Genomic DNA, 288,358 nt, shown 5'->3' with positions numbered 1-288,358 from the left:
GGTTCACCCATTTTTCACTGATATAAAATCTATTGTATGAATACTATATATATATATATATATATATACACTAATAATAAACATTATTTTTTCATACAAATAAACTCATTTTTTCATTTCATCAGTGGACATCTAAGTCCTTTCTAGCTCCTTAAAAACCATGTTTCCTTAAGGGTGATGATTAGATTTTTGGGATTATAAACAATGCTGCTATGCACATTCCTAAATAGGTCTTCTGATACACATGCCAATACCTTTAGATGTTAATACCAAATTGTCTTTCCTATGATGGCCTAAATGCTGCGGAGCAGAATGTGAGTGTTCCATATCTGTGCTCACACTTGTTTTATGATATTAGTGAAATAAAAAATCTAGGGATTTACATTGCAAATTTGAATTTTTGAAATGTTCTGATTACTAATGAAATTAAGCATATTATTTTGCATGCTGGTCATTTGTGTTTCCGCCTCTGTGAAGGTTTTTTAATGCCCTTTGCCTATTTTCATTTTGAGATATTCACACTTTTTATTGACTTTTAGGGGTTTATTATATATTCTGGATAATAATCATTTGCCCGTTATGTTTGTTTCACATATCTTATTTTGTTATGTATATTTTCACTTTCTTTCTAACATCTCTTAATGAACAAATATATCTCATTTTCATGTAAAGAGATTTATAAGTGTATCCTTTGCAGTTAGCACTTTTAGGGGGCCTTTTTGAGTAAGGTCTCTCTTATCCTAAAGTCATTAAAATATGCTCTTCTATTTCCTGCTTGAAACGTTCAAGGTTTTGCTATTTAATTCACCTGGAATTAATTGTATGCATCGTGTGAGATAAGAATCCAATTTCACTTTTTTTTCTCTTGTGAATAATCAATTATCCAATCTTTATTTATTGAATACCCTTTCTGGTATCTCCAATGATGGCAATATTACCTCTGTCTTATAACAATAGGGTTCCATACTTATAGGTCAGTTGTCAGGTTTTCTATTTGTTCTATGGTCAATCTGTCTAGTCCTAAACCAATACTACTTCGTATGTTTTACCGTAACTTTATGAAACAGTTTTTTCTTCCTTTCCTCCTTCCCTCCCTCTCTTTCTTTCTTTCATACTGGGGATTGAACCTAGGTTATTTTATCAAGGAACTACATCCCCACCCCTTTTTATTTTTGAGACAGGATATTGCTAAGTTGCTCAGTCTGGCCTCAAGCTTGTGATCCTCCTGCCTTAGCCTCTCAAGTTGCTGAGATTACAGGTATGTAACACAATACTTGGTTTTAAAAATTTGATATGCAGAAGGTCAGATTCTCCAAACTTATTCTTTATGAGTGAATAGCTATCCTTAGGCTGTGTTCATCAATATATGTTAAGATTCAATTTATCAAGTTCTTTGAAAAACTCCTGGGATTTTTCAGTGAAATTATGAATCTGTAGATCAACTCGAGGACAACTGGTATCTTTATATTCTGAGTTTTCCTATCCATTAAAACACTGTATCTCCATTTATTTAGGTCTTTTTTGTGTTTTCATTATTTCAAAATTCAATTGCTGTGCACCAGACATGATTCCAAGGAGCAAAAACCTCTGCCCTAATGGAACATGCATTATGGTAGGAAAAAAAGACAGTAAAATAAATAAGTAGATTAAATAAGCAAAAAACGAAGGAGTGAAGGCAGTGAGGAAACTAGTCATGTGCCTGCTATCGCAGGAGCCTACTGGGCAGAGGGACACAAGGTTCATGCCCATTTGAAGAGCTGTGAGGAGTCCTGCATGGCTGGAGAGGGGACAGGAGAGATCTGTTTGTAGTAGGACTGCCCTGGTCGCTGTGCTGAGAACTACTGAAGGGGAGCCTGGGAGGAGGCAGGGAGGCCTTCTTAAGGCCCCAGTAGTAATCCTGAGGAGGCTGATGGAGGCTTGGACAAGAGTAGTAGCAATGTGGTAGCAATGGTGTGGCAAGCAGTGGCCATTGGAAAGTAGCACCACCAGGACTTGCCAACATTGTGAGATGTGTGAGAGAGAAGGCAAAGCTGCTTAGACCAGGAGACACACTTGAGCAGCAGGAAGGACATGACTGCCATTGACTGAGATGGGAAAGATGGGAGACAAATAGGTTGAAGGGAGAATGCCAGGAGCTTGGCCCAAGACATGCGTGTTTGAGACGTTGGTTAGATATCTCAGAGGTGATCTTCTGTAGCTCGATGGTTAGAGAAGATTGGAGTTCAGAAGGGAGATATATTTTTGCCTGTAGTTCCAGTTATTAGGGAAGCTGAAGCAGTAGGATGTCTTGGGCCCAGAAATTCAAAGTCAGCCTGGACAACAGAGTGAGACCCTGTCTCAAGAAGAAAAAAGGAAAAGTAAAAAATACATGACATGAAATTTAATATTTTGACCATTTTAAAGTGTAAATTCAGTGGCATTAAGTACATTGTTGGGTTAACATCACTACTATGTATCTCTAGAAATTAGTCATCATCCCAACTAAAATCCCACACCCATTAACATATCCTTGTTCCTCCTTCCCCCGCCACTAGCAACCTCCCTTCTATTTTTCCTCTTTATAAATTTGACTATCCGAAGTACCTCATATAAGTGAAATCATATACTACTTGCCCTGGTGATTGACCTATTTCACTTAACATAAGGTTCCTTCAAGCTGTAGCATGCATCAAAATTTTATTCCTCTTACAAGCCAAATAAGGGTTGGGGTTGTGGCTCAGTGGTAGAGCGCTTGCCTAGCATGTGTGAGGCACTGGATTCGATTGTCAGCACCACATAAAAATAAATAAAGGTCCACCAACAACTAATAAAATATTTTTTAAAAAGCCAAACAATATTCCATTAAATGTTTATTTATATTTATGTATATGTGTGTGTATATGTATATATACATACACACACATATACATAAATATAACATATTTTGTTTATCCATTCATCTGATTTTTTTGGGGGGGGCCTACTGGGGATTTAACTTAGTAATGCTTTACCATCAAGCCACATCTCCAATCCTTTTATTTTTTATTTTGAGACAGGGTCTTGCTAAGTAGCTTAGGGCCTCATTAAGTTGCTGAGACTGGCCTTGAATTTGCAATCCTCCTGCCTTGGCCTCCCAAGTCTCCATGATTACAGATGTGCACCATTACACCTGGCTATCATTCATCTGTTGATAGACATTAGGATTGTTCCACTTTTTGGCAACTGTGAATAATGATGCTATGAATGTGAGTACACAAATACATATTTAAGTCCCTTCTTTCAAATTTTTACACACAGAAGTGGAATTGCTCGATCATATCATGACTGTGTGTTCATGGATCCATTCTGAAGACCCAGGAGAGGAGCATCCCAGAGAGAACAGGACAAGAATGGAACAGAGAAACAGAGAATAAATGTAGGGCATTGATAGGACTCAGTGGAAATTTAGCAACCTTGAATTTAAAGTGAAATTCTTCAGCATGTTTTTATATATATATATGTGTGTGTGTATGTGTGTATGTGTGTGTGTGTGTGTGTGTGTTTCCCCAGCCACAATCATACAGGTATACAGGTACAGGTACAGGTTGGAAAAGATGTTGGATATAACCCTGATTTTGGTTTAGTCAGATCAGTGTGTTAAAGGAATTGAGGATATGCATGTAATTCTGAGTGATTATAGTTTTTCTTCTCTTTCTTTTCTTTCTTGTTTTTTTGGCAGTTCTGTGAGTTGAACTATTCAGGGAGGGACACTCCATCACTGATCCTCAGCTCTTCTTTTAAAATTTTATTCTGAGACAGGGTCTTTCTGTGTTGCTCAGGCTGGCCTGGAACTTGTGATTCTCTTGCCTCAGACTCCCAATTGGCTAGGATTATAAGTGTGTCACTGTGGCTAGCTGTAGTTATTGATCTTGGAATATAAATTGGGTAAGGACTTCAAACACACAAAATTTTCCATATATTCTGGTAAAAGCTTTGTTGAATTAATTTCTAGTTTCTCCTTCCTTTTTTTTTTTTTTTGTACTGGGGATTGAACCTAGGGGCACCTAACCACTGAGCAACATCCTCAGCTTTTCTTTTGTATTTTATTTAGAGACAGTGTCTTGCCAAGTTGCTTATGGCCTTGCTAAGTTGCTGAGGCTGGCTTTGAACTTGTGATCCTCCTGCCTCAGCCTCCTGAGCTGCTGCTGGGATTATGGGCGTGCACTACTACACCTGGCTATTTCTAGCTTCTTAATAAATGAAAATTTTTAAAAATATGCTTTCCAACTATTTGCTGCTGGAATATAGAAATAAAATTGTTTTTATAACACAATCATATTTCAAAACAACCCGAAAGCCTCTCTTAGGAATCTCAATAATTTGCATATAGGTTGCTTTGCGTTCTCTTTTAGGTGGCCACACCCTCCAGAAGTATTGTCCATTATGTTTGTCGTTTTTTCAGTTCTGGTGCTTTTCTTTCTCTATATGCCTTGCCTTGTCAGCTAGTAATTTCAGTATAATGTCAAATACAAAGGCGGTGAAAAGTGACTTTTATCATCATTAATGGATGCCGTCATTAATAAAGATGTTAACTCTAAGTTTTTATCAAGTAAAGGAAGGTCATCATAGTTGGTTGAGAGTTTTCATCATGATTAAATGTTGAAAAAAATTTCAAATACCTATTCTATGTCTGCTGAGATAATCATATAGTTTTTCTCTAATTATTGGTTACTGGGTAGATTAATTTTATTAATTTTTAAAATATTAAATGACTCATTAATTATTTAGATAATCCCAACTTGGTCATGATATACATTTTTATATAACTAGAATCTCTAAATATTCACAATATCAGAAAATAGAGCTTCTTATATTCAATTTTCAGACAGGAAACTAAGATAGAGAAACAAGGAATATATGTAAGTTTTATATCCAATAGGTGGCAGGACAGGGATTCAACTCTGGCCTGCCTGATTGTAAACTTACGCTAGCTTCCATCAGTTTTTCCTCCTTGAGAACAAAGGCCCAGACTTTCTTATATGTCCCAAATGCCCAAGGCAGTGTACATACTTTTGCCCATTTGAGAATTTGTACTGAATGAATACTGAATGTATGTTTGAAGACCCTGTATCCTTTAGAAATTTCTTAGTTGGAAAACCCAAAACCAAAACATCACTTCCCCACCAACTTAGTTCATCATAGGTATTGGTCACAAAATAATGTAAATGTAAACAGAAGAGGGACTAGGGATGTAGCTCAGTGGTAGAACACTTGTCTAGCATGTGTGGGGCCCTGGGTTCAATCCTCAGAACCATAAAAATAATGAATGCTCTTCCCTATGCCACCATATAACAGCTATCCTATTAAAACAAAAACAAAACAGAAGAAAACATCTATAAAAGTGGACCTAACTACTAAGTGATTCCTTATTTTTAAATTCTTGAACTTTTTCATCACATTGAAATGGATAAAAACAAGGTCAGCACAAGACAGAAAATAAAAATAAAGAAAAAGTCTTTTGATTTGTACAGCGTTTTCCTTGGTCCATGTTTTCACTAGTGTATTCATGCTCAAGCCTTCCTTAGAGCTTCTTCATTTCTTCAGTAAAAGAAGTAGTATTTCCAGAGCAGACACATGATAGGGAGATTAGGAATCAGTCTCCCCACTCAGAAAAGAAGCATGAATGCATAAGACACATCTGAGTGTGGGGACAGGCAAAAGACCATGCCCCAGGGTTCCAGGGCAGGGGAATGCCCTTCATTCTGCAGGAGGACCCTGCGATGTAGCCCTGGGTATAAACAAGGGCGGGAGACACTCTGCATCAAACTTTTGCCAAAATAGGAAAAAGGAATCAACAGCTGTAGCCAAATAATATTTCACTGCAAGTAGAAAAACAGGCAGAAAAAACTACCCTGTCACCTCTTCTGTGAAAAGCAAAAATAAAGTTGTATTTCATCCTTAATTTTCCACCTTGTGGGCAAAAATAAAAGGAAAATTACTTCTGGGCAATCTTGCACGTATTACAGAATAATGAGCCATTTTAGGCAGTTGAACAAGAAGCAGGACAACGAATGTTCTCTGCAAAGTGTAGTATTGTTGTTTCCAGAAGTGAATCTTACCAAGAAACCAAAAGGAAGCTGGTGACATACACCAGCACTGGCCAGTCACATTTATCATGAGCAGACAGTGGGAGGCTTGGGTGTAAAGTGGAAGCTTAACACTTGGAGGCTGATATGACTCACACTGGCACCCTCACTGCCACGTGGCTCTCTACCTACAGCATCAAGGCCACTCATTTCACACCATCTCCCCTCCCCTTGCCTTGTAACTTGATTCACTGAACAATCCAATGAACTATTCCATAAAGTCAGCTATTAAGATGGTTCCAAACATCACTAAACCAATCAGCTTTCAAGGCAAGCTTATAATTGCACAGATGTGGTCCCTCTGTATCTCTGTTAGCTGGATTCTAAGATGACCCCCAAGATCCCTTTCTCTGGCATGTACGCCCTATATCCTCCTTCAATGTGAGAGGTATCTGTATATCCTCCTTCAATGTGAGAGGTATCTGTGACTACAATGGGGTACCACTCTCATAATTATGCTATATCATATGAAAGAAGGGATTCATAGATGTAATCAAGATGCCTAAATAGTTGGTTTCTACTTACTTGAAGGACAGATTATCCGGGATGGGCCGTACTTACAAGAGGTCAGACAAATGCAAAGTGAGAGAGATTTATCCTCTGGTGTTGTGGAAGCAAACAAACATGTTGTGAGCTTCTTATAGAGCAGGTAATGTGGCAAGAACCTGATGGCAGCCTCTGGGAACTAAGAGTGGTCCCAGCTAACAGCTAGCCAAAAGTAGGTAGAGGGAATTCAGCAACTGCAAGGAAATGAATTCTCCCACCAGTGAGATTGGAAAAGGAACCTCAACCTCACTTAGGACAACTGATTTCAGCCTGGTGAGTCTCTGAGCAGAAGACCAAGCTCACCCATATCCAGATTTCTGATCCATGGGATAATAAATGTATGTTGTTTTAAGCCACTAAGTTTGGAGATACTTCTTAATGCAACAATACAAAAGTAATAAATCTATACTCAAGCCTTGAATTTTGATTAAAATACCCTAGTCTGAGTTCTGAGATGTAGAGAGGACTTATTAGTATGGCAGAAACAGTTAATGAGCTTATCTATCAGTTGGAAAAAAGTGTCTCTATTGTTTCAGTGGAGGGCATGTGGTAGCCATTTATGCTGTTCATCAAGGATTTTCAGTTCTTATGGATAAAAAAAATGTGGTATATATACACATTGGATTGCTCAGCCATAAAGAAGAATTAAATTATGGCATTTTCCAGTAAACAGATGGAACTGGAGACTCTCATGCTAATTGAAATAAGCCAATCTCCAAAAACCAAATGCCAAATGTTCTCTCTGATATGAGGATGCTAATATACAATAAGAGGTTGGGAAAGGAAGAATAGAAGTACTTTGGATTAGACAAAGGAGAATGAAGGGAATGGGGGGGGGTAATGGGAATAGGAAAAAACAGTAGAATGAATCAGACATAACTTTCTTTCCTATGTTCATATATGAATACATGACCAGTGTAAATCCACATCTGTACAACCAAAAGAATGGGAAGTTATTTATACTCTATGTATGTACAATATGTCAAAACACACTCTACTGTCATGTATAACTAAAAAAGAACAAATTAAAAAAAGAAAGAAAAAAGTATTTTTAGTTCTTCTCCTCTCTGGAAAATTACAGCCCTTTATTTTCTGTTGCTCTTGGTAATCCTGACTGCATGGACCATGTGCATCATATTGGTCAATGCAACTGGGAGCAGAAGTGATACATATCAGTTCTGAGCCAGGGAGTTTTATCAGTACATGACTCTCCAGAGCTCGTTCTCCTTCTGCTAGTAGTATACAGCAATGTTCCTGATAGCTTGGTTATTAAAGTAAGGTATATGGGGCAGATTTCATCCTCTGACTAATGATGGATCTTTAATGTAAGTAAAAAATTACTTTTTTTGATTTTTAAGGCCCTACTATTTTATGGTTGGTTGTTACTGCAGCATAAGTTAGCCCATGCTGACTTAAATGGGGAATTACTGAACAACGAAGCCCAAAAGGACAGCCAAAGACACAGAAACAAGAAAATCAAGAGGATAAGAGGATATATAATATCTTTCATGTTTTTGTGTACCTAAATGATTCTCTCTCATTATAAAAAACAAACAAAAGCCTCAAGTAAGTGAAAGCAGAAGAGAAAAACGTAAAAATGTCACTCATTACTCGTGTACATTGAAAAGCCAGACAGTCACAGGTGCTGGTCATGTCTGAGAAGATTAGAACTAGCAGAGTGGTTGGCTCTTTACCCTGCAGGGGAACAGGAGGGAAGCTGCTCTTGGACAACTCTTCTCAGGACAAATGCCATCCTGTTTTTGGAGTTTCCACACTCCTTTAATTGCGAGAGCCTGGAAGAGAGAGTCTTCATAGCATGCTGAATGATATTGCCAAAGACAACTTAGAGGGAGTGGGTCTACCTAGCAGAGACAGACAGACAACAAAAACAAAAGTTCTGATGAAAAATAAAGTTCTATCATAGCAGAGAAGAGATGTGCTGTAAACCCCTGATATTCAAAGGGACAGATGTAGCTCTGGATGAATAGAAAGACTGAGTTAAGTGATCAGTTGGATAGGTTTTAGGACCCTTGGGAAACAGTTGAATGGGTGCTGTGGCAAACACTCAACTTAGATCTTAAAGATAAGAGGTTCTGGTGAAACGTTCTGTGGTAAATTAACAGAAATTCCATTCTAGCAGGTTTGGATTTTTGAAGATAAAAATACCACTGGCTCTGCAAATGATGGGAGACTTACAGCAGACATTTATAAATTAAGCTAACCCTATGTATATCTTCTCAAAGTGTTATTCTGTTCAGACACATCAATAATGCATAGCCAAGGAGACAGATTTAACAGTGAAACAGGCCTCCTGACTCCAGCATCTGGTAATTCTTGACCAATTATACTAGAACTGAATGGATTCCATTCTCAGGGAGCCAAATTTGATTAAAAAAAAAAAAAGATACAGAACCAAGACCTAGAAATGGACACTCTAACTTGTAGAGCATTTTTCAATTTGAATATATATTGGCTGTGTCTATGTAGTAAGAGGAAATGGAATACTGCAGCCCTGACTAATTCAGGCCATAAGTTTATATTTACAATGAAAACATAAAGTAATTATGACAAAATAGGTTGTTAAATTGAATCACCTATGGTAATTGCTTCAATTCCCTCACCCCACCTTTTTTCTATAGATGTGTAGTCATAGCCTTTGGGAATGATGAGGATATTGTGGATGCCAGAATATCGTCCCAAGGGACACACTTCTAGATAGTCCAAAAGCTACTCTAGCTGCAAAATATTTGCCTACTAGTCATATGCTCTCCTCATTCCAATGCTAGGTGACGTGACCAGCAAATGGCTACTATAGGCAAGCTGGTTACTGTATTTTTCAAGTTTTATCTTGATTTCTCTGGACCTTAAGTTATCTGGAAGATAAGAATGAAGTATAGAATTCTCGAAAGCAACGTCATTTTGCTCTCACAATCAGTATTCACAACAGAGAGAGGCAGCAGTTTAGGGTGCATTTAAATGTAACTAACTGCATCAAATTTAACAGATTAATTCACAAAGAGATACTGGAACAGGCAAGTGATGATTTCGTGCTCTGCCCAAAATTATAAGAGGGGGGCACAAATGAGATAATTTAGGTCTTTTTAAAGAGTCATTTCCTTTCAAGAACCTGTTATTCCCCCCTACCCTGGCTTCTCAGCTTTTCTTCTAAATAGCATTGCTGACGCTTTATTAGTTAATCAATAAGACATGATACAGAGTATGGTTATCATAAAATAATCATACCCTGGAGCATTTTGAGGCATGAGCCACTTGTCTCTAATCAGATTGGGTTGAGATTACCTTTGGATAACCACACTCCTGGGAACAGTCTCATTTCTATTATGAGTACATTTTATAATAGGGAAAAATGTACATTTCTGCAGGGGAAAATGAAGTTGGTAGTGTATACCTAGCAATCATTTCAGTTGAGCTGAGAAACATTTCTCTTTTTGAACCACGTCAAACTCTGCTTCGTCTATTCAAGTAATGTCAGAGAAAAGAGGCACCACACACTCGGTGTGGGGGATCCAGTACAATAGAAGCTGTATTTTACTTTGGCATTGCAAGCTTCAAATTATACGCAAACATTCAAAAAGGGCATCTGAAACTTGGCATGCATGTTTATAAATGGCACACTTTGAATCTGGAGTGGGCTTAGGTGTGTAGGTTACAATATCGGATGATCTCCCATGTAAAAATGGAACAAAGCCTTTCTCTAACTTCCCACAGAGCAAGATGTTCATTTCTGCTTCAATTATAATCCTAGGCACACTGGAGATTCCATTAAGAGCAATTTCCATCTCTTCCTCCTTATCCTGACTAGCCAAAAATTTTAATCAAATTATATATATTAGAAAGTTAAAGACAGAAAAGCCTGGTGAGCCATGAGATACACTATACAACAGTGTAACAGTGGCTTAGAATGGTGGAAAAACCCATTGATGAACCCACTGTAGGCTCCAGAGATGATTATTAATGCTTAGAGCCCTAGGTTCTAATCCTGTTTTTATTTATGTTTTTACACATAGGTAGATTTATATCCAGGGACTTTTAACATGGGATAAATGATGAAAGAAAAAAAAAGATGGTGAGATAACATATGCTAATTGCTCTGTGATGGAAGTAATATTTGTAACTAATAATGAAGGAGAAAAGAAAACCCAATGATATTATTGCCATATTGATAGAATCAGATGCCTAATACTCTTTGTTCTGTTCTTGTTAGTTACATAACTCTCATAATAAAATAAAATTATTTCAGGTTGTTTTTTTGGAATGAAAGGAGAGAAGGTAAGAAAAAGAGAAACAGTCTTATTTTATGGATTTATTACATTAGAATTAAATTTAGTCTCTATATGGCAATACTGCATTTGATTAATGATACCCCCTTGCAATGCCAGTTATTTCAAGAGTCTCAGAATGTCTGTCTTGGGTCCAACAATTGCTTAATCCTTCCTACTATTTCATTTCCTCAGAATTCTACTTGATCTTTGCAAAACAGTGAGGGCAGCTGGGCTCCTGGCTTGAAAGAAATGAAGCCTGGCCAGAAAGAAACTAAGCAAAGATTTGTATTAGTCATTTAAAAATTCAACTCACACAACTAGATGGAAGCATCCAGTTTTAGTTATTCAGAGAACAGAAAGGCTCCCTATCTCAGATTCCCCCAAGTAGGGAGATTACTTGTGTTTCATACTTAAAAGTCACATTTTGCCTTGCGCAGAACAGCCCAAAGGCAGCCAGAGCCAATGTGAACTGTCCTGCCACCTCCCACCTCCCAGGATCAAAGCCCTCCAGGACTGTGTAGGTGGAGCTGGAGTGATACGGCCTGAGAAACTCTTTGAGAAGCAGTGAGAGCCTGGTTGGCCATTCTCTTGACTGATTGGGGTTCCAAGGGGACTCTTTCCACTATCTTAACATCCCTGTCCTGTCATTCCCTACAGCCTCAACTGTGACATCACCACTTGACCAGTTAGCTTTCTTCAAGGTCTTTGCATGGTAAGGGGATGGGCTTCACCAACATCCACCTTGATGGTTGATTCTTGTCAATCACCCTGCTCTTAAAATTCCTTCCTATTTATAGGACAGTTCATTATCAGTTTCCTATATTCTTCTGATCTTTCTCTACTTCTGTAGGTCCTCTTTCTTCCTTAAATATTAAACAGCTTCCCCAAACCAAGAGAGTCTTTTGCCCTTTGTTTTCATCTCTGTGTAATGTATCTTCTCTCAAACCAACTGTCAAACCCACAAGTCCCACTTGACTTTTCACCTGTTATTAGCTTATCACCTTCCACCAACACTCAAAACTGACTTACTGTGGTATGCAGATGCAGATGGCACCCATGAATGCCTCCAGCCTGGTGTCTGTATCTTTATGTAACCCTCTCTTCTTAACTGTGAGAAGAACCTGTGGCTTGCGTCAAACCAACAGAATATAGTAAAGGTAAAGGGATTTAGCAAATGTGATTTAAGGATCCTAATCAGTTGATTTTGAGTTGGGTGGGCCTGACCTATTCAGATGAGCCCTTTAACACTGGGTATATGCATTCCCTAAAATAAGAGATTTGAAGCAAGGAACTCTCCTGTTGAATTTTTTTGGGGGGGAGGGTACTGAGGATTTAATTCAGGGTTGCTTTACCACAGGCTACATCTCCAGACCTTTTTGTTGTTGTTGTTTTTAGCTGAATATGACAGTAGAGTATATTTTGACATAGTTATACAAACAAGGGAGTATATCTTATTCAATTAGGAGCCCAGTCTTGTGGTTGTGCATGATGTGGGGATTCACTGTGGTATATTCATATATGTGCATAGGAAAGTTAAATCAGATTCATTCCACTGTATTTCCTATTCCTGCATCCTCTGCTCCCTTTGCTTCATTTCCCTTTTGTCTAATCTACTGAACTTCTAGTCTTCCCTGCCCCCTGTTGTTATCACCTACATATTAGTGAGAACATTCGACCTTTGTTTTTTTTTGGGATTGGCTTATTTTGCTTAGCATAATAGTCTCCAGATCCATCTATGCACTCACTGGCATAAGTCATAAAGTCATAATTTTTATGACTGAGTAATATTCCATTGTGTATTTGTACCACATTTTCTTTATCTATTCATTTGTTGAGGGACACCTAGGTTTGTTCCATAGCTTAGCTACTGTGAATTGAGCTGGTATAAACAATGATGTGGCTGTGTCATTATAGTATGCTGATTTTAAGTCCTTTGTGTATATACTAAGGAGTGGGATAACTAGGTCAAATCATCTCCAGCCCCCTTTATTTTTAAATTTGAGACAGGGTCTTGCTAAGTTTTCCAGGCTGATCTCCAATTTGTAATCCTTCTGCCTCCTCCTCCCAACTCACTGGGGTTATAGGCGGGTGCCACCATGCTCAGCCTCTGTTTTAAAAAAGCAAATAACCATACTGTGAACTGGCCATGGATAAGACAGCCTCTAGAAGCTGAGAGCCTTAGTCCTTTAACTGCAAGGAACTGAGTTCTGCCAAGAATCCAGGTGAGCTTATAAGAAGATCCCAAGTTCCAGATGAGAGCATCAGCCTGTGGAATCCTGAGCAAAGGACACAGCTTAGCTGTACCTGACCTCCTGACCCACAGAAATCCTGGTGGTAATTTGTTTTGCAGCAATAGAAACTTACCCTCACAACTGCTTTATTATTATCATTTTGTGTTCAAAGTGTGAAACTTACCTCATTCCCTTTATTAGGTACCAAAATCTATCATTTTTTTCTTGACCAATATCTACTGAATTATTCAAACGACATCCCTCTATTTTATTCAAATCATTAATTCAGCAAAGATTTGTGTCCAGCTCTGAGTATGCAATGATGAGGCCAGAATGATTCCTGCCCTTATGCAAAGTAAAGGGGCCAAAATGAACATTGAATATATAACTGCAGGAGGTGCTGAAGTTCTCTAAGGAACTTGGACCTCATGTGGTTGGAGGGGAGTCCTCATGACTTCAAGGCTGAGTTGTGCCAGCCTCCTACTTTGTCTCTTTCTCTTTCTTCCAGGCACAGAGTTACTGGGTTAGTCTTTCCCAAAGATACATTTTAATTTAAGGACATTCACCTCTGTTTGAGGATTTTCAACAGCTCCCTATTACCTTACAGATATAATAAGCAAAATAGTAATAAGGTTGTGGGCAATGTCATTTGTGCCTTATATACTAGTAACAAGAGAAGTTTGAAGACTTGAATGACGCCATAGTAGTGGTGAGTTCCTGTGAGCTAACTCTGAATTGTCTTTTCACACTGTTGCTATCTCCTTGATATTTTAAACTGTTTGTAAAAAATTATTTTTCTAATTATGAGTATGGAGCTTACAAATGTATTACATAAATTAATACAGTCCCCCAAAAGAAAACCAATTAACCCATTTTGGCCCTTATCTCCGGAAAATTTTGACTAGTCTACATGCTTAAAGCTAATCTAAGATCAATATTTGGTTCATGTCTACCCCACAAGACTATGACTGTAAAGTGAGAGTCACATTTAGGCTTATATCTAAATGACAATAACTCTGAAACCCCCATCTGCCAAAGAAAAATAAAGCAGTTGTAGATTCCTTTTGGAACTCCACCTGGCTCCCTCTTCTAGGCCATACACTTATAACTATGGTTTGCAATTTAACAAGACAGAGATTCCTTTTTCTCCAAAGAATTTGCCCCGGAGTCTCTTATTAGGAAAGCTATTCCCACCTACAAATCTTGTGGGGAGAAACACTAGTTAAGACTGGCTGACACATGGAATACAAGGACTGACCACTTGCCTCAGGTAGGACCAATTCTGTGATGCAGTCCACCCTCCAGAACTGTTGTGTGGGACCCAACAGAAGCTGACCTCCAGCAAGACCTTGTTTGTGGGTAGCTTTCTTCCCCTCCCCTTTGCTGCTTCCCTCATCCCCTTCTCTTGGGAACATCCCTCAAATCAATCACTTGAATAGGAGTTTCCATCCTGGGATCTGCTTTTAAGGAACCAACCCCTGAACAATCCTTCAAAGAATCCCTTGTTTGTTTCTATGAGCCACTAAGAGAGCCTCACTGTGCCTACCACCAATCTGTCATGGTGGACTCCTGTGGCATGCTTCACCTTTCCCTTTTTGATTCAGATGTCCTTGCCACCACCCAGGAATCTAGCTAAATGAACCCCATGTGGTTTCTGAAGAAGGCTCACACTCTGAGAACAACCATGTCCATGCCAGGGATGCTATTTTTTTGGATGTTCCTCAGGTTGCCAGTCTTCAAGATGTCACAGTTGGCTTGACTTCCATGAAGAATTGAAAGAATGGCCTCCCCCTTCACTTTCTGGGCACTTGGCAACAGACCTGCTAGTGCCCAGTTTCTGAGGTCTGCTTTCTGGCCTTTATTTCTCTAGTGCTGAGGGATTAGGCCCATTTCTAAGGACACATGGCAAAGTCAATGTCATTCTTTTACAAAATCTTTTTGTAGTCCATGCCCTCAACTAAACACCTCCCTCCTGTGCCAGCTGGAAGCAGAAGTCCCATGGAGTGCAAGGGCGTGTGGAAGGAAGCACGGTCTGTGCTAGTCTTCTGGTACCTAGTTCAGTCAGCCAGAATTTTTTTTTTAATTTGGCTTTTATTTTAAGCCTGTATCAAGGAAACCTCCTTCCTGAAACTATTTTGGATAGAGAACTTCCGTAAAGAAGAACAGATACAACCTGTTTCTGAGAAACTCTCATTTTGTGAAAGTTAATGCACTTACACATGAAGAAACTTTTAAAATATAATTCTTCTAAATCTTACAAAGTTTGTTTGGTTTTATATAAGGAACTTCTAGAATAAAATCCCAGGCAATTTTCATTCTCTTTCATAGAGACTTAAAATTTACAATGGTATTTTCTTACTTTTGAGCATATGGCAAAGTTGAATTTTATGGGTAACAACTCTATAGCTATTATCAAGATTTCTGCCTTTAACATTTTGCTACACTTGCTTTACCATGTATTTACATCTTTGTCTATCCATCTGTCCATCAATGATGGCATTGTAATTATTTTTGAAAAGATATTTTATACTTTGATTTATAACAAAAATATCCCGTATATGGGAATCTAAATGAAAACAAATTATACTGAATGTTATCTCTTCAAAAGCAAAAATACCAGAGACATAATATGGTCTTAAGAAGTGATACTTGACAGGGTGGCCTGGCAAAGAGATCTTAAATTATTTTTTTAAAAAACGCTAGTTTTGGGGCTGAGTCTGTAGCTCAGTGGTAGAGCGCCTGCCTTGCTTGTGTGAGGCCCTGGGTTTGATCCTCAGCACCACATAAAAATGAATAAATAAAGATATTGTGTCCATCTGTAACTAAATAAATATTTTTAAAAAAGCCCCACTAGTTTTGGGTGAATATTGTTTTAACACAGTGGGTAAAGCAGTGGTGAATTAAATCACATGGAAAATTGAGTTGACTACCAGGCAAAGGTTTAAGTAATAATTCTCTAAAGCCCTGATCTACTCAGTCCTTGATGTGGGAAACTATTTTTATTTAATCAGTAAATAAATGTGTCTATTCATTAATACTTGAGTATAAAGTCAGAATTAAAGTTCAGTTACAATATTAATGCACTGAATAGAACCATATATTTCTGCACAATGATTTACAAAGCTCTTAATCACCTCTCTAACATTTACACTGATAAGACTGATTTACTTACTTACTTAATTAATTAATTCCATCTGTGATGCCATTTTCACCATGGGTACAGGAGTACTCTACTACTGAGCTACAATTTCTAGCTCTTTTTGAGACAGGGGCACTAAGTTGCCTAGGCTGCCCTGGAACCTGTGATCTCCCTGTCTTAGCCTCCTGAGTAGCTGAGAGTACAAGTATGCACCACAGCACACTAATGGATAATAGATTCTTGAAGGAGAGAATAAAACAAGGCAATAATACAAATATTAAAAACTATAATTTAGAAAAAAAATTCCTAAAATAAACAAATATTTGAAACTACATTTAAAACCCATAGTCTTTAAATAAAAAGAAAAAACTCTGAGCATCTGACCTAGGATAAAAAAAAATTAGATGACAGACCATTTTGACACCAATTATTCATGGCAGGAGAAAATGGAAGTCACATATTTAATACCCTCCAGAAAGGAAAAAGCCAAAGTTTTATACCTAGCAAGTCATATCTTTCACATATACAAACTATTGTCAGTAAGTGAGAACTGAAGGATGTCATTCCTGTGAGTGTTTCTTCAAGGAATCCACTAGAGAATATGCTTTGGACAATGAAATAACTCAGATACCTATAGAAGGATTGGTAGTGATCATTAAATATATAATTATTTGTAGAACTAAGACTAAAGATTAAAAGGTAATAATATGCTCTGACAATGTAGATATAGTACAGCACAAAAAATGAAGGGGTAGAAAAAGGGAAAGCATATGCAAAAATCAAAAAAGAATTTGAACTGCTTTTAGTAAAAATAATTGCTGGTGATAATATTAGAATTGTTACTCTGAGATTATTGCACATGCTGTTGGGATAAAACAAATGAATTTTTATATGATATTCTAATTCTCTCATCCCTTGTGTCTATGAGCACCAAGATTCATGGTGTAGAAAAAGGGAGATACAGAGGAAGCTAAGTAAAAGCTCTATAATCATGAATTTGAATTGAACAAAGTAGCATGCATTTTTTAAAAAAATATATATATATCTCCTGCTTCCATGAAAATCCTAGAAACAATGACCAATCCCCCAGATGGTGGTCTTAAAATATAATTTTCTACTGAAGGAAACCAGAGCTTCTAGAAGAAGTGACTGAGGCAAGTATTTTAAGATAAATCAGAAACATATCATACCAGAGTGTAAGTACACTAACAAGTAACTAAAAGAGTGTCTAAAAGATTCAGGGGACAACCTAAAGAGGCTCCTGCTGGACTAAAATGTAACACTTTGAGCTTCAATAAGGACAGGAACTGCAATAAGTTGAAACCCATCAGGTCTGTATAAAGTCATCTGTTTATACTGGTATTTAAAAAAATTATCTACTTCAGAGGATGACAAGGAATAAATTATCATCTGAAAAACCTTTAAAGAATAATCAAGGATTTATCTTGTCTTTCCTACATGGATTGTACTACTGAGTTACCAAACTATAGATGAAAAGAAGAGTTTCTTTAAAAAACTTTTCTAGCTAATAATGCAAATGAAACAACTGAAATATTTCAGTATTTCACCTTTTTTTTCAACCCCTTGAGTTAATACCTCGGGTCAATGATGACATTACAAAAGACAGACAAGCACCTACCACCTTACTGAAGCACCTGAGTTCAATCAAGTGTCTGGATCCAATTTGCAGGAAATTCAGGAGACAGGATCATGTTGAACTGTGCCTTGAACAAAATCTTAGACTGTTGGAAATACTAGAAAAATGCCCAAGTTCTTCAACAAACTAATTGTAGAGGAAATTAAAAGACTTGTTAAAAACTTGGGCAAGACTAAAGTCTAAGGATGCACACTTGAGGGATAACATCACTAAGAAACAAAAGGAAGAGTTTACTATAAGTCAGAGAGTAGCTAATTCTGGAGGCAGATTTTTTTTTGACTCTGATGATTAAAAGGGTAATGATAATAACTCCTTAAACTATGAGATGAGACAGAATGAAATGATACAGGATGAAATAAGATGAGGTGAGAAAAAAATGAGGTAAGATGGGATGAGAGTGAGTTTGAGATTGTGATTGCGATTGGAATAATTTTGAAATAAAGATAAATTGAGGAAGAGGAAGAAGGGACATGAAAAGAAATAAAAGAAGTAGTTGACAACACTGAAGAGTTATAGTATTTTGGTAAATGCAGAGATTGAGCAGATAATTATAATGGTGTTGACAACAATGATTAGCATACATTGAGCATTTACTGTATGTCAGGCACTGAGCTCAGCACTTTAACTGCATTATCTCCTATAATCCTCACAAAGCCCTCTGGGATGAGCTCAATTAGATGCATGCTTCTTCTTTATCCCTTAGGCAGATAGTTCTAAGGTACATTTTAAAAAACTCTTCAGAGTCTCATGAACCCTGTAGCAGAGGCCAACTCCATAACAGTACCTTGGACTAGCTTTCCTCTGTTCTGCAATTGCTCACTTTAGCTCCCTGGAATTTCCCCCCAAACCATCAGTATACAAGTCTTTGTCTCTGCTCTTGGGGGAATAAAAGAGGTATCAATTGGGTTGCATGCTGCCAAGAGGAATCTGGATGATCAGTTTCAGTGAAGTAATGTGGGCAGAAGCTCAGAGAAGGTTGGAGAAAACAGGAGATGAGGAAATGGAGACAGCCAACTGCATTTACTCTTTCAGGGGTCCAAATCCTTGGACAGTTGACCTCTCAGTTTCTCTCTCTCTCTCTCTCTCTCTCTCTCTCTAAAGAAAGAGAGAGAGAGAGAGAGAGAGAGAGAGAGAGAGAGAGAGAGAGAACTTTTGATATTTATTTTTCAGTTTTTGGCGGACACAACATCTTTGTTGGTATGTGGTGCTGAGGATCAAACCCCGGGCCACACGCATGCCAGGCGAGCACGCTACCGCTTGAGCCACATCCCCAGCCCTCTCTCTCTTTTTAAAATAAATTATGTTTTCCAGTGACTGGGGAGAAGAGAAATGAGCCCCTAGCTAGGAATGCTATGTAGGGCCAAGGACAAAGAGACAGCAGATGACAGGAATGATGAGTGTCTAGCATAAGAAAAGAAACTCGCAGAAAATGGGGAGTTGAGGGGAGAGTGGTAGTGTAGGATCTTGAGCCTCAGTGTAGGGTTGGCTTCCAGACCAACCAGGGACTCCTCATTTATAGAATTGGAAGGAAGGCAGAGTACAAACAGGTATGAATGTGGGTAGGTTTGATGGTTTAGATGGTGAGAGGAAAAAAAAAAAAAAGGAATTCTGGACAGTTGCTTCTATTTTCTCAAGGAGTTTTGTTTTAAGGTCAAAAGCTGAGGAAGAGCAATAGGGACAAAGCAAGTTTGAGCAATAAAGGGAAGTAAAATAATTTTGGAAACTGAGAACACAAATATTTTGAGCAAGTGATTGCTAAATGGTACTGAGCATCCATTTATTTTACTGGAAAGGCTGCTAACTAATTTCTGCTCCATTTTGGGGGCAGGTAGCTTTTATCTAGGTATTATTTATTTCAAAACAAAACAAACAAACAAACAAAAACCCCCTCATTGTTAACAACCTAATGAATTGGAAAGACTATAATGAAGAAGAGTAACATAGAGCTAGCTTCTCAGACCAAAAGCAAATTGTTAATGAGGGCCAGCTGAAGGATGATTGCTGAAAGGAGGGAGGCCCAAGGGGGAACATTAGTTTGGGTCACAAAATTAGCTAAATGTTGTTAATGTACATCAAAAAACTTTTGCTGGGAGCTGGGGGGTTTATCTCAGTTGTAGAGCACATGCTTTATATGAGCAAGGGCCTGGGTTCAATCCGTAACACCAAAAACAACAACAAACTAAAAAACTCTTGCTTCTAATGCACAGGTGACTTTTCACGAGCAGTACACTTTAGAATAAGTATGTTTCCTCAAACAATGAATTAAATAGAAAGATACTATTCCTCCTATCAGCAGCTCAGTTGGCTTCCCAAACTGAGAGGCTTCTGCCCAAGCAGAGAAGCCTCTAAGTACAGCACTGAGCAATGACATCACTCTTTCCCTAGTTACCCAACATGGAGGCAGAAATGAATCAGCTGGATATAAATGCAATATCTAATGGGGTGGGAGTGCTATAACTTTTTATGGCCATGGGATCTGTCATCCCTGTAACTTAAAATGTGGTCACTCAAAACATGTAACAAAAAATGTTATGGAGCCTGTCAACGTCTTGCTTATTAGGGTGCTGGAAAAATATGTTCTATATTCATTTATTTTGGTGGAAGCTGTAAGCAGCTGGTTCATTGGCTATACCTAAACTCCTAAATTAGGGTTTTGTGGATATGTCAACACCAAAATAGGCACATTATTTTGTATCTTACAAGAGCTAGTCTATAACAAGTATCTGGTAAATATCACAAGATTTTAAAATATGTATGTTTGTTTACATAGTATACATGGTTCATTCCCTTCAGCTAAATTATACCCTCTCATGCAGACACCCTAAGAAGCTGAAACAATCCTGTTCCTACCTTGATATGAAACTCATTGTCACTTTTTTCTTTGTGCTTATCATCATATGTAACCACCAAGTAGTCTGGGTTTTTTTGTTTTAAGTGATTTGTCTTTGACAATTGTCATTATAACTTTTTGGAGCAAACATAATAAAAAAACCAGAATGATTATTCCCATTTTACAGCTGGCAAAACTAAAGAATATAAAGTTTAAATGTTCTATGCAAATTCATCTTTTATACTTGAAAATATTTTTCAGACTGTTTTTGCAGACTGGATGTAAAATGAGAGGCCTGCAACTGGTGCCTTACCCTCACACCTAGGGTCTGGGGTGTTGTATTTGAGTGCTAAGCTTGGTATATAGTAACTAGGAGGGAAAATACACGGTTAATGGCTAATGGACACAGTACCAAGGTAACCACTCATCATGCCTGAACAAAGGATATTCTCTACCAGAAACATAGAACTGTTCCTGTTGGAGTGTTGGGCCCACATTTTCTTCTAGTATGCACAGGGTTTCTGGTCTAATTTCTAGGTTTTTGATCCACTTTGAGCTGAGTTTTGTGCAGGGTGAGACAGGAGTTAAATTTCATTCTACTACATACGAATTTCCAATTTCCCCACAGGAATGGGGTCCCAATTAGACTAAGATAAATATGAATGATTATAGAAAAATGGATCCTACTGTCATGTATAACTAAAAAGAACCAATACAAAAATTAAAAAAAAATTCAAGAGCAACCAAAAAAATTGTAGAAAAGGATTTTCAGCAATTCTGCAAAAACTCTCAGTTTTTCAGTGTTTAACAATATTATTACCTCTTTTGGAAAATAATTTTTCTAGTGTTTGGTTTACCTAGTAATAAGTTTTCAATTATTTTTTTGGAGGTTTTCTTTTTAATTTGAATAATATCTTTCTTAGCTATCTTTTCAGTCCATGATTCCTAAATAAAAGTTTACTCTTTTTTTTTTGAATTTTAGGATAATATACTATGGTTATTAATCTAATAAAAGTCCATGTAGATGTGCAGTCTGTATTTTCATTTTTAAAAAATTATAAGATGGCAAAGAAATTGAGAACCAATTGGTTAAAAAAATAGATCAACTGATAGGATCAGTTTTAGGCACAATATCTTCAGGCATGAGTTTCCATTAATTTTTTAATATATGTCTCTTATTTTTAGTTATTCCAGATTACACATTTAAAATAATTTATCATGTTTAATTTTGCTAAATTTGCAGATTTTACAACAGTTTAAATGTTCAAGCAGCTTTAATAGCCTTGTCATAAACATCATCTTTCTTTTTGACTCTCACGCTACTATCCTTTGCACCATTTTGAATTCTGGTTGAAGATGCTCGTTTATCTTGTTAGATCTGAATAATGATTGTTTTATGACTTCCTGACTTTTCCATTTTAGGTATTATTATCTTAATTTCCCAATAAAGAAGATAAGGATTTAGTTATCATTTACTTCCTCTGCACAAATTCACACTTTGAATCTCTAAACTTAGCTCTAAAACAGTTTTGGTTAGATCACTATTCAGTGCTTACATGAGTTAGGTGCTAGCCCCTCCTGCACTATATAATATACTATGATTATTTTTCCTTCCCTATTTTTTTATTGAACCCAAGGCACATAGATTTAGATTAATTATAACAATTATTCATGACACCTATTTATCACTGGTCTATGCATGGCTGTCTTTTATTTCCTTATTTGAATTAGCTGTTTTAAAGAATGCAATTAGCACCCTTGAACTGGCACCTAAAATGAAAGCTAGACTTGTAAATAACCTTTACCTAACCATCTTCTCACTGACAACCTATCCATCCTTCTACCTCTCTTTACCTAAGCGAACCATAGTCCCTGAATCTTGTTTTTTGTCATATCCTTACTTTCTTCTTTATATAACTTTATAGAGATGATCAAAGCTAGCGATTATAAACAAAGCTAGTTTTGGGGTTCACTTTAATGGCAATTTTTGTAACTGGAATTATTTCATGGAGAATAAGTTGAAATTCTAGACAAAGTTTTTTTTTTTCTGTTTGAAATTATCAGAGATAACAAAACAGAGAATTATAAGATTGTGAACAGGAAGAAGAAAAAAACTCAGAGAGGCAAAGTAGGCATTCAGAGCTGTATTTTCCTTAGCCATCTGCAGATTTGGAAGAGGTGACTAAAAAGCTGAGCAAAGCTTTTGACAGACTCATAAGACCAACAGGACAAAATTGGAGTTCAGTGCCCTAGGGAAGAAGGGTGTAGGATATCTGCTAGGTTTTAGACTGAGATCATTAATAGCTAAATCCTAGGAGTAAAGAGTGAAGGAGAAGTAGACTAGTCCTCATAAATATTGAAGCCTACCTGAAAATTCCTCAGGCCTCTAGGAAATTAAGATGATTCAATATTGCCAATGCTTTTAGCAGTCAACAGGAATCAAACTTGCATATTCACTGTAATAAGATGAACTCTTCTTAGACCTCAGGGAATCTCTACAAGATTTCATGATTTGCTTGATACGACCAAAAATAAGAAAACATGATGAAAACCCAAGAGAACAAAAGATAGCAGAGGTTCAAGATAATGGAGTTATCAGACATATACTTTAAAATAATTATATTTGCTATGCTCAAAGAAATGAGACAAAAGGAAAATTTTGGTAAAGAACTGGGAGCTATAAGAAAGAGCAGGGCTGGGGATAAAGCTCAGTTTGTAAAGTGCTTGCCTCGCATGCACAAGGCCCTGGGTTCAATCCCCAGCACCACCACAAAAAAAAAAAAAAAAAAAAACAACAACAACAACAAAAAACCAAAAAAAAAAAAAAAAAACCCCAAAAAAACCACCCAGAAAAAGACTGAAATTCTAGAACAAAACCCCCAAGAGTAAATGAAAGATTAAACATAGTTGAAAGGAGGGTTAGTTAACTGAAAGTTACTTGGATAAAAACATCCTAAATGAAGCAAGGAAAAGAATAAAAATTAATATTTTCTATTATGTCTTGCCTTGATAGTTTTTTTTGTTTGTTTTTAGAGGACACAGGAGGGGAGAAAGAAAATTGAACAGAAGTAATATTTGAATTTTCCTAAAAATGATTAAGTATATAAAGCCAGAGATTCAAGATTCAAATCACAAAAGGATAAACACACCCCCTCTAGACGCATTATACTGTGATTACTTAACCCTGAGAACAAAGAGAAACACAAAAAAGTCAGAAAAAGACAAGATTGTGCAGGCCTGTAATCCCAGCTGCTTGGGAGGCTGAGGCAGGAGGATGGAGGATTCAAAGCCAGCGTCAGAAACAGCAAGGTACTAAGCAAATTGGTGAGACCCTGTCTCTATATAAAATACAAAATAGGGCTGGGGATGTGGCTCAGTGGTTGAGTCCTCTTAAGTTCAATCCCTGGTAGCCCCCCGCCCCCCAAAAAAGACAAGACTGCCTTCAAAGAAACATCCAGTGAAACAGCATTAGTGGATACTAGAAGACAATAAAACAATATTTTAAAGTGCAACAGGAAAATAAGTCCCTGTTAGGTACAGTGGAGTACACCTGTAATTCTAGCCACTTGGGAGACTGAGGTGGGAGGATTCCAAGTTCAAGGTCAGCCTCAGTAATTTAGGGAGAAACTGTCTCAACATAAAATATAAAAGGGATTTGGGATATGAGCTCAGTGGTAAAGTGCCCCCTACGTTCAATCCCCAGTACTCGGGGGGAAAAAAGAAAAACAAAAATTCCCAACCTAGAATTCTAGTTCCAAAGCTAAACCAAAGCAATGCTTTAAAATTGTGGGACATATGTTTCCAAACAAAAACCGAGAATGAAAGGATGTTCAACAATCAGAAGGAAAATAATTCCAGGTAGAAATCTACAAACATAGAAAGGAATGCAGAGCAAAAAAAAAAAAATGTGGGTAAAACAAGTAAAAATTATATATAGGAAACAAGAGAAATCATGTTTTCTGGCATTAAAACAGAGAAAATTAGAATACATGGGAATGATAAAAGAAATTTAGATATTTTGAAGTCTTTAAATTGTTCCAGAAGAGATTAAAAAACATTAACTTAAAGCAGGGTGAAGTGGCATTTGCCTGTATCCCCAGCTACTTGGGAATTCAAGGCAGGAGGATGAGTGGAGTTCAAGACCCCTGTCTCAAAAAAAAAAAAAAAAAAAAGGTTTTTATACTTCAAGAATAAAGTTACAATCTCCATAATACCAGTCATAAATGATTTTTAACTGCTTTTTAAATTCACTATTAAGTACATCACACTATGTAATATTTTTTTTAATATTTATTTATTTATTTATTTTAGTTCTCGGCAGACACAACATCTTTGTTGGTATGTGGTGCTGAGGATCGAACCCGGGCCGCACACATGCCAGGCGAGCGCGCTACCGCTTGAGCCACATCCCCAGCCCCGCACACTATGTAATATTTTGAATTTCTTATTTTTCTGGTACTGGGTATTGAACCCAGGGGTTCTTAACCACTAAGCTACATTCCCAGCCCCCCCCACCTTTTTTTTTTTTGAGACAGGGACTTGCTAAGTTGCTGAGGCTGGCATTGAACTTTGATCCTCCTGTCTTAGCCTCCAGAGCTTCTAGGGTTATAAGCATTCACCACTATGCCTGGCTTCATTTTAAACTTACGCTATAATAACTAAGATTCATCCGTATATTTATTTGACTGTTGCAAACTATTGAAGTTTATTCATCCACTCTCCACCAATGGGAAGCTTTTCAGTTCTTTCCAGGTTTTTACTGAATGGTGTTTTAAGACTTTTCTTGTTCATATCTCATCATTCATATTAAAAACTTTCTGTGTCCACAAAGAAGGGTTATAAAGTGGGTTTTTCTTCTACTTTGGAAGGTTATTGACAAAACTAAAAATTCTAAAAATCCTACAGCAATGTGTAAAAGATTTTATGAATCTACAAGTCCAATATTTGCTATTGCTTGGTCTTCTAAAATTTTACCAATGAAAATGACTATATTATTGAGGTTTTGATTTTCATTTTCCTGATAACTAATAATGTTGAACATCTTCTCTATGGTTTGGATATGGTTTGAGTGTGTTCAACAAAGGTCCATGTGCCAGAAGCTTGGTCCCCAGCATGATGATGATGATGATAAGTGGTGGAAACTTTAAGAGATGGGGCTTAATGGAAGGCGAACATGTCATTGGTCCCTTGGAAGTGATTAATGTAGTTCTCATGGAAACCTGGTTAGGTCCCATGAAAATGTTGTTATAAAAAGACTGTGTCTAGGGTTAGAAGTGTGGCTTAGTAATAGAGCATTTGCCTAGTATGTATGAAGCTCTGGGTTCAATCTTCAGAGCTATAAAATAAAATAAGACAAAACAAAATAAGTGAGCCTGGTTCCAGAATCTCTCTTAACTTCCTGTCTCACCATGTGAACTCTTTCCCACATTCTATGCCACTGTGATGCCATCCAACCCTGAGGACCTCACCAGAGACTGAACAGATGGGGTTGCCTGACCTTGGACTTTTAGCCTCCAGAACTATGAGCTAAATGAATCCCTTTTCTTATAAAGTATCCAGCCTCAAGTGTTTTGGTTTATTAATAGAACATCAGTACAATCTCTTTTTATGTTTATTGGCTAGTTGTGATTTTCTCTTCTATGAAAAAAATATAAATACATTTATTACATGGTGCTAAGGATCAAACCCAGGGCCTGCTCATGCCAAGCACATGCTATACCACCACTGAGCTGTATCCCTAGCCCTGCAAAATACTTCATGATGCTTGCCTATTTTTCATTGTTTGTGGTCTTACTGATTTTTAAAAGTTCATCATATAATCTTGATATTTTTGTCATTTATGTATATTTTGAACATCTCCTTCAAGATCCTAATTTGTCTTTGTACTTGTTTTAAGGTCTTTTAGTGAGTAAAAATTCTTAATAAGCTGTATTATACTGTTTAATTTTCTGTGAAGTTAATGATGTTCTTTTTGTAGATTTGCTAACTTTTGTAGGATTTGTCAGTAATTTAATCCAAGTCCTTCCCAAAGTGTGCACATTTCCTATTAAGAAATTAAATTAGGCATTCAATCAATTTCATCTTCCTGATAATTCCTTCCTGGAGCTCTGTGACCCATTTCTTCCTAGATGTATTCTCTAGGTCCTTTTGTTATGGGAAGACCTCTCTTATACCAGTTCTGCTTGGGTCCTAGGTCTTCCTCTTTTTGCGTTACTTCCTTGTTTGTAGTTTCCTGAGAAAGGAAGCAAGGAAGATATATTTTAACATTTTGTCCCCAAAGCTTGAATGGGCACATTATTGAAATGAAAAATAATTTTTCTTTAGAAATTTGAAGGCATTGTATTATTGTCTTATAGCTTCTACCATTATGAAAAATATAATAGGTGCCATTCTGGGTTTTTTGTTTGTTTTTTGGTAGTGGGAATTGAACTCAGGGGAACTTTGCCACTGTAGAGGTACATCTCCAGCCCTTTTAAAATTTTTTATCCAGAGACCAGGTCTTGCTAAGTTATTAAGGCTGGCCACAAACTTGTGATCTTCCTATCTCAAGCTTCCCTAGTAGCTGGGGTTACAGACTTGCACCACCACATCTGGCTACCTTTCTGATTCTTGATCCTGTTTTGAAACTCATTTCCCAACCTCTCTGGATATCATAGAATTATCTCTTTGTCCCTAATGGTTTGAAATGTCATGATATGATATGATATTGTGTGGGTCTATTTCAGACTACTGTGCTGGCTGACATGCCTTTTACTTCTGAGATATTTTCTTAAATTACTTTTTTTGTAGTTTCTCTTTTTCTATTTTCTGTTTTTTTCCCCCTGGAATTCCTATGACTTAGTTATCAAATCTTCTGGAGAGGTCTACTTCTTTTTTTCCCCCTCTCCTATTATTTATATATATATGTTTTCTTAGCTTCTCTATCTTCCACTTTATCTAAACTGCATGTATATTTGCTATCACAGAATACTAATGATGGTTCACATTTTTGGGAAGTGCCTTTGTTTCTTCCAAGTGTGTTTGGGTCTCAGTCATATCCGAGGCTTTCTGTACCTTTCTGGTGATCCTGGCTCTTTTGCTTAAACCAAAAGTTGTCCACCAGAAAAGCTGATTAGGAACTCTGCACACATGCATGCAATCTTCACCGTAGGGCAATCTAGCTGAGTTCATTCCTTGGGGGATTCCCACTGTCAAGATCTTAGTTCAGTCTCTTGGGAAGTTCCTGATGTCAGTATCTTACTTCTATTTTCCTGCTAGGAGCATGTTGGTTTGACAGCTAGCAGTCTGGGAGCTGAGAGGGTCAGGGGCAGTGGCTGTGCAAAGTGGGAAAGGGATAAAAGAATAATTGCTTCATTAACACAGTCAGAGAAGCCTTAACCTCATCTTCACCCTCACTTTCCAGAGGTACCTGGGTCTTGGGGGAATTTTGTAATGTAAATCAAGTTTCCATTCAGCTTTCCTAGCCCTCTGCAGCCTGCTGTCAGTACCTGTATGCTTACCAACCTCCACAATTTTGAAGTGTTATCCTCTTTCCTAGTCTCCATAAAGGTTAGCTTTTTAAAGGATTGCCATATCAATTCAACAAGCATATACTGAGCACTTATTATGTGGCAGGTTCACAGAATCATTACAACTTAATGCATTTGTGGGATTTTGACTGTTTTCAAATGCTGAACTGGAATCATAGTTGTTTCTCAAGCCTCTGTTTTCGCCTTGTAACCACTGGGCTACTTTCTCCAGCTCCAATGTCCTTTATTTATTCTTTTTCTCCAGGGTACCATTAATTCTTTTCTCATCTTCTATCAACTGGAAATATCTTTTCTTATCTTTTTCTTTCTTTTTCTTAATATTTATTTTTTAGTTGTAGTTGGACACAATACTTTTATTTGTTTTTATGTGGTGCTGAGGATTGAACCCAGGGCCTCAAGTTTGCTAGGCGAGCACACTACCACTGAGCTACAACGCCAGCCCTCATCTTTTTCTTTTAGATTTAAGCACATAACCTATTTCTGAATTGTGCCTTCTTTCTACATAAAAATGCCTCCTTCACCAATTCGCAATACACAGAGAGGACTTTAAACTCCAGCTAGTAAGAAAAACTTCTGCCAATTTGTATTCAAGCTGAAAATGGAGCATCCTCCCCAGTCTGACTGGGCAGTGCCATGATTCTTCCTGTGTCACAGACCTGGCAAGAGTGATTCAGAGCTATCACATATTAAAATTATTATTATTTACTAGACTCCACTACATAGCAGACAAGAATTTTCACACCTGTTAGGCAGCATTGCTTTCTGGAGACACAGTATCTGTATTCCAACCCCTCTAGTGATCAGCTGTATGACCCTGGATGAAATATTTCTTTGTGCTGTTTCTTTTTTTGTAAAACAAGTAAGATAATAGTATGGATCTCAAATGACAGCTTTTTCATCTCTAAATGAAGATAATAGTGGTAAGTTCTTCAAAAGACCATTTTGAAGATCACATGACTTATGTCAGGGCCTCAGTTAATCCCTGGGGCACAATGGGCATCATATATTTTCTATCTTCATGATTATATTATCATTATTTTATCATCATGCCATTCAACAGATGAGGAAAGAAAAGTTCAAAGAAATTAACTGACTCTGCCCATGACTAGACAGTAAGTGAACAGCAGAATTAGAAGGTAAACTTAGGCAATTCTGATAACACCTTTTTCAGAGTATCAGTATAATACATGTCCTTTTAAAAATGCATAATTTTTTAGTCCTAATGATTAAATATTTATTATTTACCAATTATTCATGGATAACATGGATAAGTTGAATAAAACACACTTAGTTGGCAATAAGGGTTTCACAAGTGGATGAGAAGAGACAGTGAGGAGGCTGCCCATGCATGGGGCAGTCTAACATGAGTCTCAACCTGGGTGGGGTGAAGAGGGTATCCATGTGAGGTGAGGGGAGGAAGGAGCAGCTACAATAGAGCCCAAGGAGGATAACGAGGACATTTGTGCAGGGAAGTGAACAGCAGTAGTGAAAAATATTTGTTACCTACAGAAACCTTCATTAATTAAGGAAATACATGAAAGATAATGGGAGATGAGTTTCTCATTGTCAGAGTAGCGAGTTACAAATACAGAAAGAATGAAAATGAAAATCAACTCTGTGGTATTGGATTGGAATTGAGGGTATTTATTGGTTAAAGAAATGAACATAGTAGTTTGCAAAATTCCCACAAAGAATGCTCCAAGCTCAGGTGGCTTTAGGGTAAATTTTCCAAACCATCTAAGGAAGAAATAATAAAAATTCCATTCAATCCTGCCAAGAAATAGAGGAGAAAATACTTCCCAACTAATTGTCTGTGGCCAACATTACTACGGTACCAAAAATCATACAAAGATATTACAACAAAAAATAACTAAAAACCAATATTCCCCATGAACATTTATGCAAAATTCTAAACAAAGTACCTTATCAAATCTAACAAGATGTTAAGAAGATATCATCATGCAAGTGGGTCTTATCCCAGGAGGGCACACAGTCAGCTTAGCATCAGAAAATTAGCCAATGGAATTCATTATGCTAACAAACTGAAAGACAAAAACTTAGACTCATCTCAATTGAGGTAGAAAAGGCATTTGACAAAACCCAGCAGAGATTCTGCTCCACCCCATCAGGGACAACCTCTATTGAAAATCATGTTTCAGAGGGAAGAAAGTGGATAACTCTCTATTCTATTCTTGAAGGTATTAAAAACTGGGTCTCCACTGCATTCTTGCTACCTGCTGCTCTAGCCTATATTCTAACTTGATGACCTCTTACTAATCACTTAACTTGGTGTTTCCCAAATTCTGTTCCTTGGAACACTAGCATTCCTTGAAACAAAAGCCTTACTTGGAACCTCAAGATGAACAAAACCTGAAGAGTTCTAACTTCTCCACAGGGAAGAAAACATATCCAAGATCTTTTTCTTTCATGGTAATTTCAACCATTGCTGTCATTGCTGTTCCATCAGGGCAAATTGTTCTATACTTGCTGCTAAAAGCATTTTATTTTGACTCACCTGTCCATTCTCGCTTATATATTATAAAATAAGTTGTGGGAGCTTGAAAAATATCATGGTGAGAGCAGTCTGGAAAAACATCGTGGAAAGGTAGATGTCTCTGGATCTAGCCTGCTGCCAGTTTAATCTTTAGACACTAGTTGTACATGAGACTCCTCTGCCTGAATAACTTCCTACCCCCACCATGGAAACTGGCAACTTTTCCTAGATATAATTCTAATTTTTTATTTCAATATCTTCTATATTCATAAAAGAATCTAAAGCCTTTACCCCAGAAATATTGTCAAGAAATATTTTAAAACCACAGAAGACATCAGTCAAAGAGACACTTTAGGCGGTTCTGTAGAAACACTTTAAGGGTCTTCTCTCTGTACCCAACCAATAGAAAGTTATGCAGCTAAAAGGAAATTTCTTCTGGTGTTTGCTAACACAGTATTTCTTTCTATAAGCATGGAAAACATTAAAGAGAACTGTGTCCTGTGAGAGGTGAGTCTATAAAGAAGCTGGGCACAGGGTCATAAAACTACCACAGAAAAACAAAATTAAAGGGAAATCTAGCAGAGCGTGCTCCTTTTGTGTGTTCAGGGCATAAGAGACTTGTGCTTTGCGCAAAGACCTGCACATCTGAGAAGCAAATAGTTTAAATAAGGTAGTAATATATATAAGAGCACCTTTTGAAAATTACAATCCCCAAGGAAAATAAATCATAATAATCTTCTCACTGAAAAAAGAACACATTTGTTAGAACAAAGGCATAAAATGAATCGTGGTGTGGGTAATATGTTAAATTCACAAAAAGTAATCTTCTTTTCCAGCCTGATTTTGCCTAAGAAAAATTTCAATTAAAGTACCTTTTCCTCAACACTTGAAATAGTTGTTGGATGACTTGTAAAGTACTCATGTTAACTGCATTAGGCCAGTGGTCATTTGGTGTACGCAGGAACAAGACTTCAGCTAACTCAGAATAGTGTGATAAACATTTTGATTATTCCGGTGAAGCTTTTGAACAAAGCCCCCCAAACTTATGGCCATAAGGCCAAAATGTGCACAGCAACTTAACTTATGCATTAACTTATAGCAAAATCAGGCCATGCTTTGAAGCACATACAGGACTATGAGAAACAATCATCTCATCTCTCAGCATATTATCTATTTTGTCTTCCATGTCCAAAGGAGATCAAATGGCCCAGATTTTAATTTAAATAGGCCTCACAAATACACTAATATTCCCCATTCTTAGGACATGTACAAAGGAGTAAGGCAGTAAAAACAAACAAACAAAAAACAAAACTGAGGAAAAAACATAGAATTATATTGATTCATTCAAATTATTATTTTCTCTTTCAGGAAAGCAGCTTTCAAAACAGAACAAGTATTAAGCTAAACTAAATCACCTTTGCCACCTGCTTAAAATTAAGGAACAGTTAAAGTTCTGGCTATCTGAGAAATTGTACTTATTTGTACAAATAATTTTACTCCAAAGTATCAAAGCAATGGGACTTCACATCTGGCTAGCATTGCAATGACCCCTGGGAAGTACATAAAATAAATGGAAGATACAGTTTCTGCCCTCTATGGACTTTTCATGCTGTGTTAGAATTCTAGAAATAAAATCAGAGATGGTTTAAAACTAAATATAGATTTTCTTAATGAAATGTACTTGTAGACATTAATCTTAAGCAATGGTACAATCTTAAGCAATGTCGATACTCTACTTTTTATTTATCGGCATGAAAATGGCCATCTCTGTGTCAGACAGCACCTGCTACCTTAGAATAGACCAAAAAACCATTAGATTTACTACCTCCTTCTCTTTTTCCCATGAGTGGCAGTTATAAGGAATATTTACTCTTAGAGCTATTCGTAGACTGTGCACGTTATTGCTTTCTTGTATGTAACACTTCATATAAAAACACCTTTAAAAACTTAAAGGGTTAGTATGCTAAGCATTACGTACATACATGTATTACACACACATACTCATAATCTAATAGGCTTGTGAGAAAAAAAGAACAGTGATTCTATATTAGACTTATTATCTTCTGTTGAATACATATTAAGTGTTCAAATGTACTTAAAAATTAAAGAGGGTTTCAAAGTGCATCAAAAGTGCTATATTGTGTCATGAGTATTATTTGAGAGTTTCAAAGATTTATGAGTTTTTGGCTGGTGGTGGAATTGCGTGTATATATCCTTATTCTCTCCCCTCTCTTTCTGTCTCTCTCTCTTTCAATTGATACAACTTGCTGATGTTAATGATGCAGAAGCAGTACTTGAGACAAAGGGGCATGTTCCTGTCCTTAGAGCTGCAACAGAGCAGCAGCTCTACTTTGACCTTATACCTAATAGCCTGTCTTTAACTTTCCTGCTTCCACTAGCATTGTTGATTCTAATTTTAGAAAAAGTCTGCTTCTCTGAAATAAAAATAAACAAACCTTAACTAACCCAGCCACATCCACCTATAATTTATTTGACTTAAGCCTTAATCAACCTACTTTTCCTCCATGTCCTTGAATTAGTTGGGTACTAGGTTATTGTGTCATCAAATTATCTCCCTTCCGTCTGCCCTGGATGAAAACCTATAACATTTAATTACTGAAAATACAATATCCTTAAAGTCTCTTTTGGTCATGATCCTAATACAAATCTTGGTCAATAGACAGATAATATCAAGCTATAACATATAATACCAGCAAAAAACTGGATTGGGGCTGGGGTTGTGGCTCAGCGGTAGAGCACTCATCTAGCACCTTTGAGGCCCTGGGTTTAATCCTCAGCACTACTCAAAAATACATGAAATAAAGGTATTGTGTCCAACTAAAAAATAAATATTAAAAAAATCTTGAGTTAAAAAGCCATGCAGTTTTCAACCAAACTTTCTCTCTGAAGGTTTTCCCTGAAGAATATCATGAGATCCTAGATTACACCTGTGTGCCTTCTTTTACACTCCTCAGGGATCATTATGATCAAAGAAAGAGAAGACCAAAGTAAGAACAGGATCTAGAGCTTACATATTAGTGTATGGTTTTTGTTTGTTTATTTTGGTACTAGTTATTGAGCCTGTGGGTGCTTTACTACCAAGTTACCTTCCCATTTTACTTTATTTTGAAATAGGGTCTCACTAAGTTGCCCAGCTGGCCTTGAACTTGAAATCTTCCTGCCTCAGCCACCTGATCTGCTGGCCCCACTACATCCGGCCAGTATAGATGGTTTTAATTGAACACTTAACGACAAATTAAGTAAAAGTGGCTTCTAAGTATGTTTTAAAATTAGTGAAATACTTATGGTAAGAGGCTTACTTGTTAATTCATGAAAGTCAAGATCATACCTATTCAGATAATTGCAGCCATCTAGTAGCTTCAATTGTAATTTTAACCATCTAGTAGCTCCAATTGTAATTTTAACCATCTAGTAGCTTCAATTGTAATTTTATTTGCTTTAATTTACCTATCTCAAGATACATATAACAAAGTCATTATTTTATTGAGTTACACTATTAGTTTTAAATTTTTATAAGCCAGCATATAGTTATTTGCATAATGCTAAGTTCTGATAAAGGGTATCAACCATGTAAATTCACTATGTATGAGTAAACAATTGTTGCTATGCTTAAAATCACACTTTCCTCAGTTTCTGGACAGCTAGGGATTGCTTACATAAATAAATAATAAGCTGTGTATACACAGAAAATAAAATTTTAAATACTTATCTATGTGTCAAATAGTGTTCCTTAGGTAAGGCAAATGGACAATTTTCACTCAATGCACATAATACCCCCTCTCTAGATGTTAATGCTGTACTTGATTATAACTCAAAGTAGGAAATCTAAAATAAATGCCCAAAGCATAAAAAAAGTCATCCAGGTAGACTACAGTTTCACAAAACTAAGTGCTTAAGAAGCTCTCAGTATCTGAAATTGGAATAGAAGTCTTAGATATAATACTTTTGATATCAGGAAAAAGTATTAATTAATAACAATAACAACAAAAAAAAACCTGTCATCTCTTTTATATGTGTGGTCCTTGATGTCTTGTTGCCTTTTGGTGATGGAATCCTCTTTTGTGTGTGTGTGATCCTGCTCAGGCTCATACTCCAAGAAGTCTCTGCTCATCAAGTGAATAAAGAGGATGAGGAAGTTGGACAGCCAAGAACATCCCACCAAGAGCAGGATCGGATTGCAAAGGAGGAAAAGCCATAACTATGCTCTCCTGCAACCACGAATTGACAGCTTTGTCCAAATCACTAGTTCTCATATCATGTCATGGAACTGGGAACACCTGAGGAGTAAAACAACTCCTAATGCCTATGTACTAGCCCTAGAAATAGTGATTTAATTGGCTCGGTATATGTTCTGGGATTTGGAATTTTAGAGATAGCAAGATGATTCTAATGTGTAGAAAAGTTTGGGAACAACTGGCTTATATTCTTTCATATTTTTGACAACATGGGTTCAAATAAACTTTAGCATGTTTCCAAGTCAGTCTCATGCCATTATAAATAGACTAAGGAAGGACTATTTGTTCTGGAATATTCCCATAACTGAAAATCCATGGAGGTAAACCAAGATTCTAAGCAAAACTACAATATAACTGAATTATTCATCATTGTCAAAAGGAGAATGAAAAGTAGGAACAAAGGCATGAATAAGCTGAGTTTTATTATGTATCTTCAAGACAATAATTAGTATGCATTCTTTTCAAAGCCATGCCATCCAAAAACCAGATTGAAGAATTAGAGAAGAACATAGCCTACACAATCTGTGCTTCAGTAATGACGTGGATTTGTATCACCTAGTCCAGCTTTTGACTTCACTAGATGTAGTAGGGGTAGTTGTTGGAGGAAGGAATAAGAATTGGGAGCTACACATAAACTAAGTTCATTAATGTTCTTGTTGGAAGGAATCAAAATGACCCAGAGGCAGCCAAGTTGAATTACAGGTTTGATGTACATATGAGATACAAGTCAATCAGACATCAGCATTATTTTACACCAGTCTCAAGGCTCAACATGGAGACCTGGTAATCCTTTTTTTCACAGTAAGATCCAGATGTGTTGCCTTGTGCCGCCTCCTCTTGCAAAGGATGTAAGCTTTCCAGACTGAAGACAACAGTTTTAAAAGTTAAGTGTCAGTTTATCCAAAGCAAATAATGAGAATACTAGATACCTTTGTCCCTTAAAAAAGGAGAAAAGAAAAAATATGCCCCACCTACAATAGGGAACAGAGTGAAACTGTGGAAAACATACCTTTTCATGTCAGGGATTCACAATAAGAACATGTAACTTTACTCTGATACACAGGGTTAGTGTGTTTAAGCACTCGATATAATGTTCATTTGTAATTATAATGACCCGATCATAATGAAGATATGTGGATGTCAACCGCCAAGCTTTTCCACTTCATGACACAATACAATCTGATGTCAGTTGAAAACTCTACCAATGGTTTTACTTGCCTATATGGGGTAAATATATCTAAGAAGATTGTAGTGTGAGTGAACTATAGCCAGGGGACTAAAAAGAAATAGTGGAAAGCAGCATTTCTGCTTCACTTTCAAAGGTTTCTGTGGTTTAATGAAATAGAATGGGTTCTACACATCAGTACAACTAATTCTCAAAATGTTCCTAGTCCTACTGAAATCCGACAGCAAATCACCAAACACAGAGACTTAACAGTAGCTATGTTCTTGATTATTTTCAACTCATCCAGAAAGATGTGCTCTTTTAGCAAGTGACACAGCAATTTGGTTTTCATTTCAAGTGCCAACAACAACCAGTTGTTTATTCTGAGGCCCTAAACTTAACATGTCTGAAACTGACCTGTGCATTTCCCTGTCTTTTGCATTACATCTCCTCATTGGCTGCCAGGTGACAGGCTTCCACCTGCACCTGCACTGAGCCAGAATCTGGGAGTCAGTGCCAGCTCCTTCCTTTGTGCCCTATCCTTGTGCATCTGGAATAGCAAATCAATCTGCCTCTCAACTCTCCCTTTGCCAAGACCATAGGTCTGTCTCATTGTCATGTCTAGACTGTTGCAGCTACTGTCTGGTTATTCTCTGTCAACACTCCCCCTAGCCCTGTGGAGTTTCTTCCTGCCCTATTACTCAAAAACATATCATCTCCTTGTATTCTCCAAAAATTGTGGGCCTTGATTCCTTGGGCCAGAATGTTTACTCCCCCATGTTCCTGCTGACTAGTTTTTATATTTAGCTTAAGCATTTTCTCTGACTTTATCAGGCTGAGTTAGGGAGTTTCCTCATATGAGCTTCTTACATCATCTTGTAACTCTATTGGAACATTTGCTACAATGTTGGATTTTTTTTTTTTTTTAAACATGTTGATGTCTCTCCTTATCTATGAAGGCAGGGTGAGCTCCATATCCTGCTTAGCCTCATAGTTCCTACACTGGGCACTCAGAAAGTGCTTAATAAATTGATCTGTACTAAATCTGTGATTCTTCTACCTACCTGAATTTATAGGACTCTAAAAAATACTGAGATCCAGACCCTAGACTAACACAAACTGCACTTCTGGGGTAAATTCCAGGTACCCACTAGGTGACTCTAATGTGCAGCCAGGGCTGAAAAACACTGTGTAGATCATTTATCTTAAATTGCTAAAGCTGTATCAAGAAAAAGGGAAGTTTGAGGGTCTTTTTTGATTTTTTTAAAAAGAGGATATTGTATTGTTTATTTATGGGTAACAAACTGCCCCACAATTGAGCAGCTTAAAGCATCCAACACTTAATCTCAGTCTTTTGGTTAAGAATCTGGACACAGCTTGGCTGAGTTCCCTGGCCAGGATCTCATAAGTGTGCACGTACAGTGTTGGCTGGGGACTGAGGTCATCTCTAGGCTTGGCAGCGGAGGAGAGTGGGCATTCAGGCTCACTCATATGGCTATTGGCAGGATTCAGTTTCTCATTGGCTGTTGGCCAGGTCTCTTTAATTCCCCTGCCTTTCACCAGGACAATGTGTATCAAAGTGAACATTTCAGAGAATAAGAAGGTAGACAAGGGTAAAGAAGAGTTTTTTTTTTTTTTTTTTTTTTTTTTGGTATTGGGGATTAAACTCAGGATGCATTACCACATTACCACAGAGCTACAGGACCAGCCCTTTTTAGTTTTTTATTTTGAGACAGTGTCTCACTAAGATGCTGAAGCTGACCTAGAACCTGTGATCCTATTGTCTCAGTCTCCAGAATTGCTAGGATTACAGACATGGACCAGATTTTCCCAGCAAGGGAAATCAAATTTTTTGTTAACTAATCCTGGAAGTGAGATCCCATACACTTTTGCCACAGTTTATTCATCAAGACCATGTTAGTGGGTCTAGTTGAAACTCACTATGAAGGGGTAATACAAAGGTACAAATACCAGGAAGTAGGTGTCACTGGTAGCCATTTAGAAGCTTCCTATCACAGGCATTTAATGATAACTTGGTTTCAAAACTACCTTAATGGAATCCCAACTGGATGGTCTTAACCTTAGGAGTATGCACATTAGTGTTAACCTTGTAAAACTGATGCAATAAGCTCGAAAGAGATGTACTTACTAATAATACATTTATATTGTTTAATTAGCTAACTATAGGTGCATTAATTTAAGGCTGTTTAGACAAGATAACATGAAGACAGGTCAGTTTTTGTAACAGTAGCCTTCACAGGGCCTTATGAATTAGGTCAATGTGCTTTTCAAAGATTAAAATTTCTCTGTTTTTATTTTCCTAATATTTTCTTAGTTATATGAGTTCATAGAAAATAGGCCAAGCACTTTAAGGACTCAAAACAAAATTTGTTTTTAGCAAAGAGCAGGTAACAGTAAATCTAAAAGTAAAATACCAAGTAAAATAGGCAAGTTAATGCACTGATATTAAACTTTGATAAGTCTGAGCTATATCCTCAGACTTATTTTGAGACAGGTACTTGCTAAGTTGCTGGGGCTGGCCTCAAATTCGTGATCCTCCTGTCTCACCCTTCCAAGTTGCTGAGATTACAGGCATGTATCACCATGCCTGGCCAATGTACTGATAAAAATAATCAATTATAAGTTTACCTGTCATGCTAGAGGCAAAGACAATGCATTTGGCAACACTGAATATTGATGTCAACTTTGATTTAAGCCTTCCTCAAAGATGCTATCACTATAAAAGGCTCCATTCATCTTTAGACTGCTTACCATTTATTGCGAAGATGGTAAATTAAAGATGCTTATTTAGAAACAGTACACAAAATACTAAATGCAAAAAATAAACCATTATGAAGACACAAATGACAAACTCTGGAATCCTGATGTTGACAGCACATTTACAAAAAATCCTAAATTCTGAATCTCTACTGCAACTATAAAATGCCATCTCCTAAATGTCAATTCAGTCTTGGTATAGAGACCACCAGCTTTCCAGATTCAGAGGACTGCCTTAATAGCACTTTTTCCCTTGAATCATTTCTTAATTATTTGGCAAAAATACTTGTAGCTTATAAAAGCTGGTATGATTTTAAAGGGTATGTGGTCATAATGCAAGGTTATAAAAAGATGTAACTGAGAATTGTGCTTTAAGTAGTTTATGCATGGGTGGAAATGACTTACGAACAATCTATCATAGTTTGCTTTTAAAAAGATTAAACAGCACCATTGGGGGAAATCTGCCCTTTCTTTCAGCTGAGGTGGCAATTCTTAGAGACATGATTATGATCACTAAGACCTGAAAGATAAAGTCACGACCAGCTACTATTACCCAACATAAACAATTCTGTGTCAGACACTGTTCATTACAGAAGACCTGAAGATTAAAGCTAGTAACCTAAGGATTGCTGAATCTCTACATCCCTTTAAGAAGCCCCTGAGCTATCCTGTGCTCATGGACTATGCATGGTTGTTTTGAGACTTAAATTGGAATTTATTACTTAGCAGATGACATTTCACCAATTGAAGACAACTGCAAACAGAGAGTCACCTAAAACTTTAGTAAGTTTTCTTTTCATAGTAGGATGAGTTAGCATTCTAAAATTCCTTCGTTATCTAGCCTTGAGCAAATAAATATATATTTGAAACATACTGAGACTAATGACAGTCTGCTTTCTCTTTTGAGGGAGTTACCAATTATGGCAAAGGAAAAAACTAGAATTAGTGTTGAAGTGGGATTGACAGAATCAGTCCAAAACTGTGGTGTTTAATAGATTGAAACAAAACAAATATAGATATTTATGTATCTGTCTGAAGGAGTACAAGCAGTGACAAAACCAGCAGCAATGAGCAAACCTGGCACTCAAATCTTGGTTCCTGGACATAATTTTTCCATGGAAAGGAAACAGGGCTCTTAGAGAAATGGTTGGGGGAGAGGAGGTACGTAATGAGCCTGGAACATCTTGTTTACCTAGGACTAAGAAAGGATTCAAAGAATGACCAGGACACAAGGACACAGGCATCCTGGTGCTTCCACTGGTCAAATCTGGAACAGTTAAAACATTAAAATAACAATGGATTTTAATCAGTTGACTAAGAAACCATGAGTTCATTTTGTAATAACTGATAAAATGAATGAGGAAGAAGGGGTAACACTTTCTTTTGGAAGAATGTCAACTAGTAAACATTGCTGAAATGATGGAGTTAGAAATCAGTCACTCACACAAGAACTGGGAAGAGAAGCAAGTTTACCTGTCCTATAGTCAAGCATTCATAGCTTGGTCAATGGGGACATAATTATCTGTGGCAGATGGCATTGCCCTGCTGCAGATTCCCAGGGGCCTGTATTGATTCTTCCACTGGACTTGCCAAGAATTCCACACTGCATTTCCCTGCCCCCCCACCCACTGACAACTTGGAGTCTTCTGGATCATATGGGCCAAGTGTCAGGGTCACATGCACTGAAGCCTGGCACTGTTAGAGCTTTTTCCTACTCTGGGCCCCATTCAGAGCTGGCAGCTTTCCATGTCATTTGGTATGTAAGCTGCAGCATCACTTTCTAGTTGTAGAATGCATAGCCTCCAGAACCAAAAGAGGCCTACAACTGCTATACTTCCTTATCGGTGGTAGAGGATGCAAGATTCAGCAACTGGTCTTTCACTTTGGAGAAGATATAGTGATACTCCCCTGAGCACTGGATCTCAAAAAAGTTTACTTAAGTGGTAGAATTTTAAGTGTTTATCTCCCACACACTGGGGTACTTATATCTTATGAAGGCCTTCAGCATGGTAGCCATCTTTTGCTTATCCTGTCCAATCAATATTATGCTGTCAATAAAATGGATCAGTGCGGAGCTCTAAGTGATACTGAGATGATTCAGATTTCTTCACATTCTATTATGTTTGAGGGTAGGAAAGTTAACAAAGCCCTGATACAAAATTCAGTCTAAATGGATATTGTTTTTTTGAAATTAACTATTTTTGGATCCTCTTTTCAAAATGGAATGGAATGAAATGCATTTGCCAAATCAATGATGGCATACTTCATACACAAGGCTTTACTAATATACTCTAGCAATCAAGTCCAGCATGGAGGCTGGGATCAGGGTTATTTCTTCGTTAACTCAGCAATACTCTATAAGTCATTCTCTAGGATCCATCCAGTATCTTTAGGAACCAGCTTGGCAAATTAATGAGGGGATTGGGACTACCATACCTCTGTCCTTCAGTTCTTCTTCTTCTTTTTTTTTAAAGACACTTCTTTTTTTTAAGAGAGAGAGAGAGAGAATTTTTTAATATTTATTTGATTGTTTTAGTTTTCGGCAGGCACAACATCTTTGTTTGTATGGGTGCTGAGGATCGAATCCGGGCCGCACGCATGCCAGGCGAGTGTGCTACAGCTTGAGCCACATCCCCAGCCTGTCGTTCAATTCTTAAACTAATCTCTGTTGTCCCCAAGAAATAATTTTGCATCTGATCTTTTATCTTGGAAGGAGCAAGAGGCAGTTTCAGTGTTACATCTGGCTTTCCCCACTATGACAGCTTTTAATCCACAGGCCCAAGCACCCTTAAAATCCAATCCCTCCACTGGTTCTTCCCAGTACCAGTCAGTGTCTCAATTGGGTTATGCTGGATTTAATCCTAGTTATTGTCTTGGCAGCCAGGAAAGTAAAGGTTGAGAAAAAGACTACCGTCTTGTGACACCAGCCTTCTTCATCTTCCAACATAGCTAACATGCTAGGTGGACCACAGGGTCAGAGGAAGTCACAGGGGTATCCATTCAGATGACCCCATCCAATGTTTGGGATCCTAGGTTTCTCCACCCTTACATTAACAGAACTGCCTGAACTAAATATTCAACAATCAAACATATCTAGAGTTCTGTGCCTCTCAACAATTCTTTTTTTTAGTTGTAGATGGACATAATACCTTTATTTTTATGTGGTTCATCTCCCATAGTGTACTTATATCTTGAGGATCAAACCCAGTACCTCACACATGCTAGGTAAGCACTCTACCACTGAACTACAACCACTGAACTACAACCCAGCCCAACAATTAGTTCTTTAGTTGCAGTTTAACTGGGGTTTGTCCTTCCACTACAAGTGATAAAGGCCTCTTTACAAGTTACCACTAAGCCTCTCACACTTAAAGACATTAACTGCTTAACAGCTGTTTCTCATTTTCCTTTTGCAGTAACAATACAAGTTAGCAGTAGTCAACCGTCCTTGTAAGCATTATTCCTCCCATATTTTTTCAAATATCTGTATCTTCATATTTACCACAGTATTTCCCTCCACTAGAACACTGTCCAGGTAAACACTAGTAAAATTAAGCTACAACCTTATGCCAGAGACTATAAATGTCCTGCCTACCAACAGCATGGCATCTCTTTACTCTGCCAGGTAATGGGCCTGTTCCAATTTCATTACCTCAAAACTGGGTGCCAACGTGGGATTAAATGTGCAAGTTTTAACATTTTTTTATGTGGTGCTGATGATGGAACTCAGTGCCTCACGGCGAGGCAAGCTCTCTACCACTGAGCCACAACCCCAGCCCTAACTAAATGTGCAAGATTTTTATGAGAGGATGGGGTAGCAGTTGGTAAAGACTGGGTAGACATCACATTACACTGCAAGCCTGACCCCAGTGTAAGACAGATAGGAAGGACGGTTGGGTGGAAGTGTCCTTGACTGCCACACACAGCTAGAAAGACTTGACAAAGCAAATGGGGAGCCCTTCAGTCTAAGTTGGCTAGCAGAGGAATCTTGTGTCTTCTAGAAACAGACTTGACTGGGTATCTCTGTTTTGCTTTGTCATTGAGCTGTGAAAGAAAAATCTTGGCACAAATGCAGGGACAGATTTCAGAACACAGTAGATGGGGTCCTTGGTCAATAAAGCTTTCAGTAGTTGGGGATCTGAGGTGTATTCTCAAAACACCATACCATCCTAGTAAGCTGCAAGGCTGGATTCAAACTAGGTAGTTTGGTTCCAAATTTAGAACCACTGCTGCAAAAAGCATCTCTTAGAACTGCAGACATTTGAAATAAATGATCTCAATCATGCTTAAGATTTATACAGAAGTTAGGCCTGACTGATAAAAATCATTAGATTCCTTTAAGGAGTTTGTACTTCATTCTATAGACAGTGAGGGAGGGACACATCACAGATTAGTGTATATGAATATATTCCATATGCATTATATATACACAAATGAATAATTTATAGATTCACATGTAGCTTTAGTTTCCTGTGGTACAAAAGGGCTGAGCAGATTTGAAAACAGATGCAACTAAAAATGATTCCTGGACTGCATATATGGTAAGATGGTCAGAAAATGGAGACAAAGCATTCATACCTTCTAGGGTATAAAGATTTAAAAGAAAAAAGCACCCAGACAAAGTCATTTTCCAACATGTTCTTTATAAAAATCTTACTTGGTATAAGGCAATTCCAACTTCATTTAATTTTTATTATTTTCTCACTAGTGCTGAAAATTATATTCTATTATTTTTGTGCAGAGGCACTCTTTCCACTTAGGCTGTGTGTTAAATATGCATTTACAGATTGAATGAGGAATTTAACCACTACTTGCAACATTAATTCCATGAGAATCCTTATAAGCTTCCAACAATCAACTTACAAATGCATTCTACAAATATCACTTTTTTATTTTAAAAAAAGGAGGCTACATGTTTATTCACCAATTGGTTAGATTTATAAGAAATAGATATTATTCACATTATTTTATGGATATGAGAACCCAGGCACAGAAATATTAAATGATTTCCTTGGTCCATGTAATGAGATCAAATATGAACCTAGAATGAAAGATTAAATCAGATTCTTAATACAGTTATGTTCATTAACTGTACATCTCAGGCTAGAAATGTAGCTCAGTGGCAGAGTACATAAGGCCCTGGGTTGAGACCCCAACAATGAAAAACCAAAACCCAAAACCATAACCTACCATAAAACTAAACCAAACATAAAAGAAATACAACTCCACAACTGCAATGTAGCGTGTTACAACAGAGTGAGATCCTTCTTTCGGTGGGAGTTAGGTAGTATCTACCTACCACACAGTGGAAAATTAGTTGATCATGGTAAAATCTAAAAATTTAGAAAATACCAAATTCAAAGTTTCCAGAAATCCATCATGCCACTATTACTTATTCTTCAAGAACACCTATGTGAATTGAAATGGAGTTTTTGAATTTCAGACTGTTTTACTTCCTAAGTAAGGAAGCCTAAAGACAAACTGTGAACTTAGCAAATGCAAGAATTTAGGAGCAGGATGTCTGTAAGTGATAGTGGTTTAGGGAACTATATTTATAGTCTGCCACCAGGAATTTTTTGCTCACTTTTTAAACTAAATTCCAAATACACACATTATACCCTGAGGACTATTAAGGTCATAGACCAGCTTTTAGAATTAGACATTGAAATGCAGTTCCAAACGATTTCCTATGTTTCTTAGTACTGAATGAGAACTAATGATTCTGAATTGTTATCAGATTTAAAAATAAACAAAAATTGGGGTCAATGGAAAAAAATTTACTGGCAAATTTTTACTTGTTATACATATCAGGGGTCTGCATTGGGAATAAGGGTAGATAGTATCTAGAAGGGCATCTAGTTAGCATATAATTTTTATCCCATCTTCAAAGATCTTTGTTTAGATCTCCAATTTAGTCTGTTCTTACTATAACTCTTAGCATCTGCAGTCTAGGACTAATTCCTATGAAGCTGATAAGTCACTACTTTCTTGAATCACTACTTTACTGTAAATATTTTACATACTTGGGAAATCATTAACTAAATTTATTTCATTAACAGGATAACCACATTATTTTAAACCCTCCCCAAACATCTTATTTATCTTTAGATCTGTCTTTCCAGGGCATCTCTTATGACTTTGAAAATATCTTCCAACACTTGGTACTTTTACATGAGCTTCATAAATACCCAGCATTCATTTCTTCAAACACTAATAAAGTTTTATTGGTAAAGAACAACACTGTACCTTGAAACAACATTCTAGCTATTGGGGTAACTGATCTCATTGCTTACATTCTAGTGGGAAAATGTAATAAACCATAAACAAATAAGTATCAGACTGAAGTTAAGTGATGTGGGAAGAAAAAAAAGTGAGAGGTGGGAAGGCCTCTCGTAAGGTTGTACTTGATTTGAAACCTCTAGCAAAGCAGTGGCCTTAAAAGAGATGAAAAGAATGTACTAAGTAATTTTTTGACTAAAGAAGGGTTAACTCATTATTCTGTTATGTATTTATATGCATTCTTTATGAATTATATAATCTTGCATTGCTCCCTAGTAAATTTTCCTTTTCTTATTTTGAAGACTAATTCCACCTTTTAAAAGCTTTTCATTACCTCCTTCACTGGTATATCCATAAGATTAAGAAGCAAGCATGTCTTCTAACTCAAACAAGTATTTCCTAGAAATGTTAGGCAATATTTAGCTTAGGTGTTCCTGCCAAATAACATTTGGTAATGATTTTAAAATAACTGAAAAAAATCTTTGTCTTACTGAATAGGCTAAAATGAGTCTTCTAGAAAACAATTTGGTGGATACTTTATAGGTAAAACAGGTTGAAAGGAAACTGGCAGAGTAGGACTCAAACAGAAGATGAAGTTAAAGGCAGGATGAACGATTGATGGGTCAGTGGAATATGGTAGTAGTGAAAGAACCTAGCAGAGAAGTTGACAGGTCATGAATATGGGATGAAGAAGAAAACAACTAGCAAGGCTGGGAAACCCTTCCCTAGAATACCAGCTCTTTGAGGCATGCTGCCACCACCTGGGCAATAGGCAATTTTGAATACAGTATTTAACAATTTTAGCTACCAGTTAACAATTATAAAATGAAAAACATACTTTGATTTTTATGAAATAAGCATTTTTGTCAAGTCTTTGAGCATGAAAAACGGAGGAATTTTGGTGAGATGTGTTTAGAATCCTGCTCTATTTTTTAAGTTCTGGTTCCTCCTCTGTAAAATATGGGCAATACAGGTCTGAGGGGTCATTTATAGTCTCAGAATTAGTGATACCAAATCAAAAGCATCTAGCTCAATACCATTATAGAGTATGCACTCAATAAATTGTTTTGAAAACTTTAATTTTTCTTCAGTATAATCTTACAAACAGCACTAAAACCTAATTACTCCTTTAAGCTACATAAATATGCCTATAAGAAATGTATTTGCATAATGTTTCAAAGGAAAGGGAAAAAAACTCACAAAATAACACTTAGGGAAGAAGTCAATTTCATTAGAATTAAGTCAAATAAGTGAAGAGTTACGGCAGAGAAAAAAGCATATGTGCAGGAGGGAGTTCTCAAAGTTTTTAAATCAAATTATTATTAAAATATAATGTTATTTAGGTTTCACTCCTTCACAATTTTTACACGTTAGGGTGAAATATAACTTTGTATCTACCGTGGGAAAAAGGCTTTTATATCAAACATATGGCAAAAATGGTATTTGGAAAGACATTTGGGAAAATAAAAGCCAGGTCAAAATCTTCTCAAAAAAATAATAAGACTTTAATATGCAGTGATATTTCTACTAAATACCTTTATTATGCAGCTGTTTATGAAGCTTAAGTCAGAAAAAAGGCCAAATATGGTCTGATTTACAGATTTTTTATTTTGTAATGCTGGGGATTGAACCCAGGACTTCTTCACACATGCCAAGCAAGCACTCTACCTTAAGCCACATACCTAGCCTCCAATCTACAGATCTTAAAGCTGAAAGGGTACTCTAGCTCACCTAGGATCCTTTCCACATATGGAAGAGGTTCAGAGTGATTTATCAGAGATTGTATAAAGATCAGTGCCATGACTCACAGACGAAGACTACTCACTATAGAAAGCAGTTCACTGTATCTGAACAAATTTTATCACCACCATTTGTTAAGGTAAGGCAGAATGCAGTATGGAGCTACACTGTGGAAATCCTCATGCTTCTGGGCTAGCAGTCTGCCCTGTAAACTGAAGCTAGATTAGTAAAATTAGACTGTGAAGACATGATCTGGGTTACAGTCAAAGAGAGGCTTCAGAGGCTTCCTCCTTACAGGTCCCTTTCTTTCTGTTTAATATTCCTGAGCCTTTTACCAAAGAGGCAAATACTGGGAGGCAGTACTTGAGAAAACTAAGTCCAAGATTAAAATAAAATACCCACACTTTGGCCTCTGAAGTGAAAGATAGTGAAATAATAAACTCTGACCCCATTCTGGATTCAGTACTTGGGCAAGTTTTAAGAACAATAAGTCGTACAAAGTTTCCTGCTACACAATCCAGTTACTGAATCTGCTTTTTCTGACCATTAGAGGTACAGGCTAGGTCCAAACCACTATCCAGGTTTTCCAAGAAGAATGAATAACAACTGCTGGTAATACAACATACAAACATTAACATATGTTCAAGGAACAGTATTTTAGATTGTTAGATTATCTGCCAAAAGCCTGTTCCTTAGTAAATAATAGTTACTGTTGTACCTAAACTAGTTATACATGTTGCAGCTTGCTCCTCAAAGAGAAAATTCTATCGTCTTTCAAGTATAAAAACCTGCTTTATTTGGCACACAACAGTGAAGAGGTCTTGCAACATTTGCCAGAGGTAGACAAACAGAGCAAGCAGTTCAGTGCAATCACAAAATTTGAGCGCCAACCAAACCAGAGCTAATCTTTCAGTTCCTGTAGATTAGAAGACAATATTAACTCACCCTTTCTGCTTGTTGACTTTTACATCCCTTTATTTGTGTACTGAAAGAACAAGTACCTCTGTGGGAACTCTATGCCCTGACAACTTAATTATTTATCAAGTTTACTTTGGGCAAATGTTGATCATTCTTTTGTTAAATGAGTTAGGCTCTTAAATTAAAAACAAACAGACAACAAAAAAACCCCTTTCCCACAGCATGGCAGCATTTCCCCTTAGTAACAAGGTTCAGTGGATTCATCCTACCCCAGCTGCTATTTCCCCTCCCGAACAGGAAGACTTAAATATTGTGCAATCATGAGAGGGGAACCAGGTGAGTGGTGAACCAGGCAGAACTATCCAGTCTTTCAAGGATCTTCGAGGGGCACTCGCCCTGACTTTGGGGCGGTGTGTGGGAACTACCTCCTTTCTTGACGCTTCCCTGCGGCCAAAGATATCACCACCAGGACCTCCACCAACGGTGCAGCTTCAGCAGGAGAGGGAGGTGTTTCCCGACTCACGTCGGGGGCACAGGCAGGCGAACCTATCAGTTTGGGGTCCGCTCCCGAGGCAGCCCCAAGCCTTCTCGCCCACCTTCCACTCCCGGGCAGGAGGCCCAGGTTTCTGGCCCCCGGGGAGCCCAGTGCCACCGCCCACACCGCACGGCCTCACCTGCCGCTCCCCGGAAATCTCCACGCTGCCCTGCCCCCGCCCCCCACGTCCTCTGAGTGGAGGTCCCGGGACCCACAGCAATGGCGCAGCCGGAAACTAGCCCCTCGACTTCCTCACGCCGGACTCGGAGCTGGGGCCGGCCTGTGGGCGGTACGCAAGAGACTCGACTTCCGCCTTCCTGCTTCCGGTCTGGCGGTGAGTTGGAAGTGGGAGTCCGCGCTTTTGGGGCGATGCAGAGAGGCTGATGGCGGCCTCTGTATTGGTGTCCGGGTGTCGGGCAGAGGTGGCCGCAGCGCAAGGTGTGGCGGGGCCGACCCGGGTTCCCCGAGTCCCTCTACTCTGCGAGCCCTGCCCGGCCTGAGGCGGGGTGAGGGCCTGAGCTCGCTGGGTCGAGGGGCAGGGGTAAACGTGGCTCCCACGGGCCCGTTGCGGGAAGGAAGGAAGAAAGGAAAAACGAGCAAAGGGAATCCTAAGGAAGGAGGGCAAGACAAAGGACTAAGTATGGCTGGCTGTCCAGAACCATCAGCTGCAGCTTCAGGTGCCAGGCAGGGCTGGCCGGGAGATGAGCCCCATCGATCTATTGGGCTGAAGAAGAGTAGTATCTGTTCCTTACAGTATGAGGCCTGGGCGTCTGGTATGATATTGAGGTGTACTAGAGATGTGCGGCCTGTGGACGACAACGCCTTTATGTAAACAGTAAAACTTTGCCATAAACCAGGTCCTTCGCCCTGGCTTTACTTTGAAAAGTTCTCTTGCTTATTCACTAAAACTTAAATTAATTAGTGCATTATTGGGCTGAAGAAGGATCGATTTTAGGAGAACCCGGTTCCAATTATGGGTGGCAACGTTTTGAAGTCGAGGGCTAGTGTATTTAATGTCATGTATCTTAAGTTGAAAATAGAGGCATGATTTTTGTTGAAAATGAGAAGAAACTGGAAAGATGGATTTGAAACCACTGACAATTTATTTTTGCGTGATGGTATTGGGGGTAATAATTAGCTTTGTTTATCTTTTCTGATTTTCCTAAAAAAGGACACGAATCGCAATAACAAGTTAAAAAAATACCTTTGAAGAGTAAGGCTAGGTGTTTTTTTGTAATGATGTACTTAATCCAATGAATAAATGAATGAATGGATGTCAACCTTTCTGGCATACAAGGTTCAAGTTCTAGGAATAGATATGGTGAAGAGAGCCAGCTTGTCTTACAAGTCAGTGAATATCATAAATAATTTTATTAAAATAAATAATTCAGTAAAATACTTGATTTCCAGTAATTAGGATTTCCCTACAGGGAATTATAACTGTGTAAACTCAGATTAGGGAAAAAATATTTAAAAGTTTGTAATTGACAGTTTTACATGTTATAGAATTTAGAAATTTTCCATGTGAAAACATTACAGTTATCCTGAAAGTTCTGACTTAAATGTTTTATCTCTTCTCTTCTACTTACCCATTTTATAGAATTTAACGCTCTCAGAAGTATACTGTGGAACCAAAGAAGGCAAAACCACCAAGGGTCATCTGAAATTGTGCTTGGCTCACTGATAATCCCCGGACAAAATCAGAGATCACTACTCAAGCATAAGGTAGATGATTTTTTTGAATCTTAGCAGACATTTTTAAGTATATTTACACCCATATCCTACCCAGGTATTTTAATTCTCCAGTTTGAATAGAGATTAGCACAAACATGAAAGGTACAAAAGCCTGTGGGCCAAAATAGAATTTGTCATTCAAGCTCACCCAATCCTTATTTGCCAGATGACTTCCCTTATCAACAGGAAAAAGGAACAAAATGGATGGCACTTTTTATGATAACTTTTTTCTTTTATTAAATTGTTTATTTCATTGAGTAGGGGTCTCCAAAGCTGAAAGGGCATAAAATAGCACACACTTTTTAGCTTATACCTTTTGGCATATGAATGTAGGTATCATCCTGGCTCCCTTGCCTTTTTCTATTCCATTTCAGGAAATAGCCATCTATCACTTTCCTTTCCATGGGAATGTGTTTCATGCTCTGGGGCTTGTCCTTTTTTAAACATAAAAATTTGATTTGTACTTTTGTTAATTACTTGGTAGTACTGAGGATACATTAAATTACAAACAGGATTCAGCTGTTTCCTGAAATGAGCATGTGAAACAGACTCTTGTAAAAAGTGTGCTGTTAAAGTTTATCTTGAATTTAGGAAGCATATGAGAACCTAGTAGTCCTTGTGACAGAGTTCAAATAATTTTTACTTTTGTTTCCTATAAATTTACATCTTTTAAGTGTTACTATTCTGGCTGCAGATAATGTCACATCCTGTAATACTAGCAACTGGGGACACTGAAGCAGGAGGATCACAAATAAAACGGGCTGGGATGTAGCTAAGTGGTAAAATACTCCAGGTTCAATATGTAGTCACCTTTTCCCTCCCAAAAGTTGCTATTCTGGTTGGCCTAGTTGAATTTTTTCCCCCTCTAACTGGAGCTATTAGTCCTTATTAAAAATAGTACTAATTTGTACTTTAAAAAAATTGAATGATAATGGAATTGTGAGTTAACTCTAACTTTTTTCAGAATTTTGATTCATCATACAGTCTTTTTCCTGTTGTCCATCCCCAGCTGACCCTCCAGTTTTCCTAAGACTGCTACAAAGATGTTTGACATAAAGGCTTGGGCTGAGTATATTGTGGAATGGGCTGCAAAAGACCCATATGGGTTCCTTACTACAGTTATTTTGGCCCTTACTCCACTGTTCCTAGCAAGTGCTGTACTGTCCTGGAAATTGGCCAAGATGATTGAAGCCAGGGAGAAGGAACAAAAGAAGAAACAAAAACGTCAAGAGAACATTGCAAAAGCTAAACGACTCAAAAAGGACTGAAGGAATGAATAGGCTCTGCAACCAGAGAAAAATCATTTGGAAAATTATGCAGCTTTGGAAGGACTCACTAAGGTTTCTTTGGATTTCATGATAGTATTATTTAGTAAATGAAATGTGATCATGTAGAAGAATCATGTTTTGACCTCCATACTGTAGTTTTAGGCTTGGGTACCGAAATTTGTTGGTATCTACTGGCAGTTATAAATAAGCATACATACAGGTTGAGCATCCCTAATCTGAAAATCTCAAACTCGGAATGCTCCAAAATCCAAAATTTTTTGTGCATAAACATGATGCCACAAGTGGAAAACTGCAGTCAAAACACAAATATGCTAAAAATATATAAAAATACCACATAAAATTACTTTCAGGCTATACGAAACAAATGAATTTTGTGTTTAAGGTTCTGTCCTCAACACATCTCATTATGTATATGCAAATATTTCAAAATCTGAAAAAAATCAAACAATTCTGGTCCCGGACATTTCAGATAAGGAATACCCAACTTGCAACACAAATTCTTCATAGGTGATTAAGTCATTTGCCATTTTGCAGCTTTTGTACTGAAATGATTATGGAGAAATGAGTTTAGATTGTGAACTTTATTCAAATAGTGGCTTAAAATGGGATCCTGTTCTGAACAAAGCATGTTAAGAATATAAGACAATTATCCTTTCTGAGGTGAAAAGTTTGTTCTTAAAGGAGATATAGTATATTAATCACATCTTTTTATCAATGTACTCATTTTTGGATTTCTCAAAGTAAAATAGTATTAATGAGTATACAAGTCTGTTTTCTTCATTTTTTTCTGATTTTAGCCTTTAAGAAAACTGGCAATTATCAAGACATTCTCATTTTTAAAACCTAATTTTATAAAGAATTATCTAGATTATGTAGAATACTGTCTTCTGATTATAACAGTCTTTGTACTTATGAACATTGCCATTTTCTTAAGAGATGTGTTGTTGAGAAGAATGACACTATGATTTAAAGCTTGTAGTAAAAGGGCCAAATACTGTAGTATCTTGGAACCATTTTATTTTTGTGTTATATAATACAGTGAAACAGTTAAAAAGTTTTATCAGGTAATTTGTTGGTTATATAGATGGCACTTTTGGTTTCATTCCATTCTTTAACTCATAGGTAGTAATGTCCTGTACTTTTTGATCCAAAAAGTTTGAGATAAAAATTGAAATTTCATATTTTTTAATATAGTTAACAGCTAAGCCATAACTTCTTCAATGGTAAGAAAGGCTTAAAATTTGGGAAGATTTTGTCGGGTATAGTAATAATTGTACAAATAGAATAAAATTGTATTCAAAATGAGAATGGTATAATTGAAAGTACAGAGCTAAAGGATCTTTCAGTTAAGTAGTAAAACTGGAACTTTGACTATTAAACATGGCTTTTCTGAATGCATGGTCCAGTAATTTTATTCATTGTATTTAATAGCTTATTAATGTTTCTGCACCTCTGAGAATGAATACTAAGTAATTGTCCAACAGCTCTCATTTTAAAATGAAACCAGATAATGAAATAAATTTGATACTTTTATAAGAGGTCCTGGGTTTTTGTCTTTTTTTGGGAGAGAATAATAAGATATGTAAGTTAGACTTTCAAAGGGTTATGAATTTCCATTGTACCTAAATGTATGTATAAAAGCTTAGGACAGTGTTTCTTAAATTTGAGAACCTAAGGATTTTTGAGAATGGTATGGACCAGTTTGAATAACATTTAATGTTATTTTTAGGTTACCAGTACCTACTTGAAGCTAGTATAATAGACACGTTATAACGCCAGACATTGAAATAATTCAATGTTTTATTATGAGCTGGTTGTTCAGGTGATCTAGGATATGCTTTATATATTATCTTTAAAATTAAAACTTGCTTATACAGAACTCCTTCCTGGTCTTCATGAGTCTGCAGAGCCCATTTTAAGAAAAACTAGGTTAAGGTAAATCCAAAATATGTTAGGGTGTCTATAGTTAAGCTGTTCATTGAAAGAATTTATATACATATTTTGCTTATGGAATATTTTAGAGTAATAAAAGCATTGAAGCAAAGAATGTGGTCCTTATAATTCTCACTTCTCTTACTAAAGCTGTGGTTTCACTGGTTCTGTTGTAACAATTTAAAGTATTTTTCTGTGATTTATTAAAGTTGTAACATTAATTTTTTATATTTTTTTTGGCATAAGCGATTTGTTTTTTCTTCAGCTTTTCTCAACATTTATAGAGCTTTTTTATGGTGAGTTCAAGTTTTTTTTTTTTTTTTAAATATATATTTTTTAGTTGTAGGTGGACACAATATCTTTATTTTTATGTGGTGCTGAGGATTGAACCCAGTGGCTCACACATGCTAGGTAAGCGCTCTACCTCTAAGCCACTACCCGAGTCCTTCAACAAGGTTTTATAATATTTATGTATGTTTGAGGAGGAGGCATAAAGCAGAGAATATTGTGAAGTTTGGGATTCTAAAAAAATTCCATCTTCTCTCACCTTAATAAACATTATTTTTTAAAAAATCCCACTTATCCAAAATACAACTTTTTGGTTTCGTTTTGTTGACTATTAAACATGGCTTTTGTAAATCGAGGACTGAACTCAGGGACACTTGGCCACCGAGCCACATATCCATCCCTATTTTGGAAACTATCCCCAGATTGCCTCTAATATTTTATCAGAAATATATAAATAGAGGGCTGGGGTTGTAGTTCAGTGGTTGAGCGCTTGCCTCGAATGCAAGAGGCACTGGTTTCGATCCTCGGCACCACATAAAAAAAAAAACAAAGATATTATTTCTGTCTAAATCTAAAAAAAATAACAGATATATAAATAGATTGTGTGTCAGAATTTGACTCATGATATCCACTACTGCTGTATCGGATGTGTAAGTGCATTTTTGAAACTTATGTTTCTTTAAGAATGGACCAAATGAAAATGAGCTTAGGAAGCTTTGGGCAGGAACCCAGGACTGAAATAATAATTAATTGTGCCTTATTCCTCTGTCATTACATGTAAAGGAAAGTGGCAAGGGGCACTGTACATCTTAACTGGTTATAAATAAGAGGAAACTTGATCCTGTTTAGGAATTATTGTTTTTATGTTTGCATATGGTTAGAGGAAATCACTGATTTAGTTAATCTGTAGAATATATTTAAGGACAAGTTCTCCATTTCTCAAACATAGGAAAAGATTCCATGGTCAGATACCTAAAGTTTGGGAAACACAAGCACAACTTGGACAAGTTTCTTTTCTGCATGATTTCTTGGAGTCTTTAACCTAATATGACTGCCATGACTGCCATTGTACTTCTTTTTTCCCCAAAGAACATAACACAGTTTGGAAAAACCTAATCTAAATACATTCAGGTTACACTTTTAAATAAAAGAGGTAGCATTAAAAAAAATCAATATAGTGGTTTTGATTCAGGGTTAATTAAGAAATAGCAAGAAATCTGTTAGAAAAATGGAAAAGACTTATTTCCTCCATTTTTGTTGGTTTTTATACACTTTTCTTTTTTATTATTACTTTTTGTACCAGGGATTGAACCCAGAGCACTGTACCACTGAGCCCCATCCCCAGCCCTTTTTATTTTTTATGAGACAGGGCTACACTAAGTTGCTGAGGCTGGCCTCAAACTTGTGATCCTCTTATCTCAGCCTTCTGGGATTACAGGCATGCACCACCATGTCTGTCATTTTGTTGGTTTTTAACTTAAAATACATAAGGCATAGCTAATTGGCTAGATTTTAAACCCCAGAGACTTTTTTTTTTTTTGCACCGCAAAGTTTGTGTAATAATTAAGCCCAATATTGTAAAAACTAAAAATATGTGTGTAGCATATATAACATAGGCATAGAAAGCCAGGAAGGACTGGCTCTAAAAGTATTTAGAGTATTTACAATGTTATTTAATTATGCTAATAGGAACATTTTTAATTTTGAGACTAAAATTTTTAAACTACTTTTGAAAAACTATAAAAAAAACTTGTAAATGGCCAAAATGTCATTTTAAAAATGAAATATGGTGGCCAAGCTAATATTTAATATTTCAATTATACTTTGCAAGTGTTTGGCCTTAAAGCCAGGTATTTTTTAAAAATATTTTTTAGTTATTGATGAACCTATTTATTTATTTACATGTGGTGCTGAGAATTGAACCCAGTGCCTCACACATGCTAAGGCAAGCACTCTGTCACTAAGCCACAACCCCAAGCCCAAAGTTAGGTATTTTAAAAAAGTTGCTTGGAAAGGCAAAACTTAATCAAGACAAGATTATAGTTCATTTTTAAATATAGAACATCCCCTAAAAACATCCTCTAACAATGTAGTCATCCTACACACTTGCCTGGAGGAGAGGAGTATGGGTGGATTATTATGACCTTCATTCCCACCTCTCAAAACTGCCTTGACTTTACATGCTCTACTAATTGTGTTGGGCCAGTATCATCATTTTATTTGAACATAACGCAGTTTCCCACAAAGATTCTTGGCTAAGATTTTCTTATGTTGCTTATGTAAAACAGGTATTTTAAAATGAAAATTAAAAATTAATGTAAATTCTGCCATATGCTAAGATATTTAAAAACACTATATGGAAAACATTTGCAAAAGATGTACATAGGATGAAATTAATAAGTTAATAGAAATTTGGCAGTAGAGACACTCTAGCATGCTAAAAGTATTTACAATTTTCTTTTCAAGCCAGGATTTAAGAACATGTTAACTGAGTCACAATCCAATTATTACTACAAATTGTAACTTCTTTTATATTACCTAATGGCTAGTTCCTTTTTTGCCTCTGTGGTAAAATACAGTACTGCTTGGTAGTGATCTGACAAGACAAAATGTTTAACCTGCTATTAACAGGGCTGTTGGAACACTCAAATTATCACCTAGGCTCTTTTGTCATTCAGTATGTTATGGTGATTTTGTCAGTTACTTTTTTTTTTTTTTTTAGTGTAAATGCTTTATAAAATAGTTGTATTTTTCTGTAGTTATTAGAATTTTTACCTTTAAGTAAATATTTCAGTGTATGTGGTTTTAGGAATACATTATTAATATTTAACCAACGATTTCCTTGCATTATTCAGAGCATAAAAGTTTGGGTTTTTGTTTCGTGAATATTTATTAAATATCTACTCTACGCCAAACACTGTGAGATAAACTCTACATTAAAATAATGAAAACTTAGTTGTGCACTCTAGAAAATAACCCTTTGAGAGTACTTTTGCATGTTGTCAGTGTCATCTGTCTACATTTTTGTTCAATATACAAACCACTGATTCCCAGCTATCAGTGGAATTGCATTCTGCTTTGAGAACTCGTCCATGTTTTTTTTTTTTTTTTCAAAGTAAATTTCATTCTCATGGAATGCCAGTTATCCTATTTCTCTCTTTGCTGTCCTTTAAGATTTCTATGATGGATTGTCTCCTGTTGGTCCTAATTCCTCTCCAAACTCCAGCCACAGTTTAACCATAAGGTAGTTTTTGTCCCATTTTCTCAGCAAGGTGGTTCCTTTTTATGAGCTAAATTTCTTTGCATTTACACATTTTATCCAAGTTCATGTTTTTGATTAGTCCTTTGGAATTTTTTTTAATATTTATTTTTTAGTTTAGTTGGACACAATACCTTTATTTTATTTATTTTTACGTGGTGCTGAGGATCAAATCCACTGCCTTGCACATGCCAGGCAAGTGCTCTTCTGCTGAGCCATAACCCCAGCCCGTAGTCCTTTGGAATCTTAATAGGGTACATCAACAAAAATAAAAATATCAGTTTTTCCTTTTATATTTTATCATTTGGGAGAGCCACTACCCTTATTCTGCCAAGATATATCCTTCCACCTAAGGATCCTATATGCACTGAGCATTCACAACTACCTGAACACTCCTTAGAGTAGTAATCTAAAGAAGGGAAAAGCAATTCTAAGCAAATTCATGAACAAGATGAGGACTAAATCAAGTGTAAGATTTAAGGCTAAAGAATTTACACTTCAATGCTTCATAATCTCATGTTACTTATGGGTACTAAAAATGAATTCTTAAGCTAGAATACAGAGTTATTATACCCAGAAAATATAAAGTAACCAACCTTTTATTTGTTAAAATTGTTATATCCATGTAAATTAAATGATTTCATCAGTGCAATTCATTGATTTTGGCTCTTGCCATCTTGTGGAATCCAAGATCCTGGCTGAAAGGTTTTACCAGTGCTGGTGGGTGCCTCTGAGGGTTCTTCCTTTCCAAAGTATGGAGCAGAGGCATGCCCTTTAATGTGAGTTTGAACAGGTGGAGGCAAGTGTTCCTTGATGGTCTCTTTACTAAGGAGTTTTTCTTTTTCATAAAAATCTTGACTTTTAATTTTCATTTCTTCTCTATATTTCTCATTCTTTAATATTTCCTGCACATATATACATATAAATAGAAAAAATATCAAATTAAAAGCTTAAATACCAAAGAAAGGTTTTATGAAAACAAAAGTCAATAAAATAAAAAATACATACATGATACTTGCTTTTTCAATTAAATTTGTGGATATATACAGGATAATTTTTAAAAAATTTGATTATCTGTTAAAATAATTCTCATTTTATGTTAAGATTTTATGGTAGAAATAGACATGAAGGACCACAGAATAGAAATATTTTCTATCCCAAAATGGAAATAAGCTATTAAGCATGAAATATTACACAGGAGCATAAGTCACTTAATGAAAGAATTTGAAAGATTATCAACTATTTTCTGCCTTAAAATTCTTATTTTGTGGGAACCAAAGTGTTAATGCTAAGGCCACCTTATGGTTCCAAATCCAAGCCATCTATCTCCCCTTCTTTAGAGCGATAATGGCAGAGGATAGGAATGGAATCTGAGTTCAGTATGCCCTGGACACTAGTTCCAAAGGCACTTTGCTATTGGAAATGCTTCCTCAGATCAGTACAATCTGTGCAGTTCACTTCTGTTTCTCAGATTTGCTATTCTATCTAGAAGGATTTATACCCAAAGTAACAATCTCTTAGCTATTTTACTAAACACAAGACCATCGAATTTAAGAAGGGGCCTTAAATGTACCACTAAAGGCATTTAAGCTTCAGTATTCATCCTTGATTTCAGTGATGCCAAAATTTAAAAAGATGTGCATCTTAAAAACAGATGAAATGTTTTTCTTCTATCTATCTTGATTATTTTTAAGTGAATTTAAAAAATTTCAATACCTTTATTTTATTTGTTATTAGTTGGTGCTGTGGATCAAACCTAGTGCCTCACATGTGCTAGGCAAGTGCTCTACCACTGAGCTACAACTCTAGCCCATGGATGAAAAATTTTAATGTTGTTTTTGCTTATCGGGGTTTTCTGATTTTTCTTTAGGATTAAATGTCATTTATAATACAAAAATTAGAACATTAATGTACCTAATATCACAACATTGAAAAAAACAAATTCTCAAGTTTTTAAAAAAATTTACCACTTTTAAAAAACGACACTTTAAAGGGCAACATCACAGCATCTATGATGTAATCTTTCTGTTTCTAAAGTGAATTTCAAGTAGTATAGTCCTTTAAAACCATAAGCACCGATATTTAAAATAATGGGTTGAAGTTAAGAGAAGGTGGCGTATGCCTATAATCCCAGCTACTTGAGAGGCTCAGGAGGTGGATCTCAACACCTGGGCAACTTAGTGAGACTGTGTCTCAAAAAGTAAAAAGGGCTGTAGCTTAGTGGTAGGGAGTCCCTGGATTCAATCTTCAGTATTCTCCCTGACATGTGAACAAAATTAAAATTTAAAAAATTGCTATAGTTTTATAGACTTATATATGAAGGATGGCCCATCTAATGAAATTTCTCCCTCAAACATATGAGGAAAAGAACAATATTTATAAATGTTATTGTAGTTTTCACAATACAGAGCAAATCCGCATGCATAATTTAATAACCACAAGAAGTTTAGGGGCAGCTGCTAACAAGTGAGGGTGAGAGTAGAGAAATCAGGCTTTGCTTTTCTTACACCATATAGAACTCTTATGTAAGGTGATTTTATACAAAGGTAATTCTTTCCTGTGATATTGGAAATAATGCAAGTTAGACAAGAATACTTTTTTGGTATTGCCATGTTTTTCAGGTTCCTGTGTCTTCATATGAAGCTCAATCTGGGGAGCAGAATGGAAGGTTCAGGGCCAGGTTAAATTTACCCTGGTAACTGATCTCAAGTAGCAAGAGGCTACTCAGGCTGACATGGAGCTTGCTTGATCTTGGCAAAATAACATCAGTCACATCCCCCAAAACTGTGCCCATGCCTACTCTATTTACTTCACCACCATTGCTGCAGTTGCATAGTTGGTACACAGATGTGCCCTCTGAATAACGGAGGATGGGATGTAGCTCTGTGGTAGAGTACTTGACTAATTTACATGAAGCCCTGGATTCAATCACTAGCACCTCAAATAAATAAATAAATAAATAAATAAATAAAAAAGAAAAAAGCATCTCTTATTTCTCTTGCTTTCAAATAATATTTCTTTATTTGACATTACTTTTTAAAAAATATTGTTTCTAGTTGTCAATGGACCTTTATTTATTTATTTATATGTGGTATTGAGAATTGAACCCAGTGCCTCATGCATGCTGTTCATCTGCAACTAAAAAAATATAAAACAAAAAAACATTACTTTTCCAACTCAATTTCTGTCTTATAAAACAGCTATTTAAATAATTGAAAAGCCACTAATGATTATGGTGATCATTTTGACATGTGCAGATGGATTAAAGATTGCAGAGTTGAAAAACATGGAGACTATACTTTTTCCTAGAAAAATTATTTATTATTTTTTGGTATCAGGAATTCAACCCTGGGATGCTTAACCTCTAAGCCACATCCCCAGCCCTTTTTATTTTTAATTTTGAGATGGTCTCACTAAGTTGCATTGGGCCTCACTAACTTGCTGAGGCTGGCCTTGAACTTGTGATGCTCCTTTCTCAGCCTCCTGAGCTGCTGGGATTATAGGCATAAGCTGCTACAATGGGATATTATTATTATTTTGTAAACTAATTGCTACCAGGCATAACCCTACTAATAGCTTCTAGGGAAATTAAACAGAACATAAATCATTTATAAAAGGAAATCTAATTTTGTAACCATTTGGTATTAGGGAATTATATTAAGAAAGTCTATTTTAGCATGGAAACTACCCTAAAGCAAAGATTTTTTTCCTTAGAATTCCTTGGAACAATATCACCTCACCTTGTCTCCATGTATTTATCAATTAAAAATTTCAGTTTCTTTATATTCTAGTGTTTTGTGTAGGGACAAATCAGAAGCCAGGGGAGCTTTCTTTATAGTTTGTATTTTAAAAACACATTTATCATTTTACCTATTGCTTTTCTTCCTGTCAATGTTTTTTCTTAAACTTAAAAAAAGATGGCTGTTGACATTTTATCACTTTATATTGTGCCATGATTTATTTAACAATTACCCTATTTTTCCTAATATTTCACTTCATTTAAAAAATAAAAAAAATTAAAATTGTGATGATTATCCATGTAGATTATTCTTTGACGCAGGGTTCCAACCCAAATCTACCTTTCACTACCTGTGTGACACCAAAAAAGTCACTTAACTTTCTCAATACTAATTTCTTTCTTTGAAAATGAGGATAAAATTAATTGATAACAGTATTATGTTTCCTAAGATTGTGGACAATATATAACAAGGTAATTATGCTCTTATAAAAATATGATGCCAAATGAAGTATCTTTTTTCTTTCTGTTCCCTTTAAGTAATCTCTATAGAGTTCCTTTAAAGATTGACAGGTCTATACAGATTACAAATTCTTCCATATTCTAATGTAAGCCAAACATTACTATTGGTTTAAAATTATGAATCTTTAAAAAATGTGATTATGTATGTATTGGTGTTTACACTTAAAATACTCATTAGTTACTCTTTCCATTGTTAAGATTCCTCTGAAAGCTTTTCAATGGTGGTTAAGAAATGGGATCTGAAGTCAGACTACCTGCATACAAATCCAAGTTTTTCCATTTTACTAGTTCTGTGACCCAAGGATTGTTACTTAACCTCTCTCTGCTCAGTTTCTTTATGTGTAAAATGGAGATAACAATACTGTATTCCTCAATGAGCTGCTGTAGAGATTGGGCAAAAACTGGTGGCTGGGTAGTGATAGTACAAATAAGGTATAGGTGGATTTCAAAGTAGTGACTGTTTAATTCATTCACTAAAAAAAAGTTAAAGTAAAAAAATTCAGTTTGATTGCATTAGCCACATTTCAAGTATTTAACAGCCATCTTGGCTATCATATTGCAAAGTACAGATACAAAATATTTCCATCATTGCAGAAACAGAAACTATTGGACTGCACTAATCTAGATCTATCCTAACAAAACTAAAAAATAATATTCCAAAAGTTTGGGCTAACACACATGCCAATTAATGGTTCTCCTGAACAAAATCAATATTTTCTAAAGGAAGACAATAAAGCCAGACATTAAACAAAATAATATTTCAGTGTTCATCATGCAACCAAGAAGCAAAAAGGAGAAAAGTATGATTGAAAATTAGTTAATGGAAACAGACTCAAATAACAGAAATGACTGAATTTAACAGATTTTATCAAAATAAAAATGTTCAAAGATTTAAAGGAAAAATGTCCATTAAGAGGAAATAAAAGAACTGGGCTTCTAGAAGTGAAAAATAAAATATATAAAATGAAATATTTAATGGAGTGATTAACAGATTAGACACTGCAGAAGAACAATCTGAAAATAAGGCAATGGAAGATATATAAGCTGAAGCAAGTAGTTTTTTTTTTTAGCTTAAAAACTGAAAAGAGCCTCAGGGAGCTGTGGGACAGTGTCAAGTGGCCTAACATGCAAATGGAGTCACTGAAGAGGAAAGAATGACTAAAAAACCCAAACAGATAAAAATATAAATCTGTATATTCAATAAGCAATACAAACACCAAGCAGAATAATCATAAAATCCAAGTACATCAAAATCAAATTGATAAAAACTAATGATAAAGAGAAAAATCTTAAGCTAACCATGGGGGAGAGGGGACATACACATTTATAGAAGAGACAAATAGCACTGAGTTCTCATCAGAAACAAAGCTACCAATAAGATAGTGGAATGATTTTAAAGTGCTTTAAGATAAACTGCCAATTTAAAATCCTGAATCCAGTGAAAATATCCTTTAAAAATGAAGAAATAAAAACATTTTCAGACAAAAAAGTGAATTTGTCTCAAGCAAAAGAAACATCTTCAAGCCAATCTACTACAAAAAACATCACAGGAACTCCAGGAACAAGATGGAAACCTAAAGCTACACAATAAAATAAACTGCTGGAAATAATAAGAAGGAAGAACTTCATTGCAGAGGAAAATACAGATTTGGAATGCTTTGCTAGGTGATGGCTGCTCTATAACTTGTCCATCCAGTTTAAATCCCTGAGGATATGATCATCACACTGCCCAGTAAAACCACTATGAATCTTGTAGCTCAACATGACTATACTACTAAGAAGAGTTCTCAAGCTTTACAAACCCAGTTTAGAAGTATAGCCTGAGTGGGCCTAGTGGCACACACTTGTAATCCCAGCAGCTTGGGAGGCTGAGGCAGGAAGATCACAAGTTCAAAGCCAATTTAACAACTTAGCAAGACCCTATCTAAACAACAACAACAACAACAACAACAACAACAACAACAAACTAAAACAGACTGGGGATGTGGCTCTGTAGTTGAGCATCCTTAGGTTCAATCCCCATTACAATAAAAATAAATAAATAAATAAAAAAGTATAGCCCGAGAGGCAAGAGGACTATTGTTTGTACATGCAGCCCTCAAATCCATCACTCAGCCTGTCTCATTGCCCCTCTATTCCCAATCAATAAGGAGCTTCTGCTCACCAAGCATTCCATGTCTTATACCATTGTCCTGGCTCCCCTGATTTAGGATTTGGAACAGTATGTCAACAATGTTTCTTGTTTGCCTGAAGTGAAGCCTTATGAAGTTGACAATTAGAAAGTCATAAATGAGGTCAATCCCATTCTAGGAGGGTCACAAAGAGTCCTTGGAAGTACTGAAGGATATTATTCTCCACCAGTCTCAGGGAAGAAGAGAAAGAAACCATGCTGAGAATGGAGAAACCAAAAGCTGTGTCAAAATCTTGTATGTCAAAATATTCCTTAAAAAGAACCCCAAATTCATCAGTATTATGTATACATTTTTTCTAGGTCAAAATTTTAACTGTCATTCTGAAGGATTAGATTAAAAAGGAAATTTAAACAAGGAGAAGCTATGAATGCCTTCAACAAACTTATCACTGTTTTTGTAAAAGACATATTAATGGCTACTGTGACTATTCAGTAATGTGAACTTAATTCCTCCCACCCTCCACCAAAGCTGTAGTTAAAATCCTTTCCAAAACCATCATTGTGCTAAGAACACTTATAGTAGCTGTACTACTATTGTACTCAGTATTGCAAATTCCTTTGTATGGTAATGCAAAAAGCTTTTGAATTTTTTTTAAAAAAACAAAGCCTAAATATGCAATTTATTAATATGCTGTCATATTTAGTTTACTCACCGACACTAGGCATGATATGATCATTATAGTTATTCCATTTGTTTCACATAGTCCCTTATGTGAAATCCTAGTACATCTGAGTTTTCCCAAATAGTGAGGAATTCAGTTCTAATAATCAGTTATGACTCTGAGTTATTAGATAACAGAAATGGGTATTTATACTATAAAAAGGAGGCGAATCAAATGGCGGAATAGAAATAGAGATCTCTTCAGTAATGCATTGAGAGAGAGAAAGGAAATTGAGGCAATGCAAAACTGGGTCTTGGAACTGCAAAAATCTGAGAGAAGGGAGAGAGCAGAAAAGTGCTCTGTGATGAAGTTATCATGAGGATTGAAGTTTAGATTACGTGGCAAGTTCTAGGGAAAAAGAAGAGCTGAGAAATATTCAGGTGAGTTAAAAAGGCTATCTCAAGCTGCAATACATGCCTGTAATACCAGTGGTTCAGGAGGTTGAGGCAGGAGGATTGCAAGTTCAAAGCCAGCCTCAGCAAAAGTGAGGCACTAAGCAATTCAGTGAGACCCTGTCTCTAAATAAAAAAAATACAAAATAGGGCTGGGAATGTGGCTCAGTGGTTGAGTGCCCTGAGTTCAATCCCAGTACCCCCTACCTCCCAAAAAGGGTATCTCAAGAGATTTCTGTCAAATATATAAACTGTTTTGTGTCTCTAGGGCCCAAAAAGGTAACAATTCTGAGTCTATACTATTAAATGGAATTGAATATATAGATGCAGGTCTAAGTAGATATACAAAAGCATTTCAGACAAACAGAAGTACGAGAAGATATACTCCATTCATGTATGATGTGTCAAAATGTATTCTACTGTCATGTATAACAAATTAGAACAACAACAAAAAATCTCAGAATTATTCTATCATGAGGTGTTTAATGCTTTATATATGCACACATAATGCTGACGGTGTGATATTCCTGTTAAATATAACATTCCACGATGTGTATGTTTGTTTGTTTGTTTATTTATTTATTTATTTTTATGATGCTGGGGATTGAATCCAGGGTGTTGCATATGCTTAATGTGCACTCTACCATGAGCTAAACCCTGAGTCATTTAATTTTTATATCAATAGACTCCATGGAAATGAAATAGAGTCAATGTTTTGTTAGAGAATTATCAAGTTTCTTTGAAAGTGTTATGAATCTAACTATAAAAAAATTCAGACTTATGCAGGTTGAATACATATATACACATCATACCCTGGTTCTTATATAGGATAAATTTTACTTTGATAGCTACATTAATTTCTTTCCATAATTTAAACTACACATGCTAATGAATAATTTTTATTTTAATGAATATTCAACATTTAAAAGTATGAGTACATTGTCTTTAAGTCAAAACAAATTTTGAAAAATACAAGAGTTTAATAAATAGATTATAAATAAAATTCAACATGAAGTATGTCCTGAACCCTACACTATAGGTACCTAGAAAAGGTGTTACAACCTTAAATACTGGAATATACCAGTCTCCAACCTTCAAAATAATTATAATGGGAATTTAATGTTTTAAATGTTCTAAGCTGATTTTTTTCCTGTGTGCTGGAAAAAGAATCCAGAGCCTCATACATTCTAGTCCCACACTCTAGCACTGAGGTACACACCCTTCCCAATCTCCAGACGCTTTTTTAACAGTATATTTGTAACATACTAAGAAGAAATTCAGACCTAGCAAATGCTATAGTGATGTCTAAGGTTGAAAATATTGCCAAATTGTTTAACTAAACTATATTTTCTATTTCCTCAATTTGACCTGCCAGAATGAAATAAGTCATTAGAACACCATTTTCTAGTCTAGGAAAGAAAGAAGAGAAAAAATTGGGGAGGCATAGAGATCTTTAAAAGGTTTTCTGGGTTCAGACCCAAGGCAAGCCTTGCTAGACAGTGATAAAAAAATGGATTTAATCTTGTCCAGATGGGAGTAGGAACCAAAAGGGTACATAAATGATAGCACTTAGGTTAGTATGCTAGCACTGGGTTGCTAAGAAATCTATTAGAATGAAACAACAACCAAGCGAGTTATACTTTAGCAGACGTTATTCCTGCTACATGTTCTGCCAATCACTAGTATGCCTCTGCCAAATCAGTGTCACATTTAATTTATTCACATTCAAATCTATTGCAAACATCCTTTGATCAATTACAATAATGACAATGTACACTGAGTTTGTTGTTTTGACATGCTTGCTTGAACTTTCCTCCTCATTTAAAAAAAAAACATTTCTAATTACAAGAAGTGAATCCCAATGGTTCTTGTTATTTGAGGGGACAATTGTAAGGTTTGTTTGTATTTTTTGCTGGCTAGGAATTTCTGGCACTGAGTTTTATTTCTTTGAACTTGAGCCAGAATAATTATTAAATCTCAAAATGTCACTAAAATGAACTAATCACAGAGCTCAAGTCATTAATAGTTTTGCGGGTGCTATTTCCTTTAATAAAATAAATGAACTTTCACATATATGGGGAAAAAAGACCTCTGAGCAAAAGACACAATTACTTAATTGAAAAAAACCAGCAGCTAAACATTAATAAAAAATAATTAGTCACTTTAATCCTACTTAATTGAACTACTCAAGTGGGAAACAAAGAAAACCTTGCTCCCTTGTGTAAAAAGTGGAGAGACCAAAATCCCTGGGACAAAACGTAATGTCATATTCTTATTGCTTTCTGGGCTTGGCCTCTGTGACAGGTGAAGAAAAGGAAGGGAGGCAAGAGCCTTGGAGAAAAGAAGAGGTTTCATTAGTGTATGATTGCTAACATTTATTGAGCCATCTACTGTAGGGAGAAACGAGTTCTCCTCTATATTGAGAGAAGGAAGAATAGAAGTTGGGAAAGAAGAGGTGAGACAAGAGTTAAAGAAGCTGAAGCTCAGAATTACAGAGCCTGCCCTAGAGAATAAAAACTGGCCAAAAATTACACTCCTGAGGACCCGATGCAGAGACAACAGAGCTATGGCACTGAAAGAGATGTTCAATCATTCATACATTTTTCATTCATTCAATAAATACATACTGAACACCTACATTTCAAGGCTCCTTATTCTTTTTTTAAATATTTATTTTTTAGTTGTAGTTGGACACAATACGTTTATTTTATTTACTTATTTTTATGTGGTACTGAGGATCAAACTCAGGGCCTTGTGCTAGCGCTCTACTGCTGAGCCACAACCCCAGCCCAAGGATCCTTATTCTTATGAAGCTTTGTTGGGGGACAAAGAGGAGGATAAGAAAAGGAGATAGCTTGCACTAATGCCAGAAGTCAAGATACAGAAAAGCTGGGTTAGCACCAATGGCCATTATGTTGGTAATGCTTAGGGGTCCTTTCCTATTTTCCCATTCACTCATTCATTGGTTCATTCATATGGTAACTGAGCACACTATGTGCCAAAGATAGAGAGTCAGCATTTACCCTGTGCTAGGAATTTACAGTCTAGGGAAGAAAGGTAAAAAAAGTAACTAAATTATAATATGATAAGGTCTGTGATAATATTAAGTAAAGAATGTTATGAAAATGCAGAAGAAAAGCCAGTATACTGATGATTATACACAGAGTAGGGACTAGGGGGTTAGAAATGACTTCTTGCAGAAGGTTACACTTGAATCTTAAATTTTGGGGAAGAAATCATAAAATTGAGAAAAGGGAACATTCTAGGAATAAGTAAGCATGTGTTCAGAGGGATGGAGTAGTAAAGCAGCACAACAAATTCAGGACACTAAATGTTTCCTACAGTATGCATAGATCAGAACATGATGACTTTTGTAATGCAATCTGAGAATTTTTAGATTTTATCCTGAAAGCAATGGAAAAACATCTGGGACTTTGAAGCAAGAGCAGGATTTCCAGATAAAATACAGGATGTTCACCTATATTTGAATTTCAGATAAATGTTTGGTATTTGTCATAAATATTGCATGGGACATACATTTAGTTATTATTTATCTGAAATTAAATTTAATGGGGTGTACTGTGTTTCTATTTGCTCAATCTGACAATCATGGACAGGAGATTTACATGTTTATACCTTATTTTTAAAAAGATAACTAGTAGCTGTAGAAAGTGGATCAGAAGGAGGCAAGACTATACTAGAGAGATCAGATAGAATATTGCTGCAGAAATGTAAGTGAGCAATTCATTAGGGCAGGAACCAGGGCAAGTGAGATGGAGAGGAAAATATGGAATGTTAAGACACTCAAAAGGAGAAAGGTCTTGGTCACCAAGTATTATAGAGGTGAAGATCAGGATGAGCCTATTTCTAAGGAGTGATGATGGATAATGCCATTAGCCACAGTAGGGAATACAGAAGAGGAGGAGTAGTTCCATTTTAAATATACTAAATTTAATATGTCTATAAGATATCTAAGTATCTTGTATCAAACCATTAGTTCTTTCTTTGTAGCCAAAGTTCTGAACACTTCAGGACTCAAGAAGTTCTTGAGGACTTAATTTTTGGCCCTGTTCTTTTTTCTTTTTTTTAGTTGTAGAAGGACACATGCCTTCCTCTTATTTTTATGTGGTGGTGAGGATTGAATCCAGTGCCTCACACGTGGTAGGCAAGTGCTCTGCCCCTGAGCCACAACCCCACCCCGCTGGCCCTGTTCTATTTGTTTGCTCTCTCCCTGAGTAACTTTCTATTTCACAAATTTCATGTCTCCACATGCTAACGAATTTCAAATTTATACTTTCAGGCCTAACTAATTCCTAAGCTGCAGAGCTGTAAATTCAACTATTGAACTCATTAGATTTGGATGTCTAATAGACATTTTCATTTTAAATATGTTCAAAGACCACTGAGGCTCAAAGGGCTAGCTTAAGGTTGCACAATTAGCCTACACTTGAAATAGTGCTTCCATTGCATTCTCTACCATTCATTATTGCCTTGTACAGTCCTCAGCAAGATAGCACACCACAGGACCCAGTATAAATACTGCTTGGCTCCAGTGTTCCCTGACCCCTAGCAGCTTTGCCCTATTTTACTTGGGCCCTTCCTCCCTTTCCTCACATGCTAAGACACAGACAAAGTCCAAGGTAACATCCCCCTTCACCACCACAGATGAGGGCCTTCCAGCTAACTGGAATGATCATTCTCTCAAAGTATTCTCTGTGATGTTATTCAGTGCACATGGGCAGGGAAGGAGGAGGAGGAGTTGTTGTTTTATGACAAGACAGCCTCAGCTGTAAACCACTTTAGCATGTGCGCTAGCTGCAGAGAGAGCGAACTTGCTAGTGGTTTCTCAAGGCAGCCCACATCCAGTGACAAGTGAGACAAACAGGGGCATAAAGGCCTCTCTTTTAACCAGAAGTTAAGAGAACTATGATGGATAATACTTGCTCCAGAGTTTCCCACTGAGCTTTGCTGGGGCTGCATTACAGTCTGACTTTGTCCTCTGTTTCCACTTCCTTCCGCTTTCCTTTAACCAGGATGCCTGATAAATATCTTGTACCCCAACTCTGTCTCATGTCTGCTTCTAAAGAACCCAATTTTGACAAAGCTCCAGGTGACCTGCCTACCTCTCCAATCTCATTCCATTTCAATTTCCCTTTGCTGAATACACTCCAGCCTCACTGGCTTCTTCTCTGTTCTTTAATCACACTACTGCACTTCATTTGGCCCTTTTTGCTTTCTGCCTGGAAGGCTTTTCCTTTAGTTCTTCACATGGCTAGATGAACCTAAGGACAGATTAACAACTTAAAAGTATTCCCTCTAAAAACTGGAACAAGACAGGGATGCCCTCTTTCACCACTTCTATTTAACATAGTCCTTGAAACTCTAGCTAGAGCAATCAGATGCAAGAAATTAAAGAGATACGAATAGGAAAAGAAGAACTCAAACTATCAATATTTGCTGATGACATGACTCTATATTTAGAATCATGGGCCCTTCCTTTCCTCACATGGTAAGACACAGATCCAAAATATTCCACCAGAAAAATTTTAGAACTAATAAATGAATTCAGCAAAGTAGCAGGATATAAAAACAATATACCCATAAATCAAATGCATTTCTATACATAAACAATGAATCCACTGCAAGAGAAATTAGGAAGATCACCACATTCATAATAGCCTCAAAAAATTAAAATACTTGGGAATCAATCTAACAAAAAAGGTGAAAGATGTCTACTATGAGAACTATGGAACACTAAAGAAAGAAATTGAAGAAGATCATAGAAGATGGAAAGATCTCCTGTGCTCTTGGATAGGTAGAATTAAATAGTCAAAATGGCCATACTACCAAAATTGTTATACATATTTAATGCAATTCCTATTAAAATCCCAATGACATTCTTCATATAACTAGAAAAGCAATCATGAAATTCATTTGGAAAAATAAGAGACCCACAATAGCCAAAGCATCCATAACAAGAAGAGTGAAGCAGGCGGCATCACAATACCAGGCCTTAAACTATACTACAGAGCTATAGTAATAAAAACAGCATGGTTTTGGTGCCAAAATAGACATGTGGACCAATGGTACAAAATAGAAGACACAGAGACAAACCCACTTAAGTAAGTTATCTCATACTAGATAAAGGTGCCAAAAACATACACTGGAAAAAAGATGGCTATTCAATAAATGGTCTGGGAAAACTGAAAACCCATAGGTAGCAAAATGATATTAAACCTTTATCTCTTACCCTGCACAAAAATCAACTCAAAGTGGATCAGAGACTTAGACACTAGAACAGAAACCCTGCATCTAATAGAAGAAAAAGTAGGCCCAAATTTTCAACATGTTGACTTGGGACCTGACTTCCTGAACAAGACTCCTAAAGTGCAAGAAGTAAAATTAAGAATCAATAAATGGGTTGGATTCAAAGTAAAAACCTTCTTCTCAAAAAAGGAAACAACCTATAATATAACGAGAAAGCCTACAGAATGGGGAAAAAAAGTCTTTACCACATGCACCTCAGACAAAGCACTAATCTCTAGGATATATAAAGCATTCAAAAAACTTAACATCAAAAAAACAAATAACCCAATCAATAAATGGGCTAAGGAACTGAGCAGACACTTCACAGAAGAAGAAATACAATTGACCAACAAACATATGAAAAAATATATTCATCATCTCTAGCAATTAGAGAAATAAAAATCATCTCATTCTAGTTAGAATGGCAATTATCAAGAATACAAGCAGTAATAAGTTGTTGGTGAGGATATGGGGGAAAAGGTGCACTCATACATTGCTGGTGGGATTGTAAATCGGTACAACCACTATGGAAAGCAGTATGGAAAAAACTCAGAATAAGTTGGAAAGGAGCCACCATTTAACCCAGTTATTCCACTCCTCAGTTTATACCAAAAGGACGTAAAATCAGCACACTACAGTGATTCAGCCACATCAATGTTTATAGTTTTCGGCGGACACAACATCTTTGTATGTGGTGCTGAGGATCGAACCCAGGCCGCATGCATGCCAGGTGAGTGCCCTACCACTTGAGCCACATCCCCAGCCCTAATTTTCTTTTTAAACATGTTTCTGATTAAAGACAAATGTACCCTTTTAATAGCAATTTCACAAAATATATAAAAGCATAAAGAAGAAAATAAAAATCAACTTACCATTCAAATAACCATTATAATTCTATATTTGTTTCCCACCCATGTTGTTTTTTAAATACATATAGACTCCTTTATTTTAAAAATACCTTAAAAATCAAACTTACATGGTATATTTTATAATTTTCTTCCTTTTAAAATTCGTTCTCACACAATATAAAGGTTAAACACATAAATATGACATTAATCTGGAAATAGGCTAAGCCAACTAACTAATTAGATTCACACTTACACCTTCATTGCTAATTGTGATAACTTGTTTGAACAAGCCTCCAAGGATTTATTAGCTAGCAGCGATTATCAATGAGAGATAATGTACTTAGATTTTTTTTTGGGGGGTACCAGGGATTGAACACAGGGACACTTAACTACTGAGCCACATTCCCAACCCCTTTAATGTTTTATTTAGAGACTCACACACATATAAAATTATAATTGTCTTATAAAATAGAGACACAAATAAAACAGCAGTAAATATGATAATTGTTGTTTCCTGTTTAAGAAACTTCCAAATTGTAAAGTCTGCTAATAATAAAGAAAACAGAATAAACAACTGATTCAAATTATCCTGGCCCCCAAACAGATTAACCATGTTCTTGTGAGTGGAATTTTTTTCACTGGATCATACTCATACCTTCCTAACAAGAAATTTGAAGACTCAAAATTCCTGACCATTCAAAATCCAATGGTCTTTAAAGCAAGAAATAGAAGTAAAAGTTACTTATAATCTGTGGTATTCAATTACATATTTGGTAGGAAAGAAAATCAGTGCTCCTAAATGAGGTAAACTACATATAAACTTTTAGGCCAAACCATGCTTGTTCCTGAAGAATTAATATCAGGATCTCTCCAGTGTCTGGGCAAATTATATATGACATCCCAGAAGTTCATTCCACTAAGAGGATTTTGGTTACAAAATTTTTATACACAGCTGATAACACAAATATAATCTTAAGAATATTCCTAAGAAATATTTCATTTTCTGCCTTCAGATTACAAATAAAAATACCTTCAGATTACAAAGTTAGTTGGCACATTTAAGTACTGTCCATTTACATTTTCAGTTTATGTCTGCTAAAGATAATTTTGGGTGAATAAGTGATCTCAAGCAAAAAAACATGGGGAGAGGGAAACAGAGAAGGAAGGAAAGTCAAAATAAATATGTGCTTTAGAGCTGGTCACTGCTCTGGGCCCTGGGACTTTCTGAGGAGTCATGTTAAAAGTCTCTGAACTGTTTGCCCAAGGGACAGAAAGGAAGCTTTCAGGGTTTATTTGTGGTACTGGGGATTGAACCCAGGGGTGTTCTACCACTGAGCTGCATCCCCAGTCCCTTTTTTTTTTTTTTTAAATTTTGAGATAGGGTCTTGTTAAGTTGCTGAGTGTGTCACTAAATTGAATTTGGAATCCTCTTGCCTTAGTCCTGACTAGTTGAGATTACAGGCATGTGCAACTGTGCCTGGCAGAAAGGGAGTTTTCGTCCAGTAATTCCTTTTCCTCCTTGGTCAAGATGGCATGTTAACCCTCTCATACTCCACGTCCTTTCCCTCAGACATCATGTGCTACAGTGTTAAGAGAAGAAAGTGAAGTATACTCAGTACAGCTGTGGTGAGGTTATTCCTGTCAGCAGTTGGTTGCTGCAGCAAGACCGGAGTAGAAGGCAGAAGAGGCAGATGAGGGAGGGCACAAGAGGCATCTGATACAGAGCTCCTATAACCTTGTATTTTTTTCCATTAGGATAGAAAATTTAAATCATCCTGAATTACAGAAAAACATTTTTAATAAATATATTACATTTAAAAAATTCCAATATGTTTAATTGTCCTGAATATTATGAAAAGACAACAGAGGCAACTCTTAGGTTATACAATATGAAGAAAAAACAACAGAATAAAATTTCACAGTAATTTCTGCAAAGCAAACATTCTAAATAATATAACATTATTCTCAAATGTAGATTAATTAAAAAACGGTTCAAATGAACTTAAAATTATTTATGAACAACTTCACATCAAATTAGAATTCTTGTGGACAAGTGGAAATGATAGTAAAAATAAAAGCAGCTATCACTTATTTAATACTTATTTTGAGCTAGAGTTTGGCTAAGAACTTTATTTATATGGATTCACTAGATTAAAAAATTACTCTCAAAATTAGTAATTTTTAAACATTTTGGACTGTGAGCCTTAGTGAGTACACCAAGGTCTTCAGGCTAGAGACCTGGGGAAGACCTGATGTTGCATCTTGAGTCTAAAAACAATCTGCAGGGGGTTGGGGATATAGCTCAGTTGGTAAAGTGCTTGCCTCGCATGCACAAGACCCTGGGTTCAATCCCCAGCACCACACACACACAAAATAAATAAATAAAAACAATCTGCAGGTGAAATTTTGTCTTCCTCAAGGATTCTTCCCTTAAAGCCTTCAACAGATTAGGCAAGGCCCACCCACATAAAATACAGGGTAATTTCAATGTTAATCTCATCTAAAAAATACTTTTGCAGCAAAATCTAGAATAGTATTTGACCAAATATCTGGTACATGACCTCACCTATTCTACCATTACAGGGAGAAATACATTTTACACAACTAGTTACATAAACATGTTCATGTAACACATATTCTTAGTAAACATTTGTAGGTTTATATTTTCTCTTACATATTACATATTTTACTTTATTAAAAAGAAAAAACAGTGGCCTGAGGTTGTGGCTCAGTGGCAGAGCATGTGCCTAGCACATGTGAGGCACTGGGTTCGATCCTCAGCACCACATAAAATAAATAAATAAAATAAAGGTATTGTGTTCATCTATAACTACAAAAATATTTTTTTAAAAGAAAAAACTGTAACCCACTAATTTGATTTCATAACCTACTAATGAATCACACTGATGGAAAAATCCTGCTCTCAATAACACATCCATTTATTCATGTTTTAGAATACAGATAAAGAAATGCATTACAGTGACACCAGAATATGATCTCTCTCTCTCATTCCTGTGTGTGTGTGTGTGTGTGTGTGTGTGGCAGTGCTGTGATTGAAGCACTGCTAGGAAGGGCACTACCATTGAGCTATAGTCCCAGTGCCAGAATATGATATTTGAGAAGGAAATTGAGAACACACAAGACACAATGAACAAATGTATGTCAGGACTGGGCACAGTGGCACATGCCTGTCTGTAATCTCAGTGGCTCGGGAGGCTGAGACAGGAGGATTGCAAGTTCAAAGTCAGCCTCAGCAAAAGCGATGGCACTAAGCTCAATGAGAGCTGACTCTAAATAAATACAAAATAGGGTTGGGTTAAGAGGTTAAGTGTCCCTGAGTTCAGTCTTGGTACCCCATGCCCCCAAATAGTCAGGAAATAATAAAATGCCTAACTTCTTATCACTATAGGAACACCATATCTTAGCAAAAGAGTATAGTGTTTTATCAATATTATGATAAATATTTGAGAATAAAATCAGGCAATGCCTAAAGATAAAATAAAATCAGAGGCAATTAAATATGGCTTGGTATTCTACAGGGTATACAATCAATACAAATCAATATGATTTTCTTAAATAGCATTATTTTCACTATTAAAAAATGAAATAACATACAAGTGATTAGTTGCATTAAAAAACTGTAAAATATGGAGAGGTTAAGAAAAAACACAAAAATGTGGTGAGATAACTGAGAAAAGTGCACTTTAAGTTGGGTATGGTCGCACTCATCTGTGATCCTAGCAACTCAGAGGCTGAGGCAGAGGATTGCAAGTTCAAGGTCAGTCTTGGTAACTTAGAAAGGCCCTAAGCAACTTAGCAAGAGCCTGTCTCAAAATAATAAAATAGAAAAGGGCTTGGGATATGGCTCAGTGGTTAAGCATCCCTGGGTTCAATGCCTGGAACTAGAAAGTTTTTTCAAAACTAAATAAATGAATAAAAGGGCTGGGTATGTAGCTCAGTGGTAAAGTGCCCTGGCTAAAAAAAAAAAAAAAAGTGTACATAAAAAATTTAAAAAAAGCCCTAACCTCACTTTTAACTCTTAGCCTTTTCTCCTCTGGATCAAAGCCCAGTTTTAACACCTAAATGAGACTTGTCTTAGTGAATGAGTAGCTTATTGGTTAAGAATATAGACTCTGAAGAACTCAAAACACTCCAGTGACTCCCTTTCATTTCTTACATGTTTTTCTAAAAATTTCATATTCTCTTAGTTTTCACAGAGCTAGAAATCAAGTCAATGCCAAAGAAAGTTATAGATAAAAGTTTATAGATAAAACACTTAAAAACCTTTTAAGTGTTATTATGTTCCAAACATTTTTCAAATTTGTTCTTTTTATATGTACATGGTAGTAGAGTGTATTTTGACATATTGTACATGCATGGAGTATAACTTCCTATTGCAGTGGTTGAACACAATGTAGAGTTTCACTGGTGGTATGTTCATATATGAACATAAGAAAGTTATGTCTGATTCATTCTACTGTCTTTCCTATTCCCATTTCCCCTCCCTTACCTTCATTCTTCTCTGTCTAATCCAGTGAACTTCTATTCCCCCAACTTCACCCCTTTATTGTGTGTAGCATCTACATATCAGAGAGAACATTTGTTCTTTGTTTTTTTGGGATAGGCTTATTTCACTTACCATGATAATCTCCAGTTCCATCCATTTACTGGCAAATGCCATAATTCGATTCTTCTTTAAGGCTGAGTAATATTCCATTGTGTATTTATACCACATTTTCTTTGTCCATTCATTTGCTAAAGGGCATCTAGTTTGGTTCCATAGCTTAGCTACTGTGAATTTATCTGCCATAAAAATTGATGTGGCCACATCAACATATGCTGATTTTAAGTCCTTTGGATATATGGTGAGGAGTAGGATAAACTGGGCCAAATTGTGGTTCCATTCCAAGTTTTCTGAGGAATCTCTATACTGTTTCCATAGTGGTTGCACCAATTTGCACTCCCACCAGCAATGTATGAGGATACCATTTCCCTACATCTTCGTCAACATTTATTGTTACTTATATTCTCGATAATTGCCATTCTGATTGTAGTGAGATGAAATCTCAGTATAGTTTTAATTTGCATTTTTCTAATTGCTAGAGATGTTAAACATTTTTTTCATATATTTTTTAACTGATCACATTTCTTCTTGTGCCAAGCACTGTTTTTAATCATTATTACTACAGTTGTGTGAAAAGAGCAGAACTGAAAAGAGTAAGTGTATCACAATGACAATTATGTACTAATAAATGCATGGGTAAATTAACTTGTTAAAATAAAGAGTTGTGGAACCAGCCATGGGACTTGGGGCAATGTGTTAAGTCTATTTTGGAAACATTAAGCTATTGTTATATTAACATTTTAATAAAACAAAGGAAAAAATCAAGTAAGGTCATAGAACTGGCCATGTCAGACAGTCACAAAAGTGCTCAACAGTTCAAATGGCAGGTATACATTGCAAAAGCGTTAGGCACTTTTGATTAGAGACAACCACCGTAAAACTGGGCACCAAAGACATTCCTTTGTGGTTGGTAGTAAATCTTTCAACTATGTTGACTTTCTTGAGGAGGTGGAAATACCAGAAGGTAATAAATATGGCTGCTAGGCAAGCTAAGCGTGTACCCCTTTCCAGCTCTGTATCTCAGAATGACTCTATTACATGATGTTCCTGGTACTTGCAATAAGATCCAGTTTCTGAAGGCAATATATGAATATTTTTTCCCTGCAAATTTAAAGTATAAGACTATTTTAGATTCATAGATAGAAAAATGATACTTTAAACAGAATATAAATATAATTTAATAGTGTTCATCAAATCTATCTAGGACAGGTTGGCATGTACAATAGAAGTCTACAGAGAAATTATGTTAGCTGTTAAGCATGTGCTAGGTATTTGATGATAAGCAACTGAACAAATAATAAACCTAATTAAGCACTATGACTTCTAAAAAGAATCCCAGAAATTAAGCCACACTGATTTGTTTTTGTGCACACTGGCTAGGATAATTCCTTAAGTGCTTTGATATATCATTTCAAATTTCAAGTATCTCATTTTTCACTTCATTCTGAATATCTTATTTTTCAATTAGGGACCCAACATGAATCCTTAAAATATATGATTGCTTTTTAAAAAGACTATTTATTGTGTAAGGATAAATATAGCTAGTAATATATACCTTTGTACCCACCATCCAACTTAAGAAATTAAACTCTATGGATAAAGTCCTCTGAGAACCCCTTCTCCCAACATTCTCCTTCCTCAGAGGTAATAACTGCCCTAGTTTATTAACTATCATTTTTCATGCTGTTTAATACTTTTACTATAGTTCTGTGTATCCATAGGCAACAACAGCAGTGGTTTTCTTAATGTTTGTGCTCTTATTTCCTAAGACTTTTGAAAAACTATAACATATTGTATACTTCAGTTGACACAAATAATGCCAAAGGATGCATTTCTAGTTTATTTTATATTGAATAGATGCTTTAAGTATCTATCTATATCTATTTTGTTGAAGCCTTGGAGCTTCAGTTTAGTTTATTCAATTTATAAAAATATAACCATATAACTTAATTGGCAGAGCTAGTCGTGATTGTTAAAACCAATCATCCAAATCTGACTTACTCTGTCAGAAAAAAACCTGACTTAATTTTAAAATTCAAATAAATGTGTTATTATGCAGCCCAGTGACAATTTTCTCACTTGTGAATTTTGATTCTAAAATAATGTATGGATGGCTAGGTAGACAGATAAGTTCTAAGTCATGGAGCCTTGCCATGAGTTTGTGGCCTGGATGAAATAATGTGTTGCCCCTCTAAGAATTTTAATTGAGGCTTTCTCTGCTTTGTTTTTAAGGGACTCTTCCTCAGGTGAGATTCAGTCTCTAATAGTCTCTTTGGTGCCCAGGAGATTTTTAACTCCATGACAAGGCATCATAGTAATATTTAGTATGGACAGGGATAAGCTTTTCTTTTGAGAAGTGGGAGATAGATAATTTTGAAAGTCAGAAATGAGAACTGGAAGACCAGAAGGTTCTAGGGCAGATAATTTTTCATAAAGACTGCATATGGAAAGAGAACATGGAAATTGATTTCTTTAACGCTACTCATACCTGTATATCTACAGGAAGTCTTTGTGTAATCAGTTATACAGGTACCCAGCTTGAAAACCACCTATCAGTAGCAGGGTTCTCAACCTAGCATTCATTTGCCTTCTGTTTTTGTAAATAAAATTGTACTGGACCCAGACACTCTTACTCACATAGTGACTATAACTGCTTTCACACCAGAATGGCAGAGTTGAATAGTTGTCATAGAGACCATTTGGCTGACAAAATCCAAAATATTTACTATCTAGCGTTTTACTGAAAAAGTTTGTCACCCCTCATCTAATAGTATTGGGTATGTTTTAAAAAATTCTTTCCTTTGAAAAAATCAAAGTTACATATTTGTATAGCTTGTAGGACCATACAAGGCTTGTTATTAAAAAATCCTGTCACAGTCCCCAAAGCAACTACTTTATATTTTTTTACCTGATGCTTATTTGAGGTGGTGGGGTAGAATCCAGGGCCTCATGCATACATGCTAGGCAAGCACTCTCCCACTGAGTTACACCTCCAGCCTTTAACTGATGTTTATAAGGTAAGCTCTGCTCTTGAACATTCTGTAATAGCTAAATAATATCCTTACACTATTACTTTATTTTTCAGTTTTAAGCACTGCATATTAATTTCTTACTATTGGAAATAAGAATTTACCCAATTCTTCTTGTTTTATAATACTTCCAATGTAGTTATAGACCAATTTCAATAATTATGTTATTATGAGTAAACACGATAAACAAGTGAGCCACACAGCACACTAGGATTATTTTTCTTTTTCCAAGTCAATTTTTTCTTGGCGTTAATAAATTAATTTTGTTTATTTTCTATGTACCTACCTATAATTCAGCACCATTTGATATTTTTGGATTTATTAGGTTATTAATAATACTACTCTATTAATTAATAGAGTATTAACTAAATACTTTGTTAATTTCATTTTTTGGGGAAAAAAATCTCTCACAGACACTTCTTTCCCATGCCCTCTGGTCTGGTTGCCCTGGTACTCTAGTACCCTTTGCCTAAGCTCAAGTTTTCTTTCTTAGATCTCATTCCTTCCTTTTTCTTTTTTAACTTCCCAAGCAAAGGTTGTAGGAAATAATTCTATGAGACTGTACTTGTAGAAATGTATTCATTCTACACTCAAGCTTAGATGGTATCATTGGGTATAGAATTCTACTCCAGCACTCACTACTGAGCTAAATGTAGAAGGACTTTTCACTGCATTATCTTCTAGCTTCCAGTGTTGTTGGTCTTCTAATTTTCTTTTCATTCCTGTTTTCCATCTCTGTCTTTCTGCCCTACCTTATAGGAAATTCCTTCAGTATAAGCTTCTAACCCATCCATTAAATATTTCATTTCTATTATACTTTTTTCCAAAAGTCAGGGTCTAATCCAATGTGATGAAAATTTGGACCTACTCTTTCCTCTATTAGGTGCAGGGTCTCTGGTCTAATTCCTAGGTCCTTGATCCACTTTGAGTTTTGTGCATGGTAAGAGATAGGGTTTTAGTTTCATTTGCTGCATATGAATTTCCAGTTCTCCCAGCACCATTTGTTGGAGAGGCTGTCTTTTCTTCAATGTATGTTTTTGGCTCCTTTGTCTAGTATGAGATATCTAAGTGTATTTATGTGGGTTTTTCTTTCTGTCTTCTATTCTCTACCACTGGTGTCTATTTTGGTGCCAATACCATGCTGTTTTTGTTACCATAGCTTTGCAATATAGTTTAAGGTCTGGTATTGTGATGCCTCCTGCTTTACTCTTATTGCTAAGAATTGCTTTGGCTATTCTGGGTCTCTTATTTTTCTTAATGAATTTCATGATTGCTTTTTCTATTTCTATAAGGAATGATTGGGATTTTAATTGGAATTGCATTGAATCTGTATAGTACTTTGGGTATATTTTTGTGGGTTTTGATCTTTCATTTTAGATACTTTCCTCAGATTTTGGACAATTCTCTTGCCACAGATGAGGCTTGTCAACTGTTTCACTATAATATAATTGAGGTTTTAAGTCCTTCTTGGCTGATCAGAGTAACTAATACCCTGACCTGGGGCATAATAGCCTGTTGTAGGGAAAAATCTGAAGGTCTCATTTTCAGTATGTATGTGTTAATTAATCCCTCTACTTCAGAGCAATACTCTTCTCTCAGATTTGTCACGAAAACAGTACTGCAAACTCGGGACTGTTTTCTATTCCCCAAGAAAAAACATAGTTTTCAATTGCTTTTAGATAGAGACAGTTGCCTTGTTGCATGCTATCACAAGGGAATTTAATAAAATCTTTATTTTTCTCCAGGAGATTTAGCATTGATATAATGTTTTTATTTAATATATGGTTCATATTCAAACTTCACCAATTATCCCTATATTGTTCTTTATAGCAAAGTTTTTTCCCCATTCTGGGATTACATGTTACATTTAATTGTCATGCCTCTTGGTCTTAAGTTGTTTATGACACTGATGTGACAGGTCTGGAGTTTTATGGAATGTCTCCAAACTTAGGTTTTTCTGGCTGTTCCTCATAATTAGATTAGGGTTTTGCATTTTTTTTTTTTTTTGGCGGAGGAGAATACTACATGAATGATGTCTTATTCTCAGTGTCTCAAACAAGTTGGCACCTAAACTGTCAACACTGCCCTACTTGGTAAAACTTTTGTCTACATGATTAAGATGATAGCTGCCAGATTTGTCTACTAGAAAGGTCCCTTTTCCCCCTTTGTAATTAATATGTAATGTATAGGGAGATGCTTTGTGATGAATAGCCTGTTACTCCAAAGAATATGAACTACTGGTTTTAGTAACTGCTGATTTTCACTGAATCAATAACTGCTTTGAGGGGGGAAATGGTGATTTTCCAACTCTATTATTATTTCTACATTTATTGGTTGGCATGTAAGTGCCTCTAAAGTTTTTGACCAAGACATGAATTTTAACAGCAATTCAACATTACTTTTGGAGTTTCCTGGCACTGCCAGTTGCTGAGCATTTTGAGGTTCTGGTGGCTTAATCTGGGTTACTTCTAGGCTTTCTTTTCTGCCAGATTAGGATTCATTATGTTCAGTTTTGTTAAAGTGGTTAACATTTGTCCACCTACTTTCTAGCATCTAAAACATTAGTGCTCTTTTTACCTCTTTGATTTTTCTTTTTGACCTTGTAGGTTCAGATCCTTTTAAAATAAATCTCTTTCTTGTCATTTTCATTCAACTTGAGAAATTAAACTCATGTGTTTAAATCGCCATTCTTTATTTGAAGGCCACTGTTCTTTCTCTACTTTCAAACTTTATAAATAAATGGTATACAGTATGAAATCTTCTGTAATTTACTTTTTTTCCCCTCAATATCATGTTTGTGAGATTTAACCACGTTGATACACACAGCTGTAGTTCATTCTTTTTTTTTTTGGTGGTGCTGGGGATTGAACCCAGGTCTTTGCTAATACTAGGCAAGCACTCTACCAAATGAGTGACATCCCCACCAGTTCATTCATTTTTTTTTGTGGGGGTGGTATACCAGAGCTTGAACTCAGGGGTATTCCACCACTGAGCCACACCCCAGCCCTATTTTCTATTTTATTTAGAGACAGGGTCTCATTGAGTTGCTTAGATCCTCTCTAAGTTGCCGAGGCTAGCTTTGAACTCCTGCCTCAGCCTCCCCAGCTGCTGGGATTTCAGGCATGTGCCAGTGCACCCGGCTCACTTTATTCATTTTAAATGAATAATGTTATATCCCAGGATATGAACATGCTGCAATTTTCTGATCAGTTTCCACTGCATTCCTAAAAATGATATTGTGAGGTTTTGGGTGGAGGTATAGGGCCCGTTTTTTCCATGAGAACATACATTCCATCTTTGTAATTTAAGTCAGTAGGAAAGCAGAATTTTACACACACATAATATCAGTCTTAAGACATTTTAATCCTGTAACTTACAAACTAAAATAAGCCTAATAATACGGAGCACAGAGAACTCAATAAATGTCAGTTACTTGGTGACAACACTGAAATAACCCTTACAATTCAGAAAAAGATTCCTCTCTGAATGTTAAATTGCAAGACTGACACATTATAGACTACAGCAGAGATATGAAAAGAGTAAACTAAGAGAATAGCTGCAGGGCTGGCATCATTTGACCATAATATAACTACTATCGTAGTGGAAAAAAAAAAAAAAGTCAGTCAGAATGGGGAAGCAAAGAAAAAAGGAGAACCAGAGACAAATGCTGATAATCCATAAAAACAATGTCCCTGGGAGCAGAAGCCTTAAACAAGCACCTGATATTTCTTTCTATTCCATTTCACATCTAGCTATTCCTAGTATGGAGAGAGATTTCTGGAAGTGTAGCCAATGCTATTTCCACCACTATGGGTTAAACTTTCTCTGATGTGAGATTGTTTCAACTGGCATGGTGAGCATGATATGATTAAACTTTTTACTTCACTTTCTTCCTTCCTTTCTTTTTTTGGGGAATGGGGGTGGGGTACTGGGGATTGAATCCAGGGTTGCTTTTCCACTAAGCTACATTCCAGCCTTTTTAAAATTTTGAGACAGGGTCTCACTAAGTTGCTTAGGTGTTGCTCTAAGTTTCAGAGGCTCGCCTTGAACTGGCAATCTTCCTGCCTCAGCCTCCTGAGTAGCTGGGATTACAGGTGTTCACCACTGTGCCAGGTAATTCCCCTTACTCTAATTTAATACTCCTTAAGCAATCTACTATGCTTTTCTCTTTACCAGTTTCAGTTCTTTCTTTAAATCAGCATACTGGAATTCTAGCAACCATCTGAAATTCACATGCATTTTAGTACCTATGATCACATCTTTATGAGCCAAATCATCTTGGACTTGGTCAAAATTGAGTCCATATTTGAGAATATGGTCAAATAAACAAGCACATGATGTGTGGTCTACCCAATTACCCCAACCTTTCCTTAGAACATTAGCACCCAACTCTATTCACTATTAGTTTCTTGAATTTCTTCTTCTCCTTTTATGTAGTATGTATATTAAAAACAAGGCAGGCAGAGTTCAAATATTGCAGGTTTCCCTCTACTGTTTGTAAAACTATTACTAGGAATATATTCTTTTGATGCTCCTTATTATAATGGCTACTAACTTTTAGCCACAGTGTACAGGTAACATGGGTGGAAGTTAATCTGGGGTTAGAAATTTGAAAAAGAATAGAACTCTCAAATGATTTTGAAAACTAACCAGTTTTAATAGGTTTACAAGAATAAGAGTTTTTTCCCAATGATTAAATATAAGAATTAAGCATAGACAATTGCTAAGATCACAAAGAAACAACCAGACATGATGTCTTACCAAATATTTCCTACATTCTTAACAAAAATAACAAACAGGAATATCTAGCTTCTGGATTAGACTATCTCTGTTGTGATACTTCTGGAAGAAAGATGACTCAGGAACATGTTGAGTTGTTCCAAGAACATAAGATCAATAATCAGACTTTGGCAAACTCTATAGGACAAATGGGCTGAATTTTTCAACATATAATTTGTAAGGATATAAAAGAAATGGAAGCAGAAACTATAAACTAAAAGAAATTTAAAATAAGTAGGGAGTTTTCAAAAAATGGTCAAGTACATATAGTGTACTTCTGTGCAATAAAACTATTTAAAATGTGAGGAAATATTACTATAAAAGTCAAGTTTCAGGGTTGCTTTTATGGGGAGAAAGAACTTGTGATTGGGATGAGGCACATGGTTCTGGAGCTGGCAAAATTATTTTTCTTAACTTGGTGGGACTTGCCTTATAATAATTCATTAGATGGATTCACTTCTTTCTAGTTTTTTTTTTTTTTTGGTATACATGGTTTATTTTACATTAAGTTTTTTTTCCTCTTAATATATTGGAAGCAGCTGGGGAAAGCAAGGAGCAGGTGAATCTGTGTGGTGTGGGAAAGTCAGCACAACTCACTTCAAGTAGAGAAGGGACTGTCTTTCATATACAGGAAGACTTTAGTTGAGATTATGTGGTATAGAAAGTTTCTAGGAAAATATTAATAGTGAATGATAATTTGCTAACAAAAAATTAGAAATTCTCCTTCCTCCTGACCCTCTAAAGAACAACATGATTAATAATAGTACATTAGAAGGGAGGTAACATGAGAAAGCTCATTTTGGATAATCAAGAAGGATAACAATGAATGTCATGAATGGAATGACTTGGTCTCATTGTTCTGACTGGAGTTCATTTGAGGTACTGGAATTACCTAAAATTTACAGGAGTGGTACCTGAGGCTTGATTATTGTAGAAGCTTCTATATAGTTACTTTGCATATCAATATTTCCATGGAAAAAGGTTTTCAAAGTTCTGGGGTAGGGGAAGCCTTTTACCTTTTACTTTGAGAACAATAGTTCTTGTGATCAAGAGAAAGGGAATCAGAAGAGCTGCTCTATCCATTCTACTGCTGTCAACCTTTAAAGATACTTCTGAATCTTGGATCACATCAACTTCTTCCAAAAAAATCCCTTGGGTTCCAAAGCTTAATGATAGTGAAAAGAAGGATGTGAGAAAAGAAGGTCAAGGCAAAAGCAACATACAAAGTTAGAAATGGGCCAAGAGATGTGTTCATTCAGATACTGGCCAAATGAATACTGACAGGGTCAATATAGGAGGAATGAGTGTTTTAGTCAGCTTTTTCATTGCTGTGGCTAGAAGACCTACCAAGACAATTTCAGAAGAGTTAAAGTTTATTTGGGGACTCATGGTTTCAGAGGGTTTCAGTCTACAGATAGCCAGTTTCCTTCCTTGGGGCTCAAGATGAGGTTGAACATCATGATGGAAGAGTGTGGTAAAGGGAAGCAGCTCACATGAAGATCAGAAAGTAGACAAAGACTCCACTTGCCAGATACAAAATACAGAACATCAAAGGCATGTCCCCAGTGATCCACTTCCTCCAGCCACACCCTATCCACCATCAGTTTTCACTCAGTTAATCCCACCGGGATTAGTTCACTGATTGGGTTAAGGTTCTCATAACCCATTTCACCCCTGAGCTTTTGGGGAATACCTAATATCTAAACCATAACAATGAGCATGTAAGGGCAGAAATGCCAAGTAATGAGTCATCACTCACCAAGTTGCCACTCTAACACCCCAACCTGCTAAAGTCCATTTATGTTGTCATTAGGGTTTCCAGGTGTGAGGTAAGGGTGAGGAGAGTGGAGGAGGGGAGTCTTAGTAGACAAAGGGGAATGTCTCTAGGTAGAAAGTCATACTAACAAACTTGGACACTCATTTTATGAAATACATTTATTTCTTACAAAATAACTTTAGAACTCTTAATGTTATTGTTTCAAAATAAAAATAATGAAAAACTCATGTTTTTGAAATGTACACAACATAGAATTTTATGCTTTTTATTATTTTTTTACCACCAAACTATATTTTTAAAGTTTTAAATGAAATACAACTCAGCTATTAAGTTGAGTATTATGCGTCACATGCTAGCTGTATGTTTTGAAATTTCTTTGGCTTTATGATAGAGTTCAATGGGCTGGGGCTGGGGCTCAGTGGTACAGCACTTGCCTTGCACACTGAGGCACTGGTTTGATTCTTAGCACTGTATATAAATAAACAAATAAAATAAAGGTCCATCAGCAACTAAAAAAATGTTAAAAGAAGTCTTAAAGATTTATGATAAGAGTTCAATATATAAAATTAAGGACAATATAAAGGCATGATTTGGATGAGACATGGAGATTCAGTGTTTCCCAAATTTTTCAGTTGAAACATGCCTATTAGCGGAGAACTCACCGGGTCCAGGGAAAATAACTTGATGAAAGTCCAAACTTCCTATAAAATGTTTTTTATATTGCTTTAAATTTTTACTATTTCATTTTTAAAATTTATGAGAATTTTGTTATATTCCATAAAATGTACATTCATCTTATCCTACATTTTATTAACAATATTAGCTAAATACATTGTATAAATATTTGTTATTATAAACTATTTTAAGTTATTTTCTATGGAGCAAAATGAACACTCTGGGAAGATGCATTACACATTTTTTTTTCTGAGGCTTCATATATACTTGAGAATATAAACCTCCAGTTTGGAAATATGGACTTATAAACACGTTATTTGAATATTTTCCTGGGGTATTCTTACCTCCATTGTAGGTGGAACTTTTCTTGTTCGTCTTATCCAAGCTAGAAAAAAAAATATTTAAATGTTAGTTCTCATACTTTACACATTTTATTCACTCATACATGAGAAGTATTTTTTGAGCACCTACAATATATTGTTATAAAATTAGGGATACAGCAGGGAAAGAGCAAATGTAAGTCCCTCTTCTTCTGAGGCATATATACTAGGTGAAGATTGTTCAAAAAATAAACACAAAACATAAAATATCAGGTGGTGATTTGTGTCTCATGAAACAAATACAACTGTATAGGGAAGATCAAGAAAGGACAGTTTCACATTTTTAAAAATCATACCTCATTATCACCTGAATTCAATTTAGTGTATTTATGGAATACAGGCCAAATAACAATATACTAAACTTCAAGGCAATATCAAAATTATATTATTCTAGAAATTTGAATTAGTTTTCAAATGATCGAAGAAGGGACTTGGAAAAGTTTCTATTACAAAGATTTCTCTTCTGATCTGTTCCAGCAAGTAGCTACTTCTTATGGTTAGGAAGCAACATCAGGCCTTAGCTCCTTAGCTCTCAACGTTTAGGAGACAAGCTGCAGAGGTAGAGAGCAGTCCATTTGTTAAGTGCCTGTTGGATACTGTGCCCTGTGCTAAATGTTTTATAGCAAAGGAAGGGAGCCAGACAGCTGCCTCTGAGGAAGTTATCAGAATCTTGTGGAAGACAGTATAGCACAGTGCTGTCCTAGAGACAGATTTTCTGGATTCAAATATAAACTTAACATTGCTGTTTTACCTGGGGTAAGATAATTAATTTCTAAGCATCAGACTTTCTATCTGTAAAACAGAAATTATTGTAGTATCTATACTCTGGGCTTTTGTGAAAATTATATAATATAAATGGTTAGTTTAGATCCTGGAATGTAAGAATAAGCAAGGATGTCTAAGTTATTATTAGTATTATCTCTATTATTCAATACACCTACATGTCTTATAAAATACTCATAAAAGCAAAGATCAATAATATCTGCTTGCAGCCAGGGGCAGTGGTGCACACCTGTAATCCCAATGACTTGGGAAGCTGAGGCAAGAAGGATCACAAATTCAAGGACAGCCTCAGCAACTTGATGAGACCCTGTCTAAAAACAGGGGTGGGGGGATGTGCTGGGAAGGTAGCTCAGTGGTAAATAACCTTGGGTTAAATTCCCCCATACTGCAAAAAATAAAACAAACAAAAATTGTTATCTGCTTGGTCTATGAGAACATATAGGAGTTTGACAAAACATACTGTAGGAAATAAGACCTTTAGAAAGTAGGAAACATTTGTTTTATCATTTTAGTTGACTTAATCTTCATTACAAAATTATTTCACAGAGTAATTAAACAACCTTCCCAGAATTTGAATCCAGATCTGATCCTGTCTAAAAACTATCTGTGCTCTACTAAGCAGTCTCTCAAACTTCAGTGCGCAACTTGCAAAGGGCTTGGAAGAATAATAGGTGTGACATTAACTATACGTCAGAAAATAAGAATTACTGACCATATTTTACAGATTTGGAAACTGAGGCACAGATAGATCAAGCAACTTCCTATGGCTATATATTTAGTGAGTAGCAGACTAGAACTCAAACCCTGACTGAATTGGCTCTAATGTCTGAGCCTTGTCCATTTACCAGTCACTTTTTCTTCAGACCAGCTTTACCAGACTGCCTTTAATCATTTAAGTAATAGAACCAGAACCTATTCTTGTGAAAAGCCTAGCACTAAATGGTTATAGGTACAAAAACAACAACACTCAACTGTGGTTCTGGAATTAATTATTTATCCCTGCTATGCTCTCTTGCCTGGGTCCCCTACATGTATTTCCAATATGGCTCTAATGTTCCGTATTCTCTACTCCTGAACTTCTATTACTGTTATCCTTTTCTGCATTTTTTCTCATTACCTTGGTTCATTTCTAGACAAAACTTGAAGATATTTTATATCCCTTCTTAAGCTATAGGGTTAACAAGGGAAGGATGAATCCATGGGAGATTTATTTTCTACCACCTAAATACCTTGAAAGAGTAAGCACTTAATAATATAGTTGTTGACTACTTCCATTATAAAAATATTTGTTGTAATAGGATTTTGACCTATATTAGGAAATCTGGCTAAGAAACACAAACATTCCTCTGTCCAGTCCAAAATAAATGATTTATGAAACTTTCCAGTTGCTTCTTTGTAGTCAGAATAAGTTGATTATCTCTGTGGTGATTTTTTTTCTAGAAAAGAGGCTTTAAAAATAATTTAGTATGAATCAAATCTCTAAAAAATAAGCAATAAATCTTCCGTTTTCATTTAGATTAGAAAGTTAATTCCGAACAATCAACTGCTGGGCAGGGTTCAGTAAACTTTAGTCTACAAAACAAATTCAGTATACTGCTTGCTTTTACATTTTTAAAAGATTGGTTAAAAAAAAAGAATTCAAAAGGACATCATTTCCTGACACATGAAAATTATATAGAATTCAAAACTTCAGTGTCTATGAGGTTTTACTGAAACACAGCCATACTCCTTTTTATTAATAGCTGGAATGTACTACAACCAAAGAGTTGAGTAGTTGTAACAGACCAATTGACTCACAAATCCTAAACTCTTTACCTTCTGGACCATCAAAGAAAAAGTTTGCCAAACCCAGTACTAGAGCTGTCCTAAAGTATGACCTCTTTAGCAATGACTATATATCTTGGTCTGAAAATACTTCAATTATCTAAAATAACGATCATTATCAGGCACTACATTTTTGTAAACTAATGACTACCTTGTATTCTAGAATCTTTAAATATATGCCAGTGGGTATAAGATCAAGATAGTACACTGGCTTAATGCATACATACTATTGTTATGAAAAACTCCTTCAAAATTAATGTGTCTTAATAATTAGTCTATAAAACATAATTTTAATTATCTTGTAAGGTTCAACACAGAAAAAAAATTGAATCCAAATCATGGGGAAATTGATACTAAATACCATCTGCTCCCTAAGGAAAGACATTGGAGCTTCCTTTAGCTTCACTTTAAATTATCATTTAAAGGATCTTTGGTTTATCTAGATATATAAAGGCAACAGCTGAAATAAGTTTGTATATTTATGATTCTCCAATAACCAGGCATTTGAAATGTCTTGAGATGACTATTGATGTCCAGTACTGTTTGTTATGTATTTAGTAAAGGTTACAGCTGGATATATTTAATGTAATCACTCATTTATATAATCATACCCACTTTCCCAACTACTCCAAACAACATATTAAATGTCCTCCTGAAGACTGGCAGAAGTTAGGAGGAAGATGGAACAGAAAAAAACATTAATATTAGATCATTACCTTTTAAAGCTTCAAAACAATTTGATTATATAATGATTTTGCTATTGCTAATTATATCTGTAAGATCGATCCTTTATCAGTCCTCATTATAATACAATCTCTGTGTGAAGTGAATTTAGCAAGATAACTGGACACTTTATGCCTTATGATTCTCATATTCTTTCATCAGTCTTCTTTTGCATTCTCATCAGTATGCATGGGATTTTCATTGAACTTTAATATTCCTATTGGAACATAACAAACCATAATGAGTGTAAAAGTGCATGTGCAAATTAAAGCTCCCATTAATCACTGAGAGACTAGAAGAAGGCATGAAAATACTTGATGAAGTGTACATTCTTCAAATCTCCATAGGTTCTATAAATGTCCGATATATTTTTAGAAGCATTGCCAATAGGTTAAATGAGATATCATACCACCAGATTCAGTAGTTGATCATGCAGAAGCAAAATTATGGAAAAGTTACCAATATTGTGCATCCAAACTTCACTTTAGGAAGAGACTAAAATAAAGCCTCATCTTTTAAAGTATGATCTTGCCATTTCTGACTGCTGACCTTTATAAAGAACAACATGGAGACAGAACATGGCACAGCAGAAGAAAACTGCATTCCAAGCTGCACTGTGGCTCAGGGGCAAAGCAGTGGATGTATAGCTTCTCAGCATGGTGGGTAAAAGAGGGATTTCACTACAATCTAATAATGGACACTCAAAGTGGCTTAGGGACTCAGAAATGTGGGTACAATAAACAAAGAATAAAGAAAACATCTTTTTTTTTTTTTACCTGGATGGCCGATTTGGACTCATCACAGGAAGAAGGAGGGAAATCACACTCTTGGTAGGAACAAATGTAAGGTCAAAAAATGCTGCCTACAAAAGAAACAACCAATGAAGTGGAGAGAGCGCCTACAGAATGGGAGCAAATTTTTACCACATGCGCATCAGATAAAGCACTAATCTCCAGGATACATGAAGAGCTCAAAAACTTTAACACCAAAAACATAAATAAACAAATAAATAATCCAATCAATAAATGGGCTAAGGAAATGAGCAGACACTTCACAGAAGAAGATATAAAATCAATCAACAAATTTATGAAAAAAATGTTCAACATCTCTAGCAATTAGAAAAATGCAAATCAAAATTACTCTAAGATTTTCCCTCACTCCAGTCAGAATGGCAATTATCAGAAAAAATCAAGGAGAAGGAAGATGGCCACGAATAGAGTGCATCACCCCCGTGTACCACGTCACTGCGCAGGTGAATAACGAATTAGAATGACCAAAAGCTATCTTGTTAGGAATTTCCAGCAAACTTGGGGAGCACCAAAACCTAGAGGAAGGACTTCTATCACTGAGGACCGGTTACTGGGTCTCAAACGCAAGCGAACTGTTCAACCGGAGATCCAGGCTGACTGATCCTCGGCCCACCCCGAGAAGCGGCCAGCAAGCAGAGAGAAACGGCGCTGCGGATTCTGTAGAGTCCTGCCGGTTGTGCCCTCACTGAGCTCCGGGCTGAGTTCGGGATTTGAGACGAGGGAAGGAAGTGGTCCAGTTCTATCCCCCACACCGGACAGTCCACCAAGGAAGCCAGCGGCCACAATCTTGGAGAGCTGACGTCACCATCGCCAGTTTCCGACAGATTGCAACAATAAAACAGGTGTGTGTTATTCAGCCCATCTCCTATACAACGGGGAATTTGCATAAAATCTCTCCCCAGCTTTCCAGGGGAGGGACTATCACGGATTGTTTACTGCAGCTGGAGGGCAAAATCTTGGCCCAGAAGGAACAGCACCACCTACTGGAAGCGAAGAAAATAGAAGCCTAACAGTGCCTTTTTTAAAAAAAAGTTTAATTTTAATTTTTTAAAATTATTTTTTAATTGTAATTTTAATTTTACTGTATTTTATTATTTTTTATCATTTCTTTTTATTTTCTATTCTTTTCTCTTTCTTTCTTCTCTCGCTCTCTCTTTCTTGGTTTGCTTTCTTACCTTTTCCCCATCTTTCCTCTTAAGCATGACCACCCCGATTACGTATAATTTACTAAATGCAAATAGATGAATACTACGAGTCGGTCTATAATCCGCCTAAGCCCTTAACTGCCGTAGTCTGGCTGGGCACAAAATCACAAGCCACTCAAGCAGGAACAAACTTTATTTTTGAAACTCCCCGCCAATGCCCCATACGCTCCCGGGAAAGATGCCAACCGACACACGCGGCATTCTCCTGGACACACACACCAACAGGAAGTCCCTCCTCCGGAATTCCCTCATACCGCACTTCCCCAACCAATGGGAACAATCCAGGAGTCCCTTAGCAGGTCGAGGTGGACAGTAGGGGTCTCATATCCATATGAATGCAGATCTTAACATAATCATATCATCTCAATGGCTTGCTGGCATCACTGTTCAACCAAAAATGCCATGCATCATACTTCTTGGCTATGGCTCTTAGCATTAACTACCCCCAAGTACTCCTGTCTATTCTCTTGTTAATATCCGTCTGCAACTGAGCAACCCCCAAAGAAGCTAACATATACTAACCTCCATACCATCGCCCGACCTTAACATAAAATCCTAAGTTCAAACCTCAATTGTCTATATGCCTTCAAAATCTGTAGGCCTTTAATGAAACTAATTAATTTACCTTAAATCACAATTAAATCCAACATCTCTAAACATTGTCTCCCAACACAAAGGAGAGATAGTGGAACTATAAAAACCAAAACAAATTTATAGGAGAAAACAGAAACACAGCAGTCAAACAGAGTTGGAAAGTAACTTGAGCACCATGAAAAAAAACAAGGGAAAAAAGGATTACAAACAATGCAGGACAACTTAAATTTACAGGAGAACCTAGAGGCATCAGAAAAATGGTCAGAGAAAGAACTCAAGGCATACCTGACTCAGATGGAATAAAATCTTAGAGAAACCATTAGACAGCAGGTCCAAACAATGAAAGAATACTTTGAATACGAATTACATAAGCAAATTCAAATGGCAAAGAATGAACTCTACCAGGAGATAGAGATTTTTTTAAAAAATCAAACAGTAATCCTAGAAATGCAGGAAACCATAAACCAAATTAAAAACTCAAACAAGAATATTACAAATAGACTAGATCAAATAGAAGTCAGAACATCAGATAATGAAGACAAAGTTTATCAACTTGAAAATGCTAAGAAATCATGAGCAATCCATCCAAGAGATATGGGATGTCATAAAAAAACCAAACTTGAGAGTCATTGGGATAGAAGAAGGTATAGAGGTTCAAACCAAAGGAATGAACAATCTATTGAATGAAATAAACTTAGAAAACTTCCCAGATATGAAAGATGGAAGGGATTGCCAAATCCTGGAAGCCTACAGGACCCCAAACATACAAAACCGTAATAGACCAACTCCAAGACACATAATTATGAAGATAGCCAACATACAGAACAAGGAGAGAATATTAAAAGCTATGAGAGAAAGGAGGCAGATTACATTCAGGGGTAAACCAATTAGGTTAACGGTTGATTTTTCATCACAGACCTTGAAAGCAAAAAGATCCTGGAACAAAGTTTTTCAAACGCTGAAAAATAATGGATTCCAACCAAGAATACTGTATCCAGCAAACCTAAGCTTCAGATTTGAGAATTAAATTAAAATATTTCACGATAAACAAAAGTTAAAAGAATTCGCAACCAGAAAACCAGCACTGCAAGGCATTTTGAGCAAAACACTACAAGAAGAGGAATTGAAAAACAGCACCCAAAACTAACAGTGGGAGGTAACTCAGCAAAGGGGGGGTGGAAATAACCAAAGAGGAAAAACTAGCCATATTAAAATAAATAATTAAATAAGCATGACTGGAAGTACAAACCATATATCAATAGTAACCCTAAACGTTAATGGCTTAAATTCGCCAATCAAGAGACATAGGCTAGTAACCTGGATTAAAAAAACAAATCCAACAATATGCTGGCTTCAGGAGACTCATGTGATAAGAAAAGACATACACAGGCTGAAGGTGAAAGGTTGGGAAAAATCATACCAGTAACATGGTCCTTGGAAGCAAGCTGGAGTGGCCATATTCATATCGAATAAAATCAACTTCAAACCTAAGTTAATCAAAAGGGATAAAGAAGGACACTATATACTGTTAAAAGGAACCATTCACCAACAAGACATAACAATTATCAATATGTATGCACAAAATAATGGTGCTGCAACATTCATAAAACAAACTCTCCTCAAGTTCAAGAATCAAATAGACCACAACACAATAATTATGGATGACTTCAACACACCGCTCTCTCCATTGGACAGATCCTCCAGATAAAAGCTGAATAAAGAAACTATAGAACTCAATAACACAATCAATAACCTAGACTTAACTGACATATATAGAATATATCAACCATCATCAAGTGGATACACGTTCTTCTCAGCAGCACATGGATCCTTCTCAAAGATAGACCATATATTATGCCACAGGGCATGATGGAATGAAACTGGAAATCAATGATAAAAGAAGGAAGGAAAAACACTGCATCACCTGGAAAATGAACAATATGTTACTGAATGATCAATGGGTTACAGAAGACATAAAGGAGGAAATCAAAAAATTCTTGGAGATGAATGAAAATACAGACACAACATATCGGAATCTATGGGACACAATGAAAGCAGTATTAAGAGGGAAATTCATTTCCTGGAGTTTATTCCTCAAAAAAAGGAAAAACCAACAAATAAATGAACTCACACTTCATCTCAAAACCCTAGAAAAGGAAGAGAAAAACAACAGCAAAAGTAGTAGAAGGCAAGAAGTAATTAAAATCAGAGCTGAAATCAACGAAATTGAAACAAAAAAAAAACCATTGAAAAAATTGATAAAACTAAAAGTTGGTTCTTTGAAAAAATAAATGAGATTAACAGAACCTTAACCAAGCTAGAGAAGAGAAGAGAGAACTCAAATTACTAGCATACGGGATGAAAAAGGTAATATCACAACAGACACTACAAAATACAGAAGATAATGAGAAATTATTTTGAAACCTTATACTCCAATAAAATGGAAGATAGTGAACACATCGATAAATTTCTTAAGTCATATGATCTGACCAGTTTGAGTCAGGAGGATACACACAAATTAAATAGACCATTATCAATTGAGGAAATAGAAGAAGCCATCAAAAGACTACCAGCCAAGAAAAGCCCAGGACTGAATGGGCATACAGTAGAGTTTTACAAAACTTTTAAAGAAGAACTAATACCAATACTTTTAAAGCTATTTCAGGATATTAAAGAAGAAGGAGCTCTTCCAAACTCATTCTACAAGGCCAACATCACCCTGATTCCTAAACGAGACAAAGACACTTCAAAGAAAGAAAACTACAAACCAATATCTCTAATGAACTTAGATGCAAAAATCCTCAATAAAATCTTGGCGAATCGAATACAAAAACATATCAAAAAGATTGTGCACCATGATCAAGTAGGATTCATCCCTAGGATGCAAGGCTGGTTCAATATACGGAAATCAATAAACGTTATTCACCACATCAATAGACTTAAAGATAAGAACCATATGATCATCTTGATAGATGTAGAAAAAGCATTTGACAAAGTACAGCATCCCTTTATGTTCAAAACACTAGAAAAACTAGGGATAACAGGAACATACCTCAACATTGTAAAAGCTATTTATGAAAAGCCTCAGGATAGCATCATTCTAAACGGAGAAAAATTGAAGGCATTCCCTCTAAAATCTGGAACAAGACAGGGATGCCCTCTATCACCACTCCTATTCAACATAGTTCTCAAAACACTGGCCAGAGTAATTAGACGAAAAAAATTAAAGGCATAAAGATAGGAAAAGAAGAACTTAAATTAGCACTATTTGCAGATGACAGGATCCTATACCTAGAAGACCCAAAAGATTCTACCAAGAAACTTCTAGAGCTAGTAAATGAATTTTAGCAAAGTGGCAGGATATAAAATCAACACGCATAAATCAAAGGCGTTCCTGTATATCAGTGACAAATCCTATGAAATGGAAATGAGAATAACCACCTCATTCACAATATCCTCAAAAAAAATACTTGGGAATTAACCTAACAAAAGAGGTGAAAGAAGTATACAAAGAAAACTACAAAACACGAAAGAGAGAAATAGAAGACCTTAGAAGATGGAAAGATATACCTTGTTCATGGATAGGCAGAACTAACATCATTAAAATGGCCATATTACCAAAAGTACTCTATAGGTTTAATGCAATGCCAATCAAAATCCCAACGGCATTCCTTGCGGAAATAGAAAAATCAATCATGAAATTCATCTGGAAAAATAAAAGACCTAGAATAGCAAAAGCAGGAAGAGTGAAACTGGCGGTATAGCGATACCAGATTTTAAACTATACTACAGAGCAATAATAACAAAACCAGCATGGTAATGGTACCAAAACAGGCGGGTAGACCAATGGTACAAAATAGAGGACACAGAGACCAATCCACAAAATTACAACTACCTTATATTAGACAAAGGTGCTAAAAGCATGCAATGGAGAAAGGATAGCACTTCAACAAATGGTGCTGGGAGAACTGAAAATCCATATGCAACAAAATGAAACTGAATCCCTTTCTCTCGCCATGCACAAAAGTTAACTCAAAATGGATCAAGGAGCTAGGGATCAAACCAGAAACTCTGCGTCTGATAGAAGAAAAAGTTAGCTCTAATCTCCATCTTGTGGGGTCGGGCTCCAAATTCCTTAATAGGACACCTATATCACAAGAGTTTAAATCAAGAATCAACAAATGGGACATACGCAAACTAAAAAGTTTTTTCTCAGCAAGAGAAACAATAAGAGAGGTAAATAGGGAGCCTACATCCTGGGAACACTTCAGATAGAGCGCTAATATTCAGAGTATACAAAGAACTCAAAAAATTAAACAACAAGAAAACAAATAACCCAATCAACAAATGGGCCTAGCATCTGAACAGACACTTCTCAGAGGAGGATATACAATCAATCAACAAATACACGAAAAAATGCTCACTATCTCTAGCAATAAGAGAAATGGAAATTAAAACCACTCTAAGATACCATCTCACTCCAGTAAGAATGGCAGCCATTATGAAGTCAAACAATAATAAGTGCTGGTGAGGATGTGGGGAAAAAGGTACACTTGTTTATTGCTGGTGGGATTGCAAATTGGTGCAGCCAATTTGGAAAGCAGTATGGAGATTCCTGGGAAAGCTGGGAATGAAACCACCATTTGACCCAACTATTCCCCTTCTCGGACTATTCCCATAAGACCTTAAAAGAGCATATTACAGGGACACAGCTACATCAATGTTCATAACAGCACAATTCACAATAGCTAGACTGTGGAACCAACCCAGATGGATGAATGGATTAAAAAAAATTGGAATTTATACACAATGAAATATTACCCAGCACTAAAAAATAACAAAATCATTGCATTTGCAGGGAAATGGATGGTATTAGAGCAGATTATGCTGGGTGAAGCCAGCCAATCCATAAGGAGCAAGTGCCGAATGTCTTCTTTGATATAAGGGGGGGGGGGCGATTCAAAACAGAGCATGGAGGAAGAGCATGAGAAGAAGATTACCATTAAATAGGGATGAGAGATGCATGGGAATGGGAGAGAGAAGGGGAATCACATGGAAGATGGAAGGAGACCCTCATTGCTATGCAAAATTACATATAAGATGGTGTGAGGAAGAAAAAATAAAGTGGGTAGAGAGAGGTGATGGGAGGGGAAGGGAGGGGAGTTGGGACTAGGAAGGGTGGCAGAATACAATAGACACTAATATAGCTGTATGTATAAACGTGGCTGTAAAACCAATGTGATACTGCAATCTGTACACGTGGAAAAAAAAGAATTCATACCCCACTTGAATCAAATGTATGATATGTCAAGATCATTGTAATGTTTTGAGCAACTAATAAAAAAATTTTAAAAAAACATTCAGAATACACTAATAACTCAAAAAACAACACCAAAAATAAAACAAAAAACCCAATCAATAAATGGGCAAAAGAACTAAACAGAAAATTCTCAAAAGAAGAAACATGAAGGGCCAACAAATATATGAAAAATGTTTTAACATCTCTAGTAATCAGGGAAATGCAAATCAAAACTACACTAAGGTTTCATCTCTCTCCAGTAAGAACGCAATGATAAAGAATACAAACAATTAATGCTGGCGAGGTTGTGGGGGAAAAGGTACACTTGTACACTGTTAGTGGGGATTGGAGACACTCTGGACAATCACTCTGGAAAGCAGTATGGCGATTCCTCAAAAAGCTAAGAATGGAAACACATGACTCAATTATCCCACTCCTTGATATTTCTCCCCAAATTAAAAAATCAACACACTATATACAGCAACACAGCCACATCAATGTTTATGGCAGCACAATTCATAATAGCTAAGTTATGGAATCAACTCAGATGCCTGTCAATAGATAAATGAATTAAGAAATTGTGACACACACACACACACACACACACACACACAATTGAGTTCTACTGAGCCATAAAAAAAGAATGAAATCATGGCATTTGCTAGTAAATGGATGGAAATGGAGTTGCTAAGTGAAATTAGCCAAACTCCGAAACGTATAAGTTTAATATTTTCTCTCATATGTAGAAGCTGGAGTAAAATAAAGGAAAGGGTAAAGAAAGGATAATAGAACATAAATAAAAACAATCAAATGCAAATTAACAGAGGAGTGAAAGGAAGTCTAGTAGAGAAGAGGAAGGACTGAAAGGAAAAGGGGGAGGGAAAAGGGAGGATCATGAACTGAAATTGATTTCCATGCATGTGTCTGTCAGGATGAAACCAACTACTATGTATATTATAAAGTGCTAATAAAAACAAAACAAAATAAAAAGATGACAAAACAAAAAAGAACAACAAATATAAGGAATATATGTTTTCAACTGTTAAAAAACCTTCAAAAGAAATATGACAATATGAGTCATTTTTTGATTACTTACCTTTAAATATATGTTTAAGGATAGAAGTAGATTAAATTGATATAGTTAAGTTACAAATTTTATGGTGCTCATAGTTGTCACTATTCTTTTTCCTTAACTTTATATTGAGATATAATTTTCATACAAAACAATGAAGCCATCTTAAGTACACAATTTCACAAGTTCTGACAAACATTATACAACCCTGTAACCAGAGGCACAATCAGTACATAGAACATTTCCATCACTCCAAAAAATTCCCTAGTGTCTGTTCACATGCAAATATCCACTAACTGTACCCAGAGCTCCCAGGGAAGGAGTGATATACTTCCTGTCACAGTAGATTAGTTTTGCCTTCTGTATAAACGGAATCTTGCACTATGCACTCATGAATCTGGCTTATTTTACTCAGCATCAAATTCTTGAGGTTCCTCCATGTTACTGTGTAGAGAAAACACTCTTTAGTATTGTTCCACCCCTCCTACCTCAGGGTATACATGCTTGTGGATTGCTCTGCCCCATCAATAAAGGCAGGATGGTGAGTATGAGAACACAGCAAAGGGGCTGAGATGTAGGTGAGTACATGATGAAATGACATAAGACTATTTCAACCATCTTGATGGAAACCTTCACCACCTTGCTAGCTGTGAGGGGCAAAAAAAGCAACTGTTTGGTTGCCCCATGTGCCCAGAAATTGCTAGTGATCTTTAGGACCCACGATGGCCTCTGACCAACACCCAGCAAAACACTGAAGCTTTCAGTTCTACAACTGCAAGGAACTGAATGCTCAACCACTACCAAAGTGGGAAGGGGGATCTTTGCCTAGTCAAGTCTCCAGATGACCCAGCCCTTGATGACACCTTGATCTCAGCTTCACAAGACCCTAAGTAAAGAATACAGGTAGGCTATGCCTGGGCTCCCAGCCCATAGAAACTGTGAAATAATAAACCTGTGTTATTTTAAACTGCTAATTTTGTGATAATATTGATACCTGGCCATAAAAAAACAACAATGAGCTTATCAGCAATTCATTCTAATTGCAGGACAGTATACTAATATGTAGAAATAAATTTCTTTATCTACTCATTAAATGGATAAATATTTAATTGTGAAAAACTAACAGAAATTAAGAAAAAGTTGTCTACCTTTACCAACCATTTTTACTCCTCATTGTTGTGCAAGCCCTTGCCAGTGTCACAAGGCTGAGGTTTGGGGGGGCTTACTCATTGAATAAAAAGAAAGAATATGTTGTTTATGTATACAATCCAAAGTAGTTTATAATAAAAGCAATACAATTAACAAGTAATTTTAGCAATCTCACATAAAATACACAGTTGATGTACAAAAATCAATTGTATTTCTATGTAACATCAATGAATAATTTGAAATTGAAGTAAAAAAAATCAATTAATAATACCATCAAAAAGTCAAGAAACAAGTATTAATTTAATAAAAATATGTATAAGATTTATAGTTGAACATTAAAAAACTACTAATGAAATAAAATAAAGACCTAAAGAAATGAAGAGAAAATACTGTGTTCAGAGGTGATAAAGGCTCAAACCTCTTTAAACTCATAGATTATAGATACAATGGATTCTCAATCAAAATATTAGAAGGATTTGTTTTCTAGAAATGTATGATACTAAAAAAACTCACGGAACAACAAAGGGCCCAAATTAAACCAATTTTGAAAATGAAGTTAGAAGGCTCAGATTACCTTATTTCAAGACTTACTACAATTATCAAGACAGTGTGGCACTGACAAAAGGACAGACACATAAATGCAAGGTTAGAATAAAGTATGCAGAAACATACTTTAGACACCCCTCCCCACATACAATCATTTATCTGACATAGGTACAAAGTATTTCAATGAAAAAAAAAGACAATCATTTAAACCAATCTCAATTCTTCTATGCTACCACTGAGATTGAACAATGGTATAGCCACACTAGAAAACATTTTTGTAGTTTTTTTCTTAATGTCAAATCTATATGTACGATAGATATGACTTGGTAAATCCTGTGCAAGATATGAACTTGAAAGAAATAAAAATTTAATTTTACAAATGTATGTATGAATTTAGATAGTGGCTTTACTCTTAATTGCTGTAAAATGGAAATAACTCAAATATCTTTTTTTTAAAAATTTTTTTTTAGCTGATAGAGCTTTATTTATTATTATAAATAATGTGGTGCTGAGAATTGAACCCAGTGTCTCACACATGCCAGGCAAGTGCACTATCACTAAGCCCCAGGCTCAGCCCCCCAAATATCTTTTAACTAATGAATGGATTTAAAAAACCAGAATTCTACTCAGGAATAAAAATAGCACAAATGAATGCATCACAAATTATTAATCTAAGCGAAAGAAAGTGGCCTTCTGCTTCTAGCCAAGATGAAGCAACTGGGACAAGTTATGTGAAACATCAATTTTAAAGACAGTGGACAGGAAAAAAATGAAATAAAGTGGTTTCCAAGAATGCTAAATAAAGGTTACCCTCATAATTGCCCCAGTTTGTTTTATGCTTCCAGGTTGTGACTGTATTTTCAGAAGACCCAAAAAACTTGACCAGAAAACTTCTAGAAGTCAAAAATGAATTCAGCAAAGTAGCAGGATATAAAATCAACACCCATAAATCAACTGCATTCCTATACATCAGTGATGAATCATCTGAAAGAGAAATTAGGAAAACTATTCCATTTACAATAGCCTAAAAAAAATTTGGGAATCAACCTAACAAGAGACATGAAAGACCTCTACGATGAAAACTACAGAACACTAAAGAGAGAAACTGAAGAAGACCTTAGAAGATGGAAAGACCTGCCACATCCTTCAATAGCTAGGATTAATAGTGTCAAAATGGCCATACTACCAAAAGTACTATACATATTTAATAAAATTTCTATTAAAATTCCAATGACATTCTTCATAGAAATAGAAAAAAGTCATGAAATTCATTTGGAAAAATAAGAGGTCCAGAATAGACAAAGCAATCCTTAAGTGAGAAAAGTGAAGGAGGCATCACAACATGAGACCTTAAATCAGAGCTATAGTAACAACAACAACAAAAAAAGGCATGGTATTGGCACCAAAACAGACAATGAAGACAATGGTACAGAATAGAAGACATAAAGAAAGGCAAACCCACATAAATAAGTTATCTCATACTGAACAAAAACATACACTGGAGAAAAGATAGCCTCTTCAACAAATGGTGCTGGGAAAACTGGAAATATGTACGTAGCAAAATGAAATTAGACTCCTATCTGTCACAAAACTTAACTCAAAAGTGGATCAAGGACTTAGGTACTAGATCAGTGACCCTGTGCTTACTAGAAGAAAAAGTAGGCTCAAATATCCATCATGATGGTTTAGGAACCAAATTTCTCATCAAGACTCTGAAAGTATAAAAAGCAAAATCAAGAATCAATAAATGGAATGGTATCAAACTATTCTTCACAGCAAAAGAAACAAGAATATGAACAGAGAACCTACAGAATGGGAGAAAAATCTGCCACCGTGTGCACCTCAGGGAGAGCATTAATCTGTAGGATGTATAAAAAACTCAAAAAACTTAACATCAAAAAAATCAAATAACCCAATGAATAAATGGGCAAAGGAACTGAATAGACACTTCACAGAAGAAGAAATATGATTGTTCAATGAATATATGAAGAAATATTCAACATCTCTAGCAATTAGAGAAATGCAAATTAAAACTACATGAGATTTTATCTCACTCTAGTCAGAATGGCAATTATCAAGAATACAAATAACAATAAGTGTTGGCGAGGATATGGTGAGAAAGGTTCACTCACACATTGCTGTTAGGACTACAAATTGGTGCAACCACTATAGGAAGCAGGAGGGAAGATTCCTCAGAAAATTTGGAATGGAACCACCATTTGACTCAGTTATCCCACCCTTCGTCATACAACCAAAGGACTTAAAATTAGCATACTATAGTGATGTGGCCATACCAATGTTTGCAGAAGCTCAATTCACAATAGCTATGCTATGGAACCAACCTAGGTGCCCTCCAAGAAATGAATGGATAAATAAAACATGGTACATAAACACAATGGAATATTACCAAGCCATAAAGAAGAATGAGATTATGGCATTTGCTTGTAAATGCATGGAACTGTAGACCATTATACTAAGTAAAATAATCCAAACCCTCAAACCAAAGACCAAATGTTCTCTCTGATATGTGGATGCTACACACAACGGTGGTGGTGGGGAATAGAAGTTCACGGGATTAGACAAAGGGGCATGAAGGGAAGGGAGGGCAGATGGGAATAGGAAAGATTATAGAATCAATCAGATATACATGAACACATGATCAATGTTACTCTACATCATGTACAATCACAAGAATGGGAAGTTACACTCCATGTATGTATAATATGTCAAAATACATTCTAATGTTATGCATTATTAAAAAGAAAAAATAAAAAAAATTTTAAAAGTACTTAAATATTTACAGGTATATCTGACAAAAGATATATAGAATCCATACAATAAAAACACGAACTTTGTCAAGAAAAATTAAAGAAGGCCTAAAGAAATTAAGAGATAAGCCATGTACATTTTAGTAAGATTCTTACTAAAATGGCAATTCTCTGCAAAAATGATCCATACATTTAACAAAATTCAATCAAAATTCCATGAGACATTTTTGTATAAAGTAGCAAGCTGATTTTAAAATGCATATGGAAATGCAAAGGACCAAAGTAGTCAAAACAACTTCAAAAAACCATAATGAAGTTGGAGGGCTACCAGTACTTCATATCAAGATTTATAAAGTTACTAATATCAAGGAACTGAGGCCCTTGTGCAAAGAGCCAGAGAGGACCCAAGCCAAGCTGGATCTCTGATGGACTACAACAGTCACATAAATGAGTTTGAAAGTTTATCATCCCTGAGTGGAATATGAATGGAGCCCAGACATGCACCTTGCCTCAGCTATGTGGGAGACCTCATGCCAGAGGATACATATCTAAGCTACACTTGGCTTCCCGATGCATTAAAAATATGAGATAGTAAATGTCTGTTAAGTCTCTAACTTTTGGAGTAATTTTTTAATGCAGTAATAAATAATTAATATGTATAGCTATCATTGGATAAAAATCACCAATAGTTCTCAGTCATTCCCAGACAATCAATTTGGTTGAGCAATAGGCTCAGAGACTCTGGGTTGGGACATGAGTTGAATAGAGATACTCCTAGAATTATGTACTCACAGAACATCAAGAAAGATGGACTTTTAAAGGATTCTGAATTTGTCTTTTAAAGCTAATAAGTGAAAAACAGGGAAGAAAATCAATTTGTCCAAATGACTAAGATAGTAAATACCCTCTGCAAGATTTGAATGTAACCTAGGTTTTCTGATGCTGGTACAGTGATAGCATCATTCCCTGACCACTGTTTTATGAAATTTTAAAAATTCTTGTCAGGTGAAGTGGTACACACCTGTAATTCCAGAAGCTGTGGAAGCTGAGGCAGGAGGATCACAAGTTCAAAGCCAGCCTAAGCAAAAGCGAGGCACTAAGCAATTCAGTGAGACCCTAGCTCCAAATAAAATACAACATAGGGCTGGGGATATGGCTCAGTGGTTGAGGGCCCCTGAGTTCAATCCCAGGTACTCAAAAAAAAATTATTGGTGGGTAGTTCCTATGACCTAAGAAAGACATGTTAAAAATTATTAATATTAAAGCAATAAAGATGTACATGATAAAACACGATATTCATTATTAATTAGCAGTGTTTAACAGATATGTTCTAATATCTCTGGAAAATAATTTTTATATAGCTTTATTCCAAGTTTTTATTCTAACATTTTAATTAGTACATGTGATAAATAACCTAACTTTCCATCAATCAATCAATCAATCAATCAATAATGGTGTAGGGCTGTTCCGTTTCTTTCTTCTACTTCTTCTTTTTCAAATCTTTTTTTTTAGTTGTAGATGGACATAATACCTTTATTTATTTATTTATTTTTATTCAGTGCTAAGGATTGAACCCAGTACCTCACACATGACAGGTTAGTGCTCTACCACTGAGCCACAACAGCCTGGCTATTCCGTTTCTTTCAATTATAGTCGACTTTTTATATTTTCAGGTTCTCTCAATAATGTGTATTCCTGTTAATACCAAAGAAGCTTAAACTTACCAAAAACAATAAAAAGGAACAAAAATGGAAGATAAAATATTATTTGAGTTATGGAGAAATAGATTTTTGAGAAGTTCTATATAAGAACTATACATCATGGTATGGGTTAAATTTAAAAGGTTTGCTGAAACTCTGTGAGACCATCCAGTAGCTAGTACTATACTATCTCCCACAGGTATCCCAAAAATGTTCTACATTTTTGGAAACAATTGCTTGTTTGCTATACCATAACTTTCTTTAGATTGATTTATCTTTGGCAAATGAGCAAAGTCCCCACAGTATCTCTTCCTTTTATACTTTCAATTTCAAATGTATTCACTCAGCAAATATTGATTAAGCTTATACTTATTTTATGTAAAGTACTGACCTACGCCCTGGGAATACAATGATGAACAAGGTAAAGACTATCCTAAAGAATCTTCAAGTCCACAAAAGGGAATTAAGGGAAGGGAGGGAGGATGGGAATAGGAAAGAAAGACAGTGGACTGAAACAGACATAACTTTCCTATGTTCATATATGAATACATGACCAGTATTAACTCCACATCATGTAGAACCTCAAGAATGTGAAGTTACACTCCACGTTATGTATAATATGTCAAAATACACTCTACTATCACATATATCTAAAAACAAAAACAAAAACATCTTCAAGTCTAAGGGGAGGAGGTAGAAAACTAACCAGAATCCTCTACAAGTGTATAAGTGTTATTACCGGGGGAGACACAAAGTAAATGAAAACAAAACAGGAATATCCTATTCAGCACCATTTGGGGGCTGAGGCTGGGGTCAGAAAAAGACTTTCAAAGAGAATTAATGTCTATTCCAAAATGTGACGAATAAGTAGGCATTAATCAAGTTATTAAGGAGGTAGGCAGCATCATATAAAGTAGGGGAAAAAAAAAGCCTGGAGGTGTAGCTCGTAGTACAGCACTTGCCTAACATGAAGGAGACCCCCAAGTTCAACTCCCAGCACTGCTGGGGGTGGGGGTCAGGAAGTGAAAACTTTGTAGACCAGATAATTTGAGTTCAAATTTGTCTTTAGCTGTTGTTTGTATCTAGAAAAAAATTTTAAACCACCCTGCTTAATTAGGAGGAATCAGAAGGGAATTCATGTAAGTTCTCACCACAACATCTACTGGATCTATGCCCATAAACTCTACTTTTCCATATACTACTGATGAATTTTCCATACTATTGTCAAAGTGCAAATACTAGAGCCTGTCCTACCCTGCCTTCTTCAGGACTTCTCTTTCGACATTATAAATGCTTCTATTTGTATTGGATCTTCCCCATTACTGTTACAAAACTCTGTTAGCTTTTTTGGCTTTAAAGCAAAACAAAATAAAATTCTTCTCTTGACTCCAGTTTCCTGCCCAGGTACTGCCTCATGAGTCTGCTTTTCTTTACAGATGAACTTTTCATAAACACAGACTGCACTCATTCTCTTCAAATTCTCTCTTCCTATTCTTTATTTCTATCAGGCTTTTGCTCCTGTCACTCTACAGAACTATTTTTCTCAGGACTAAAGACCTCTCTGTTCATTAAAGCAAATGATTGATTTTCAGTCGTCATCTGACACTACTCATCACTTCTTTCTCCTTGATAATTGGCTTTTAGATGTGACTCATTTTTTCCTCCTACTTTTCTGGCTGTTGCATTTTTGTCTCCATTGTCTCTAAAGCTTGGAGGAGCACAAGGTTAAGTCTTTGAATACCCTGTTTTCTGTGGACACTCATTCCCTTTGTGATTTCACCTAGGCTCACAGCTTTATATAGCATTCACTTGCTTTATATACCATTTATTTTGCTATTCGCAAATTTTATTGCCAACCAAATATTTCCATTAAACACTTGGCTCACAAACAATTTAATATCTTTACTTGTATGTTAAATAGATACCTCACACTTACCATGACCTAAATTTGTTTTGTTTACTTCCCTAATTTGCTCCTCCTGTAGGCTTGTCTATCAGTTAATGGCGACTTCACTTTTTTCCAAGTGAGGCCAAAAAATTATAGGCCATTACTGATTGCTTTCCTCTTACACTCCATCTAATATGTCAGCAAATCCCATTGGATCTACTTTTACAATACATCCAGAATTCAACTACTGTTTTCCATTCCTACATCATTCTGGTCCAAGTCACAACTATCCTTTGCCCTAAAGTACTACTAAAACCTCCTGGCTGCATGTTTTGACTATGTCTCTTGGGTTTCTTTGCAATGTAGCAGCCAAAGTAATACTATTAAATATAACTCAGCATATAAATACTCTTTTCAAAACTCTCTCCAGAGGCTTATAATCTCATTCAGAGTAAAATCCAGAGTGCTTAGGATAGCCTCCATGGCCCCACAAAATTGGGCATTCTGCTAACTCTCTAAACGTATCTCCTATTACCTTCTCTCTGGCTCTATCCCAGTCATATTGACTTCCTTGCTATTCCTTAACATCTGAGCATGTTTTTGCCTCAGGGCTTTTGCACTTGTGCCAGGAGTCCTCCTCTAGTTGTTATTGGCACAGCCAGCTCCTTCCTCTTCTTTATTAAAAACTCATCTTCTCAGCAAGGCCTTTTCTAAACACTACTTAAAATTGTAAAACCTTCCCAAATACTCCTGTGCGGTTTCTCTCTTTTATTTTTATATGTCCACTAGCATATAACATGGTTTATTTGCTTATCTGGTTTGTCTTTCTCCTACCCAGAAATTCGGAGGTCTTCAATAGGCATATTGTTTCACCCAAATTGATCAATAATATGCAACTTGTGTGTACCTGTATTCTGCTACTAATAATTGATAAATGCTAGTTTTTATTCATCTGAACCTGAAAAAAACTTTGGATTTATTTGGTGTCAACACCATTTATTTTAAAAGTTTGTTCTCTTTGCTTCTCTCTATACAGTATTATTTGTGTATATTTTAGTTTAATTTTTTCATGGTGCAAAGTTCTTCTTATTTTTTATATTTAATTAATGTGTACCACTGTAGAAATAACTTTCATTTCAGTGTTTAGTTGATGTATTAGTTTTAAGAATATGCCCAATGGGATAGTCATGCTGAACTACTATAACAAAACACTTATAGAAAGCATTAAAACTTCATTCTAATTCTCTCAAAGTCTCAAAGGCTGAAAAATATGAGTCATTACCTATTTGTTTATTTATAACTTAATTTATTTTTATGAACATTTTAATTCTATGCTATTATTGGAAAAAATGACAGAATAGACTCAATATAAGAAGGCGTAAGCATTATTTGAGAATTGTAAATGTAGCTTATATCACTGTAAAGTTTATTAAAATAAGAATGCTCAATTATTCCTTCTAGAAATTGGCAATTTGTATTTCCTAGAAAAAAATCTCTGTTATCTATACACATTTTTGTTCTTTTCTCATAGTTCCACGTATTTTCATTGTTAATAAGATAAAGATATTTTCACTGAAATAATATTTATATTCACATGCCAGCATAAACATAACATAATGCCTATAGCTACTACATGTAAGTTATCATGCTATAACCACCAAGAGGCAACAGATACGTATGTAGCTACATAACCAAAGCAATTTATCTAACCTTTCCAGGACTTAGATGATCTATCCATTAAATGAGTATAATTATAATAGTGTCTACCTTACAGAATTATTGTGATAATTAAACATGATAAGGACTTAAAAGCATTGACACAATACCAGGCAAATAGCTATACATTCAATAAGTGTTAAGTGATAAATAAGTTAGACACTGGTACTTCAGTTAAGGTTCTTTTTTTTTTTGCTTTTCTTTTTTAATTGATTTTTAAAAAAATAAATGACAAAGGAATGCATTACAATTCTTATTACATATATAAAGCACAATTTTTCATATCTCTGGTTGTATATAAAGTACATGTCTTCATACATGTACTTTGGATAATGATGACCATCACATTCCACCATCATTAATAAACCCTTGCCCCCTCCCTTCCTCTCCCACCCCTCTGCCCTATCTAGAGTTCATCTATTCCTCCCATGCTCTCCCTCCCTACCTCACTATGAATCAGCCTCCTTATATCATAGAAAACATTTGGCATTTGTTTTTTTTTGGGGATTGGCTAACTTCACTTAGCATTATCTCCTCCAACTCCATCCATTTACCTGAAAATGCCATGATTTTATTCTCTTTTATTGCTGAGTAATATTCTATTGTGTATATATATATATATATATATATATATATATATATATATATATATATGCCACATTTTTAATCCATTCATCTACCAAAGGGTATCTAGGTTGGTTCCACAGTTTAGCTATTGTGAATTGTGCTGCTATAAACATTCATGTGGCTGCACTACTGTAATAGGCTGATTTTAAGTCCTTTGGCTATAAACCAAGGAGAGGGATAGCTAGGTCAGATGGTGGTTCCATTCCCAATTTTCAAAGGAATCTACACACTGCTTTCCAGATTGGCTGCACCAATTTGCAGTCCCACCAGCAATGTATAAGTGTATCTTTTCCCCCACGTCCTCACCAACACTTATTGTTTGTATTCATAATAGCTGCCATTCTGACTGGAGTGAGATAAAATCATAAAGTAGTTTTAATTTGCATTTCTCTAATTGCTAGAGATGTTGAACATTTTTTCATATATTTGTTGATTGACTGTATATCCTCTTCTGAGAAGTGTCTGTTCAGGTCCTTGGCCCATTTATTGATAGGTTATCTATTTATTTATTTATTTATTTGTTGGTGTTTAGCTTTTTGAGTTCTTTATGTACCCTAGAAATTAGTGCTCTATCTGATGTGTGAGGGGTAAAAATTTGCTCCCAAGATGCAGGCTTTCTATTTACCTCACAGATTGTTTCTTTTGCTGAGAGGAAACTTTTTAGTTTGAGTCCATCCCATTTATTGATTCTTGGTTTTAATTCTTGCTCGGTAGGAATCTTATTAAGGAATTGGGGCCTGATCCCACATGATAAAGGTTAGGGACTACTTTTTCTTCTATTAGACGCAGAGTCTCTGGTTTAATTCCTAGGTCCTTGATCCACTTTGAGTTGATTTTTGTGCTGGTGAGAGATAGGGGTTTAATTTCATTTTGTTGCAGATGAATTTCCAGTTTTCCCATCATCAACTGTTGAAGAAGCTATCTTTTCTCCAATGCAGGTTTTTGGCACCTTTGTCTAATATAAAATAATTGTAATTTTGTGGGTTTAGTCTCTCTGTGTCCTCTATTCTGTAACATTGGTCTACCAATTTGTTTTGGTGCCAATACCATACTGTTTTTGTTACTATTGCTCTGGAGTACAGTTTAAGGTCTGATATAGTAATGCCACCTGCTTCACTCTTCCTGCTAAGGATTGCTTTAGCTATTCTGGGTCTCTTATTTTTCGAGATGAGTTTCATGATTGCTTTTTCTATTTCTGTGAGGAATGCCATTGGGATTTTGATCGGAATTACATTAAATCTATACAGTGCTTTTGGTAGTATGGTCATTTTGATAATATTAATTCTGCCTATCCAAGAGCAAGGTAGATCTTTCCATCTTCTACGGTCTTCTTTGATTTCTCTCTGTAGGGTTCTGTAGTTTTCGTTGTATAGATCTTTCATCTCTTTTATTAAGTTGATTCCCAAGTTTGTTTTTTTTTTCCTGAGGCTATTGTAAATGTGGTAGTTTTCCTCATTTCCCTTTCAGAGGATTTGTTGCTGATACACAGAAATGCCTTTGTTTTATGGGTGTTAATTTTATATCCTGGTATGTTGCTGAATTCATTTACTAGTTGTATAAGTTTTCTGGTGGAGCTTTTTGATCTTCTAGGTATAGAATCATATCATCAGCAAATAGTGCCAATTTGAGTTCTTCTTTACCTATGTATATCTCTTTAATTTCTTTCATCTAATTGCTCTGGCCAGTGTTTCAAGAACTATGTTAAATAGAAGTGGTGAAAGAGGGCATCCCTGTCTTATTCTAGTTTTTAGAGGGAATACCTTCAATTTTTCCCCATTTAGAATGATGGTGGCCTGGGGCTTACAGTAGATAGTCTTTATAATGTTGAGGTATTTTCCTGTTACCCCTAGTTTTTCTAGCGTTTTGAACATGGAGGGGTTCTGTATTTTGTCAAATGCTTTTTCTGCATTTATTGAGATGATCATATGATTCTTATCTTTGAGTCTATTGATATGATAAATTATATTTTTTGGTTTCCAAATGTTGAACCAACCTTGCATCCCTGGGATGAATCTCACTTGATTGTGGTACACTAACTTTTGATGTCTTTGTATTCAATTTGCCAGAATTTTATTGAGAATTTTTGCATCTATATTCATTAGAGATATTGGTCTAAAGTTTTCTTTTTTTGATGTGTCTTTTTCTGGTTTTAGAATCAAAGTGATATTAGCCTCAGAGAATGAGTTTGGAAGTGCTCCCTCTTTTTCTATTTCCTGAAATACATTGAAGAGTATTGATATTAGTTCTTCTTTAAAAGTCTTGTAGAGCTCAGCTGTGTATACATCCGGTCCTTGGCTTTTCTTGGTTGGTAGGCTTCTGATGGCATCTTCTATTTCATCAATTGATATTGGTCTATTTAAATTGTGTATATCATCCTGATTCAATCTGGGCAAATCGTATGACTTAAGAAATTCGTTGATGCCTTCAATATCTTATATTTTATTGGAGTGTAAGTTTTCAAAATAATTTCTAATTATCCTCTGTATTTCTATAGTGTCTGTTGTGATATTACCTTTTTCATCATGTATGCTGGAGAGTTTTCTCTCTCCTTCTATTTGTTAGTGTAGCTAGGGGTCTGTCAATTTTATTTATTTTTTCAAAGAACCAACATTTGCTTTGTCAATTTTTTCAATTGTTTTCATTTCAGGTCTAATTTTAATTACTTCCTGTCTTCTACTGCTTTTGGTGTTGATTTGTTCTTCTTTTTCTAGGGCTTTGAGATGAAATGTTAGGTCATTTATTTGTTGATTTTTTCTTCTTTGAAGGAATGAAGTCCATGAAATAAAATTTCCTCTGAGTACTGCTTTCACAGTGTCCCAGCAATTTCGATATGTTGTGTCTATGTTCTCATTTACGTCTAAGAATTTTTTAATCTCCTCCTTGATGTCTTCTGTAACCCATTGTTCATTCGGTATCATATTGTTTGGTCTCCAAGTGTTGGAGTAATTTTTATTTTTTAATTTGTCATTGATTTACAATTTTATTCCATTATGATCTGATAAAATGCATAGTAGTATCTCTACTTTTTTGTATTAAGAGTTGCTTTGTGGGCTGGGGATGTGGCTCAAGCGGTAATGCACTTGCCTGGCATGCATGGGGCACTGGGTTTGATCCTCAGCACCACATAAAAAAATAAAATAAAGATGTTGTGTCCACCGAAAACTAAAAAATAAATATTAAAATATTCTCTCTCTCTCTTTAAAAAAAAAGAGTTGCTTTGTGGCATAGTATATGGTCTATTTTAGAGAAGGATCCATGTGCTGCTGAGAAGAAAGTGGACCCGCTTGATAAAGGTTGAAATGTTGTATATAAGTTAAGTCAAAGTTATTAATTGTATTATTGAGCTCTATTGTTTCTTTATTCAATTTTTGTTTGGAAGATCTATCCAGTGGTGAGAGAGGTATGTTAAAGTCACCCATGAGTACTGTGCTGTGGTCAATTTCACTCTTGAACTTGAGAAGACTTTGTTTGATGAGCAAAGCTGCTCCAATGTTTGGGGCATATATATTTATGGTTGTTATGTCTTGTTGGTGTATGGATATCTTGAGCAGTATATAATGTCCATCTTTATCTCTTTTGATTAACTTTGGCTTGAACTCTACTTTATTTATTTATTTATTTATTTATTTATTTATTTATTTAGAGAGAGAGAATTTCTTAATATTCATTTTTTAGTTTTTTGGCGGACAGAACATCTTTGTTTCTATGTGGTGCTGAGGATCGAACCGGGGCTGCACGCATGCCAGGCGAGCGCGCTACCGCTTGAGCCACATCCCCAGCCCAAGTCTATTTTATTTGATATGAGGATGGAAACCCCTACTTGCATCTGCAGTCCATGTGAGTGGTATGATTTTTCGCAACCTTTCACCTTCAGTCTGTGTATGTCTTTTCCTATCAGATGAATCTCCTAGAGGCAGCATATTGTTGTGTCTTTTTTTTATTTATCCAATCTGCTAACCTATGTCTCTTGATTGGTGAGTTTAAGCCATTAAGGCTTAAACATTCAGGGTTATTATTGAGACATGGTTTGTATTCCCAGCCATATTTGTTTATTTTTATTATTTAACTTGACTTGATTTTCTTCTTTGATTAGTTTTTCCTTTAGGATACTACCTCCCTCTATTGATTTTCATTGTTGGTTTTCGTTTCCTCTTCATGGAATATTTTTCCAAGGATGTTTTGTAGTTCTGGGTTTCTAGCTATAAATTCTTTTAACTTTTGTTTATCATGGAAGGTTTTTATATCATCAAATCTAAACTTTAATTAATTTTTCTGGACACAAGATTCTTGTTTTGCATCCACTTTCTTTCAGAGCTTGATATATGTTGTTCCAGGATCTTCTAGCTTTCAAGGTCTATGCTGAAAAATCTGCCATTATCCTAATTGGTTTTCCCCTATATGTAATCTGATTGCTTTCTCTTGTGGCTTTTAAAATTCTCTCCTTATTCTGTATGTTGGGCATTTTTATTATAATGTGCCTTGGTGTGGATCTATTGTGATTTTGTACATTCAGTGTCCTATAGGCTTCTTGAATTTGGATTTCTAATTCATTCTTCATGTTTGGAACGTTTTCTTATATTATTTCATTGAATAGATTTCTCATTACTTTGGTTTGGACCTCTAGGCCTTCCTTTATCCCAATAACTCTTAAATTTGGCCTTTTTATGCTATCCCATATTTCTTGAATATTCTGCTCGTGGTTTCTTACCATTATCACTGTGTGGTCTACATTCTTTTCAAGATTATATATTTTCAGGTAAGGTTCTTTTAGTGGCAAATAACAAAGCCTAACATAGTCTAGACCTTAGGTATTTAATACGGTTGCTTACTGAGCACTTACTATGTGCCTTCCCATGTGTCAGGCACTATATAAGGAACTGGAAAGGAAAAAAGGTAAATGTATATTAAGGACATAAAGTCCTGGTTAGAATACTTATTTGCATCGAAACTTCATTAAGAAAGAAATATAACTGGGAACTGGAGAGCTGTTGGAAACCTAGGAAATATTCTTGCTTTCTTATGTATTTTCTTTGCAAAGTAGTTTCAGTTTTCTTCTCTGTTGATCAGCTTTTTCTGCAATAAAACTTTAATGGTGGATTGAAAATGGCTACTCTCAAGCTCCCATGTTCATATATTACTTCCCAAGCCACAAGGACAGATTAGCTCCTGCTGCTTTATACCCCTTTGACCTTTTACTTAATTTCAGAGTATAAGATAGGGATCAACCATCCATCCTTGTCTAAACAGGAGATCAGTTAACAGGGTCACTGTGCCTTGAATAAATATTCTAAATGGTATCTACAGCAAGTATTCTCAACAACTTATAAAAGAGAAAACTAAGACTGAAAAGTATGTTTCTCAAGTTCATGTAACTAGTGCATGCCAGAAATTGGCTTCAAATCCTGGGGTTGTCCAAGTGCAGGGTGGGTATCTCTTTAACTTTGCATATGTGGAGTTTTGCTTGCCTCACTTTAGTCCCAGCTCTGCTAATGCTTCATAGGTCTTTTTGTTATACATGCGTTCCCTTTCCAAAGTTTGTCAACTTCATAAATTTTAAAGAAATGCAATGTTTAAAAAGAGTTTGATGGATTCAGGATATAAAAGGTTTTTCAAAAAAGAGAAGTATGTAATTATATATGCTCTTATTAACTTCTGTTAAAATTAAAATTAAAAATTTTTGTTAAACAATTTGCCTCTCAGATAATTCTACTAAAAGCAGAATCTTACCTTCCCATTCTGTTGGGATATCCCCCACTTCATAGTCTGTTTCTTTTTTATTTGCTGCTTCTACAATCCTTTTTTCTCGAATAGTTTGTCCTGTAAGACAAAAGTGATAAATACATTTTTAAATGAACATAACATAGTAGTTATTACAAATAATGTCTTCTCTTTTGATACTTCACAACCTTGATATTGTAAAAGAATAAAATTAGAAGGAAAAAGAATAGATTCTATTCAGAATTATATATTCAAAAAAAATTTCTGAACTGTAGAATTTTAAAACAGTCTTCCATAGTATGCAAAATTAATTTTGGTAGCATAAATATAGATTTTATATAAGGAAAAAGAACAATCAATCCTGCAAGACACTAATAACTCATAAAAGAATTTTAGTAATTGTTTTATGCCTTTAAACTCACAAGTATATGCACCAGAGGTGTCACACGTTGCTGTGACTACCCATTATAGACCATGAGAAATTGGTACTACCCTTGCCCCACAGTATATTGAAAAACTTAATAGATCCAAGCCACAGGATGGGTTCTATGGCCTGAGTTACTACCTCTCAAGGGAATATAATGAAAGAGGGACAAAAAGTGGTGAGCCTCAGATATGGTGCTTCAGGTGTGAGATGGACATGCAGAATGAAATGGCAGAAATGTAAAAACAGGAAAGCAGAGAGAACACTAAAGAAAAAGGTACAGAGGAAAGAAGGATGGGATGAGAAATGCCTATTACTTATATTTCTCAAAAATGAGGAGTTTATCAAAAAACTTAACACCAAAAAAACCCCAAATAACTATGTCAATAAATGGGCTAAAGAACTAAACAGACACTTCATAGAAGAAGAAATTCAATTGACCAACAAATATATGAAAAAGTGTTCAACATCTTTAGTAATTAGAGAAATGCAAATCAAAACTTCACTAAGATTTCATCTCACTCCAGTCAGAATGGCAATCATCAAGAATATAGGCAACAATAAATATTGGCAAGGATGTGAGAAAAAAGGTACACTCATACATTACTGGTGAGACTGCAAATTGGTATTACCACTATGGAAAGCAATATGGAGATTCCTCAGAAAAGTTGGAATGAAACTATCATTTGACTTAGCTATCCCACTCCTCAGTTCATACCCAAAGGACTTAAAATCAGCATACTACAGTAGTGCAGTCACACCAATGTTTATAACAGTTCAATTCACAACAACTAAACTAGAGAACCAACCTAGGTGTCCTTCAATAGATGAATGAATAAAGAAAATGTGGTATATATAGTCAATGGAATATTACTCAGCTTTAAATAAGAATAAAATTATGACATTTGCCAGTAAATGGTTGGAGTTAGAGAATATCATGCTAAGTGAAATAAGCCAATCCCCAAAAAACCAAAGGTCAAATGTTTTCTCTAATATGTGAATGCTAATTCACAATTAGGGGTGGGGAACTAGAGAAGTATAGAGTTACCTTAGATTAGGTAGAGGGAAGGGGAGGGGATGTGGGGATAGAAAGGATAATAGAATGAAACAGACATTATTACTTTATGCATATATGTGACTGCATGATAAATGTGATTCTATAGCATGTACACTCAGAAAATGAGAAATTAAATCCCATCTATAAATGATATATTAAAGTGCATAAATGCATTATACTATCATGGATAACTAATTAAAACAAATAAAAATTAAATTAAAAAATATATAGTTGATTAAAATGTATTTTAAGTTCATATAGAAGGCATAAAACTATTCATCATTTTCTTCTATTTTGAAGTCTTGATTATATCCTTCAAAGCTGCTTTGTCAAAATGGTGGCTTCAAAATGTTTGCCTATCATTCAATCTTTGAGCTGGTGAAACTAGGTAGGCTTTCTATTTCCAACAGTTAACAAGCATGGTTCTGTACTACAGGGAATGTGAGCTGAGACAGAGAAGACACCAGTGAGTAAGGATAAAGGGAGCAGTATGACTTAACAGTGATTAGATCAGTCTTGGATAGAAGTCTGGGCATTATAGGACACTCCTTTCTTCAACCCTCCTCAGCCAATCTTATACCATACTAAGGAGACTGGGCAACATAATTAAAGAAACTGACACGGTTGCCTGCAAATCTCTCTTATATACTTCCTGCAGTTTTACTAACTAAGATTCCTTCATTTGTGGACAAGGGCTCCTGGGAGTGAATGTGTAGGATAAAGGACAGCCTGAGAAGACCAAATGGCTGGTTGTTACTTCCTGTTTTTGGAAGAATAAGTAAAAGACTGGGATTTCATAGACAAGTCATTTAATGGCCAATAACCCTGAAGTATGTGGCCAGGAAAGCTCTGCATTTCATTATAAATTCATTTAACCAGTCTGATTGAATCCTAACATGCAAGTTCCTTAAGGTTTATAAAGAGGAGTTATATTTTCCTCATCTTATGCAATAAACCTACAGAAGGGCAGGGGATTTGTAGTAAATGTCCCTAAGTTATAGGGACAAGGCTTAGAGTAAAAAGAAAATATTAACAATGACAGCTGCATTTCTCTGTCATAGCAGAGGCATAATATATATAAATGTATTTTCACTAAAATGCTGTTTATATTCATACATAAATATACCATAACAATGGTTATTACGATAAAGTATACTTCCGTATCAGTTTTCAAAATATTTGAAAGTCAAATGCCTATGTCTTCATATGGTACTTACCTAAATACCCAGATATAAGTATGTTATTTTACCAATAACAGCTAAAAGAAAGAACATGGTCTAAAACAAAAAAATGATAGTACAAAGGATTCTGAAAGTATGTATGTGTGTGGTCTGTAAGGTCTTACGTGGACCTCAAGAGAGTTCAGCACACAAGGAAGGGATAGAGTTCTAGATCTCTCAGAAGCACAAGTGAAGAACACGTTACCAGTGTATCTGTATATATGTGACACACAAAAAAAACCCCAACTTTTCATTCCTATTTTTAGGTCAATAAATTTCATGTAAGGTCTCTCAAGAATTTTAAAAATCAAAAGTCATATCTATTTTTGTGTGTAAATGAAAAGACAGGAACAGTAATTTATGAACTTGTTTAATCCCTTGATAATCACTGAATAAATCTTTGTTTAAAAATAGTTCATATCAAAGTTGTGCTTTTAAAAGTATACATCTTTAAAAATATAAAATAAAACTATGAGTTTATCAGATGAAGTCTTTATAATCATATATTCTTTTCCCCTCAAAACAAACAGTTTTAAAACTACTTCATTCTTGGGAATAAATCCTACTTGTATGATTGATTTTTATAAATTATAAATGAAATTTATATTTCTCATTGAGTAAGAAATTATGTACAAACTATGCACTTACATTAATATGCTTTTGTGCAGTATTTGTAAAGACAACCTAGTTATCATAGCAAAAGCACTTCTATCCTCATGAATAAAGCAAATTAATGTGTATGCTCATGTGTCAAATTTTAGGGTCTAATTTATATTTTAAAATCAACTTAATAACAAAAACATTTAATTTAATGTGACTTTAGGCTTAATAAATGCTAAAAAAAATAAGAAATTCACATTGGTGTACTCAATGGGCACTAAAAATCCCAATACATAGTTGTTTTACTTAATAGTAAAAAACATTAGATTTAATTGAAACAATAAAAATAAAATTTGAATTCAAGAATACTATAATGGTTAATAGTATATGGACTTGAAGATTAAAGAAATAACAATTTATTTTTGAAACTTAAAATTTTAAAAGCAGGCTACCATTCAGCTAATTGTCCTAAGAAAATGTCAGATTTTCTATTCATTTTGTTTTGAAAAATATGTAACTCATTTAGTTAAAAAAATAAAAGATTTCCAGGTACAGGGTAGATGACAAAAGTTTAGATGGAAGACAAATTTCATCAATTCTACTGAGCTTCCAGGATCAGGATGGAAACCCTGGACACAGATATGGGGAGGAGACTCTAGAGAACAAAGTTCTAAAGCTAGAATCTTATATTCCCATGCCTTAGGCATGTAACAAATTTTGTGTGTTCTTTTCTCTGTTAAAAAAAAAAAAAAAAAAAAAAAGTCCTGGGGCTGAGGTTGTGGCTCAGTGGCAGAGTGCTTATCTCACACATGTGAGGCACCGGGTTCAATCCTCAGCACCACATAAAGATAAATAAATAAACAAAATAAAGATATTTTTTTTAAAATAGGAATTTTTCCAGTGTGGTGGTGTATGACTGTAATCATAGCAACTAAGGAGGCACAGCCAGGAGGATTGCAAATTCAAAGCCAGGCGGAGCAACTTAGTGAGGCTCTAAGCAATGCTCTAAGCAATCCTTCAATGTTCTCTTTTTATCTTATTCTGAAAGATACCAATATATGCAGTAGTTATATATTTCATGTACATATAACAAAATAGATATACAAGTTAAGTGTAAAGATTTGTCATGTATCACCTGAAATCATCTTGTAGACTGTACTTGGGAAACCATACTGCAGACCACAGTAGTTTAATCAGAGAGGCTCAGCAACACATATGGTTTTATAGGGCATAAGAAATTCCTGTGGACACAGAATGGTTGATGAATATCAAAGTCTTGCTTGGATGTGTTTACCCTTCATTTCATAACAAATTCCAGGGGTGATCAGATTTTAAAAATAGCTAATATTTATGGCATGTTCACCATGTGAATGACATTCAACTAAATTTTAACTTTGTATGAATAATTTCTCTTAAACTTTACAACTTCATGAGGTTACTATTATTATTTCATCTTATAAATGAAGAGATTTTTTAAAGAGAACTTAATTCATTAACTTCAGGTCATTTACTAAGAAACAAGAGTCAAGATGTGAACTTTGATCTTTTGACTCTAGCCCTGAAGACTTAACCACTAAGTTATACTAACAGACTTCAAGATATCTATAAATACTACATCTATAAACCTAACACATTTAGTCAGTAAAATATAACGGCTAAGCTACTATCAAAAGTAACAACTATTTGTAAGAATATTAAAAACAAATTATCTCTAAAAAATGAAAACCACTCCTTTCACTATATTTTTAGAATATAGAAAACTATCTCAACTCATTTAACATAGAAATCCTGAGTCATTCAACATTCACTAAATAATCACTGAAGAAAATCTGGAAAACACAGAAAGTTGTAAGAATATAAAAATCTATCCATAACCCCACTACTTAAAATATCCTTTCATTAATACTTTGTAGATTACAAATCTACAAAAACAGAAATACATACACATTTATAAGATTAAAGTTATGCATATATATTTTTCCTGCCACATAGAATATGAAATTTTTATCATTATTCTACAACTTAAAGTCTAAAGAAAAAGGAAGCTCCTGTAGAAGTGTGTTAATATTCCTTTTGTTTAAGTGTGTTTTAAATGTCAAGACAAAAATCAAAGAGATTGCTTCTCTAAGAATGAGCAATAAAGCAAATTAAAATAATATTAAAAGAAAATTCATGCCGATTAAAAAACATACATCAGGCACGTCACACAAAGTAAGTCTTCCAAATTAAGGTAGAACTTCAAGATCTGAGGAAGAAGTAGTAAAGTGGAGTGATTCATCTAATATCCTGATCACCAAGGAAATTCTTTTTGAGAGATAAAACTCCACCATGGGAAAATATCTTTTGGTCTTTTCTACCCTTTTACCCCCCTATTTTTTTTTTTCCCGTTTCTGACCTAGAAGAAGAAGACGGAACACTGCAGACAGAAAAAATTCTTTGAGGAATTCCCTGAAGTTAGCAGGGATGAACTTTACAGAGGGAAAAAATGTTCATTAAAGACTCCAAATCCACTGGTAGAGGGAGAAAGCCCAGATATCCTCTATTTTCAGATCAAGTTTCCCCAAGAATAATCAGAGTGAATCTTCTCAGGAAAATCCTAGGACTTTTTGATACTTTAAGTTTCATTTTCAGGATATAGATTTTATTGACAATCTTGTGATGTCTTCCCTAAGAACTTAAAAATCATTTATTTTCTGAATAAGCTATCTGAGCACAAGTATGAAAGTCTCCCTCCCACTCCTGTCTCCTGGCCATTTAATTTTTCTCCCTGTCAACACAATGATCAGTTTCTGAAGTAGTTCCAGGGATAGCTTACAGATGGGCAAATATATGTATATGATTTTTTATACACAAATTAACACCATGCCAATTATATTGCTTGTATCTTGCTTCCCCCTCTCCCCTTAATAATCTTGGGAGTTTTTTAGCACAATTACAAAAGAGCTGCTTCATCATTTTTCTTTTTCTTTTTTATTCTTTTCTCCCTTCTTTTAAAATTTCCCCTAATGTCATAATTTTTAATAAACATGGGATAGTACAGAGAATGGGTTTATCATAATATTTTCCTTTTTCCTTATTGATGACTATTTAAATTGCTCTTGACATTTTGCCATTATAAACAATGATCCAATGAGTAACCTTACATATATGTCTTTTCAAATCAGTATAAATATATACAGGAGCTAAACTCCCAGAAGAATTGGTAGGTCAAATGGAATGTTCATTTATAATATTGACAACTATTTCCAAATTGTGGTCCATAAAAGTTTCGCCAATTTAACTCACACAAATATACATTTTCAAAAATATATACACATTTCCCCCCTAAAACTTTTAATTTTTGGGGGGGGAAGGAACTGGGGATTGAACCCAAAAGCTTTCTAAAAATGAGCAACATCCACAGTCATTTTTATATTTTATTTGGAAACAGGATCTAAGTTGCTGAGGTTGGCCTCAAACCTGCCATGCTCCTGCCTAAACCTCCCACATCACAGGGATTACAAGTGTATGTCACTGTGCCTGGTTACTTTTGCCCTTTAATTTTTTGCCAAACAATAGGTTAAAAATGATAACTTGTAGATATTTTTTTCTTTTAGTGAACAAGGCTGGCATTATTTCATTTTAAGAGGCTCTGTACTCCTTTTTTTGTGTGAAATTTTCATGTCCTATGACCATTCTCCTATGGTCTTTTACTTGCTGATTTGTAGGAACTCTTTGTATGTTTAAGAATGACTGTTACTGATAACACATGTGCACAAAATATTCATTAAACTATTACCAGAAAATGCAAAATGTGAGAAACAATTTAAATGATCAACTATAATAACTATCATAAATGTACAAAAGTTACATGATGTATAATATAGCAACATACTGAATGAGAAAGTGATATGAAAACCTAGCCATCTTTTATTAAGCCAGACACTGAACAGATTCATAAAAGCATGAAACAATGATCATCTTTTCCCTAAAATTTTCTGGTTTGGAAAATAGTTATTTCTGATAAACAATACACTTAGCCCTACCCCCAATCCATGAGTTTTGTGACCACAGATTTAACAACTGCTGATTCAAAATATTTTTAAAAACCTGCATCTGTATAGAACATTTATGGGTTATTTCTTATCATTACTCCCTAAACAACATGGTATAACAACTATTTATATAACATTTACACTGTATTAGATATAATAAGTAATTTGGAGATGCTTTGAGTATATGGGAGGCTGTCTGGGGGACGTATGCAAATATTACATCATTTTGCAGCATTTGAAAACTTTGGTATCTGCAATAGGATACAATTCCCCATGGGATACTAAGGTAAGACTATATATTTTTATGTTAATATATAATGGTTTTATTAATGCTATTTTTAAGTAAATTAATAAACTTTTAAAATTCTCACTTCGAGTTTTAATGATAAATATCAATGTATATGCCATTAAAAAAAAAGAGCCCTGTGATGACTTTAAAATGAGCCTGAGACCAAAATGTTGAAATATATACCACTGGAAACAAACAAATCAGGATTCCATAAAGCCAGAGTGCTAAAAGGCAGACAGATAGATAAATAAACTGGGGAGACAAAAGGGCTTTTACTTACCAGAGTACTAACATAAATATGGAGCAAGTGCCAGGGTTGGAAAAATTACCATTTTGTAAGCATCATGGTAAAGATTGGTTCTGGTAAGAAATATTAATGGGGTTGGGGATGTAACTTAGTGGTAGAGTGCTTGCCTAGCATGTGCAAGACTCCAGGCTCAATCCCTAGCACTGGTCAAAAGAAAGGAAGGAAGGAAGGGAGGGAGGGAGGGAGGGGAATCAACGAAGAGGAGTTATCTTTTGTTTTAATTGGAAATAATTTCCCCTTCCTCTGCATATAGGGTGTTCTTACACATTTAAAAGTTGAATAAGACCTTTAGTTTATTCCTGAGCAATGATAAACAATTTTAAAAATTAAAATGGAATATGACACATATTATAAAAAATATGATGTTATGGTTTAAAAATGAGGTATCCTTCCTAAAAGCTCAAGTGTTAGACAATGTAGGAAGGTTCACAGGTGACATAATCAGATTATGAGAACTGTAAAGTCATTAATGAGTTAATCCAAGACAGATGAAATTACTTGAATGAACTGCTGGGTGGTAACTGTAGGCAGGTATGGTCAGACTGGAGGAACTCACTGGGGGTGTGGCCGTGGACTATATCTTGTCCTGGCTACATCTCTTTCTCTGCTTCCTAGCTACCATAAGCTAAGAGCTTTCCTCTGCCATGCCCTTCCATCATTATGTTCTGCCTCACCTCATGCCCAGAGCAAAGGATTTGGTTGACCATGGACTGAACCACTGAAACCACGATCCCAAAATAAATTTTTCCTCTTCTAAATTGTTCTTGTCAGGTATTTTGGTCAGAGAAAGACAGCTGACTAACTAGGTTAAAAATGATAAATTACTAATTTTGCTACCTAAAAATACTGCTTTTCTAGGGTTTTAGTGACCCTGTAGGTGAATTGACAGATGTGGGTGACAGGAGACACCAACAGTCCTGAAGAATGAGACAACAGACCCAGGTATCTCTTTCCCTATTTCCTCATGTATCCTCAGAAGCCCGGGCAGATTTGGGGGGTAATCTTTAATGTTTAAATTCAGAGCTTCAGAACTCACAAGATATCTACGATAGCATAGGACAGATTTTCTTCCACCAGTCCCAAACCAAAGTTAAAAGCGTAATTTGGCTATAACCACAAGCACATGTGATCTGTGTGAGGAATTTCAACAAGCTGTCTACTTTCAGACCAATATTTCTCACTGGTGCAGCAGGATGAGAGGCGAGTTGAAGCCGGAGAGGACTTTGGAGGAGAAAGAGATGATGGGCTGACTGAGGTGACTTATCTCTGTGACAGCTGTCCCCTTAAAAATAAGCAAGTTTTAGGCCTTTGATATCTGAGAGCAGCCCCTGGTAAGAAGAAATGGTGATGAAGTAGAAAGGTCAGGATAAGATTCTTACTGTATGACTTTTGCCCTGTATGGAAGTGGCAGCAAGCAGTATAGTCAGGTGACAATTACAAGTATTAAAGTCTGAATTCTACATACAAAATGAGGCTTAGAAGTGTCAATGTATAATGTATGAAAGTGAGGGCTACTGAGAGTCAAGAACCACAACTTTTGTCACAGTGGCTAGATGTGGTAGCACAGGCCTGTAATCCCAGCTACTCAGGAGGCTGAGTCAGGATTGCAAATTTGAGGCCAGCCTTAGCAAGTGAGAACCTGTCTCAAAATAACAATGACAACAAGACTGGTGACATAGCTCAATGTTAAAGAATCCCTGGGCTTTTTTGGTGCCATCTGCTCTGGGCACCACCTCCTGCTCCTCCCATCTCTGCTGCCTCCCTGAGTCACTGCATGGGCAGCTCCGACTGCCTGGCTCCCCATACTAGCAGCCGGGTCTTCCTACCTTGATGAGGCTGGCCTAGAATTTGGAATCCTCCTGCCTCAGCCTGTGGAGTTGCTAGGATTACAGATGTGCAGTACTGTGCCCAACTTTTCAGGTTTATTTTAAAAGTATTTGAAGTTCCTACAACATGGCAGACATTGACAACAAAAAACAGTCTGAACTTGATCAAGATTTGGATGATGTTGAAGAAGTAGAAGAAGAAGAAACTGGTGAAGAAAAAAAAATCAAAGCGCGTCAGCTGACTGTTCAGATGATGCAAAATCCTCAGATTCTTGCAGCTCTTCAAGAAAGACTTGATGGTCTGGTAGAAACACCAACAGGATACATTGAAAGCTTGCCTAGGGTAATTAAAAGATGAGTGAATGCTCTCAAAAACCTTCAAGTTAAATGTGCACAGAGAGAAGCCAAATTCTATGAGGAAGTTCATGATCTTGAAAGGAAGTATGCTGTTCTCTATCAACCTCTATTTGATAAGTGATTTGAGATCACTAATGCAGTTTATGAACCTACAGAAGAAGAATGTGAATGGAAACCAGATGAAGAAGAGGAAATTTTGGAGGAGCTGAAAGAAAAGGCCAAGATAGAAGATGAGAAAAAAGATGAAGAAAAAGAAGACCCTAAAGGAATTCCTGAATTTTGGTTGACTGTTTTTAATAATGTTGACTTGCTCAGTGACATGGTTCAGGAACATGATGAACCTATTCTGAAGTACTTGAAAGATATTAAAGTGAAGTTCTCAGGTGCTGGCCAGCCCATGAGTTTTATCTTAGAATTTCACTTTGAACCCAATGAATTTCAAAAATGAAGTGTTGACAAAGACATACAGAATGAGGACAGAACCAGACGATTCTGGTCTCTTTTCTTTTGATGGATCCGAAATTATGGGTTGTACAGGGTGCCAGACAGATTGGAAAAAAAGGAAAGAATGTCACTTTGAAAACTATTAAGAAGCACAAACACAAGGGACGAGGGACAGTTCATACCCTGACTAAAACAGTTTCCAATGATTCTTTCTTTAATTTTTTTGCACCTCCTGAAGTTCCTGACAGTGGAATCTGGATGGTGATGCTAAAGCTATTCTGGCTGCAGACTTTGAAATTGGTCACTTTTTACATGAGCGTATAATCCCTAGATCAGTGTTATACTTCACTGGAGAAGCTATTGAAGATGATAATGATGATTATGATGAAGAAGGTGAAGAGCAGATGAGGGTTATCAGCTCTTTGAAGAAGTCAAAAGCTGCAGTAAATCTTTTCAATAAAAGATATCTGGATGTCTCAAAAAAAAAAAAAAAAAAGAAAGAAAGAAAAAAAAAAAGAACCCCTGGCATCAATTTTTAGTACTCCTCACCAACCCCTACTCCCTGGCCCTGCAAAAAAACACCTTTGTCACTTTGAAGCATTGTAAATAAAATGAACATCAATTATGAGTACAAAAGTTGGGATTCTTAACACTGAAAGCCATTTTTACATATGACTTAAAGTGTAATTTGACTAAAGTTATTCAGATGCAGCATCTATTAATTATGAGAATGTTATGTACCAGGCAGTGTTTAGCTGCTTTTCATATTTCTCTATCTAATTCAAATATACACAGCTGAATAAAATAGTATAGCTGGATTTTGAACCATACATTTTTCTAATTCCCAAGCATGAGCTCTTTCCATTTAAGATTTAAAATTAGCATTTATAAAGTTTGTATATGGTATCATTACAGAACTCCAATTAAAAACTAGTATTTAATTAATAACTATCATAGCTATTATTTTCCCAGAGTGCTCAAATGAAGTATTCCTACTTGAAAATATGATGTTTCTATAATTTCACATATTCTATATATATTTATGTGAGCATGGAAGACTATCTCAACAGATCCCAGCAGGTACTACTTTTTTTTTTTTAAAAGCAATTAAAGAGGCCTTACATTAGCTTTCAGAATTTTTAAAATGGCTAACTAGTTCAACAGACTAGAAAAAATCCTGTTAGATTCCTCAGAGTTACAGGTTTTTTATAAGGAATTCCAGCTTATTTCATGGTAGTAGATTGGAAATTATGAAGAATATTACAATTTGAGAAATGATGAACTTATTATAAATTGTGTTCCACATGAACAATAAATTTTCTTATTTACTGTTAATAAAATAGTTCCATTGCTAAGAGCCACAGTAATATGATGCATGGCATTTTTGGTTGAAAGGTGACAAGCCATTGAGATGATATGATTATGTTAAGATCTGCATTCATATGGATATTGGACTCCTGCTGTCCACCTCTGCCTGCTACTGGACTCCTGGAGAGTTCCCATTGGTTGGGGAAGTGCAGTAGGAGGGAATTCCGGAGGAGGGACTTCCTGTGGGGGTCCGGAGAACGCCACGTGGATTGGTTGGCAATCTTCCCGGGAGCATACAGGGCATTGGTGGCAGTTTCAAAAATAAAGTTTGTTCCTGCTTGAGTGGCTCATGATTTTGTGCCCAGCCAGACTGTGGCATCCATAATATAATATTTAAATAAAAATTTGAAGTTCTAAAAACATGCTATCCAATCAACAAATTTACTGAATATTTCATTGCAGTAGAAAAAGAAAAGAATAAAAACAATGAATTCATGGCAATTTAGTCCACATAATAACATGTTCACTTTGAAGAACTAAAACAGAAGCTGCCATTTCAGGTTTAGTTTAAGGTGTAGAAATCAATTTTGAAAGCAATTTATTTACTTAGTATATCCTATACCTTTTATAAGGCTAAATTATCTCTGATATATAAAGTATATTTATAGTTAAAAATATATAATATAGCTATATAATATATAATTATATATAATATAAGAATATAGTTATAAAACATAATATGAGAAACTAACAGTAGGTGATTCTGAAATAAATACATCTGAATTATGGGTACACACCTTAATACATAAAAAAAGGAATGAATGAAGAGATAATGAAATTTGTAGTCAGATAGGTTTTAAAATAGATGGACATCCCGGTTTTACCGGGATTTACTATTTTAAAATAAGAAGAAATTTATGATGAAGACTGAAAGTCTTCATTTTTAACAACACTTACTAATTAAAGCAAACAAAGTCCATTTGGATTACTCTTCAGATAAAAGGGATGAATATTTTCTTCTCTCAAAGGTTGCAAACACTCACAATAAGGTATAAATCAGAATAATCAAGTATTTGATTTTCACTTTCAAACTCTAACTTGAAACACTCTGGGATGTCAATAGAGAAGTAAAAAGAAAAATGGAAGGAATAAAAAAATGGTAGCAAATATTACTAGAATTTAGAGAATTATAAAATTATGACATTTATAAAGCTTACTCCAAACTATATTTTTGGATTTAGTAGGATTCAGGTAGAGTTGACTGTTTATTTGCAGACTCAAATAGTTTAATAGAAATTGATTTCCAGACCTAACAGGTTTCATTGCTATCAAGTACTTGGTCTTTTAACACAAAACATAAAAGAGTCAAGGACTAGACCCATGACACTGTGGACTGGAGTTCTGAGGCAGAGCCACCTGCCGCCTGTGCTGGGGTTCCTTATTCACCAAAGCTTGGCTCCACAGCCCAACATCAGGAAACACACAGGCTTGAGGCTGCCACCACCAAGAAACTGGGATAGCAATGCTTCTATCAAAAGACAAAAATAAGGACCTGGTAAGACATCACCAAGGTCCCTATGGCCTAACTGCACCAAAGGTTTCTCTACTAGGGGGGCTAACAGTTATCTTGTTGCTGAGGTAACAGAGAGTCTTGCATAGGGTTGCCTATCTCTTGTTTCTTCTACTAACAGCCAACTTCCTATGATTATCCTCTCAATAGTCATTTAATCTAATACCTAAATATTCTTACATCATACCTCATAAACATCTCAGCCAACCTCCCAGGACTCCTTTCCACCATCAGAAACTGTAAACCATTATGTAAACCTATTGATTATATGGTTGAAGATAACCAAACTCATCATTTCTGTTTATAGTGACAAAGTGTAAATATAAACATAGAAGCTAACTGATATATGGCTGCATGTTGGGTACATTAAGTTCTTTAATATTGATCTCTTCCTTAAAAGTGGGGTATTGGTAATCTGTAGGCACACTATAAGACAATAGTGCAGCAGCTATAATATCTTTGATCTACACTGCAAGAGAGGAAGACACATAGACATGAAAAAACAAAGAAACCAAGACACTACAATAGAATTAAAAGATAGTGAAGCAGGTAAAATATCAGAGAAGTTCAGAATATACACAAAAAAATGATTTGGGAATTAAAGAACGACCTAAGTGAGCAGATACAGGCAAAAATTGATCATACCAATAAAGAGATAAGTGAATAAATACAGGTTGCAAGAGATTACTTCAAGAAAGAGAGATTTAAAAAAAAACACAAAAAAAAACAGAAGTCCTCAAAATGAAAGAAATAATAAGCCAATTAAAAAACTCAATAGAGGGCTGGGGTTGTGGCTCAGTGGTAGAGTGCTTGGCTGCCTTGTGCGAGGCCCTGAGCTTGATCCTCAGCACCACATTAAAAAAAAATAATAACAAAACAAAACAAAACAAAAAAACCCCTCAATAGATAGCATCACCAAGAGACTAGACCACTTGGAAGACAGAACCTCAGACAATGAAGACAAAATATACAATCTTGAAAATAAAGTTGACTTCACTGTGAAGATGATAAGAAACCATGAACAGAACATCCAAAAATTATGGGATACCATCAAAAGACCAAATTTAAGATATATTGGGATAGAGGAAGGTTCAGAGATACAAACCAAAGGAATACATAATCTCTTTAATGAACTAATATCAGAAAATTTCCCAAGTATGAAGAATGAATTAGAAAATCAAATACAAAAGGTCTATGGGACACCAAGTGTACAAAATTACAACCCATCTATACCAATACCCATTATAATGAAAATGCCTGGCATACAGAATAAGGATAGAATTTTAAAGGCCACAAGAGAGAAAAATCATATTACCTATAAGGGAAGAACAATTCAGATCTCAGCAGATTTTTACACCCAGACTCTCAAAGCCAGGCCATCCTGGAACAACATATACCTAGCTCTAAAAGCATTGAATGCCAACCAAGAATCTTATATCCAGAAAAATTAAGCTTCAAATTTGACGATGAAATAAAAGTCTGTCATGATAAACAAAAGCTAAAAGAATTTACAGCAAGAAAGTCAGCACTACAGAACATTTTTAGCAAAATATTCCACAAGGAGGAAATGGAAAAACAACAATGAAAATCTGCAAAGGCAAGAACTACAATAAAACAAAAGCCAACCAAAGGAGAAACCAAGTCAAACTTAATGCCAAAAAAAAAAGACCAGTAATACAAATCATATCTCAAAAATAACCCTAAATGTTAATGGCTTAAACTCACCAATCAAAAGACATAGGCTGGTAGATTGGATTAAAAAAGACTCAACAATATGCCACCTTCGAGAGACTCATCTCATAGGAAAAGATGCCCACAGACTGAAGGTTAAAGGTCAGGATAAAATATAGCATTCACATGGCCTACATAAGCAAGTGGGAGTTTCCATCCTCATATCAAACAAAGTAGACTTCAAGCCAAAGTTAATCAAAAGGGATAAAGATGGACATTTCATATTGCTTAACGGAAGGATGCATCAACAAGACATAACAATTATAAATATATATGTCCCAAACAATGAAACATCTACATTCATCAATCAAACTCTTCTCAAGTTCAACAGTCAAATAGATCACTACACAATAATTCTGGGTAACTTTAACACACCTCTTTCACTAATAGATAGATCTACCAAACAAAAGCTAAAGAAATAAACTATAGAACTTAATAATAAAATCAATAACTTAGACTTAACTGACATATATAGAGCATATTATCCATCAACGAGCAAATACACTTTCTTCTCAGCAGCACATGGATCCTGCTCTAAATAGACCATATGTTATGCAACAAAGCAAATCTTAGTAAATACAGAAAAGTAAAGATACTACCCCGCATTCTATCAGACCACAATGGAATGAAGTTAGAAATCAAAGATAAAACAAAAAATAAGTACTATTCAAACTCCAAGGAGACTAAATAATTCGCTATTAAATGAACAATGGGTTGCAAAAGATATCAAGGAGGAGATTTAAAAAATTTTAGAAGTAAATGAGAACACAATACAACATATTGAAATCTCTGGGACACTATGAACGCAGTGCTAAGAAGAGAGTTCATTGCATGGAATTCATTCCTTCAAAGAAAAAGTCAACAAATAAATGACCTAACATTACATTTCAAAGCCCTAGAAAGAGAAGAACAAATCAACCCCCAAATCAGTAGGAGACAGGAAATAATTAAAATTAGAGCTGAAATCAATGAAATTCAAACAAAAGAAACAATTGAAAAAATTGACAAAACAAAAAGTTGGTTCTTTGAAAAAATAAATAAAATTGATAAACCATTAGCCACGCTAACGAAAAAAAGGAGAGAGAAAACTCAAATTACTAACATACATGATGAAAAAGAAAATATCATAAGATACTATAGAAATACAGAAGATAATTAAATTATTTTGAAAATTAGTACTCCAATAAAATAGAAAATATTAAAGGCATCGAAAAATTTCTAGAGCCATATAATTTGCCCAAATTGAAAGAGGATGATATACACAATTTAAAAAGATCAATTTCAAGCAAGGAAATAGAGGACGCCATCAGAAGACTACCAATCAAGAAAATCCCAGGACTGGATAGATACACAATAAAGTTCAATCAGACCTTTAAAGAAGAACCGACACCAATACTTCTCAAACTATTTCATGAAATAGAAGAAGAGGAAACACTTCCAAACAAATTCTACAAGGCCAATATCACCCTGATTCCAAAACCAGAAAAAAAGACACATCAAACAAAGAAAACTTCAGACCAATATTTCTAATGAATATAGATGTAAAAATTTTCAATAAAATTCTGGCAAATTGAATAAAAAACATATCAAAAAGATAGTACACCACGATCAAGTCAGATTCGTCCCAGGGATACAAGGTTTGTTCAACATACGGAAATCAATAAATATAATTCATCACATCAACAGACTCAAAGATAAAAATCAAATGATCATCTCAATAGATTCTGAGAAAGCATTTGATAAAATATTTTTGTTCAAAAACACTTGAAAAAGTAGGGATAGGGCTGGGGATGTAGCTCAAGCAGTATCACGCTTGCCTGGTATTCGAGGGGGCGCTGGGTTCGATCCTCGGCACCACATAAAAATAAAACAAAGATGTTGTGTCCACCGAAAACTAAGAAATAAATATTAAAAAAATTCTCTCTCTCTCTCTCTCTCTCAAAAAAAAAAAATGTAGGGATAACAGGAACAAACTTCAACATTGTAAAGGCTATCTATGCTAAGCCCCAGGCCAACATCATTCTAAAGGAGAAAAATTGAAAGCATTCCCTCTAAGAACTGGAACAAGACAGGGATGCCCTTTGTTACAACTTCTACTTAACATAGTTCTTGAAACTTTAGCCAGAGCAATCAGACAGATGAAAGAATTTAAAGGATATGGATAGGAAAAGAAGAATTCAAATTATCACTATTTGCAGATGATGATCCTCTATGTAGAAGACCCAAAACATTCCACCAGAAATTTCCTAGAACTAATAAATGAATTCAGCAAAATAGCTGGATATAAAATCAACACCCATACATCAAAGGCATTTCTATATATCAGTGACAAATTCACTGAATGTGAAACTAGTAAAATCATCCTATTTATAATAGCCTCAAAAAATGCTTGGGAATAAATTTAACAAAAGAGGTGAAAGAACTCTACAATGAAATCTACAACATGCTAAAGAATGAAATTAAAGAAGAACTTAGAAGATGAAAAGATCTACCTTGTTCTTGGATAGGTGCAATTAATACTGTCAAAATGACCATACCACCAAAAGCACTATACAGATTCAATGCAATCTCAATCCAAATCCCAATAGCATTCCTGATAGAAATAGAAAAAGCATTCATGAAATTCATCTGGAAAAATAAGAGATCCAGAATAGCTAAAGCAATCCTTAGAAAGAAGACTATACCAGACCTTAAACTACACTACAGAGCAATAGTAACAAAAACAGCATGCTATTGGCACCAAAATAGACCTGTAGATCAATGGTACAGAATAGAGGACACAGATTCTAACCCACATAACTTCAGTTATCTTATATTAGACAAAGGTGCCAAAAACATACATTGGAGAAATGATAGCTTCTTCCACAAATGGTGCTGGGAAAATGGAAATACACATGTAACATAATGAAATTAAACTTCTATTCTCTCATCAAGCACCATGCACAAAACTCAACTCAAAGTGGATCAAGGACATAGGAATTAAACCAGAGACCCTGCACCTAATGGAAGAAAAAATAGGCCCAAATTTCCATCATGTCAGATTAAGCCCCAACAGCACAAGAATTAAAACCAAGAATCAATAAATGAGATGGATTCAAACTAAAGAGCTTCTTCTCAGCCAAAGAAACAATCAGTGAGGTAAACAGAGGGCCTACAGAATGGGAGCAAATCTTTACCACAAGCACATCAGATAGAGCACTAATCTCTAGGATATATAAAGCACTCAAAAGCCGTAACACCAAAAAATACAAATAACCCATCAATAAATGGGCCAAGGAACTGTAGACACTTCTCAGAAGAGGATATACAATCAATCAATTATCTGAATTGTGCTAATATGCAGCAATTCAGATAAATTACAGATTTAAATATGATTTGTGAATTATTCTGGAAACTGAACTACAATTTCTAACACAATTTCTATGGGAAAAGATGTCAAATTTAAACAAGTTGCTTACATGAAATGTTTAGAATTCAACTATTTCGTAGGTTAGAAACTTTCAGGAACTTGTTTTTATTAAAATATATATTCACCATGTGGGGTGGTGCATGATGCCAACTACTTGGGAGGGTAAGATATGATGCACTGCAAATTTGAGACAATTTAGGGAGACCCTGTCTCAAAACAAACAAACAGCAATAATAAAATGGCTGGGCTGAGGTGGTGGCTCAGTGGTAGAGCACCTTGCCTAGCATGTGCAAGGCACTGGGTTTGATTCTCAGCACCACATATAAATAAATAAATAAATAAATAAATAAATAAATAAATAAATAAATAAAATAAAGGTCTGTAGACAAATAAAAAATTTTAAAAAGGGCTGGGAATGGAACTCAGTGGTAGAGCACCCTGGGTTCTATCCTCAGTACAGGCAGAGGGCAGGCATATAAAAACATTAAGTACTTCCCCCTATGGTATTCAAGGCAAAAAGAATAGAATGCTGAAACATACCAATACTGTATGTTTTTCCTTGCTACAGACTTGATGCACATTGTTGTGTTCTGTATTTTACACTACACATAGTAGAATTTGTAAATAGTATTTGTAAATAATGATTATTTGTAAATAATAAGGATGACATATCATTGCTATTTTGCACTGATTCCTTAAAGTTATACCATTGACACAGCAGAGATTAGCTTCCATTATTTTAACTTTTTTTTTGTACTTCAGATTGAACCCAAAGGCACTTAAACACTGAGTCACATCCTCAGCTCTTTTTAATATTCTATTTAGAGATAAGGTCTCACTGAGTTGCTTAGGGTCTTGCTAAGTTGCTGAGGCAGGCTTTGAACTAGCCATCCTCCTTTCCTCAGCCTCTGGAGCCACTGGGATTATAGCCGTGTGCCACTTTAACTTTTATCTCTATGACGAAAAGTACCACAATTATTTCCATAATTCTAACCACTCAATGTATTCAAATAATCAACTTTTGTTTTTATTAAAGCAATGTTCCACTTAGATGTCTTTAAGTCTGTTACATGGAATTCTATATCTTGTAATATTGCCCTTAGCACCTAGTCCCTGAAGTTGTCTTATATTTATGAATACATCCTTTAACTTCCTACCTGTGAGAATTCTGCATTGAAGCAAGGGAAACATTTAATGTACCTGAAGTCATCTGGTTAATATGAAGTTACTCTTGAAAGGAAGGTACTAGAGATTGAACCTACAAGCTCTCTACCACTGAGCTACAACCCCAGTCCTTCTAAATTTTTTCTATTTTGGGGCTGGAGATGTGGCTCAAGTGGTAGCGCATTCGCTTGGCATGCATGTGGCCCGGGTTCCATCCTCAGCACCACATACAAAGATGTTGTGTCTGCCGAAAACTGAAAAATAAATATTAAAAATTTAAAAAAAATTTATTTTGAGACATAATCTTGCTAAATTACTGAGGATGGCCTGGAACTAGTGATCACCCTGCCTTCACCTCCCAAGTTGCAGGGATTACATGAATGTATATCACCACACCAGGCTATGAAGTCACTTTTGCTGCTAGTACTAATCATGTGGCAAGGAGTTTTGTTTCTTGGTCTTTACTCTGTTCTTCAGTTCCAGAAACTGCTTCTATGAAATCTTGGCTTGAGTCTGATTTCTTATAGCTTGGGAAAGATACCACTGCCCCATATATACTAATCATATAAGTTCTTTCACCTGACTAGGCAGATGCTACTCCTTGACACTGATCAGAAATCTTAGTTTACTAAGAGGCTTAATGCTGATGTCAATTATCCAGTTGTAGACCCTTTCCTTTCTGTTAGCTATCTTGCCTTGTCACTTGCCTACCCAAAACTATGGTCTACAGGCTTCCCAGGACAGGGAAATCTACGGTCCCTGTGTGATCAATGATTTCAAGAACCATTTTTCTCAGGCCCCAACTGTTTTTCCTTTCAAAACTTTCAAATCTTTTGACCACACTATTATTTTCTTATTCCCAATTCAAAACCACTTTTTTTAAACTGTGTGAATATATAGCAACATCATTGAACTCTTAAAAATGGTTAAGATGGTAAATTTTTTTCAAATAAAACTTTTTAAAAGTCATTTTTTTCTACTATTCCCCTCTCCAACAATGCAAACTTTTTTTTTTTTAAAGAGAGAGAGGGATAGAAGAGAGAGAGAGAGAGAGAGAGAGAAAGAAAGAAATTTGTTTTTAATATTTATTTTTCAGTTTTCGGAGGACACACATCTTTATTTTTATGTGATGCTGAGGATCAAACCTAGAGCCCCACACATGCCAGGCAAGCGGGTTACCACTTGAGCCACATCCCCAGCCCAAGAATGCAAACTTTCAAAAAAAAAAAAAAAAAAAACCAAACAACTTTTTTCTTTGAACATTCTTTTGATTTGTTCTTTTCTTTTATATTTATACCTGCTCCCTCATTAAGGCCACTATCGTTTCATGTCTATATTGATTTAAAAAACCTAGCCATACTGTATTCTGGTATCTCTTCTTTGTTGTTCATAAATTATTTCTTTAAGATCTCACTCAGTATTCCATGCCATGTATTGTGCCCAGGGTTTGGGTAGGACTATCATTGCACCTAGAGGTAGGAATGTAAACCAAGTTTGGCCACAGTATTCCATCCCTTTAACCACAAAAAGTGACCCCGCCTGAACCAAGCAGAGTTTTCCTAGAACTTTTGGGGGAACTTCTAGGAAAACACACTCTTAAGGTCTTTGATCATGATACAAAAACCACATAGACCTAGAACCACTATCTATGAATGCAATCAATTCAGTCATGTCATGGAGAAAGAACATGTCTTGATGACACTCAGCCCTTAAATCTAGTTCAACTTTTATTCGGCTACATTTCCTAAAATATTGTATTAGTTAGGGTTGGCTAAGTTGAGATAAAAAAATTGACTCTCAAGACTAAGCAGCTTGCAGTGAGGAAACATATTTCATTCTTATTTAACAGTTTGGCGTGGATGTTAGGTAGGCTGTGCAGCTCTTTCCACATAGTCATTCAAGGATCCAGGCAGATGGCTACTCACTCATGTTCAATACATGATTTCCAAGGTTTCCCTGAATGCTCCTGTTTTATTCAATCAAGGGGGTTAAAAAAATCGCTGAGAAACACATTATGAATATTTTTAGGAGCCCAAGTGAGGAATTGACTCACATGACTTCCACTCACAATACACTGTAGAAAACTTAGTCATATAGCCACATCTTATTTCAAAAGAAGTTGGTAAATGTAGTGTTCATTGTGTGTGTCTACAAAGAAGGAGGAAGTTGATTTTGGTAGAAATATAGTGGTCTGTACCACTAGATAAAGCCAAATCAGCAAAGAAGCTGAATACCAGACTATATCATGTCGGCTCCCAGAAAAACTGTTTTTATTGAATTAAAAACCTTAGAGGATATCATTACTCATAATTCTGTACTATTATACAACATAGTCTAGAAAAAAATTATCAATTTTTTCAAAGGATGTTATCAAGGATACTTGTTCACTACATTATACAGTGTTTATTTATAAAAACCACAGAATAAAATCACATCAGATAGGAGTACTAAAGATATTAAAAAATAAGTATCATTTTTTCTTTTATACTATAAGTAGTTATTTAGATAACTGATCTCATAGCCACTGTGAAGTTCTAGTCTAAAGGTTTTCCTTTTTGAATTGAGTTCTGAGTTGCATCTGCACTTAGAAAATGTACAGGTAGGGACTGGGGTTGTGGCTCAGTGATAGAGAGCTTTCCTCTCATGTGTGAGGCACTGGGTTCGATCCTCAGTACCACATAAAAATAAATAAACAGAATAATGCTGTGTCCATCAACAACTAAAAAATTTTTTTGAAAAAAGAAAATGTACAAGTAATTAGAGTTTTTAATCAGTCTTATGTCTGACTATATTTTCTCCTACTCGAATTTTACTTTCCCCTTTCACTGTAATTTTATTGCTCTTTGAGTTCTCAATGTCATGTATGTTTTGAAAAAGGAAGAGAATGATATTATAACATAAGTTTTTTTTCCCCTGTTAGTGGCTATTGAACACAGTGCCTCATGCATACTAAATGTTATAACACAGTTTTATTGTGCCACAACTTTCTTTCTCTACACAAACTTAAATTTCTGTAATACATATATTTTTCTATGCTTTACAAATCTAAATTCTTCACCTTACTGCTTGTATATATACTGAATGCCTAAGTCTAATACTGTACTATTATATATAGACTCAATTATTTATTCTCTGGTTCATTGATCCAAATATTTTTTTTACACTATGACTCACATCTTACAACCTAATGGCTTCACATTCCTGGAGGAATGTCAAGACATATGCTATGGCACAATTTTAAACACAACAGCATCAAATTTGTCTCTTCAGCTATTACTGTTTCAGGACATACTAGTGGTCTCAATAGTCAAATACTTAAGAAAACAGATTGACTGAAATGTTAGTATAACAGAGAAAATGCTGTATGCTATAATACCACCAGTAAAAAAAAAAATAAAGGACTGTGAAGTAAAGACAAGTAGGAAATTTTCTGTAAAGATACCTACCAAAGAAGGAGTTAGGCAGGCAAAGAAAGGCGATAATAGAGATTAGAAGGATAATTCCAGAAAAAGAGGACAAATGGGTTTTATACAGGAAGGATGGTGACAATCTTGTTGAGCACGTGAATACACATTAATCTGTATATGTCATTTTTTGGGTGTCACTAAAGGTGAGCTAATTCATATGATAGCGTTTTTTTAGATAAAAAGAACCAACTCCCTTATAAAGCACAGATTCTCAGTCTGACCATTTTAATAAAAAAAACTTTTAAAAAACTTTAGGGCTTTTTTTTTTATTCCTTATTAAACTAAATACTCTCATGTTCTCACTTTGTCTCTGGCTCTCACACTCATGAATAAAGCAAGGTTGTACTTTAACAAAAAAGACTACTGCAATTGAAGCCAGGGCCTGTGCATACTAGGCAAGGGTTCTACTATTGAGCTCTATCCATTGCTCACAGTTGGCTTGTTGACTTTAAATGATTCTACGACAATATAATAATGTAATAATTACTGTTAAAGAGTGTTACTACTTCTAACTATTATCAGTTGTTTTGTTTTATTGTTAATTTGGTACCAGGGATTTAATTCAGGGAGGCTTAATAACTGAGATACACCCACAGCCCTTTTTCTTTTTTATTTTGAGCCAAGGCCACAAGATGTTTATTAAATTGTTTAGGGGCTCATTAAGTTGTTGAGGCTGGCTTTGAACTTGCAATTCTCCTGCATCAGCCTCTGGAGCCACTGGGATTATAGGTGTGTACCACTTCACCCAGCTCAGTTCTTCTTCAATGTGTAAAAACTTAGGGAAATAAATCTGTAGAGAAAGGAATGTTATTTAAGATTGTTAAATCCCTACCAAAACTTATATACTATACCAAGTCAGTATTTATGCTTTGGGGATAGTTTTATTCTGTACAAATTTCAATGTACATAAATTTTGTAATTTATTTTCTTTACCAAGAGAGTTTGCTGGGGTTTGTTTTGACCAATTCCCGGTTAAGTTTTCCTGATTTCTCTGTCATAAGTCTTTGAAACTATAATTTGGGTACAATGGAATGGAAAGGATCAATAGGCACAGTATTCAGATTTAGACTTTGACACTCTCTCTAAATGAGGTCCACCCTCCATCATAATTTTCTTTCTTTCTTTTTTTCCCTGTGGTGCTGGGGATCAAAACTCAGCTAGATAAGGGGTCTACCACTAAGCTACAACCCTAGTTCCTCCGTTATAATTTTTTCTGTGCTAAGTTTGATTTATATTATTCCATTTCACAAGCATTAGAATGGCTACCATAAAAAAAAATGTCTGTGCACAAGTATACACATGTGTGCACATATACACACCCCAGGAAATAACAAGCTTTGGCAAGGATGTAGAAAAACTAAAACCCTTGTTCACTGTTGGTAGGTATGAAAATAGTACAGATGTTGAGAAAAACAATATGGAGATTCCTCAAAAAATGAAAAACAGAATTACCATATGATCCAGATATTCCTCTTCTGGTTATATAACCAAAAGAATCAAAAGGAGGTTTCAAAAGAGACATTTGTATATACATATACACAGTAGAATTATTCATAATAGCCAAGAGGAAGAAACATTCCAATTGTTCATCATTAGCTGAATCAATAAACAAAACATGGTACATACATATAACAGAATATTATTCAGCTTTAAACAGGAAGGAAATGTTCACACTTGGTATAACATGGATGAAATTTGAGAACATTATGCCAAGTAAAATAAGTCAGTCACAAAAAGACAAATACTGTATGAATTCACTTATAAGAAGTTCTTAGAGTAATAAAATTCATAAAGACAGAAAGCAGCATGGTAGGCAATAGGAGAAATAAAGAGTTGTTTATAGTTTCAGCTTGCAAGAGAAAAACAGTTTGGGACACTACTGTTTCAAAACAGTGTGATTATATTTAACACAGATATAGACTTGGGAATGATTAAAGTAGTAAATTTTATATTGTATATATTTTAATACAAATAAACTTATAAATACTAGGAAAGTTAGCCATTAAGACAAGCTCTTAAAAACCAAGAGATGGAAACATACTCCAGTCATTTATTTAAAGACATTATGCAACAGGTTAAAAAATATCTTCAAAAAATGTTTTAGAACTTTACAAAAGTGATAGCTGCATAACAACATGTACTGAATGGCACTGCAATATACACCTTAAAATGATTAATTTTATTTCATGTGAATTTTACCTCAATTAACAAAAATGTTCTCATATACACTTGACTTTTAAAGATGATGAGGACAAGTGATAAAAAGCATGAAGAGCTGTGGCTAGTTATGGCTAAAGACCCTGCAATGAAACCTCATGTAAGCCTGACATAGAAAGGAATAAAAAATAGTAAAGAAACAGATGTAAGAAAAGTATTTTATGGTAACAGGGTGACATGAGTTTATGTAGGCTGATATACCTTTACACCACCAACAACTAAAGGTTTTTAGTTAATCACAAGCTTGTGATTCTAGGCTCCTCTGACTTAGTAAACATCTCAATCAATCAGGGCTATAGGAGTCACTGAACACCAGGAATTTGTCATGACAAAGAGAGGCTCAGTCATATCCACCCAGCTTGGATCTTTCATCTCGTGCATATCTTTTGCATTGCTTGTTGGCTGTTTTAAAAGAAAACCAAAGTTGAAGTGGCTGTGGTCATTTCTCAGCAGTTTTGTTTTTTCTTATCCTTGAACCTGTACTTGTCCTATAGACTAGTTCAGTTTAAGGGTGATATAGCAAAAATCATTCTTTCTTTTTTTTAAATTTCACTTATTTATTTTTATGTGGTGCTGAGGATCGAACCCAGGATCTCGAACAGGCAAGGCTAGCACTCTACCACGGAACCACAACCCCAGACCCAAGGTTTAGTCTTTCTTTAAAAGTACTATTACTTTATTCACATTTCACATTCACCAGGATGTCTTCTGCTGTGGTGAATAAAGTTTTTTTTTTTTATTAAATGCTTGTCCACATTATTCACTTTTGTACGGCTATTCTCCAGTGTGAGTTCTGTTGTGGTGAATAAGGCCTGTTTTATTGCTAAAAGCTTTGCCACATTCCTTATATTTGTAAGGTTTCTCTCCAGTGTAAATTCTGTGGTACATAAGGTGTAATATTTGAGTAAAAACTTTGTCACATATTTTGCATTTGTGAGGCTTCTGTCCAGTGTGAGTTCTGTTGTGGCAAATGAGGTGTTATTTTTGACTGAACGCTTTGCCACATTCTTTACATTTATAGGGCTTCTCTCCAGTGAGTTCTGCTATTGTGAAGAAGGTCTATTTTTTGACCAAAAGCTTTGCCACATTGTGTACATTTGTAGGGCTTCTCTCCAAAGTGAGTTCTTCTGTGGTAAATTAGGAGTGATTTTTGACCAAAAGCTTTGCCACAATCTTTACATTTGTAGACTTCTCTCCAGTGTGAGTTCTTCTGGGGCAAATAAAGTGTGATTTGTGACCAAAATCTTTGGAACATTCTGTACATTTGTAAGGCTTCTCTCCAGTTTGAGTTTTTCTGTGGCAAATAAGGTTTGATTTTTCACCAAAAGCTTTGCCACATTCTTTACATTTGTAGGGCTTCTATCCAGTGTGAGTTCTTCTGTGGCGAATAAAGTGTGATTTATGACCAAAAGCTTTGCCACAATCTTTACATTTGTAGGGCTTCTCTCCACTGTGGGTTTTGCTGTGGCAAATAAGGTTTGATATTTGACCAAAAGCTTTGCCACAATCTTTACATTTGTAAGGCTTCTCTCCAGTGTGAGTTCTGATGTGGCAAGTAAGGTATGATTTTCGACAAAAAGCTTTGCCACATTGTGTACATTTGTAGGGCTTCTCTTCAGTGTGAGTTCTCCTGTGGCAAATAAAGTCTGATTTTTGACCAAAAGCTTTGCCACAATCTTTACATTTGTAGGGCTTCTCTCCAGTGTGAGTTCTTCTGTGGCAAATAAGGTTTGATATTTGACCAAAAGCTTTGCCACAATCTTTACATTTGTAAGGCTTCTCTCCAGTGTGAGTTCTGATGTGGAGAGTAAGGTATGATTTTCGACAAAAAGCTTTGTCACAATCTTTACATTTGTAGGGCTTCTCTCCAGTGTGAGTTCTGCTGTGGCAAGTAAGGTCTGATTTTCGACCAAAAGCTTTGCCACAATCTTTACATTTGTAGGGCTTCTCTCCAGTGTGAGTTCTGCTGTGGCGAATAAGGTGTGATTTTGAACCAAAAGCTTTTTCACATTCTTTACATTTGTAGGGCTTCTCTCCAGTGTGAGTTCTGCTGTGGCGAATAAGGTGTAATTTTTTACCAAAAGCTTTCCCACAATCTTTACATTTGTAGGGCTTCTCTCCAGTATGAATTTTGATGTGGGAAATAAGGTGTGATTTGTAACCAAAAGACTTCCCACATTCTTTACATTTGTAAGGCTTCCCTCCAGTGTGAATTTTGATATGGGAAATAAGGTGTGATTTTTGACTGAAAGCTTTGCCACATTCTGTACATTTGTAGGGCTTCTCTCCAGTGTGAGTTCTGATGTGGCAAATAAGGTATGATTTTCGACCAAAGGCTTTGCCACAATCTTTACATTCGTAGGGCTTCTCTCTAGTGTGAGTTTTGCTGTGGCAAATTAGCAGTGATTTTAGAAGGAAAGCTTTGCCATCATCTTTACATTTGTAGGGCTTCTCTCCAGTGTGAGTTCTGCTGTGGCGAATAAGGTGTGATTTTTGACCAAAAGCTTTGCCACAATCTTTACATTTGTAGGGCTTCTCTCCAGTGTGAGTTCTCCTGTGGCGAATAAGGTTTGATCTTTGACCAAAAGCGTTTCCACATTCTTTACATTTGTAGGGCTTCTCTCCATTGTGTGTTCCTCTGTGGTAAATAAAACCTTTTTTTTTACTAAAAGCTTTGCAACATTCTTTATATTCGTAGGGCTTCTCTCCAGTATAAATTCTCTGGTGATTAACAAGGACTGATTTTTTATATGATTTATGTTGTTCACTCTCACTTGTAGTTTTCCATATTTTCTTTTGTGGTAAATAGTCAAGATCACAACTTTCATATTTTGCACTTATCACTTCAGGTAATATGTGTTTTAGGCCCTTTTTTAGTGAATATTCTTGGATATGATTAGGAGTCATGGCCAGGAAAGCCAAGTTTCTATAGTTCTCTAGCATCACATCTCTATATAAATTTTTCTGAGCAGGCTGAAGGCATTCCCACTCCTCTTCAGTAAAATCAATGGCTATATCCATAAATGTTAACAGTTCCATTTCCTGGCTCTCAGGGTTCTCAGCGTTCTCCCTGTGGTTTGTTTTCAGATTCTGCATAGCACAGACACTTGGGCTCCGGATCCAGGACAGAAGCCTACAAAAAGCACAAAAATCATTTTCTAAAGCTCCGAAAGCATTCATGATGGTCTAAGTACAGGGTGTATGGGGATAGGCTACTATTGCTTGTGAGGTTGAAGTGATAGTAGAATCAGATACTGGAAAGCCCAAGTATACCCAGACTAGGACCATGGGCTTCTTCCCTGAGGTAATAGAAAGTCTCTGACAGATTTAGTAAAGCAAGAAGATAACAGGTAAAAAAAAAAAAAATGGTTTAAAAACAGCTGGGGTCAGATATGGTGGTGCATGCCTATAATTCCAGCAATTCAGGAGGATGAGGCAGGAGGACTGCAAGTTCAAAGCCAGCCTCAGCATCTAAGCAAGGCCCTAAGCAAATCTGTGTGACCCTGTCTCTAAACAAAAACTTTAAACAAGGGCTGGGAATGTGGCCCAGTGCTTAAGAAACCCTGGGTTCAATCCCTGGTACCAAAAAAAACAAAACAGTGAGCTGGGTGGCAATGTTGAGGATAAATTAGAAGAGACAGGATTTGAATGTGAGATTATCACAATATTCCCGAGAGAAATTTATAAAATGTAATGTTTTAAACTTAGGAATCAAATGGATATAAGCTTTGAGACACGGTACTAGGTGCTTTCCTTACGTTATTTTTTTTAAATCATCACTTCAAAGTTTATTGTTCTCATTTGATAGATGAGAAAATGAGGACTGATCCAAATAAACTTGGTTCTAGGTCAGACAATTGGCTGGTAGGAAAACTAGAATTTTAATGTTGGGCTCTACAACTCAAAGCTTGTGCATGTACATTTTGTACTATCTGTGGTGTCAACCAATATACAACCAATAGAATTTATATAAAAAATATATAAGTTTGGCTATACTAAATACTTCTTTTCAACAGCACTTTTAGCCTTGATGGAGGATAAAAATCTGTATTATTCCTCAAATAGTTTTAGCATTGATTGAGATGCTCAATTATATGGACTAAAAAAGCATTAACCTGGAAGTGTTTTTTAAAAAATAGCTTTTAAAAAATTATTTTAGTTGTAGTTGGACACAATACATTTATTTTATTTATTTATTATTTATTTTTTTTTAATGTGGTGCTGAGGGATGAACCCAGTGCCTCACACGTGCTAGGTGAGCACTCTACCACTGAGTCACAACTCCATCCCTAAAAAATAGCTTTCTTAATAGAGGTGATTCTTTGTGACAAATAAGATTGGGCTTATAAATAGTTACTATATTCTCCTATAAACTATAACATTTTTAATACAAGGTTACATGAATATACTGACTCACATAATATGTAATTAGAGGCTATGAACCAAAGGGATATATTTGATCTTTAAAATTGCCAAATTAAAATTCTTTCTATATGCTACAAAGAATATAAAACTTTGATATAAATTTTAAATATGCAAATTAATTTTGGATACTAAAATATATTGATTTTCTAAAATATGCTCTGGCTATAACAGAGATATGATGGGGACAGGTAGTTTTACCTTGTATGTTTGTGTCAAAAATAACTGAGACAACCCAAATCCTGAAAAGGTGGACCTCATGGAAAATGGTCTTCTGCCACCACTCCCCTCTCCAATCACTCTGAACCTTGGTGTTTGTATGGTCTTAAAGGTGTGTTTATACTATCTGACTGCTTCTAGATGAATAACATCTAAATGACAGAGAATAATGACCATTTCTGTCCTAAAGTGTCTTTGAGAAAAATACCCACAAAGGTTATAAGCTGAACTGTTACTTGGGTGTCTGTACTAAAAACAACTTTGCTGAGATTGGAAAATCTCATCAGGTATGATGGCTTGAAGAAAGGTAACTGAGGGAGAACTTTTGACAACACTAACGTCTTATTTAAAATCTTTAAACATTTCCATAACCCCTATTCATAGGTAAATTCATTTATCCAACAAGAATTTTCATTTTACACCTCTAATGTTTCATGCTTTACTTCATATAAAAACAAAAATCATACATGTCTTTGAAACAAGGTTTTCTATTTTAAACTCAATCTCCATTTTAAAAAGTTTAGTCAGAGAAACAGCTAACAGAAAGATACAAAAGTAATCTGACAACTGGGTTATTTGGCAAAAAAAAAAAAAAAATGAGTATTTATCTGTTTTGTCCTTGATTTCAAATGGATAAACAAATATGGTTCCTCAGTAAAAACCACCCAAGTATAATCTCGAAACTCTTTGAATTATTAAAAAAAAAAAAATAGCCAAGGGAATGAGTTCTAAAACTCAGTTCCAACACATATTAGAATTTGAAAAAATACTGGTAACTAGTTCTTCTTCAGAGACAAAGTTAAATTTGTGATATGGAAGAGAAATGGTTTCATTCATCAATTATTAGAGAATTTTGCAAGGGAAATTGTAAAAAGAAACAAATACAACTGATCTTTTTTCACTTCATATTTAATAATCTGCTCTGGAAATAAACTTACTTTATTCTTTTATTATATGAACCATGAAAATAAGGACTATAAAATCCTGAATAAATGGCTAGAAAAGCTTTTCTCTCCTGATAGGACAGTAAAATATCTTTACATAAACATCACTTAAGCTAACTATAGGCACACATGGCATCACCAAAACACCCCATTTTATTCTTTTTTACTTTTCCTAACCTTAATATCTCAGTGAAACCTACTAGTATATTATTCTGGGAATCGTTGAGTTGATTCTTTTTTATTTGTGGGCTCTGGCAGGTTATAATCATACCTGACAAAGACAAGATTCTCATCACAATTTAAACATTATGAAATGTCGGGGCTGGGGGGAACAAAAGAAGAAAATGGTTGTTACAGCACTGAGGTCCAGTGTACACCTAGAACAAACAACAGTTCAGAAATTGCTGAGATCAACCTTCACCTGAAATGCCTTAAAGGTCTCTACAAATAGCCAAGATTTCCTCGGCATGCCTTGACACCAGCTACACTGACAAGCAAATGCTGAATGAACTTAAGATAATTTAAGATAATTTCACAGGCAACTGGTTAAGAGCACAGGCTCTGGACCCAGACCACCTGGCTTTGAAATATACCAGCTGATATTTTTTAGTATCACATAAGGTAAAATATGATCATGGGATACTACTATATGTAAAGTGCTAATAATAGCGCTTAGGAAACACTACATGTATTAGCTCTAAAATTTTAGTTTGTAATAATGTCTTGCTATCGTGGGTGAGTGGCAAGACCAGGTTTTGATTATACAGTGTAATATTATGTTTAATATCTAGTAGGTCTGCTGCAGAAGGGGAATAGAAGGGTCCTGATGCTCTTAAAAGTTCAGATTTGTCTTAGCCCCCTGTGTAACAGCATAATGATGCCTGGCAAGCTCTAGTGACTTCTCAATCAAAAGATCCAGAAAACCAGTAGAAAGAAAGGTCAAAGGAGAAATAAATGTAGTGGGGGAAAGAAGTTGGAAACAGATATGATCTGGGCTGAGCATCTGGGCAGGACTATTACCTCACAATCATGGGGGTCTCTTCCTTATTTGGGGTGTAATTAAAGCACAATTACACCCCAGAGCAGTGAACACTATCATGTAGTCTACCTTAGATCTATAAAGCAATGAGTAAGTATGAATGGGTTATTTGCCAGGCATGCTAGAGGGATGGTTATTACCTCCCGTTGATCCTACTCCTTTCTTCTTACCTATTTCTCCAATTTGGAGTGGGAATGACTACGCTAAGTTAGCCCCACAGTTGTTGATTCATCTAGCATAAGACAGAACATTGCAATATCTCCTATATAACTGCACCCCTTTACCTCTTAAACTATCCTCTCTCCACATCCCTTTTCCATATCCTTCCCAGGGTCTAGTAACAACTCTTCTACTTTCCACTTCTAGGAAATCAATTTTTAGCTTTCACATATGAGAACATGGGGTAGTTGTCTTTCTGTGCCTGACTTATTCTACTTAACATAATGCCCTTTTGCTCCTTCCATGTTGTTGCAAATGACAGAATTTCATTCTTTTTTTCACAACTGAATGATATTCTACTGTGGGAGGGGGAGGGAGAGAGAGAAAGAAACATTTTTTGAAAGACTTAGAAATGGCAACAGGCATAGGTAAAAACGTTTAGCATCACTAATAATCAGGGAAATATAAACTTAAGACACTGATATCACCCTATACCTATTAGAATGGCTTTTTAAGAAAGAATTGGTTGTAATTGGACACAAAATGTCTATTTTTATGAGGTGCTGAGGATCGAACCCAGTGCCTCACACATGTGAGGCAGGCGCTCTACCAATGAGCTAAAACCCCAGCCCTAGAATGGCTTTTATTATATAAAAAAAAAAAACAAAAAAACAATAAATGTTGATAAGGAGATAGGGAAAAGAAAACCCTTGTATACTGTAGGTGGGAGAGCATATTAGTATAGCCACTATAGAAAACAGTATGAAGGTTCTTTGAAAAACTAGAAATAGAACTCTCCTATGATCCAAAAATCCCACTATTTATAGCCAAAGAAATGAAATCAGTATGTGCCGTGACACGCAACTGTCATTCAGGGTCACTCCAGGTGAATTTGGGTTGGCACAAAATAACCACACTGAGACACAGGAAATAGCTTTTTCTTGGGATTCCTCTGCTCCAGCTCCCACAAGGGAGGCAGAAAAAAGAGGAGGATGACATTCTGAAGCCCCTTTCATTTTTTATACCTGTATTTTATTTATTATCACGTGGTGCTGAGGATTGAACCCAGGGCCTTCACATGTGCTAGACAAGCACTGTACCGCTGAGCCACAACCCCAGTCCCTCTGAAGCCCCTTTTTATTGAGGGGAAGACACTCAAGAAAGTTCCATCCCAATGAGGAGGGTCAGGTTTCAGGGGGGTTGAGTCTAGCTTCCTGATGTCTTGTGGTCAGGAGACTGACTGACATCTTGGAAGGACACACCCATCTCAGGTGCTGTGTGGGGATCACAGGCAGAGTGGTCAAAAAGCATAGGTCGCCAGCCCAAACAGAGAGGCAACAACAGTCCAGTCCACTCATGTACTTATGCTCATAGTTCATACACACACAGCTCATGGGTGGCTTGCCACAAGTTTGTTGAAAAAGAAATCTGCCCTCTTGTATTCTCTTCAGCACTATATAGAATAGCCATGATATGAAAGCAAACTGTTTGTAATAAATGAATAAAGAATGAGAAAATATATATAGTGGAAGTTTGGAAAATGTGTCGCGTTTGCATGCACTCGAGAACACACACACACATACAGAAATACTATTCAGCCATAAAAGGATGAAATCCTGTCATTTATAACAACTTGAATTAACCTGGAAGACAATATGTTAAGTAAAATAAGCCAAGCAACTACTGCATGATCTTATGTGTAAACTGTAAATAAAATAAAATAAAAATGTAGAAACAGGACTTAACAGAAACAGGGGCTGAAAGTGGAGGATATGTGCAGATTATTATGGTTTGGATATGAAGTCTTTCCCCACCCCCACCCCCCACCCCAAAAGCTCATGTGTTGAAACCTTGACTTATCGCATTAATGTTCTGAGAGCAGGCTTTTGGGAAGTAATTGGATTGGGAGGAGTCTGATTTTATCAATAGATTTATAATTTGATGGATTTTTGGGAAATGGTGCAAATTGTTAGCAGGTGGGATCTAAGTGGAGGAAATAGATCACGACTTCCTGGCTACTATGAAGTGAATATTTTTCCTTTCTCCATATCCCTCTACCATGACTATTTGCTGCACCTCAGACCCAAAACAATGGAGCCAGGTGACCACAGACTAAAGCCTCTGAAACTCTGAGCCAAAATAAATCTTTCCTTCTCTAGACTGTGTCAAAAAAAAAAAAAAAAAAAGCTAATAATACACATACTTTGATTAAAAGATACAAAGTTTCAGTTAGAAGGAATAAGTTCAAGTATCTATTGTACATCCTGGTAACTACTGTTATAACAACATACTATATATTTAAAAATTGCTAAGAGTAGATTTTAAGAGTTCTTGCCATACCATCACCACTGACAAAAAAGTATAAGGTCATGCATATGCTAAATAGCTTGATATAACCATCCCACAATGTAATATATCAAATTATAATATTGTACACCATAAATATAAAAAATTTTTGTTATAATTAAAATAAATTAAAAAAATAATATTGTTAAAGATAAATAAATGCAGACAAACCTGAAAAACAGCCTTTGGTATTTAGTAAAAGCAAATCACACACATATGTGTGTGTATTTTAATTTTTTAGGTTTTATTTTGTGTGTGTGTGTGCTGCTGGGAATTGAATCCAGGGCTTTATGCATGCTAGGCAAGAAATTTACCAGTGAGCTACATCTCCAGTCCAAGACTTTATATTCTTTTTTTAAAAAAAAGAATTTTTTTTTTTTAGTTGTTGATGGATCTTTATTTTATTCATTTATTTATATGTTGTGCTAAGGATCAAATCCATTATCTCACACATGCTGGAAAGTGCTCTACCACTGAGCCACAACCCCAGCCCCAAGCCTTTATCTTCTCGAGCTAACTTTTATTTAAAGTTTAATGTTTCAGATATAAGTGACATTAGTGGATTTTTAAAAAATGTCTTGAATTGGGAAGGGCCTTTCTATCCATAACAGGAAACTCAAATATTTTAAGGTTATATGATTTTTTTCTGAGAAAAGTAAAAATAAGCTTCTCAGAAGCAAAAACAAAACAAAACAAAAAAACCAAAGTAAAAATACAAAGAAATTGTTAAAATGTTTAACCATAAGAACATGAAAGGATTAAGTTATCCTAATAATACATTAAAAAAAAACTGAACAAAAATAAACTATGAACCAACGGCGATTATGGTTTTCATATAATAAGTAAATAGGTAGAAAATGATACACAACCTTGTTAATTAAAGAAATATAGATTGAAAAGGTATTCTTAACTGTTAGATAAAAATTTAGTAGCATAAACAGAAAAACTAAGGAATAATATTGTGCCCTTTCCACTTCCTATTCCCATAAAGGCTTCTGGCTAATGAGGCAAGAGCCGAAATAATATGTCTTGTTGCTATTCCAAAACTTCTAATTGCTGGTTAAAAAAAAATCCAGAACTTTCTGTAGTATTTGATTATATGGATACTGCCATCACAAGGTGGTGGAATCCATCAGCCTGGTTCTCTTAGCTGAGCTGTGACCTGACTCCCTGGCTGCCAAATTGCACATCCCAATAATGTCCACTGAGAAGCAGTGGTGGAACAATGTAGCTTCAGAGCAGTGGTCTGCATATCCAGAAACTCCAGTGGCAAGCACAGGATCACAGCTGCACAGAGACAACCACACTGGTGCAGGCCTGAAAGGAGGCAAGCCAGGGCAGGCCCACCTATTATCCTGCAGCCACCCAGCCCTCTCCAAACAGTGCTGCAACTGGAAGACCTCATACATCTTCCCTCAGCATCTATGATCTGCTGATCCCAAACTTTGGCTTCTCCACCAGTAGTCAGATAACAGATGTGGGGCAGACATGAATGGAATTGCAGGGAGAGCCAATAGCATTAGTACTTTTCTAAATCCTGATCAGCATAAATTTGGGCCAATAGTATTGACCTAGTGCTGTATAAAACCCATAGAGTAGTACATTCAAGGGGCAACCCCTCTTTGGTCCCCTCTCACCTGTAGGAGTTCTTTTTCTATTCACACTTGAATGAAACCTACTCTTACACTTCCTCATCTTTGTCTATGGATTTTATTCTTTGAATTCATGAGAGAAGAACCCAGAAAGAAGAAATTGGTGGTGAGCTGCTGGGGTCTGCTGCCTACACTGGAGGGCACAGCTCATCAGTAAGAGCTGCAACACACTTCTCTGTTTCAGGCCTCTGGAGACCCCTATCTGTCAGCAGGAGAGGAGAACCTTCATTTCCATCCTTCCTCTAATCCTAATCTGTAGTATGCAAGTGAGAAAGAAAGTGCTTATATACATCTAAGATAAGTAATCCACAAATTGCAAACTGGTTATTTCAGGGGATTGGACAAGGATTATTGTGGACTTTTGTTTTCTATTACAATAAATATTTGTTTTTTGTATGACTTTTGTAATTATAAAACAAATGTTAAAATAAAAATAAAATATTTGTATCCAAAGTACAAATAGGAGCAACAATTCCTCCAGATTTTCATTCTTAGATTTGTATAAATATTGATCATATATGTTAATACATATTCTCTAAAAGACTAACCCACAGGTAAGGTATCCTATTTTTCATAATTAGGTTCTGGAAGGGCCACAGTGGATTTAATCATCAAAATTCAGGTCCAGAAGATAATTATCTTCATAGAACACACACTGGAACAGCGTACACAGAATAGTATTAAAGATCAAAAAGGCCCTATCTCCACTAGACAAGTAGACTGACAAGGCAAAAGAGTACATACACTTTTTAAAAGTATCCAAATTGCTGGTAATCAAAATTACTATCCTATGAAATAAAAAGCTCTATAGCAGTCCTCCTAGGGTTGTTGAAGATAAGATCAATCTAACCTTACTTCTGTTGAGAGCCACAACCGAAGAGGCCCCAGCAAACTTCCAGCTGATTGGCTCACCGAGGCCCCAGCAAACTTCCAGCTGATTGGCTCACCGCGGCCCCAGCAAACTTCTAGCTGATTGGCTCCTCTGTGGTGACACTCATTGGGCTGTTTCCCCGCCCTTTCAGACCATGGAGCTCCTCATTGGGAGACTCCTTTGGCTCCGCCCACGCAACCAAGCCTATCAGCCTCAAGAGCAGGAAGAAGGCTGGTTGAGAGGCTTGCTGGAGGAGCCGGTGGTGGCAGTTGGGCTCTGAGGGAATTCCTGGAGAGCTCGCGTGGTGCCGCGTGCGTTCTAAAATCTAAAAATAAAGTTTGTTCCTGCTTGACAAGTGTCTCGTGAATTGTGCCCAGCCAGACTGCGGCATACTTCTATTTGACTTTTCTTGATGAATAACAGGTGAATTAAAACCCTTAAAGATTCCATGAAAATAGTTCAAGTACTGCTTAAGAGGGCCATGGGAGACTAGAGGGTAAGGTTCTGGGGAAAAATACTCCTTCCTCCATCAAACTCTTCATTTCAAACAAAAGAGCTCCACTTTTAGTTAGTTAGTTTGTTTGCACATGAGACTTTAGTCTAAAAAAAAAAAAAAAAAAAGATCTGGAACTAAAAGAAAAATCTATCACCTAAAATTGTTGTGGCTGGGTACACTAACACACGCCCATAGTCCCAGCAGCTTGGGAGGCTGAGACAAGAACGAGTTCAAGTTCAAAGCTAGTATCAGCAACTTATCAAGGCCCTAAAACAACTTAGAGAGACTGTAAATAAAATGTAAAACAGGTCTGGGGATGTGGCTTAGTAGTTACGTACCCCTTGGTTTAATCCCCAGTACCTAATAAATAAAATTTAAACTATAATTGTGGGATGATGCAGTCATAAACGATTAAATCTCATGAAAAAAAGTTACCACATTGAGTTCTTTACCTTTTGATTATCAAGTAGTTAAAATCTAGGAAAAGATTCTAATCATTTGCAGAGTATTCACCATTTAAAAAAGTCAAACATACACACTGTAAAAGATATAATTATGTCCAAGCTTCTGTTCTCAGTGGAATGATATACCTAATAAGCCAACCTCATTTAATTTAAAAGCCTATCCAACTACTTCTCCATGACAGGGAAATCTGTCAGTTTTATGGTTCAGTTCATCTGCTTTAGAGGTGGAAGGGCAAGTTTACTGAAGACACAGTTAAACTCAACAATGACCTATTGATAATTACCAGAAGGTCCTGTGTTTTGGACAGAAAGGGATTCTATAGGAGGTGTATTTCCTCAAGGTTCATAATAAAAGGATGGCCCCACTGTAGAAAGATGGTCTCTTAGAATAGATGGGGAAATCTGTGAAATAAAACTACATGATTTCTGTGCTGCCTTACCAAGCAGGAACCTACATAGAACACATCCTGTTTGCCAATAGCAGAGAAGAAGTTCAATAATCACAGGTGTCAGCAGTTGGACTAAGTTATCACAAAGGCTAGCTCAATTGCAAAAATAGTTATCAGAAATAGATGCACCAAGCTAGAGCACCAGTTTTCATGTTTGATCCCAGTTTTTTATAAAACCTACCAATAGAATAGGGAACAACTAGAGGGAAATAACCAGAAGATACAATTTAGAACTTAAATTTTATACAAAGGGTTGGAAGAACCACAAAGTTAATCTGGTTGTAAGACTCTGAAGGAAGAGCACAGTTGTACCATGATGTAAAGAATTCTTTTATAAAGTGAATATTTTTGTGATGTAACTATGTATATGTTTAGAAGGCTGTGACTTTGTCCTTGTAGATTCTTGGTGGCTTCAATAATACCTAGCATAATGGCTTATACATAACAGTTGCTTTACATATTTTATTGATTAATTCATATTAATTCTCAGGTAAAATCATTCAATAGCGCTTATATTTTAGAGCAGTTTTAGGTACACAGCAATACTGAGCAAAGATAAAGGGGATACACATATCCCCTACTTTTATACATCAGAGCCTCCCCCATTATCAGTATCCCCTACCAGGGTGGCACATTTGTTATAAATGAGAAAATCTACACTGACATATCATTATCATCCAGCCTATACGTTAGTTTACATTGGGGATTCATTCTTGGTGTACATTTTATGGGTTTGAACAAATTTTTGATGACATGATCTCATCATTACAGTATCAAAGTAGGTTTCACTGTATTAAGAATCCTCTCTGTTCTGCCTCTTTATCCCTCCCTTCTCCCTAATCCCTGGTAACCACTGATATTTTTATTATCTCCATAGCTTTGCCTTTCACAAAATGTCATATGGGTGGAATCACATAGCATGTAGCATTTTCACATTAGGTTTTTTCACTTAGTAATATGTATTTAAGTTTCTCCCATGTCTTTTCATGGTTCAAAAGCTTGGCTCATTTGTGAATAATGCCTCATTGTCTAGATGAATGTAACCATTTTTTTTTGACGTTTATTTGATTTTTTAAATAATATTTTAAAGTTATTGATAGATATTTATTTATTTATATGTGGTGCTAAGAATCAAACCCAGTGCCTCACACATGCCAGTCAAGTGAGCTACCACTGTGCCCCAGGAGAGCCCATATGTAACCATTTTAAAATATGTTTTCTGCTTCCTGGATTTTCTGAAAATCATTTATCAACATTTGTATAAATACTATATATCTGTACTGGGGATTGAACCTAGGCCTCATCCATGCTAGGCAAGCACTCTACCAATAAGCTACATCCCTACCCTCACCACCATACTTTAAAAACAGGACATTATTATCTATCTATCTTATATTTTTGACTAATATATTCACATAGTTCAAACATGAATACATCTTAACAGAATATAACATATAAGGAAAAATTATCTCCATGCAGTCCTATTTGCTGAGTTCCCATTTCTGCACATACACAACTGGCAATCGAGTTGAAACTTATCCTTCAATAGACTATTTTTTATGTACACAGTCAATATAAATGTATGTGTGTGATTCTATAACATACACAAACTCACTTGCCCCTTTTGTTTTTCCACTAATAGCTTACTCTAAAAAGCTGTTCTGTATTTTTCCTTTTTATATAATAATATACATTAGAAATTTTTTCATATTAATACATAAACATATCCTCATATTTTTTACAATTACAGGGAATATATATATATATATACCATAATTTATGCAAAAGATCTTTTAAAAGTGAGCATTTGGTTTAGGAGAAACTGAAAGTACCAACATGCAATTACATGTTTATAAGAGACAAACAAATTTTGAACTCAAGTTCAAAACTCCTGCATATTCCTAACAAATCCACTTGGTGATATCTGGTTATTTAATTTGACTTTATTGGATAATTTTACCCATATGATTCACTCAGTTTTGTCAGAGAAACTGTCAAGCTTTAAGAAGCATACCTGGTTTGCCCATGGCTTCCACAGGGATTTTCATTTTGATTCATGGCATGTGAAAGCATTATTGAAAAGCAGAAAGAAAATAATTATTAAGTGGTCCTTAAAATCTTCACTTTCCTCTAGAAACCATGGTGAATATGTCTGGAAAGAATATCATCTACAAACTAGAAATAATGACTCTTTTCTCCTTATGAGAAATAATTTGAATGTCTGTCCATGGACATATAAGGATTTAAAAATTACAATGGAGGTTTATTCACCCAGTTGGATAAACTAAATTCTCCTAATAATTCATAATTCATTATTTTCTATAACTAAGAGAATCGTATATTTAAGTCTACCAAGTTTCAAAGTTGGCATTCTTTTATTCCAGTGCTGGTCCATTTCCTGTAATAAATTAAATGATTAATATGTCTTTACCTATATCGTCTAAGAAATGTAAGAATTTAATATAAACACTGGAAATCTCTGTATATTAAAATTCATAAAATAATTGGGATAAGTGAAAACAACCTCCAACTAACTCCAACAGTTATTAGGGCCTCTGTTGGTTATATTTCATCTCATGGATTAAAAAATATTCAAAGTAGCATTTTAAAACTAGTTAAAATTAAAGAAAGATAAGAATAATACAAGTAAATGGGGAATGTTTACACTGGGACATAAGAATATTTAATGATCACTTTTCATAACTTAGAAATGTAGGTTGTATGTTATAGAATTCTTTTGTCAATATTTATTTTTTAGTTGCAGTTGGACACAATACCTTTATTTTATTTATTTTTATGTGGTGCTGAGGATCGAACCCAGGGCCTTGAATGTGCTAGGTGAGTGCAGTACCACTAAGCTACAATCCCAGCCATAGAACTAACTCTATATGATTAAAAAATTTTTAAATTCTATATACTCACTTTGATATTATTTTTGAATCTCAGTTCTTCATAAAATACCATGTTACTCTAAATTACATTTTTAGTCTTTTTTCTAAACTTTAAAAATTGTGTTTTCTTACTAAATGATCCATGCTATGAACCAAATTTTTGATAGTTAAGCAGTTATTTTCAACTGTACCCTATAACATTACTGTAAAAGTGTGACAAATTAAATATTCTTTGGAGAATTCAGGTTGGAAGTCCTTTAGGGACTTACCTTTATATGACTGAGATTTGAAAGTGTAATAATAGCATATCTTCGTTTAACTACAAAAATTCAAATCTGGTAGTTATTTACACTTCAGTCCCTCAAACATGCATATTTAATAAAAAATTAACATATTTGTGCATGAAGAATATACTAGGGAATCTTAAAAAATAAGAATGCCCACCCAGTTAATTATATGGTAATAAATATGTGGGGAATAATGAATTATGTGCTCACTTTACAAAGTGACTATGACATGTTTCTGCTTTCAAGGAAATTTGTTGTCTCAGTTCTGGAGGCTAAAAATCCAAAATCAAGGTGCAGGCAGGGCATGTTCTCCCTGAAGGCACTAAGGAAGAATCCTTCTTTGCCTCTTCTAGTAGCTCCTGATTTTCCTTGGGGCTCCCTTGGCTTGTAGCTGCATCATACCAATTTCTGCCTCCACTTTCATATGGCTTTCATCCCTGTATATATCCTTTCCTTTTCTCGGGACACTAGTCATAGACTTTGGGCTTACTCTAATCCAGATTGACCCTATCTTAATTATGTTTGTAAAGTTCCTATTGCCAAATAAGGTCACCTTTTGAGATAAATTTTGGGGGAACACTACTCAGTCCAGTACACTGGCTACCTATGAGGGGAAAAAGCAAAAATATATTTGTCAGAATGTGTAAATATTACATTCAAGTATTTGACAATTCAGCAACTTCTTAAAAGTTCTTCAGTTTTTCAGTTAGGAGTTTTATAAATCTTCACTCCAACAACAAATGAAGATGATTTTAATAGAATATTCAAAAGTTCCAAAGGCCCTTCAAAGTTTAGCCCATGGACTATTAAAAATAACAAAACAAACTAGGGATGACTGTTCCATTCATTCCTGCTTCCCCAGCAAACCACATGAGAATTAAGGGCAAAACTGTTTTCTCTTTGATGAAACATCAATCAGATGCTATGGATTTTACTAAGTATGATTGTTCATTCTTGCCAGAAAGAATAGGAACACAGCCATAATCATTAAGACAAAAGACCAGCTAGGTCATCACTTGGGGGATTCTTAAAGACTCAAGAGGTCCCCCAAGTCAGTCTGACCACCAATGGTCTAAAGTAAGTTGTAAAAAAAGGGTTATATTGTTATAGGATTTATTAAATAGTATTTCTGTAGTAGAAAATGATAAAATTGACACAGATTCCGTTTGAAATTTGAACTTAAAAAACCAATTTCTAGGGGTTTTTGGATTTTAAAAAAGATATATGTCATAGCATCCATGATATCCAGTTGTTTTTCAGATGAACTTATCTACTTGGTTTGTGAGCTTTATAAAATGTCTGATAGATATACCTTTTTCAAAAAACATGAGTCTTCAGAAAATGTATTCTATAATATACTTGGTACAAATAAGTTCTCTTCCCATTTCTTTTTCCATTAGTAGTTTAAATAATGCAAGTACAAATGCCACTTCCTTAAATATCTGATGGGTCCTCAGCACTCTGGCATGTGGTAGCTTTGTCCCCAAGCTTTTTTTTTCTTTGGCCTGTCAGCTGTGAGAAACAGTTTCCTACCAATTACTGTCACAATATGAATAAATTCAAAACTGAAAATATAAGCACTGAATATTTTCAGCAAATTTATCCCAAAACTACATTAAAAGAGGAATTTAGCATTTAAACAAGGAATTTAGCAAGTAATAAGAAACATTACATTATACTTTGTCTTCTATAAATAAAAACACAATAAAAGAAGATAAACAAAAAAGCATTCATGCAAAGAAGAGAAATGGGGAAATGACAGCAAGCATATGATTTAAAATGAAAGAGAATATTACAGCTGCAAAGAGAACATCAATTAAGAAGCATAACTACAGGGCTGGGGATGTGGCTCAAGCTGTAGCGCGCTCGCCTGGCATGCGTGCGGCCCGGGTTCGATCCTCAGCACCACAAAGATGTTGTGTCCGCCAAGAACTAAAAAATAAATATTAAAAATTCTCTCTCTCTCTCCTCTCTAAAAAAAAAAAAAAAAAAGCATAACTACATACAACATTATAGAGCTGCTGCTCCCTCCTGGTGATGAATTATGACTTAATAACAAATTATGATTTAATAAAGATTTACTTAGCATTCACCTGTTTATCTAACATAAGTTTCTTTTAGTATGTGGCTGTAAACAAACACTAAGCAAATGATTCCTAACATGACTTTGGTTTGAAAGGTGTTAAGAAACATCCTATAAAAACAAGCATGTTTTTAGGTGATTGCTTTTAATAATACTCCAAATAAACAAGACACAATTGGCTCTTATTCTAAACCAGTCTGTGCCAAAATTCTTTACTAGGGGGCATAAAAGGTGTGTGGTTACAGGTAAGACCAATAAATATATAGTTTATGTTGGCTGTGTACAAATTCCAACAGTTCAGTGAATCAATCTTGTTTGGTCAGAACACAGATCTTCTAGTTTGAATCTCAACCAGTTTTGACACCAGTGTGATAATGTACAAATATTTCTAGGACAGGGTCTTTTAAACTCATTTGCAGAATAGGCATAATGTTGCTTCCTGTGTACTCTCATTCAATCTTTTTATGCTGTTTTAAATATTTTATTCCTGATATTATGTGAACATTATAGACTGAAGTTTAACTAACTCAGAGCTGGATGATTTAGGCCTAAAAGTCACAGTTTGTACCATTGCTGATCCCCCCTCAATGCCTGCCCCCCCCCCATCATTTATACTTTACCCAGTCATGCTATCATTTCTTTCCTCTTCACTGTAGAACTCCTTTACCACACAACACCTAGTAACTTATTGCAGGTAATTAGGACAGTTTTTTAAAAGCACAAATTCTGATCTTGTTCTTTATGAGCCTCTAAAGCCTAATCTCAAACTATTTCTAAACTTATCTCTCACTAACCTTGGATGAATTACCAACTTCAACGAGACTCTAATTCATACCCTTAGCAAGTTATATGCTATATGATTCTATCTTCCATCCTTACTACCAAAAAAAAAAAAAAAAAAAAATCTGTCAACCCTTCATGACCAAATTCAAGTTCTGTTTTCTGCACAAAACCTTCCCTAAAAATTCAGGTGTACATTAATAATTCCTCTTTTGAACTACTAAACTTAAGCTTCATCTTAATGCTTCATGTGGCATTCAATCTCTGCCTGAACACAAATCTAATAGAGACTAATCTTTAAATTTAGTTTCTATTGGTGGTTTCTTCTCCCTTATTACAAGGCAAGATCCCTGAAGAAAGAGACATATCTTTTATATATGACCCATAGTTCTTAGACCTTTGCAATTAATGGGGCCTTGAAAATATTTGCTAAATACATGAAAAATAATTTAGGATGGCTTGCATTTGCTCATCCAGATCAAGTCTCCACCCTTCTGCTTTCTGTTCCAGAAAGCTACCTGGCATGGATTATATCAACAGGTTCTCTTGCTCTCTAGCTTTTGGTGGAATTCAGCTAATAGGGAACATCAACAGGAGACTGAAGGAGAAAAGAAGAATGACACTAAAGAGTTTACCTTGCTGGCTCCTGCCATATACAGTCAAATGTCCTGATTATTTTTCTTGGCCCAAGGTCACAATACTGATGCCAAATCCCAGAAACCACTTCTCCTCACGCTTTCAGCCTTAGAAATAATAAAGACATTCTGATGTTGGCCTGTGAGTACTGCATTTATGCTTTCCTATACCTTGTGGCTTCCCTCCTAGACCTTGTCCATACCTTTACAGAGACACTTGATTAAACTCCCCTAAGTTTAAAAAATCTGAATGTGCCATATGCTTCTTGCCCAAATTCTAACTGATACAGATGGTAAAAATAAATCATTTGGCTGTTTTGAAAGATAGTTATTAGTCTCATAATACTAAAAACAGGCAATGGATTTGTTCTGCTAATCTAGAACTAAATACAAGCAATGAGTACTAGAGTATAATCCACTTGAAGAAACCATGACTTATTCATCCGTGTGCACAGAAAGTTCCCTATATATGGTTTGCAATAAACATTCACCTAACTGAATTTTACAGTCTATGTCAGAGATAGCACTCATAAAATACACACAAGTTCTTCTACATTTCCCAGCTTTGCATACAGTTAGGTAGGGCCAAACAATTGGGTTCTGGCTGATACAATACGGATGTGAGTGATATATGCCTCTTCCAGGTTTTCCCTTATCATCATCCATGAGCCTCAATTTTCTTCTTCCCTCGCCCTTCCTGAACATTTTTCCCAAGGGATGTTAATATAAGATAAATGGAAGCTTCCTGACTCAAAAACTCTGTTAAGCCAGAGTTTTGTGGTTTATTTATTATCTACCTAATATATATTCTATGTATTAGGTAGATAATAAATAAAATTCTGCATTTTAATTAGTTCAACACATTTTAACTTCTATTTAGATATTACAGCTTTCTCATGAACATTTTTGCTATTTGTTTTAAGACTAATCATATGCTCTGTATTATACAAAGAATGAAAAATATACTTTAACAATAATTCATCATTTACAAATAAGATTAAAAAAAACCCTAAAATCATCCTTTATGTTTGCTTAGCAGTAAGCCTAATAAGATGACTATACAATGAAGTGAGAATGATCTGATTCCTTAATTCTTCATCCAGACTGAGACTCCAGGTACAAGTGTCTGTCTTGTTCCTCTTGGTGGAGGATAGAGAAGGAGAGAGGTGTTGTTCTGTGGTTGAAAACACAAGGTATAGGGAGTGGTGTTTCTAGAAGTTTGGACCATTTCTAGATGCCCTGGGTATTTTCTTTATGTTTTGATCTCCTTCCTGCCCATGTTTGTTTTATATTTAGTTAAAATGTCCTTTTCCTCAAAAATAAGAGGAAAAGAAAGGGATAGAATTTTCTTGTTCTCTGTCTTCCACTAAAAATATGCTATTTTCTCAAGGAGTGGGTTAAGCTTATGACATTTTTATGTCCTAATGTTTCAGCCCTTTGTAGATATTTAATACTTATATTTAGACATTGGTATGTTGCCAAAGAACATATTTGTTCTCTGCATGTATCTACCTATCTTTAAAAAAAAAAAACAGTACATATAAATACATGAATTCACACATCCACTTGGTGTCATTTGAGAGATTTTAAAATCTTGTCTCTTTGAGATTTAGGCTTTCTGGTATTACGTTTTACTGATTTGTGCAACTGACCTTGGCTTTCATAGTTTGAACATGCTGTCTTGGTGGATTTTGCTTTTAAATTTTTAGGCAATTAATATATATTTATTAGGTAACAAAAATATATGGTATGTTTAATGATTATAATGATTATTGTGGGAACACATCAGGCTCCCTACCTTGCTGCCATCACATTCCTGTGGCTGCAGTTACAGACATTTTGTGTACTTGTCTTTTAAAATACTAATTAGAGCACTTTCTCTAGCCAATTTTCCAACTCTTCCTCTTCAGGATCATTAACACATAAATTGAAAACTTTCTGTTTTTAACCTTTTCATTTCTCTAGAAATGTAAACACCTATGCTTACTGCAGAGTTTTCTGAAGTCCTTTCATCTAAATGTCTAGATTAGAATATACACCTAATTCCATATACCTTGCCTTCCTTGGCTATAATAAACTCTAAAGTTATATACTGATTTCTCTCAAGTTTCTACTTTATAGATCAGTTTTCTCCCTAATGGTAAGAATCATACCACAAATTGTAAATGTCTAAGAACATAAAAAAGATAGTACAGGTATGCCAAAGAATGATGGTAACTAAAGAAGAAATGAGTGTGTGATAAAAGTAGGTTCAGGTTCAGGAAATATTAATGTTCTAGTATAAAATCAAAATTAGAGTATGTAAATTGCTTGGCCTCTTGCTATAAAAGATTTCATCAGTTTTTTGGTAATTAGAAACAACTTGCAAATATATGCTTATCAGAAATAAAAAATGTAAGGAACGAGAAAGAACAGGGAAACAGAAGTAAATGATAATTATTAAACTACCCAAATATCATGTAACATCTCTTACTTGTGAATTTAGATTTATTAAATTTTTATTAAAGGAGCTTGAAAACACTTCACATTTTAAAAATGAAAAAAGAAAACAGCTGAGGCAGAAAACTAATTAGAAAACAAAGTCAATAGTTCCGCATATAGAAGATTTAAGCAGCTGATGCTGATATCTCAAAGAGAAAAGGTGGTCTATATCAAACAGTAAGATTAACAAAAGGTTCAAAGAGCTGAAGTCTGTTGTTGACAGTAGAGTTGAGAAGAGTTTTACTTAAAGTCTTAGTTTCTAATCCAGATTGTGAATATCTAAGAAACAAAAGAGCAGTATATACTCTGATCACATTAACATGGTAAAAATGAATAAGCTAGGGAATGAAAAATGGGAGTAAAAGGGTAAAGCAGAATTGGCATCACTGAATAATGCAAACCCTGGCTTCAGTTGAAAAGCTGATAGTTTCCTCCTTGTCAGAACCATTCTGCCTATATTCTTAAAACTGTATATGTCAGAAGTGATGGGGATTAACCAATATGCTGTCCCTGGTTATTTAAAATGCCAATAAATGCTACATTACTAAATTCAGTTCCAAAGATTCTCATACTTACCCTTCAGTAAAAACTTGAACTACCAACTGGCTTTTTTGCTCTTATAAACACTGAATTATCTTTTGAGAACCACTGGTTTAAGAGCATGATCTCTGTCAACCAGGGCTTAATCATGATCACATTTTCCTTTTTTTCTAGAGTCCAAATGCTAATGCACATTACTTTCCATGGTCACTAGGTTCTTGATAGGTTATCATAACTCCCAGCTGCTTTAAAGAATAAAGAAAGGCAGAAACCAACATACACTGATTCTAGCTATAAACATAACCTTCTAGAATGGTGACTTTAAAGATTGGACTAGCTGATGGCCAAGGGACATTTTAACATGAAGACTCTAAAATGAAAAGTCTAGTTGACAAGTGCGATGGATTGTTTACATTTTAAATCTGCAAACAGAAATATTCTTCTATCTGGCTACAACAAAACAGCTTGGCAGATGATAAAAACAGCTTTTTGCCTCTCCTGACCTTACTTGTACACATCACACGCTTGTGTGAATACACTTGCAGCCCAGAATGCTCTCAGTGTAGATATATTACTTCAAAAAATTTTAGAGAACAGACCTAGAATATGCATGATTTTAGAGTCAGAAGAAAAAAAAGCTAGTATTTGGCAAAAATCTGACAAATAAATATCACAGTAATGAGCAACTTAAAATAAATGTTGGCTTAAACCTCAAAGGAAAATACTGTCAAAAAATGCATTTGACCTTCTAAACAACAACTTTAAAATGTAAACAACTCTTGCTTTTCTGTACTAACAAAGAGAAATCAATAGCACAGATAGTTTAACATGCCTGGTAATAAAAAACGTCGTACATTGGATTTTTTATTTTTAAAGACTAAGTCTTTACATCAGTTTTAAGTTCAAGCCAAAATGAGAGGCAGGTACAGAAACTTGCCTTCTATGGACTTGTCCCCACACATGCAGAGCTCCTCCCATTATCAGGATTCTCCCCAGAAAAAAATTGGTTTTGAAAGTAAGCATTTACCTAAAATGGTTTCCTTACCATATGCCAAGCTTTGTGTTCTTTAGGTGTTGAGGGTCAGAGCTGGTAAAGACATAAACATGTAATTAAAATACAACATGGTAAGAGTGCTGAAAACTAGTCTGTACAATTCTAAAATGGCAGAATTTCTTAAGAAGTAAAGTATCCACACCTAAAGTACCCCCAAACTCAGCATCAGGGAGACAGAAGTTAAAAACAATCAGAGACAACAGGCAAAACATTAAACAAAGTTATCTAGTCCTGGTAAAGCTGTGGGGAAAAGAACATTTGGCCACACTGCTGATGAAAATGTGAATTGCTAAGGTCTTTTGGGAAAGTACTCTGGTAATATTTATTAATATAAATTACATGTATCTTTTTCTGTAGCAATATGATTTATTGAAATTTAAGTAAAAGCATGAGTAGGAAAAGATATTTGTATAAGATGCTATGGAACATGCAAGCAACTCATGAGTCCCTCAATGTATCAATGATAAAATAAACAGCAATACATCATATTATGGAAATATATACAGCTATTGAAATAATACTTTAGTTCTATATATTCTGATCTAAGTGATGTTCATGATTTATTACTAAGAAACATAAGTGACAGGGAGGGTAAATAGAATAATTCCATTATTTTCCAAAAATCTTAATTCTGTGTAATATGAATATACAAATTGTATAAGCATGGAAAAGCTATGGAATTTGTAGAAGCATAATTTCAGACTACTTATATTAAGTGAGACAAGAAGATGGGGATACATGGGAAACATACCCCCAGAAAAATCAAGGAGGGGGAATAGGGTGGGGAAGTATGTTCACGCTATCAAGTGAAGGGGAAATATCTTAGAACCTTTTCTGTAGTATTTCTCTCTCATTTTGCTTAGTTTTAAATTCAAACATCACATCCTCAGAGAGATTCTTCTGGAACTTTCTATCTAGCTACTATGGTCTTTGACATGTTAGTCCTTGCTTTACAGTTTTTCATATTTCTCCTTGACATTATATTACACATTTATATATTTATTATTTGCCTTTTCTACTAAAATACAAACTCTATAAAGGTAGGGATGTAATTTTATGTTATTCATTATTGTATCTCCAGAACCTAAAATAGTCTCTGATACATAGAATCAGTAAATAAATATTTGCTAAATATGAATGAATTATATCCCATGCTTAAAAGCTAAAAATAAACATGGGGACGGACAACAAACTAAAATGGCAAATAAGGATATTGAAATGATTGAATGAGATAGAATTGACAGCAACTAAAAGATGACTTTAAATAAGCACTAAATTAATTTAGTTAAGCATATATTTTAGGATGTTGAAACTGGCAAGTCATCAAATGGGTGGAAAGAAAGAGGAAGAAAGAGAGGAAAATCTAGGTTGAATGAATAATAAAAAATGTGCATACCTCAGTAATGCCATGAGGAAAAACACAAATATGAAAACAGTTCTTCAGAATACTTATAAAGTTTATGTACTGGGCACTGGCACATCTTTCATAAAATAGTTTTGCTTTAGTATGTAAATCAATGTATAAGAAGTAAAATAATATTTAGCTGTCAGATTTTGGTATTAACACATGGAGAGTAAAACAATAGGAAGTGATATTGAATAAGCAAGTATTCACAGATTCCTAGCAGAATGGGCATCTAGTGCCATCTAACCTGAAATGCTTATGTAACACTAAAAAAATTTTTGAAATTCAAAAAATGTCCATATGTATATTTTAGGCACAGGTATCAGAACCAAACACTGGTCCTTTAAAGTTAGAACAGTTTTTAGATAAATAAGATGTTCTCAAATTTATAAATATGTAAAACAAAACAACTAGAATTAGTTTCTATAATCTTATAATATAGTATGTTAAAAAATAAAGCCCAATAATTATGCACATATTTTCTAGGTAATCCTCTTTTTATATTTAGACTGTATAACAGTAAATTAAATATATTTTTCAGTAAGAATACTATTTTTACATATAATTGTATACATTCTAATTTTCAAATAAAATTGAGAGCATGCTGTTAAGGTTAAAGCACACATCATCCACAGAGACAAAGAACTGCAGGAACAATGAACACATTCCCAAGTCATTTAATTCATCTATAATCCACAGATATTTAAAAACTGTATTTAACATGAAATCTCTAAAGAGAAATCTTAAACAAAAGAAATATGTTTTTGTCCATTTTGTTTGAGGGAAAAAAAAACTTTAAAATGAGAATGGAATAATTTTCTTGAAAAGGCAACTTGTTTTCTATGATTATTTGGATATCCATTAAAAATTGTTTAAATATTTTAAAATCATGAATTGATATTCTTAAAATGAATTGTAGCTTATCTGAAAGAACATGAAATTATTATTTCAGCCCCATAAGAAATTTGTATTTTGTTCCTATAATACGCATCTTCTATCTTGAAAAGCTCTTAGAAATATCTGTATAATAAAACCTTGTATAACATTAAGAACAACCTCATTTTTTCCTATTTAAACAAGTAACAAAAACGAACTGATTTTTAGGTACCTATTAGATTTTCTACAGATGACTAAACACATATTTAGATATCATATGTAGGAACATTTAGTTAAAATCAATTAAACTGAGAAGTCCTTCCCTTCTGGCTGTCTATATTTTTCTTTAATCCTGGACAGTGTAAACCCTTATTACCAGTAATTTGCGACTATAACACTGAGGGAAAAATGCTAGCCTCACGATTTTTGTCATTTCTCCCCCCTCTTCCCCTGCAGGCTGCTACTGTTGATGGCCTTTATGGAAATATAAATTCAATCAGCAGCTGCAAATTTCATGAGACGTCCATCTTCATGCTGAATTTCTAACTGAGTGTCAAAACAATCTGTGGATTTCTCCCTGATGAAACACACATTGAATTGTAAATTTCTGCAATTTCCTCATGTTTGAATTTCAGCTGCAGAAAAATAGTGCTAGCCCAGATATACTGCCTACCAGGTTGAAACAAGTAATTTTCTCTTCTTATCTTTTCATGCCATTTCAAGAGTTAAACTGTTTTAAAAGCTATGAAACAAAACTTCTCCCCCTCTCCAAATTGGACAATTAAATTTCTATACTGTTGTAAGAAAATGAGGCTATAAAAACCATTAACATATTTGATATGTTTTTAAAAGAATTTTTCTCCCAAAGATTTACTTGTTTTGTATGGTCTTTATTTATTTAAACTGTATTTGGTGGTGAATAATGTGATGAATTTTGATAAAAATTAATATTTTCTATATATAATGTCAGTATAGTAATTAATTAAAAGAAGCCACAAAACAATAGTAACTCCTGTTTAATGAGGCACATTTTCATTAAATATTTCCATGAGGAAAAATATTAAAATGAAGAATTAAAACAGCTAGACTAGCCATTCTTCTTAATATATACTTATAACTAAGTTAGTTTTTCACCAAAGAATCATTTTCAACTGAAAAGCTAAATAGAGCTGCTTTTAAATAACAGAACCTATGTTGTTTTACAGTAAATAAGCAAAAGGTTATGTTTTAAGAAGAAACTTATTGACTTGTATTCCAAAATAGCAATTTCTTGTTGTTTTAAACATCATTCACTAATGTTACTAACAAAGTAATTCATAGCCCTATTTAAAAATTCAACAATATACTGCAGTAAGCAACCCTTTTGGAAGGCCTATAGAACAAGTAATGAAATAATTATTCATTCAACAAACATTTATTGACCATCTCCTGTGTGCCAGGTAATGATTACCAGGCCATGAGGATACAGAGATATGCAGAACATACTATTTCACTTTAGAGAAAGCAGTCTACTTGAGAGAGAAAAGAAAACAATTTGTTGAAATGAAATAAGGACTTTAAACTAGTACAAATTTAGGAAAGCATTGAAAAGAACAACTCTTTCAATGAGCAGCTATAAAGGCTTTCAAAAGGAGACATAGTGCACTTGCTTCAACAGCACATACACTAAAATTGTAATCATCCAGAAAGATTAGCATGCCCCCCCACCCAACCAAGGATGACACACAAATTTGTGAAGCTTTCTGTTAAAAAATAGAGCGTGCAATATAGCTCCTAAGTACATACTCAGCCAGGAAAGCAGCAGAAGGGAGAAGCATTCTAGGCAGAGGAGAGAATACAATTAAACATGTGAAAGCATAGAATAGCATAGTGCCTGTGGAAAACTGTTAGTAACTGGAGCTAGAGAAGCAGGTTTATATGTGGTGTGACAGAATAGGTAGGCTGGAATATTTAAATATTTATTGTAACATTAATTATTTTAAGTAATCAAATATTTATTCAAATATTATCCAGAAGGCAATGGGGAAAATTTTTAAGCAGGAATATAAAAATAACGAGTGCTATCCCTCAAAAGGATATAAAAGTTATAATATAATGATTAAAATCATAGACCCCTGGAGCCAGACTTGGTTCAAATCCAGCTCTGCCTTGTGCTACCTATATGATTGTAGGCAAGTTACTTTCTCTATGTCTCTATTAGCTCATTGATAATCCAGTGATAATGCTATATACTGCTGGGTCAGTATAAAAATTAAGCATCTTATTATTACTTCTATTGTTATTACTATTACTTTATAATTTGGTGTATAGGTTTATATAATTTGTCTATAGGTCTAACTGTAAAATGCAAGAGTCTTAAAATGAAAACTAATTAAAATCACCTGGAACACTGTGGCACAAATTAAACACTCAACTTCTTTTCACTAAGAAAACATTTACTGAATGCTTATTATGTACCAGACATATGTAAAAGTTAAAAAAAAATAGTTAAAAATAAAATACCAAAAGAAAAATTAAAGTAACCTTGAAATAGATTTTTAAAGTTAATAATACAGAGGAGAATCAACCAACATTCTAAAAAGATTAAGATGTTAAGAGTTAATCCAATTTCATCAATGTTAAAAACATTCAGAAAATAACTTATAACATGGTAGTCCACATTGATGTAAAAGGGGCTTTGCTTCCTGCTATAAACATACAGATATGGTGGATAAAATACTTTTAAACTATAAACAGATATCAAAGTCAGAGCCCTAGGCTTAAGTGCAGACTTCCCTGGGTTTCAGAACCAACTCTAGGCCCTAAAGGCTGAAGGCTTGGAATGACAGCTTTAAATCCCTTGGCAGAAGAGAATATTCACCTTCAGTTGGTCTCAGGTAGATAGGAAGAACTGAGCATGTTTATAAAACTCACAATATCAAAGAGTTGTTGCTACTCATGAAAATATAACGAAACAACATCCACTGGCCCATGAACTCAGAAGCAGCAAAGAAGCCAGTTAGTTTAAGACCTTCAATTGGGAAGGAAAGGGGTAAGTTACCAACAAGAAATCAAAATCTCTAGAAGTATCGTACGTATGTGAAGTTTTGAAATTTACACGACTACAATGTGTGAATATCATTAATATAAAAATAACATAAAATCTGAATAAACCACCAACAGGGGCCCTAAATACTACAATAAATAGAATATAGACTGTTCTCAACCAACAATGGCTCAACTACTTTTCAACTTTATGATGGCGTGAAAGTGTACCCAAACCACCATTCTGTTTTTCACTTTCAGTGCATGTTCAAAAAAATTACATGAGATATCCAACAATTTATTACAAAACAGGCTTTGAATTAGGTGACTTTTGCCCAACTGTATGCTAGTGTTGAGTATTCTGAGCACATTTCATTAATCTGATGTTCACAGATTAGGTGAATTAAATTCAGTTTCAACTTAACAAGATTTTCAATTTATAATGGGTTTATGGGAATACTATTCCATTATAAGTAAAGGAGTATCTGCAATTTGAAAGTATCTAAAACAAGAATGTTTAGAATGATTTTTTAAAGGTGAAAGAAAATATACAATAAAAAAAGAACAAATATATTTTTTAAAGAACCAAAGGGAAATTCAATAAATAATCACTGAATAAAGAATATGTTAAAGAAAGAAAATTGAGCATAGAAAGAAAAGTGGTATATAAGAATGAAGTATGAGAAAAGACATTGGAAAACATACTGAAAAATGAAATAAGCACAGAAAATTAGTAATGAAAGTAACAGTAAATCTTGGAACCTGTATTGATAATTTTATGTGTTAATCTGGCTGGACAACAGTGCCCAGATATCTAGTTAAATAATATTCTGGATGTTTCTGTGACAGTTTTTTAAAAATGTATTTTATTAGTCCATTATGGTTATACATAATAGTGGAATTCATTTTGACATAACTGTACACAAATGAAAGATAATTTGTTCAGTACTTCTTCTTTTCCTCACTTTCCCCCTCCCCCTGATTTTCTTCCTCTATTTACTGATCTTCCTCCTATTTATGTTTTATATGTTTTTAAATTTATAGATAAAGTTGGAATTCACTATGGTATATTCATATATTATATAACATAATTTGGTCAATTCCATTCCACAATTTCTCCCTTTTCTGTTGATGTATTTTTAAAGATAAAATTAACATTTAAATCAATGGACTTTAAACCAGATTACCCTCCATGATATGGGTGGGCCTCTTCCAAACAGCTGAAGGTCATGATAGAACTGTCTGATAGACTTTTCTAGAACAAGAAGAACTTGTACCAACAGAATACTCCACTGTGCGGTAGGAGCAGCACAACCCAGGCCCGCTGCGTGGTAGGAGCAGAGCAACCCCAACAGAATGCCTTTGGAACCCAATTCTTCCATGGGATTCTAACCTCCCAGCATACCCTGTCAATTTTGGACTCATTAAACCTCCACAAACATGTATGCCAATTCCTTAAAGTAAATCTCACTCTCACTCATTGTTTCTGTTTCTCTGGAAAATCCTACTATAGAAGGTATTCAAAAAGAAACAGAAACTAAAATACTAGATAGTACAAGAATGTGCAAATGAAGATGAGAGTAAGAGGTAAAGTTTTAAGATTTTGATTTTATTTGTGTGGAAGTTCAATAGAGAAATTAACTTTATGCTCTGTTAATTCAAACATGCATGTTAAAATATATAATAGTAAAGCTGAGGAAGAGAGAATAATAAAAAGTTCATCAATCAAAGAGAAGGCTGGCAAAGATAAAAGACAATAAAGATATGATTAAGAGAAAATGTGAACTCAAGTGATAGAACCACATCTAAATGTGTCAAAATTATAACAATAAATGATTGCAATCACCTGGTAAAAAACAAAAAAATCTGTTTTATAATATCCACTTATTGTCTGCTTTGAAGAGATTTAGCTAAAATATTATAGCACATAAAGGAAATAAAGAAGAAAAAATATACCGGATCAATGTTAGTCAGAATAGAGCTGGTATAACAGTATTAATAAAGAAAAATGGATTAATAGATTTTAATAAGGCTATTACTTAACAATAAAAGGAAATGTCTATTGCAGTAAAAATAATCCTGAAGCTATACATACCTAACACACTCTCAAAATACACAAAGCAAAAATTGATATAATTATACACAGAAATGTACTAAGACTGAACTGAATTGAAAAATCTTAATATGCCTCTCTCACAATCTACTAAAGAAACAAAGATTTGGAAGATTTGGAAAGTTCAGATAAAAAGTCTGATTTTGTAAATATAATCTTGAAGAGAATTGCACGTCTGCAATAGATTGTTTTAAAGTACATATGGAATCCTAGTAAAAATTAACTATACTGTAGGCTACAAAGGCAGTCTCAACAAATACCAAAAAGCATACATTGCATTAACATAAATTTTTTGTTGTTGTTATATTTTACCCATCACTACTGGGTATTATATAGCTGGGGGTATTTTCAAGTTTAGTCTGACTTATTGTTGGAAAAAGTAGTCTTCCTAAGAGACTAGGAAGTTTACCATAATTTGTTACTTATTGACATGTATTAAATTTTTAAAGAATATTTATTTGCTCAAAATGATGGTGCATACCCATAATCCAGCAACCCCAGAAGTTGTGGCAGGAAGTACGAAAGTTAGGGGTCAGACTCAACAACTTAGCAAGGCCCTAAACAACTCTGCGAGACTTGATCTCAATAAATAAATACTCATTGATACTCCACTTGTGAAGAAAAGAGTTGTATTTAATATTAGTTCTCTAGGAAAGAGGAAGAGGCAGAAAATAAGAGTAAGATTGAATAAATAAGGTAGGAAAAAGGGGAAAGGAGAGAAAAAAGAAAATAGAAACTAACACTTAACAAAGCACTTATTATATCCTAGACAAGGTTTAAAACACTAACATATTTACTTACCTAATCTCTAGAATAACACAATAATGCTAGCTACTGTTATTCTATTATACAGATAATGAAACAAGTGATAGAATAAATCACAATCATTCCAATTTTCTTTGTGGGATAAGATACTCAGTGGACTTAGAAGCAATACTAAAAGATGAGTCTTGGCTGAGGGTGAAGCTTGGTGGTAGAGCACATGCTTTGCTTAGCACATTTAAGGCCCAGGGTTCAATTTCCAGACGACCCTCCTCCCCAAAATGAAAATACCTATGAATAAAATAAAAAAATACCTATGAATAAAAGGCAATATTTGGAGCAATCAACTCTTCTATCTTAAAGATTATTTTTTATAACCTCTTTATTTTGCAGATGAGAAAATGCAGGCTTTTAAAGAGAACAACAATTACCCATGCAAGATAACAGAACCTTAAAATGACAAAGTTAGTACAAGAAGTCTTAAGTCTTTGTTGTGTATGTGTATAAAAATTGTTAGTTATGGGGCCGTGTTTGTGGCTCAGTGGTAGAGTATTTGTCTAGCATGCATGAGATATTGGGTTCGATCCCCGGCACCACATAAAAATATAAACAAATAAAATAAAGTTTTGTATCCATCTACAACTAAAAGAAATTTTAAAAATTGTGAGTGATGACCTAAAAAGTTCTTGACAGTATATTCTCATGGTATTCAAACAGTAGCCATATGAGATATACAATAGCTTCAAACTCAGCAGATAAAAATACAAGAATTCACTAAAATTTTTTAGTAAAAATTTTACTTAATAAAATTTATTTTATTTGTTCCAAGTAAATGTCTCTAAGTATTCAAAATGACTTTACAAATCACATTATACATGACTCCTAAGCTTGGCTGATGATTGGAACTACTAGAGGAGACATAAAATACAGATTTTTCAGCCACCCATAAACCTAAGAATTCTGATTCGCTGGGATACAATTCAGTTTTGTTGTCTCTGCGAAGTTTCCATTTCTTTTATCAGTCAATTAAAAAATCTCTTATATAAGTAGTGAGGAGAATATCAAGATTTAAGAAGATTATAAGCCAGCTTTTGTTATAAATGTATCTCCATATCTCACGTTCTATGTAGTAAACTGGTATTGGATAAATAAAAACACACATTTTATTGCTATTTGTATAGGTTAAATATAAGGTATTTATTTTAAATTACAACTTAGTAATAAAAAATAAATAAAGTTTGATGCATTTAAATCAGTAGTATGCTGGTAAATGTTTAACAAATAACTAATCTATGGGCATATTGCCCAAAAAAATTGGTTGGATTATAGTTATTTTAATATTAGAAGACTATTTCCTCAATTTTTGTGCTTATTCAGAACGCAATGACTATGAACACAACATGCACTAACATTTTCTCCATTACTTTCTCACTATCAACAAAAGAATCAATCAATACCTGATTTGTATCATTTGACAATTTCTATGGATTATTTACACTAAGAAGTATTTACTCCAAGTTCAAGCTGCTAGCATGATATAACTGATTATGAAGTTAGGAAGGAATACACAGGACCCCATCTTACTGTAGTTCCTCCTTATGTGTAGGGGATGTGTTCCAAGACCCCCAGTGGAAACTATGGGTAGTACCAAACCCAATATACTATTTCTTCTAATGCATTCCTATAAAATTTAATTTATAAATTAGGTAGAATAAGAGATTAGAAACAGTAACTAATAATAAAATAGAACAATTATAACAATATGCTATAATAAAAGTTATTTAAAACTTGTGAATAGTTTGTTTCACAATATTCCATTTAATATTTTGTACTGCTGTTAACCACTGCAGAAATCAAAGCCATGTTATAAAGGGGAACTAATTATTTTCACCATATAGATATTACAGGTACAGATAACTCTCAAGAGCAAATTAGGAAGTAGTGAGTTTTAAATATATATTAAAATCTATATTAAATATATATTAAAATATATTACCTTTGTCACTAAAAATAGTTAAGTAATATAAAAGAAAAAATAAAAATTTAAGTTTATGTGATTCAAATTTTACTAATGTTTGGTTTTACAAAATTCATGAATATTTAACAACTGGCTCTCAACAACTGGTGCAAACTGTCTCCAATGTACAACACTGACAAACTCATAAGTCCTATTGCTTTTTCTAAAATTTCACCTAAAATCATTTATTTTGGTCTTAAAAAAAAAAAATCTGTCAAGTTCCTGATTTAGCAAAAGCCAGTTCATAACAAATTACCAGTATGCCCAAAGAAAACCCAAATCAATAATCTATTTGATTATATTTTATTTTTTATATACATATGTATATGTTTTTGCCATTATACATGAGCTCTCTTTTTTTTCTGCATTACAATTCTTTTTTTTTTTTTTAAAGAGAGAGAGAGAGAGAGAGAGAGAGAGAGAGAGTGTTTTTTTAATATTTATTTTTTAGTTTTTGGTGGACACAACTTCTTTATTTGTACATGGTGCTGAGGATCGAACCCAGGGCCATGCGCATGCCAGGTGAGTGTGCTACCGCTTGAGCCACATCCCTAGCCCCTTGCATTACAATTCTTAATACACCTTTATACCACAATTTATCATATCTCTGTATATAAGATATGTTGACACCAAATTCACATCTTCATACATGTATTTTGTATAATGATGAGGGTTTCCTTCCAACATCCATGCTATTATATTTTAGATTAAAATTTTTACAATGATGTTTAATTTAGATTATAAACTTACAAGGAAAGGAATCCCAAGATTAAATCTTTGGGTCTGACATGTTTATTTTGCCCTAATACACTCTGTCAATGTAACATTGCTATTCCAAAATAATCTTATTAGAACATTTTAATGGAAAGTACTATCTATTGTAGGCCATTTTATGCCTAATCCTATTTCATTAGAAGAAGGAGTTAAAAAAAAAAAAAAAAAAAAACAAAACCAAGAACTGCAGGTGTGATGGTGCATGCCTGTAATTCCAGCAATAGGAGGATGAGGCAGGAGGATCACAAGTTTGAAGCAAGCTTCAGCAAATTAGTGAGACCCTGTCTCAAAATAAAAAAAATAAAAAGGATGGGAGTTCACAGTAGTTAAGCAGCCATGGCCCTGGTTTCTAAACATGAAAAAAAAAAAAAAAGTAAGAGAAAAGCAATTGTAGAAAAGCAATTATAATTGCAATTTGAGATAGATACTGAAGCCCTAAATGGTCATAGATGAGAAAGTGAGTAGTTTGGGATAGTTCTGTGTTAAGGTCTGTAAACAAGTCAAAATAACACCTGGTATTTTGCCAGGGGAATGTTAGAGTTCATAAACAAGTCTGGATGGTGCCTGGCAAAATGCCAGAAGGAGTGGTTTGAGAAGTAACAAAAGTGAGCCATTAAGTGTGGAGATTCCTTATTGGTTGACTGATGTATTAAGATAAGCTGTGCAAAATGTATAAATAGCTCTGTTGTCCTACAATAAACGGCTCCTACTCCTGCTGTATCAACGTACACAAGTTATTCGTCACCCCCAGGTTATTTTGCTGCAGCCAGACTGAGGCAGTTCTGATCTTACCAAGAGCAGCCAGGTCCTCGGGGACTAAACATTCCACATACATCAAGGGTGTAATCAAAGGTACAAGTTACATATGTATAAGCAACCTACCAATCCTGAGTATAGCTAAAAGGCCAATGCCACTTGACACCTTTCCAACATAACAATGGCCCCTAAACTCAAACTCCTTTGTTATATTAAAGATTCGTAAGCCATGTCAAACTCCTTTATTATATTAAAGGTTCATAAGCCAGGTTCAGACCTAAAACTATAAGCTTCAACCATGTTAGCTGAACTTTAGGTGATTAAAAATGTAAAGCCGCCTAGAATCTAGGATCCTCAGGCACTGGGAGAGAGAACTGTTCCAGAAATTTCCATCATGACAGCAGGGAAAACCATAGTAATTGGTCAAACACTGATCTCCCCCTTAAGAAATACACCACATAAAGACAGAATACATTAGTGTGGTAGACTGCAAAACTAGTAAAACAAGAAAATTTCGAATTCCTCCTGACAGTTATCCTATAGTTTTTCTACCATAAAGTTAGCAGCTACCGTCTTTCCTTGTACTTGAGTGCTACCTACAACAAAAGCCATTATTTTAAACACACACACACACAAATTTACATATATATGTACATATTTTTATTTATTTATTTTAGTATTTTTAATCTAGGGCCTCACCTATGCTAGGCAAGCTATCTGTGATGGAGCAACATACTCAACCCTTATTTTATTTTGAGACAGGGTCTCATTATTAAGTTGCCTAGGTTGACCTCAAACTTGGGATCCTTCTTCTTCAACCTTCAGAGTAGTTGATTTAAAAGTGTACATACACAACCATGCCCAGCCCATTATTATAATTTTAATATCCATATAATCAGATCAATCATGTAAGTACATCTGTTTGAAATTAGCCCTATTTTCTTCAATGTATAATTACTATGTAATGTCAGCATTTTGCTTTTTCATCTTATATATAGCTCCAATTCATACTTCTGCTACCATTGTCTTTTTTCCTTTTCTATGAAAGGATTTTGTCATTTCCAAAGGTCACTTTAATTCTATATGAATCTTTTAAAAAAATCTGTTAAACATCACTGTAATTTATTAAAATATAATCTATAATTATTGTTATTATATTTGCACCTTTTCCCTTCAGATTTTAATTTATTCTTTAAATAATAGCTTGGAAATTTATTGCACTTATTGCTATTCTGACATGCAGGATTTTCTATAAACTAATGTGGAAAGATTTCTAAGTACTGGAAAAGACAGAAATATTTAAACAATATTTTTCCATAACTCTCCTCTTAAATATGGAAATATGGAATATGGAAATATGGAAATAAAAAATATCTCAGATATTATATTTAGTAACATTTTAAATAATTAAAAAAGTGAGATAAGTATGTTGCTTTACTTGTGAATACAAGTTTTTAAAAATTCTACAGATACAACATGTTTTCACAGAATTAATGAGTGTGTACCTAAACAAGTCTACTGACAAAACAAAGTTAGTACCAAAAGTTAACTGTAGCGGACTGGGGGTGCAGCTCAGTGTAGAGCACCTGCGTAGCATGTGTGAGGCCCTCAGTTCAATCCCCAGCACCACACGCACGAACACACACACATACAAACAAAATTAACCATAGACCATAGCTGGGTGCCATAGCCTGTAATCCCAGCAGGTCAGGAGGCTGAAGCAGGAGTATCACAAGTTTAGAGCCAGCCTCAGCACCAGTGAGGCGCTGAGCAACTCAGTGAGACCCCTGTCTCTAAATAAAATACAAAATAAGGCTGGGGCTCAGTGTTTAAGTACCCCGGAATTCAATCCTGGCTACTCCCCTCAAAATATTTAATCTTATTTATGATGGCTCCTTCACTTTGATTTGGTCTCAAGACATACATAATGACAAGATACTTAAAGAAAAACACAGAATCTGCATTTTTATTTATTGCCTGTATCATGGATGTTGAATAAACACTAAACAAATGCAAAAGATGTATTTTTGTTCCTGGAGATGATTATAGTTTAACATTATCCTAAAATTTATAAAACCCGAAGTCTGTTTCATGGCTTATTAACAATAACAGTAAGTTTACCAGCCTTGATAACACATTTCTAGCTTTGTTTTCTCCAAATTACTCCTTTGATTGCAGACTTTACTCTCACCTATATTCACTTAAACTAGGAATTCTTATCTCTACAAAAAAGAAAAGATAATTTTAGGAATAATCAGGATCAAAGGTATCTTGGTTAGGTCCCTAGTGATGCAGTCCACAGAATTCTGTGGACAAACAGACCACAGAATATATGACAACAGAAGCACATTCAATGCTATATGATTCAGAGCAATGAATAAAAAACGGTTTTATTCAAAAATCTGTAAACGTTCAGGTAGCTGTCCAACAGAAACAAATAATTTGAAATAAATCCATTACCTTTAATATAATCTAAGTATACAAGGCACAAAGCATTAAGTCAACATATTAACAAAGGAAATCTTAAAATAACTTATTTTAAGACAATTGAAAGAAATTATTACAGAGAAAATTTTCTTTTTATGTATCTTTGAATAAAAAACATTAAACAAAATTAAAATCCAAAAGAAACTACTGTTCTTCTATAAATTGTTTGAAAAAAATCTAATTAAGCTTAAAGGTTTCAAATGAACAAAATTGCACTGACATATTTTTATGCATCAGCTGTTTCCCAGGGATGATTAAATTTTAAAGAACTACTCTACAGATTTCAATAATTTTCTCAACCTCTCTGTTTAAATGTTGCAACATTAACCATTGATTTTTTATTTTTTATGTGACTTAATAATCCCCCCAATATGAAGAGGACATTTTTCTATTCAAAGGTTATTAAACTGTTGGAGAAGTCTTTCACTAAAATTGCCCTGTTGTGCTACCTAAGCAATTGTTTAAGCAAGATACTAATTTGGTTAAAGCAAATTATTATTATAATTTTCAAAATACTTAATTAAAAATGTTAAAGTGAATAAGTAAGACAATAGGTGAAGTTATTATGTAAGAAATAAAGGTGATTTAGACTATTTTTTTAAATTAGTGTCCCTTTCTTTGAAAAGACTAGAAATTCTATTAAATAAAAATCATAAAATTGTTTAAATGTAATTAAAATAATTTCTAAAAGCAGAAAAATACAAACCCAAATGTATTCTACAATTCTATTCAACATGTAATACTAATACATATTTTAGTGTTCATGTCTACATTTTTTAAACATTTTTTTAGTTGTAGATGGACACAATATCTTTGTTTTATTTGTTTCTTTATGTGGTGCTGATGATCAAACCCAGTGCCTCACAATGCAAGGCAAGTGCTCAATCACTGAGCTATGAAGCCAGCCCTCATGTCTAGATTTAATAGCAAAGTCTTGTTACTGAACATAATTTTGTAAGTGTCTTGATTCTAGACTAACAAAAAATCAAAGTACAAGACTGAAGAAAGAAAAATATCAGAATGAATTTTAGCTATAAATTTATATGTGCCCTTTTTAATTTCAGTGAATATGCCGTGAATCAGATTAAACTTATATTAGATTTAGATAATAGCCCATATATACCATCTTTCTGTTGGGGAAGAGGTAGCAAAATTCATTTAATTTTTATATATACAGAACATGTCAAGTTGGAAGATTTTGCAGGATATCAGGATGGATACATCGAATAGGCTGATGGATATACTGGTTTGAAGTTAAAGAGAGAGGTCTGGGTTGCAAAGTAAGGTTTAGAAATCATCATGTTTAGTAACTGAAGTCATAGGAGTGGACAAGCTGAAAAAAGAATTCTTGGGAAATTCAAGGATATAAGAAGTGCCTGCCATATAACTAGGAATAGTTCAGAAACCTGCAAGAATAATCAGAATGGTAAAATGAGAACAAGGAAACAATAAAAGCCTTAAAGAAGTTAAACTGTGAAAGTATCTTGAATTCAGCAAAGAAGATACCAGTAGTAATCATACCAAAAGCAACTTGAGTAGATAATAAAGATAGGTACTGGAGATGACAGAAATATTTAAACAATCATTACTTACCTGCTACTTGGGTGCCACCTACTACAAATGGCACTATTTACAAACACACAGGTAAGTAAGCTGAGATTGGAGGCATGGATTTATCATTTATTTTTTAAAAATCACTGTGCACCTATTTAATGTGCAGGCACTGTGCTAGGACATGTTGAGATGCTAGGCACTGTGGGGATACACTGATAGCCCTCACAGCATTTACAATCTGTTAGGGAATACCAAATATTCCTATACCAGTAAAGGATTTTAACTCCATGCAAAAAAAAAAAAAAACCTTTGCTTATTTAAACCAAAAAGGAAATGCTGGATAGCTCATAGATTTGATAGAGGCTTCAAGAAACAAACATAGAAGCTATATAATGAGAAAGGGAAACCATCAAAAATGATGCCACAGAATTAGTCCAGTAAAGAATTTAAGGTTGTCACTACCAAGCATTAGATGTTATGGTTTACAAAACATATCTCAATGGCACTAAACAATGGATGATGCCTTAAAGCCTATCCTCTCCCACCTTCCCACAAAATTCCCACTCAACTAGATCCACTATCAGGAGAATTCTCTACTGCCCCATTTATTTGTATTGCTAACTCCTGAGTGCAAAAGTGGGGCAGAGAGCTGGGGTTGTAGCTCAATGGTAGAGCACCTGTCTAGCAAGTGTGAAGCACTGGGTTCAATTCTCAGCACCACATATAAATAACTAAAATAAAGGTGAATAGCAGCTATATCAGAGAGTGAAAATACATAGTAGAGTATAAGGCTGAGGTTGTGGCTTGGTGGTAGAGTGCTTGCCTATCACATGTGAGGCACTGGGTTTGATTCTCAGCATCACATAAAATAAATAAACAATATAAAGGTATTGTGTCCATCTACGACTAAAAATTTAAAAAAATACATAGTAAGGCTGGGGTTATGGCTCAGTGGTAGAATCCTCGTCTAGTACACATGAGGCACTGTGTTTGATCCTTAGCAACACACGCACGCACACACACACACACACACACACACACACAAATAAAATAAAGGTATTGTGTCCACCTGCAGCAAAAAAAATTTTTTTAAATATATAATAAAGTAAATAAATAATACTAGTTTAAACAAGATAGAAGTTTACTTTTATTTTTATTTCATATAAACAACTTAGGGAAGACAGGAGTCCAGGACTTAAATGGTAGTACTCTACAATCATAAGGGATTCAGGTTCCTGAGGTCTGGCTGTTCTGCTGCTCTTAAAGTGCCATCTGGGTCATGAAATATTGAAAAGGTCAGCCAGGACATTCACATTCTAGCCAGCAGAAGGAGAAAGAAGGGGCGAAGAAGAGAATGTCCTTTCCCTTTAATTGATTTATCTCAGAAATCATACTCAACTTACATCTCATTGCCTAAAGTATGAGAACACATACTGTGGGATCTAACTTGGTCTAGAAAGTGAGGAAGACATCACTAAGAAAGATGTTTTTAAATGAGGGTGAGTAGTTAGCTAGATGGAAGAGCTGAGGGTAAAAAGGAGAGAAGGAGAAGAGGCAAGGGAAATGTGTAAAGACCTGGTATAATATGCAGAAAAGGAACTGAAAAATCTAGTGGGCCTAATGCAAGAGATCAAAGGAAAGGGTGAAGTGGAATAATATTCAACAGGCAGGGACCCGATCCCATATAATGCCTCTTAAATTCCTTAATCATAAGCATTGGACTTAATCATAAACATGGCACAAAGCCACTAAATTAAAGTCAAGTCATATAATCAGATTTGAAATTTAGAAATCTCACTAAATCTAATCTCACAGTGTAGAGCCTGGATTAGAGAAGGTTGGAGGTAAAAAATCAAGTAAGAAGAAGTTGTACTTCAAGAGAAAAGTGACAGAGGCCTAGACCAGGACAGATAAATTATAAAGTAGTAGTAGTAGTTCAAAAACCAGTTAGAAAGTGTAATCAACAGTACTGGTGATGGGATGTTGAGAGTAAATAAGAAAAAAAGAGTCAAGTCTGATTCAGGTTTCTGACCTAGACATCTAGTTGAGGGTGGTCATCAATTACAAAGCCAGGAAATATTAGAAAAGCAGCAAAGACTTTTTTTTTTTTTTTGTATAAATAGAATAGTTTCAGTTTTAACATGTTAAGTCTGAGGTCCAGAGTCTGGAATCAGAAGAAACAGTGGGCAATGATCTAATATGTTTTAGAGTAATCAGCACTGAAGCCATAAGAGTAAATTCTATGGCTTGAAGAAGATGTACAATAAGACTAGTAACAAGCTGAGAATAACATTCCAGCAAGCCCAATCACTTGAAAGATGAGAAAAAAAAAAAAATAACTAGAGACATTTTATCTCACTTTTCCAAGATTCTACTATAGTAGGACTGAAGTGGAGCCTAGGAATTATAAAACTTAAAGCACTCTGACAATTCTGATACAATGAGTCCAGAGTTTTCTTGTCATCATTGCTACCAAACTGTGTGATCCAATGAATTAATCTCTAGAGACGCTCGGTGGTGGGGCGGGGTGGAGGGAATGAAGATTCCATGGTTAAATTAGTTTTGGAGGTGTTACATTCTGCCAATTAAACTCCCGTGTTCCCTCTTAGAGATTCCCAGCACACAACAGCAAAATTAAAAGCTTTAAGAAGTTCTGTATTTTGTTAGATAACCTATTTAGCATTGTTGAACAAATTGTCTCCTAACCTTATTTAGCTTCACAGTACCTCACTTTTATTATCTTCTAACACCTAAAAATGATCTGAAAACACTGCTAGAGACTTTAAGCAAACCGTAGTGAATCACTGTAAACCATGATTATAAAAGATACAGATTAGTACTAATGACCACAGTAAAAGTTGCACATGACCCTTGAAATGATAATGTACAAAGTACAAACAGAAGGATTGAAGAAACCATAATAGAAGACACACTAAGGGAGACAACTGGGAAGAAAAACCAATGAGAGAATAGGCAGTTCATAAAAAGCCTTGGATCTTACAAATACAACTCACCTTTCAAGGCCTATTCAATGTTATTTTTCTCTTTAGTCTAATACGACTATATAGAAATCTGCTACTGTGGATAAGATGGAAAAAAGAACATGAGCTTTGGAATGAGAAGGACTTGTGTTAGCATACTGATTCTGTCAGTTACTAGTGAATCAATCAATCGGCCAAAATGTGCCTCAAATGGTTGATGAAAATGATCATGAAGGCAGTGATAACAGCAGCACTCCTGATCATTTACTGATCACTTACTGATCACAAGCCCTTTACATGCTCATTTACTATTCCCAATATTTCAGGATAGGTGGAATCATCTCTATTTTATTGACGATGAAACGGAAACTTAGTGAATTCAAACAAATGTTTAAGACCTTAAGAGACTGTTTTGAACATCAAGAAGAATAAGGTGTGAATGAACTATTCTGAAGGCTGTAAAATTCCATACAACTTTTAGGTATTACTAAATAAGAATGTGTATAAATATCTTTGTTATCTATATACACTTGCTTGTTAAATCTTTTTTTTTTAAACAAAGACTTTGCTTAGTAATACCAATTATCAAGGTTTGAGAGATATAAACTTTAGTTTCTTTTTTCTTTTCTTTTTTTGGTACCAGAGATTTAACCCAGGAGTGCTTAACCGCTGAGAAATATCCTTAGCCCTTTTAAATTTTTTCTTTTTTAAATTTTTAGATAGGGTCTTGCCAAGTTGCCAGGGTTGGCCTCAAACCTGTGATCCTCCTGCTTCAGTCTCCCAAGCTGCTGGGATTACAGACATGTCTTCTGTGCCTGGCGGAACATCAGTATCTTAATAATTAAATACTGACCTTCTTTCCTCTACTATTTTGTTTTAAAATTATAGACTTAGAAACATTTTTTAAGCTGTGGTAAACCAAATGCCAAAATGATCACTAAATTTAAGTAAACAAAAGCTCAAGTTTCTATGGTGAACTAGTACTATTAATGAACTAGGTGCTAATAACCACACTTCAGTAAATTCTCTGGACACATTCATAGAAATGTTAAATTACATGTTAAATATAGCTTTCTAATTAGAGAAAAAATGTTCAAGTCTGATTGAGGGGGGAAGTATACTTTAAAGTCATAGAAGATTGAATATTTTAGTTCTTAGAATGAAGAGTTACCAAGGGGCATGACTGGACTATTCTGGGTTTAGTATTAACCTACTATCTCAGAAAATCTTTAAGTTCTTATGTATGAGTCTTAGATCTGAAACAGCTCTGTGTGTCTCTTCATGATTAGTGGTACTTGAGCACTCAAACCCTATGTATTCTTCCTCAGACGCAATGCAACTCAACTATAAAAGTGAAAGTACCATGATAGGAGTTTAGGATACAAAAATGAATATGATTTAAAAAAAAAACTCTACCTTCAAGGAGCACTCAGTCTGATGAGGAAGATACTTTCAGTGTTGAGGTTACTAGCAAATGTCAATTTACTTTGTATTTTTAGTTTTGCAGATTAAACAAAAAAGAAAAAAATGACAGTTCATTCTTCATTTCCATACCAAATTTTAGAAAACAAAAAGACAAAAGGCTATTTTTTAAAAATTAAAAGACTATGAGATTATATTAATCTCCTCCTTAAAATCTTTAAATAGCTTCCAAATACATTTGGAATAAAAATCAATTCATACTTGATTTGACCTAAGATAACATCTGATCCCATTTCCTATTACTGCCCTCATTATTCATTACAGTCTAGGTATGAGCCAGCCTTCTATCTTTTTTAGGAACAGAAAACTATTCCACCATAGGGCCTTTTCTGATTATTTAATTAAAAGCAAAATCCATATGTCCCTCTTGCTATCTTGTTTCTTCATAGAACTTGATGCTATCTGATAGTATATTGTTTATATACTTACTATCTATCTACCTCTTTTAAAATGAGAATGACAGATCAGTTGATCAATGACTGAATAGTTGAGCTAGGATTCCAATCTAGCTCTGACTGCTAATCCTAGAGCCTGTTAACTATGTCATACTGCTTGTGTGAACAGGATTGGGTCTGACTTATTTTTGTATCTTCCACATCCCCTAGCACATTTCTTTATGTAAAATATGCTATCAATTCATACTTATGAATAAAGTAATATGTTAAATTTTATACGTTAAGTCCTTAAGTACTAAAATAATAGGATCAAAAACAATTCACACCATGCCATCTTTCTAGAATATTTTCATAATCCCACTTCCCCCCTTTTCCCATTTAAAAACCCCTACTTTGCGGGCTGGAGTTGTGGCTTAGTGGAAGAGTGCTTGGCTGCCACTTTGTGAGGCACTGTGCGGGTTCGATTCTCAGCACCATGTAAAAGTAAATAAATAAAGCATACAATTTGATGTTTATAAAATAAATCCCTATTTTGATTTCAAGAACCCAACTGTTTTTTGTTGCTATTGTTGTTGTTTTACAGTGCTAGGGATGGAAACAAGTGCTTTATCCAAGCTAAGCAAGTCCTCTACCCCTGAGCTACACCCCCAGCTCTTAACCTTTTGTTTTAAGTCTTCCCCAACACTGGAAGAAACAGATGCATAACTTCTGAACTCTTACAATGGTGTATTCCTATCCTTAAAATATGACCAATTTTCTCCACAACAATTCTTCCCTCCTTCTTTTCTTACTTCAACTTCTAAACTCATGGCAATTTATTTGTAATCTTAATATAGGACTGATTTTCCCCACAATTCTTTATTTCCTTCCTTCTTCCATCTCTCTTCTTCTTCTTCTTCTTCTTTTTTCTTTTAGTTGATTAAGTAGAGAAGCTTAAAATGATTTTGAAACATAAACTTCTAGAGTCCTGTGATTACAATAAAATTATACTATTTTAAATGATATGACTATATCTTATGTGCATACCTAGCAACACCCCCTCCTCAAAAAAAATAAACTGTTGGAAGAGTAGACTCTGACAAATTAAAGCATCCACAATGAGATATCAATAAGAGTTTAACTGAAGAATTTCTCAAATCATGAGATTCCAAAGACCAAAAACAGTAGATTTAAATTTATTCAACCCCCCATAAAATATACAAATATATCATGTTATTACAGTAAAAAAAAAAAATCTAAGGCAAAGGTAGGCTCTTTCCATTGTAATGTTTAACACTCCCAAGAACGCTCTTTTACTACTCTTATATGGTATTTCAATGGATTTCAGAATCATAGCTTTTAAAATGCTCCATATGTTGAACAGCCTATAGTTAGTAATGCATTACATCAGACTTTTGTACCATAAGAAAACATTAATTTCAGTTTTAAAGTACTACCCTTTCTGTTGGGTAGCATAATTTATAACTGCAATACAGCACTTTTATAGGTTTGGTCCCCAGGAAATTGTGTTTGCTATAGAAAGGTACATCAGATACAGGAAGGTAAAAGGAGTATCTGTAAATCAATAGCATGGGAAAAGAGAAAATAAAAACCATAGGGACAAAAAGCTTAGTAAGAATGACCATGTGGGATAAGTAACATAGGAACAAATAGCACAATATACTTCAAAGGGCTATGTAGTAAAAATATTTTACAGAATAGAAAAGTAAGGGGTGGTCATTATTATAGTATAAACCATCATATAATCTCTTCGGGAACACAAGAAAGAGTGCAGGTACCAGATATGTTTGTTAAAAGTACAGACATTTCAAAGAAACATAGCTTTCATGATAATTTTTTCTAGGGTCAGCATAGCTGGTTTTGGTGTATTGCTTCTTATATGGTACACAGGAAATTGTCACAAAAATTAGTTATTTCATTCTGGTCATGCTGTTTAATGAACAGGGCCATTCTTTATTCATGGCACCTAAAAATTTTATTTATCTGTTCCATTAACTAGTTAATTTAAATTGGAACATTAATAGTTTTTAGAAAGAAATATTTTTGCCATTTCAGCAACAAAGCTTAATATTTGAGACAATATTCTTAGGTCTCTAAGAGTTAAAAAAAAAAAAAAACAAAAAACTTCAGAGATAGTATATTACCAAGGCCTCCTTAGCCAGTTTTCTAAAGTACAGACCGATCAATAAAAATCAGTCTGTATACTTTCCAATTGGAGAGAATCTGGGCATTCAATGGAATGCCAAATAGTACTGGCAGACGTTTATTCTTATAGAAAGAGAATGCTATGTTTGCAATGTTCTGTTAATAACATGCTAACAAGTATGTTTCCTGTAGGGTTACTAATGGACAGGAAAAAAATATAATAAAGCAGTGAATAGTGGACAGCCATTCATGCTGCATAGATCTACGGTTGCTAGAGAGAAGAAAAAGTTAGTCCTCTAATCTTACGCAGTCATAAAAAAGAATCCTCTCTTGTTAAACCTCAAGAGATTCTGAAGAGGGAATAAAAGAGAAAAAACTCAGACAGATTATGCTGTCAATTTTAGTTGTCATAATGTGCTTCAGAGATAAAACATTCCTCTGAATGGCAATTGAACAGATGGAAATTTTCATTTTTGGTTAACTGGATGGAAGAATTGGACCAGTACCTAAAATGACATTGAAATGAAGCTTAAACCCCCTCCCACAAGAAAGAAACAGATGCATCACTGCAGATACAAAATAAATTATTGAACAGTGCATATATTATATTGGCATCATTGTATCCAACTGTACATCTGCACAATGTTTTAGTCTCCTGGTGAGAGAACAGACATTTCTGAAAAGGAAAATAGGCAACTATTGAAGTGAATCAGATAAGTATACCATTTGGATAAGAAAAGCTAAAGCAATACTTCACTGAATTTGAAGTTATTCAAACAGAGAGGGAAAAGGAATCATAAATTATACAGATTCCAATGCCCTTGATCTTATACATTGATGTAAATGAGGAAGATTTTGAAATATAAAACCATATTTTTATAATCTTAAATCAGAATGAATTTCAAAAATAATATGACTACATAAGACCCTATAGGAGTTAGGGCTAAAAACTCTTTTGCTTGTTTTCACAAACAAGTTATTAGTATATTAAACTAAAACTACAATCCTTATCTTGAGCAAGGATTAGAGAAGACTCACAGTATAGGCAATGAAAAGGAGACCTAATTGGTCATTTAAAGTTACCAAATGACCCTATAAGTTCTGAACTAAGGAAATGAGATTGTTAAGAACTCCATTTGGCTCTTTAAATTCCATTTCAACATTCTGACAACAGTGTCCTGGTTGGTCCTTTCCACCTCCTTTGCTAATCCAGCTCTTGCAGCTACAGGAGCTAAACCATGCAGACAGCTTACACCACTCCACACTTCCACTCAGTTTCTCTTAACCCTTTCTATTCTTGCCCACCTCTTTACTTAGTCCATCTGAAAAGGAAGTACAAGGGTACCAGTTTTAGAACACTGGTGAAACAAGCAGGCTTTATCATTTTCTTTAGTTTTAAATGTATAGTCTCAGCTGGTATTGGGCCAGCAGCACTGCTGTGTTATAAAAGGTGACTTAATAAGGTCTGTCCAGAGGATATAATGATGATTGAAATAATAAATCCTGGGGTTAGTGCCTAAAACAGAAAGGCACAAAGGAAAAAAAATGTATCCAAAGAAATATTTTATAGTTAATAGAAGTCTGACGTCTTTTTATTAAGTCATTCATCACAATATAATACATGTTTACTAAATATCTAAAGTAACAAAATATTTTCTCACACACAATGTTCAATAAAACTACATTTAATAAGGATTCACAACCCTGAAGACTAGCTGAATTATGTTTCACATGACTATTAAAACAGCACAGGTGAGAAAAGCATGTTCAAGGCAACCCTACAAAATATTAGTAGAGAGCACAGAACACAGGGGCACAAGGAATTACAAGTCTGTATATGTAAGTACAGTCTTCACAATATTATTTCCTTTAGAAATATAATTGTATAGGGAAGTCATTCTTTGAATTCTTCCAATCATTTTTAAACACAAGCAAATATGAAATAGGGAAGAGCTCATTAAAGATATAGAAAGGCAAATATAACCTAAAAGCAAAAATATAAGAAGGTTGAGCCCATCTGGATTTATTAGACACAGAAAAGCCTTGAGGGGAATAGCTAGGGAAGTGGGATAGGAGAAATGGAAGGTAATGGAAGGAATGGGGAACTCACATTGGCTCCCTCCCTGGAGTGTTTCTGCCAAGGAAAGAGAATAAGAATAGAACCTTCAGGAATAGTATCGTATGGTGGCTGGATGCCCAAATAGTCTATTGCTAGAAAAAGGCCATGGTATGATAGAGTAATGATTCACAGAAGAACAAGAGAAAGAAGTAGTCCAGAAATCATATTGTGGTCCTCTGACTCATTACACATGCTCTCTCTTATTTAAACTTAAGTTAGTCTATTAGCAATACCTTTTGTTGTTTTTCTGCAATCAATATTAGTAGAAATTTTATGAATAGATAAAACAAAATATTTCACAAAACATGCTGTGTACTCCAAGTGCTCCATCTTTAGTGGTCACAGTACTTACAAGGAGCCAGGCAAAAATTTTTAATCCACAGAGCAAGAGGACATGGAGGAGTCACAGTCTTCTTTATTAGGATAGAAGGAGGCCAAAAAAACTAACTTGAAAGAAGCAGTGTTTTTTGTTTGTTTGTTTGTTTAGTTGTAGATGGACACAATACCTTTATTGCATTTGTTTTATTTTTATGTGGTCCTGGGGATCAAACCCAGTGCCTCACGAGTGCTAGGCAAGCGCTCTACCACTGAGCCACAACCCCAGCCCCCCCACCCCCTGCAGTGTGTTTTTTTTTGAGAATTTTAATATTTATTTTTTAGTTATCAGCGAGCACAACATCTTTGTTTGTATGTGGTGCTGAGGATTGAACCCGGGCCGCATGCATGTCAGGCGAGCGTGCTACCATTTGAGCCACATCCCCAGCCCCAGTGTGTTTTTAATTAAGGGTTAAATTCAACTCTTAACTTTCATTATCATTAGAGATAGATATTTAAGATTCTTATTTTGAAATATGTATTCTCAAACAAAATATCAAATGCCATTTATTAGTATTAAACATGAAATAAGCTAACTTACAAATAAAGGATTTCTTAAAAAATAATAGTTTGGAACATGTTGAAAGATAACCTCTGAATCAGCAATATGCTAAGAAACTCTGGTGAGTCAGACAGGAGACTGCATTTACCTAAGTATAATGTCTCAAATGAGCAGAGAAAAGCTTAAGTGCTATTAATTAAACAGTATGTGGCAAATGGTTAAACATTAAATCTACTCATCTCCTATCAAAAAGACCAACAGAGACGAAATGTTTTTTTCTTCTCTTGCTCATCTTATTTGTTGGGCAGATGATGAGTAGATTTACAATGCTGACAAATTACACTCTACCGAGCATTAATTCTTCAACACTCTAAAGATTATATTAGACTTATTAGCAATAAAGTACAACTATTTTAACTTTTTTCTCTATCATATTGTCTACTAGATCTTTTTTTTTAAATTTTGCCCATCAAAAATCATTATGTGTTGCCAGGTATGGTGTGGCTCATGCCTGTAGTACCAGCTACTTGGAAGGCTGAGGTGGGAGAATAGATTGAGCCCAGGCTTTAGAGACCATTCTGGGCAACACAGCAAGACCCCATTTCATTTTAAAAGGAAAAAAAAAAAAAAAACTGGGCTGGAGCTATAGCTCTGTGGCACAGCGCTTGTCTAGCATGTGTGAGGCACTGGGTTCGATCCTTAATGCCCCATCTATCTAATTCCATAAAAATAAACAAATAAAATAAAGGTATGCTGTCCACACACAACTACGATTTTTTTAAAAAACCATGTGAATTTTGGACATGAAAAAATTATTCTATCTGCAATTCTAAACATTATGTTAACTTTTCTGACTTGTGAAAGACAAAAACCACAAAAACAAAGAATAAAAGCTAACCATATAATAAAGCAAAATACAATAGGACATCTAACTTTAGAGGATTTTCTCTCAATAGTTCCAGAATAAAATACTCTGACCCCATGGCAAACATTTCCAAAATACACTGTATTTGAAGACTCTAATTTGACAGCATTACCCTTATGTACTAGAATAACCAATTCACTTTTTTAAAAATTGAGGTGAAATTTACATAACAAAATAAAATTTACTGTTTTAAAGTGTATAATTCAGTGGTATTTAATACATTCACAATGTTCATAACCACTCTATCTCTCTAATTCCAAAGCATCTTCATCACCCCAAAAGGAAACCATTAAGTAGCCACTTCCTGTTTCTTTTTCCCCTAGCTCCACCAATATGCCTTCTGTCTCAATGGATTAATCTATTCTGGAATATTTCATATAAATGGAATCATGTAACATGTGACTGCCTATATCTGACTTCTTTCATTTAGCAAAATATGTTCACAGGTTCATCTATGTGTAAGTCAATATTTATTCCTTTCCATGTCTGAGTGATATCCCATCTCTCTTCCGCCCCTCACACATGTATGTGCACATACATACACGCGCGCGCGCACGCACGCACACACACACACACACACACACACACCACTTTTTATTTATCCATTGATAAACAATATTTGGGTTTTCCTGATTTTGGTATTGTGAATAGTGTAGCTATGAATATTCACGTACAGACATTTGCTTGAGTACCTGTTTGAATTCTTTGGGACATACATCTATCAATGAAATTGCTAGTTCAGCTAGTTGTTCTGTTTTACTTTCTGAGGAACCACCAAACTATCTTCCATAGCAGCTATACCACAGTACATTTCCATCAGCAATGTCTGAGAGTTCTAGTTTCTCCATATCCTTGAAATCATTTTTTAAATCATAGTAAGTGTGAGATGGGTATCTTAATATCATTTTAATTCATACTTCTCTAGGGAGTAATGATGTTGAGCTTGTTTTCCTCTGCTTGTTAGTGACCTGTATATTTTCTTTTAGAAAAATGTCTATTCAAATTTGTTGCCCATTTTAAAATTTTATTATTAGTCTTTTTGCCATTGTATTATAATCATTCTTTCTATATTTTGAATACTAAATTTTAAAAACTAGATATGATTTGCAAATATTTTTTGCTGTTCTGTACATGGTCTTTTTACTTGACAATGTCTTTTAATGAACAAAAGTTTTTAATTTTAAGATAAAATGTTTGGATAAAATATAATTTATCTATATTTTCTTTTAATTGCTTATGCTTTAGGTGTCAAATCTAAGAAGTTAAGTCAAACCTAAGGTTACTATGCTTACTTATAAGTGTTTTTATAATTTTAACTCCTATATTTAGGTAGTTAATCCACTTTGAGTTAATTTTTGCATATGGTGTGAATCTTTGCAACTTGTTCTTTTGCAAGTGGCTATCTAGTTGTCTATGCTCCATTTGTTGAAGAGATTTTCCTTTTCCCATGGAATAGTCCTGGCACCCTTGTTGCAAATCAACTGGCCAAAGATTTTTGAAATCTCAGTTCCATTCCATTACACTCTGGTTATTCATTTAAACTGTATATTTCTCTAAGTGCCCAAAGACTAAGTACAAGAGTCTGGCTAAGAAACACTCTTAGATTTTATTTTGATCTAAGGCTTCTCACTAGACTAGTAACATGGACTTCTCAATAGCAAATATATCTGTAGCCTGAGTTATACCTTTGGTAGGGATGATCCTCTGAGTTGGCAATAATTTTAAGCACTCTCTTCCTGGAGTTGAGATGAAGAAAGACGGACATTCCTTAGATCCTCACAAATCAACTTTAGGAACTCTTCTATCATAAAATTATGTGACACTGACACAGCACTACTAATCTCCCTTTTTGTTCAGCTCATCATCCCTGGAGGAGATAGGTCATTAAAAAAAAAAAGTGAGAAAAAGAAGTCATAAATATGTATTTTCAGGAGATCTATACCATTTTAAGCAATAGCCAATAATCCTGGGCCAAGCAATTGAGAAGCCAGTTTAACACATAACTAGAAGAATCTGTCATCATGTAAACTCACATCCACTAACATTCAGTCCATATATACAAGCTCTCTCCTTTATAGATCTCTGTTGCAAAGACGTTATAGTAAGCCGTGTGAACACTTGGTGTATTCACTATAAATGACACACATGTTCTCTGGACTTGTGAATTTAGGAAGTAGCACATGGCAATGGACAAATAAAAGTAAAAGGGTTTTACTGGTCCCAAAGATGAGTTTTGAAGCTTTTTGCAAGACTAATTTTCAAAATAATCTTAAAGAAAAAAGTCATAGCAACAAATAGAAAATATGTGTTTTTTATCTTCATATTACAAAAGTTTAGGAAATTATTTTTTCCTTTTTAAGTTTCCTAATCATGTAGTAGCTAAAATCATAGTTCAGCTGACTCTGCTCTACCCAACCTCATAATTTTCTACTGTTCTCAACAGTGAACACCATTAAAGGATTTATTTACAACTTACAATACAATGACATTAAAAGGTAGGCAAAAGATCATAAGTTTTATAATGTGGTAAGGTCATGGAAATATCCATCGTTTTTACTTTTAGAAGGGAAGAAGGTAGTTTTGCTGCCAAAGATGCCATTAGAATTAGATGCTTCTTAAGATTTACTCATATTAGAAGTCTGCTGCTTTCCCCACATCAGCCAGAGAAGCAAAATACTTAAGAGCAGCAGAGGAATAATCATCTATCTTGAACTTATAAGCAATTTGCAAAATAGTATACAACACCATTATTAGTATTTCGAGAATAGTAACATGTACAAGCTCTACCCTATAGTGATTCAGGATGTAATAATCCTGTCACCATGTTTGAGAAGCCCTCTGTGTTCAGAGGAGATATTTTCTGGAGAGCAGTGCATTAAGGAAAAAAAAAAAAAACTTCCAGAATGATAAATAAGATGATAATGAACATGTTGAACATGTGAAGGGAAATTTTGATTTCCACTATTCTCTTTAAGGTGGTATATTCCTTAACACATCTTCTTTTCTTTCTCGCCACTTATTAAACAAGAAGTATCAAGAATACACAACAATGAGCTGAAAAACAGGAGAACCAGCATAGTCTGGACTGAGAAATTCACATAAGGCCGGGTGGGAATAAAGTAGAAGGGCATTGTGTAAGATTCTACAAGGACATATAGAAGATTATATCTGTCAAACAGCAATGTGATTTTCAGGGACAGACTATCAGGACTTTGAAGAAAACTGCAAATATACCTGTGATTATTCTATTTCCTTTCCCAAAAGACTCTCCATTTTTATGGCTCATTCCTCAGGTACTTAAAGTCTCCCACTTCACAGAGATAAGTAAACTTCACAAGTAAGGGAGATTTCCTCTATTCTTAACCTTCTAAAACAATTCCTAATCTTAACTATTCTTTTATCTAATTAGACATTGTTATTCCTAATGACTAAAGCAATCCAGACTAAGATGACTTTATTCCTGCATGGGGATATTTGCATTTTAAAAGCTACCTTACCAGAGCTGGAGATACAAAGCACAATGCTTACAACAACAAAATTTATTAGCCCACATTAATATCTAATAGCAAGAATGTGAGGTCTTTTATGCCCCTTACCTATCTGGGGAAACATGCCATTATTTCCACTCAATCTCATTGGTCCTCCTGGGTTTGAATGTACAAACAAAAAGCCTCAAAAAAGCCTGTAACTCCACTTCCTCTATGATGGTAAGGGACTTTACACTTCATAATATACAGAAAACATAAGTTGTTACAGTATCCTCAAATACTGGAGATTTTAAACCATAAATATCTAAACATAACAGGTCTTCTATAATGAAAAAAATCTTAATAAAGTAGGCCAAAAAACAAAGGACTTTTCAAAGTTAGGTAAGGAATTTTATACAGCTGGGTTGTGTTATAGGAAAAGACACCAAGAGAAAGGTAACACCTACTGGTGACTTTGTGAAATATAAGTGGAAGGAGAGAAAAATGGGATTTTTGCAGAAAGGATAAACAGACATTAAAGTTGAATCACAAAATCTTTCACACTGGAAGGAGTGTAAGACTCAAACATCGAATTTTTAATTTTTGTTACACTATCCTGGGAAAATATATTATGAGGTTTCAGGAGATTTGAGTTAGCCACAATAACTCCAGGTCTCAGTTGCCTCATCTGAAATTAGATAAAAGAACCCATTCAAAAGGACCTGCATTATTCCTAGAATAAAACATAGTCAGCACTGCAGCTTTTTAGGAACAGGTGATGACTTTCTCAATAGGACCCCTAAAGCTTAGGAAATAATGCCAAGAATTAATAAATGGGACAGTATCAAATTTAAAACTTCTACACAGCAAAGTAACCAATTAGGATGTGAAAAAAGAATCTACAGAATGGTACAAAAATCTTTGCTATTCATTTTTCTGGTAGAGGATAAATATAACATTTAGCTCAAAAACTTTGCACCAAAATATCAAATAGGTAATATTTTAAATTTAAAATGCACCAGTAAAAAACGTGGGCAGCAGGCTGGGGTTGTGGCTCATCAGTAGAGTGCTCACCTCGCATGTGCAAGGCCCTGGGTTCAATCCTTGGCACCACATAAAAATAAAAAATAAAATAAAAGTATTGTGTCCAACTCCAATTAAAAAATAAATATTTTTTTAAAATGTGGGAAGCTTGGGAGGCTGAAATAGGACAATCAATCGTGAGTTCAAAGCCAGCCTTACCAATGTCGAGGCACTAAGCAACTCAGTGAGACCCTGTCTCTAAATAAAATACAAAATAGTGCTGGGGATGTGGCTCAGTGGTCAAGTAGCACTGAGCTCAATCCCCAGTACCCAAATTTAAAAAAAAATGTGGGGAAAGCAGCAGACTTCTATTATGAGTAAATTTTAAGCTACATCGAATAACTCAATTAATAATTAGGCAAAAGAACTAAACATATTCATCTCAAAAGAAGAAATGCAAATGGCCAACAAATACATGAAAAAGTGCTCACCATCATTAGCAATTAGGGAAATGCAAATGAAAAAATTACACTGAAAATTCATCTCATGTCAGTCAGAATGGGAATTATAAAGAATACAAATAATAATAAATGCTAGAGAGGATGTGGAGAAAAAGGAACATTTTTACACTGTTGGTAGGACTGTAAATTAGTATAACCATGATGGAAATCAGTATGGAGGTTCCTCAAAAGACTAGGCATGGAACCACCGTATGATCCAGCCATACTACTCCTTGATATTTATCCTAACGAATTAAAGTCATCTTACCATAGTGCTACAAGCATATCCATATTTATATTATAGCACCACAATTCACAATAGCCCAAATATGGAGCCAGTCTAGGTGTCCATCAACAGATGAATGGATAAAGAAAATGTGATATAATATATATATGTGTGTGTGTGTGTGTGTGTATGCATATACATATGTGTATGTATATATATATATATATGTATATATACACATATATATGTACACACACATATATATACATTTTTCTCTATGGCATTTGCAAGAAAATGATGGAACTAGAGACTATTATGTTAAGTGAAATAAATTAAAGAGATGAATGAAAATGATAGAAGCTGGTTCTAGTTCTGAGAAGCTTGCTTTTCTTCTATTATATCATCTGCCTCCCTAGATACCATACAGGCATACAAGAGAATGTCTGATTCTTTGAAGAAAAAAAAATTGCTGGGAGCAGTCACTAAATGTAGGTTCATTTCAAATAAAGAAATAGAAAGCTCTGAAATAAGAGGTGGTCAAGGGTCATACGTTTTCTCTTCTATATGGAAGATAGGAAAAAAGAAAAGAAAGGTTGGATGGATCTTCTAAAACTCAAAGGGAGAATAGTAGAGGAAAGGGATTACCAAGGAGTGGAAGGAGGGGAAGATGGGGGGAAGGGATGAGGAATGATAATGGCCAAATTATATTATTATTATATTATATTATTATTATATTGTGTGCATGTATAAATATGTAACAACAAATCCCATCCTTATATATAACTATAGTGCATGAAGAAAAAAATTCAATTAAAGAAAAAAAAACTTGCATTGATAATTCACACCTGGCAAGAAATAATAGTGTCTTAAAGTTATATACACAGACAGTGACACACAAGTTTAAAATTTAAATGGCTTAATGTTTTATTTTTCTTCTTCAAACTGATTACATAATTTCTTTTTAAATATTTTATGGGTTACAGTGTGACATTTCAATACATATATAAAGTGTGTAATCATTGAATTAGGCTAATTAGCATATCCATCAACTCAAATATTCTTTTCTTTTCGATGGGAACACTAAAAATCCCTTCTACAAGCTATTCTGAAATATACAGTTAATTGATATCAACATAATCATCCTACTGTGCTATATAGAATATTAGAAGTTATTCCTCTTATATGGTTCCTGAAATAATAAAATTAGAGTAAAACACATTGAAATTACAAATCATTTTAATAAAAATCATGCTAGATTTTTTTTAAAAAATTTGCTCTATGGAAAATTACAAATGCCAAGGCAATGCTCTAATGTAGTAAACAAAAGATCAAGCAAGGGGCTGTGGTTGTGGCTCAGTGGTAAGTGTGCTTGCCTGGCATGTGTGAGGCACTGGGTTCCATACTCAGCACCACATTATAAAAAATAAATACAATAAAGGTATAAAAAAAAGATCAAGCAAGTGAAGCTAAGATTCAAAAGGGTGTGAATATCTGTGTAAGTCATGAAGGAAAAATATATAGTACGTTACTAAAAAATGGATTTAGAGATCAGTGTGTTTGTCTTATCGGCAACTACTAGTCCCTGGTTATAGATGGTTGAGTAACAAAAGAAGACTTGAGGGAGACAGCACTTCAGAAAATACATATGAAATGAATGCCACACTAATAATGTGTCCCAAATATTATTCGTTTTCTGTTATTCCATAATTCATATCATTAATAAAGTTACATAAGAAAATGGTTAATAAAGGTATATTTCTTATATTTGCATAAATTTTAAATATTTTGCATGTGTTCCAGTTTTAATAAAAATTGGTTGTTTTAAAGTGTACATAAAATTTGAATACCCTACTTTTACATTTAACACCTTTTCAGTGGCTCATAATTTTCCTTTTGACCTTCAATGACAATTATATTAATCTCCAATGTTTGTCGGAAAGTATTTTTAATTTTAAAATGCCTATATGTATATTATTTTTATTTATGATTTGCTCGTTTAACTAAAGTAATTAATATCTAATTATAAACTAGATATCAGTTTCTAGAGAAAAATAATTTTCGGGTGAGGAGAGACGGAAGAATAGGGACTGAAATGGAGTGGATCAGTATCCATGCATGTGATTTTGTCAGGATGAACTCAGCTCCTATGTGTAACTATAATGGTCTAACAACAACAACAAAATTATAAAAATAGCATCTCTAGGACTGGAGTTATGGCTCAATGGTAGATACTTGCTGGCATGTGTGAGACCCTGGGTTCCACACTCAGCATTGCAAATAAATAAATAAATGACCTACTGACAACTAAAAAATATTTTTTTAAAATGGCACCTCTAAAAAAAGCATCTACTTATAAACACATACATATACACACATGATTTAGTAAATATCTGGAACATAGAAGATGTTTGATAACTGTGTATTAAAGAGATGAATGAAAATGATAGAAGCTGGTTCTAGTTCTGAGAACTGCTTGCTTTTCTTCCATTATATCATCTGCCTCCTTAGATACCATACAGACATACAAGAGAATATCTGATTCTTTGAAGAAAAAAAAATTGCTGGGAGCAGTCACTAAATGTAGATTCATTTCAAATACAGAAATAGAAAGCTCTGAAATAAGGGGGAAAAGAAAACTAAATTTTAGAGGTAGAATGACGAGGAAGTCTTTTAGGCTTAAAGTGAAATCTTAAGCGTTTTTATACCCTCAAAGGGATGATTTTGCTCTCTACTCTTTTGTTTCAGAGAGAGGAAAGCAAAACACTGCAAGGAAGGAAATGAAATTAATAAGTCAGTATAGCCTGGTGGTGTCCACTTTCTCCAATTTAACAAGCTAACTAAATATCTACTTTGTTTGTCGCCATTATAAATACTGAGAATAGAAAATTATAATATGTGAACTTTAGCTTATAAGTTTGAAGAACTTAAAAGAATTTATGAGTGAGTCTAAAGCCACACCAATGCCAGAAAAACTCTGATTTTACATTGAAAAGCTAAATTAATCACAGCCATTTTAATAAGTCTCTTGCATTACATAGAAGCTGTATTAAAACAAAACTTTCCACTTAATAAAATTAAAGAAAAAGTTATATTTCATAATAAAGTTATACTTAATGATGTCTTCCTTGAAAAGCTCTTTGATATTAGTTTAAAAACATTTAGTGTTTTTATTTACTTAGGTGCAGATCCCTTTAACTATCAATTCCAAAAAATATATTATATGGAAAACCAATATACAAAATTTCATCAAAACAGCAATTCTTTTAAAACCAGTGGAAGCCAGAGACCAGTCTGCTTGTGCCACCTTCATTCTGTTTATATGCCAAGGGCTCCAAACTGACAACTAACTGCCTCACTACTATCAGTATTGTATCACTACTTATAATTTAACAATATGTTATTGTCAATGTCATCAACGACTTCCATGTGCTAAATCAATTCTTAATTATAAACGCTCATTTTACTTGAACAATCAGTAGCATTTGACAAAGTTCCCTCTCTTCTTAAGAACATTTAATTTGGCATCTGACGTTCCTAGTTTTCCTTCCTACTTCAAGGATTATATTCCTTAGTATTCCTTGCTGTTTTTTCCTCATATTCCAACCACTTAATGCAGAAATATTCCAGTGTTTAGGGCTTGGTTGTTCTCGTTTCTAGACTGATTCTAGGTGATCTCATCTGGTTCCATGATTTTAAATACTAGCTAGTTGTCGACAATTCATAAGTTTATATTTCAGAGTCAGATTTCTCTTCTAAACTCCAGGCTCATTTATCTAATGGCTTCTGAGTATCTCTACTTAGATGTCTAACAGAAATCTCAAATATAACTCAAGGCTGAAGACCAGCCTGACCTTACCTCTCTAATCCTGCCTTGCCTTGTTGATATAAGTCTATCCTTGCAATGGCTTAGATAAAAATCCTTAAGATGATCCTTAAATTCTCTCTTTCACTTACATCTAATTTCAAAATAAAAACAGAATGCCTAAATAATGGTGGTAACATGAACTGAAATCTCCAACACAAGATCCTCCAAAAAGTAAATTATACATACCTACATACATATAAGAAAAACAAATGAAACTACATAAACTATGCCCTCCACATAACTAGAAAACAAACTTCAAATTATCTGCTCACAGAAAAGTAGGCACAAATCCCAATAAATTTTTTTTTTCATTCTATGTTAGAACCTGGTGACACTTTACCACTGAGCTACATTCCCATTCCGTTTTTAAAATTTTAAATTTTGAGATAGGGTCTCACTAAGTGGCCTAGGGCCTTGCTAAATTGCTGAGGTTGGCCTTGAACTTGTGATTTTCCAGCCTTCTGAATCACTAGGATTACAGGTATGCATTAAAACAAGGACATTCCAAACAAAACAAAACAAAACAAAAAACGGAAAAACGTCCCAGAAAAATGAATAGGAATAAAAAGTCTACTCTTTGACCAGCATTGAACAGGGATCATAAAAAACTATAACAGGGCTGGGGCTGTAGCTCAGTGGCAGAGCACATGCCTAGCATGTGTGAGGCACTGGGTTTGATCCTTAGCATCACACTGAACTTTGGGATCTTATGATTTGAGAAATTCTCCAGTTAAACTATATTGACATCTCATCCTTATTGTGGATGCTTTTATTTTTATGTTTTGCAGATCATTTCATTTAAAAACTGCAGAATACATGTTCTCAGTCAGGACACAGGACATGCCCCAGGACAGACCATGTTAGGCCACAAACCAGGTCTCAAGAAATTAAAAAAAAAAAAAAAAAAAAAAAATCAACATCACAGTATGCATCTTCTGTGACCACAATAAAATAAAACTAGAAATCAGTAACAAAAATAACTTCAGAAATTGTACAAATACATGGCAATTAAGAAATACACCCTTGAAAAAACAATGGGTTACTGAAACCAGCAAAAAAGTATATTTAAAATTTTCTAAAAAAAATTAAAGTGGAAATACAACATTATCAAACTCTATGGAGTACATACAACAAAAGCAATACTAAAAGGTACATTAATAAGCATATACATTAAAAACAAAAAAGGATTTCAAATAACCTAATGATGAAACTCAAGAAACTAGAAAAGCAAGAACAAACCAAACTTCGAATTAGTAGAAGGGAAGAAAGCAAATATTGAGCAAAAATCAATGAAATATAGATTTAGAAAACAATTCAAAACATGGATGAAATGAAGAGCTGGTTTTTCAAATACTAACCAAAATTGATAAACCTTTAGCTGAACTAACCAAGAAAAAAAGAGAGAACATCCAAATAAATAAAATCAGAAGTGAAAAAGGACACATTACAACTGATACTACAGAAATAAAAAGGCTCCTAAGGACTATTATGAACAACTGTATGTCAACAAACTGGAAAATAAAGAGGGTATGGATAAATTTCTGGGCATAAATAACCTACTGAAGTTGAACCATGAATACACAAAACCTCAACAGAATGTTAACGTACAAAGAGATTAAATCACTAATTTACAAAGTCTCCCAACAAAGAGAAGCCCAGGACCAGAAGACTTTACTGTTGAATTTTATCAATTAATAATAATCATTTCATATATTTTATTATATAAAATAAAATTACATAACAAAATATATTAAATTCACTGTCAAATTTTATTAAACCTTTAAAGGTAAATTAATACCAAATCTCAAACATTCCAAAAAATTGAAAGAGAGGGAATCTTTCCCAAATCATTCTATAGGGCCAGCATTACCCTGATACCAAAACCCAAACAAGGACAACAAAAAAGGAAACCATAGACTCATATTCTTAATAAACACAGATGCAAAATTCCTTAACAAAATACTAGCAACAAAATCGTATAGTATATTGAAAAGATTATAAATTATGATCTAGTGGAATTTTGCCCTGGGAAAACAAGGATGCTTCAACATACTCAAATCAATAAACACATCATATCAACAAAATGAAGATCAAAAATCATATTATCATTTCAAAAGAGGCAGAAAAAGCATTCAGTAAAATTCAACATACTTCATGATTAAAAATCCTAAAAAAAATCAGGTATAGAAATAATTTACCCTAATAAAATAAAGGTTCTCTATGACAAACCAATAGCCAACATCATACTCAGTGGGGAGAGTTATAAAATTCAGAGATTTATTTCTTATAGTTCTGGAGGATGGAAAGTCCAGAGTCAAGAAGCTTGCATCTGGCAAGGGCCTTCTTGCTGTGTCAACCCACAGTGGAATGTGAAAGGTCAAAAGAGCACAAGCATATAAAAGAATAAATAAAGGGAGAAGGGGAAAGAGAGAGAGTTTCAAGTCCAAAGTTGGGTAGCCTCATCGTTTGAGCCCCTGTTGAAGGTACTCCATCACATTGTGAGTTTGTTTTAAAGCAAATGCTCATATCAAAAGCAAGAAAGAGAATACTTTTATAACCAGCATTAATTTATTCATGAGGTTGGAGCCTCATGATATCAACATCACTCATTAGGCCCCCACCTTCTAATATAGCTGCACTAAGTTTCCTACATGCTTTTTGGGGAACACATTAAAATCACAGCATACCATATTTGAATATATTAAAGAGTAAATGTAAGATCTGAATCCAGAAAACTCCAAAAAGAAAACTGGAGAAAAGCTTCTTGCATTGGCCATAATTTTGGCAATAATTCCCTGGACATGACAAAAAACACAAGCAATAAAAGTAAAAATAAGCATGTGAGATCACATAAAACTAAATAGTTTCTGCACAGTTGTAAACACCTTAAATGTATAAACTATAGAAGAAAATATTTGTAAAAAATATGTATAAACCTTATATCTGATAAGGACTTAAGATGAAAAATACATAAGGAATCAGACAATTCAATAAATAAGAAAATAAATAATCAAATTTTAAAATGGGCAAATAACCCAAACAGAAATTTCTGATAAGACTTACAGATGGCCAACAGGTTTATGAAAAGATGCTCAGCATCGCTAATTATCAAGAAAATGCAAATTAAAACCAAATAAGATATCACCCCACACCTGTTGACTATTATCCAAGACAAAAGATAACAAGTGTTGGCTAGGATATGGTGTAAAAGGAAGTCTTATACACTGTTGATGGGAATATAATGATGATGATGACCCAACATATGATCTAGCAACTCCACTATAAGTATATGCAAAGGCAACTGAATTGCTGTCTATCAAACTGCTGCTACAGTTTGGTTCAGTGTCCCCCAAAGGTCCACTTATAATAGCTTGATCTTCAGGGTGGCAGTACTGGGAGGTGCTATGGATTTTTCAGAGGTAGGGCCTAGTGAAAGTTCCTTAAGTCACTGGGCATATCCCCTTGAAAGGGCTTGGGGAACCTTGCTGGTACTCTCCCTCTCTTTCTTGCTTTTGGCCTTAAGATGTGAGCATTTGCTTTGAAACAAGCTCACAACATGATGGACTACCCTCAACAGGGGCTCAAACTACTGAGGCCACCCAACCTTGGACTTTAAACTCCATAAAGATAAGCCAAAATAAACCTCTCTTAAATTTTAAGGGGCCTGTGTCAGGTATTTTGCTGTAGTAATGCAAAGCTAAGTTATAACACTAACACTCCCATCTTTGCTACAATATTATTCACAATTATATGGGATCAACTAAAGTGTCCATCAATAGACAATCAACAAAGAAAATACAGTATGTTTTATTCAACCTTAGAAGGGGGAGAAAATTCTGTTATTTGAGACAACAGAAACAAATCTGGAGAACATATGTTAAATGTAAAAAATATTCAGGCACACTGAATACCATATGATTTTATTTGTCTGTGGAATATAAAAATGAAAATTTGTCTTCATAGACAAATAGAAGAAAGTTGTTCACAAGGGGCTGACGTGAATGTGTGTCGGGTGAGGGTATTGGGGATTAGAAAGATGTTGGTTAAAGGATACAAACATCCTTTGATAGGATGGACAAAATTTAAGAGTTCCATTCTACAACATGGAGCCTGTGGTTAATAACAATGTACTGTGTACTTGAAAACTGCTAAGAGGGTTTTGACGTATTCTCACTACCAAAAGAAAAAAGAAAAGAAACGAAAAGAAAAAAGAAAAGAAACGAAAAGAAAAAAAAAAGACTAGAGAGAGATGATTATGTGAGGTAATATACATGTTAGCTTGATTTAGCCATTCCACAATGTTTCTATATCAAGACATCATGTTACCTTTGAGTTTTACTTGTTAATTTTTAATTGAAAGAAAGATAAATGAACCAAATATGGTAAAATAGCAGCAGGGTATCTGGGGAAAGTATGTGAAAACTCTTTATATTATTCTTATGACCTTTCTATAAGTCTTATATTATATTGAAGAATTAAACCAATCAAAAGAAAAGCCTTTTAAATTAACTTCCTGCTTCAATCTCTAACCCCTAAAGTCTATTCTCAATTTAAAAAAAAAAAAAAATGCCAGGTGCTACTGCACATGCCTATAATCCTAGCAGTTTGGGAGGCTGAGACAGGAGGATTGTGAGTTCAAAGCCAGTGTCAGCAAAAAGTGAGGCACTAAGCAACTCAGTGAGACCTTGTCTCTAAATAAAATACAAAATAGGGCTGGGGATGTGGCTCAATGGTCAAGTGCCCGAGTTCAATTCCAGGTACCTACCCTCCCCCACACACACACACAAAAAAAAAACACTAAAGCAATTCTTTCAAAATCATAAATTATGTTACTTCTCAGCACTCTGAAATAAATTCCATTTTACTCAGAGTAAAAGCTAATTTATACTGCTATTCTCTGAATCATGTGCTCTTGATGCAGATATCCACTTGGCTAACTTTTTCACTTCCTTCAAGTCTTTGTTCAAATATTACATTCTCAATAAAGAACCCCTAACTATCCAATTTAAAATCTCAACCCATTCCATATCTCCAGCACTTCTGATCACTTGACTTGGACTTTTTCTTTTCTTTTAGCACTTACCACACTGTAACAATTATATAATTTACTTGTTCTTTTTTCTGTATTTTTTAAAATTATATGACTGCCTCTACAATGTAAGTTTAATGAGGGGATGGATTTTTTTAGTATTGTGTTTTCTAACATATCTTAAATATATTAGAACCTAAAACCGTGCCTGGCACACATCAGGCATACAAAAAAAAATTTCAAATGGATGAACAAGTTTTGTTGATCACCTGCTGCAATACAGACGTTGTCCAAAAGAATAAAAAATGAAGGACTCAGCTACAAAGGCAATCACTTGCATTTTCATGGCATATGGTACAAAAAACATTAGGGAATGGTGAATTCTAGATGAAGAATAAAATAAATAGGCTGACTAGAATATCAAAATTCTTGCCAGTGAGAGGAAGGCAAGTTGCAGAGGTATTTAAGCCCAGAGATTCTGGGAAAGCAATAGTCTAAACATAAATAAAAATACTTAAACTATGTCACTTTTAATATTAATCCATATTTGATCCTTTAGTCAATCAGAATTCCTAACTCCTTTCAAGGCAATCTCTTTATTAGTCAATCTCTCCAACTTACTAATGTACACCAACTCATACATACACTTTGGATAATAATGATCATCACATTCTACCACCATTCCTAACCCCATGCTCCCTCCCTTTCCCTCCAACCCCTCTGCCCTATCAAGAGTTCGTCTATTCCTCCCATGCTCCCTCTCCCTATCCCACTATGAATCAGCCTCCTTATTTCAAAGAAAACATTCGGTATTTGGTTATCTGGGATTGGCTAACTTCTCTTAGCATTTACCTGAAAATGCCATGATATTTTTCTCTTTTACTGCTGAGTAATATTCCATTGTGTATATATGCACATTTTTTTAACCCATTTATCTATTGAAGGGCATCTAGGTTGGTTCCACAATTTACCTACTGTGAATTGTGCTGCTATAAACATTAGGTAGCTGTGTCCCTGTAGTATGCTGTTTTTAAGTCCTTTGGGTATAGACCGAGGAGAGGGGCAGCTGGGTCAAATGGTGGTTCCATTCCAAATTTTCCAAGCAATCTCCAACTGCTTTCCATATTGGCTGCATCAATTTGCAGTCCTACCAGTAGTATATGAGTGTACCCTTTTCCCCACATCCTCACCAACACTTATTGTTGTTTTTATTCATAATAGCTGCCATTCTGACTGGAATGAAATGAAATCTTAAGTCAAAAAGTGGTTTTGCTTTGCATTTCTCTAATTGCTAGTGATGATGAACATTTTTTCATATATTTGTTGACTGATTGTATATCCTCTTCTGAGGAGTGTCTGTTCAGGTCCTTGGCCCATTTATTGATTGTGTATTTTGTTTTTTGTTTTTTGGTTTTTTTTTTTTTTGGTGTTTAGCTTTTTGAGTTCTTTATATATCCTAGAGATTAGAGCTCTATCTGATGTGTGAGGGTAAAGATTTGCTCCCAAGATGTAGGCTCTCTATTCACCTCACAGATTGTTTCTTTTGCTGAGAAGAAACTTTTTAGTTTGAGTCCATCCTATTTATTGATTCTTGATTTTAATTCTTGCACCAAAGGAGTCTTATTAAGGAAGTTGGGGTCTAATCCCACATGATGGAGATTAGGGCCTACTTTTTCTTCTATTAGACACAGGGTATCTGGTTGTATTCCTAAATCCTTGATCCATTTTGAGTTGAGTTTTGTGCATGGTGAGAAATAGGGGTTTAATTTCATTTTGTTTCATATGGATTTCCAGTTTTCCCATCACCATTTGTTGAAGAGGCTATCTTTTCTCCAATGCATGTTTTTTTAAAATTGCTAATTGGTGGTCAAGATACACCAATAAGGATTAGAACATAAAAGGATAATGAATAAAGATTAATAAAAATCCTTAGAAAAATTTGGTAATGCTTTCAAATTTTGTAAAATTGGACATTTTTCTTAATCTTACTCAAAGACAAATATGAAACAAAGGATGTCATAATGTGTTGTCCTAATTTTGTCAGAAGACCTATGTAAAAAAAAATCTGTATTTATTCATCATACAAACATACACACGATAATTAGGTGTGGTGATTGACATGATAATCAGCTTGCTTTACTCACTCCACAGTACATACCTATATCACAACATCACATTAAACATTGTAAACAATATATACTTTTTATTTTGAAATTTCAATAAATTTGTGAGGAAATAAATACTTAATTCATTCTCAATCTCATAATTAGCTTATAGTTACAAATATAGAGTAAACTTCTCTAAGATTTTAGGTTTCATTTTTCAAAACAAAGAGCTAATCAAATTTCTCTCCCTCCCTCCCTCCCTCTTTCTCTCTCACACACACCCCACCACTATCGTTACCACAATAATTCTTTGTGTGTGTGTGTGTGTGTGTGTGTGTATACATAACACTATCCTTAAATGGCTCACTTTAAGAGGCGCTTTTAACTCACTCTCTCTCTCTCTCATACACACACATACCACCACCACCACCACCACCACCACCATTATTACCCCAATAATTCTTTATATATGTGTGTGTGTACACAAATAACACTATCTTTAAATGGCCACTTTAAGAGGTCCTTTTAAGCATTTTATATTTTCCTTGAGGAGCAATGAAAAGAGAAAGATAAAAATTATGTAATAAAGAGATGATTTTCAGTGCAAAGCCCCAGAGCTTACATCACTGTACAAGGATAACTGTACAGTATCTATAAGGATAATCCATATTGTCACTTTAAAATCTTTGTCATAAAAGTCAATTTGTAAAATAGTAATGTAGATATATGATATATGTTTAATCAGTTACCTTTGTGTTTGTTTTTTGGTACTAGGAATTGAACCTAGGGGCCCTTACCCATTGAGCCACATCCCCATCACCCCCACTCCCGCAACATACACACATACACACATTTTTTAAATTTAGAGATAGACTCACTAAGTTGCTTAGGGCTCCACCAAATTGCTGAGGTCAGCTTTCAAGTCTTGATTCTCCTGCCTCAGCCTCCCAAGCCACTGAACTTACAGGTATGTGTGCCACCAAACCCATCAAAGTTACATTTTTAATAAATAATACAGAAAATAAGTTCATGCACACTTGTAATCTCAGCTATCTGGAAGGCTGAGGCAAGAGCAAGTCAGAGACAAGCCTCAACAATTCAGCAAGACCCTGTTTCAAAATAAAATATAAAAAGAGCTGAGGATGTAACTATGGTAAGGCACCCCTGGGTCCAATCCCCAGTACTGGGGGAGGGGTTAGGAAATAAATAATTTATATCATATATTCATCTAAAGTGCAAAAAAGCTTAATTAGAATCTCTAGCAAAGGGTGTAATTTATCATTTGGACCACAAGATGGAGGCACCAGTCACCTGGAAACAACAAAGATAAAAGCAAAGAAAAAGTCTTTTTGGTTTATAAGAACTAACTTTTTTTAAAAACCATATACATTCCCACATTATTTTTGTAAAAAAAATGGAAACTTATTCTAATAATCAACTAGTGAAGACTGACACATAGTTCTGAAGATATTTATCTACCAAACCTCAATAAATTGTGAACTCTAAAAAGCAACTATGTCAACTCATTTGGTAATTATTGCAAAGTAACTTAGAAAGCCTTCAAATAGCAACAAAAATGAAGTGATAAACTCAGTAGTTATTTGAAAATTGAGAGGGATATGAAAAATGAGATTTCATCTGATTTACAATAACAAAACACTGGGTTCTGTATAAATATAATACAAATTGAGTTTTACCACAGAATGACCTTGACAAATCAACAGTAGATCCATTAATTTTCTTCATTTATTATAATTTTTCCACAAATATAATGAGTCCTAACAAATGCCAGAAAATGTGCTTAATGCACATTATTTAATAAGTACTAATTTTGCCATTATTGACATTACTATTCTTAATATAAAGTAATTATGAAACATCCTTAACACAAAATAGGACTAGTAACTGAAATATTTTTAGCCTCACATAAGAAGAGAGATAACACAGCTTAGTCAATCATCCATTATTAGTTTCCATTTCTGTTTAAAGATCATGTATTTCCCTGGCAGGAAATTCAGAATTTGAAATTAAAGTTCATTAAATTCATTTTAAAGCCAGCATAAAGGACTGACATACATGTATGACTGTGAATATATTTCATCCTCCTGTTTTTCTCTGGTTGAAAGTATGATGTGGTTCTGTTTATATATGATAGGAATGCAATCATACACTACTGGGGAAATAATGTTTTCTCCCCTACACCAAAATACAATCAAGTAATTACATTCACACATAACTAAGGTCATTCAGAAGGCAATTGAGAAATAATCTTGAGGAAAACATAAAAAATTAAAATTCAAAATGAAGATCAGAAAATTAAAAACTCAACATTCAGACAACCCTAAAACAATGGCCTATATAAAAACTTTACAATTTTTTTTCAAGAAAATATTTCAAACAAAAATGTTTTGGTTACAATCATAAAACCCTTTAAGAAGTTCTACCAATTTGATGTCAATGGTTATGATTACATTATGTAATCTCTTAATAGACTCAGGACAGAATATTACTTACTGTTAAACATTATATACATGATTTTAAATGTTTTAGTCAAGTCTTCAAAATACAGTTGCCACTTACATCACTGTACAAGGATAACTGTACAGTATATATAAGGATAATCCATATTGTCACTTTAAAATCTTTGTCATAAAAGTCAATTTGTAAAATAGTAATGCAGGGTTTATTTGGAGTAAAAAACTAGATCCAATTATTTTTTTAAAAAACATCACTCCTTCAGTTTAAAGGAAAAATAATGTCAAGCTATAATTTTGGTACAATGCTGCCATCTGCTGGAAAAATTGAAATATCTTCAGTATTACCAAATGTTAGAGCAGATACCACAATCAAGAAAGCTCTATCACCATATTCCGATTATCTATTAAAGCAAAACATCTGATTTCTAATTCTGACCAGTTGAATTTTTCTGATTGTTAACTATAATTCATTACAATTTACACATGTTAAATTCTAACTGCAAATAGGTTGAGGTGACACCATCTAAAACAAAGCACTTTATAATTAATTACAATAGTGGCTGATACAGGTTTTGAATGATTAGATAATGATACATACATCTTAAAAAGAAAAATAACACTGAGTGTCTTCATAAGTTTGATGATGTTAATGAAACTAAATTTAGACTAAATATGGACTTGACTAAGGCAAGTCCAAACCTGAACCACATAGAAGAATGATGACCATGGAAAGATAGTTATTTTTAATAAAAAATAAAAATAAAAATGCTTTAATCCTTGAAGAAAATTTTGGCTCATTTATCACAGTAGACCTTAATTATCTGTTTTAAAATTTTGTAAAACTACTTAATCATTTCCTGTGGTCTTTTAACATTTTATTTTATTAGCATTTTTATAATTCTGGGTCCATAATTATCTTGATTCATTGAACAGCTGCTTTTTCAGAACCTACTTTATTCTCAGGCACGTGTATATGAAACTCACATATTCAGAAATGACACTATCATCTCATGCTTAAAATAGGGATAATGATACCTCGTTGCATTGTTGTTGTAAAGATATGAAATAATCATTACTCAATGAATGGTAACTACCATTAATTCATAAGTTATTTTAAAAAACTGGAGGTTATAGGAAGTTGAGAATGAAATGGAGAGAAAAATGTGTATTTAATTAATTTATATTATAAATCAAATATTCAAACTTCTGATTAAATAGCCATTGATTCATATTTACCTCAATTTCCTCAAATCCTTTGAAATTATTAAAGACTATAAAGGAAGGGTTATAGCTATGTAAGAAAACAGATAAAAGTTCCACCAAAAGGTCTGAAAATAAGGCCAATATGTCTGAAATTCATAGAACATGTATGCATTTAGAGTGATGCTCAATAAATATTTGTCACATGAAAAAATTAATGAATGGTATAGGGTGGGATGAAAAACAAACTCCACAGTGCTGAATGGTCCGTGGATCAGCATGGGCAGATAGGCCAGTCTGCAAAGAATCTATCTGGGTTTTCCAAAAACGTTCCCCCAAAAAACACCAAGCTTAGAGCAACAGGACTGAAAGCAAGGCACAAATGGTAAGGGTCAAGTCCAAGTAATTTGGAAATGTCACCAGTGCTCCCACAGGAAGTCCTGGTTCTTACTAATGTGAACAACCTGTAGGATGTTACACCAACTGAAGCTGAGAATTATGAAAAGTAATGGGCTAGATGCAACTCATAAGAGCCCACATTCAATTATTTTTTTAAAGATTGATGTGACTTTTTTATACCTTTATTTATTTATTTCCATGTGGTGCTGAGGATCGAACCCAGCGCCTCGCACATGCTAGGCAAGTGCTCTACCGCTAAGCCACAGCCTCAGCCCCAATGTCAATTATTTTTTAATGTTATTATCTTTTTTCCTTAATGTTATTATTTTTTCTTTCCAATAGCATTACTGTAGTCCAATGGGATCTCTTTCAAGGATCATGGTAAATATAGCAATGCTGGCACATCTCGGTTCTCTTCCTCTCCCTTTTAGCTCATCTTACACAGTACCTCCAGAGTCATTTCTCTAATAGCTCTAACCATGTCACTGGCTACTTACTAATGACAGAATGAAGTGTAAACTTCAAGCCTATATTATTCAAGGCCTTTGATAATCTGACCATCTCTATTCCCATAGTAAAGCTTTTTCTTGTTCTACACTACAGTCAGTCCACATGGAACTACCTTCCAATCTATGTGGCATTTCTTATGTCTTTCTAACGCTAAGTCCTCTTTTATCACTTTTGCTGAAATCTTATTTATCCCCCAAAATGATGATCAAATGCTTCCAGCTATTTATCTCCCTAAATTCTCCCAGTTAGAATTAAACACAGAGCTCCCTACTCTTTTTCTAGCATAGTTCTAAAAGGCTGAAGATTGTTTCTCAAAGAGAGCTAACCATCAACCCTCTGATTCATGTTCTGAGTTAAAGGGTTAGATGAGTCTAATCCTTTTCTACATAAGGATCTTTCAAATACTCAAAGCTCATTTTAAATCTTTTCTTTATGGGATAAATCTCTTCAACAGTCAAGAGGTAACAATTAGAGATACAATTTCTATGAATTTACATCATAAGAACTATCCCATTTGGACACGAGATTTTCAACCATTTCTCTTCAGTGTGGTGGTGTGCAGAAACAAACAAAATGCTCTAAGCCAGTATTTTCATCTCTCAAATTTGGACATTCACTATGTCCACTAGCAAATTTACAATTCAAAAAGTTCTTTGGTTAAAATTAGGCTGGTAGTTTTAACTGCATGTAAACATTTAATCAATGTGCAAAGGGATGAAAATGAGAAAATAAGGTTCAAAGATGACCTAGCTATACCAAGTACATAAATATAAGAAGTTATCTTAGAAGAGAGCTACCTTTTGAAACATGAGATGAATGCAATCCAATAGATAAAACTCAGATATAAATAAGAAGGATGTAATAACAAAGGTATTTTAAAGTCAATTTATTTGAGGAATCTTTTAGAATATAATCTATCATAGAATAAAATTCAACAAAAATGTTGATTAGCAACTTTTTATTACAGATATCAACATGTTATGTTCATAATCTATTTATCTTGAAATGCTGATATATTTTTAAATGGTAAAAATGTCAACAATCAGTTCCAAACTTAAATTCATATGACTAAATAATATTTAACAGATTTGAGTTACCTATCTGTTCTCATCAAATAAAACTTTATGTGAAAAATATAGCTCTTTGATGACTAATACCATACTAAATGAATAAAAAGAAAAAGTAATTTTTAAAAGAATTCTTTCAAAAAACATTTTTTTTTATAAATTTAGTTTATTTATTTATTTTTTATGTGGTGCTGAGGATAGAACCCAGTGCCTCACCTGTTCTAGGCAAGAACTCTACACTGAGCTACAGCCCCAGCTCCTAAAAGAATTCTTAAATATTCTTTTGCATTAATGGTATTAAATGCTCAAAAATTTATGCAATGCAAAGAAAATTCAAGATTTCTTAATAATCACCTTTTGTATCAAGGAAATAGAGTTAAATGACTCATTTTGGAAATATTTATTGTTTAAAAAAAACAGGGATTTTGCCTGAATTCATAGTGGAATGCTTAGGAAATGCCTAGTAGTATTTATGGGCCATAACATGTCTGTGTTTCCAGTTTTAATGATTAAGAACGTAGGCACTCAGATATACTAGGCAGCAGCATACTGGAGATTAAGTTCTTCTACATCATCAACAAAGGCCTGATTTTCTCACAACCAGGAATTCAGGAGAGGTAAGAACACTGGAGAACAATTTTGACTATAATACAGTGAAAGATGAATGGACATCATTTGACCCCAAAATCACATTTTTAGAATGTCCAAAACATGTACAGATATAACTTTTCCCCTTGCAATTACTAGTAGTAATTCTATAAAATTCTTATAAAAATATTTCCATGACCAGAATATGAATAGCTGTCATAACTCATAAATATTTATCTAGTTATAATCGTCTAGATAATAGTCCTAATATCTAGATAATACTTAATTGATTAGTACTAACTTACTATTAGTAACAGCAAAAATTACCAAAGTTCATCCAAGACAAAATAGATAGCCTAAGAAGTCTTATTATATCAGTTAAAGTTATTGAATTTGTAGTTTAAAAGCTTCAAACAAAAAAAGCCATCTAAGACATAATGGCTTCTTAGGTGATTTATGCCAATTAAGAAACAATACAAATTCTCCCAAACTCTACCAGAAAATTCAAGAGAAGGGAACACAATCCAACTCACTCTATGAGACCAGCATAACCCTAATAACAAATCCAGAAAAAGACATTACAAGAAGACATCAAGATCCTCAAGGATAAAAAACTCAGAATTCTTCAACAAAGTGTCAGGACACCAAATGCAATAATAACAAAAAAAGATAATACATTATGACCAAATGGAGTTTATTCCACAAATGTAACATTCAAAATATTCAACAATGTCAAATGAGTGAGTTCAAACCTTAGGTTCAGGCAAAAAAAAAAAAAAAAAAAAACAACAACAACAACAAAAAACCTGTACATGATTTTTAATAGCTTTATTCATAACTGCCAAAAATTGGAAGCAAGCAAGATATCCTTCAATAAGTAAATTAATACACAAACAATGGCTTCACCACACAATGGAATATTATTCAGCAATAAAAACAAATGAGCTATTATGATACAAAAAAACATGAAGAAAAACACTACTAAGTATTACTATATGCATACTACTAAGTGAAAAAAATCCAATCTAAAAAGGTTATGTGCTGTGTGACTCAAACTATATAACATCCTGGAAAAGGCAAACCAGAGAGACAGTGAAAAGACAGTGAAAAGGTCACTAGGGAGTTAAGTGAAAGGGAGGGAGGGAAGTGGGAGGAAATACTAAAGCAAGATATCCATACAAGGAGAAACTGCTGAAGAAGAGGAATGGGAGTATCTGAGTAGTTTCAATCAATTATTCTGAAACTGCTCTAAAAAATAAAGTCAATTAATTTTTAAAAGTCAATATAATTCATATTATATTGACTTTTAAAAATAATTCATATTATATTGTATAAATTATTATTATCTTAATAGATACAAAAAAAAGCAAATGAGCATTGGATAAATTTCAAGCTTCATTCATGAAGAAAAAAAAAAGAAACCTCTCAGCAAACTACAAATAGTAAGGACCTTTGTTAATCTTAGAACAGGCATCTGAAAAAAATTAGAAGTAACTTTATACTTAATAATAAAAAACCAAAAGTGCTTTCTTCCTAAGATGGGAAATAAGGCAAAAATATTTACTCTTACCACTTTTATTCAATATTATACTGAAGGTCCAATCCAGTGCAACCAGGAAGGGAAAGGAAATAGAAGGCAAACAAGTTGGAAAAGGAAAAACCAGAACTGTCTCTAACAGCAGTTGACATAATGCCCAAATCTGCAAAAGGCTAGGCAGAACATAAAATACACTGCAATATGGCTGATTAACATTAAAAAAATTAATTGTATTTCTACATACAAGCAATAAGAAACCGGAAATTTACTTTTAGAAGCACATTTATAGTAACCACACAATATAATACACTTCACAATAAATGTAACAAAATATTTGCATAATGTCTACACTAACAAATACAAGTTATATGAAAAAGAAATCAAAGAACCACCAAGTAAAAGTCCTCCAAAAATTAACTCAAATGGATTTTGACATTATATTTAATTCTCTTAATGTTCTTTCTTGTTTCTTGTGAGTAACAAAAATATCTTGTGATGCTAGGTAAATATTATTATTCACATTTTAAAGAGCAAGCTGAAGTTGCTACGATCTAGCACTCACACTACTGGGGTATATACTCATAGGAAATGAAAACTTATGTTCATATAAAACTCACATATGAATGTTTCTTGCAGTTCTACTCTTTTTTTTCCCAGCCCCAATGTTCTATTATTTATTTATTTATTTATTTTTATTGTTGGTTGTTAAAAACATTACATAGTTCTTGATATATCATATTTCACACTTTGATTCAAGTGGGTTATGAACTCCCATTTTTACCCCGTATACAGATTGCAGAATCACATCAGTTACACTTCCATTGATTTACATATTGCCATACTAGTGTCTGTTGTATTCTGCTGCCTTTCCTATCCAGCAGTTCTACTCTTAAGTACCCAAACCTAGAAGTAGCCCAAACATCTTTCAACAGGTAAATGTACAAACTGTGGTACATTCATAACAAGGAACACTAGTCAACATAAAAAGGAACAAACTACAGATACATGCAATGAATCTCAAAGGCATTACATTGTATGGAAGAAACCAGTTTCAAAAGGTTACAACAGGTTATGAGTCTATATGTGCAACATTTTCAAAAAGAAAAAATCAAAATGACAGAGAACTAAGAAAAAATCAAAATGACAGAGAACTGTGGTGTTTGCCATAGTTTGGAATGGGGAAAAAAATCATAACAGAATATTAGCATGAAGGAGTAACTGAGGGAAAGAAAGGAGTTCTGTATGCTGACTGTGATCCCCTTACATTAATCTTACAGTACATAACCTTTATATTACCTTACAGCACATAAACTTTTTAGATTGATTTTTTTCACTTAGTAGCATGCATTTAGTAATATTTAGCAATGTTTTTCTCCATGTCTTTTTGTAGCATAATAGCTCATTTCTTTTAATTGCTGAATAATATTCCATTGTGTGGTTAAAATTTCATTGTGTTCAAGTATATAGAACTGCACACCAATTTAAAAAGTCAATTTCACTGTATTTAATTGGAAAGTAAAAAATTTTAAATAGCAAAAAGAACACTAGAAAAAAATGAGATATTACTATGAACCAACTAGAATGACTAAAATTAGTAACCATAGCTAGTGTTGATGTGGAAAAACTGCAACTCTAGTACATTCTGGTGGCGATGCAAAATGGTACCATCACTTTTTAACATACATCTATAAGTTTACCTGCCATTCCACTTCAAGATATTTAATCAAGAGAAATTAAAGCATATGTCTATTAATAGACATTTATGGACGTTCATAATTTATTTCTAATAGCCCCAAACTGTAAACAATCCAAACATCTATTAACAGGTATTCATCTGTTCATAACAAATTATGAACAAATTATGGCATAGCCATACAGTGGAATATTAGCAATAAAAGGGATAAGCTTTTGGTAAATACCAACACGTGGATGAATCTCAAAATCAATATGCTGAGTGAAAAACCGAGGGTAAAAAATAAAACATGCTGTATACTTCCATTTACATAAAATTCTAGAAAATGCAAACTATAGTTTTAGAAATTAGATCAATGGTTGTCTGGGGACAGGAAGCTGAAAGCATCATATTTTTTGCCCTGACAGTTTAAAAAAGCTCATTAGGAAAACAAGTCTAAGATATTAAGTCACAGGAGAAGGCTAGGCAAAACAAATTTGAATGAAAATCGTAAAATACAATTAATGTGTGCGGGAAATAAGTGAAACACAATTTTGAAAAGGTCTTTGTGCTTTTCATTATTACTGTTGTTACTATTTAACTTTCAAACAGGAATACTGAGAGGTGGGAAGACAACTATTTTGCCTGTGATCCCTAAGTCATTAGGAGTCAGAGGGGAGATTTTAATCCAACTTCTTTCACCCAAAACCTGAGATCTTAAGCATCGAGGTGACAGAACACATAAGAGGTTTTGAGGACTGATATAAGGTGTGATTTCACCGGAAAGGGACGCTTCCTAACACCCCAGACCACTTGATTCACTACTTGGCATGAATCCTGCACAGAAAGGACACTCTTAGAGGCAGGCTTCTTAAACTGAGGTTTTAGGACGCAAATTTCCGGGAAAGGGAACAGGGGCCCTTGAATGACTGGAAGAGAACAGAGTGCACTGATCTACTTCTGACAGATTTTCGTTGTGAAGACACTGACCACGGGGCCAGCGGCAGAGCCAAGGTGCAGAGAAAGTCAAACGGTGAGAAAGAGGAAAACCCTGCCGCTGAAGACACCCTCTTCAATTACACACCATTCCGCCCTTGTCTCAATCCAAGCACAGGCTCAGGGAAAGCCACAACCCGCTTCTCAAGAAAAAGACTCGGGCTCTAGAATCCCAGTCTATGTCTCCCAAGGGCCAGAACTAAGCCCTCCGCAGGGGTTCAGAAGCGTACGCGGTGCACGCGCCGGCCGCAGGGGCTCAGCTGGGAAGGTGCTGCAGGGCAGGGACCGCGAGTTCACAAGCCCTGGGCGCGGCGCACAACCCAGGGTCAGATACCGTGGGGCTACGACACCCTAGGGAAAGAGATGGCGGGGAGGCCCAACTCGGGATTTACCCTCGGTGAGACACTGAGTGTCCCCCGGCAGTTAACAAGACACTCTCACTTTCCCTCATTCACCGAGCAGGCAAATGCTGGCCTCTCTCTCGTCTCACCTCTCCAGTTCTTGTACTCCGGGATGAAGTAGTACTTGTTTCCGAGGTGGTCTGTGCCCACGTGTTCCTTCACCTCCTTAGACAGCGCTCTCCACAAGGCGCGAAACAAACCCAGAGACCAACTCATGCCTGCCACTAAGCTCCAGGCTGGAACCAATGCTCTGCGGGGACGCTGGGAGTGACGCTCCAGCCGCTGACCCCGCCCACCGCGTCCGAAGAGACCAGCCATCCTCCTTCCGTGAGCCCTCCGAGTAACGGCACTCACCATTGGTCAGGTGGTATCACAACTTGGCCAATGGGAAGCTCTGCTATTGCGGCTCCTCCTCCGAGCCCTGTCATGGCGGCGTCCAGTGTGCCAGCTGAGGTGAGGAAACGCGATGCTGGGCTTTTTGTCCGCGCGACAAGCGGGTTTGGAAGACCCTATGCGCTTCCAGAGAACGGAGTCCACACGGAGGTAAAGAAAATCTTACCTTTTCCTCTAACCGACCAATTAAAATTTGCCTCAGTGGCTGAATCCTAGAGACGAGGTCGGGGGCCATGGACAAGAGATGTACTTGGAGTAATTGGCAGAAGCTCGATGGGGAAGAGCCTTGTGTGCTTGCGTCAAAGTATGAAGATGAGAGTAAAGTCACAGATATTCGGTTTTGACTTTTCCTTGAAGAATGGGTTGAAGTTGAGAGCAAGAGTAGGAGTCAATTTAGGTGAATATTGCCCTTGTCCAGAAAAGAACTGATGGAAACCTGGGGCAGGGAGGAGGCAAATGGGATGAAGAAAATGAAGAAGTTTGAAAAATGCCCGAGATAAGCCATGGAAAATATGTGGATAAGTGAATGATGAAAACGGAACAGTCAATAATGATTCCCAGATATATCCCTTGGGTAGGAAGTTGGATGTTGGTGACATCCTCTGAGACAAGATGTTCCAAAGGGGAAGCAAGTTTTACTTTTAGTTTTGCCCACATGATTTTGAGGAACATGAATATATTCACTCAGAGAGTGAAGGACATAGTTGCGTATTTGAGTTACATGCTCAAGGGAAATTTAGATTTCTTTAAGGTACAGGAAGTCACAAAGAGATAAGATCAGCCAGGCATTATTAAGCTTGCCCTCAACCGCAGCCATTAATTGAGAAACTAGATGAGGGGTGATGGGGGATGAAGAAAAAACAAACAGACACACATAGAAAAAGGTTGGCTCAGGTGGGCAGTCTGATAGAGTTTGACTGACCCAGAGTTAGTTCAGCACGTTTATTATGTAGGTTTCATCAAAAGGTTATTTGTGGGAAAATTTCAGCAAAGCAGGCAATTGGAAGGACACAGGACTGGTGAGAAATTAGGGTCATCTTGCTTGGGATTTTCTCTCCCTGGGATCTGGTGCCTGAGCTCAAGGTTCCCACTGATAATTGAACTTTTGCAGAGTTTCCTTGGGCTACAATCACCATACAGCTAGGCCATCTTGACCTGCACTTTTGCACAGGCAGTTCCCAGCACAAATGCAGCCACCAGAGAGTCAGAAAGACCATTATTTAAATCACTGCTCTCCACAAATGGCAAAAATCTAAGAAACATAAGCATTTAAGGTTAGACAGAAGGTGCTGGGAAGTAGCTCGGTGGAAGAGTACTTGCCTCCTATGAGCAAAGCTTGGGGTTTGATCCCCAGCCCCAGGAGACAAAAAGATTGGACAGAAGAAGAGAATGCAGATGAACTTTCAACGAGTAGCCAGTGAGGTAGAGTTAAAATCTCACTGAGGGAACACAGTGTTTAAGGACGGAGCCATCAAATGTGTCAAATACTGCCTGCCCTCTTTGCACTCAGTACTTCCTTTCATATTACTCAACTTTATCTTTCTTTGTTCAATTTATTCCTACTGAAATTGTATTATATATTTTTTCTACTATATCATTGTCTTCTTAATCCCCCAAAGAACAAAGGACCTGTATTCTAGGCCTCAAAAAGGGTTTGGCCCATGATAGAAGTTTAATAAGTATTTTGTGAGTGACATACACTCAATAAATATGAGGAATTAAAAGCACATGTTGCATTTAACTGATAGACTAAATACAAATTACCTTGGGAAAAGTAGTTTCAGAGGAATGGTAGGAATAAAAATAAGAGAAAAAAGCAAATGGGTATTGGTAACATTAATGACTTTCTCAAATTTAAATCAATAGGCAATTAATATTGACAAACTGTGTATGATTCATTCTAATATATCAAAGGAAGAACTCAACTATGCATTAGTTATCAACACCTGGGTAACAAAGTATCCCAAACTTAAATAACTGAAAGATTTGTTATCTCTCAGGCTAAAGATGTCACGAATCTTAACGTATTTTAACTGGGTTCTCTCTCTGGCTCAGTGTTTCTTAGAAGACTATATTCAAAATATTGAGTGGGGCTGTAGTCATTTCTCAACTGGACTAGGTAAAGATCTGCTTCCAAGTGCACTAAAGTAGCTATTGATAGGATTTGGTTCTTCATTGACATTGGCCCAGACTTATTCAATTCCTTGCCACATGGTTCTCTCCGTAGAGTAGATCCCAGCATGACAACTGGCTCCTATCAAAGCAAACAAGAAAGCAAGAAGGAATCCAGACTGTTTTTATAATCCAATCTCATAAGTGATCTCATTTGGTCATATTCTAGTCATCAGAAGTGAGTCACTAGGTCTTGCTCACATTTAAGGAGAGAAAATTACCTAAGGTCATGAATACCAAGAATTAGAGACTTTGGAAGGTCATTTCTAGGCTTTCTGCCACAACTCAGAAACAGACAAAATAATAAATTATTTTAATAGATAATCATAGGTGGTCATTTAGCTATTTTCTACAAACAATTCCATAATATTTTATGCACTAAAACGTTGTTTAATCTTTACATTTTAGGATTACATGTTTGGTAAATGTTTCAAAATATTGAATGTAATTTTATCTAGATAAGTTTTTTTGTTGTTGTTTTGTTTTTTTGGTATTGGGGATTGATCTCAGGGGCACTCGACAACTGAGCCAAATCCCCAGCCACATTTTGTATTTTATTTAGAGACAGGGTCTCACTGAGTTGCTTAGCGCCTTGCCATTGCTGAGGCTGACTTTGAACTCCAGCTCCTCCTTTCTCCCAATCCTGAGCCACTGGAATTATAGGAGTGCACCACTGGGCCCTGCAAATCTTTCTTGTTTGTTTGTTTGTTTGAGGCACATTTTGGTTAGCTCTAAACATGATTGAAGTTATGTCTCCTGTTGACTTCCTCTCCCTAATCCCATTTAGCGCAGAGATGACCGTAATATTTTTTTTTCAACATAGTCATCTACTGTAATGGGTTATATAACATAGAAATATCCAGAGGTTTTTTATTTCAATGACTGCAAGAATGCAAGCCAAATTTATACCAAAATGTATTTAAAATTTAAATTTAAAAAATGCCATCTTAGGACAACTTAAGTCACAATCTCTAGATATGGAACATTGGCATGAACATGCTTTACAACCACCTCAGGTGATTGCAAAATGTGTCAATCTCCTCTGATAAAGCAGTTTGTTTATACTAAGTTCTGCAATTCTTCTATTATAATCACTGAAGTAAATGTTGTCAAGTGAGTGAATTTGGCTATTGCCTCATCTTTAATTTCAGTGAAAATAGCTTTAGTCTTAAAAAAAAAACAGCATTACTTCTTTTTTCCTATAGTTAAATTTAATAATGTTTAGAGATATTACAATGTCAGAAATAATTTAAATATGTGAGCCACTGAAAAGCTGAGTTTGTCAGTCTTTTAATTCTAAAAAAGTTCTTGATCTAAAAAAAGCAACTAAGTATAAGTCTTTGTCATAATTCTGTGACCTAAACCTCTCATTTCATTGAAAGTACTAAAAGTTCAAAACAGTGAGGAGTCTCTTAACCAGATCACTAGATTAACTTATCTGTAAATGGATTTCATTTCTCTGAAAATATGATTCCCAAATCATAATTTAACCATTTCTGCCCAAAACCCTGTGATGCCATTCACAGCTCTTCTATCAACTGCTTTGTGTACTTATCAAAACTCAGTATTTGTTGCTAATCCCATTAATGTCAGTTTCACTTATTCCTTTTTTAAAATAATTTTTTAGTTGTAGATGGACACAATATCTTTATTTTATTTACATGTTTTTATGTGGTGCTGAATCCAGTGGCTCATACTTGTGAGGCAAGCGCCCTGCCACTGAGCCACAATCCCAGCCCTTACTACTACTACTACTACTTCCTCCTCCTCCTCCTCCTCCTCCTCCTCCTCCTCCTCCTCCTCCTCCTCCTCCTCCTCCTCCTCCTCCTCTTCTTCTTCTTCTTCTTCTTCTTCTTCTTCTCCTTATTATTATTATTATTTCATTTTAGTGTGAAATATTAATGCAAAAAGAGTTCCTTTTCTTAAAAAAACTAAATGAACCATTTATGAAATACTCAATCCAAACAAATGACTTAAAACAAAATGCTATTCAAAAAGGAATGATATGTTACAAATGATGGGAGCCAATAAAACTTTTTCAGAATATTACAGTCACCTGAGGTGGTTGCAAAGCATGTTCATGCCAGCGTTCCATATCCAGAAATTCTGATTAAGTTGTCCTAAGACAGCAGAATTTTTTAAAGCTACCTAGATTATTCTAAAGTATAGCTAGGATTAGAATCATTGCTTGAGAAAGATTCTACATTCACCTCTTTGCGTATGTCTTAGATTTTCATTCCACTAAAATAAATTGAATAAATTTTATCCAAACCTAAAAATCATGGAATATGTATAACATGGGTATATTTTGAAAAAAAGAAATATTATACTCAGCACATTAAATCTATTTCAAACAGTTGACATATATGCAGGTAGTGCTCTCTTTGCACAGTAGTGAAAGTCTGTAAAACTGGCTGTGCAGCCTTACCTCTGCAAAATGTTCTTAATCAGTGAGGAAAATTGCAATTTTGTGATCTTTAATTTTTTTGCCAAAATACTAAAAATTTTATTACATTTATGGTTACAAATGTGTAGGAAAATGAAAATAGTAAAGCTAATAACTTAGCACATTGTAATGTAAAACAGTGTTAGAATCAAAATTATTTGTTAAAGAGAATATTTATTGAGTAATTACCTTATTAAAAATTATCTTATTAAAAAGGTGTGTATTGAGTTGTTTGAATATTGCTTGGCCTTTTTTTGGATTAATAATTTTGCCTTTTCTCATTTTAAAAGTTAACCATTTGATGTGAGGATCTTTTTCATTTGGATCAGATTCCAGCATTTTATCTTTTACATCTTTATTGTGAAATAGCTCTGAGAATTCCTTTAATGTGAAGTTTTTTTCTTTTTCTTTTTGTTTCCTACACATCACTTTCTCTGGTTGTTAGGGGCATACAGTGTTCATAATTAACACCCTTTAGAAATATTTACAACTTTATTGAGGTACAATTGACATACACTTGTACAAATGAATATAAATTATTGTGTACTATATGAGTTTTGACATGTATATACTTTTGAAATCATCACCATAGTCAAGAGAATAAACATGCTGTGCACAATGACACACACCTGTAATCCCAGTGACTCAGAAGGCTGAGTCAGAAGGGTCACAAATATGAGACCAGCCTCGGCAACTTAAAAAATAAAAAGGTCTGGGGTTGTAGTTCAGTGGTAGAGCCCCCTTGGGTTCAATCCCCACTACTGTGGGGGGAAGAAGGGGGAGAGACAGACAAAACTCCTTAAGCCTAAAAATTTTGTTGGGATGCTTTGTTAATTCCTCCCTACTTCCTCATCTCCATCCTCTTCCTACTTAAGAAATCACTAATTTGTAGATTAATTTGGATATTCAGAATGTTGTATAAATGGAACATTTTTTGGATGGCCTCTTCCACTTAGCATAATTACTTTGAAATTTCTCCATGTGTTGCATTTATCAATTACTTTTTATAACATAATTTGTTTTCTCCATTCGCTTGTTGATGGACACTAGAATTGTTTCCAGGTTTTAACTATTACATTTAAAGCTGATATAAAAATTCTTGTACCAGTCTTTGTGTGGACATACACTTTCATTTTTCATGGGCTAATACTAGTAGTGAAATAAGAATATTTTAACACTTTTTAAGAAACTTAAAAAGTTTTCCAAAAACAGTTTATATTCTCACTGGCAGGCATGACTCATTGCTCTACATCTTTACCCCCGCCCCTGCCTTCTTAGGGGGTTGTTTGAACATTATTTAGTATTGCATTTTAATTTATCTTGTGATTTTTTACTATATTTCTTCATTTATATGTAAAGTTTTGTGGGTGCTTTAGGAATTATAAAATACATACTTTTCATTGTCTACTTATCCTTTCACTGCTTTCTTTGGCATATAGAAACTTTGTTACCCTTTATCTGTCACCACTGTCTTTGTTGTGTTATATATCACATTTACAGATATAATAAACCACATCAGACAATGTTATAATTTTTGTTTTAACCATCAAATATTGTAAGAAAAACATCAGTCTATTAACCTAGATATTTAACATTTCTGTTGTTCCTTCATTGCTAATGTCCCAAGTTTCCTTCTTATACCGTTTCTTTTCTATCTGAAGATTGTAGCTGATCATTTTTTTAGAGTAGATTTAGTAGCTTCATGGTTTCTGAAAAGAAATCTGCAGTCATTCAAATCACTTTTTTTCTCTAGAAAATTTGTCATTTTTATCTGATTGCTTTAAAGAGCTTGTCTTTAGCTTTTATAAGTCCGATTATAATGTGTTGGGTATTGATTTCTTTGGGTTTATCATAAGATTTATTGTGTTTCTTAAATTTGTAGATTTTTCTCTGGCAAGTTGTATATTTTCAAACATTTTGTTTCTTTTTTCAGTATATTTTCTCCTATTTTTGGAATTCCAGTGACATAAACATGAGTCCTTCTAAATTGTTTCATTGGTTCCTGAGGTTCTGTTCTTCCCTACCCTCCCACTATTTTCCCCCCTGTGTTGTTAGGGATGGTATAATTTCAGTTCATCTATCTTCACTGACTCTTTCCTCTGTCAGCTTCATTTACTATTGAGTCCATTAAATTGAAATAATTTTAAATGGAGAAGTTTTAAGATTTCCATTTGGTTCTTGTATATTGTATATTTGCTGAAACTTTTTATTTTAACATTTGCTTCAAGTGTGTTTACAATCTGTCATGTATGCATTTTGTTGTGACTGACTTAAAGAAGATAATTTCCCAAGATCATATCATCTCCTTTGTCTTCTATTGTCTTCCCATGCAAGTTTAAATTTTCATTGTGCTTCGTGTGCAATTTTGCATTGCATCCTGGACATTTTGAATATTGTTATGAGATTCTGAGTCTTGTTTCAATCTTATGATGAATGTTGATATTTTTGTTTTAACAGGCAACTAGCAAGATGAAATTCAGTGTCAGTTCAGTTTTCAAAGCCTTTTCAGATCTGTGTGCCACTCAGTGGTCAGTCTGTGACCTGAATGCTAGTTAGTTGAGATTCCAAAATCTTTCATATGCTATTCAGAATATGCTATTCATATGCTATTCATGGATTTAACCATGCATGTTCCATTTAGGCATGAGTCCAGGAGGTAACTGACAGTTTTATTTCCTGGGTTCCTTCCTCTCTGTGGTTTTGCTGATTGATGTTTTCCACCACTCTGGTACTGTCTTGTTTTGTCTTCCAGCTAGAAACTTTGGACTATACCACATAACTTCTGCTCTATGGTTCAAGGTTTGGCTCAAGTGAAAAGACAGGTACAAAAGCAATAGGTTTTGGTCCCACCCTCTTGGGATCAAACCTCTGATAAACAGGGAAAATTGACTTTATTTTAAAAAGCTTAATTGTTGAATTTAACACATTTGTTTTGTTTTTCTTCTATAAGAAACGCTTAGAGAATTTTTTTAATCCTGTAATTTAAGCTTTTATTCACTAGATGTCCTCAGTAAAGTCTTAAGTTTTCAGAATTTTTTTGTTCATGAAAAGTTGTTTCATTCTTTTTTTAAAAAAACTTTAAATAAATTGGTTAAAGTTTGGGATGATGATTCAAGTGAAAAAACTTGTAATTATTGATACTTTAAAATTTTATACAGTGTCTTAGATCTCTAATATAAGTATGTGATATGATAGATTTAAGCATTAGCTATGATTTTTGTATTCTATATCACCTTGGTGAAATAAGGAATTTGTTTATGTGTAATTACTTTCTTATTGTTAATTTTCATCTTTCTTTTTTCTCCTAATTTTTAAAGGGTTTTGGGACTGGAGTTAAACAAAGACAGAGATATTGAAAGAATCCATGGAAGTGGAGTTAACACCCTTGACATTGAACCTGTTGAAGGGAGATAGTAAGTTGATTATATGTACATTTCACTTTTCTAAATAAGATGCAGTAAAATCTTGCTTTTGCAGATTAATATGAAGAAGCTTCCTAAAAATAAGTAAAAATTCTAAATTGTAACATTTTTTCAATGGCATTATTAAATTTCAAATAAATACAGGTAAAGTGTTGCCAAATAGACATTTCTAAGTTATCTTAAATCAACAACCATTGAACTTCTTTGGATTCAGGGGGCTTTTAAGTGCTGGAATGTGTCTTTAGATATTGTTTTAAAACACAGTAAAACTGTATTTTGGAGAATTAAGTTTGAACAAACAGGATGTTTGAATTTCTCCTGGCTTTATCACTTATAATCTTTGTGACCTTGAGCAGTTTACCTAAACTCATTTGCCTTAGCTATGCAATGGAAACAATAATACTTATCGAACAAGTTTCTTGTGTGGATCAATTGAGGTAATATATAATCAAAAGCAGTATCACATATACTTTTATTCTTTTCAATACATCACCATATAATAGCTGAAGTCCTTTGAAAAATCCAAATCTGAGCATATTCTCCTGACAACTTACCATGACACAATCTTTCTCTTATACAAAAATTCAGGAGTTGGGAGTATAGGTCATTGGTAGAAAATGCAGAAACCTAAAATTCAATCTCCAGCACCAAAAAAGAAGGAAAAAAAAAGAGGCTAAAATACTTCCTGTGGTATATAATTAGACCATATATAAAAGTAAATAAAAATAGTTTGTTATGTTTAATATTTGCCCCATAATTTTTATTGTATAATGAAGTATTATTATTTATATTAAAATAATTCGGGATAGGTTTCATAAACTTCTGTTTTTTTTCTTCCAGCTTCTGCCATGGTTTCACTTCATAGTACATGAGAAACACATGCAAGGAACAGGATTCTCACTTTTACATGTGGTTAAATTTAAAACATAATCAGCAATAATTGTTTTCTTTTTCCTGGTTCTTTCAGGCTCACTATAACACTTCCTATTCAAGGACAGCTATGTGACACTAACTTATAAAATGTATACAGACATGGGAAGCAAGGGATAGCTGATTTCTTTTGGTTTGGGGTTCTAGTGGAAAGAATAAATATTCATTACTATTACTCCAGCCAGCCATTTGGCATCATGATTATTTATATGACCTATGAAGTGTATGAAGCCAGTTGGCAGTGGGAAATATGAGAAATTCTAGATTATATGTACATGAAATATGGTTGGGAAATACAGGCTAAGGAATCTTTTCATAGAACTTAGAGAAAAGTTTGAAGACTTGCTACAGTGTTGTTCCCCTTTATTATATAATAAAAATCTATAACTGTTTGTTTCATTGTTTACTGAGATTTGCATTTTGTCTTAAATACTTTTGGTAGCAAAAGATAAATAAAAAGGATTTTTTTTCTGAAATATTTTTTAGTTGTTGATGTACCTTTATTTTTTATTTATTTATATGTGGTGCTGAGAATCGAACTCAGTGCCTCACACATGCCAGGCAAGTGCTGTGCCACTGAGCCACAGCCCTATCCCCGAAAAGGATTTTTCTTAAGACAATGAATGTATATATAACTTGTCCAATATCTGTTAATATTTATCATCCACTATGAGCACTGTAGGGATAATCACTGAAAACCATAAAATACCAATAAATATTTTAAGGTGCTATTTAAAAAGACTATCCAAAAATTACATTTTGTTGGGTGCAGTGGCACATACCTGTAATCCCAGTGGCTCAGGAGGCTGAGACAGGAGGATCACAAGTTTAAAGCCAGCCTTAGCAATGCGAGGCACTTAGCACTCAGTGAGACCCTGTCTCTAAATAAAATACAAAATAGGACTGGGGATCTGGCTCAGTAGTGGAGTGCCCCTGAGTTCAATTCCTGGTACCCCCCCCCAAAAAAAAAAATCAAAAATTACATTTTAACAGCTTCAGCTGCAGAAGATATATTTGCATATTACTCTTACATTTGCATATTACTCCATTATATAGCGTTTATATCAAAACCTGTTCATGAAGTATCCCCATAAACCCAAAATATGAATATGTGGGAACAAACACTGATAACTATAAGACTATATGGTTTCACCATTTGTGCTAGGACTGACAATCAGTCAAAAGCTTAAATTTTATTTTATACCTTCTAAATTCTTCTAAATTGATTATATTCATCTAACAGTTAAGTAAATAATGTTAGTGCCATCAAATACTTCAATTATAAAGTCACTTAATGGTAATGGTTTAGTATTTTCATCCAAATAATAAAATCAAAGGAAAACTTCCAGACGCCATTCTAACAAAAGTAAAACAACTGACATAAAAGCCATTTAAATTCAGTTAAGTTCAACTTTAAAAATAATTGTTTTATATTGATGATACATGATACACTTGCAATGACATAGTTAAAAACTAAGTTTCACAAAGTTGAAATATTTCTGCTTCATACAGCAGAAATATTTTTGGAATTAGTTGTGACACACATTGTGGTAACTCTCTAGTTGTTTTTTTTTTTTTTTTTCTTCATATATGCCATTAGAGTAAGTGAATCACTCAGTGTTTCTTTTTTTTTTCAACATTTTATTTTTTTATTTTTTTTATTTTTATTTTATTTTTTTTATGCCTTAAGTGTCTCTTTTTTTATTGATCAAAACATTACAGAGCTCATGATATATCATCTTTCATACATTTGACTCAATTGGGTTTTGAACTCCCATTTTTACCCCAAATACAAATTGCAGAATCACATCGGTTACACACTCATATTTTTACATAATGGCATATTAGTGACTGTTGTATTCTGCTACCATTCCTATCCCCTACTATCCCCCCCCCTCCCATCTTCCCTCTCTACCTCCTCTGCTGTTGTTCTATTCTCTCCCCTTTTTTTTCCCTCCCCCTTGCCCCTCACAACTCAGTGTTTTCTAATAAAGTTAATAACATCAAATAGTTTTAAAGTTAAGCATGACACAATTTTTTGTCTTGCCATGATGCACATAATCAATTAGATTTGAGAACTCTTTGAACCTTTGAGGAACTACTTTTAAACCTAATTATTCTACAAATTGTTGAATTATTTTTAAACAAGTCTATAAATCAGTGCCTGCTGCTCGTTCATCATCTATTCATAACTGGTTTACAACAAGACACAAGGAGCTTATACCAGAATGTAAGTTTCCTACATCACTAAACAGTTTAAAAGAGATAAGTTTTATTGTTATTTGTTTGTTTTTCTTTTTTTAGCAAGACCTTCTCAGTGAAGAAAGCTATATATTTGTTTTATGAGAGCATATTAAGTAGCACTGCTCTGTATTTGTATTTTGTTCAAAATCAGATAATCTTTTAATTGACATATTCAGTGATAAAATGCCAAAAAACATTTATAATATTTGTATCAAAACCTGGTCATGAAGTATCCCTATAAATCCCAAAATGTGAATATGTGGGGGAAAAACCACTGGTAACTATACAAGACTGTGTGGTGTCAGCATTTATGCCATGGCTGGGTTGGGGGTCAGTAAAAAATAATGGGGCATGTTATAAGTCCAAATTAACTAGTGGGTAGGTTGAAAGCTTAGCAAGCCAATTCAGTTACAGTGCTGAATCTGGGAGAGCATGGCATACTTCATTTGTATGTAAATTGTGCGTAAATTCAGGGGATCCATAGTAAGACCAGAAGGAGGTAGAGCAGTCTGGGCTTTATAATTGCTCCAAAGAGCTAACAGGTCAAAAAACAGAACTCTCCAGAACAGAACCCTACACTGAGAAGTTTCTTCGAATAGAATCCAAATTGAACAGTACAGGGACAATAGAAATCAAGGGAAATGATGATCCAAATAAAATTTTTAAGTGAACAGAACCAAGAAGGCTCTGAAAATAACCTCCCATTTTTTAACATCTTACCAAAGGGGAGGGGGTAAAAGAGGATGTTACAAAATTTAAACATTATTCTAAACCAAACTTCCATTCTAAAGGCTTAAGAAAATTAATTTTATAAAATGAACAAAAGAATAGCATTAAAATCAAGTTTCGTGCAAAATTATTTAAGAGCAAAGAGAATAAGTAGAGTAGTGCCGTAACTGACAATGCCCGAAAAGTATTGTCATAACACAGACCATAATAATAAGTAAATATTTTAAAGCTGACCAAAAGTCATTTTAAAATCTATAATCTATGAGAGAATTACATCAATTAAAAAAACAGAAATGAGATGATCAAACTGAAGAAAAATTAGAAATAAAAGAATTTCAAAAATGAAGACGAAAGCATTGGAACACAAGCAAATGAATACATGAAATAAAGGAGGAAAGGAGAAAAAATTTAAAAAGAAATGAAATAAGGAAAAGGATTTAAAAGGTATCTTCATATGAGAATGCAGGCCAAGAAGATCCAGCATACATATAAGTTCCCAGAGAAGAAAACAAAATCAAGAGAATAGAATAAATATTAAAACTAAAATTCAAGTAAGCTAATACCCCCAAAATACAAAAACTGAATTTTCTCTCTGATATATGGATGCTAACTGACAATAAGCGGGGTGGGGGTAGGGAAGAATATAAGTATTTTGGAATACATGAAGGGGAAAGGAGGGGGAATGGGAATTGGAAAGATAGAATGAATTGGACATTACTATATGAATACATGGCCAATGTAATTCCACATCATGTACAACTAGAAGAATGGGAAATTATACTCTATAAACATATGTCAAAATACAGTCTGTCTTATATAAGAACAAATTTTTAAAAACCCTAAAATTCAAGAAAACTTTTTTTTACTTATAAATAAGATATGAAACTATATATAAGGGTATATATAAGGGGGAAAGATATAACTGGACTTTGACTTAGAATTTTATGCTAAAATAACAAGTTATTTTTATCTTAAGATGCTTAAGAAGTTTTTAATCTAGCAAAACTGATTTACAAGTACGAAAAGACATTATTAATAAGGACAAAGCACTTCTTTAGGAATCTGTCAGAGATGAAATCAGACAACCAGAATGACTAGTGGGGCAGCAACATAATGATTGATAATATTGATGAATAGCAAGACTTTATGTAAGCATATAAATTTGTGGATTTAGGTATTGGTTTGGTATCTAATATCATATCACAACAAAGATCAGTGACAGATAAAGATCATTTTCAATTCGTACCTAAATTCGGTCATCAAAATTTAGGCTAGAAATTGCAGGTAACTGATTTGGTTTATTCAATAAATTGCAAGAAAGGGCAAAAATAGATGGGAGGGAAGGTGAATTAGAGACCCATATTAAAGGTAAATATTTAATTTTTTTTAAAAAAGTAAAACTAGTATTAATGGGTATACTCTTGAGTGATGATATGCAGAAAAAAAAGCAACAAGTACTAGAATTCATCATAATGAGTTACTTTGGAAAGGAGAAAAAAGGATAGACTTGTGATTGGGAAAGATCTTTACTTTTTGGAAGTTTGAGAATAGTCTTTTGTAGTCTCCTGTTTCAGTTGGGTAAATTTATATTTTGAATAATAATAGATAAAATTCGGAATGTCTAAGATTTTGCAATATTTAGATTTGCTTCCAACGAGGCATAAAATAGAGAACTCCCTTGAAGAGAGTTTTATCTTGTTTTTTTTTTTTTTTTTTTTAATGCCACACACATTTGTAGAGGCAGGAGGTTTGCAAGTTTAAGCAGCCTGAACAACTTAGTAAGACCCTGTCTCAAAATAAAAAATTAGAAGGGCTGGGGATGTACTCAGTAGTGGAGTACCCTTGGGTTCAATCTCCAGTACTGGGAAAGAAAAAAAAAGGTACATGAAAAGATGTAAAAAGAGATATTTCAGTATATAAAAGAAGAATCAAGAATATTCTCCATTTTGCAGAATTTTCTCTGAATTTACCATATTCTACCTATTATTATTATCAAAATTGAAAATATTAAGCCTCAGGAAAGTTAATTAAAGGTAGCACAATTTCACATTCAAAGATGATTTCAGGCAGTGTTATAAAAGAAAACATAAGACTATACTGAAAAGTGCCTAATTCAAAAAATATGAAAGTAGCACATTTTTAAGGACAGGTAAAGGCAAGAAACTGATTAAAGTATATGAAGTATCAAGAATAATATTTTAAAAGTTATTTTAAAAGCTAAATTCAATCAATATAAAGGGTTTTAGTGTATATGTTTATATATTACTTTTACTTTTTTAGAAATTGTTTTACAAAGCTTTTGAATAGAATAGCTTTTAGGTTCTACCAATTTAATAAACCTGATTGAAAGAGGTAAATGTTTCCAGAAACATTTTGTCACTCTTTTACTCTCAAAAATAAGGCTCCAAGTTGTCTGCCCCCATTGACCTCTCATCTCATACCACTCTCCCACACTTCTCCAGTGGCACATCCTTCTTTCAGTTTCTGAATGAGCCTGAATTGTTATTTTCATATACCTGTCTGGCTAACTCTAATTTCTTCTTTAGATGCCAGTTGAAAATTACAATCAGATGGTCTGCAAACAGTCCTTGAATCCTCAAACTAGAATAAAAATAAGTTATTACCCCAGTGTCTTACAACTAATAATTTTTTTTTTTAAAGAGAGAGTGAGAGAGGAGAGAGAGAGAGAATTTTTTTTAATATTTATTTTTTGGTTCTCGGCGGACACAACATCTTTGTTGGTATGTGGTGCTGAGGATCGAACCTGGGTCGCACGCATGGCAGGCGAGCACGCTACCGCTTGAGCCACATCCCCAGCCCCTACAACTAATAATTTATGTGAGGATGTCTATTACCTGTCCTACTACATTGTAACTCCATGAGGACAGGAACCATGCCTGTCTTTATTTAATTGTATTAACAGGCTGCCTTACATAGTTACATTCATAAGAGAAGGAAGGAAACTACCACTGAGCTATATCCCCACTCCTTTTTGTTTTTTTTTTACTATGAAACAGGCTCTTGCTAAATCACTAAAGCTGGCCTCAGATTTGCTATTTTTCTTTCTCACCCTCCTGAGTCACTGAAATTACAGGCATGCATCACCACACAGAACCCAAATTTCTTTTATAGTAGTTTCCAAAAAGGATGAGGATATAGCTCAGTGGTAAAGTAACCTTGATTTAATTCCTGTAATCCCCCTTCAAATAAAAAAGAAGAAGAAAAGAAATTTGGTATTTTATCATTACATCAAATTTGTGATTTAGGTGAAATTCCCAGTGTTTTTACAAATGTTGAAAGATTTAGAAAGGTGATTTAATGTACCCAAGCTCCTATAGCTAGAATCGGTAATAAATGGTCTGTTTTGATACATTTTCATTTAGCACAGTTGTAATTAGGGCATTTGAAACAGCTTCATAATATTTTACTTTTTTAGTAAGAAATATCCTTTGCAATATTATTTCCACCATCTTTTCTTTTTTTTGGAATCCTGAAGATAAAGGTTAAATGATCACAAAATTGAATTTGTATTTATTCTTTTACACATTTTAAGAAAATTAAGTTTATTGAAGTCTTGAGTTAGTAAGAATAAAATATGATCTTAATACATTTAAGTATTTGCAGATCAATTTTCAGAGATATACAGTTCTCCTAAATAAAAGAAATACATAAAATAATTAATTAATATGAATTTTTTTGTTATCAGCATGTTATCAGGTGGTTCAGATGGTGTGATTGTACTTTATGACCTTGAGAACTCCAGCAGACAACTTTATTACACATGTAAAGCAGTATGTTCCATCGGCAGGTGTGTATTAAAAATCTGATACAAGAGTTTGTAAACAGTTGGGTATTTTTTGCACCAAATGTAAAGCATGAAAATAGTAGTCATATGAATGGCTCAAGTAAATTGTTCAAATGACATATTTATGTGGATATCCCTTGATATGTTCTTGAAAATAACTGAATTTTTTTTTTTTTTTTTTTTTTTTTTTGGTACTGGGAATTGAACTCAGGGGCACTCAACCACTAAGCCACATCCCCAACCATATTTTGTATTTTATTACAGACAGGGTCTCACTGAGTTGCTCAGCGCCTCGCCATTGCTGAGGCTGGCTTTGAACTAGGGATCCTCCTGTCTCAGCCTCCTGAGCTGCTGGGATTACAGGCATGTACCACCATGCCCAGCTTAAAAACATTTTGATTGTCTTTTTTTTTTCCCCTCTACTTACAGAGCACATCTGAATAACTACAGTTTTTAGTACCATTTAATGTAAGATTCAATTAGGAGTCTTTCAGCTAATTATAAACATAAAGTAGGCTTGTTTCAGCTGATACTAGTGAAATAAAAATATTAAGAACTAGATATAGGACTGAGGATATAGCTCAGTGGTAGAGCACTTGCATAGCATGTGTGAGGCCCTGGGTCCAATTTCCAATACTGCAAAAATGAGAAGGAATTTTTAAAAAAAAATGAAGAGCTAGACATAACAAATATGCATGTACTCCCTCACCAAACATACAGAGACACCTATACACCATTCCTTTGTCTCTACTTAAAAATGCTTAACATATAAACATATTTCTATTTGTCATCTCTAGTGAAAATTGTTTTTAAGAATCTCATAAACTTTTGTGGCTGTGTGGTAGTTTTTTCATAATGAGCATTTAATTTTGTCTCATAAAATTTATCTGAGCAGAACTTTGCATTAAAAGAAGGAATTGGTACTGAGAAAATGCTTCTGAGAGGACAAAGTTCAGATACATTAACATCAGCAACCCGTCTGTATTAAAGCTGTTTCAAATGCACTATTATAGGCTCTGAAATTCATGTATGTTTATGAGACTGACAGTTGTTTCTGTGTCTGGTGCTTCACTTTAGAAGTACACGCTTAAATGACTCAAAAGTCATCTCTCTCAGGTTCAGATTATTTTGGTTTAGAGCTAATTACACTTCCCTGTCATTTTTACAAAGTTTCTGTAATAAATGAAATATTTTTTGAAAAGCATGTTGAAAACTGTAAAAACAACTATAAGTGAAAAAGCAGTAAAAGAACAAGGTATCACTTCAAATACTCTGGAACTTGATTTTTAGGAGGCACAGGCATAGGCAACATTTACACTCACTCCCACCCTCACACTTAAACATACATATCTAAATTCCAAAGTGTATGATGTTATATTACTTTGATTTATTTTTATCTTTATCTTAGCTAACATTTTAACATTGTTATATAGCAAAATTGCATGAAATATAATATGCCATATAATATTTTTCTGTGGACTATGATCTGATTTTTTGGTATGTAACAAAAGTAAATGCTTTATGGGTCATTGTATTGTTTTATTATGACTTTATTCTTGGGTTCAAACCCTATCTTAAACATATGACTTTGAATTTGAGTATGGGCATATAATGAGCATCTTTACAAAATGAATTCATATTTCATCTTTACACTAGGAATGTTAACAATCTAATTATTAAAAAATGATTTAAATAAAACTCATCATATTTTATGTGGCTTAGACCATTTTCTGATATTATCTGTATGCTTAATGTTTGTTTTTCAGCACTAAAAAGATTCCTTTATCAAAGTTTTTATTAAATGTGAATAGCAAATCACACATAATAAGAGAATAATATGGTATTTTTTCTTATTTTAAAATTTACATTGAAAATATAAATTAGCTTTTATTTGTGATGTTATGTGTTATTATAGTAAAGATTTGTTTTATTTAAAACAGTTGGGCTGGGGATGTGGCTCAAGCAGTAACGCGCTCGCCTGGCATGCGTGCGGCCCAGGTTCGATCCTCAGAACCACATACAAACAAAGATGTTGTGTCCGCCGAAAACTAAAAAATAAATATTAAAAATTCTCTCCCCCCCCCCACTCTCTCTTAAAAAAAAAAATATCATACCAGAGGAACAAGTTAGTTTGGGTTTTGCTATGTGTTGCCAACACTGACTCAATTCCACAGATATTATTAATGGCTAACTCTCCTGGGGATTTGTATTAGTAATTTGAGTTTTAGAATCTCAAGTAGACTTGCTAAAACCCAGGACACATATCCTTGCCCTTGATGCCAACAGGAAGAAAACAGAAATCTGGAATCCTTTGCTTTCTGTAACAAAAGGCAAGACCTTGCTTTTCAACAAAACAGAGGGGTTCCCCCAAACAGGAAGAGTTTGAATGCTTAGAATCCATGGAAAAGGGTGCATATCTACTACCATTCACCTATTTGACTGCCCAACATCCATTTACATCTTTCTTCCCATACTTACCCTTTTTAAAAAGAAGTTCCACTTAACCCAATGCACTGTTCACTATAAAACCAAAGAATCATTCTCTTCCACAAAGAGTTATGATCCTGAATGTATTTAGTGTCGTATCCAGCTCCAGCTCAAGGTAATATCTGATTTTCCACTATCATTATATGGCCCTATATTAGTGTTATATATCCTATGGACTTGATTATATAGTTAACCTATGTAAAATAATGGAGGTAAAAGAAGCAAGGGGAAATTAGTTGAAATATATAAGTATATATATAACAGAGAATGTATGGAAATATGGGTAGATAGTACAGTCTTTGTATTTTTACAGCTGTTTTAAGGCCTGAGCTAGCATTTGTGACTTTGCTTTATGTTCTCTTTCCTTCAATTGGCACCACAGATGTTCAGTATTGGGATGCAGACCTTCACCTTAGAAATCAGAGCCCGCAGTGGTTCTGTCTGCATGAGGTTGCAGTAGTCTTCTGTTAACTTTTGTTTGTTTTGTTGTAAGAAATTTTTCATGTATACAAAAGTAGCAAATAATATAATGAATTGTGTCCCATAACCCAGCTCAACAACTATCATTAGGAAGCAATCTACCCCATACCTGTCCACCCTTGGGATTATTTTGAAGTAAATCCTAGAAAATTTTTCATCTATTTGTTTTCATGTATCTTTGAAACACAAAGATTTTTATGTAAGCATAACCTCAGTCTCACTCAGTAATTCCTGGTAGTAAATATCTAGTCAGTGTTTAGATTTCCTTCATTGTCTCATAAGTCTCTAACAGCCAGTTTGCTTGAATTAAGATTCAATAGGATAATACACATAGTGTGTTGATTACTAGTTCAGAGCATGGACTGACTTCTTCAGGCCAGCATTACCTGCTGTATTGTTGCATAACATCAATAACTGAATCTTTGATGATGCTTCTATGGGTAATGTGTTACATAAGTTATTAGTGAATCCTGTGGCCATCCACTAATTGCAGTCTTTTTATCATAAAGTAAGTTCCTTAATAAGAAGCAATATTGTGTGGGATACCATGCATGTGTATGAGGCATTCGATTCTAAAAATGGTAGTACTGATAGAAGGTAACTCGAGAAACGTAAATCCAAAACCAAAAGAGATCTCTTCTAGTAAGGACAAACCACTGCCTGTACCAAGATGGAAGAAGTCCAGTATAGCTAGCCGATCCCTCCAGACTGTACATAATACAACAATAGGAAGTTGCACATATTTTGAATGTTAGGAGGAGGCAGACCTCCATGTCATACCATGGAAGCTTGAATCTAGAGATGCCTGAACATTCTTCTTTCCTTCTGCTATACAGGCAGGTCACAGGCATATAGATGTGTAGCTGTAACAATTCATTTAATCTTACCTGAGACTGTTCCTTGTGGTTAATATAGTCTCAGTTTTGAAATTCATGTTATTTCTAAATGTTGATTACTGTTTTGTAGAAATCATCCTGATGTTCACAAGTACAGTGTGGAGACTGTTCAGTGGTATCCTCATGACACTGGAATGTTCACATCAAGCTCATTTGATAAAACTCTGAAAGTATGGGACACAAATACATTACAAGTAAGTACAATGAAACCTCTCTGAAGATGCTCTGTAGATGAAGAATTTAATCCTAAACCATTTTCATGTGACTGTGTGCTAAGCGGTCTTGCATGTTCTATGTAAAAGCAGTGGAGTGCTTAAAGGGAGCTAGACTACTTGAATTTATATCCTGGCTCTGCTGCTGACTAGCTGTATGACACTGGGCAAATGTCCAAACTTCTGTGTTTCTCAGTTTCCTCATCTGTAAATAGGAGTAATGATGGCACCTGATAGTATGGATTTAAGGATTCAATAAGCCAATGTATGTAAAGTATCTAGAACAGTGCCTAACATATGTAAATACTCAAAACCTGTTGGCTGTTATTTTTATTGTTTGAAAACTACTGTGTTCTTGTGATCTAAAGAAGAAAATTGGACTTTTTCAACTATCAATCTAAAAGCTTAAAAGAATTATTTATATTATAGCTTAGTAAAGGTAGATAGTGATAATCATTTCTGTGGTAAGCAAATTTAAATTTCTAGTGCTAATCTTCACTGAGTTCTAGACCCTTATTTCTCTACCTGTCTATAGAACTTTCTTTACTTAAATAGTGTCATCCCCTCAAACTTAACATGTTCCAAACTGAACATTATCTCTCACATCCATTTAATCATAAAATCTTGACAAGTCTTCCCTCAAACTCTCTCATACTTCACTGTACATCTATACTACTAAAAACTCCTTATTGGTTTCTTTGCCTTACTTTTCTTCCTTCATTAAAGCAGTAAGTTCTACCCCAGAAGTAATCTTATTACAAAGCAGTTTCATCATGTCCCTGCACAAACCCTCTCCTGGTTGCCATTGTCTAAACTCAGCCTGGTATTCTGTTACCCATAACTTCACCCCTTGTTCCATCAACTCTAACTTCTACCGTTCTTCAAAATAAATAGTTTGCTACAGCTAAATTGACTGCCTCTGTCCACTAATCACATCTAGATTATGTAATATTCCCTACCCTTAGTTCCTTCTCTATGCAGCTTTTTCCTTAATTTCACATTTCTTATTACAGTTATGGTGAACCAGGACTCGGGATGCCAGAGTTCTAGTCCTCTTCTGCTACTTATTAGATATGTTACTCTAAGTAAAGTCATTTAATTAATTAGCAAAGGTCTTTTCCACTAAAAAATTAAGCGCTATAACATCAATCTATATGATGTCTAAGGTTCCTCTAGTTCTGTCATGTAGTCAATGATTTCAGCTTCTGGAATCCATATTAATTATCTTCTATTTTAACTTCATAGCACTGTTTTCTGTATTCTTATTTCAAATATTATTGTACTATTTTGTATCATTTTCATACTCTTGTGTTTTTCTAGATTATTACTTCCACAAAGAAAGGATTATGTTTTATATACTACTAATTCCAATGCTGTGTGTAACTATTGAATAAATAATTTAAGGATAACCAATGAACTAAGTAACTAACCCCATATCAATAACTAATAAACTGTGAAGTATAAACATTATTCTAATCTGAATAACAAATATTGTTTTATAAATGAATACAGACTGAAAATACTTGTAATTACTCAAACTAAATAGTTGTTTTCTTTTTTGAATCTGTAATATTAGAAGAGAATACACCATTGATCATTTTGGATTTATTTATTTAGGTACCTGGGGTTGAACCAATTGGGTGCTTATCCACTGAGCCACATCCCCAGCTCTTTTTATTTTATTTTTTAAATTTTGAGACAGGATCTCACTAAGTTGCTTAGGGCCTCACTGAGTTGCCGAGACTGGCTTTGAATTCACAATCCTTCTGCCTCAGCCTCCCAAGTTGCTGGGATTAGAGACATGTGCTACCATGCAAGACTGGATTCATTTTTATAATAAATACATAGAATTGAAAATGAGAATATATTTTAAGGATTACATAAATGCCATGAACTTCCCCTTCTGACTAAAATGGAGTATGTTATAGCCAAAACAGCACCTCCATTGAGGAAAAAATAGATTTATGAGAGGGCTTTAGAAAAGCCCTGCTAAGAAATCTAGGACCTAGACAATAGATCCTAAAGAAAAAGAAAGCTAATAGAAATGAATTCATCTTTCTGCTGGGTTTTATTTTTGCCATTTACCATTTCTTAATGTGGGGCAAGACACTGAAAAGGTAGACATTTGATAGCTTTTAAGGGACAGAGAAGCCAGTGGTACTTCAATCAATTTCATAAGACTGGAGAGCCAGAAATTGGAGCAGAGAGCAGTCAACCAGATGTTGAGAGGTCAGTATCACATAAATAAGAGAGATATAGAGAAGTCAGCCTAATATTGGACACTGGTTTTTCCCCTTGAGTCATTGCCTATCATGCTACAGAAAACCACAAAGAAATAAAGCTAAAAATAGCAATTTCCCCCACTCACATGGTACTGAGGGAAAATGTTACTATATAGTACTTACTAAGTATGAGGAGTTCTATAGAAACCCAGGCTCTTAGGGCAACTGGAGGGATGTACCCTGAGAATGGGTACAAATAGAAGATAAATGGTGTCTGTGGAAGGCAGAATAAAACTCCTCCCTCCCAAGATTCTATGGCATAATCTGCAGACCCTATTAAATATGTTAGGGAAATTAAATTTGCTAATCACCTGACCATAAGATATGGAGATTTATCTGGATTATCCTGATGGGTCCACTATAATTACAAGGATTTTAAAAAGTAGAATAGGGAGGCAGTGGAAGAGCATTAGAGTATGGAATAGTATGAGAAATATAAAATTGCTGACTTTGAAGATAGATGATGGAACCATAAGCTAAAGTTGAAAAGGGGTTCTCTCTTGGAGTTTCCATAAAGGAAGGCAGCATTGCCAGCACCTTGATTATAGTCCAGTGGGACCCATATGATACTTCTAGCCTGTAAGCAGATAATAAATTTTGTGTTTGTGCAAGCAACTGAGATTATGGTGATTCCTTACCTCAACAGTAGAAAATTAAAAATTTACACAGATGGCAAATCAGGTTTATAAATTAACTCAGTTCCCTGATTGAATTGAGATAATCTGTACCTCTCCTCCTACCAAAGGTAGATTGAACCTTCTCTAAAGATGTTAGCATTATATAGAGTCTTTCATTTTTCACACATAATTTTTGGCACCCAATCAGAAACTACCAAAAATCAGACAATAGAGACAGACTGACATCTCCAAGTCATGATGCCTTTATCAATAAATTATTGTAAGCATTTTAAAAATAAGTAATACCAGTCCTATACTGAAGCTTGAAGGGGAAAAAGAAAACAACCTCAAGATGATAAAGGAGGGGGGTGGGGGGAAAGAACATTTATTTGCAAACTCATTTTATGAAGTGAGCACATCCTTGATTTCAAAACTTCAGTGGATATCATATGGGAAATTGACTGGTATGGCTTATAAATACACACACAAAAATCCTAAACAGACTGTTAGTAAATATACTCTAGCAACATACAAAATGAATAATATATCACAATTGAATGGTATTTATTTTAAGAAACAAAGTTGTTTTAGCATCCAAAAACAAATTAATGTAATTTACCATGTTATTAGAATGAAAGTAAAAAATTACATGATCACCTAAAAACATCCAAATATTTTAAAGTCTTAATGAGGAAAAGGGACATCTTTTAATTTGATTTTAAAAAGAGAGAGAAACTTTTTAACAATGTAAGCAAATTTTTCTGTGGTAAAAATTTGAAAACTTTCCTATTGAATTATCATGTTATTGTCTCTGTTCAGCATTGTACTGGAAGTCTTAGCCAGTTAAATAAGGCAAACAAAGGAAATAAAAGGCAAAAGAATCAATAAGGAGACGTTGAAACTGTCATTCAAAGAAAATATGATTATGAACATAAAAAATGCAAAAGAATCTATAGCCAAACTATTAGAATTTGTATGGATACATTTAGCTGAGTTGTTGGATATAAGATCAATTGTTTCTGAATTCCAGGCACAAACAATTATAAAATGAAATGTCAAAACTAATACCATTCACAATTACATAAAAAAATCATTATATATCTACTAGTAGATTGAATAGAAATTTACAAGACCACTTCAACTCTACACAGAAAGTTATAAAATATTATTGAGAGATATTAAGACCCAAATAAATGGTAAACTATGCTACATTCAAGAATTAGAAAGTTAATAATTGTGAAAATACCAGTTCTACCCAAAGTGATCTTTAGAATCACTCATTCCAATCAAAATCTTGGAAACTGAGTAGCTAATTCTAATGTTTATATGAAAATGCAGAGATAAGGCTTTCTTTTAAAGAAATGAAGTTGGAAGAGCTCACAACCAGAAGTCAGAATTAATAGGACAAAAAAAGGAACAACAAAGCCTGCAAAAGCAATGAAAGGAAGAGCCAAAGAGTAAAGTTAACAGCTTATGAGCATATGACACCAGTGAAAGAGATTTTTATATATATATATTTCTTTTATTTTACGTGGTGCTGAGGATGGAACCCAGTGGCTCACATATGCTAGGAGAGCGCTCTACCACTGAACCACAACCCTAGCCCAAGAGATTGTTTTAAAGACTGTGGAGTAATCAGTTGTGTTGAATGTTGCAGACAAATTAGATAAAATAAAATAAAGATATTGTGTCTATGTATAACCCATGATATTGGAAGAGTAGTGTGAATACAGTAGTGAAACTTCTACTATTGAAAATAAGATTTCAGTGAATTGAGAAGTACATAAAAGGTAAGGAATTAAAGATAGCCAAAGTTTAGATGTTGCAGAGGAGGAAAGAAGACTAAGGGAAATGTAAGGTGAAAGGTATTTGGGGTTTTAATTTTTTTTTTTTTATCTTGGGGAAGTGTGAAAATAAGAGATTTGAACTTTCAGTGCTATTTGGAGTGAGCCAGTAAGGAGAGAATTCATAGCTATGTGGGAGGTAATCTGTAGAGTGAGATTTCTGTCTGCTGAAGAGGGTCTGAACAGAAGTAGGGAAATTAACTTTTGGAATGGAGAGGAATCATTTTTGCATAATGAGTGAAAAGGTAAAAGGGTAAGTAGAAGCAGGGTTATTGTTTTGTAGTTTTGTTGGTAAGCCATTAAAGGAATTCTGATTGAGTGGCTCCTATTTTCTATTTGCATTGAAAAATCAGATCACCTGCAGTGAATGAGTGGGGAGTGAATCGAGTTTGAAATAGCTGCAGAATATTATGGCGAATACTACTGAAATAGTGACTAGTAGGACTTACAGTCATGATTGAAAGTCCTGCTGAAATGAATGGTCTTATATAGTGATAACCAGTTTGCTAACTATAAGATATTCTTCATCTTACCAAGGTAGAACAGTGATTGGCCAAGTCTGTGACTGTAGCAAGTCTTACTAGTGGCCTCTTTTTATAAATAAAATATTACTGGAACACAAACATTCCCATTAGTTGTCTGTAGATGCTTTACCATAACTATGGCCCAGATAACTATGTGGTCCTCAAAGCCTAAAATTTTTACTGTCTTATCCTTTACCGAAAACGTTTGTCAACCCCTTTGTAGGATTATCTTGGATGTAGGTTCAGAAAAGGTTAACATTTGGAATTATTCAGAGGCATCTTGACAAATGGAAAGCTAATGGCAAAGAATGAAAGATACTGGTAGGGTGATGTGTTACACTTTGGAATCCAAGCTGGAAAGGAAAACAAGGGGACAGGATGAGCTGCTGATAAGAGTCCTAGTGTTAATTAAAATGTAAGAGTTAAGGAAAAAATTCAAAGTGATTATTGTCATAGATAACTGAAATAAATGATTTCAGAGGAGGAGAAATTATAGAACAGCATGTCCTGAGGTGGCTAAGGCCATAGGGTACTGAAAGGCAGATGGCTGGCGAGGTCATCCATGTGGATAGATACCGAAAGTCCTTAGAGTGAGTAGAGACGAAGATGGTGAGCCAGGTAGCTGTCTTTTTTTAATTTCTAGGATTTATTGTATGTTTAAGCTAAATAAATTGCTAATAGTCAATTTAAAAATTGCTGAAAAGTGGAAAAAAGAAAATTTGTTCCTTTGATTTTTGAAAAAAATTTTTTTTTAGTTTTAAATGAACAGAAGGCCTTTTTTTTATTATTATTTATTTGTATATGGTGCTGAGGATTGAACCCAATGCCTCATACATGCAAGACAAGCACTCCACCACTGAGCTGCAACCCCATCCCTCTTCCTTAGATTTTATCATTACAACTTACACTTTTTAAATGTCCTTTTTTTTTTTATCAGACTGCAGATGTATTTAATTTTGAAGAAACAGTTTATAGTCATCATATGTCTCCAGTTGCGACCAAGCACTGTTTGGTAGCAGGTTTGTATGTATGTTCTTTTGTCTTTTAACATACTTAGTTTTCTCCCTTTTTTATCTACTTAGCCATGATAGACATTTTAACCCAGATGATGACAGTTCTTTTTTTTTCCCCACTGCACTATTGGGGATTGAACTAGGGGTATAGTACTACTGAGGTATATCCCCAGCCCTTTTTATTTTTATGTTTTGAGACAGGGCCTCCCTAAATTGCAGAGGCTGGCCTAAAACTTGCCAGTCTACCTCAGCTTCCTGAGTTGCTGAAATCATAGGCATGTGTCACAGTTCCCAGCCACACAGTTTTGTTTTTTTTTAAAGTATGTTACTATTTATGTTCGGTTCAATAGATAATGTGAAGTCAAGCACTTGCTAATGGCCAGATGCAAAGATTAAGAAAGCCTATTTCTGAATGGGCACAGTGTTGTATGACTGTAATCCCAAGATCTAGGGAGGCTAAGGCAGGAGGATCACAAATTCAAGGCCAGCCTTGGCAGCTTAGGAAGACCCTGTCTCAAAATAAAAAGGGCTGGGGTTGCAGCTCAGTGCTAGAATGTTCCTGGGTTCTATTCCCAGTACTACCAAAAAAAAAAAAAAAAAAGTCATATTTTTTTGTTCCCTAAAAGATGCTGCGGTTGTGGCTCAGAGGTAGAGTGCTTGCCTAGCATGCATGAGGCACTAGGTTTGATCCTCAGTACCACATAAAAATAAAATAAAGATATTGTGTCCACCTGTAACTAAAAAATAAATATTTAAAAAAGTTGCTTTTAAGTCATTAAATTCTCAAATTATTTTTTTAGTTGTATATGAACATAATGCCTTTATTTATTTATTTTTTTATGGTGCTAAGGATTGAACCCAGTGCCTCATATGTGCAAGGCAAATGCTCTACCACTGAGCTATAGCCCCAGCCCAAAGATTTTTTTTTTTTTTCCTAATTTTTTTGGTACTGGAGAATGGGCCCCCGGGTGTTTTCCTACTCAGCCACATCTCCAGCCATTTCTAATTTTTTTTTTTTTTTTTTCAGTTTTGAGACAGGGTTTCACTAAATTGCTAAGGGCCCCACTGGGTTGCTAAGGGTGGTTTCAAACTTGAGATCTTCCTGTCTCACCCTCCCAACTTGCAGGGATTATAGGCATGTGCCACCATGCCCAGCTCAAAAATTTTACATGAACAAAATTTGACAACTTTTTCAATTTGACATTTAAAAACAAGGAAATTAAAATTTTAAATCCATTTATATGAAAGCACGTGCTATACGTTTTCATATGTATAGAAGAAAAACAGGTTTCCTAGTGTTGGATATCTGTTTACTATGATTCAGTTATTTCTATGGAAAGTCTCTTCGCCTCTAGACATTCAGATGCTTCATCTATAAAGAAGAGCTAGGCACTAATTTGTCTTTGAGGTTCAGTCTCTGTCCACATTTTTTGTGAATCTGTTACAATTCAAAGTATATCGTTAACTTGGAAAAACTAAGCTATTAAAATAAATGATCTGATGTGGGAAATATGGGATAGAATTATACACACACATTTAAATTTCCAGATAAATTTTCTGATTTTGACATTGTACTTTGGTCAACTAAGTGATTTGAGGAATCTGGATAAAGGGTATACAGGCCTCTTTATAATAGTTTTGCAGCTTCCTGCAAATCTGTAATTAGTTTAAACTTTAAAATGATGCACTAATAGAGTTCTCTTTCTACTAAAGTATAACTATAAAATATTTTTTTTAATTACAAGCATTCGAGATGATTTGAAATGTATATTTGGCATACATTTTTATATCTATGCATGGATACAGTGAAAATGTCATGATTCCTGTTAATGTGTTGTTTCCTTTTGATGATGATTTATAATAGCATTATATTAAACCATTTTTTTGTTTGTTTTTACAGTTGGTACTAGAGGACCCAAAGTAAAACTTTGTGACTTAAAGTCTGGATCCTGTTCTCATATTCTACAGGGTATTTTTTTTTCTTAATTTGAAACAACTATTACTTTGAGTAAACCATTCAGTAAAAAGAAACATTACTAACAATGTATTCTTTGTAAGTGACATGAGTGATGTATTTTGTACTAGTTGTGAAGAGTCAACAGTGAAATAAGGATCCTTCTGTGCATTGTTCTTATAAAACTGAACTATTGACAAGTGGCCATAGGGGAAGCTCAAAGGATAGGGAAAATAGGTCTAACTCAAAACCTTATGTTACTTCTACATTTAAAACAATAAACTGCTGATGAAACTTAAGTCAGTAATTTGTGTCATTAGCATTGCCTAATATTGTTTCATCTAATGAGTAAACATTGTTCTTAATTAGTGTATTTTTTCTTCAAAAATATTTTAGAAAAAATTAAACTTCTTTGAAAAAAGTATATTGATTGAAATTTTTTGCTACTTTTTCATCAGTATTAGATTTGAATTCTAAACAATGAAAACATGAAATATAATCCAGAAATGTACATTTTTATTCATCTCTGAGGAAAGGATACTAAATATATCAAGAAAATTTGGTGGGATGTTTAGCATTTTTTATATTATTATGAATTTCTATGGAGGTAAGCTTGGCAGATGAATATGTCAGATTTGAATAATTCATTTAGGTGATAATAGCGAGCTAAAATGTTGAAATCGCCCTGTGAACCTAGAAAAAAATTGTGCTTTCTGGAAAAAAAATTTATACACTTGCTTGCTTACAATCACATTTTTTTTTGTTACAACTTTATGAGCAATTAGGAAATATTTGTATTCCTTTGAAATGTTTGTCTTATGTTTTATTGTGTGGCTTTTTATCATAGAACTAAGTAATTAAGCTTGAGTTGTATGAATTGACTGACATAGGCTAACAACTGTATTTTTTTTTATAAAATATTCACTTGCTTTGTTCTTTCCAAAGCAAAACCAGTCCTTTTATATTAAATAATATATAGCATTTAAACATAGATTATTATAAATGTGAAAACTAATCAGAGTATCCATTCACTCCTAATATTTATGATTACTTTCTTCAGAATCAGGCAGTTATTGATACTTTATCTTCTGATTTTTGAATATTGTATAAGACTTTTCATATAGTTATGTTTGCAGGTCACAGACAGGAAATCTTGGCAGTTTCCTGGTCACCACGTTATGAGTATATCTTGGCTACTGCAAGGTAAAATGCAACTTATTTGATTTTGGTGTTTATGTTAGTAATTAATAATAAGCATTTTAAAAAATATACTTATGTAGGATACACATTTTATTTAGCATATGTACTCATTAATTAGCCCTTAAAAAATGAAATGCTTTTTCAGATTTTTAATTCATATCAGTAAAGAAATTTTTGCATTGTAATCCTAATCCTAACTAACCATCTTGAGGGTATTTGTCTTTTAGAATAGAGAAAACACAAACTATATAGTAATCTAAATCAACTAACACTACTAATGAAATAGTTGTGTGGTATCATTTTTGCACACAAAAGTGCAACACTATATTAATTTAATAGTGGCATTTTTATTCATCTTCTTTAACCTAGAATTATTTCAACTCTAATACAAAACATGTATTTATTCATTGATTCAACTTACCAGCATTTGATGGCTACCTACCATGTGCCAAACATAGTTCTAGTGCCACAGAGGTAACTAAGACTTTCTGGAGCTAAGAATCTAACTAGGGGAAAATAAGTGATCATAGGACATTTGGAAAGATGCTTTAGTACAGGTACATCTTTGGTAGGTGTAATATAGGAAAGGAAAGCAGAAACTTTTGACTGTGAAAGGGTCAAAAGATTTAGTGGGTTGTTTGTTGAAGGGAAGAATATTGAATATTTAATATTATGGGAAGAAAGTACCAGCAGAAAGAAATAGGTAGAAATAGAAATGAAGGGATTTGGGCGGGGAGGGAGGGCATGTACTAGGGATTGAACTCAGGGGCACTCTGTCCACTGAGCCACAACCCTATTTTGTATTTTATATAACAGGGTCTCACTGAATTGCTTAGTGCCTAGCCTTTGCTGAAGATGGCTTTGAACTCACAATCCTCCTGTTCCAGCCTCTAGGTGTGCCCCTTTCTGGCTAGAAGGGATATTTTGAAAGGAAGGGAGAGAGGAAGGGCGGAAGGAAGGAATAGCAGAAAGATCAGTAGAGTAAAGGGAAGGGAAGGCGGGGGAGGGAAGAGAAAGGGCAGTACTGGGGACTGAATTAGAACAAATTATATTCCCTGCTTTTATAATTTTGTCAAAATGAATCCTAGTGTTATATATAACTAAAAAAAAATGAAAATACATTGTTCTCATTATTCACCTTATTCTCAAGTTTTATATAAAAAGGAAAATCACCTAATTTATGCCACATAGATTCTGAAAGTGAAATTAATTAACTGCTTTATTGTCTAGGTAGTATTTGAATAACAATAATAGAAAAGATGTAGTAACAAACTTGCAAGGACCTTGTAGGGAAGATGCTCCTATAGTTAAAAACAGCATAAAAGCACAATTTTTGTCCTTTCTTTTGCTGTGTTTCTCATCTTCATGCTACTATTATGTATTGATTATTTGCTAAAAAGGCAAAAGAATAACAATCCAATTGTACAAATACATTCATGTTAATATAATGAAAACTATGTGTCAGTGCTAGAAATGTGCATGAGGTGTACAATTACTATTCTAGCTGCGTGTATTCAGTAACGTTTATTTCTTTCCAGTGCTGACAGTAGAGTAAAATTATGGGATGTGAGGAGAGCTTCAGGATGTTTGATTAATCTTGATCAGCATAATGGGAAAAAGTCACAAGCTGCTGAATCAGGTAATTAAGATTATAATAATATAGAAATAAGATAATAGTAATTTTTATACTAAGATTTTAAATTGAAGCCAAATAATAAATATATGTTGGTAAATATATGATATATATATCATAAACTTTATGATTTTTTTGGAAGATATTTACCATGAATCATGTTTTAAATTACTTAAACTAAATTATGGTTGTCCATTGTCTTTCTCAAAAATAAAATAATTATGGCATTTTCTCTTGCCTCCAAACTTTCAAACAGAAGCTTTTCTAGATTAATTTGCTTTACTGATTTTTACCCCCAATGAGACTAGCTATACAAATTAAATGGCAAGTAGGAAACTACAATAAATTACAGAATCAGTAGTATTTGTGCCATTGTGTCAACATAAAAACTGCAAGTTGTATTAAATGTGAGTCAGCTGCAATCCCTGTGACAATGTATCTCAGCTATATTTTTTCTTTTAATTTTTTTTTTGTAGTTGTAGTTGGACAGAATGCTTTTATTTATTTTTATATGGTGCTAAGGCTCAAACCCAGTGCTTCACACATGCTAGACAAGGGCGCTGCCTCTGAGCTACAGGCTTAGCCCTCAACTGTATTTTTATATTAGAATTTAAATCTATATAAAAACTTTCACTCAGAATTAATTCTGGACTAGAAGTATATTAGGATGAAGTACATGAAACATTGTGGTAACAGACTATTAGGAATTGTGCTTTCTCAAACTAATTTTGAAAATGGTAATAAATTTTGATTTGAAATGATCAGTTATTCTTTCTATTGAACTTTTTTTTTCTTATTTTTTGTAGCAGGATTGAGCCCTGAGGCAGCTCTTAACTACTGAATCACATCCAAGTTCCTTTTATTTTTATTTTTTATTTTGAGACAGAATCTCTTTTAGGCCCTTGCTAAGTTTCTGAGGCTGGCTTTGAACTTGCAGTCCTCTTGCCTCAGCTTCCAAGCTGGATTAAATGTGGGTGCCACCATGCCCAGCTGTTTCCATTAAACTTTTCTTTTTAATGATTTTTAAGAGTCTATGAATGATTTTTTGATTAGAAATGAAAATAATATGTAAGAGGGATGAAAGGTGATTAAAGTTTTAGTGTTAAGCTATGCATTTAGTTGAATTTGATAGCATAGTTTACTTGCTGAAAATAATTATATTTGGCAAGATCTTTCTCCCTTTGATTTTCCTGTATTTTTATCATTCTGATTCATATGGCCTATCATATTCAAATAATCTGAAGGGTTAGTTAATTTTAAATGTAATCAATTTATATATAGTTTAAGTAACTCAGGTAGTGTTCCTTAATATGTTTAAATAATTTTATCTTTCACATTAAACATATGCCAAATACAGGAAAAGAACCGAACTGTGTTTTTCATTGCAGCAAACACTGCTCATAATGGGAAAGTTAATGGCTTATGTTTTACAAGTGATGGGCTTCACCTCCTCACTGTTGGTACAGATAATCGAATGAGGCTCTGGAATAGTTCCAATGGAGAAAACACACTAGTAAGAGATTTTTATATATCTTTTTGGATATAAATTAAAAATGGATCTGTGAGATATACTTTATATTTTTCTATAGATTTACCTCCATTTCTTGAGTTTGAAAAATAGCTGTTTTTTAGACAAATATATTTTCCCACTCTGCAAACTCGTAATTTTCAAATCCTGAAAACCCACCTTTACCCAACCGTTGCTATTCTCCCCCTACTTAGAGAATGATTGTTCTGCTGTGACACTGCTCCTAATGGGAGTGTGCTGTATTTCTCATGTATGTTGGAGAATAAAAGATTGAGAATTATTGGTAAAAGTAAAAGGTATGAAGTTAAATATTTCTGTTTTATACTATAAATGACTTGTAAATAAAACTCAAAGTGAGTATTATACCAGAATATATAGTACTTTAGTTAATACTAGAAAATAGTGGAATAAATGTGTTTTGTAAGTCCTAGATTCTCATGTAGCAGTTAATTTGTTGTACTTGTTTTTATGTGTTATAGTCTTTATCAGATAAGCCGATGGTTTAATACCTTTCAGAATAAAGTATGAAAAGTTTATACTTTCATTGAGTTTATATGCCAGATTTACAGTGCTGATAATAATTAGCATTTAATACATATGCAGGAATATATATTTAACATTGTATCAATATTGTAATGATAGGAACTGTTACAATACCCGTTTACACTTGAGGAAAATGATGCATATAATGGTTATGTAACTTGCCTAGGTTTGCATACCTAGAAAGGAACAGTTTGACTCTAAATTCTACACTTAACATAATCCCTATTCTATCTAGACTCCTTAATGCATGTGTGTAGGTATTACTCATAGTCCTTTCTTTACTCATTCTTTCTAGCTAATAATTCTCTTTAAAATACTCTGGGTGTCACTTTGATTATTAATACTAAAACTACTAAAAGATCAAAAGTGTGTCTAGAATATTTCAGGATTTGCTAGTCTTTTTATCCCCCATGCTGGGAATGAAACTCGGGGCCTTATGTATGAAGGGCATGTGCTCTTATCTCTGAGTGCCACCCCCAACTCCTCTCTCCGCTTTATGATTCTCTTTATAGAAACCCAAGCCTTGTGATTTGTAAGTAGGAAAAAAAAAGTTAGAATCTTCCATTTATAAGTAGAAAAAAAAAAAACTTATTTGCCAGGCAGTATTATATAGTAGTGGATAAAACAGAAAAGGCCTATTCTCAGAGAGAAGATGAAAGACATCAATCAATTAGTAGATGGGAGAGATGGATAAACTATTTAAATAGTGTGAGCACCGTAAAGAAAAGCAAAATAAGGAAAGGAGCATAGGAAATATTGGGAAGTTGAAGTTGCTATATTTCATAGGACAACCAGGGTAGGTCTCACTGAGAAGGTGACATTTGACCTAGAGAAAATAACCCATCAGTTACATGGGATAGAGGGTATTCTAGGCAGAGGAACAAGGAAAGTAACAAAGTCTGAGGTGAAATCATGCATGAGAAGCTCAGGGAATAGCTAAGAGGCTCTTTTGTTGCAATGGAGGAAGAATAACAGGAAAAAAAGGAACAAAAAAAGAACAGGATGTCTGAGGCCTTAGAGGCCTGTATAAGAGCATAGGTTTTTCTCTGGGTGAGATGGAAAGCCACTAAAGGCTTTTGATTCAAATAGTGACAAGATAATTCTAGAAAAGTATCCTGGCATGTGTGTCAGTGTTTAATGTGAATAAATATAAATGTTACTGAATGTATTTACATTGTTAATGCAGATGTATTCCATTTTTCTCTCCTTGAAGGTGATATTTGTATACTGCAGGGGTTTTGCCAATAAGTACACATCTAGAATAGTGTGTTTGGACTAAGCAATACATTTTTTTTTTTTGAAATACAGAATTTTATTTAGAAACTGTTTAAAAGTAGAAAAAAACCCTGTCAAGAAAGACCAGGTGGAAAATGGGTTCCCGACAAAATGGAATTTTAGGGCAACAAAAGTCTAAAAGGCCACAAAAGAGAAATAGCACCACTGTCATTTGAACAACGGCTAGTTACTTGCATTTTTTGGCATTGTTAATCAATGAGTCTGGGTTTTCCACTGAATTCCACACAGAGCATGCACTACACAGCAATTTTATCATAAAATACCTGTTTTCTACACACATTTTAGGACAAGCTACCACCATAAACAAACCAATACAAACACATCAGGGGCTGAACAATCTCAGTAGTGGGTAACATACATTTTGCAGAATTCTGCCAAACAAGGGATTGAATAGGCCATGGGCAAAGCAAATAAAGAAGAGTTAAGGAATGAAATATTTTAAATATTAATAATTAATTCAGACATGGTACTGTATTTTCTGCAAAAGAAATTAACATTTAGTAACATACTAGTGAATTTTATCTCCAAAGAGATTAGTGCACTGGCAAAGTATTCGGGTAACAGTGGAGAGCCATGGACAGCAGATACCGAAAACACCCCAGCCTTGTAGATCCCAAGTTAACGATGGCCTTCACTGATCACTCCCTTTGCTAGAGATCCAGCAAGAGCTTGCAGCATGATCATCTGCCTGCTGTACTTCCAATGCTAAGCAGCAAACTTAAGGAGCCAAAGAGGAGTCCCCAGGGGGCAAGGGGACAGAGAAGAGAAACATGTTAAATGTAAACTTAAGTAAAACAGGACACAACCCCCATCCAAATCCCAAGGATGTGGGTAATTCTCCAATAGTAGTTATTAGATTAAAAACTGGACACACCTCATTTTCCTCAACCCATAGAAATTTCAGGAATAAATGGAAAAATCATCAGAAATTTCAGGAATAAATGGAAAAATCATCAGAGAAACACTCAATGAAACACTCTTCACCTCAAACATTTCAGGGCTGAATTACCTTCTATTCATCCAGGCAACCAAGCTGTTTGCTTTTAGCAGGGATGCAACTGGTCAATGACACAAAATGTTTTTACAGAGCAATTGCTTAAACTTTCCTTTTGGGACAAAGCCTAGGCCTGCAGGGATTCAAGCAACCCCACAAGGCCTGTGACAGCAGGTTCCAAATGTTCTGAGGTCTGGACCTTCCTTCCCAGATACAATTTGTCAGACACATAAAATCTCTTGTCATGTTACATTTTATATTTTGAAATATGGAAGCATATTTTAAATACTCTTAAGGCATTTCTTTATTAAAACGTTCTCTGCCAAGACTTCACATTAGGTTAAAACTCAATTCAGTCTTTACTGAAGTCACCACCTCAGTGTATTACATAAAAACACATTCTCCAGCAATCAGTGTGACCAGCATTCCACATCGTGAGCCCCATAGTCAGCCTCTTTGATCCCCAGGTGAACGAACTAGATGTTAATACTGCTCTGCTACAAGGTAAAAGCTCCTAACTCAAACTTATTGGAAAAGGAGTGAAACTTCTGCAAAGTGCACTTTTAAAAAGAGGTACTTTTTGCTTATGAAAAGAAACCAGTGAATCCTCTAAAAATAATAAAAGGGAGTATTTTACAGTTAAGCACATCATTTGGAGTGAAGAATTCAGATGTTGCTTTGCTGGTCCAGGCTGTTAATACTCTTCTTGTTCCTCCTGTGGGCCCCCTTCATCAGGTATCACAAAGCCTTCGTCTGTGGCATAGAGAATGTCTACAATCCTCTGTAATACAGGGTCGTTCTCCCCCTCATTCTCCTGGCAAATCAATTCAATGTTCATTAGCTTTCCAAAATAGAAATCTCTCTCCTTCTCCAAGTCTTCAACAGTAAGTTTCAACACGTTGACCTGCTGCATCAATTCGGCTGCTTCATCATCGCCATTGCCTACACCAGGATTCTTTCGCACCACCCCTGGGCCAGCCTTAGGAGCCGCAGTAGTTCTCTGTGTTGAAATGGGTCTCTGTGGGGCTGCACTGCTGGAGCTGAGAGGTTTCTTCGGTTTATTAAGAGCTGGAGCAACAAGAGAGGGAGCAACTGCGGTTTCTTGACCTTGTCTGGCAGCTACAGGGTCATAGTCTTTTCCATCATAGTTTGCATCAAAAAACTTCTTGAACCACTGCACGAACTCAAAATTATCCTGAAATTTTCCTTTTACTAATTTATCCACAGGAATTATTTTGTCAACTCCCATCCTCTTAAAACCTGCTTGTAGTATTTTGAAGTTCTGGATATACTCATGTTCTAGCTTAGCTTGGAATTTCACTTTCTTCAAAGCAACAGAGCCAGGGAATAGCATGTCCATAAACTGACAATAGGCAGCTCCTGAGCATAATTGTTCAATCTTTGTCAGATTCAACTGCAGAGACTCATTGATCCAGGCCAGCATGTCATGTCGACTTTGGTTATCACTGGTGACTGACGTGGAGTATACGTTCACTGCCATCTTCAGCTCTCGGCGAACCGCGTCCACTGCCCGCGCCCGGCTCCGGTTCCGTCTTCGTCTCTTTCAAACCGCCCGACCCCGCCCTAAGCAATACATTTTTAAATGGACTTGATCAAAGCAGATGATCAGGGCCCAAAAACTCACCTATAGAGGGCATTTAGAGAAACTTGGAACATTGATCTCAGAAAAAGTAACTCTAGGGGGATACATGCTGCCTTAAAGTTTTTGAAGGGATATCAGAACAAATACCAAATTTTAGTCCTACTACTTAGTAATTGAGGACGTTAGGCAATTGTTTGAGACTATTGTCAGGGTTTTAGTGTCCTCATTTTGTAAATTGAGAATATCATCAGCCTAAAAAAGCAATGATAAGGGGAAAACAGAAGTATGCAAAAAAGTAGTATCTACCTGCCAAATAAAGGCATATATCATAAATATTAACTATTTTTATTGTGTGTTTTTGCCTTATTAGTTGTACCCTTTTTAGTTTAGAGAACTAAGTGTAAATACACACTTCCAATGTATATATAATTATAAATTATATTAAAATGCTAGTATGTCTATATATTAAACTTGATAAAACTTAATTTCTTATTTTTTGGATAAAAGTGAAGTAGAAATAGAAATTTTTCACACCTTAATGGATCATATTGCACACTCCCTGAGATTTGTGAACTGCACTCTGGAGACCATTGCCAAAGAGTTTAGAACAAGTATTGCAGGGAAAGTTCACAGGGAAGCAGCTTTTGCCAAAACAAGAGAAAAAATTCCAAGTAGATCTTCTGATATTTCTCTTGCTTTAGTTACTAGCATTATCATTCATTTTGTGATTGATAACACCAGGAAACTAGAAACCCATCTAATATTCTTCCCTGTCAGTGGATCAGCTATTAAATCAAACACAAATTTTACGCCTCCTTTTATATATATATATATATTTTTTTTTCCATATCTGTCTCTCTTTCCAGTCTCACTACTGGGCTAGTCTTTCTAATTACTCTAATGTCCTTCTAACTATTCCTAAATTCATCTCCCAGTGGAAGTCTGTCTTTGAAACCTCTGTTTTCAGATTATTAAAACTGAATGACTTTACCTTTTGTGTACAAGGCCTTCATAAGCTGTGCCTTCTAGCTCAATAGCTTCACTTTCCCGTTTTTCCTGGTCCTTAGCCATACTAAATCACTTTAAATAAATATACCATACTCTTTCACCCTTACATTCTGCTGTAGGGACTGCTGCCTTTGCTTTAGAATACCCCTTCTCCTTCCTGTTCTAGCTGCTCCTCAGCTTTTAAGATTCATCTCTCTCTTTTTTTTTTAATATTTACTTTTTAGTTTTAGGTGAACACAGTATTTTTATTTTGTTTCTATGTGGTGCTGAGTATCGAACCCAGTGCCTCACGCATGCTAGGCAAGCGTGTTACCACTTAAGCCACATCCCCAGCCCAAGAGATTCATCTCTTTAACTCTCCTATTCGAGCTTAATGCCCCCAAAATTACCTTATGCTCACTTGTATTACAGTGTACCATCATCATCACTTCATGGAATCAAAGAAAAATAATGCACAGGGCATAGTTGTTTTTGATGGGTGTAGTCTAGATCGAGCTTCTGATTCTATCTATCATTTTCTAGCCAAGAGATCTTGATCATATTACTTAGCCTTTTTAAGAATTTTCTTTTTGTATAATAATGCCACCCATCTTGTAGCATTGTTTTGAAAACTGTGTGAAATAATACATGTAAAACACTTAGCACATTATCTGGTACAGCAGATATTGACATTGAGTAAATGCTATCTGTGATTATTATTAATTATGCTGTTATTTGACAATAAAATGAGCTGCCTTGTGATAGAATCTACATTGCTTTAGGTTTTCCCTTATTAAATAGATGGATCTCTTTCTTGGTGCAACAAAAGGGATTCATATTTTCTATCCCAAATCTACGAAATCTATCAAGATCTTTTCAATTCTGCCTTAAATATCACCTTTAAGACATCATAGCCCAAAGTAGCCTTCTTTGATACTTTCATATTATAACATGCCATTTACTACACATTACTTTTATGGTTAGCATTTATATTTATTGAGGATCTTAGATAATTACCTAGCCCGATATATTACACATAGTAAACACTTAATAAATGGTTAATCCCTCCCTTCCTTACTCTGTAATTTGAACTTCATTCTATAGACATTGAAAAGATAGTGATAGTTTTTGAGTTCACAGATGATTTGATTACAGCAGTGATTTAGAAGGATTAATGTGATGTTAAAGTGAAGGATAAGTTGGAGTAGGAAGGCCTAAAGACAAAGACAAAATTTAATAAGCTAGTTCTATATTCATAACTTATTCAACAAGTTTCAATTAAAATTTGGGAAGAAATGTGGTATAATTGAAAGAGTATAGGTTTTGTAACTAGGTATTCTCATAAATAAATAAAGCCATTGTAGTCTAACAGTTGATAATTTTTCCAGTGTTCACTAGTTGAGAAGTAGTGTTTTTTAAATCTTGTCTCCATATCATTCTACAAATTTTTGCACATGGTTGCCCAACAATGTGAATATGCAAGTGAGAGAATGTTATACTTTTAAACATTTATAGGAGTTAATAAGTCCAGGCACTTACTGACTACTTTTATGCCTCAGGTACTCTCATATGCATTATTTCACTTGCTCTTTCATAACAACTCTGTGGTAAATTGTGTTATTTCCACTTGACCAATTAGAAGAATAAAACTCAAAGGCTAAATCATTACTGATAAGGGATCAAAAAAATGATGGACTTTAAAGCTCAAGTCTGCTGAATACAAGTTTAATGTTTAACCCAGTTATAAAACTGCTGCCTTGGGGTATCTAAATGCATATGCTCACTTACTTAGATGTTATTCTAAAGGGACAATAAGCTGTTAGATCCACAGCTTATCAGCATGTATCCATTTGAGCCTGGGTATTTCTGTTTTTATGTACACACATATTCACACAGACAAGCACGTACATGCGCACACATGCACAACACACGCATACACACTTCTACCCAAACTTTAGAGAAAGAGAAAAGAGTAAATTACCATTTAAATTTCCTATTACCCATGACGAAGAAGGGAGATTTTGATGATCTGCATACTCATAATTCCCAAATGATTAGATATTGGTTTTAATTATCAGCAGAAAGTGAACCTGTCAGACTTCTTTAGCCCAAGGCATCTCAGGCACCTGGAGGATTTGTTAAAATGAAAATTCTTCAGTAAGGTTGGGATGGGGCCTGGAAGACTGTAAGTCTAACTGCTCAGGTGATTCTTGTGCCACTGAGCTTGCAGACTACCCCTTTTGAGTACAAGAACAGAATTTAAATTTTTATCGCAAATACATATTGGTTGTACAAAGCTGAAATTATAATTATACATACTATTTGTGTTCTGTGGTTTTATGTATTTAGCCTTTACCCTTATTTCCGATATAGTATTCATAATTATGATTTACATAAGCTGTAGAGTTAATATTATATTAGTAATATACATCATTCTCAGTTATTTCACCATTGTAGATAATTCTGCATTCAATTCCCTTGGCCATATTATTTTTTGCTTTTTAATTATTTCCTTAAGATAAATTCCCAGGAGCGATTACTAGGTCAAGGAGTAAACATATCTTTGTTGTTTAATAGGTAGTTTTGCAAGATGGGAAAAGTTTTAAAGATGGACATTGGGGATGGTTGCCCAACAATGTGAATATATTTAATGCCATTAACTGTATGCTTAAAATGATTGAGATAGCAAATTCTTTATTTTTGTTTGACCACAATTTAAGTTCTTTTAAAATGAAAACAGTAGAAGGTTATATATAACCCATCCCTCCCAAAAAACAAAGAATATCTTTTTATTTTGTTGCATAATAAACCCTTGACTTTTTAAAAGGAAAACCAAATTATAATGTTATCAGTATGTTTACCTCATTTGTGCCAGTATTGTGTGTCTGTTTCTTAAAATTTTTGCTAAACCAGGGTCTGAGGATGTAGCTCAGTGGTAGAGAACTTACCTAGCATGCACAAGGTCCTGGGTTCAGTCTCCAGCACCACAAAAAGAAAAAACAAATTGCCAAATAGTGTAATTCTTCAAGTTTGCCTTAATTTGCCTTTTTATTTTTGTCAAGACTAAAATGTGAACATTTGCCCTTATGGATTTTTTTCACTATTTATAGTCCTCTTATGTGAAATATACATTCATGTCATTGGCCCTCATTTCTCTAATATTAAGCATTTTTAAATTTAAGAACTCATTCTATATACAGTGTTATAATGTTATGTCATAGTATTTGGAGAAAGTATTTCTCCCAGTCTCCATTGTCCTTATTAATTTAGATTTAAGAAATAATTAACTTTATGATTTTAATCCATCCTGCAGGTGAATTATGGAAAAGTTTGTAACGACAGCAGAAAAGGATTGAAATTCACTGTCTCCTGCGGCTGCAGTTCAGAATTTGTTTTTGTGCCATATGGTAGCACCATTGCTGTTTATACAGTTTACTCAGGAGAACAGATAACTATGCTTAAGGGACATTATAAAAATGTTGACTGCTGTGTATTTCAATCTAATTTCCAGGTAAGAATGATACTTAAGGGAATTTAAGATGTTCAAGTGGCTAGCTTGCTAGAGTAGTAGCATATGAAAGTTACATTGTGATTTCATTCTGAAGGTTTGTATTTATAATCCACATTTGAGCTAAGATTTATTTAATAGAAAATAATTAAAGCCTAGATTTTTAGGTGGTATTATTAGGTGACATTAAATCAATATAATACTATGCAATTAATTGGGACAAATTGTCTTTCTTTTGCATATGGGCTCCATTTAGCTATTGAAAATCTCTGATGAAACAAAATATTTTCTTTCAATCTTTTTTGTAAAATAAATGAATAAGTATAGGTATTTAACTTAAATTGTAGTGTATCTTGGTTTATGTGCGTGTGGGTATGTCTGAAATTTTATTTCTTCCTTATTTTCTACCAATGGCTAATAACAGCCTGCCTTTAAGTTAGCGTAGCTTACATAATTTCTTAAATACCTGTGGATTTTGTTTAAAATCCTGATCTTTCTCTTTTGTATAACCAATGCAACATATGTTTTGCATTCGTTAAGATATTTTGACTACAAATTATAACATTCTACCAAATTGTTTCTTCATCATAGTTTTATCTAGAATGAATTAAAAGTATGCTAAAATATTGATTCTTGGGCTGGGGATGTGGCTCAAGCAGTAGCGCGCTCGCCTGGCATGCGTGCGGCCCGGGTTCGATCCTCAGCACCACATACAAACAAAGATGTTGTGTCTGCCGAAAACTAAAAAATAAATATTAAAAATTAAAAAAAATATTGATTCTTCCCAGTTCCTGGAATAACTAAGAGAACCAGAGACTAGGCCAGTTGTCTCCTGTCAAATATGATTTCTATGTAAGCTATGAACTCAGAAAGATTTTAATCAGTATACTACACCAGAGTTGGAGTTGTAGCTCAGTGGTAGAGCGATTGCCTAATATGTGTGAGACACTGAGTTTGATTCTCATCTCCACATATAAATAAGCAAAGTAGGGCTGGGGTTGTGGCTGAGCAGTGGGTAGAGTGCTTGCCTAGCACGTGCGAGGCCCTGGGTTCGATCCTCAGCACCAAAGAAAAATAAATAGAATAAAAGGTGTTGTGTACAACTACAACTAAAAAATAAAATATTAAGTAAATAAATAAGCAAAATAAAGATCCATTGACAATAAAGAAAAATAAAAAACACTATATCAGGAAGCTCCCCACTTTTTATTCCAAATCACCTACTATTATGCTGAAAATGAAAATAATTATAAATCTTAAAAACAAAGAGGGTAGTACTTTTGCATCCATTTAGCAGCAGAATTCCTTTTGGCAAATTAAATATGTAAAACTTACTATCTGGAAAAAGTTATATTAATTCTACCATAAACATACAAATCTGACAAGATAAACTTAACATTAAAATGAATAATTATAGCAATGGATTATAACCTATTGGCAAAAATGGAAATCTCTGAAGTTATGCTGATATCAACAAGTAGATTAGGTTGAAAATTTGGTAAGGAAAGGGATATTTACATAGCCTAAGTGCTAGCCTACAAAATATTATGTACAAAGGTAAAATGTAATTTTACTTTGAAGAAGCCTGGAATATTTTTCCTTAATCAAATGATCAAAGTTAACATTCTAATTATGAGTCATCACATCTATGAAATTCCTGGCAAACTTGCATCATTCAGTTTTAACCATGAGGAAACATTAACACAATCCAAATTTGAAGGACATTCTACTAAGTAACTAGTTTGTGTTTTCAAAATTGTCTAGGTCAGGAAAGCCAAAGAAATCAAAGAACTATTCCAGATTGAAAACTTGAGACCAAGTGCAGCACTTGATTTTTAACTGGATCCTTTTACTAAAAAGGACATTATTAATACAAATGGTAACACTTAAATGGGACTTAAGAATTAGATACTAGTAAAATAGCAATGTTGATTTTCTGATTTTATGGGTTACATTGTAACTATATATAAACGTCCTTTTTCACAGAAAATATATACTAAATTATTCAAAATCAACAGAAACTTATGTTAACAATTATGGTTTTGGAAAAAAATTACTTGTCCTGAACTTGTAACATAATTTTTGATATTTTTAAATCAAATTTCCCAAATGAATCTTTACATTTATCCTAAAAACCTTAGGGCTCAATTCTGATCTCTCCATCCAAGTGCTCTTTATTAACCATTCATAAGTGCTGTCTTTTCCAAGCTGGTTTTTTTTTTTTTTTTTGGAACATATATGGGATATCTTATTTATTTATTTATTTATTTATTTATTTATTATTTATTCTTTTTAGTTATACATGACAGTTGAATGTATTTTGACATACTATACATGCATGGAATATAACTTCTCATTCTGTGGTTGTACATGATGTGGAATTATACTGGTCATGTATTTATATATGAACATAGGAAAATTGTGTGCAGTTTGTTCTTCTGTCTTTCCTATCCCATTCCCTCTCTTTCCTTCATTCCCCTTTGTCTGATCCAATGAACTTCTATTTTCCCCTGCCCCTTATTGTGTGTTAGCATCTACGTATCAGAGAGAATGTTTGGCCTTTGGTTTTTGGGGTTTGGATTATTTCATTTAGCATCATAGTCTCCAGATCCATCTTTACTGGCAATTGCCATAATTTCATTCTTCTTTATGGCTGAGTAATATTTCACTTTGAAAATATATATAAACCACGTTTGGAGGGCACCTAGGTTGGTTCCATAGCTTAGCTAATGTGAATTGAGCTACTGTAAACATTGATGTGGCTGCATCACTATAGCATGCTGATTTTTATCTATTTATTTTAGTTGTAAATGTACACAATGTACCTTTATTTATTTATTTTTATGTGGTGCTGAGGATCGAACCCAGTGCCTCACACATGCTAGGCAAGCACTTTACCACTGAGCCACAACCCTAGCCCTATAGTATGCTGATTTTAAAGTCCTTTGTGGGATTTCTTTTATGTCTCAGTCTGTAATTTTATTTAGGAAATTTGATATTGTTTAACTGATTTGATATTTTATATGTCTACATTTCTCATTTAAAAACTTCATATTATTTTTTTTCTTTACTCAAAATCTTCTCTTAAACAATACTAATTATATGATGCTTCAAATGTTTTTAAGATGTGGAATAATAAATAATTGCATTCTAAAGCAAGGGAAAATGCCTGTTGTTAGGATTATTTATTCCGATCTACAGAAACACAGTTGTGAGGGGAGAAAAAGGCCCATTTAGTCATTAAGCGTTTTGTAACCACCTACATTTTGTTGCCTTTTTAGCCATTTTTTTAAGCCCATTCTCCTTTGCACAGTAATTTTTATTATTATTGACCTACTGTTTTATATCCTGATTTTTCCCCTTTACATTTTGAGTATTTGGTTTAAATCCTTTTCTCTTGATGAATATTTTCCAATGTCATTAAATGTTCTTTGACAACAAATAATATTTCCTCATATAAATGCAATGTTAATTTACTAATAATCATTCTTCTGTTCCTTCATAAATATTTCTATTTCTGTTATAAGTTTTATTTGGATGATAGCCTTAGATTTTTTTTATTTTTTTATTATTTTTTTGAGTTTTTTTTATTGGTTGTTCAAAATATTACAAAGCTCTTGACATATCATATTTCATACATTAGATTCAAGTGGGTTATGAACTCCCATTTTTACCCCAAATACAGATTACAGAATCACATCAATTACACATCCACATTTTTTACATAATGCCATATTAGTAACTGTTGTATTCTGCTACCTTTCCTATCCTCTACTACAATTTCCCTTTACTCTCCCTTTCCCTCCCACCTCATGTCTCTGTTTAATGTTAATCTTTTCCTCCTGCTCTTCCTCCCTGCTCTGTTCTTAGTTGCTCTCATTATATCAAAGAAGACATTTGGCATTTGTTTTTTAGGGATTGGCTAGCTTCACTTAGCATAATCTGCTCTAGTGCCATCCATTTCCCTGCAAATTCCATGATTTGTCATTTTTTAGTGCTGCGTAATACTCCATTGTGTATAAATGCCACATTTTTTTTTATCTATTCATCTATTGAAGGGCATCTAGGTTGGTTCCACAGTCTAGCTATTGTGAATTGTGCTGCTATGAACATCGATGTGGCAGTATCCCTGTAGTACGCTCTTTTAAGGTCTTCAGGGAATAGTCCGAGAAGGGCAATAGCAGGGTCAAATGGTGGTTCCATTCCCAGCTTTCCCAGGAATCTCCATACTGCTTTCCAAATTGGCCTCACCAATTTGCAGTCCCACCAGCAATGTACAAGTGTACCCTTTTCCCCACATCCTCGCCAGCACTTGTTGTTTGACTTCATAATTGGATGATAGCCTTAAATTTTATTTGTGACTCTGGCATAACCTCAGAAATGCACACAAAAGCTTGGCCTATATACTGAGACTCCATTCTCTCAATTACTGTACCAGTTTATATCCTCTGTATAGAAAGTATTTATTTCACTACCCCATTGGAATGTTTTCAGTAATAGCCAATGCAACATTTCTTCAGTTTTGTTAGGGAAGGGAGTGATCATTGTTCAGAGAAGAGCTAATAACTTGTCCATAAAGACATTAACATAGACTATACATCAAGCCAAGCTTCCTTTTATGAAGTAATCATCTCAACAGGCAAGGTATGGGTCTTTAAGCTGTTGTGTTGAATAGCAGGCAACCAGACTGAAAGAAGCTACACAAAACTTTTTTGTAAACTCTTGGTCTATTTTAGTAGAAATTCTTATGGTTTCTTCATTGAAATCGTTATTAAAGTGCAGTTATTATTGAGAATTTGGTTAAGTGATAGAACACTTGCCTAGCATATACAAGGCCCTGGGTTCATTCCCCAGTACTGGAAAAAACAAACAGAACAACAACAACAAGAACAACAGCAAAACACCTGCTTTTGACAGAGAAAGTCAAGCCCTTTATTCTATTTTTTTCTTTCTCTGTTATGACACTTGAAATATATGGATACTATGATTAATAAAACTGCTAAGACATTGAATGTACTTGTAAAATTTTCACCCCATTAATAAGCTCAAACAAAACTTGATAGTATTTTTTTTCTTTTTAAAAAAATTTTTTGGGTATAGCATACCTTTATTTTATTTATTTATTTTTATATAGTGCTGAGGATCAAACCCAGTGCCGCACACACGCTAGGCATGTGCTCTGTCCCTGTGCCAAAACTCCAGCCCCTGATAGTATTTTAAATACAAAACAAAACTTTACTGCATCTTAAAAAGAAAAAGAAAAAAAAAAGGGCATCAGCATAGTTTAAGACGTAGAAATAGAAATGATCTGATTAGTTTAAGAATTAATCATTTTTAAAACTGATATCGTTAATTTCAAATTGGTACGTCTTTGCTTTCTTTGCTGTAGGAACTTTATAGTGGTAGCAGAGACTGCAATATTCTTGCTTGGGTACCATCCTTATATGAACCAGTTCCCGATGATGATGAGGTAAATATTATTTGTACAAATGGTATATAGTTATTCCTAAATCATAAGAAATAAAGTTTTATTAGTTAATACAAGAGAGCTTTTTTAAAGTATTTCTTGCTGTTTTCTGATTATAAAAATAACTTGATATAACACATTTGAAAAATTTAGGAAAAAAATATCATAAGAAGAATATTAAATTTCTCAGGATGGATTAAATAATAGTATTTTTTTATTTACTTCATTCTTGGTTTTTTCCTATGCATATATTTCTTTCTTCTTATTTTTAGCCAAGGACCCCAAGCTTTCCAGGCAACTAACTGTTCTACCACTGAGATACCCTCCTAGACACTGCTTTTTTTTTTTTTTAAACACAGTTAATATCATTATTGGACATATAACTTGGTATCTATTTTAAACTATATCTTTAATGATATAGTGTTGCATCATCTGTATACCACAAATTTAAATATTTATATCTATTGTTTATAAACAGCATCAAGATAAATATCTATTCACAAATTTTTTATTCTTTCTTCTTTTCTTTCTTCCTTATATTGGGGGTTGAACCTAGGGGTACTTTACCACTGAGCAATATCCCCAGCCCTTTCATCCTTTTATTTTCATTTTGAGATAGGTCCCACTAAGTTGCCCAGACTCGCCTCAAACTTGCAATTGTCCTCTCTCAGCCTCTACTACAGATATTTATGATTATTTCTTAGGCTAACATTCCTGGAACCTCTTGAGTTACCATGTATGACATAATTAAGTCTCAATTTCATGCTGCTAGATTTTACCAATTTACACTTCTAATATTTTATAATCTAACTGTACCTATCTTAGAGTGTAAATTAGAATAAATAGGACAGCATGAATAAAGAGCCTTAAAAGTGTAATGGGTAAACAAAGATGAGGAAGACATGATCCCTACCCTTTAGTAGCTTCTTTTTTCAAAATTATTATTATTTTTACTGTATGTCAAGCTGTAGTAAAATAAAAGTTGTCTAAAGATGCTTTCTCTTTCTTCAAGGATTATTCTATTCAATACTATTAATAATTTCCATTTATAGTAATTTCTAGGATATAAAAAGTTTGGTGTCTAGGGGCTGGGGTTATGGCTCAGTAGTAGACCACTTGTCTAGCACGTGTGAGGCCCTGGGTTCGATCCTCAGCACCACATAAAAACAAAATAAAGGTATTGACAACTAAAAAATAAATATTTTTTAAAAAGTTTGGTGTCTAAAAGAATGCTTATATATATTTTTAAACTGGCAGTGCAAATACATTTAGAAATACGTTAAGGTAATCTTAACCCAAATGATAGTAAAAACAAAGTATCTTAAATAGAGGTGGAAGGAAGTTATTGATAAAACCATTTGATATTCTAAAAACATTTTTCATATGTTTAGTTCCTTTATGAATATAGGACTATGTCAAAAGCCACATGAAATAAAAATTTAACAGGGATAGTTAATAGCATCTAGCTAACAGCTGTTGACAAAATTTATTTCATGCCTAAATTTGTAGTTGCTATGGTTTACTGTGGCATAAAGCCTCTGAACTGTGAATTGTTTTCTTTTGGCCTAATCCAAATGAAAGGGAGAAAAAAATACATGTTGATAAATCTTTGAGCATCTGGCCAAATGCCATATGAATGTTTCCAGAATTCATCACATGTCTAATTTGGTTCATTGTGGCTTGATTGATTTTAGCAACAACTGTTTTTGATGGCTGAATATTCTGTAGAAAGCTTAATATGGTCAAAAAATTTAGTTAGCCATTTATTTTTTATTATTAAGTGTTGTATCTGCTCTGTGGGAATTACAGTACACATTAAATCAAAATTATAACACTACAGGCCATGTTAGGAAGTATATAATCACCAAATCAAAATAATAAAAATAAATTTAAAGAAAATATATTATGACATATAAATAAAAGAATATTAAAGTAAATCTAAATTGCTTATTATAAAGATAATTTGTAACTTTGATGGCTTCTTCATTTCCTTGTTTTGTAGTTATACTGACAATTTAAGCTCATCTAAAAGACTTGCTTTTATGTGTGAAAATTAAGCAAAACAATTAGAAGAACACTGAAAACAAGCTGAGCTTTATATTTAAGTCTTAGAGCTGTACAGCCTTATTTGTTTTTGGCGAGGGTGGGGTGGGGTGGGGATCCAGGGTTTGAACTTAGGGGCACTCATTTAGAGATAGGGTCTTAATGAGTTGCTTAGCAACTTGATTTTGCTGAGGCTGGCTTTAGACTCGTGATCCTCCTGCCTTAGCCTCCCAAACCGCTGAGATTACAGGCGTATGCTGCTGTGCCTGGCTAAGCCTTATCTTTTAAAATATCTATTTGTATGCTTTCACTTTAGAATAGCAATCATTCTCATATTAGTATAAAGTGGTATGTGCTAAGGTTATTTCCATAAAAATGTAGTTTGAAAGATTCCTGTGAATGTAGGTAGAATATGAATATGACCATGATGCAAATTCCAGTAGAAAAGTTGGTCTACACAAGAACCTTTTTCTTACCATTTAACTCATATTCAAAAGTGTTTTCATCTTGACTATCAAATAAATGAGTATTGTAGATTCACAGGGGAGCAGTGTAGTATAATACAAAACAATTCACACCGATACATATGCACATATGTACTAGGTTTTTAGTTTTAGGTAAACCTGGGTTTGAATTCCAGTTTTGCCATTTGTTTCCGAGTTCTGCCAGTGTATTATGGGACAAGTTTATGACATTTAAAAAAAATTTAGCTGTACATAACACAACACCTTCATTTTATGTATGTATGTATGTATGTATGTGGTGCTGAGGATCTGACCCAGTGCCTCACACATGCAATGCAAGCGCTCTTACCACTGAGCCACAACCCCAGCCCCAAGTTTATGACATTTTCAAATATCAGAATTGCCAAAGTTGTTCTTAGGTTTCCTTTCAAATTTTATACTTCTGATGAGATTTTATTTCTTCATTAACCAAAATATAATCCCTTGGGGTACTTCTCCCAATATCCAAAATAGAGGAGGACTTTAATTGTATTTAAAGAAACTGAAGGATATTGAATGATAGGGTCAGTCAGGTTTTATGGTCTTCAAGCATAATTTTTGTTACTTAATTGTCAGGCTGTTTTATTAAATCCTAGGAATCTGCTCCTCCCCCACTTCCTACTTGGTTATGGTCAAGTTAAGCTTATCTGAACTCCTAATCACTTTTTCCTTCTGGAGATTCATAGGACAGGTACAGCTTAAATCTGACTTTTCATCAAGACTCCTACTTTAGTTTGACAGTCACATAATATATAACTGTTTCACATCTATCTTATGTAGATACATAATACTTACTGACACAGAAAACCCTGAAATTTTCCAGTAATTATCACTCACAAATTTGAAAGTATCAAGATATAATCCTGACAAATGTTTATTTTGGTCTCATTTATCCTTTCCATTATTTGGACTCTAGAGTAGATGCCCCTTTCTTCATTCCCATAGCACTAACAACTCTGACAAGTACATCAACCAACCTGGTGAGATAGAGATGACTATGTTCAAGCATAGATTGGATGTCCACTAGGAGGAGATGTTGTAGAGAAAACTGAAGAAATTGAAGGTGGTTACACATAAAGTTGTAGTAAAATAAAATATGTAATAAAACATGTAATAAAAATGTGGGTGGATTTAATATACATATTACTCTTTGGGAACTCAAATGGTAATGTGTACTAAGTCCATCTACATTTTTATTGGAGCTTTTAACTGCAAGTATGACATCTTATTTGTGATTTTTTTAGTAATAAAATGTATTTCTCGTGTTCTTTTGTTTACCATAGCAAAATAGGGTTAGCAATGCAGTCTGATTGCTGTAACAACTAAAAAAGAATAGCTAAGTTAATATATTGCTTTCAAGCCATCCTGGAAATTTACTTGGACTATTGGTTTTTTCTATTCTTTTCATTATAAGATTCTAAGTCGTCTTGTTCGCCAAACATAAGTTGTTAAATTAACAGTACTCTTGGCACTAATATGTTATTGGAATTTGGATCTGAACAAACCATAGCAAATGTAAAAGCTGCAGAATAAGCAGCAGATCTGACTCATATGCCAAGAAACTTAAAAAAAAAAAAATTTTAAAGTCTTCTAGTTATCTGCTAGATAATAAGAAGGTAGCTACACTAGTTTCCCAAAGGATTGATTTGATAATTCACAGATAATTAAAATTTCTCAATATGCTGATTACCTTTATTAGGTATGGCACTAAACTTATGAGAATACTGTAATGTTTTCTTGTTATTTTAAGTAAAGACTTTTCAAATGCTTGTTACTCTTTAGAGAAATCTTCCAGGAAATCCTATGTGATAATTACAGACATGTTACCATTTTTGATGAATGTTGCATGTGCTTCTAACCATATACAAATAAACAAACCTCACCATTTAATAACCTTTGGACTAAAAATGGTATTATTCAGCTTGATGAACAGCTTATTCCTCATATGTGGATGTTTGTTTATTTATGAATGTCAAGCCCATCCAAACAGTAAAAAGTTGGCAGTATTAATATATAGTAATGTCAAGATAAACTGTAGACCTGGAGTCCAGTCTTCACCCCATGGAAGTCAATGTTCAACTTTCTGCAGATAATTCTTAAGAGTTGCAGAAATACCTTGAATAATAGCATCATTATAATATATATATGTATATATATTATAATGCATATATGTGTATATATATTATAATGCATATATATATATGTATATATATTATAATGCATATATATATGTATTTTGAGGAGATCACTTTCAGAGAAATTCAGATTATTTGGATAATGTTCCATATATCAGTTTTTTAGGGGGTGGGTACTCGGGATTGAACTCAGGGGCACTCAACCACTGGACCACATCCTCAGCCCTATTTTGTATTTTATTTAGAGACAGGGCCTCACTTTTACTGAGGATGACTTTGAACAAGTGATCCTCCTGCCTCAGCTTTCCGAGTTGCTGGAATTACAGGCATAAAGCACCACACCTGGCTGATATATCTGTTTTAAATGGAGTTACATTATCTTATTGTATTGGGGGGCATTTCATATATTACTTTTGTTTTGAAATTAGCAATTATATAGTTTCTTTCAAAATAATCTAATTGCTGTTCATCTGAGCCTAAAATTATGCAGTGGAAAAAACAATATCTTCCTCTTTCTTTTTCTTTGTTTAGACTACAACCAAATCGCAGTTAAATCCAGCTTTTGAAGATGCCTGGAGCAGCAGTGATGAGGAAGGATGAATATCAACCTTTTTGTTTCTACTGATGAAACTTTTAAAACACCACTGTTTGTGTGAGATTTTTGTTAAACTGTTCAGTTACTGACAATTAAATTAGCTTCAAATTTGGATGATAGTTTTTCCTCATTTTTTAAAATGAGTTTACTATTTGTATAAAGTCCCGAGGCCAGGAGCAGCCACTGTTGCTACAATACAATAGCAGAAGTTGTATCTCAGGTGAGATTGTAACAGATTGTCAAACCTGTGTAAAATTCTTTCTTATTGATATATTCATATTTTGCTATGATTTTATTTAACTGTGGATCATCCAGCTTTATGTTAAACAGTTTTGGACTTATTATCTCCTGCCATCCAAACAGTACATCACAGTAGGCTTTTAACTGGTGACATCTCATGTTTGCTTGAAGTCAGAAGCAGCTTGTACGCTCAAGCTTAAACTCCTTTCTATGAAACTAGCTAAGATTTACCATGTCCTGCCTCATTCATCCAAGCAAAAAATGTCCCAGGAGGGAATCTGGCTTAAACATAAAATGTCATCATAAAATTTCTATTTTATTCTCCCTTCTTCCTGTGTCAACCCACAAATGATTATTATGAAGCTAACTTTTCTTTTTTAAAAAAAATTTTGCTGGGGATTAAACCCAAGGACTCACACATGTTGGTCAAGTTCTTTATCAATGACCATCCCTAGCCTCTAAGAAGCTAATCTTATATTTTCTTTCTTCCTGATTCTTTAACCAGAAGGAGACTAGAAAAAGAGGTTTTTGTGAACTTGGATACTAAGTTCATGATTATTTTTCAGTGTGTTGAGTTTTTAAAGTATATAACTGTTAGACCTCATGTCAGACCTTTCTGGTCAAATATTTTCCATACAAGAGTTTTCTGAAACCCAGAGTATTCTACTCTCACTTTTTTCCCCTCCTGATGGGGATGCTTTTGACCTTTGAGAAAGGTATTAAAATAGGATTTTTTTTTAAATTTTAAGAAAAAAATAAGTCTTCTAAACTGTAAAGAATTGTATTGCTTCTTTCTAGTTATCTAAATATATGTATTCATTGTAAATAATTCAGACAACATAAAAACCAAAAAAAGAATGTAATGGGGGCCTGGGGTAAAGTACTTGCGAGGCACTGGGTTTGATTCTCAACACCACATATTAATAAAATAAAGATTCATTGATAACAACAAAAAAAGAAAGAAAGAAAGAAAGTAATGGCCACCTAGAATCAATACTCTAAGGTAACAACATCACTAACATTTTGATAGCTATTCTCTATGCATCTCTCTATGACAGTTTTACATAGTCAGATGTTCAGCATGCCAGTGTTATCATAGAAACTCCTTTCTTCTAACTAGAGTACTTCTTTCTTCATCTCTTACCCCTCTTGCCACAATCCAGGTTATTAACCTGGTGTGTGTTCTTTCATATTACAATCTTATATAGACCTAAAGAGAAATGTGGGTTTGTATTTTTAATTTTATAAAAATGAGATAGACATAGTTCTTTTTCTTTTTTTTTTTTTTTTTGGATACAACTCATACATCCCTCCATGCCATATTTGTATAAGAAGCCATTCTTGTTACTAACTGCATAATGTTCCATCTTGTGATTATGCCAGTTTTTTTCCAGTCATTCTTGAGAACAGTATAGATTATGAACTGCACCATATTTTCCTTAGGTGGTGTTGTGGTTTGGGTATAAACTGTCCCCCAGAGACTCATGTGTTGAAGGCTTGGTCCCTGGCGCAGCATTGTTCACAGGTGGGGCTTTTGAGAATTGATTGGATTGTGAGGGCTCTGGCCTCATCTGTGATTAAGCCACTGATTCATATTTGATGGAAGGAATAAAAACTTTAGATGGTGGCACCTCATTGAGGAAAGAAGATCCCAGGGGTCATGTCCTTAGGGAGTATATCTTATCCCTTTAGTCCCACCTCTTTGTGCTTCCTGGCTGGTCACCATCAGCTTTCATCTCCTACACTCTCCCACTATGATGTTCTGCCTCACCTTAGTCCCAAAGCAGCAGAACCATCTTACCATAGACAGATCTCTGAAACTGTGAACCAAAATAAATCTTTCTTCCTTCAAGTTGCTTTTCTCTAATATTTGTCACAGTAGAGAAAAGGTAACTACCACAGGTGGTCTATTTGGGCAGTACAGTTTACTTACTGAATATTATCTTTTCCTCTGGTAGCGGAAATGGTACTTTTGCTATGTGTAGGATTCTTGGGTTGTAGTCCTTTTCTTTCCTTAGTTTATAAATATTGTGTACTCTTTCTTCTAACTTCTCATGTTGCAGATGAGAATTCCAAAGCCAGTTTTATTTATTTATTTCCCCCTTTGTAGGGAACTCATTCTTTATAGTGGAAGCTTGTAAAATGTGAGGGGTTTTTTTTTTTCCTTATTCTTACAATCTTTCAATTTTGTCAGAATATCTGATCCTTTATCCCTCTCCCTTCCTCCTCCCATCACTTTTTGGACTACTGAGCTCTTTCATCTTTCAGTCTAAAGGCTCAAACTGTTTCTTGGCTTAGGCTATTTTCTTCTAATACTTGTCTGATTAAATTGCTTCTCCTTGTAGTTATCATTGTTATCATCCTCTTCTCCATTTTTTTTCTGCCTCTTCTTCCTCTTCCTTTTCCTCCTCCTCCATAATAATTACATGTAACATCTACATTAACCTTTAATAGTCTTTTCCTTCCTGCTTGTCTTTTGTGGTATTATTGTTGTGACTAGAGTACCCCACATATAATAGGTGCTCAGTGAGTACTTGTTTTGTTATTTCTGTTCTTTACTTGAATGTTTATGCTTGATTTTAAAAGTCATTAATTTGGGCTTGACTAGTCATCAGGAGAGACTTCAATTATTGTTTTGTTCCCTTCTCTACCCTAAACACTTATTTTTTTAAAGCACTTATAGAGAAATATGGGAGGTCTACAGAAGCTTCTACTTGAAACTTTAAATAGTATTTGTTCAGTTGATATTTTCCAAGGCCTATTCACAGTAGATATCAAGGAACTATCGTGAAAGCAGTATTTGCTTAAAACTTGTCTGCAGTGTCTTGAACATTTTACATATTTTTCTTCCACACTGTCTTACTAACAGTATGCATCTTTTAGTCACATAAAATATTTTTATCCTGTTGTATGTCAAAGAATACTCATGCTAGTTTTTTTACATCACCTCAACTTGACCCTGGTTTTAACTAAAGCCGTTCATGCTACAACTATGAAACACTTAGTTTTCAAAAACATAGAAATAATAAATGTACATGTTGTATTGACATAGCCCTAAACCTGTTAATTAGCAAACCTAAAAGTAACATCATTGAAAATTTTGACCTCTCTGACACTTGCTATCAAGCCTTTACTTTATAATTGATTAAAAAAACATTAATAGAGAAAAACTGTTTGCTTCAAGTTAAGCTTTCCTTTTGCATTGGTTATACTAAAAGGTTCCATTAAACTAGATTTTAAAAAAAAGAGAGAAAGCTTTGAAAACAAACCCATGAGATACAAATAACTTTAAAATGATGACTTTTCATTAAGGCAGAAAAAAGTATATAGAATTCACTATTGATGAGACACCAGAAAACAAAAACCTTTCGCTATCTTATTTTAAAATTTGAATAAGACAGTGATAGAAAAAGTTTATATCAACAGACTAGTCCAAATTATCTTTCAAAGATAAATTACTGCCTCAAAATGGAAAAAAAAAATCTCCAATTATATGTTGAAATAAGGGTTGCATAGTTTTAACTTAAAAATATTTAATTACTGTTCAGTAATATATTAGTACTCAGTTATTCCTATTAAATGATACAAGTAGAGAAGACTAGAAAAGCTAAATATATTTCTGTATATTATATGATTTTATAAACAAATACTTTGAAATTAGTCATACAATGCCAGAAATGGAATGGTGAAGAGTCTGGCTCACTTGAGATTTTGCCTTTCAAAAAGTATAACAGGGAGAACCAATTACAAAACGAGAACAGTCACTTGCTTTCTATTATGATAAACGTTCTAGACATCTGGAGGTGAAATCTGTTGCTCATGCTAGAGAGTTGGTTCTTCTTTCCCTGCCCCATTCTGCACATTATCTAACAAAGTTCAATGGTGAATATGACTTTTCTTCCTTGCAAAGAATATGTGAAGTCCTTCTGTGCTGCCTAGACTCTCTGAAGTAAACCTTAGAGTCTAAAAGCATTATAGGTCATGTATTATATTACAAACTTATGTATCTTACTAGTTCTGACAGCAACATCCTCAGATACAGGAGGCATAGTTCTTTTGCTGTTATCTAGTTGTTTTCTGGGTCCCCCTCCCCTTTTTAAATTAGACAATTGAAAATTCAAAACAAGGCGATGGAAAGGCATAAGACAATATGCATTGTGACCTATCTTAGTGCTCCATGAGTAAGAGCCTGCAAATGAATGGCCTTTAGGACTAGCCACTCCTCACAGAGATAATAGTTTTGAACCTGTCAATTTACCTGTCAATTTTGTACTTATAGGTAGATACAGTTCACCTAGTTTATGATCTCCTAAAGTTTGGGAAGAAATGGGTTTTATATTCCTAAACTGATTTATTATTCTGTCACTAAAACTACAATGAAATCAACGTGTGAAGTCCAAATTCCCCAAGCTTCTCCTGTTTTTAGTGCCCTGTCAGGTTATCAGTGGTTATTGCATAAGATTTACAGAACTTCTTGGCCCTGGACCTGGCCAGTGACTGTTTCCTTGGCATTGGTGGTCAACTCTTGAAGGTAGCAAATGTTTTTTGGCTCAAGTGATTTGCCCAAGCCATTTCTCTTTTGTTCATTTCATCTTTTGCAACAAGCTTAGCAACAGTGCTAAATCAGGATTTATTAACGTCTTCTTGGACAAGCACCAGCAGGACCATGGAACATGCCATTTAAACTCACCTCTCCAGCTTCTCTCTACACCCTGCATGTTGGTTTCATCCACTGTATGTAAAATATGTATATTTTCTAAATAAATACATTTTTCAAAGTTGTGTTAAAATAAGGAAATAACATTCTTAATTTGAGAATTGAGTTAGCTGTTTTATTATACAATTGCAGTGTTCTCATTTATATGCAAAATTTTGTCCAAGTTTCAGTCAGTACTATGGGAAAAAAGTTATTAAAAATAACTCAGTGGGCTGGGGTTGTGGCTCAGTGCTAGAGCACTTGCCTCACATTTGTGAGGCACTGGGTTTTATTCTCAGCACCACATATAAATAAATGAAGAAAATAAAGGTCCATCTAAAACTAAAAAAATATTTTAAAAATTCAGTGGTGGTAACTATGAACATTAAAAAATGGCAATATTATTTTTCAATTATCTTGGTTTCATTAAAAGTAAATGATAAATAAGAGACTGGAAATCAGAAGACTTGAGATGTAATCTTTTTTTTTAATTAGTTGTTCAAGACAATACAATGATCTTGACATATCATACATTTGATTCAAATAGGGTATGAATTCTCATTTTTCCACGTGTACAGATTGCAGGATCACATTGGTTATACACCCATGTGTACACATACAGCAATCCTAGTGTCAGTTGTATTCTGCTGCCCTCCCTATCTCCCCTCCCCTCCCATCCCTATTGTCTACCCATACTACTGTGACACTTATCTCTTTTTTTTCCCTTCCCTTCGCCCTCACACCATCGTATATGTATTTTGTGAACCCATGAGGGTCCCCTTCCATCTTCCGTGCATTTCTCCTTTTCCCTCCCTTTCCCTCCTTCCTCTTTTCCTTATTTTGTGGTAATCTTCTTCTCATGCTCTTCCTTCCTACTCTGTTTTGAGTCACCTCCCTTATATCAGCGAAGACATTCGGCATTTGTTTTTTAGGGATTGGCTAACTTCGCTTACATAATTTGCTCTAGTGCCATCCATTTCCCTGCAAATGCCATGATTTTGTTATTTTTTACTGCTGAGTAATATTCCATTGTGTATAAATGCTGTGGTGGATTACATTTATTGATTTCCGTATATTGAACCAGCCTTGCATCCCAGGGATAAATCCTACTTGATCATGGTGCACAATTTTTTAAATATATTTTTGTATCCGATTTGCCAGAATTTTATTGAGGATTTTTGCATCTATGTTCATTAGAGATATTGGTCTGTAGTTTTCTTTCTTTGAAGTGTCCTTATCTGGTTTCGGAATCAGGATGATGTTGGCCTCTTAGAAAGAATTTAGAAGTACTCCCTCTTTTTCTATTTCACGAAATAGCTTGAGAAGTATTGGTGTTAGTTCTTCTTTAAAGGTATTGTAAAACTCTGCTGTACACCCATCCGGTCCTGGGCTTTTCTTGGTTGGTATTCTTTTGATGGCTTCTTCTATTTCCTCAATTGATATTGGTCTGTTTAAGTTGTGTATATCCTCTTGACTCAATCTGGGCAGATCATATGACTTAAGAAATTTATCGATGCCTTCACTATCTTCTATTTTATTGGAGTATAAGGTTTCAAAATAATTTCTAATTATCTTCTGTATTTCTGTAGTGTCTGTTGTGATATTGCCTTTTTCATCCTTATGCTAGTAATTTGAGTTCTCTCTCTTCTTCTCTTCGTTAGCATGGCTAAGGGGCTGTTGATCTTATTTATTTTTTCGAAGAACCAACTTTTTTTTTGTAAATTTTTTCAATTGTTTCTTTTACTTTAATTTCATTGATTTCAGCTCTGATTTTAATTATTTCTTGCCTTCTACTGCATTTGCTGTTGTTTTGCTCTTCTTTTTAAGGGCTTTGAGATGAAGTGTGAGATCATTTATTTGTTGGTTTTTCCTTTTTTTGAGGAATGAGCTCCAAGCAATGAATTTCCCTCTTAGAACAGCTTTCATTGTGTCCCATAGATTCTGATATGTTGTGTCTGTGTTTTTATTTATCTCAATAAATTTTTAAATTTCCTCCTTGATGTCATCTGTAACCCATTGATCGTTCAGTAACATATTGTTCATTCTCCAAATGATGTAGGGTTTTTCCCTTCTTCTTTTATTATTGATTTCCGTTTCATTCCATTATGATCAGATAAGATTCATGGTATTATCTCTACTCCTTTGTAATTGCTAAGAGTTGCCCTATGGCATAATATATGGTCTATTTTTGAGAAGGATCCATGTGCTGCTGAGAAAAAAGTATATCCACTTGTTGATGGTTGATATATCCTATATATGTCGGTTAAGTCTAGGTTATTAATTGTGTTATTGAGTTCTATAGTTTCTTTATTCAGCTTTTGTTTGGAAGATCTGTCCAGTGGTGAGAGAGGTGTATTGAAGTCACCTGTAATTATTGTGTTGTGGTCAATTTGTCCCTTGAACTTGAGGAGGGTTTGTTTTATGAACATAGCAGCACCATTGTTTGGGGCATATAAATTGATAACTGTTATGTCTTGTTGGTGAATGGTTCCTTTTAGCGGTATATAATGTCCTTTTTTATCCCTTTTGATTAATTTTGGCTTGAAGTCGATTTTATTTGATATGAGTATAGCCACCCCTGCTTGCTTCCGAGGCCCATGTGCGTGGTATGATTTTTCCCAGCCTTTCACCTTCAGCCTGTGTGTGTCTTTTCCTATCAGATGAGTCTCCTGAAGGCAGTATATTGTTGGATTTGCTTTTTTAATCCAGGTTGCTAGCCTATGTCGTTTAATTGGTAAGTTTAAGCCATTAACATTTAGGGTTACTATTGATATATGGTTTGTACTTCCAGTCATGTCTGTTTATTCATTTAATTATTTTTAAGATTTGGTTTGTTTTTCCTCTTTGTTTAGTTTTTCATCCCCCCCTCCTTTACTGAGGTACTGCCCACTGTTGTTTTTTGTTGTTGTTTTTCATATCATCTTCATGTAGTGTTTTGCCCAAAATGCTTCGCAATGCTGGTTTTCTGGCTGCGAATTCTTTTAACTTTTGTTTATCATGGAAGATTTTTATTTTATTGTCAAACCTGAAGCTTAGTTTTGCTGGATACAAAACTCTTGGTTCACACCCATTATCTTTTAGTGTTTAGTGTTTAGTTGTTCCAAGAGATGTAATCTTAAACATTTAGATGATACTTAGGTATTATTTAGGTAATATCTTTTTATCTTGTTTTTCATTAGTTAAAATACAAAAAATGAAGAGGACAGAAAATTAGAATAGGAAATAAGTGCATTCCTACTCTAAAATAAGACACTAAGATTTTTAAAGCATTTTAAAATGGTGTTCACTGTATAAAATGTATAAATACAAGGGTTTATTTGAGACAAATGTTATTGAAGGTAAAAGTAGAGTGAGTGTCATTATAAGTTTCTTGAATTGCCTTATACTAAATGAATACTCGAAATCTAGTGGAATGAAAATTAAATTTTGCCTAAACTAAATGATTAAAGTTTCCATCCAAATTATTATTGGGGTCATCACTGATTAGCTGTTGGATTTTGCAAGTTAACATCCTGAGTTAATTTCTTCATTCTGTAGAAGGAAGTTTACAATGTTTAAGAATAAGTGAAAAATAAAGTTCTGATACATAAGAATCATACAGCTAGTAGAACTCTTATTTAAAATCTCAAAATTTGGGGATTATGAGCTTCTGTTGAAATTCACTCACATTTTACCTCAAGGACATGATCTGCTTGTCCTTACTTTGTCTTTCCCTTCTAGAAAGTATTAAAAGGGCAGAGAGTTTGTCTGTTTCATTTATTACTGTATCTTAAGCACTGAGAATACTGCTTAACAAATAGTTGGTGCCAAAATCATTGAATTAATTGGTGAACAACACCATTACCAAGCCTTTAACTGCACTACAATAACTAATCACAACTAATTATTTTTGTAATTTAAAGTGTTTTTAAATATCAGTTGATAATCTGGGTGTTTCATTAACCTTGTAAGTCCTCTCACAAAATGGCAGATGGTCCTTTTCTCAGAGTTGCTATTGGCATTTACACCCAACATAGATCCTCTCTGAATCTTTCAAAGTGGATTCTTTGCTTATTAGTTATATCCTAACTATAGGTTATATTGGGGGACTTGCCTTGTGAATCTCAAAAAATCTTTAAAAAGTAAGGGAATTTTATGAAGTTCTGAGTTCAGATTTCCCTGTGGGTTCTTCTCCACTTCTGATGGGACTACATATTTCTTTTGACTCTAAAGATTTCATATTGCATTTGACTCTTAAGATCTAGGTGGTGTTCTTGTGTCCCACAATATAGAAAAATAACAAATTTTCTGAAATGTTTACATATATGGGTCATTGATTTATCTTTCTTCCTAAAATGAATGTAGGCAAAGTAAGATGTAGGCTCACAATGTCAAATGTTCACAAAAGGCAGGGAAATACAGTAAATGATGAAAAAGTAGAGGTACCTAGAATCAGATTTAACAATTATAATTATATTCTTTTTAATATTCTGGTTTAAGCATATAATTTAATAAATGTATGATATTGGAGATTAAATTCCCTGATATAAAATTCAAATATCCAATGTATAAGTAGGGGTTTTGATTTTATTTTTCCTCTATAATTCATTATTTTTTAATTTTCAACCAGAGAAATGTGACATCTTTCTTCTATACCATCTGGGAGCAACATTAATTTTATTTAGATAAATAGTGCAAAAGTTTTTCATAGATATGGTTCTTCTAAAACCGATTCTTTGCTCAATATCCTTTTTTGTACATTTGAAATATCAGCCCAACTAATTTATAGAATTTAGATCAAGGTTTGTTTTTAAAAGTATACTTCAGTATACTACCGTTTTTTTTTTAATAAAAAGGAAAATTCACATGCTTTGTGACCTGCCAGAAATCACTGCTTTCTTAAAAAAAAAAAAAAAAAGGAAAATTGAGCTAAGTTTGTTCATTTTCAAGGATTTTGAAATCAAATAACTTAAGAATTTGCTATGTTCCCCAAAGGATATGTTTTAAAGTCTTGGTCTTTATGTTGGTGATTTTGGTACATGGTAGAACCTTTAAGAAATTGGGTCCAGTAAAAGGAAGTTAGGGCATTGAGTTCATGCCCTTGAAGGGTCTATTTGGATTCCAGCCGCTTTCTCTCTTTGCTTCCCAGCTACCATGAGGTGAGCAACCTCCTCCACCACATGCTGTTACCATGATGTACTGTGCTGCCACAGGCTCAAGCTACCATGAAATAAAATCTCTGAAACCATGAGCCTTCATTAAGTTGATATGCTGAGGTATTTTGTTACATTACAGAAAGCTAGCACAGAATTCAGTTCTTAGCTCCATAAGGGTAATCCTCAGTTAAATTTATGAAAAATGACTTGTGTATATTAAAGTAAGCCATATTTTTCCTGGTTGAGTTTCCCAAAGTTATAGTTTAGCTAGAAATTACAGGAATAAAGTGATTGACTCATTTATGTAACTAGTTTAAAAGTATATGAGGTTAACCAAAGTTGCAATCTTTTGACTAAATCTTTACTAATGAGATCAGTTGATACTTCCTTTATGTTATATAAACCAGTTTCTTACAATCATCCCCTCCAAAAATCTTAGTCTCATACCACATAGGTTGTGCATACAATTCGAGTAAAGAAATCACTGACAATTGTCTATGGTTCAAACCATCATAGCACATCTAATTCATAATATAAATTACCACATTCATGACATGCTTTTTTTCAATAAAATGTGACTTATTGAATCATAAGAGTCACATGTCGTATGATTGTGCAAACTGCCACTGTGAATTTACATTTTGTAAAACAAGTGTAATGTTAGCATTGCCTTACTGAAGTGCCTTCTGCAGTCTACTTTATAGGAACTTCACTTATCACACAAAAATCATTTCCTGATATGTCCATTACTGGCACGGTGTTCAAAAATTATTCAAACAAATCCTTTTGGATCCCACAAATGACTAATACCTAATTGGGTGGTGTTTATATCCTTTATATCTGTATTCTCATTGGCTGAAAAAAAGCTACAAATAATTTAACCCATTCATGCAACTTTGTAATATGAGTCCCTTTACCCCAACTTTAACATACTAGGAAATATTGTATATAGTTAAATTTCTATTTGCAAACATTAATTTATGTTCAGGACACAATTTCCACCTTCTTATAACCCATCATTAGCAAAAGGTTTTCATGCCAAGAAAAAAAATTCACTTAATGTATTTTACTATCACTTTCTGTGTTTTCGTGGGGAAAAATACTAGCATTCCTTATTTTTAGTTTATTAAGATTGTCATTAAAGTAAGTTTGTCATTACATGTGTGTGCTATTCTGGTCAGTATTCTTATCTGTTTCATAATAGTTTCTTAAGTCATGTATATTTAGTACAGTGTTCACTAATAGTTGGGGCACAGTAGTAGTCACATAAGGAATAGTTTCCACTTTCATGACATATTCTTCTCTTGGAACACTTGGCTTTGCCAGTTTTTAATTTTGTCATTTTTTATTAATTTTAAATTTGTTTTAATTAGTTATACATGACATGTATAATTAGTTATACATGACATGAATGTATTTTACACTATGATATACATAGATGGGATATAATTTCTCATTTTTTCTGAGTATACATATTATAGAATCATATTGGTCAAGGAGTCACCCTATATATAAAGTAATAATGTCTGTTTCATTCTACTATCTTTCCTATCTCCACATTCCCCCCTCCCCTCCATGCACTTCCCTCTACCTAATCAAAGGTAACACTGTTCTTCCATAGTGTCTTCACCTTATTGTGAAGTAGCATTTGCATATTAGAGAAAATATTCAGCCTTTGGTTTTTTGGGATTGGTTTATTTTGCTTAGCATGATATTCTCCAACTCCATCCATTTACTGGCAAATGCCATAATTTCATTCTTCTTTAAAGCTGAGTAATATTCCATTGAGTATATATACCACATTTTCTTTATTCACTCATCTATTGAAGGGCACCTAGGTTGGTTCCATCATTTAGCTGTTATGAATTGAGCTGCTGTAACCATTGATGTGGCTGCATTACTGTAGTATGCTGATTTTAAGCCCTTTGGGTATAAACTGAGGAGTAGGATAGCTGGGTCAAATGGTAGTTCCATTCCAAGTTTTCTGAGGAATCTCCATACTGTTTTCCATAATGGTTGCACCAATTTGCAGTCCCACCAGAAATGTATGAGTGTACCTTTTTCCCCACATCCTTGCCAACATTTATTGTTGCCTGGATTTTTGATGATTGCCATTCTGACAGGCGTTAGATGAAATCTTAGTTTTGATTTGCATTTCTCTATTTGCTAGAGATTTTTAACACTTTTTCATATATTTATTGTTCGATTCTATTTCTTCTGTGAAATACCTGTTCAGTTCCTTAACCCATTTATTGATTTGGTTGTTTGGTTTTTTGGCGTTAAGTTTTTTGAGTTCTTTATATATCCTAGAGATTAATGCTTTATCAGAGGTACATGTGGTAAAGATTTTCTCCCAGTCTGTAGACTCTCTCCTCATGTTATTGATTGTTTCCTTTTCTGAGAAGAAGCTTTTTAATTTGAATCCATCCTATTTATTGATTCTTGATTTTACTTCTTGTGCTTTAGGAGTCTTGTTAATGAAGTCAGATTCTAGGACTACATGGTAAAGATTTGCGCCTATTTTTTCTTCTGTTAGGCTCAGAGTCTCTGTTCTAGTGCCTAAGACATTGATCCATTTTGAGATGATTTTTGTGCAGGGTGAGAGATAGAGGTTTAATTTCATTTTACTACATATGGATTTCCAGTTTTGCCAGCACCATTTGTTGAGTAAGCTATCTTTTCTCCAGAGAATGTTTTTGGAACTTTTGTCTAGTATGACATAACTATATTTATGTGGGTTTGTCTCTGTGTCCTCTATTCTGTATCATTGGTCTACAGTCTATTTTGGTGCCGATACCATGGCATTTTTGTAACTATAGCTCTGCAGTATAGTTTAAGGTCTAGTGTTGTGATGCCTCCTGTTTCACTTTTCTTGCTAAGGATTGCTTTAGCTATTCTGTGTCTCTTGTTTTTCCAAATAAATTTCATGATTGCTTTTTCTATTTCTATGAAGTATGTCATTGAGATTTTAATGGAAATTGCATTAAATCTATATAACACTTTTGGTACTATGGCTGTTTTGACAATATTAATTCTACCTGTCCAGGAGCATGGAAGGTCTTTCCATCTTCTGAGGTTTTCTTTAATTTCTTTCTTTAGTATTCTGTAGTTGTCATGGTGCAGGTCTTTCACCTCTTTTTTTAGATTGATTCCCGGGTGGGTTTTTTTTTTTTTTGAGCCTATTATGAATGGGGTAGTTTTCCTAATTTTTCTTTCAATGGATTCATCGCTGATATATAGGAATGTGTTTGATTTATGGATGTTAATTTTATATCCTACTGCTTTACTGAATTCATTTATTAGTTCTAGACGTTTTCTGGTGGAATTTTTTTGGTTTTCTAGATATAGAATCATGCCATCAACAAATAGTGATAATTTGAGTTCTTCTTTACCTATTTGTATCCCTTTAATTTTTTTCTTTTGTCTAATTGCTCAGGCTAGAGTTTCAAGGATGATATTGAACAGAAGTAGTAAAAGAGGACATCCTTGTCTTGTTTCAGTTTTTAAAGGGAATACTTTCAATTTTTCTCATTTAGAATGATGCTGGCCTTGGGTTTAGTATATATAACTTTTAAAATGTTGAGGTGTATTCCTACTATCCTAGTTTTTCTAGTGTTTTGAACATTAAGGTGTGCTATATTTTGTCAAATACTTTTTATGCATTGATTGAAATGATATGAATCTTGTTTTTAAGTCTATTAATATGATGAATTATGTTTATTGATTTCTGTATGTTGAAACAACCCAGCATCCCTGGGATGAACCCCACTTGATCATGGTACACTATCTTTTTAATATGTTTTTGTATGCAATTTGCCAGAATTTTTTGAGAATTTTTGCATCTATGTTCATCAGGGATATTGGTGTGAAGTTTTCTTTCCTTGATGTGTCTTTGTCTGGTTTTGGTATCAGGGTGATATTAGCCTTGTAGAATCAGTTTGGAAGGTTCCTTCCTTTTCTATGTCATGGAATGCCTTGTGGTCCTGGGCTTTTCTTGGTTGGTAGGCTGTTGACGGTGTTTTCTATTTCATTACTTAAAATTGAGTTTTTTAAATTCTGTATGATCTCCTCAGTTTAGGTAGGTTATATGTCTCTGGAAAATTTTCAATGTCTTTGATATTTTCTATTTTATTGGAATATAAATTTTCAAAATAGTTTCTGATTCTCTTCTGTATTTCAGACATGTATGTTGTGATATTTCCTTCTTCATCTTATATTTTAGTAATTTGGATTTTCTCTTGAACATCTATTTTATTTATTTTTGCAAAGAACCCACTTTTTGTTTTGTCAATTTTTTAATCGTTTGTTTTGATTTCATTGATTTCAGCTCTGATTTTAATTGTTTTCTGTCTTCTACTCCTTTGATGTTAATTTATTCTTATTTTTCTAGGGCTTTGAGATGTAGTGTTAGGTCATTTATCTATCTCTTTACCTTTTTTTTTTTTTTTTTTTTTTTTTAGTGAATGTGCTCAATGCAATTAACTTTCCTCTTTGTCCCAGAGATTTTGATATTTGTATCAGTGTTCTCATTTACCTCTAAGAATTTCTTTATTTCATTTTTTATTTCTTCTACTATCCATTCATCATTTAATAGTCTATTATTTAGTCTCCACTTGTTACCATAGCTTGTATTTTTTTTTTATTGGTCGTTCATAACATTACATAGTTCTTAATACATCATATTACACGGTTGATTCACGTGGATTATGAACTCCCGCTTTTACCCCGTATACAAATTGCTGTATCACATCAGTTTCCCTTCCATTGATTGACATATTGCCTTTCTAGTGTCTGATGTATTCTGCTGTCTGTCCTATTCTCTACTATCCCCCCTCCCCTCCCCTCCCCTCCCCTCCCCTTTTCTCTCTCTACCCCTTCTACTGTAAATCATTTCTTCCATTTGTATTATCTTGTCTTGCCCCTCCTTTCCTCTTATATGACATTTTGTATAACCCTGAGGATCGCCTTCCATTTCCATGCAATTTCCCTTCTCACTCCCTTTCCCTCCCACCTCTCATCCCTGTTTAATGTAAATCTTCTTCTCAAGCTCTTCGTCCCTACCCTGTCCTTGTTTACTCCCCTTATATCAAAGGAGTCATTTGGTATTTGTTTTTTAAAGATTGACTAGCTTCACTTAGCATAATCTGCTCTAATGCCATCCATTTCCCTCCAAATTCTATGATTTTGTCATTTTTTAATGCAGAGTAATACTCCATAGTATATAAATGCCACATTTTTTTTATCCATTCATCTATTGAAGGGCATCTAGGCTGGTTCCACAGTCTTGCTATCGTGAATTGAGCTGCTATGAACATCGATGTAGCAGTGTCCCTGTAGCATGCTCTTGTTAGGGCTTTAGGGAATAGACCGAGAAGGGGAATAGCTGGGTCAAATGGTGGTTCCATTCCCAGCTTTCCAAGAAATCTCCATACTGCTTTCCAAATTGGCTGCACCAATTTGCAGTCCCACCAGCAATGAACAAGAGTGCCCTTTTCCCCGCATCCTCTCCAGCACTTATTGTTGTTTGACTTCCTAATGGCTGCCTGTCTTACTGGAGTGAGATGGTATCTTAGGGTAGTTTTGATTTGCATTTCTCTGACTCATAGCTTGTATTTTTTATTTTGCTAAGAAATAAGACGAGAGAGGAAGAATACAAACAAAAGAAAAAATTAATGACATAAGAATAATGACATGAGAATACAACAAAAATGCAAAGCACCACTCATTGTCCTCCACACATTGATGCATAAAAAACATACTGTTCCAAATATGGTAGAGATATTAGTAAATCAAAAAATAAATTAAGATAAATCTTGCTGGAAAGTTGAACTATCTTTGTCAGTGTTCAACAGTTTATCGGCCCTGTTTCTGACATCTCTTTGGATCACCAAACCCAGATCAGCCCCCCCAAACCCAGTCACTATCCCACCAATCTAGTCAGATACCTCAGGCTCACCATGCTGCACCAGTCCCAAGATCTCAATGCTGCTCCTACTTGCAGGGAGACCACCAGGGATACACTCATGAAAAGGAGCAACCCCGAGATGCAGCAGCAAGACAAGAGCCACCAGCACTCTCACTCAGCAGGAAGACCCTAGGATCCTCTAAACCCCCAGGCACTCCCACACTGGACCTATAGGTCCCGGCAGGAGTCCCTAGACAGAAGCTCTTGCAGTGATAAACCTGCTGGCACCTGGGCTCCAGGCCCTGGCTTCTGTCCCCAAATGGGTGCAACCCGAGCAACCAAACCTGGAGCCTTCCCCCACAGCAGTCTTTAGGCTGTGGTAGCAGCAGTAGTGGTGGTGGTTGTTGGCAGTAGGCAGCGGGGTCAGCAGGAACAGCAGCTATAATTGCAGCTGTGTGGGCAGCGTCATCAAGCAATTTCTGGGGTGAGCAGCTGTGTCCACCTCAATTGCATCCAAGGCAGTGGTGTTTTCTGTGGCAGCAGCAGGTGTTTGCAGTTGCAGAGGCAGCAGCACCCAGAAGGAATATCTTCAGGCAACCTCAGACTGGCAGCAGTGGAATCAGAGGCAGCAGTGTTGGCAGTAGTGGTGCAGGCAGCAGTTGATTGACAGGAGACTTCCAATTCAGCAGCAGTGATTACAGAGGTAGTGTCAGAAGTAGCATCGGAGGTAGCCAAGGCCTTGCCCAGAAAAGAGACCTCATGGCATGGCAGTGGCGTCTGCCTCATTTTCTCATTTTTTTAAAACTTTATTTTATTTATTTGTTTGTTTATTTATTTATTTATTTTTATGTGGTGCTGAGGATTGAACCCAGGGCCTTTATGTATGAGGCAAGGGCTCTACCACTGAGTCATAACCCCAGCCCCTCATTTTCTCAGTTTTAATGAAGAGAAAAACAGTAGTATGGTGCTATGATAAATGCCAACCCTCAACATTAGGGAGACATTAGATAGTGGTGGCGGTTGTGATAAACCCAAAAATGCTTGCCCAATAGCAGTGGCTTTTGTGAATTAGGATTTGGTTCGTCTGAAAACCAAAAATAGAATAGCTTAAATAAAAACTAAGCAAATTTCTTCTGATAGAGTATAGAAAGGCAGTCTTCTCAGCTGGTATGCTCATTCCAAAATCATCAGGAACCTATGTTCTTTCTGTCTTTTGCACCGTCTATTAGTAGTGTCCCTTGTGATACGAGATGATTGCTCTAGCCATTTATCCACATTCTAGATAGAAAGAAAAGGGAAAAGGAAGGCATAGTCCTTCTCTCTCGTTGGCCAGATCTTTTGGTCACACCTCACACAAAAGGAAGCTCAGTCTTATGCACTCAGCCAAAGAATGGGAGTTCAATTACTGTTCACACACACACTCCAAATACTTAGGAACAACTAACAGTCTATGCCTGATAACATTTGTATTATCAGGGAATAGTAGGGAAATTTGTAGTTATATCAGTGTAAAGAGAAAAGTAGAATATTAGATAAGGACAAAAAGTAATGGAGACAGATGGGAGATTGTAAAAGATCC

The 288,358-nt window shown here is 34.7% G+C and overlaps 5 protein-coding genes and 1 pseudogene across 10 annotated transcripts; 3 read left to right on the top strand and 3 right to left on the bottom strand.

Moving 5' to 3' along the window:
* Nucleotides 1-48,828: 48,828 nt before the first annotated feature.
* Nucleotides 48,829-53,727, top strand: Smim15 (small integral membrane protein 15). 5 transcript variants are annotated; one of them, XM_077795797.1, is made up of 3 exons: nt 48,829-48,922; nt 50,085-50,209; nt 51,228-53,727. In XM_077795797.1, the coding sequence occupies exon 3, from the start codon at nt 51,262-51,264 to the stop codon at nt 51,484-51,486; it is 225 nt and encodes a 74-aa protein (XP_077651923.1). In that variant the 5' UTR covers nt 48,829-48,922; nt 50,085-50,209; nt 51,228-51,261; the 3' UTR covers nt 51,487-53,727. The 5 variants fall into 5 exon arrangements, with proteins under 5 accessions (XP_077651923.1, XP_077651931.1, XP_077651938.1 ...); XM_077795805.1 differs by having other exon boundaries at nt 48,829-48,990; XM_077795812.1 differs by lacking the exon at nt 48,829-48,922 and adding an exon at nt 49,007-49,161.
* Nucleotides 53,728-57,568: 3,841 nt separating this feature from the next.
* Nucleotides 57,569-218,585, bottom strand: Ndufaf2 (NADH:ubiquinone oxidoreductase complex assembly factor 2). Its single transcript, XM_026402555.2, has 4 exons — nt 218,408-218,585; nt 115,338-115,427; nt 86,872-86,912; nt 57,569-57,891 (listed from the first exon to the last, which is right to left on the bottom strand). The coding sequence occupies exons 1-4, from the start codon at nt 218,532-218,534 to the stop codon at nt 57,640-57,642; spliced, it is 510 nt and encodes a 169-aa protein (XP_026258340.1). The 5' UTR covers nt 218,535-218,585; the 3' UTR covers nt 57,569-57,639.
* Nucleotides 125,213-126,346, top strand: LOC113192400 (nucleosome assembly protein 1-like 1 pseudogene; annotated as a pseudogene).
* On the bottom strand, nt 140,648-218,493 carry LOC113192401 (uncharacterized). The gene is made up of 2 exons (XM_077795820.1): nt 218,408-218,493; nt 140,648-143,885 (listed from the first exon to the last, which is right to left on the bottom strand). The coding sequence occupies exon 2, from the start codon at nt 143,846-143,848 to the stop codon at nt 142,112-142,114; it is 1,737 nt and encodes a 578-aa protein (XP_077651946.1). The 5' UTR covers nt 143,849-143,885; nt 218,408-218,493; the 3' UTR covers nt 140,648-142,111.
* Nucleotides 218,586-218,735: 150 nt separating the features above from the next.
* On the top strand, nt 218,736-279,277 carry Ercc8 (ERCC excision repair 8, CSA ubiquitin ligase complex subunit). 2 transcript variants are annotated; one of them, XM_026402548.2, is made up of 12 exons: nt 218,736-218,861; nt 226,647-226,742; nt 234,361-234,462; nt 238,393-238,516; nt 244,739-244,820; nt 246,715-246,783; nt 247,905-247,971; nt 249,507-249,607; nt 250,990-251,114; nt 259,866-260,063; nt 265,450-265,530; nt 270,740-279,277. In XM_026402548.2, the coding sequence occupies exons 1-12, from the start codon at nt 218,785-218,787 to the stop codon at nt 270,806-270,808; spliced, it is 1,191 nt and encodes a 396-aa protein (XP_026258333.1). In that variant the 5' UTR covers nt 218,736-218,784; the 3' UTR covers nt 270,809-279,277. The 2 variants fall into 2 exon arrangements, with proteins under 2 accessions (XP_026258333.1, XP_077656415.1); XM_077800289.1 differs by lacking the exons at nt 218,736-218,861; nt 226,647-226,742; nt 234,361-234,462; nt 244,739-244,820 and having other exon boundaries at nt 238,415-238,516.
* Nucleotides 254,644-255,954, bottom strand: LOC113192402 (microtubule-associated protein RP/EB family member 1). The gene has a single exon (XM_026402546.2). It carries the CDS (start codon nt 255,461-255,463, stop codon nt 254,657-254,659), a length of 807 nt encoding a protein of 268 aa, XP_026258331.2. The 5' UTR covers nt 255,464-255,954; the 3' UTR covers nt 254,644-254,656.
* Nucleotides 279,278-288,358: the final 9,081 nt, after the last annotated feature.

The sequence above is a fragment of the Urocitellus parryii genome, chromosome 1 (genome assembly GCF_045843805.1).
Source record: "Urocitellus parryii isolate mUroPar1 chromosome 1, mUroPar1.hap1, whole genome shotgun sequence".
Lineage (NCBI taxonomy): Eukaryota > Metazoa > Chordata > Mammalia > Rodentia > Sciuridae > Urocitellus > Urocitellus parryii.
This window is presented reverse-complemented; position numbering and strand designations above follow the sequence as displayed.

Coding starts and splice junctions, on each gene's coding strand:
- Ercc8 (XM_026402548.2), top strand. CDS start 218,785: ATGCTGGGCTTTTTGTCCGCGCGACAAGCGGGTTTGGAAGACCCTATG. Junction 244,821..246,714: donor CAAGCACTGTTTGGTAGCAG/GTTTGTATGTAT, acceptor TTGTTTTTACAG/TTGGTACTAGAGGACCCAAA. Junction 246,784..247,904: donor CTGTTCTCATATTCTACAGG/GTATTTTTTTTT, acceptor TTATGTTTGCAG/GTCACAGACAGGAAATCTTG.
- LOC113192401 (XM_077795820.1), bottom strand. CDS start 143,848: ATGCAGAATCTGAAAACAAACCACAGGGAGAACGCTGAGAACCCTGAG.
- Smim15 (XM_077795797.1), top strand. CDS start 51,262: ATGTTTGACATAAAGGCTTGGGCTGAGTATATTGTGGAATGGGCTGCA.
- LOC113192402 (XM_026402546.2), bottom strand. CDS start 255,463: ATGGCAGTGAACGTATACTCCACGTCAGTCACCAGTGATAACCAAAGT.
- Ndufaf2 (XM_026402555.2), bottom strand. CDS start 218,534: ATGAGTTGGTCTCTGGGTTTGTTTCGCGCCTTGTGGAGAGCGCTGTCT. Junction 115,428..218,407: donor GGAGTACAAGAACTGGAGAG/GTGAGACGAGAG, acceptor TTTGTCTTACAG/GACAAACTATTCGAGAAAAA. Junction 86,913..115,337: donor TATCCCAACAGAATGGGAAG/GTAAGATTCTGC, acceptor TTTTTTTTCTAG/CTTGGATAAGACGAACAAGA.